Here is a 288,358-nt window from a genome sequence, read left to right as displayed (position 1 = left end):
GGGAGAGAAAGAGAGAAGAAAAGGAGAAACAGCTTCAGCTAGACTATCCAGAGACTGTCTTAGCAAAATGAGCTTCTGTTACTAGTGCTGTTCAAGAATGCAGAAGATGGATATCATGGGAATAAAGAAAACAGTGCCTGAATGGTGCATCAGTTTGACTTGATGGACCCCTAGGGCTTTCTTGTTCTTGTATGAGAATGTGCTTCTGTGTTCATTCATCAAAGGGGGTGCTATAGCATTTCATCATAACAGAAACGTGGTATTTTAAAATTGAGCTCTCATGGAATCTGTTATAAATGGTCTCTTCATAAGACGCATATGGTTTTCTGTTTCTGTTTCCAAGGTGATTGTCTTATGTAACTCACCTTGAATTTCATTTACCCTACTTAACCACAATCACATAATATATGGGATTTTACATGCCAGAAAACACTGGCCTAATGAGGTCTTAAGAATCAAAACAATGAAAGCTTCAAGCCAACACACATTTCTTGTTTCAATTTTTCCCATTTGAATGATTTTAAAATTAGTATTTTTTCCTTCTTCTATCTCTTCTTTTTTCTCTTTCTCTCCCACACTGTTGTTATTTTCTGAAAACTATTTTAGACAAAGACTTGTGCTAGGGAATTGAAGTGGCTAAAAAAGCAAATTATATAAACCATGTATTCAAGTATATTTTAATCTAAGCATAGAGGGTTCAGGCAAACACATGGAGAACTCTGTATATAGCTTAAAGATATTAAAAATCTTACTAGAGAATAAACAAGCTAGTATGAGAACACTGAGAAGGGGTCAGGAACATGCACTGGTCATAGTATAGGACTGAGAAAAACCAAAACTAAGATAGTTCAGAAAAAAATTATAGAAATTCAGTAATTGCTGGTGGACGAGAAGTAGGACCATCCATGGTGATTTTAGGTAGGGGTGATGAAATCCACTTTGGCTGCTGTAAAAGTTGTGAGGAGTAGCAGAAAGAGTAAAATAAAAGCTGACCTAGGGAATCCTAAACACTCAAAGTCTGAATTTCACTGGGCAACAGGAAATATTCTAAGAATTTGAATAGCTATTCGGATAAGCTTTAGAGAAAGCTTCCATTTTGAAAATATTTGAAATTTTCTTTGTGTCTTTAAAATTTGGAAAATTGCATGTTTATGTATGGATGTGGAATAATTCCAGAAATGTCTGTATTCTGTTCATTATTTTGGTACTGGTTTCTAGTATATTGCATTGTGTAATATTCAATATGCAATTCTGATCTCTCCCCTTGTTTTCCATTTTCCACTGTTTCATTTAAGACTTAAATGTACCTTGTAGATCTGTCTCAATTATTCTGCCTTCTGATCCCCTAGTCTAATTGCCACTGTCATAGCATCCTCCACTTTAGCCCATCAGCCAAGCAGTAGTTAGAAATTCTATTCTAAAATGCTATTTTGATCTACTAACAATCATTTAATGATTGCCCCTTGCTTGCTTGCTTACAGGTTTAAATCAAGGTCTTTTTAACAAGAATTCAAGTACCTTTATTATCTGACTCATCTCTTTCTTTTCAGCCTCATTTCCTATGTCTCAGAATTTTTTTTCCCTATGTAATGGTCATGAAGAAGTTATTCTTTCGATGGCATGCATTTATGTCTTTGAATTTGCCATTGTCTCTACCAAGAGTGTTTTTATCCTCTGCCATTATATATTTTATCCTTCCTTGTTAGTGCACTGTATCCAGGAGGGATTTTTTTTCTGACTTCTGTAGGCACAATTACTTAACCTTCCTCTATAATTTTTTCACATAAATCTCTGATCATTTTGGTTTTTCATATGCAACTATCTGAGGACCTATGTATCTATTTCACTAGATTATAAATTCTTTGAGTCAATGCTTTCCTTATTATAGGATAGTAGCAGATATAGAGAAAACAAATTTTTGTTGATTGAATGAATGAATAAATTATCCATTCTAGAGGATAGTATTGGGTACATAATAAAATAAATATCTGTTGAGTGGATGAATGACATGTTAGGATTTTTGTACCACCCTAAGTAAAAATCTTATGTTGGTTATTAGTATATATGCTTATTTATATTTTCATCTTGAATCCTCATTTAATTATGGATCATTTGTGAAATTTGTCATAGTTGAACTGGTCATGGAAATAGGATAACTTTTCTGCTTCCATAAATTTAGACAATTACACTGCTTTATCCTATAATTGTATATTCAGTATGCTTCAGCACAATGCAAATAGCAATTATTAATATAGACATGGATATAAAAAAATGGAGGTCATAGAACCTGAAAAGAATTAATTCTAGAGAGTATAAAAATTGATTCTTTTCTGCCAGATCAAAACCATGACAGTAGGTCAGAAAAGGGCAGCAAAGTACAGCCCAGGTCAGAAATCTAGACTTGACAAAATGGTCTGCGGTGATGAGAAGTATGCCTGGAAAAAGAGTGGAAGGTGCATGTAACATTTCAGTTCAGTTCAGTCGCTGTCATGTCCGACTCTTTGCGACCCCATGAATCGCAGCACGCCAGGCCTCCCTATCCATCACGAACTCCCGGAGTTCACTCAGACTCACGTCCATTGAGTCAGTGATGCCATCCAGCCATCTCATCCTCTGTCGTCCCCTTCTCCTCCTGCCCCCAATCCCTCCCAGCATCAGAGTCTTTTCCAATGAGTCAACTCTTCGCATGAGGTGGCCAAAGTACTGGAGTTTCAGCTTTAGCATCATTCCTTCCAAAGAAATCCCAGGGCTGATCTCCTTTAGAATGGACTGGTTGGATCTCCTTGCAGCCCAAGGGACTCTCAAGAGTCTTCTCCAACACCACAGTTCAAAAGCATCAATTCTTCGGTGCTCAGCTCTCTTCACAGTCCAACTCTCACATCCATACATGACCACAGGAAAAACCATAGCCTTGACTAGACAGACCTTTGTTGGCAAAGTAATGTCTCTGCTTTTGAATATGCTATCTAGGTTGGTCGTAACTTTCCTTCCAAGGAGTAAGCCTCTTTTAATTTCATGGGTGCAGTCACCATCTGCAGTGATTTTGGAGCCCAAAAAGATAAAGGAAGCCACTGTTTCAACTGTTTCCCCATCTATTTCCCATGAAGTGATGGGACCGGATGCCATGATCTTCGTTTTCTGCCTGTTGAGCTTTAAGCCAACTTTTTCACTCTCCACTTTCACTTTCATCAAGAGGCTTTTGAGTTCCTCTTCACTTTCTGCCATAAGGGTGGTGTCATCTGCATATCTGAGGTTATTGATATTTCTCCCAGCAATCTTGATTCCAGCTTGTGTTTCTTCCAGTCCAGCATTTCTCATGATGTACTCTGCATATAAGTTAAATAAACAGGGTGACAATATAGAGCCTTGACGTACTCCTTTTCCTATTTGGAACCAGTCTGTTGTTCCATGTCCAGTTCTAACTGTTGCTTCCTGACCTGCATACAAATTTCTCAAGAGGCAGATCAGGTGGTCTGGTATTCCCATCTCTTTCAGAATTTTCCACAGTTGATTGTGATCCACACAGTCAAAGACTTTGGCATAGTCAATAAAGCAGAAATAGATGTTTTTCTGGAACTCTCTTGCTTTTTCCAAGATCCAGCAGATGTTGGCAATTTGGTCTCTGGTTCCTCTGCCTTTTATAAAACCAGCTTGAACATCAGGAAGTTCACGGTTCACATATTGCTGAAGCCTGGCTTGGAGAATTTTGAGCATTACTTTCCTAGGGTGTGAGATGAGTGCAATTGTGCGGTAGTTTGAGCATTCTTTGGCATTGCCTTTCTTTGGGATTGGAATGAAAACTGACCTTTTCCAGTCCTGTGGCCACTGCTGAGGTTTCCAAATGTGCTGGCATATTGAGTGCAGCATTTTCACAGCATCATCTTTCAGGATTTGGAATAGCTCAATTGGAATTCCATCACCTCCACTAGCTTTGTTCGTAGCGATGCTTTCTAAGGCCCACTTGACTTCACATTCCAGGATGTCTGGCTCTAGGTCAGTGATCACACCATCGCGATTATCTGGGTCGTGAAGATCTTTTTTGTACAGTTCTTCTGTGTATTCTTGCCATCTCTTCTTAATATCTTCTGCTTCTGTTAGGTCCATACCATTTCTGTCCTTTATCGAGCCCATCTTTGCATGAAATGTTCCCTTGGTGTCTCTAATTTTCTTCAAGAGATCTCTAGTCTTCCCATTCTGTTGTTTTCCTCTATTTCTTTGCATTTATCGCTGAAGAAGGCTTTCTTATCTCTTCTTGCTATTCTTTGGAACTCTGCATTCAGATGCTTATATCTTTCCTTTTCTCCTTTGCTTTTCACTTCTCTTCTTTTCACAGCTATTTGTAAGGCCTCCTCAGACAGCCATTTTGCTTTTTTGCATTTCTTTTTCTTGGGGATGGTCTTGATCCCTGTCTTCTGTACAATGTCATGAACCTCATTCCATAGTTCATCAGGCACTCTATCTATCAGATCTAATCCCTTAAATCTATTTCTCACTTCCACTGTATAATCATAAGGGATTTGACTTAGGTCATACCTGAATGGTCTAGTGGTTTTCCCTACTTTCTTCAATTTAAGTCTGAATTTGGCAATAAGGTGTTCATGACCTGAGCCACAGTCAGCTCCTGGTCTTGTTTTTTCTGCCTGTATAGAGCTTCTGCATCTTTGGCTGCAAAGAATATAATCAATCTGATTTCGGTGTTGACCATCTGGTGATGTCAGGGGCAGAAGCTGGGAGGACCCCATGCCCGAATGGTGGCGGCCAAGAGAGTTACCCCACGTCTGGGGTCAGGGGCAGCAGCCGAGAGTGCCAGGCTGTGACGGCGCAGGAATGGCTGAGAGGAGCTACCCTGCATCCGAAGTCGGGGGGGGTGGCCGAGAGGAGCTACCCCATGTCCGAGGTTGGGGAGGTGGCCGGGAGGAGCTACCCCATGCCCCCACGCCCAAGGCCAGGGGCGGCGGCCAGGAGGACCAACCCCACGTCCAAGGAGCCGTGGCTGCATGGGCACAGGAGGGCCTAGAGGAGCTATCCCACGTTGAAGGTCAGTAAGAGCGGCAGTGAGGAGATACCCCTCGTCCAAGGTAAGGAGCAGGGGCTGCACTTTGCTGGAGCAGCCGTGAAGAGATACCCCATGCCCAAGGTAAGAGAAACCCAAGTAAGACGGTAGGTGTTGCAAGAGGGCATCAGAGGGCAGAAACACTGAAACCATACTCACAGAAAACTAGTCAATCTAATCACACTAGGACCACAGCCTTGTCTAACTCAATGAAACTAAGCCATACCCATGGGGCAACCCAAGATGGGTGGGTCATGGTGGAGAGATATGACAGAATGTGGTCCACTGGAGAAGGGAATGGCAAACCACTTCAGTATTCTTGCCTTGAGAACCCCATGAACAGTATGTAACATTTAGTAATGCAGAAATAGAGGAGGCCCAAGAAACCAATCTGCTGTGTTTATACCACGGACAGTAGCTTATATAAAAGGTAAAATAAAAATCAAGTAACAAAAATACTGCTTGTACCATCGTTCAGTTCTGTTCAGTTCAGTCGCTGTCGTGTTTGACTCTTTGTGACCCCATGAATTGCAGCACACCAGGCCTCCCTGTCCATCACCAACTCCCAGAGTTCACTCAGACTCACGTCCATCGAGTCAGTGATGCCATCCAGCCATCTCATCCTCTGTTGTCCCCTTCTCCTCCTGCCCCCAGTCCCTCCCAGCATCAGAGTCTTTTCCAATGAGTCAACTCTTCGCATGAGGTGGCCAAAGTACTGGAGTTTCAGCTTTAGCATCATTCCTTCCAAAGAAATCCCAGGGCTGATCTTCAGAATGGACTGGTTGGATTTCCTTGCAGTTCAAGGGACTCTCAAGAGTCTTCTCCTTACCACATTCTAATTTTGAAAAATTCTGTGTGGTATAGCTCACTAGAAAGAATTAATACCCAAAGAGGGAACTACTGGGAAAGAAAAGAGCCAAGACTTTTCTCAGATAGCCCAACTAAGATGAAGGTAAGGAAGTCAGATGGACAGAGGTAGAGACAGTAAGGTGTCAACATAGAAGGCAAGGGCCAAGAACAAGGGCCCAGTTAGGAGAAGCAAAAAAAGTGACAGGAGGGATACAGATGGAGATTCTCCATGCAAAATAGTTTTTGTAAAGGGATGGTGGGGATGGAGTCTGAAATCTTGGATAGCATTCTTCCTGGTTAAATATGCTTTGTTATGCTCAGAATCGGTGTAAGATCTTGTCTGGTTGGAAATCAAATCTTTTGACATCTCTTCAATGCCCATAGTTGTACAGCATGGCAGTAACGTTGAGTATAATTTATTAATAACTTAGCCATCTAAGTCCCAATGCTTTCTTCCTGTTTGGTGCACCTACAATATTTTACATAGATTTTTCTTGTATAATTTTAAACAGTATATTACATTTTATGAAACATCTCCTGTTTCTTGTCCTGTCATCCCTTACCAAGTTTGAGCTGCTCAAGAATGGGACAGTACAGTATAATAGGCTTCCCTTGTAGCTCAGCTGGTAAATAATCTGCCTGCAATGTGGAAGACCTGGGTTCAATCCCTGGGTTGGGAAGATCCCCTGGAGAAGGGAAGGGCTCCCCACTCCAGTATTCTGGCCTGGAGAGTTCCATGGACTGTATAGTCCATGAGATCATGACGAGTCAACATGACTAAGAGACTTTCACTATAAAAGCAATTTTTGCTAAATGCATACTCACCTAATATAGATGCTTTTTTAAAAAATTTTTTTGGCACTGTCATAGAGTAGAAAGTTTTGCAGTTTACTTGGCATTCTCCTTCTACTGGTTAACTAAGGTGATCATTACAGCCAAAATTGGTGTAATTCTTTTCCTGTTCCAATGGTAGAAGGATTCTCTGAATTGGAGCCTTTTCTTAGAGGAAGTAGGTGTTGAGAGGCTTCATCTACTGCATAAGTCTGTCAGAAAACTGCCACTGTAGAGACTTTCAAAATTTTTGCCATCATATTTACAGTTACACAAGGGTGCAGTCAGAAGGCCACTCTGAAAAATACACTTTGTGGGTACTTTCCTACCCATCTTTCCTTCCCTTCCCCGTTTCTTTCCCATTTTCTCTTTCTTTAATTTTTTGAAGCCCTATAGGCAAAAGCGAAATTTTTTCTTACCAAATAAAACTGTCATCATTTCCCTTTTATTCATAAACATTTTTCCCTTGGACTACAGGCAATGTAAATATTTGCTTTCTTAATTATTTGAGTCACATTTTGTGCTTTCTAATTATTCACAATTTTCTATATCTTAAATTTAATCAATGTATATTATACCCAGCAAAGCAGCATGTCTAACTCTGATTGGGAAATTGAAAATCAGTGTTGCTCAATTAGAAGAATTAATTATTGAAGACTGCTTTATTCACTCCATTGTTCATTCTAACTGACCTAATAGCAAGCTCATATACCTATATCATGATTGAAAGGCTTATATGAACAATATTATCTTAACCATTCAATACAAAAAGTTTACCACCAAAGTCATTGTCTAATTTCGTATCTTTATTTTTAACACATATCATAGTATAGTATGGATTCACCAGTTTCTCTAAGGAAATTTTCTTTTGTTTCTAGCTGTTATAACACAGACTTCTGAAATTACTAAAAAGTAATCATTTTAGTGGAAAAAAAAACCACAAAATCTGTTTCTAATACTTGTACTTTAATCAAGTCTGTAGTTCTTTTAAATAATTATCTGGACAATGACCATGTAATTAAAATTTTCAAATGACAAAACCAAAATCTGCATGGTTTTAAAAAAAAGAGTTTTCAAATTCAATAACAATACATCTATAATGTGTGCTTAAGCGTGGAATGTTCAAGCACAATCCCTACAATTTAGTTGGCAAATTGAGGATATATATGTGTGTGTGTGTCTTCTGGAAATAGTATAATTTCTACTTCCAGTATATAAACATTGGAAAAAAATGTTTCCAACTAGAACTAAAATATTTTATATTTGATTCCAAAATTTTCTATAGAGAATCATATAGTAAAATCATATTTCTACTAATTTCAGAAATATATATTGACATAGAAAAATAACTTAAAATGAAAATAAAAATTTGACCCAAGGAAAGAAAAATAATTCTCTTTAAGTTTTTTTCACTACATCTTTTTTAATACTTTGAATTTTTTTTCTGTTATTAGGGGAAAGAATGGGTAAATATTACAAATGTCGTGTTGATGTTAGAAACAGATATCCAATCACTACAATGTGTATTATTTTTAGAGCTTTGATTTGACAAGGCTTCTTTGTAGTTTTTTAAAAAAGCAAAATATTATTTATTGTATGCATGTGGACCACAACACCTCCATTTAGAAACAACACAAACAAGTGATCCTCGAAGAGTGCATTTCTGTGTGTACTAGCTCTCTATGGCAAAAGTTCAAACACAGCAGGACTCTGCCATCTGTTTGCAAGCTGCCCTGGACAGGTTGATTCACAGAAATTCCATTTTCTTTTGGGAAAGAGCATTTTTTTCTAAGATCTGAAGAGAAATTTCAGTGGTGCTCAGAAGGAGAAATAGGAGAAATAGTAAAACTAAAAATCCTTTATGTGGTAATAATAATCATTTTACTTTAAAAACAAAATATAATCACCAATAGTGTTATTGATTGAAGAACTCAGAAGAAGCAAAAAAAAAAAAAAAAGAATGATTTGGGATCATTTGAAACCACAGTATTCATGTGATAAAATGTATTACAAAATATGTAGAGGATTCAGTCAATCATTGACAGCTTTTTGGAGAGATGTATGCGCACGCACACACACAGACACACACACATTTCCTTTACACAGTGGAAATATTGCCCTTGTATTTAGTACCCAGTTTTATCCCATTGTTTTTGAAGACCAGGATGTGATTCATTCTAAAAATAGCCCTCTTTGGTATAAAGTGTCTGAATATAAATAGATTGTTGTTATATTCAGGAAATTCTAAAGACCTTGTGTTTGTGTGTGCCTGTGTATGTGTATGTGTGTTAACACTCAGCAGCCTCATAACACTGTTAAAAACTAACCAGGTACTGAAGTATTATACACAGAAGAATCATTTAAACACTTGAGATGTTAAGGACACGAATGAAATATGTTGGTTTTTAGATATGGTTTTCTGATTTATGGATCAGTCTTTTGTATTAACAAATAAACAATTTATTTCATTTTAATACCTTTTAATAATAATAACCTGGTCATATTTTACATAAACTTTCAAAGTAACACATTTTCCCCCCTTTTAGTGTATTTTGTATGTTTTGATATATCAGCAGTCTCCAACCATTTTGGCACCAGGGATCAGTTTTGTGGAAGACAATTTTTCCATGGATTGGGGTAGGGGGCATGGTTTGAGAATGATTCAACTGCATTACATTTATTGTGCACTTTATTTCTGTTATTATTACATTAGCTCCACCTCAGATCATCAGGCTTAAGATCCTGGAGGTTAGGGACCCAAAATTTAGGTGAATCAATAGCCCACTAGAGAATGTTTCCACGTTTAATGTTTCTTAAATATTTAATGTTCCTACATTTAATGTTTCTAATGACATTGTTTATTATATGATTTTGTAATGATTCTTTACTTTCAACAACTTTTTATAAAAGAAAAAGACTTCATGGCAAAAGCAAGGCAAAGAAAATGAGAAATTACTTGACTGTGAGTACTTCTTGTTGTGCTATTTTATTTGTTTATTTTGTTTTAAATGAGATTGTATTTAATTTTGCATTACACCAAGAGTTTTTTTGAGCTTTGTTTCTGATTTCAACAATACTTTTTACCACCTGTCTCAATTATGTTAAATAAAATATCCATTTGGTAGTTGTTTAAAAGCTTTTCATCTCACCCAGGAATAATAATTTACCTGAAAAAAAGTTCTACTCAGCAAAACAAATAACAACTTTAATGTTATTAAGAACAATGTGTTAACAATGAAGCATATCTTATTTTCAGTAATTCAGTTCAGTTCAGTCGCTCAGTCGTGTATGACTCCTTGCGACCCCCATGAATTGCAGCATGCCAGGCCTCCCTGTCCATCACCAACTCCCGGAGTTCACTCAAACTCATGTCCATCGAGTCAGTGATGCCATCCAGCCATCTCATCCTTTGTCATCCCCTTTTCCTCCTGCCCCAATCCCTCCCAGCATCTTTTCCAATGAGTCAACTCTTCGCATGAGGTGGCCAAAGTACTGGAGTTTCAGCTTTAGTATCATTCCTTCCAAAGAACACCCATGAAGAAAGTGCTCAGCTTTCTTCATGGATTACTCCTTGGAAGAAAAGTTATGACCAACCTAGATAGCATATTCAAAAGCAGAGACATTACTTTGCCAAAAAGTCAAGGCTATGGTTTTTCCTGTGGTCATGTATGGATGTGAGTGTTGGAATGTGAAGAAGGCTGAGCACTGAAGAATTGATGCTTTTGAACTGTGGTGTTGGAGAAGACTCTTGAGAGTCCCTTGGACTGCAAGGAGATCCAACCAGTCCATTCTAAAGGAGATCAGTCCTGGGTGTTCTTTGGAAGGAATTTTCTGAGACTAAATTTTTTGAATGATTTTTATAATCACACTGTTTCATACCTCTTCAATCATTTTTCTTCCTCCTCTTTACAGGTGTTTTCTTTCAGTAATTCCCTACTAGTGTAATTCAGTTTTCAAACACAGAAAGCAATCATTAAGAGCTGACCAAACTGTCATATATTAAAAGAGCTGAAAGTTTTCCTTGTCATTCTATCTTTGCAAATAGTGATGAATATTCATTAAGTTAGGGAAAGACTTGCCAGCTGCAAATCTTTGCAAGGTACCCCAGTTCTCCAAGCCAAAGAGAAAACAAAAATGATAAAAAGTTTATTTATGTGCATCATAAAGTATGAAGAAAATAATCTAATAAAATATTCTCAGGGAAGAAGAATGTTCTATCTCATATATTAGAGGAATATGTACATTTTGTATAAAACTGTGATTTTCAGGTATTTTTCCCCAATATCATCTTAGAATGGCAAAATGGGAAGGATATTTTATAATTATATTAACACTTAATTTTACCTCCCTTCTGTTATACTATAGGGATCTAGATAAAGCCTAAGCTTTTGTGTTTTTCCTAACAAATTGTGAGACTCTTCAAAGTAGCCAGCACCTTATATTATATTCAGCCAATATGAATGAGGATGGTACACTTCTGCCTTATAGAAATCTGTGTTAAATCCTTGAATATTAAAATATTTGAGTTAATTTTGTATCTTCTTCTGTTGAAATGACCACATTTAAACTGAAAAGAATTATTCTAATAAGTTTGAAAAATGTTGCATGTATTTATTTTGAATCAAAATGTATTTTCAGGTTTTATACTTCTTTAGCTAAGAATGTTCCTACATTTTAATATATCAGCCTAAAATGCAAAATTTAAAAATTTTAGCTTCACTTTTCTCTATACTTCAGTGAGTTTATTATTTTTTAAATCTATGTTAATTTGAATTAAATCTGTTCACTTTATATCATAATGAGGAGTAAAACTATTATTTTGTTCTCAAAATTTTTATTTTTTAACAAAAGTTATTAAAAAGCTTTCCTCTTAGAAAACAAAAAACAATAGTTTCCCACAACCAACAGTAGCTTACTGATTGCTTGGAGCCATTTGGTTATACCACATCATTCCATGGTCCAATTTTTGACAATTTGCATTAAGGCACTCACATAGAACTGGCAGTGTCTGTTTTCCTAAATAATTACTGTTCAATTGGTTATTCTTGCTAAACTGAAAGTGAAAGTTGCTCAGTCGTGTCAGACTCTTTGCGACCTGATGCACTATACAGTCCATAGACTCCTTTAGGCCAGAATACTGGAGTAGGTAGCCTTTCCCTTCTCCAGGGGATCTTCCCAACCCAGGGATTGAAACCAGGTCTCCTGCACTGTGGGCAGATTCTTTACCAGCTGAGCCACAAGGGAAGCCCAAGAATACTGGAGTGGGTAGCCTATCCCTTTTTCAGTGGTTCTTCCTGCACTAAATAAAAATCATTGTGATGTAATTTATATAAAACATTGTGCATGTTTAAGTTATACACTGGTGGATATATTGTATACTAAAATGTGATTTTCATCAAAGTAATAGCTGACACTTCTTTCATGCCTCACAATCATCTTTTTTTTTTTTTTCTTTTTTGTAGTGGGAACAATTAAGATCTTGTCTCTTAGTAAGTTTGAATTTATAGTACAGTGTTTTTCTTTATCATTATTATGCTTTATATTAGATCTCCAGGACTTATCTACTGGTATGAGTTTGTACCTTAAATAATATCTCCCCAATTCTCCTAAATCCTACCACTGCCAGGATAACCACCATTCTATTCTTGTCTCTCTTTTCATGACTTTTGACTTTGATAAATTGATCAGTCTTAAGGACAGATGTTCAAGTTGGTTTTAGAAAAGGCAGAGGAACCAGAGATCAAATTGTCAACATCCGCTGGATCATCGAAAAAGCAAGAGAGTTCCAGAAATACATCTATTTCTGATTTATTGACTATGCCAAAACCTTTGACTGTGTGGATCACAATCAACTATGGAAAATTCTGAAAGAGATGGGAATACTAAACGACCTGACCTGCCTCTTGAGAAACCTATATGCAGGTCAGGAAGCAACAGTTAGAACTGGACATGGAACAACAGACTGGTTCCAAATAGGAAAAGGAGTACGTCAAGGCTGTATATTGTCACCCTGCTTATTTAACTTATATGCGGAGTACATCACAAGAAATGTTGGACTAGAAGAAGCAGAAGATGGAATCAAGATTGCTAGGAGAAATAGCAATAACCTCAGATATGCAGATGACACCACCCTTATGGCAGAAAGTGAAGAGGAACTAAAAGGCCTCTTGATGAAAGTGAAAGAGGAGAGTAAAAAAGTTGGCTTAAAGCTCAACAGGCAGAAAACTAAGATCATGGCAACTGGTCCCATCATTTCATGGGAAATAGATGGGGAAACAGTGGAAACAGTGTCAGACTTTATTTTTGGGGGGCTCCAAAATCACTGTCGATGGTGACTGCAGCCATGAAATTAAAAGATGCTTACTCCTTGGAAGGAAAGTTATGACCAACCTAGATAGCATATTCAAAAGCAGAGACATTACTTTGCCAACAAAGGTCCATCTAGTCAGGGCTATGGTTTTTCCAGAGGTCATGTATGGATGTGAGAGTTGGACTGTGAAGAAAGCTGAGTGCCGAAGAATTGATGCTTTTGAACTGTGGTGTTGGAGAAGAGTCTTGAGAGTCCCTTGGACTGCAAGGAGATCTAACCAGTCCATTCTAAAGGAGATCAGTCCTGGGTGTTCTTTGGAAGGAATGATGCTAAAGCTGAAACTCCAGTACTTTGGCCACCTCATGCGAAGAGTTGACTCATTGGAAAAGACTCTGATGCTGGGAGGGATTGGGGGCAGGAGGAGAAGGGGATGACAGAGGATGAGATGGCTGGATGGCATCACTGACTCGATGGACGTGAGTTTGAGTGAACTCTGGGAGCTGGTGATGGACAGGGAGGCCTGGCATGCTGCAATTCATGGGGTTGCAAAGAGTCGGACACAACTGAGTGACTGAACTAAACTGAAGGAGAATTCTCTGACTGCCTATCATTTTGTGCACACTTGAAGTGTCAATATTCTACCTTCATGAAAATGAAAAACAAATCCATTTCTGGGAATTGTGGAGATTTTCTGTTTCTAAAAGTATGCTCTGTGTTCTAAGATTCTATGATTCATTGGCTGTAAAATCACAGTCCAATTAGGTTGAAAGGGCTCTTAACCTATACTTAGAAACATTTTTACTTTTATAGATTATTTGGAAGATAACTGCTGACAATTTTTTTTTTTCCCTCTATAATGTACTTGTGGCCTTCCTGGTTGGCTCAGTGGTAAAGAATCCACCTTCAATACAATAGATGCATGTTCATTCTCTGGGTCTGGAAGATCCCCTAGACAAGGGAATGGCAACCCACTCCAGTATTCTTGCCTGGAAAATTCCATGGACAGAGGAGCCTTGCAGGGTACAATCTATGGGTTCACAAAGAGTTGGACATGACTTAAACAACAGCAATGTACTTGTATATATGTGTAAATTTTTAGAGAATCATTTTAAATGTAGTATTGCTTGCTAAGTTGCTTCAGTCGTGTCCGACTCTGTGCAACCCCATAGACGGCAGCCCACCAGGCTCCCCCGTCCCTGGGATGCTCCAGGCAAGAACACTGGAGTGGGTTGCCATTTCCTTCTCCAATGCATGAAAGTGAAAAGGGAAAGTGAAGTCGCTCAGTCGTGTCCGACCCTCAGCGACCCCTTGGACTGCAGCCTTCCAGGCTCCTCTGTCCATGGGATTTTCCAGGCAAGAGTGCTGGAGTGGGGTGCCGTTGCCTTCTCCAGAATGTAGTATAGAATATGTAAAATAGATTTCAAATTTAACTAAATTTCCAAATCTGAATCACTCTTCTTGGAACAATCTCCCTGCTGCCTCTTACCTGCTTGTTTGGCTTCCTTAGAGCTCACTCTAAGTGTGACTTTCACAGGGAGTCTTTGTTGATCCTCCTTTCCCCTTTCCAAGGCTAGGAGAGATACCACCTGTATTTCCTTTTTAATAGTACATGATACAATCTTTATTGTTTGGCTGGTACTTATAATCCACCCTTCCCACAAACACATTGTAATGATGGTATTTCTATCCATCTTACCCATGCTGTATCTCCAGCACCTAGCCAGCTGCCTGACATGAAGCAGTCAGGAAGCATTTGTTGAGTCAATAAGTAAATACATGAACTTTTTAATTTTACTGTTGAAACAACTCAGTTATATTGATTTTTAGTTTCATGCTCACGTAAGTTACCTGATTAGCATATCTTTACAAGTTGCCTCCAGTAACTGGTGAAACAAAAAGTAGGTAGACAATTATGGCCACAGCAGCAAATTAGAATAACAACAGGTAACTGAACAAGTCTTCCATATCATTATCACCAGTCATTATTATGGGCGTTCCTCCATTCATTGGTTTAAGCAAAGCTTACTGAGCATCTATCTCTAAGCAGAAGGGAGACAGCTGTCTGAAGACAGAAAATCTCCCTGACCTTATGGAATCCACATTTCAGTGGAAGCAAACACACTTTTAAGATATAAGCAAGTCAATGAAAAGATAAAAATGATTGAATAAACCAAACAGGCTAACAGGATGGCGAATAACTAGATAGGGAAAAGGAATGGGAAGATGCTTTGAGAGACTGCTTTGAGGAAGTGATATTTGTGCTGATTCACGAGGAGTTAGTCAATAAACTTGTTATATCAAAAAATTCTACTTTTTTCTAAGATCTTTAATAAAATAGCTGATGGCAGGAGACACACCTGAAAGACATTTTAATCATTCATTCGTTTAGTCCACAAACTATGGTTTTTCAATATAGAACCTTGAGAGTAATTATAAATTTAAAACTATTAATTAGTTTGTAAATTAAATTAGGTAAAAAAAAGTTCATTTTTTTTTCGGGATCTTATCAAAGAATTTGAGAGATCTTTTTTTTCTTTCTCTTTTTTAGTATTTCCTCAACGGCCATGTTATCATCCATAGGAGAGGGCAATGGCAACCCGCTCCAGTACTCTTGCCTGGAAAATCCCACGGACGGAGGAGCCTGGTGGGCTGAAGTTCATGGGATCGCGAAGAGTTTCACTTTCATGCACTGAAGAAGGAAATGGCAACCCACTCCAGTATTCTTGCCTGCAGAATCCCAGGGATGGGATTCTGGTGGGCTGCCGTCTATGGGGTCGCACAGAGTCGGACACAGCTGACGTGACTTAGCAGCAGCAGCAATGGCCATGTTATCATCCATAGGAAAATGTTTTTCCTTAAATACAGACAATTGAAAATAATGATGTTATCATTTATGGTACTTGCTATGTGTATTGGTCATATGGAAAGGATAGAAGATGGAAAAGATAATCTGGTCAGTTTAGTTACTGCCAAACATGGGAAAACCTTAATATGGAGTTAATGGAATTAATAACATCAAAGGAACTTCTCACAATTTCTAACTCAGAGACGAACTGAATGGTAAAATGTCTAATATTTGCTTGGACTCTAAGTTTTATTTATGAATAAAAATCTAAATGTTAGCTAGCATGTTTCAATTCTGTCATTTATGTTTAGCAAGAACAGTTTTTATAAGAATCATGTCACTTTTAATGTTTTTAGTTATATCTACATAAATTGTGATTCAGAATTTTTATATCATTATTGCAACATAAGGAAGAAGCACCAATTGGTAAAGAAATACAGTGTTAAACATGAAACTGCATCTCTGTACTCTCAGAATGTGAGAAAAAAAAGCTGGAATGGTTTATATGGCTATTTATAGCTAGTATTAATTTCACTGATATTTGTATTTTCAAGAGTTACAATTCAGACTGTATCAGAGAACAAAAGGGCATCTTCCTCTCTTTGTCTTCCGTTTGTCTGCATATTTAGGTACATTCAGCGTTTGAATGTTTAAAATTAGACATTCTCACAGTCTTTCTTGGCATTTCAGTGCTCGATATGAAAATATCAATGGTAGTCAACGGTGTTCTTAATTTAACCACTCTTTGATTTGATAGTTGCAATCTTTTCCCCTATATATTTAAAAATCATAAAATATGAATATAAATAAGCTGTCTCTGTGTTATGTTCTGTTTTGTTGGTAGAGGTTGGGTTGCAAACAAAAATGCCCACTCCTTATCCTGTTTAATTTACTGTTTCTTTAAATGGTCAACATTTTCTTTACCTCAGACCTCTGCAGGCTTCTAGAACCATGACAAGGGTACTAAGTCTCCTTTATTAAGTTGTACAAAGTCAGCACAATGTGTGTACTGGTAGCACAGGCTCCAGAGGCAGAGGACCTCCATTCAAATCCTGGATCTGTTGACTGTATCCCTGGAAATTTCTGAAAACTACTTATCTGCTCCATACCTTTCTTCATTCATCAATAAAATGAGGACCATACTGTAGCATTCACTTCATTAAGCCGCTGTGAGTACGGACTGTACTAGTGTACGTAAAGTGCTTGGCAATAGCCTGGTGTAGAGAAGCACTAACCTAAATGCTTGCTGCAGTTATTGTTCTCACTTCCCTCCCTCTGCAGGAAGGGACCTATGTAGAGAGTGCTCTCCCATTTCTGTCGGTGGGCCTCTGGGTAATTAAAGGACACATGAGGGAATGAAATTGTATTAACAGAGAAATTGTCAAGATTATGTTGTAGAGCACTTAGAAGAGTATTTGATATGGAGAACATGTAAATAAATGTATTTGCCTATTTTTCCTTAGTGTATATGTTATAGATTGTTTTTTATTGGAGGATAACTGATATGGGCACTGTGCTGTGCTCTGTTTAGTTGCTCAGTCGTGTTCCATTCTTTGTGACCCCATGGACTGTAGCCCGCCAGGCTCCTTTGTCCATGGGGATTCTCCAGGCAAGGATACTGGAGTGGGTTGCCATGCCCTCCTTCAGAGACCTTTGCAACCCAGGAATCAAACCCAGGTCTCGTGCATTGCAGACAGATTCTTTACCATATAAGCCATGAGGGGAGCCCAAGAATACTGGAGTGGGCAGCCTATCCCTTCTCCAGGGGATCTTCCCTACCCAGGATTCAAACTGGGGTCTCCTGCATTGCAGGAGGATTCTTTACTGGCTGAACTACCAGGGAAGCCCTAACTGACATATAGCATTATATTAATTTCAGGTGTGCAAAGTATGATTCAATATTTTCATGTATTAAAAAATGATTATCACAGTAAGTCTAGTTAATATCTCATCATAGTTACAAATATTTTCTAACTATGTATAGATCATTTTTGATTCACTTACTTTTTAACTAAAATAGTGTAGAGTTGAATGGTGAACAAGCAGCTGAGAGATTTGATTTTTTTGTTTATTTCAGAAAGGTCTTTCAGCATTGATTGACCTAGGAATTAAAATATATATATATATATATATTGAATGTTTCTGGCCAGTCATCTCTGAGATGGATGCCTGTGCTATTTCCTAGTTATGTGATCTTTGACAAAAGCTCTGTGAATCTGTTTCCCATCTGCAAAATGGAGACATAATAACTGAAAAATGTATTGTGAAGATTAAAAGAGTAGATTTAAAAAGCAGCATCATGTCAGGCACTTAGAGTAACACTAAATAAGTGATATTAGCTGTTTTCTAATTTTTTCCCTAATGTCTAAATGATATTTCACTGTCCAGTTGACCTCCATTTTTCTTCTTTTACATGGCCATTCTTCTTCCCTATCAAGTCAAATGAGGTAATATGCCCATGAAAACACTGGTGACACAAAATGTACTATACACATGTTATAATTTTAAAATTAGCATTAATAACTTCTCTACTATGCCTATTATCATGTTTGACCTTAGACCATCTGTTTTCCTTTAAATGTTCTTTCACTATTCTGTCCCTTGCATGACTTCAGTGATCATCCTTCCAGGCCCTTGGGCATAAAATTTCAGTCTTCCCCTTCTCCTCCTTCTCTCTCTTTTCATAATAAAAATCTTACAAAATATTTCTTTGCATTTGTCTGTGAAAAATTTTTATTCGTTCCCTTTTATCTACTCTAGTAGGATAATCCTTGGTGAAAGTTTTAGTCACGTCATGCAATTTTCTTTCCAATCAATGCTCTTTTATTCTTGATAAAAACCCTCCACCAAACCCGCTGACTCTTATTCTTGGACTTACAAGTTCATTGCTGAGTACCTCAGGGTCCTATACTTCCTCCTTATCTATACGACTTTTCCCTTTCTTTTTGCTTCCACACATATACACACACTTACACACCTTTTTCCTTCAGTTTTTTTTTTTTTTCAGAGAATTGAGTAATTTTAAGTTCACTGAAATTATTGATCATTTTCTATTATCATCAGCGGTGTATTTGTATTTGTATTGAATAATTTGTATTGAATAATATTATTAATATTTCTTTGAAAATTGAGAAATTTAAAAATCAACAATTTTTATTTGTTCAAATCTAGTAAAATTCTAACTCAAGACACAATCATTTTACCATTAAATATCTCTCAGAAACTGTTGTCTAGAATAAATGTACATGAATATATTTATAATGATGTAATAACCACAGTATTTAAGCAAAACTAAAGAACATGATTTTAATACACATGAAAAGCCACATACACAAAAGCAAACATGTTTTCTGGCTCATATGTGTTTGTTGAACTCACTGGACAAACAGTGGCTGGGAAAGTACAATTCAATCTGTGATCCCTTTAAAATTGGGAGTGATTCCAATTTGATGAAATAAGAAAGGGGAGTAGGAGATATGAAAAGTTTGAAAAATGTTTTTCCAGTGGCATTTTACTTCATTGCTAACCTTAATTTTTGCTACAACAGATTCATAAACTTATGACATTGTGAGTTGGATTGAGTTCAGCTGTTTAGAGGAAAGTAATTATGACTATTGTCCTCAAGCCAAGATAACAACACACCAATTGTGACTCGCCAAGAAGGCTGGAATTCACAAACTGCCTTATATTTATTTATTTCTTAATGTTGGCTATTTATCAGAAAGTGACTTCAGTAAAGATGAGCTGTAATTCATTTATTAAGTAAACTCTCAAAACTCTGAGAAAGATGGCACATATTCTATATTCAAAAACTACTTCCTCAAAATATGTAGATGTTATTGCATGTAATTTGACTAACACTTTTTAATCACTTAAAAAGTGATTAAAATCACTTTTTTGATATTTTAAAAAATCACTTGAAAAATAGATCATGACATGAGTGAATTTATTTTTTATAATTTCTGTTTCTGAAACACATTCTTGATCTATATAGAATACTTAATTTACAATAGTAAATATAATTATGATACAGAATACAAATCATAATTTCAGGCATCCTTAAGAGCAAAATTCAAAGTAAAGTTTATATGAATAAACCAAAGACAAATCTTGACTGAGATGACTTTGATAATTGTAGATGTTAAAATACCTTCCCAAAAGTTGTTTGTAGCAATTGCTAAAACATCTAAATGACAGGGGACGTTTTCTGTTTCAGTTACCTCTTTATCTCTATTCCAAATAGTAAACAAAATAGCAGCATTTTTGAAAGCTAATTATATTTGTAAATGTTCTATTTAATTTTAGAATTCTACAAACAAAAAAAAATTGGCTCTCAAAAGTACTCCTAATTATTGCCTTGGAAATGTTTTATTTCTGATTTTGTTCTCTCTCTCTCTCTCTCTCTCTCATTCTCCTTTTTGGGTTCTTAAACTTTTGGATAATTATAGGTTCCTTGGAGAATCTGATGATTATTATCAACTCTTTTTCCATTAAAAATACTGCAAATTATTTTATGTCCTAAAACCAATCCTTGGGGCTCACATTAAGTACCCTGGTTTTTCTGTCTCACTCTTCTTTCTCATCTTTATACCTAAATGCATATTAGCAGACAAAATAAGGTCTAAGAATTCGCCTCTAACATCCTACTTGCCATAGGGCAAAGAGACTTGATGATCATATTCATTAGAATTGCCTTGAAAACTGTACTTTTTCTTAAGAGCTTCTGTGTACAGTTTGGGACTGTATTTTACATGTATATTCACACTGTCAGGGAAAATTTATTTGGAGGCAAAGAATAAGAAAATAAAATTCCTTTTCCTTTTATATATTTCTAATATGAGTTTATTGAATTTGTCAAAGTTGTTCTTTCTTTAAGACAGATAATCTGGTGGTAAAATCTCATAAGTATTAATAACCCGCTCACCTCCTACATATGCTTTAAAACCATCACGCCCCACTTATTTATTTTTGATGTTGTTTAGTTGCTAGGTTGTGTCTGACTCTTGCAACTCCACAGACTATAGCCCACCAGTTTCTTATGTCCATGGGATTTTACAGGCAAGAATACTGGAGTGGATTGCCATTTCCTTCTCCATAGGATATTCCTGACCCAGGAATCAAACCCTCATCTCCTGCATTCGCAGATGGATTCCTATTTGTTACTTATTTATTAGCTATTTTAACTACAGAATTTCCTAACTTTTTTCTCTTTCATCACACATAGCATACAGCACACATACATACACAAAACATTTTCTTTTATCTGGAATTCTTACTAATAATAGGAATTTTTAAAAATTTAACTTTTCATTTTATTGGGGTATAGCCAATTAACAATATTGAGATAGTCTCAGATGAACAGTGAACGGCTCAGTCATATGTATACATGTATCCGTCTCCCCCAACCAAACTCCCTTCCCATCCAGGCTGCTATATAAGATTGAGCAGAGTTCCCTGTGCTATACAGTAGGTCCGTGTTGGCTATCCATTTTAAATATAGCAGGGTGCTTTCCAGGTGGTGCTAGTGGCAGAGAACCCACCTCCCAATGCAGGAGATGTAAGAGACTTGGGTTCGATTACTGGGTGGGAAGATCCCCTGGAGGAGGGCATGGCAACTCACTGCAGTATTCTTGCCTGGAGAATCCCATGGACAGAGGAGCCTGGCAGGCTACAGTCTATAGGGTCACACAGAGTAAGACACGACTGATGGAACTTAGCACACAAGGTGTACTATTGTTTTTCAGTCACTCAGACATGTCCGACTCTTTGAGACCCCATGGACTGTAGCACACCAGGCTTCCCAGTCTTTCACCAACTCCTGGAGCTTGCTCAAAGTCATGTACATCAAGTCAGTGATGCCATCCAACTATCTCATCCTCTGTTGTCCCCTTCTCCTCTTGCCTTCAATCTTTCCCAGTATTAAGAGCATTTTCTAATGAGTCAGCTCTTTGCATCAGGTGGCCAAAGTATTGGAGCTTCAGCTTCAGCATTCAGGGTTAATTTCCTTTAGGATTGACTGGTTTGATCTCCTTGCAGTCCAAGGGACTCTCAAGAGTCTTCTCCAGCACCACAGTTCAAAAGGATCAGTTTTTCAGTGTTCAGCCGTCTTTATGGTCCAACTCTCACATCCATACATGACTACTGGAAAAAACATAGCTTTGACTATGCAGACCTTTGATGGCAAAGAAATGTCTCTGCTTTTTAATATGCTCTCTAGGTTAGTCATAGCTTTTCTTCCAAGGAGTGAGTGTTTTTTAATTTCATGGCTGCAGTAACCATCCTAAGTGATTTTGGAACCCAAGAAAATGAACTCTGTCATTGTTTCCCCATCTATTTGCCATGAAGTGATGGGACCAGATGCCATGATCTTAGTTTCTTGACTGCTGAGTTTTAAGCCAGTTTTTTTCCCTCTCATCTTTCACCTTCATCAGGAGGCTTTTAGTTCTTCATTTTCTGCCATAAGCGTGGTGTCATCTCCATATCTGAGATTATTGATATTTCTCCTGACAATCTTGATTTCAGCTTGTGTTTCATCCAGCCTGGCATTTCACATCATGTCCTCTCTATATATGTGAAATAATCAAGGTATAGATATAGAGCCTTCACATATATTGATGACATATATTTAATGATACATTTATTTGGTAATAAAATGCTTTACAAATCTTTTGGCCAATAGACCTAATAATATTAATTTGTTGTTCAGTCACTAAGTCAGGTCCAGCTCTTTGTGAACCCTTGGACTGCAGCATTCTAGGCTTCTCTACCCTTCCCCATTTCTCAGAGTTTGCTCAAACTCATGTTCATTAAGTCAATGATGCCATCCAATTGTCTCATTTTCTGTTGTCTGCTTCTCCTCCTGCCTTCTATCTTTCCCATCATCAAGGTCTTTTCCAATGAGTCAGCTCTTTGCATCAAGTGGCCAAATTATTGGAGCGTCAGCTTCACCATCAGTCCTTCCAATGAATATTAATGGTTGATATCCTTTAAGACTGACTGATAATATATAATATTAAATGAAGACTATAAATGCTGTGAAGGACAGGTACCCTGTCTTTTTTAACCATTGATTGTATCTCTTGCACATTATCTTGTACAGTATAGAAACTGAATAAATATTTTTTTGGATAAATGAGAGAAGTATAAAGAACACAATTACAAATCAGGCAGGATATTTCAACTGCCACTGGATATAAGTTGGTTACTATAGTGACTTCCCTGATGGTCTAGTGGTTAAGACTCTGCTCTTCCACTGTAGGGCATATGGGTTCTATCTTTGGCTGGGGAACTAAGATCCCACATGCTGCATAGTGTGATCAGTTAAAAAAAATTGTTACTGTTTTTCTTTTTTTTTAATCTTTTTTTTTAAACTTTACAATATTATATTGGTTCTGCCACACACCAAAATGAATCCGCCACAGGCACACATGTGCTCCCCATCCCGAGCACTCCTCCCCCCACCCCGACACCATCCCCCCGGGTCATCCCAGGACACCAGCCCCAAGCATCCAGCATCGTGCATCGAACCTGGACTGGCGACCCGTTTCACACATGATATTATACATGTTTCAATGCCATTCTCCCAAATCATCCCACCCTCTCCCTCTCCCTCAGAGTCCAAAAGACTGTTCTCTTGGGTGTCTCTTTTGCTGTCTTGTATACAGGGTTATCGGAGAAGGCAATGGCACCCCACTCCAGTACTTTTGCCTGGAAAATCCCATGGATGGAGGAGCCTGGTGGGCTGCAGTCCATGGGGTCGCTAGAGTTGGACATGACTGAGCGACTTCACTTTCACTTTTCACTTTCATGCCTTGGAGAAGGAAATGGCAACCCACTCCAGTGTTCTTGCCCGGAGAATCCCAGGGATGGGGAAGCCTGGTGGGCTGGCATCTCTGGGATCGCACAGAGTCGGACACGACTGAAGTGACTTAGCAGCAGCAGCAGCATACAGGGTTATTGTATACAGGGTAACAATAACCCTAAATTCTAAATTCCATATATATGCATTAGTGTACTGTATTGGTGTTTTTCTTTCTGGCTTACTTCACTCTGTATAATAGGCTCCAGTTTCATCCACCTCATTAGAACTGATTCAAATGTATTCTTTTTAATGGCTGAGTAATACTCCATTGTGTATATGTACCACTGCTTTCTTATCCATTCATCTGCTGATGGACATCTAGGTTGCTTCCACGTCCTGGCTATTGTAAACAGTGCTGCGATGAGCATTGGGGTACACATGTCTTTTTCAATTCTGGTTTCCTCAGTGTGTATGCCCAGCAGTGGGATTGCTGGGTCATAAGGCAGTTCTATTTCCAGTTTTTTAAGGAATCTCCACACTGTACTCCATAGTGGCTGTACTAGTTTGCATTCCCACCAACAGTGTAAGAGGGTTCCCTTTTCTCCACACCCTCTCCAGCATTTATTGCTTGTAGACTTTTGGATTGCAGCCATTCTGACTGGCGTGAAACGGTACCTCATAGTGGTTTTGATTTGCATTTCTCTGATAATGAGTGATGTTGAGCATCATGTGTTTTCATGTGTTGAGCATCATGTGTTTTCATGTGTTTGTTAGCCATCTGTGTGTCTTCTTTGGAGAAATGTCTATTTAGTTCTTTGGCCCATTTTTTGATTGGGTCATTTATTTTTCTGGAGTTGAGCTGTAGGAGTTGCTTGTATATTTTTGAGATTAGTTGTTTGTCAGTTGCTTCATATGCTATTATTTTCTCCCATTCTGAAGGCTGTCTTTTCACCTTGCTTATAGTTTCCTTTGTTGTGCAGAAGCTTTTAAGTTTAATTAGGTCCCATTTGTTTATTTTTGCTTTTATTTCCAGTATTCTGGGAGGTGGGTCATAGAGGATCCTGCTGTGATGTATGTTGGAGAGTGTTTTGCCTATGTTCTCCTCTAGGAGTTTTATAGTTTCTGGTCTTACATTTAGATCTTTAATCCATTTTGAGCTTATTTTTGTGTATGGTGTTATAAAGTGTTCTAGTTTCATTCTTTTACAAGTGGTTGACCAGTTTTCCCAGCACCACTTGTTAAAGAGATTGTCTTTAATCCATTGTATATTCTTGCCTCCTTTGTCAAAGATAATGTGTCCATATGTGCATGGATTTATCTCTGGGCTTTCTATTTTGTTCCATTGATCTTAGTAAACATCAGTATTCCTAAATATAACTTGTTACCCTTGCAAGGAAGTAGAACAGATCTTTAAAATACCCACAATATCTTCCATAAAATTCTATCACTGAGGCCATAGATTTTAATTTCTGAGAGGCCAATAGATTCTTTCTTGAAAGGCATTTATTATTTATAACACAGTTGTAGCTTATTTATAATACTCAAATCAAATTTTAAAATTACAAAAAATAGACTTGAATTTGTAGACTTAGCAAGAGAAATCAATTAATAACCTATCATGTAGGCTGACACAGGAAGATTAAGAAGCAGATCTAGGGTAAGAGATGGAATTCATATTGATGAGTCTATGTATGCCTGAAATGTGACATGCTGTTTATATTAGTCATCATAATTTCTAAAAATACAAAATATTTAAATATCTCATTAATTTAAATAATTAAAATTATATTAGAGTATATCAAAATTTTGAACTAGTTAAATCATTATTATACTAACCATCATTATATTAAGTTCAAAGGACAAAATGAAATAATTTTAAAAGAATATGAATGAAATTGTAGCTTGTAAATATTCATATATGCATGCATAAATTCTAATTACTGTATGGTTTTTATATTAGGAATGGTGACATAGATGAATACAGCAGTGTATTGGAGAAAACAGATTTCAAAACCAATTTCTAGTGTAGCATGTAACCGCTGATATAATCACTGTGTAAGCATGAGTCCGTTGGGAGAGGAAAACAGAACAACTACTTGCCTGAGGGAGTAAGGAAAGGCCACGGATGAGATTCATTTGAACTGGTGCTGACTGATGAGCAGGAGTTTGCCAAGAGGAGGAGATGGAGTGGGGTATTCCAGGCACAACATTCTCAAAGCATGTTGTGTGTTCAGGGAACAAGGAGGTCAGTGTGCTTGGCACAAAACCATAGAGAAAGGAGGAAAAGGTTGATATAGAAATAGGTTTTAACATTCTGTGCAAAAGATTTTGAGCTTTATACTGCAGGTAATGTTAGGGCAGAAGTTTTAGGCAGTAAAAATGAAATGACCCAATTTGATGTGGTTAAAAAAGATTGTAAGTGGGGAGTAACGTGTAGATAACTACCTAAACAGAAGTGAGATCAGCCAAAGGAGGCCAGACAGGAGGAAGAGATAATACTTCAAGTGAAAGACTTTAAGGAACTGAACTAAGGTATTCAAAGAAATTCAGAACAATATTCGAGACATTAGTGAGAACAAATTAATAAGCAATGGAGATTGATTGAATATAGATAGCCAAAAAGGGGACTGTATTAGAAATATTCTGAAACTTTGAACTTAAGCAAAAACAGAAGATAACAATGCTCATTAAATATAAAATACTGGGGGAAGATGAATAACAGGAAAGGTAAGTTGTTCTACTTTCAGGTCATTTCAGTTCAGTTCAGTTCAGTTCAGTTCAGTTGCTCAGTCATGTCCGACTGTTTGCGACCCCATGAATCGCAGCACACCAGGCCTCCCTGTCCATCACCAACTCCCAGAGTCTACCCAAACCTGTGTCCATCGAATTGGTGATGTCATCCAACCATCTCATCCTCTGTTGTCCCCTTCTCCTCCTGCCCCCAATCCTTCCCAGCATCAGAGTCTTTCCAAGTGAGTCAACTCTTCATATGAGGTGGCCAAAGTTTTGGAGTTTCAGCTTCAACATTAGTCCTTCCAATAAACACCCAGGACTGATCTCCTTATGGACTGGTTGGCTCTCCTTGCAGTCCAAGGGACTCTCGAGAGTCTTCTCCAACACCACAGTTCAAAAGCTTCAATTCTTTGGCACTCAGCTTTCTTCACATTCCAACTCTCACATCCATACATGACCTCTGGAAAAACCATAGCCTTGACTAGACGGACCTTTGATGGCAAAGTAATGTCTCTGCTTTTGAATATGCTATCTAGGTTGGTCATAACTTTCCTTCCAAGGAGTAAGCGTCTTTTAATTTCATGGCTGCAATCACCATCTGCAGTGATTTTGGAGCCCAAGAAAATAAAGTCTGCCACTGTTTCCACTGTTCCCCCATCTATTTACCATGAAGTGATGGGACCAGTTGCCATCTTAGTTTTCTGAATGTTGAGCTTTAAGCCAACTTTTTCACTCTCCTTCTTCACTTTCATCAAGAGGCTCTTTAGTTCCTCTTCACTTTCTGCCATAAGGGTGGTGTCATCTGCATATCTGAGATTATTGATATTTCTCCCAGCAATCTTGATTCTGGCTTGTGCTTCTTCCAGCCCAGCATTTCTCATGATGTACTCTGCATATAAGTTAAATAAGCAGGGTGACAATATACAGCCTTGACATACTCCTTTTCCTATTTGGAACCAGTCTGTTGTTCCATGTCCAGTTCTAACTGTTCCTTCCTGATCTGCATACAGGTTTCTCAAGAGACAGGTCAGGTGGTCTGGTATTCCCATCTCTTTCAGAATTTTCCACAGTTTATTGTGATCCACACAGTCAAAGGCTTTGGCATAGTCAATAAAGCAGAAATAGATGTTTTTCTGGAACTCTCTTGCTTTTCCCATGATCCAGCGGATGTTGGTGATTTGATCTCTGGTTCCTCTGCCTTTTCTAAAACCAGCTTGAACATCAGGAAGTTCACCGTTCACGTATTGCTGAAGCCTGGCTTGGAGAATTTTGAGCATTACTTTACTAGCGTGTGAGATGAGTGCAATTGTGCTGTAGTTTGAGCATTCTTTGGCATTGCCTTTCTTTGGGATTGGAATGAAAACTGACCTTTTCCAGTCCTTTGGCCACTGCTAAGTTTTCCAAATTTGCTGGCATTTTGAGTGCAGCACTTTCACAGCATCATCTTTCAGGATTTGAAGTACCTCCACTGGAATTCCATCACCTCCACTACCTTTGTTCATAGTGATGCTCTCTAAGGCCCACTTGACTTCACATTCCAGGATGTCTGGCTCTAGGTGAGTGATCACACCATCGTGATTATCTGGCTGCACTTTGCCAGAGTTCTACTTTAGACATATTGGTATGAAATCATTGTGGGATACTGGCTTGCTATTTGCACTAGCGGTTTCCCTCCCTCCCTCCCTCTTTTTTTTTTTCCTTCCTCTCTTCCTCTTTCTTTCTTTATCTCTTTTCCTTCCTTCCTCCCCACCTCCATTCCTTCATCCCTTCCTTTTGTGTTTCTCTCTTTCTCTTTCACATCCTCCCTCTCCCCTTTTCTGTTTCTTCAGTATAAATAGAATAGTTGAAGCCATGATGCTAACCGGGGTCACTTAGGGAGAAAGACTATGATTAAAGAAGGTAATTAAGGGTAACCTGTAAAAGCTTGCACTTATGACCTGTTTAGAAGAGGGACAGTCAGTAAAGGTGACAGGGAAAAACTGATCAAAAAAGTAGGTAAGGAAACAAAAACATCAAAAACACCATAAAACTTAGAGTTTAAAAAATTCAACTTTTCAAACTTAACATTTTAGAGAGACTGAGAAGTAAGAGGATATTCATGTCATTGGTAAGAACAGTAAATGTGAAAGATTTTAATTAATCTATTCATTTAATCATTTAATAAGCATTCCCAAAGGTATTCTGTGTGCTTGCTTGGCACACTGTTATCAGCAATATGTGTCACATTGTATGTCAAAGTGAAAGTCACTCAGTCGTGTCCAACTCTTTGAGACCCCATGGACTGTAGCCGACCAGGCCCCTCTGTCCATGGGATTCTCCAGGCAAGAATACTGAAGTCGGTTGCCATCGCAGTGAAATAAGGAGACTTCTGCAGTAACAATAATTTTGTTAGCCAAATAGTCCATTATGGGTAGGCCATCATAGTTACATTCAGGTTTTACACTGCAATCCTCTTACTAAGAATGACATTTCTATTAAAGATGCATTTCATTATAGAGCTTTTAATATCATTATAGAGCTAATGTCTGATACATAACCTCTTTTTGATGAATCAAAAGCATGAACTAAATAGGATTTAGTTCTATCAAAATGGGAATTTCTATCCAAAGGCTTACCAAATTGCTGATTACTTGAAATGACGATTCTATAAAAAAATTCTCCCAGTCATCCTCATCACTCACCCATTATCAATAGCCACACATCAGTATCTACAGTTCCTATAGAAAACAGGATTTGCATAAGTAAATTTTTTAATTTGTCAATTAGAAACACAAATGTTCTTTTCATATTTTAACTATTGATCTCTAAAAACAAATGATACATCCAGTTGTAGACAGTATGAAAGTCTGGCACCAGATAAAACCCTTCACTTTCAAATTTATGACCACATAACTTTTAGACAAATGACTTAATTTAGCCAGGATGTCACAGTCTGGTCCCATCACTTCATGGGAAATTGATGGGGAAACAGTGGAAACAGTGTCAGACTTTATTTTGGGGGGCTCCAAAATCACTGCAGATGGTGACTGCAGCCATGAAATTAAAAGATGCTTACTCCTTGGAAGGAAAATTATGACCAACCTAGATAGCATATTCAAAAGCAGAGACATTACTTTGCCAACAAAGGTCTGTCTAGTCAAGGCTACGGTTATTCTAGTGGTCATGTATGGATGTGAGAGTTGGACTGTGAAGAAAGCTGAGCACCAAAGAATTGATGCTTTTGAACTGTGGTGTTGGAGAAGACTCTTGAGAGTCCCTTGGACTGCAAGGAGATCCAACCAGTCCATTCTGAAGGAGATCAGCCCTGGGATTTCTTTGGAAGGAATGATGCTAAAGCTGAAACTCCAGTACTTTTGCCACCTCATGCAAAGAGCTGACTCATTGGAAAAGACTCTGGTGCTGGGAAGGATTGGGGGCAGGAGGACAAGGGGACGACAGAGGATGAGATGGCTGGATGGTATCGTTGACTTGATGGACGTGAGTCTGAGTGAACTCCAGGAGTTGGTGATGGGCAGGGAGGCCTGGCGTGCTGCGATTCATGGGATCGCAAAGAGTCAGACAGGACTGAGCGACGGAACTGAACTGAACTGAAACTATAGCTTAGTTTATAATTAAATAATAATTATAATTATTAAATTATAATGCCTATCTCACAGAGTTTTGAATTAAGAGGAAATGAACTAATATGAAATAAATAGCTAAGAAAGAGTTTGACAACTTTAATTTTGATATAGTAATTATTATAGTAATTATTTGAGCTTCCCTGGTGGCTCAGAAGGTAAAGAACCTGCCTGCAATGCAGGAGACCCATGTTTGATCCCTGGGTCAGGAATATCCCCTGGAGAAGGGAATGGCAACCCACTCCAGTATTCTTGCCTGGGAAATCCCATGGACAGAGGAGCCTTGTGGGCTACAGTTCATGTGGTTGCAAAGAGTTGGACCCCATTGAAGACTAATACACACAGCACACATAGTAATTATTAGGGCATCCCATGGCTCAGTGGTACAGAATCTGCTTGCAGGAGATGCAAGTTTGATTCTTGGGTCAGGAAGATCCTTTGGAGGAGGACATGGTAACCCACTGGAATATTCTTGACAGGAAAATTTCATGGACAAAAGAGCCAGGCAGTCTCCAATCCATGGGGTCACAAAGAGGCAGACACAACTGAAACGACTGAGCATGCACCCATAGTAACTATTAATAATAATTAATAAAGTATTTTATAAATAAATAAAAATAATAAAATAAATAAAAATAAAATATATAAATAATATTAATATTATGTATATATAATAATAAAATAAAAATATATAAATAATATTAATTTTATTTTTAATTTTATTTCTTCATTATTTGTTAATTTTAATTAATAATATTAATATGATATATATAATATAATAATATTAATATATAATATTAATAATATAAGATAAAGTGTCCAGCAAAATACATAATACACTATTAGCTATTCACCAAGCTTAATCCTAAAACTATATTCATTGAAGTAGACTCCAGTTCTTTAGCACCCCACAAGACATATAAAAATCTTAACCAATTTGATCCATACACAGTCCAAAAGTTGCTATTCTTGCCTTCTTGCTGAAGAAAAAACCCAAAAAGGTACAATCCAAGTTAATCAAATTGTTCTACGGTAGAAAATGACAGAACTAGAATGAGCATTGTGACCTTTGTAACTAGAATCCTGTGCAGCTGAACACTACATAACCCAGCCTGCTTCTCCTTTAAAACTCCTCCTCACCACTCCCTCCATCTTTTCATATAATTTGTTTTCTTATATTGTGCATTTCCCATAAATTGTTACCAGGTGTCCAGAAAAAACCATTGATTTTCTGAAACTCCTTTAATGTGCTTACTCCCCAAGATCAGTTACTTGGAAAACCTCAGTTTCCAGTTTCCCATAGGGGTCCTGTACTCTCAAATCCTCTAGCAGTTTCAGTGATTTTTATTAGATTTATTAAGATTTTTTTAATCTCACAATCAAAGTCTTTTCAGCAACACTGAATTTTTCCTCCCTTTCTGAAACAGACACACTAAGTACTCTTTATTTCAAGGAAAGCAATCACTCTAAAAAGTGGATCCCATTGACAAGAAAATGGTAAAATATGAAATGATGACTTGTTGTTGTTCAGTCTCTCAGTGATGTATGACTCTTTGTGACCCCATGGACTGCAGCACGCAGACTTCTCTGCTCTTCACTATATCATGGAGTTTGCTGAAACTCTTGTGCATTGAATCAGTGATGCCATCCAATCATTTCATCCTCTGTCATCCCCTTCTCCTCCTACCTTCAATCCTTCCCAGAATCAGGGTCTTTTCTAATGAGTTGACTCTTTGCATCAGGTGGCCAAAGTATTGGAGCTTCAGCTTTAGCCTCAGTCCTTCCAATAAATATTCAAGACTGATATCCTTTAGGATCGACTGGTTTGCTCTCCTTGCAGTCCAAGGGACTGCCAAGAGTCAAATGATGACTAACCCCAGCCATTAGTGATGCAAATTTCACAGCTACATTATCTTCTTACTTTTGACAAGAAAGAGAATGATATCAAATTAATCAAGTGATGGGCTATTATTATTTACTACTTAATAAGTTCATCCTCTCTCAAACACTTGAAACTATTAGAGGTGATAATAATTCTACTAATGCTTTTCCCAGATGCTTGTTCTCTGAGCTAGAATAATCTTGGGATGTCTTAGAGATCTTGAATGTTAAAGTAAACTTTCATTTATTTTGACAAAAAGGAAACAAAGAAGTAATTTTTCTTTATAGTTTAGCATCTGTATTTTTATAATTTTCCTTGTTGCTTCTTTTGTCAGTAAAAAATCATGTTTAACAGTGAAATGACTCTGGTCTTATCCTTTAAGAAATCTAATTTTCTACTTGGGATTCTCAAATTCTAAATTCTTGCATTCAAATTTGTTAGGACTTATTTGAATTTACTAAACTTTTTTTCTTGCTAATTTTCCCACATATTTATTGATGTGTCTTCACTCTGAGGTCTGAAAACTATCCACCATCCTGGGAGTATTGTTTGAGTGTACACATTTCCTTTAACATACATTAAGGCTAGTCCCTCATATTTTTTCTCACTCTATCTCCCTCTATACTCAGTCAAATATTACCTTTTCTTTAATGTGTAAGTTAAATTTGAATGAAATGGTTGTATAGACAAAGAGCTTGTGTACATTGGGTCCAGGAGAATGGAATGATGTTAGAATTCTGGGCTGGACATCAATTTCTAGAACATAGTGTATAGAGAATACCACATATATTGATTTGCACTCACACCATCTTTTTTTCCTTTCATTCTTCGTGCATCTGTTTTTTCCTTTTGCTATGAAGAGTTGCTAAATATATAGCCTAATCCATCAACATACATATAACTCAGTAGCTAATATTACTTAAAAATCTATAGTCACAAGGAGAAGAGGCTGTAAAACAAGAGTTTATCAGCACACAACTTTTAAAAATACCTTTGCCTGAGATGGACATGCTCAAGAGGAAATTAGACTCCAGAGACAGTTAATCTAATTTGGAGAAAGACTAACTCTGAATTATAAATAGAAAGTCAACCTTCAGAATTTAAATGAATTATAGATGTAAAGATCCCTTCACTATTCATTAGTTTATATTAAGTTTCATAATTGGTTTTAAAATTTTCCTGTCTTGGATAGGTTTCTGAAAAGTGCTCTGGGTAGGAATAAGGAATAGAATGAGTTCTGTATCCTTACAATGGATCATTCATCACTCAGAAACGACACTGAGTTTTGAAGAATATACATTAGAGAATACATCTTAACTTGCAGATTTCTTTCCTTGATCCAGGTAAAAATGCATTTTATCTTTGATAATGGCATTGATATTTTCCATTGATTTATATTGATACTGTTATGAGAGGAAACCTACTGTTTAAGATATAAATTTTCATACTGTGGATTTGCTGTGCCCTGATAGCAAGAAACATCCTGGAATGTGAAGTCAAGTGGATCTTAGAAAGCATCACTACAAACAAAGGTAGTGGAGGCAACGGAATTCCAGTTGAGCTATTTCAAATCCTAAAGGATGATGCAGTGAAAGGGCTGCACTCAATATGCCAGCAATTTGGAAAACTCAGCAGTGGCCACAGGGCTGGTAAAGGTCAGCTTTCATTCCAATCCCAAAGAAAGGCAATGCCAAAGAATGCTCAAACTACCGCACAATTGCACTCATCTTACACATTAGCAAAGTAGTGCTCAAAATTCTCCAAGCCAGGCTTCAGCAATATGTGAACCGTGAAATTCCTGATGTTCAAGCTGGTTTTAGAAAAGGCAGAGGAACCAGAGACCAAATTGCCAACATCCGCTGGATCATCAAAAAAGCAAGAGAGTTCCAGAAAAGCATCTATTTCTGCTTTATTGACTATGCCAAAGCCTTTGACTGTGTGGATCACAATAAACTGTGGAAAATTCTGAAAGATGGATGGGCATACCAGACCACCTGACCTGCCTCTTGAGAAACCTGTATGCAGGTCAGGAAGCAACAGTTAGAACTGGACATGGAATAACAGACTGGTTCCAAATAGGAAAAGGAGTATGTCAAGGCTGTATATTGTCACTCTGCTTATTTAACTTACATGCAGAGTACATCATGAGAAACGCTGGGCTAGAGGAAGCACAAGCAAGAATCAAGATTGCCAGGAGAAATATCAATAACCTGCAGATGACACCACCCTTATGGCAGAAAGTGAAGAAGAACTAAAGAGTACCTTGATGAAAGAGAAAGAGGAGAGTGAAAAAGTTGGCTTAAGGCTCAACATTCAGAAAACTAAGCTCATGACATCTGATCCCATCCCTTCATGGCAAATAGATGGGGGAACAGTGGAAACAGTGGCAGACTTTATTTTGGGGGGCTCCAAAATCACTGCTGATGGTGATTGCAGCCATGAAATTAAAAGATGCTTACTCCTTGGAAGGAAAGTTATGACCAATTTAGACAGCATATTAAAAAGCAGATACATTGCTTTGTCAACAAAGGTCCATCTAGTCAAAGCTATGGTTTTTCCAGTAGTCATGTATGGATGTGAGAGTTGGACTATAAAGAAAGCTGAGCGCCGAAGAATTGATGCTCTTGAACTGTGGTGTTGGAGAAGACTCTTGAGAGTCCCCTGGACTGCAAGGAGATCCAACCAGCCCTTCCTAAAGGAGATCAGTCCTGGATGTTCACTGGAAGAACTGATTTTGAGGCTAAAAGTCCGATACTTTGGCCACCTCATGCAAAGAGCTGACTTATTTGAAAAGACCCTGATGCTGGGAAAGATTGAGGGCAGAGGAGAAGGGGATGACTGAGGATGAGATGGTTGGATGGCATCACTGACTCAATGGACATGGGTTTGGGTGGACTTGGGGAGTTGGTGATGGACAGGGAGGCCTGGCAGGCTGTGGTTCATGGGGTTTCAAAGAGTTGGACACGACTGTGCGACTGAACTGAACTGATAGCAAGAAAATTCATTTACGCATTTCTTTAATGTATGTGATTTTCAAGTTTTTCTGAACTGTTCCTTGCCAAAATCCTTATAATATTTTTAAGCAATTGATTTGCTTTGATTTAAGAGCTACCCATTCTTTCTTCCCAGTAATGCTGCTACATTCATTTAAAAAGTTCAGTCCTTGGACCAATTGAGTCAGCATCACCTGGGAACTTGTTTGAAACGTGGATTCTCTGGTCCCCCCAGACTGACTGAATCAAAAGGTCTGGAGATGGGGCTCTCTGGGATTCTGATACCAGCTCAATTTTTGTCAACTACTGCTCTTCTAAACTATGGCATTTCACTATTTTGTGTATTTTTTTACCTCTTTTACAGTATGGTAAAGTGTTGTGTCTTTTTTCAGAATAATATTTTTAAATATTTGAAATAAAATATATTGAGTACAAAAAATAGGCATATTAAGATTTAGTTATCCAAATATTAAAGACAAATTTGTGATACCAGAATACACGTTTCTTTATTAATAAATTTAAGAAGATCCAAGGGCAATCTAGTAACTATATAGTTTCAAAATATTGATGATCAAAATATTATTTCCAGATATCTGCAACAATCACAATGTGATATGACTGGATCTGTGATTTATATTGGTGACAAAGTCACAGATATCACTAATGCTATTTTGGTGTATGCCTACATTCCTAATTGAAGGAGATATCAAATGTCATCCAGCAGTTAACGAAAATAAACATAGTTCTGTGCATCTGAATTCATGTATACCCTGAATTCTATCCATATACATTACCTCAGGGGAATAGAAACCTTGCATGATGTGTGATTTTTAGCCCATCTAAAATACACTTACTTTTTAACCTGATAAATATAATACATTGTAAAACAACATAGGAGACAGGATGTGAATCAAATGTGGTCCGAAAGCCATAGAATAGATTGTTCTCCCTCGGGGTGCCTTGTGACCTAACGCCTGGGCCAGTTAGAGCTGCGCTGATTTGAGAGTTTACTGGAAATTACAGCAGTAACTACATATTTTCCTGCTTAACCGTACAAGACCTTCATATTCATTATAGTTTACAGTTACTTTTCACATGCTTTGCTCATCTTTACCTGTCACTTTATGTCTTAACTAACACCTCTCGATTCTTTAGAACCTTTTAGAAACAGTGAGGTTTTTGTCTTGTCTCTACTAGCTCATTTGAGGAAATGGATACTCAAAGATCACATAAACAGGTAAAGGTTACGGAGCACAGTTCAGGGTCGTGACTTCCACTTGTTCCACATTTCAGGTCTGTGTTCTGACCTTACTGGGCATGGCTATAGAGAGTCAGCAGCCAATGAGACCTGCTCTGGCCACCATTTGAGATCAGTTGAATGAAAAGAACAACAAAGGATCCTTTCTATTTCAGCCTCTGATGACTGAGTGCTCAAAGAGGAAATAATCAGAGCATGAAAGGACGCATCTACTTTCATCATGAGATAGAAAAGACAATAGACCGCCAGGAAAAAAAAAAAAATTCCTAATTTGTAGGTGGAACATTTTACAAAAGAATTTTTGCCAATTCCTTGTTTTGGAAGCCAAGAACTGGATATGACTGAGTGACAAACACACTCAACATATTTTAAAACCATGTCTTTGCCTTTCAGCTCTCTTATTTGAGATTCTTCTCCCAAACCCTGATTGTCAAGTGATGGTAAAAAGTCTTCTGAGGGGCTTTCTTCTAAAATATTTTTTTCTGTATTGTCTCTTTTTATTATGAACAGTTTGATACTGTTTTTATATCAAATACTGATGCTGATTTCTGGTCTAATTTTATATTTTGGAAACAGTATGACATTGACATAGGTTTACAAAGGCTCAATTTTATTGATCAACTGAGGATCACATTTGCCTTACTGATTCAAATATATTTCTTTTTTGTCTGTGTGTGTGTGTGTTTTAATTTAAATTTATTTATTTTAATTGTGGCAGAATCAAATATATTTCTTAATAGACAAGGGAAAAGAAACTGTTATTTGTTGAGTTCCTACTATGTACCAAACTCTTATAATATAGAGGAAGGAGTCTAATGTAGCAAATAAAGTAACACATGGAGGAGGAAATGGCAACCCACTCCAGTGTTTTTGCCTGGAGAATGCAATGGACAGAAGATTCTGGCGGGTTATAGTCCATGGGGTAACAAAGAGCCAGACACGACTGGCTGACTAACACAATAACGCTATCTGATTGGGCAGGAAGAGTAGAGGAAAAGGAAGTCTCTGCAGTTGTTACGCTGTTCAGGGAGCCAGAGGTAGTAAGAAGGCATGAAACAAAGAGCCTACCATGCAGAAATGGCCTGTGAGCATCTTAGTGGGGTGTAAGTGTCTGCACAGGATTGGCAGTAGCAGCAATTCAATAAAGTATTTCGGCCATGCAGTGTACTAAGTCTTCTCCGTCAGCTTTAGTCAGGGGTATAGAAATGTCTGCAGACAGCTGCAGAAGGAAAGTTTAAGAAAGACACAGGGCAGGGCAAATCTGTCACACATGGAACAGAACTGAGTGGATTTCTACAGCAGAAAGAGAGTGAAATCAGTCTTTTTTGTTCTTTCTATTTATCATGCATAATATCTACATTTGGAGGTTGAACAAAAGCAGAGGGAGGAAAACTTTCAGTTTCTCTTCAGGAAGGAATTGGAAGATCCTTAGAAGAAAAAAGGCTTCTGCTTAAGAACACTTGTTTCCAGAGAAAGAACAATGAACCACCCCTCTCCCCAAACTCTGATGTTTAAGTCAATGTTTGGAAGACAGTAAATATTTTTTTTATTATATTAATGCCAGGAAATAAAGAATTTTCAATGATCTTTAGAATAACCATGAATCTGGGTTTAAAAATTTATCAGTGGAAGAAACCTGACTTCTGTTGGAACCCTACTGCAATTCCATTTAGCAAGTCAAAGATTGTTACCTTCAGAGGTGGCCCATGCTTCACAGAACCTGGAAGGTATAATATTTGATCAATAGAATTATTAGAATAACATGATTAAAACTAGCTGTTTTCATGGTTATTGCTGAGAATTATTCTTATGACTGGTTGAAAATAATGGGAAAATGTAGGGTTTAAGGTGCATAATAAAAGCATGAACAACATCTATGTGTAAAAAACAAAAGGAAAAAAAAAACAAGAAAAGTTCAACCGTTTAATAGGTACTTTTAAAATGGGGTCAGGGAAGGTTTAGAGTAGAAGTGAATAAGGGAACATATAATTCATTATCCAAACTAAGAAGTGTTTATTCTAGGAAAATTACCAAGACTTTTCCCTAGTATCTGTGGAGCCTGAGGCAAGGGTACAAATTAAAGCCCATATATTTGACATAACCCAAGTTTATAAAGGAAGCCACACACTCTTAGGTAACTTTTGGTATCTTTACACATAAATACTCAAAACACCCAAGAAGATACATTTCAAATTTCAATTTCTCAGGATTCTTAGGACGCTTGGAGTTTTGTTCAGGAACATGCTGGTACAGCATGAAGTGGGCCCCAGCCCCCAGAAGATCCTTTTTGGGCCATCCCAGTTCCTTCACATGTGGGTTTAGGCGTTCATTTCAGCCTGCCCATTTGACTGCTGTTCAACTTCTCAGTGTAAATACCCTTCCTGTGGCCACACCTTGAGACTAGGGATGGGCCCAGAAGAGGCCAGGTCCATCATCTGAAAGGAGAATCTAGCCAAGTGACTTGTGCAGTCCCTGGGTGTGAGCAGAAGCCACGGGGGCAGGAAGCTCTGCTGTCCCAGTGTTCTCAGGATGATTAGAATGGGAGGTTTAAGCTTTAGGTGGACATGTTTCCCTGTCTCAGATAACTCCTCAACTCATGAAATGTAAAGTCAGAGTCTCTAAACTGCCAGGAGAAGAACATAGCTCCTTTCTCATGGATCTGAGGCCAGTACTGCAAATGCTAAGCTGGAGTTGGTGCCAGGAATAAACAACAAACCTAGACTCGAGTAAACAAATGTATATAGTTACCTTGAATTTATTGGAGTGTAAACTGCAGCCTCAGAAACTGTCCTGGGTATGCAGACCTGGAGAGGTTTTGTTTTGTTTTGTTTTATAGCAAGACCTCTTTGTATATCCTTAGAGATGAACATTCCTACACAGATTTTTTTATGACTAAGTAACAGTGAAAATAAGACTGATACAGCTGGGTAAGCTTCCCGGACACAGAAGCCAAAGGAGAAAAATGACTGGTTGCATTTATTACATGAATACAAAGAAATAAAAGTGTAAAGCAACCAAAATTAACCTTAAAGGAAAGAGAATTTTGAGGCTTGTGAGGAAACTGGTTGTCTCATGAAGAAGATCAAGAAGATAGCTATCAGTAACTGACTGGAAATAGACTTAAACAAAGACAATTTTTGCAAAACTCATTTCAGAAAAGGGGACACTATCTGATTTGTAGGAGGAATGCAATGTTAGTCTTGTTGTTATGTTTTGTCTGCCTTATTATGAGGTAATGTGTTATAGACAGAGAACTTGTAATGAAATAATGGGGTGTTATGCACTGAATGTTTGTGTCCCTCGCAAATTCATATGTTGAAACACTAACCCCCAGTGGGGCTACATTTGGAGATGGAGCCTCTAAGGAGGTGAAAAATAGAAAAAAAATGAAAGTGTTAGTCCTCAGTGGTATCCTACTCTTTGGAATCCCATGGACTGTAGCCCACCAGGTTCTTCTTTCCAAGGAGTTCTCCAGGCAAGAATGCTGGAGTGGGTAGTCATCCCTTCCCTAGGGAAACTTTCCAACCCAGGGATCAAACACAGATCTCCTGCATTGCAGGCAGATTCTTTACTGAATTAAGTTTAAATGAGATCATAAAGGTGGGGCCCTGAAGATTAGGATTAGTGTTCCTATAAGAAGAAACAGCAGGGTAGCTCAGTCTCTCCATATATCCAAAGAAGAGGTCATGTGAGCACACAGCCAGATGGCAGCTGCCTACAATTTAAGAGAAGAGGCCTCAGGATGAAAGTTTAATCTTGGCACTTTGCTGGAATCTTGAAACTGGGCTTTCCATCCTCCAAAATTGGGAGAAATAAATTTATGTTGAATAAACCACCCAACCTATGGCATTTTCGTTATGAAAAGTGACATGGGATAAACTAAGACATGGGATAAACAATAAGAGACTGGGGATTAAGTATATAAATGTGTTTTCAGAAAATTTCAGAAACTAATAGATGGAATATAATATATAGACTGAGATAAGATAAATAAAAAAAAGGTCAGAGGAAAGTTAAAAGTGTAACAGAAATTGAAATGGCAAAACTATGTAAGAAACACCTTAAAACAAAATTGTATGATGAAAGTATTTAGCTCTCAGAAGGCCAGAGAAATGCCTGCTAGCTGGGGTCTGAGAGAAGAAAACATAGGTAGAATTTAGAAACAATATAATATCCATTCAACATTGCTGAAAATGTAAGCTAAGGATATATGTGGAAGGTTAAGTACTCCTAGGTCATCCACAGGTGTAGTTCGGTGTCCATGATTCTATGAAATCACTGAAATTATATGCTAATAACTGTGACTTGAAGTTACAATTATTAGGTGTAACTTTAACTGGCATCCCACCTTTGCACCATACAAAAATTAACGAGGAGGATGGCTTTTTTTCTACAGACTTTTACACTTAACAGGTGATAGTTTCAATGTGTTTGCTGTTTTAAGGCCAAGAGAGCAACCATTACCAACTATGCCTATTTCTTTTACTGGTGGCACATTTCCAAAGAAGAGAAAATGAGAAAGGACAGGAATTAATGGTTCTCTGGGTGATAATGTCATTCAACACCCCATTCTTTTTTTCATTTATATATATGTTCAGTTCAGTCACTTGGTCATGTCCGACTCTTTGTGACCTCATGGACTGAAGCACTCCAGACTTCTTGGTCCATCACCAACTCCTGGAGCTTACTCAAACTCATGTCCACTGAGTCGGTGATGCCATCCAAACATCTCATCCTCTGTCAGCCCCTTCTCCTCCCACCTTCAATCTTCCCCATCATCAGGGTCATTTATAATGAGTTGGTCCTTCGCATCAGGTGGCCAAAGTATTGGAGTTTCAGCTTCAGCATCAGTCCTTCCAACGAATATTCAGGACTGATTTTGTTTAGGATAGACTGGTTGGATTTCCCTGCAGTCCAAGGGACTCTCAAGAGTATTCTCCACCATCACCATTCAAAATCATCAATTTTTCAGTGCTCAGTTTTCTTTATAATCCAGCTCTCACATCCATACATGACTACTGAAAAAAGCATAGCTTTGACTAGACGGACCTTTGTTGGTAAAGTAGTGTCTCTGCTTTTTAATATGCTGTCTAGGTTGGTCATAGCTTTTCTTCCAAGGAGCAAGTGTCTTTTAATTTCATGGCTGCAGTCAGCACCTGCAGTGATTTTGGAGCCCCCCCAAAATAAACTGTCACTGTTTCCATTGTTTCCCCACCTATTTTCCATGAAGTGATGGGACCAGATGCCATGATCTTAGTTTTCTGAATGTTGAGTGTTAAGCCAACTTTTTCACTCTCCTGTTTCACTTTCATGAAGAGGCTCTTTAGTTCCTCTTTGCTTTCTGCCATAAGGGTGGTGACGTTTGCATATCTGAGGTCATTGATATTTCTCCCAGCAATCTTGACTCCAGCTTGTGCTTCATCCAGCCCGGTGTTTCTCATGATGTACTCTGCATATAAGTTTAATAAGCAGGGTGACAATATACAGCCTTGATGTACTCCTTTCCTGATTTGAAACCAGTCTGTTGTTCCATGTCCTGGTCTAACAGTTGCTTCCTGACCTGCATACAGATTTCTCAAGAGGCAGGTCAGGTGGTCTGGTATTCCCATCTCTTTAAGAGTTTTCCACAGTTGTGATCCACACAGTCAAAATCTTTGGCATAGTCAATAAAGCAGAAGTAGATGTTTTTCTGGAACTCTCTTGCTTTTTCGATGATCCAACAGATGTTGGCAATTTGATCTCTGGTTCTTCTGCCTTTTCTAAATCCAGCTTGAACATCTGGAAGTTCATGGCTCATGTACTGTTGAAGACTAGCTTGGAGAATTTTGAGCATTACTTTGCTAGCATGTGAGATGAGTGCAATAGTGTGGTAGTTTGAAACTTGTTTGGCATTGCCTTTCTTTGGGATTGGAATGAAAACTGACCTTTTTCAGTCCTGTGGCTACTGTTGAGTCTTCCAGATTTGCTGGCATATTGAGGGCAGCACTTTCACAGCATCATCTTTAAGATTTGAAATAGCTCAACTGGAATTCCATCACCTCCAAATATATTTAATTGGAATACCCCATCCCACCCCTCTAGGTAGTCACAGAGTACCAGAATGAGCTCCCTGTGCTATACCAAAGCTTCCCACTAGCTATCTACTTTGCACGTGATAGTGCATATGTTTCACTGCTACTCTGTCAATTTGTCCCACCCTCTCCCTCCCCTGCTATGTCCACAAGATATTTTCTGTCTGCATCTCCATTTCTGCCCTGCAAATAGGTTCATCAGTGCCATTTTTTTCTAGATTCCATATTTATGTGTTAATATATTTATTTTTCTCTTTCTGATTTACTTCACTCTATATACCAGGCTCTAGGATCACCTGCCCTAATAGAACTGATTTGAATTTGTTCCTTTTAAAGATTGAGTAATGCTCCATTGTATATATGTACCACAACTTCTTTATCCATTCATCTGTCAATGGACATCTAGATATCTTCCATGACAAGGCTATTGTACATAATGCTGCAATGAGCATTGCACTCCCCATTCTGATTACTATTTCTGCTTTAAAGAGTGCTCTGCATACACATTTCTCCTTCTCCTAGTCTCTGTCCTTATCATCATGTACTGTTACCACTGTTTTAATTATTGGGTTATATATCTGTTGGGGCTTATCTCCTAACCCCTGCTATTTAGAAATTTCATGACTATTTACTTTTACTCTAAAGTCATCTTTCTGTATCTGAGGTTTCTGTATCTGCAGAATGGAAACCAAACTTGAATGGAAAAAGACTTCTAGAAAGTCCTGAAAAGCAAAACTTGAATTTGCCACCTGCTGCTGCTGCTGCTAAGTCACTTCAGTAGTGTCCGACTCTGTGCGACCCCATAGACGGCAGCCTACCAGGCTCCCCCGTCCCTGGGATTCTCCAGGCAAGAACACTGGAGTGGGTTGCCATTTCCTTCTCCAATGAATGAAAGTGAAAAGTGAAAGTGAAGTCGCTCAGTCGTGTCCAACTTGACTCTTTGCGATCCCATGGACTGCAGCCTACCAGGCTCCTCCGTCCATGGGATTTGCCAGGCAAGAGTACTGGACCTGGCAACTATTTACATAGCATTTACATTGTATTTACTATTTATGTAGTATTTACATTGTATTTGATATTAATGTAATCTAGACATGATTTAACATATATATATAGTGTGTGTAGGTCATATATAAATATTATGTTGTTTTATATAAGGGACTTGAGTGTCTGTAGGTTTTGATATCAGCAGGGAGGAGGAGTGCCCTGGAACTGATCCTCCAATAATACTAAGGGTTGACTGTATATGAAATTTAGAATCAGGACATCTTGTTTCAAAGTAAGTATCTACTATTTTTATTTGGATCATAAATACTTTATAATTTATTTAGGGGCCAAATGACATCTTTAAGATGTTTCTCTTATTCAAGAATGTGGTGTCTTTCCATGAACTGTTACTCTCTGTTGTGACCATTAGTAATATTCAAAATGTATTTCACTTATTTCTTGTTTTATTTGTCCTTACATATTTTGTTTCTGTTGATGCCATAACAAATGGCATTTGCTCCTTTTTTTCCCCACTGAATCTTCTATCTGGCTGTTATATGTATTTACAAAAAATATTGATTGTGCACATTTACTTTGTATGTGTCTACATTTCTGAATTCTCTTACTGCTTAGATTAGCATTCCAGGTATGTCCATATCTATCATTAGAAACTTTTGATAGTATTCTGCACCCTTCTATATTTTTTAACCTCTAATTTATTTAGTTTTATCTTGTTTTGCATTGTCAAGTTGCACTGGCTGGTTCATCTAGCTGGATAGTAAATAATGGTGGCGACATGTAAACATTTACATCCTGATCCCGACTCTGGGGACAAAGCTTCCAATATTTTTCTATTGACATGATAATCATCTGGAGGCTGAGGCATCTTTTGTCATGTAAATGAAGTGTCTGTATATAAATTCCTTATTTATTTAAGATTTTGAAATTAAGTATGTAATTGAATGTTGCCAAATGCTTCTGCACTATCTTGAAGATAATTATTAGTTTTTTTCTCCTTAATGCTATTAATATGGTGTATTAAGGTAATAGATTTCTAAATATTGTTTCATTCTTGTGAATGTGTGTGTGCTCTGTTGTCTTTGACTCTGTCTCATGGAGCTTGCCAGGTTCCTCTGTCAATGGAATTTTCTAGGAAAGAATACTGGAATGGGTTGCATTCCCCGACTCCAGATTCATCCTTGTAGACAAAGATATTCTTCCATGTAGAAAAATAATTTTTAACAAATATTTCTGGGACAAAATGCTGAAAAGTGAAAGTGTTAGTCACTTAGTCACATCTGACTCTGCAACCCATGGATTGCAGTCCACTGGGTTCCTCTGTCCATGGAATTCTCCAGACAAGAAGACTGGACTGGGTAGCCATTCCCTTCTCCAGGGGATCTTCCCAACTGAGGGACTGAACCTGGGTCTCCTGTATTGAAGGCAGATTCTTTACTATCTGAGCTGGGGAAGCCTGGCATAAATGGATAGCTACGTGCAAAAGAATGGATTTGGCCTCTTATCTCACACTGTGCTAAGTTTTGTCAAGAGAACACAATGGACATGGCAAACACCCTTTTCTAACAATACAAGAAATGACTCTACACATGGGCATCATTAAATGGTCAATACTGAAAACAGATTGATTATATTCTTTGAAACTGAAGACAGAGAAGCTCTATACAGTCAGCCAAAACAACACCTGGAGCTGACTGTGCCTCAGATCATCAGTCCTATTTGAAGTTCAGGCTTAAATTGAAGACAGTAGATAAAAGCCACTAGGACTAAATCAAATCCCTTATGATTATACAGTGCTGTGCTTAGCTGTTCAATCATGTCTGACACTTTGCAACTCCATGGACTGTAGCCTGCCAGGCTCCTCTGTCCACGGGAATTCTCCAGGCAAGAATACTGGGGTGGGTTACCATGCTCTCCTCCAGGGGATCTTTCCAACCCAGGGATGGAACCCAGGTCTCCCTCATTGCAGGTGGATTCCTTACCATGTGAGCCACTTGGGAAGCACAAGAATACTGGAATGGGTAGCCTGTCCCTTCTCTAGTGGAGCTACCCTACCCAAGAATTGAACCAGGTCTCATGCATTGCAGGCAGATTCTTTATCAGCTGAGCTTCCAGGGAAGCCCATGATTATACAGTGGACATGATGAATAGCTTCAAGGGATTAGATCTGGTAGAAATTGCCCAAAGAACTATGAAAAGTGGTTGGTAATATTATACTAAACATTAAAGCTAAAGACAAAGGAGAAAAGGAAAGATACACCCATCTGAATGCAGAGTTCCAAAGAATAGCAAGGAGAGATAAACTGTTCCTCAGTCATCAATGTAAAGAAATAGAGGAAAACAATAGAATGGGAAAGACTAGAGATTACTTCAAGAAAATTAGAGATACCAAGGGAACATTTCATGCAAAGATGGGCACAATAAAGGACAGAAATGGTATGGACCTAACAGAAGCAGAAAATATTAAGAAGAGGTGGCAGGAATACACAGAAGAATTATACAAAAAAAGTTTTTCATGACCCAGATAACCATAATGGTGTGATCACTGACCTAGAGCCAGACATCCTGGAGTCTGAAGTCAAGTGGGCCTTAGGAAGCATCACTACAAACAAAGCTAGTGGAGATGATGGAATTCCAGCCGAACTATTTCAAATTCTAAAACATGATGCTGTTAAAGTGCTGCCCTCAATATGACAGCAAATTTGGAAAACTCAACTGTGGCCACAGGACTGGAAAAGGTCAGTTTTCATCCCAATCCCAAGGAAGGGCAATTGTAAGCAATGTTCCAGCTATTATACAACTGTGCTCATTTCATATGCTAGTAAAGTTATGCTCAAAATCCTTCATGCTAGGCTTCAGCAGTATATGAACCAAGAACTTCCATATGTACAAGCTAGGTTCAGAAAAAGCAGAGGAACCAGAAATCAAATTGCCAACATCCACTGGACCATAGAAAAAGAAAGGGAATTCCAGAAAAACACCTACTTCCACTTCATAGACTACACAAAATTCTTTGACTCTGTGGATCACAACAAACTGTGGCAAATTGCTAAAGAAATGGAAACACTAGACTACTTTACTTGTCTCCTGAGAAACTTTAATGCAGGTCAAGAAATAATGGTTCAAACCTTACATGGAACAACTGACTGGGTTCAAAATTGGGAAAGAAGTATGACAAGCCTATATATTGTCACCCTACTTATTTAACTTATAGGCAGAGTTGCTGCTGCTGCTGCTAAGTCACTTCAGTAGTGTCCGACTCTGTGCAACCCCATAGACTGCAGCCCACCAGGCTCCCCTGTCCCTGGGACTCTCCAGGCAAGAACACTGGAGTGGGTTGCCATTTCCTTCTCCAATGCATGAAAGTGAAAAGTGAAAGTGAATTCGCTCAGTCGTGTTTGACTCTTCGCGACCCCATGGACCACGGCCTACCAGGTTCCTCCATCCATGGGATTTTCCAGGCAAGAGTACTGGAGTGGGGTGTCATTGCTTTCTCTGATAAGCAGAGTACATCATGCGAAATGCCAGACTGGATGAACCACAGGCTGGAATCAAAATTGCCAGGAGAAATATCAACAACCACAAATATGCAGATGATACCACTCTGATGTCAGAAAGTGAAGAGGAACTAAAGAGCCTCTTGATGAGGGTGAAAGAAGAGAATGAAAAAACTGGCTTGAAACTCAACATTTAGAAAACTAAGATCATGGCATCCAGTACCATCACTTCATGGCACATGGAGAAAAGTGAAGCAGTGGCAGATTTTTTTTCTTGGGCTCCAAAATCACTGTCGATGTTGACTGCGGCCATGAAATTAAAAGATGCTTGCTCCTTGGAAGGAAATCTTTGATAAACTTAAACATTGTATTAAAAATTAGAGACATCACTTTGCCAACAAAGGTACATCTAGTCAAAGCTATGGTTTTTCCATTAGTTGTGTATGTGGGAGTTGGACCATAAAGAAGGCTGAATACCAAAGAATTAATGCTTTTGAATTGCGATGTTGAAGACTCTTGAGAGTCCACTGGACTGCAAGGAGATCAAACCAGTAAATCCTAAAGGAAATCAATCTTGAATATTCACTGAAGGACTGATATCTGAAGCCCCAATACTTTGGCCATCTGATGGAAAGAGCAGACTCCTTGGAAAAGACCCTGATGCTGGGAAAGATTGAGGTCAGGAGGGGAAGAGGCTGATAGAGGATGAGACGGTTAGATACCATCATGGATTCAGTGAACATGAATTTGAGCAAAATCTGGGAGATAGCAGAGGACAGAGGAGCCTGGCATGGTGCAGTCCATGGGGTCACATAGAGTCAAACATGACTTAGCGACTGAACAACAACTCACATGGTATACAAAAATTAACTCAAAAGGACCAAAGACCTAAACATAAGAGCAAAAACTATAAATCCCTTTGAAGAAACGAAGTAGATCTTTATGATCTTCAATTTGGCAAAGGAATTTTAGATAAGAAAATAAAAGCCCAAGAACCAAAAGAAGCAATAGATAAACTGAGATTATAGATTATAGACTTCTGTGTTTTGAAGAGCACCACTAAAAAAGTGAAAATATGACCCACAGAATGAGAGAAAAGGTTTGCAATTGTATATCTGATAGGGACCTGTATCTGGAATACATGAAGAACTCTTTTAATTCAATAATAAAAAGAAAAAATTCCAATTTAAAATGGACAAGGTGTTTGAATGCTTCTCCCCTCAAAATATACAAATGGGCAAGAAAAATATGAAACGGTGTTCAACATCATTAGCCATCAAATAAATGCAAATTAAAACCACAGGATACCATTTCACACTCTCTAGGAGAAATATCAATAACCTCAGATATGCAGATGACACCACCCTTATGGCAGAAAGTGAAGAGGAACTTTTTTAAAAAGCCTTTTGATGACAGTGAAAGTGGAGAGTGAAAAAGTTTACTTAAAGCTCAACATTCAGAAAAGGAAGATCATGGCATCTGGTCCCATTACTTCAAGGGAAATAGACGGGGAAACAGTGGAAACAGTGTCAGACTTTACTTTGGGGGGCTCCAAAACCACTGCAGATGTTGACTGCAGCCATGAAATTAAAAGACGCTTACTCCTTGGAAGGAAAGTTATGACCAACCTAGATAGCATATTCAAAAGCAGAGACATCACTTTGCCAACAAAGGTCCGTCTAGTCAAGGCTATGGTTTTTCCTGCGGTCATGTGTGGATGTGAGAGTTGGACTGTGAAGAAGGCTGAGCGCCAAAGAATTGATGCTTTTGAACTGTGGTGTTGGAGAAGACTCTTGAGAGTCCCTTGGACTGCAAAGAGATCCAACCAGTCCATTCTGAAGGAGATCAGCCCTGGGATTTCTTTGGAAGGAATGATGCTGAAGCTGAAACTCCAGTACTTTGGCCACCTCATGCGAAGAGTTGAGTCATTGGAAAAGACTCTGATGCTGGGAGGGATTGGGGCAAGAGGAGAAGGGGACGACAGAGGATGAGATGGCTGGATGGCATCACCGACTCGATGGATGTGAGTTTGAGTGAACTCCGGGAGTTGGTGATGCACAGGGAGGCCTGGCGTGCTGCGATTCATGGGGTTGCAAAGAGTTGGACATGACTGAGTGACTGAACTGAACTGAACTGAGGATGAATAAAGTAGAAAAGACTGCTGCTGCTAAGTCGCTTCAGTCGTGTTCGACTCTGTGCGACCCCATAGAGGGCAGCCAACCAGGCTTCCCCGTCCCTGGGATTCTCCAGGCAAGAACACTGAAGTTGGTTGCCATTTCCTTCTCCAATGCATGAAAGTGAATAGTGAAAGTGAAGTCGCTCAGTCATGTCCGAGTCTTCGCGACTCCATGGACTGCAGCCCACCAGGCTCCTGCGCCCATGGGATTTTCCAGGCAAGAGTACTGGAATGGGGTGCCATTGCCTTCTCTGAGAAAAGACAGATAATAACAAGTATTGGGAAGTACGTGGAGAAAGAGGAACCCTCAAATATTGCCAATGGGAATATGAAATTATCCAGTTGATTTGAAGAGCAATCTGATAGACCTCAGACTGCTTAACATATGACCCAACATTTTTACTTCTGGAAATATAACCAAGTAAAATTTACATAAGTATTTATAATAGCATTATTCATAATAGCCAAAAAATCAGAAAAACACAAATGTCCATCCACAGACAGATGAATAAACAAAATTTGGTAAATCCATGCAATTTAATAATTCAGGCAAAGAAAGGAATGTAATGATGAGACAATTGAAAACATGATGAACCTTGAAAAAATTACAGATGAAAGCAGTCAGTCACAAAACACCATATTCCATATAATTCCATTCATGGGAAAGTCCAGAATAGGGAAGTCTACTGAGAAAGAAGGTAGGTTCGTGCTCTTAGGGCTCAGGTGACAGCAGGGACGGGATGATAGAGGTGACGGTGAAGGTCAGGTGGTGCACTCCTGAGGTCATGAAAATGCACTAAAACTGACCGAGGCGACAACACTAATATAATACACGAAGAACAGCTTGGAATGAGTGAACTGTATACTTAAATCGTTCTATTTTAGAGAAAGAACTGTAGATAAATAGTTCTTTAGAGAAAGGAGACAAATCTCTGCATTTTCTTATCCCTGGGCATCTTTTTTTCCCTTTCTTTCAGTCTGAGAAAGAATTTGCATACATTGTAGTTTATTTAGAATTTTCTCGCTTACAAAACAAATTGCTTTATAGAATGATTTATAGGATTATGGAAGATTTCAAAGAGGGTGATTGAGATAGTCTCATCAATTGTGTTTCACTGGTTGCTATAAAGAATTAAAAATCATTATAATTTAAGTTATTCAGCACTGCAATAAGCATGAGTGAAAATCAACTTTAGCTCATACCTTTAATATTTTCATACAGTCAAAATATGGAGATATACATTAAGTAGGCATAACATGAGTTAATTGAAAAGAATATCTTGGGTATGTTTTAGAAATAAAAGAAATGATAGTTTTTATTAGCATATTAAAACCAAGTGAAAATTAAAATAAGTTCACATTGTAAAAAAGTTATCAAGCAATAAATACAGCACGGCAGCTACCACTACGTCTATGTACAATGAATTACATTAGAACAAACACTAAATGTCAGAATGTATATTCTATGAATAAACACACTAAATAAATTTAGAATTTAAAAAAATGACACACTAGAATTTTTAAAAAATTAAAATGACTTTTGCAAGTACTTGCAGAAAAGTAGCAGATTTACATTTTAAAAGTTAGAAATTCCCCAGTAAGCCTTTAGATACCAAAGCAGTTTGTTTTTAAAAATTATATGTTTTACTTTTTCTTCATGAGTAAAATACAAAGGAGATCTTAATTATTAGTACTTCAGCTTTAGAGAAGTCTAATATTTAAAAATATTACTTCCAAAAATATATGGGTACAAAACTAACACTCATTAATCATGGACTGTCTACGCCTAAAGGTGGTACAATAGATAAATCCTGGCCAAAAAGGAAATCTGATCTAAACTGAATATGATAAAAGCACAGTAAAAATACTTGAAAGTTACAATGTATTTTTAATATGATGCTTGTGGATAATTTGACATTTTCTATTGTCATTTATGGTTAAGACTTGATAGTTTGTCTGGTAGAATGCTGAAACATATAAACAGTGCCAGCAAAGGACTTGAATCTGTGTCTTTGAATAATAGCTAAAAGTAAGTTTATTTAAAGGAATTATAGAATTTAGCATTAGAAAGACTGGAACAGCCTGCATATCTTTTAATGACAACTTATTTTGAAATCCATAAATCTGAGACTAACAATACAGCTTTTACCTGTGTATAGGTAAATCATAAATCTATTGATCAGTCCTTTTAATAAGTGAATTCTTATTAATTTAGATGATTTTCCTGGACAATTTCAGAGGGCTTCTGAACTTACCATTTATTTACAGCTTAAGAAAAAACCTGTGATGACTAAGTCATTAGTCTACTCTATTTTAAGCAGATTGACACACCACACACAAAAAAGAAAAATAATGAATTCTCCTGCCAAAATTGACTTATGAATTTCAAAAATTTCAGTGGAAAATGACATTAGGGAAAATGAATCCCATTTAAATATCACTTTAATTCATTAGGGAAGATTTCTTCCATCTTAATTTCATTATTCCATAAATGTTCCAATACTGTATTGTATCATCATATATACTATCTCTATTAAAATATTAAAACATTGTATGTGATATATATTTGTCTAGTCTTAAAAAATAGCCTGGAGTATTTCCAAAACTATATATCATCTTATAGTAAGTCAGGAAAGTAATATTTTTAATGGGATAAAAACCAAAAGAGTAACAAACAGGCATTTGTTACAGAAGTCATTTAAATTTTCTGGATTAGAATGAAAATTCATCGTCAAAATAAAAGGAAAAATATGTCAAACATACCTATTATTAAGATTTGAATCACCAAAGCAAAAATATTCAATAAAACAATGGCCTTGAGGGATATTTAAATAAATATTTTATATCTTATCATAGATATTTCTCAAACCTAGTTCTCAAACTTCTGATGCTGACATCTGGTTGTCTTTAAAATAAACAAATATAGAATTCCAGATTCTATTTTATTATAAAATTAGCCCAGAGACAGTATCAGATATTAGCATGCACACTTTGTTACATTAAGCATTTGTTTTTAAAAATTATGTAGATTGTATATATTTGAGGCTATAAAATAGAATGAAAGAGTATTTACAAGCTCATTTTTCACAATTTTTTACAAACTTTTGAGGAAATAATAAACCCTTCATTGATTTCCTTCATGTAAAATAATTGCTAATTTGTCCATATAGTAGAAATGGAAGGGGCAAGGTTTCTATTTACAGGTACATGGACATGAATTCCTTCCCATTTGTGTACTAATATAGGAAAGTAGTTGACAACATGTTTTGCAGTATCAACCAAGATGTCTCCCTAATAATACCAAAGCAGGATTGCATGTCATATATATTATTCATCAAGTCTCAAAAATGCATATGACAAAGGGTATAACTGTGATGAATCAGCAAATAAGTAGCCAACAGCAATTCTGCTCAATATTTTTCCTGGGGAGAAGACAGTAAGCAAAGAGGAATAATTAATTATCAGGTTCACTTTAAAAAATAAAAACAAAAGAGCTAGAACATTTTCTGGGTAAAAAATCAACTGCAGCAATGAACTTGGGGAAAAGATTTTAAAAACGAATGAAAGGTCATTTTCCCTCCAAATCTGAAGGCCAAAGAGGCCTTCACTAGGCCTCTTTAGGCAACAGGAGTGGAATTGTGCCCACCGTGTCTATGAACTTTTATAACTATTTGTGGATTTAAGCAGTAGTGTCCTGGAGGTGGCTCAAACCAACCTACAGGAATAGAATGTGCTCATCTTTACCCAGTTCCACATGCAGTGATGTTGATAGCTGGAAATGAGTCATGGTGGGAGTATTTACAACCTAAAACTGGCAAAAATCATAGATCAAGACAATTTTCCCCCATGGAGCTAGTGCGAAACATTTATCAACACACGACTGAATTCATGAGCGTTTTCTTTATCACCTTCAACTAATTCATCTAATACTGAAGTCTTGTGGTTGTAAAGTCATGGATCCAAATCCTTGAGTTAGGAGTGGCAAAAAATAGTTCAGCAATACACCCTCTATTATCAATCGTATAACTTCTCCGGTTTTATGACCACGTTTTCAGTATCGTGGATGCTTTTTCCATTTAAGTGTTCACTTAGACAGTCATGACTGTAACCTGTACCATCGCTGATTGTTGAAACTGTGTAAGATGCACTACGGAGAGTATCTGAGTGGGAAAAGTTGTTTCCAAATTGGATTTTATATTGATTCCAGTTTCTTCTCAGAATTGCTTGAACCTATAAAACAGAAAGAAACAGAAAGGGCAAGAGCAGTTAATTAAATCAAATGAAGATAATATGTCTAATAGTACAACAAAATTAATTATATACAAAAGCTTTTCTTTAAAAAATCACTGATATTAATGGGTAAATAATATTTCTTTCTTTTCTTAATTAAAATATGAAATTGAGTAAACCATCTTTATATTAGGAAATGATTGTAATTACTTTGTTCTTTAGTACAGACTACAGAAAAATTCATATTTTACTTTCTATGCTTTCTCTTTGAAGCTCAAATGCACATGAATGTCTAGCTGTTAAGTAATTAATCCGCATTCTCACAAGCTGGCATGAGCAACATTTAGTTCTGTATCACCATTTTATTAAAAGAATGAGATAATTGGTGATGAAGAAAGAGATAAAAGAAAAAGAAGTTAGGGATACAGGAAATATAATAAATCATCATCAACAACACCAGTAGCACTCACTTTATTAAGTGATTACCGTATGACAGATATGTAGCTTAATAGCTACATTCTATTAGCTTAATAGCTACATTCTGGGGGAAAAAAATAAAAGAAGAACAGAGTTTTTAATCCTCATGTAGCTTTTCACCCAGAGGGAAGAACATGTTGAATGGAAAATTACAAATGGGATGAGCATTTAAAAAAAAAATAGGAATTTGCATGTGAAAAAAAAATATTAGGAATGTCATCACTCCACTTTTTTTGTATTTAGATCCCTCTCTTCTAAATTTGAAGTTTAATTACTCTTCCTTCTGTTTGGTGCTAGGGACCAGAGCTAGGTAGGCCATATACAGTTACTTTGGGCATGTGTGCTAAGTCGCTTCAGTTGTGTCTGACTCTTTTGTGACTGTAAGGACCATAGCCCCCCAGGCTCCTCTGTCCATGGAATTCTCCAGGCAAAAATACTGAAGTGGGTTGCCATGCCCTCCTCCAGGGGATCTTCCCAGACACAGGGATGGAACTTGCATCTCTTATGTCTCCTGCATTGGCAGGCATGTTTGCCACCTGGGAAGCCCATATAATGACTTTGGTGTTAATTTAACATAAGACACAGATGATTTTCTTTATATTGAGTCAGTAAGTATAAACAAGAATATTCAAACACACCTCCAACTCCAACATCTGTACATTTCCATGTCTGATGAGGGCCCTCCCAATGACCAGAGTCCCTAGTGTATGCTAACAGTGCACATTTTTTTTATTGAGTGGACTTGAGATGAAAGCAACCTGAGGACTTGTCAAGCCACATTATTTAACTAGTGACAAATGCAAATAAGAATATTTTGGCTGAGAAATAAAAATAAAATGTGAGAATAAAAAAGTAAATAGAGATGTTAAGACAAAGACAAGCTGTTTGACCTAATGTGGAAAGCAAGAAGGAAATTAAGCCTGAGCAAATGATTTTTTTTCTTTTTTTAAATATAAATTTATTTTTTTAATTGGAGGCTAATTACTTTACAATATCGTATTGGTTTTGCCAAATGATTTTAAGAAGTATATGACATAGCTGGAACCACACAAAATGAATTTGACAGCATGTCTTTGTGTTATGAGAATGGGAAAAACTAGAGGCAAAGAGACAAAAAAAGAAGGGTTACAGTATTTCTTAAGATGAGAAATGAATCATACACAAGCAGGTATTATATCTAGAGATGAAGAAAGGGGGACAGATATTGGACATGTTGTGGGGAGCTAAAGGATTTGGTAACAATTTGGCTCAAAAATTTTATATTATTATAATTTTCTAATGCCAAAATTTTCGGACATGGCAAAATATCAAGGCCTGTGTCTCTATTGCTTACGTGGATAAAGTGCAATTAGAGAGTTATGCATTAGTTTAAATATTCCCTGAGCACTCTTTCTAAATATAAGGGTCAATTTGAGATTTGATTCCAATATGAGTAATGTACCCCTTTATACATATATTTTTATAAATGAGTGATTTGACAGACCTAATAAGGAATCTTTAATGTACTATCTACTGAGGTTGAAGCATGGTGCTAAAAAGTTTATATTCCTAGTTTACATTAATCCCTCTGAGATTTGTGTAAGGAGCTTGCTTTCATATCCTTTGAATAGAAATACACACTGGGACTCGTTGCGGTTCAGAGTATTTCCCATGATGTTACAGTCAGGAGCAAAGTGGCATCTTTGGGTTTAAACACATTATTGTGTCAGTGCCTTTATTCTACACTGCCTTCTATCACTAAATATTTTACTAATGATTATGATTTGTACTTAAAAAAAATGTCCTTTATAAAAATAAAATTTGCTCCTGCAGATGCAAAGGTATATCTTTCTTAGTTCATACATGTTTTATGTCATACTGTAGTTTTCTTACCTATATTTAATTGTAAAATCCTATATAGGCAGAAATTGGATTGTCTAATTCAGTTTATATAATAATAAATTTATAGTTATACAATAAATACTATTTGAATTTTATTATCAAAACAATGTATCTATTCTTCCTAATTGCATTCTCTGTCTCTACTTCTCACTTCAGAAAAAGTCACCCTTGTCCTCTACACAGCAGAAGAATCATGAAGAGACCACTTAAATACGTTTGATACTTCTATATGCCATTATAAATAAATATATATGTATAATAAAATCTATATTTAAAATTAAGAAATAAAATATGAAATTTTACGTGCTAAGTAAAATATCACATAAACAAGAGAAAAATATTTTATAGTTTTTCATGACATGTACATGATTTCTGACATTGATTAGTTGCATAGAAATGATTCCTAGAAAGTTATGTTAACTGGTTCCATGTATTGCCAGTCTGAAGCTTTTTGATAAGTTTCACAGTTACAAGTGTGTAAGTCTTATCATTTGCTGTCTGAATTTCTAAACTTTGTTGAATTTTGCCAAGCTCCTCCAACAGGTTAACACTGTCAAGTAGATTAAAAACATATAAAGAGCTAAAGCAATATAGCCCAAACCACTGAGCTATATAGTTCTATTCACATGCATAAGAAATGTGGTACCAATTTCTAAAAAGCCTGAAACTTTCAAATTAGGAAAGCCTTGGATAAAAATCCTGAAATATCTCAGATCACATTGCCATGCTATGAATTAGAGAACTCGATTATGTTTCCTAATCTGCTGTCACTCTTCTGTGCATAACTGGGTTTAAATTTTTAGAAATCTTTTTTATTCGACATAAAAATGTTTCCAAAGACCACAGTGTGGACAAGGCCAACAGAGAAAGATGGAAAATTAAAATGAGGCAATTTTATTTCCCATTAGAGTGTATGTTCAATGAAGATAAGGATAGTCTAACACTGCCTAGGACCAAGTCCAGAATAAGTAGGATTAGTTCAAAAGGTAAGTTGAAAGACTAGATGAATAGAAGTCATTGACAGAATATTTTAAAGTGAGTCTGAATTTGCCCTAACCTCAACTCTAATTTGCCCTGAACTTTTGGGAAGAAGAATTGCATATATTCAAAGAGCCTCTACGCTTCTTTTTTTCTGACAGAGATGGAATTTGAAATACTTATTCCTAGGGGATTTATAATTCTTTCTCTTTTTTAAAGGGAAAAAATGGATTACAAACACAAAATGATAAAAGGAATAAAATCAGTCACCATACCTCTCCATTAAAGAAGCAGAAAATTGTAGATACCAAGAGACCCTGTAAAAGAAAAATAGAATTATCTGATTCCAAATAGAAAAGGTACATTTTTTGGTAATCAATTTGCTGTATAGGTAGTCAAAAATGAAGTCAAAGCTACATGTAAATTTACATCCAAACATCACAAGGTGCCTTCCTGATGCAAGAACACCATACCTGATAGTGCATGAGGATGTTTATGATGTAATCATATATCTCTTCTGCAATCTTTCCTTCAGGTCGCCATGGAATCAGCACAAATTCAATGCCAAGTAACGGCACCAGGATAAGTGTGGCTCTCACAGCTTTCATGTAGAGATTGGATTCTGCTTGGTGAGTAACTTTTAACTTGGTGATAAGAACACGTACAATATTTAATAGGAAAAAAAGATTCACCTAAAAGAAAATAAAATGGCATATGGAAATTATTTCATATTAAGAATCTTTACTGAAGAATCACCGATTTTATAAATCTTAGAATATTTTCAGTACACAAGAATATGTTCTGTTGAAAAGAATGGAATGGGGAGGGAAGAGGGAAGAGGGTTCAGGATGGGGAACACATGTATACCTGTGGCGGATTCATTTTGATATTTGGCAAATCTAATACAGTTATGTAAAGTTTAAAAATAAAATAAAATAAAAAAAAAGAAAAGAATACTTGCTTAAATATTAATTTTTATTTCTGCTGTTGAATTTTTCTTTTATTTTTTTCTCCAACTTTACTGACACATAATTGACACTATTTAAGTTTAGGTTGCATAGCATAATGATTTAATCTCACATATATTGTGAAATGATAACCACAATACATTAAGCTAATGTCAACCATCTCATACAGATACCAAAAAATTATATATGCATGTATATATATACATTTCCTTATGCTGAGAACTTTTACAATTTATTCTCAGCAATTTACATATATATCATACAGTGGTGATAACAATAATCATCATGCTGTACGTTACATTCCTTGTTCTCCTTTATCTTACACCTGGAAGTTTGTGCCTTTTGACCATCTTCATCCAATTCCTCCATCCCTAACCCCTAAGGGCAACTGCAAATATGATCTCTTTTTTTCTATGAGCTTGTCTATTTGTTTAGATTCCACATATAAGTGAGATCATACAGTATCTGTCTTTCTCTGTCTAACTTATTTCGCTTGGTGTGATGTCCTCAAGTTTCATTCATGGTGTCTCCAGTGTCAGGATTTCCTCATTTTTTGTGGCTAAATACTAATGTGTGTGTTTGTATGTGTGTGTGTGTCCTTCTTAGGTTGTTTCCATGTCTTAGCTATTGTGGATAATGCTGCGATGAGCATGGGGTGCAAATATTAATATATTTTTGTTACCTTTAGATATTGGAATTGTGATTTATTAATTTAAAAAGTACATCAATTTTAATGGACTTATATCTTAAAAAACAAAATTATAGTGGTGTTATTGTGGACCACATTCAATTGAGTAACATCTGATTGTTTTGCTTAGTTTATTTTCTTATGCAATATTTTAAAATCCTGCTATGATTAAGAAAACCAAAACTTTGAATATTTTAATCCCAAAGAAAGGAAACAATTGTTTGTAACAAAGGCTAATTATTTTAAGTCTCTACTCTGTATTAGTGTCCAAATGAGGTACTTTCCAAATATGTGTGTGTGCGCTAAGTTGCTTTAGTCTTGTCTAACTCTTTGTGACCCCATGGACTGTAGCCTGCCAGGCTCCTTGGTTCATGGAATTTTCCAGGGAAGAATAATGGAATGGTTGCCATGTCTTCCTCCAGAAGATCTTCCTGACCCAGGGATCAAACTGTGTCTCATGTCTCCTCCATTCGTAGGTGGGTTCTTTACCCCTAGGGCTACCTGGGAAGCCCATCCAAATATGTATTATATCACAATAGCCATTTTCATATTTTTAGTTTTTCCTTCCTGTGTTATTTGTGTGTAACAAAAATCACCCCAACTCCCCATCGTAGTACTATAATCTTCTTCATCCTTACGAAGAGGCTGAATCACATACTTAAACTAGTTGACATTCAACCTAGATCATCCTAGGGTTAAAAAAATTTTGGCACCCAGCAGAACCTTTTGTTAATTACTTTCTGTGATTTTTAAAGTCCTATAAATTAACAACTTTCCCAAAGAGAAAATGGCCCTTTTGAAAGGGAGACATAAAACTTCAAAAATATAGTGCTCAGGAAATGAGCAGAGTTCTACAGAAATATATTTCTCTCTCTCTCACTCTTTGGCTGAATTATACTTTCTTTCTTATCTTCACCCATGCCAGTATCTGTTATTTTGTCTATTTCCTCTATGCCCATTCCTTATGCCTTCCATAGAACTACAAATGTTAGCCCCAGAAAAGCCGCTTAGGGGTCTTTTTCTAAAATGCTGTTCTCTTTCCTTTTTTCCCACCCTGACTTAGCATCTGTGCTTTGTTTAATAATCTAAAATTTTCAAACTGCATACTAATAAGCAATTTATATCTTATATACTTCTATTAATTGGAAAAATAATGATATCTCACCTAATATAGAAAGCAATGGACAAATAACATACATTTGCTGATTTGAGGCATGTATTATGAAAATAACTGGGCATAAAAATATTCCACTACTATTCTTTTAGAGAATTCAATGGAGCATATGTTTCAAAAATAAACAGCTAACTATAGTCCTGATGGAAACACATCTATGAAAAGAAACATGGTTACAGACATAGGAATGTCTCTGTTAAAGACAAAAGCCACATAAGCCACTTCAACAGGTGTAAAAATGAAATGTGATGAACCAACACATCAGCTGCTATTCCACCTATCCTACTGTATTCCCTCCCAGGGCATTCATTATTATTTTAAAAGTTTTGACTAAGTGGAAATGACTACCAACCCATAGAAGAAGAGGTATAATACCATTTTATCTGTTTATAAATTTAGAATATTTTATAATCCTAATATACAAAAATCACAATTATAAAAATCAGTATAAATGTTGCAGTTTAGATGCCCATTATAAGAAAACTTCTAAATTCAAAGTGCTTCTCCAAAATGCAAGTCTGATTTAAAATGTAAAACTAGAAATGAGAATGTCCTCCTGATTTTCTGTAAATACTTCCACTTATTTTAAATACAAACAGAGAAAAAATTGTGAAGTTCAGATGAATTACATCTGAATCTCATCTATCTTATAGAAAAACTAAGGAAGTAAAAAAGAAGAAATATATTAACTCCAACACCCATAAAGTTCACGTAGGTGGTAGGTAGCACAGGACATTTTTCACACCATGATACCACCTAGGGTCACAGCAGGAAGCCTGAGCTCAGTGGCGACAGGATTCCTGAAAGTACTCCCCTACTAGATTAGCCAGCAATCACTTACTATGCACTGAAGTGAGCTAAACGTTTCTCACTAAACACAAATTAAATGCATCCTCTCTTAATTTCCCCTTAGCAAGATCTCAAAAGTGCTGTAGCCACTCAATTACCACCTTGCTCAAGGGGAAATGTGGCAGAGGAAGTCTGAGTGGAAAGAAACTGATTGTGGTTGAAATATTTTATTTATAAAAATTGTGCAAAAAACATGTGACCATATAAACAATCGCTAGAGCACCTCCCAAGACTTTGGAATTGCCCTGTGGGAAGACCTAGAGCTTAAACAAAGGCAGAACACTTTATCCTGGCAGAAATAAAAGGGCTCCTAATCTTTTGTCAGGCCAGAAAAAAAACAGAAAAAGGGTTATGTACATAGTGTGGATTTTCACTTCCTTTCTTACTGAGCAGCTAGATGAGCTATTATCCTAATTGCACCACGTTCTCCTTCCTCCCAGCGTTGATGTGGACAAGCTCTTTCAAGAACTCTGCTAATTGCTGTTACATTTCTCACTTGTTAAGTGCATTTATTATTTCCTTAACCTTCTGATTTAGAGTTTTGATTGCCACCCACACTCACTAGATCCCTCCTCTGCCCTTCTCTGTTGTGCTCGGCACCCTGGAGGCTCTGAGGCAGTTCTGAGGACCACTTCATCACCAGACTTTCTTGCCCTCAGCCTTTTTTGCTGCATTTGGCCAATGGGAGGAACCAGGAGATCAGAGCATGGGCAGAGAGAGAAGTTTGAGTGTTTCTTTCTCCTTTTTCCCTGTTAAGGCTGTGGTTTTGGCAGTAGCTGCATTCCTCTACCAAAGGCCACACTTCCTACTGGGCCAGCCCTCCTCACACTCACCCAACCCAAGGAACACTGTTCTGTCCTCTCCTCTTCTCTTCAAGTCTAGCCATGATAATAGCATCCCACTGTTGGCCCCTGTTACCTCACCATCCTTGTGAATTAGTTCCTTTACTCTTTTTGCCATCACTTCAAATAAGTCCTCCAGTTATTTAAAAAAAAACCCTCAAATAAACCAACACCTTCATTAAACCCTCTTCAATCAAACACTGTGAGTATGCTATGTCCACTGAAATCCTAAAGGATACCATAGGCTAGATGTTTCAGGAAATAAAGTTGCGCTATGAACAATGATGGAAAAAGGAGCATTTTAATTACATACCAATAAAGCAGCACAAATTGGGCCATGGATAATGTAGAGGAGTTGCGTATCAGAACTGATCCAGCAGCTAGGGGAAAAAGCAGGGAAATTAGGTTGAATATTTTCATTCTACTTACTTCCAATTGAAATAAAAAAGAGAGATTATCTTACTTGTCATTGTAATATAATCTTCTGGCAACAGCATGAATACAAGCAGGAATCAGTGGAAATCCTGTAAATGTCAAACAGAAAATAAATAGGCAACTTTCTCTATAGATGGAATTCCTAAAATATATCATGAAACTTGGAACTCAAAGAGAGTCTAGGAGCAAAAATAATTGGCAATTATATGCTTATCAAGTAAGTATTATCTGTCTAGTTGAACATTTTATATTTCATATATATTTATATGAATATATATATTTATATATATATAAACATATATATTTATAACAGTAAATGAAAGTATTAGGTATCAATATTTTCAAGTATTTGTGTGTATAGTTTATTCTAATATGAGTCATTTTGAATCAGTAGACTCCAGAGCCTAAGTTCATAAATGTGCTGCCTATTCTCAGAAGCTTAGAAGAAATTCAGAATCCACACATTTTCTGTAAGATGGAATTGGCCAATATTTTGTAGATAATCAGATATAGGAAGAAGTTGACACTGACTACGTGAAGAAGAAAAGAGAGAGATGGTTTATATATCAGAAATTTTGCATGCTCTTAGCATTCTAAAACAGGTATTTCAAAGATAAAATGAAGATATCTTTTATGAAGGTAACCTGGATGTACTAATAGCCTATACACATGGGCTTCCAGGTGCTTCAGGGTAAAGAATCCACCTGCCAACGCAGGAGACACAAGAGATGAGGATTTGGTCCTGGGTTGGCAGATCCCCTGGAGGAGGAAATGACAACTCACTTCGGTATTCTTGCTTGGGAAATCCCACAAACAGCCTGGGGGCTACAGTCCATGGGGGTGCAAAGAGTTGCATACAACTGAAGATACACACATACACACATGCAGGTAACTGAGCAAAAATTGCACTCACTTGGGAAACATATATCTGATACTTTTATTATCAAAAATATCAATCAATAGAAATAAAATTTATTTCAGTGAAAAAATAAAGATGGTGTCTTTATCAGTTCAGTTCAGTTCAGTCGCTCAGTCATGTCTGACTCTTTGCTACCCCATGAATTGCAGCATGCCATGCTTCCCTATCCATCATCAAATCTCGGAGTTCACTCAGACTCACATCCATCGAGTCAGTGATGCCATCCAGCCATCTCATCCTTGTCGTTCCCTTCTCCTCCTGCCTCCAATCCCTCCCAGCATCAGGGTCTTTTCCAATGAGTCAACTCTTTGCATGAGGTGGCCAAAGTATTGGAGTTTCAGCCTCAGCATCAGTCCTTCCAATGAATACACAGGACTGATCTCCTTATGATGGAATGGTTGGATATCTTGCAGTCCAAGGGACTCTCAAGAGTCTTCTCCACCACCACAGTTCAAAAGCATCAATTCTTCAGTGCTCAGCTTTCTTTACAGTCCAACTCTCACATCCATACATGACCACAGGAAAAACCATAGCCTGGACTAGATAGACCTTTGTTGGCAAAGTAATGTCTCTGCTTTTCAATATGTTATCTAGGTTGGTAATAACTCCTTCCAAGGAGTAAGCGTTTTTTAATTTCATGGCTGCAGTCACCATCTGCAGTGATTTTGGAGCCCAAAAAAGTAAAGTCTGCCACTGTTTCCACTGTTTCCCCATCTATTTCCCATGAAGTGATGGGACCAGATGCCATGATCTTCATTTTCTGAATGTTGAGCTTTAAGCCAACTTTTTCACTCTCCACTTTCACTTTCATCAAGAGGCTTTTTAGTTCCTCTTCACTTTCTGCCATAAGGGTGGTGTCATCTGCATATCTGAGGTTATTGATATTTCTCCCGGCAATCTTGATTCTAGCTTGTGCTTCTTCCAGCCCAGCGTTTCTCATGATGTACTCTGCATATAAGTTAAATAAGCAGGGTGACAGTATATAGCCTTGACGTACTCCTTTTCCTATTTGGAACCAGTCTGTTGTTCCATGTCCTGTTTTAACTGTTGTTTCCTGACCTGCATACAGGTTTCTCAAGAGACAGGTCAGGTGGTCTGGTATTCCCATCTCTTTCAGAATTTTCCACAGTTTATTGTGATCCACACAGTCCAAGGCTTTATCATAATCAATAAAGCAGAAATAGATGTTGTTCTGGAACTCTTGCTTTTTTGATGATCCAGCAGATGTTGGCAATTTGATCTCTGGTTCCTCTGCCTTTTCTAAAACCAGTTTGAACATCTGGAAGTTCACAGTTCACGTATTGCTGAAACCTGGCTTGGAGAATTTTGAGCATTTCTTTCCTAGTGTGTGAGATGAGTGTAACTGTGCAGTAGTTTGAGCATTCTTTGGTATTGCCTTTCTTTGGGATTGGAATGAAAACTGACCTTTTCCAGTCCTGTGGCCACTGCTGAGTTTCCAAATTTGCTGGCATATTGAGTGCAGCACTTTCAAAGCATCATCTTTTAGGATTTGAAATAGCTCAACTGGAATTCCATCACCTCCACTACCTTTGTTTGTAGTGATGCTCTCTAAGACCCACTTGACTTCACATTCCAGGATGTCTGGCTCTAGGTGAGTGATCACACCATTGTAATTATCTGGGTTGTAAAGATCTTTTTTGTACAGTTCTGTGTATTCTTGCCACTTCTTCTTAATATCTTCTGCTTCTGTTAGGTCCATACCATTTCTGTCCTTTATCGAGCCCATCTTTGCATGAAATGTTCCCTTGTATCTTTAGTTTTCTTGAAGAGATCTCTAGTCTTTCCCATTCTGTTGTTTTCCTCTATTTCTTTGCATTGATCACTGAGGAAGGCTTTCTTATCTCTCCTTGCTATTCTTTGGAACTCTGCATTCAAATGAGAATATCTTTTCTTTTCTCCTTTGCTTTTCACTTTTTTTCTTTCATAGCTATTTGTGAGGCCTCCTCAGACAGCCATTTTGCTTTTTTTGCTTTTCTTTTCCATGGGGATGGTCTTGATCCCTGTCTCCTGTACAATGTCATGAACCTCCGTCCATAGTTCATCAGGCACTCTGTCTGTCAGATCTAGTCCCTTAAATCTATTTCTCACTTCCCCTGTATAATCATAAGGGATTTGATATTTATGGTACCTCTATATCTCTATTTATATTATCTGATTGGGTAAATAGATAGATGGATAGATATATAAATATAATTTCAGTTTTGTTTCTGGAAACTAGTTCTATTGCATTCTTTTTAACATTTTATGTTTCTCTTTATTCCAGTTATTTAAAAAATATGCTAAAAATGTATTATTTTTTGCTTTGTGAATAATAACATAAGATGATTGTGTGGAAAAATATTTTTTTGGCTGTCAATTCAATTACTGAATGCTCTACTCTTAAAATGGTAATTGTTTTTAAAGAAGCCTTTTTATAATGGAAGTTCAAAGCTAGTTAAGACCAATGCCCTCATTTTGTACATGAGGAAAAAGGAAATACAGAATAGTGCAAAGACTAGATCCTTTCATTTATAATTTTATTGTTTTAGTCACTACATAGTCAGCCAAAACATACACTGGAATATTAAATAGAAAAAAAATACCTGTATCATTAATTGTCCTGTAGTTACTGAAAACAGTGAGTCAGTGGTACTTTAAATATTTTAATTTACAGCAATAAGCAAAGGTTAATCAGTTGATATTGTTTTAAAAATGATTCATCATAAGTATATTTTTATTTCAAAGGAACTCTGCATCCTTCAAAAGCTTTTTTAAAAGATGGATCAGTAGATATGCATAATGGCACATACCCCAGCCAAGAAAATAATACCACATCAAGTGCTGCTTCTCTGCAAATACAGCCACTACGACAAGCGTGTGTAGGTAAATGCCTTCACAAAGCATCCAAAAGTAGTTACAGCCCATCAGGTAGAGATGAATGAACTGGGACACTTTACAACTAACCTATGAGGGAAAAAAGAAAGTAATATATACATTATACACACACATACACACCCGTATACATATATGTATATGTATATGTCTGTGTTTTTCAGCTGTCACACACCTTGGGAGGTCTTAGGTCCCTGACCAGGGATGGAATCTGGGCCCCAGCAGTGGAAACACAGGCCTAACCACGGGATCACCAAGGGAGTCCCAGAAAGCAATCAATATTTAGTTGTTTATAAATGAACATGTAAGGCAATATTCTAGTTTAGTTTAGTTGTACAGAAACACAGAATTTTCTCTCCTCTACACCAGATTTTTTCCACTAATGATTCAGGTTTGTAAAGGCCAGTCTTCATTGCTATCTAATGGTGCCTCCTTAAAGTATTTAGCCACTGACTCCAGAGATTTATGATACATCTCCCAGGAAATATGCAAATTCCAAATTTACTACATGTAGTGGATGTGTATTTTCTTAATATTGTTCTAGCTATTGTGCAATTACAAGTAAAAAAGTTTACCCATGAATGACTTTATGTCTGTTTTAACTATGTCATCATGAACTCCTTGATTGTTACATTCTATTGGAAAACTTGTAATAATTATATTAATAATTTTAAAAGCATTCATGAAAAGTGCCAAATACTTGAGGAAGCCCTGCGTGCTACCAGTGTGTATGCTTATTAAATAATATCTAATTAACCCATTCTTTTTTTTATTTAAATACAGGATTTGAGGATTTCATGTAGGTAAAAGAAGGAAAAGTTATGCTTTTCCTTCCTCTTTTCCTGAGGTCTTCACTTTCTTTTTTTTTTTTTTACTCTTCAAGAGACAGGAAGAGATGTTTAAATATTGCATAAAGAAAACATAAAGGAGTAAAAGATATTATTTACTCTGTCAACAAGAGGAATACATTTAAAGCTCTCCCAGAAATACACAGCCAGTTACTACCATCAACTCCGATTTTCAGACTGGATCGCAAATACTTAGTGGGTATTATCATTGTTTTTAGAATAAGAAGCTTTTTGCACTGAAAGGAAAACTGGAAATTAGATGCACTAGAAAATAAATAGTAGATTATCATAGAGTACTAGTAATAATATTAGGGCATTGAGCTGGCTTAAAAATATTTTTGTGTGTATTATTTTATGTAATCCCCAAAGTAATTCTGCGAGGCATGCTTTATATCACTAGTCACATATTTTATAGACAAAAAACTGAGTATTGAAGAAGTTAAATTATTTGCTAATATTCATACATCAATCAAAAACTACAAAAACATCAATCAAAGCTACACTTTGAACACAATTTTGTTTTCTCGATCAAATGTTATACCTTCTGACCAAGGATAATTAAAAAACTATTCTTTTATTAAATACATCTGCAATATGTAAATGTTCTCTCAAAAATATAGCTGAGTTATTTAACTACATACCTAGAAATAATAAGCCTCATATATAAAATTTTATTTGTATAGTTTTTAGATACACGTATCTAACTGGGACAATTCCCAGGTGGCTCAGTGGTAAAGAATCTGCCTGCCAGTGCAGGAGACACGGGTTTGATCCCTGGGTCAGGAAGATCCCCTGGTGAAAGAAAGGACAACCCACTCCAGTATTCTTGCCTGGGATATCACATGGACAGAGGAGCTTGGCTAGCTACAGTCCATGGAGTCTCAAAGAGTTAGTCAGGAGTGAACCCACAGAACATACAATTGGGCTTCCAATTCCTGATTTCATTAAAAAATTAATCTACAAACTATTATGATAAAAAAGCATGCTGCAGAAAAACATTTTTATGACAGAATTGGAGTTATAAACAGATAATAAATTTTACAAGAATATATTAAAAGTAACTACATTACATTTTGCAACTTATGTGTTAAACAGAACATCCGTGTATATAAGCATAATATTTAGTCTCTTTCTCTGAAGCTTTATGACAAAACTCTGAATCTCCTTGCTCTAGAGAAATGCACTCTAAAATGGCAGGATATTCGCCAATTTTTTTGTTTTGCTAATTATACTCCAGTGTTTTCTCACCCAGTGACTTAAGAGTGGAACATATATAAGATTAAGCAATCCGGATGCACATGTGCAAATAATGCAGGGAATTTTAGAATTTGCAAGTCACCCTAAAAGCACACATAAAACACATATGAGAAGATTGGTTATTGGCTCATCATGTGAAAATTCCTTCCCTTCCTTCATTTCAATAACTAGATAACTTAATCTTTAAAAAACTAGTTTATGTATGCATATATACATATGCCTACAAATCTACATCCAAAACTGTAGTATAGATGCTACAAATATTATAAAAGCAGGGAATTAAAAAACTCAAATTTATGATTGCTATTTATGCAGATATTTTAATTTAAATATAGCTTAAATGCCCATAGAGTTTGCAGAAAATGTATACCTTTATATAAGCAAACGTCAGGTTATGTTTTTAAAATATAGTTTTTATGTTATGATATTTTCTGTGCTTATTTTGTATGTCTTTTGATACTTATCATAAAACCTGTGCTTCCAAAGCGATTGTAGGGAACAGTTTATAAGGCTTACTGAGGCTATTAGGATTGGGTAGAGTATTTTAAAACTTCTATGTTGGTAAAATTTAACATTATACACATATAAGTCATTTCTCCCCTGGTTTTATTAACTCTTTTAAATCAGCCTGATATCAAGCATATAATTTACATTTTCCATTTTCATGTCCTGTCTTTTTCTAACTACACAGAGTTAGTTGCTTTGGTTGATTTTTTTAAATTTGATTGAGTAAATATTATGTCCCACCAGCAGCAAGATTCTAACCATAAAATGAGGTGAAAACATGCAACATATCGATAACTGAAACAAAGTATTTTTCCTTTTGCTGTTCAATATTTATACCTTGGGAAATATTGAGATACATTTACTTTTCTCGATTGGAATATAGCTACATATACATACTCTTTATGTGTCAGACATAAAATATGCATATATTAGTACTTAAACGTATACATATACATGTATGAACCCCTGCTCCCTACCGCTCCTATTTCTTCCCCATTAACCCCTGGAACTTAGACCTTATTTTACTTACAGGATTTGTGGCCACTAAGGCCTGGTTGTTGGCCACTGCAGTGAGATGAATGATGGTTATGACAGAATTACAAACGAAAGAGAAGAACAAATTTTTGTGCAAGGTAATCCTTTGGCAACTTAGGCTCCTAAAAGGCAAGAGAAAGCAAAGTGTGTTGACGTCATAAAATGTTTCTACATTTTGTGTTAACAATCACTCAAATGAGATACATTCACAATTCATAGCAGCTGCTCCAAATTTGGAAGAAGTATTTTTTTCTCCTCAAGATTTACTCATCTTAATTACTCATCTTAAAATCTTAATTAGGGAAAACCTCTAATTGCTTAAAACATAGAGACACATGAGTTGGTTCAGTACAGGTAGACATATATAAGGACAGGAAATTTGTACAAGGTCTCTACATAAATTTCTTCCCTTAATCGCTCATCATGATTAATATTCTAATTCATTCTGAAGATGTAGAAACTCATATTTAGTGTAGGTAACTGATCAAAAATCATGCAGCTAATTAATTTGAAACTTTGAATTTGTCATCAAATTCTCACATAGATAAGGCTCTTTTCATTATGCCACATAGGGCAGTTCTATTTATATAGTCTTTTTATGGTTATTTATGGTTCTGTTTGTATACCTCCTGTATGGTAGCAGTGATTATGTAGACCAATCATGAGAAAAATAACATTGTATTTAGAAGAGACGAGTTTTTGCCATACATTGACATGAATCAGTCACAGGTATACATGTGTTTCCCTATTCTGAACCCCAAACCAGCACAATATTATAAAGTAATTAGCTTCAATTAAAACAAATAACTTTAAAATAAAAAAAGAAATGAGTAGATAAAAATATAGATTTAGCAACCAATGAGATTTGGTCAGCTTTACTGAATTTTTTTTTAATTGGCCTAGCCGTAGGTAAGACATAAAAATATTACCTCCTTTTTTTTTTTTAAAGAGTTTTTTATTTTATTTTATTTTATTTTTAAACTTGACAAAATTGTATTAGTTTTGCCAAATATCAAAATGAATCCGCCACAGGTATACATGTGTTCCCCATCCTGAACCCTCCTCCCTCCTCCCTCCCCATACCCTCCCTCTGGGTCGTCCCAGTGCACCAGCCCCAAGCATCCAGTATCATGCATCGAACCTGGACTGGCAACTCATTTCATACATGATATTTTACATGTTTCAATGCCATTCTCCCAAATCTTCCCACCCTCTCCGTCTCCCACAGAGTCCATAAGAGTGTTCTATACATCAGTATCTCTTTTGTTGTCTCGTACACAGGGTTATTGTTACCATCTTTCTAAGTTCCATATATATGCGTTAGTATACTGTATTGGTGTTTTTTTTTTTCTGGCTTACTTCACTCTGTATAATAGGCTCCAGTTTCATCCACCTCATTAGAACTGATTCAAATGGATTCTTTTTAATGGCTGAGTAATACTCCATTGTGTATATGTACCACTGCTTTCTTATCCATTCATCTGCTGATGGACATCTAGGTTGCTTCCATGTCCTGGCTATTATAAACAGTGCTGCGATGAACACTGGGGTACACGTGTCTCTTTCCCTTCTGGTTTCCTCAGTGTGTATGCCCAGCAGTGGGATTGCTGGATCATAAGGCAGTTCTTTTTCCAGTTTTTTAAGGAATCTCCACACTGTTCTCCATAGTGGCTGTACTAGTTTGCATTCCCACCAACAGTGTAAGAGGGTTCCCTTTTCTCCACACCCTCTCCAGCATTTATTACTTGTAGACTTTTGGATTGCAGCCATTCTGACTGGTGTGAAATGGTACCTCATAGTGGTTTTGATTTGCATTTCTCTGATAATGAGTGATGTTGAGCATACTGCAAGTTCTCATGTGCAAAACAAAATTTAAAAACTGGCTAGATGGAGTTCATATAGAAATAGATTTCAGGAGCAGATGTCATTAATGACAAGTACTGCTGCTCTTTAGCTTGAATTCACATCTGCTCTACAAGCTTGTATATGGCTGCCTTACCTATGATCAAATACCATCTAAGTACTACCTCTTTTATGAAGGATTATTATGGGTAAAGTTTTAAAATAATAGACTAGATTCCACTAGAAACTGAATACTTAATATCAAAACAGAACATATATGTAGAAAGACATGAGAAATCATTTCATTAGAAAGACTTAAAGCTTATTTTCATTTTTATACAATTATGCAATTAAGATGATCAACCTAGATAATCCACCCTATATAACTCAAGCCAATGACTTCTACTTTGGAAACTTTAAGAAGGTTTTAACTATCACTTTATATTAAATAGACTGTGTTCCCAGGATATTATAGTTAGGCTGAGATGCCAAGGTTCTTTTCTATATTTTAAAATGCAAAGTTTAAGCTATATTGTCTCTGAAATCTCTTGCAGCTATAAGTTTATGATCCTACGTATCTTTCTAGTAATTTAAAGGATTTGAAAGTAAATCCAATCCAAATCAAGATTTATGGAATTTCAATGCATGCCTTTCACAGAAGTGGGTGCTCTCAGGGAAACTTCTCTGAAAGGCTTCATAAACAAGATGGCCCACAGATCAACCACTGTGTGTGAGACAGTCACAGACCAACAACCGTGGAGTCCGTCTGGAGTCCATCAAACAGAAACAGCTGAGCGCTGCTGGTGTTTGCATATTAGAGAGCCCTTAATTTGACTTGACTTTGCAATGCATGATAGTAGTGGGAAGCAGACAGGGATCAAGGAACAGTGTAAAAATGATACTCTAAAGAGAAGAACACCCTTTGAAAGCTAAAGGAGTGGCATGAGTCCTGCTATTTCAGTGACGACATCACTGAGGCAAAGACGGCTCTATTCTTGAGAAAAATGCCACAGGAGTGACGAGTGTTTTGTGTTCAGTGAGAGTGAAGAGAATTGATGAATATGAGGAGAAGTCTAACAAAAATATTCTTTTCAAATCATTTATGCACATTATGTGTAGTTTACTTCTCTTAATTTAGAACTCTTCTATGTTGAAAATTATGAACACAAAGAATTTGTCCACATGGTCTTATTTTTAAATGCCTGTCTTCAGTTTATCCTGTGTCTATGGAATACCAACTATTATTTAGGGAAAGACTGCTTACCCATGCAAATATAAAATGCCCATGCCCTTTTTTAGTAACAGAATTTAGATAACTCAGCTACCATCATGGGAAAAAAATGTTTTCCTTAACTGGGTTGTTTTGCCCTTTTCTGCTGAACACACTTATATCCAGGCCATTGGTTAAGACATATATATATATATACACACATATAAACAAAATTTCATAGTTTTCAAATTATGACCAAAAGAGTAGGAGGGTTTGCTTAGACAGCATCAGAAATATTTTTTTTAGGAAATAAATTGGAATGAATGAAAACAAACATTAAAAAAGGTTTTCAAAAATAGCTATTCATGATAGAAGTAGGAGCTGAAAGATATGAGCTGAGGAACATAAAGCAAACAGCATTTATAACTGTTGATGTTTATAGCATTCACATGTGAAAAGTGAAAGTAAGTAAAATAAAATGCCAACTGTAGTTAGTTGGAAAACAAATTTAATTTTTCATGTGTTCATTTAAATTTCCTTCTTTTCTCTATGATAGTTTGTATTTCTGTTTCTCTGAGAATTCCCACTTTGCTAATGACTCTACTATCTCAATCTAGCTTGAAAGTTAAAGATTTAAAAATGAGCTGCTGGTATCTATTCTCATTTAAAATTGTGATTATTGTGAATACAGACCAAAAAAAAAAAAACATGTTTCTTATTCTTTTACTATGTGATAAAAGAATATACCGCATTTCCCTCTAGACCCATAGGGGGCTTCCCCAATGGCTCAGCAGTAAAGAATTCATCTGTACTGCAGGAGACTCAGGAGACATGGCTTCAGTCCCTGGGTTGGGAAGATCTCCTGGAGGAGCGCATGGCAACCCACTCCAGTATTCTTGCCTGGAGAATCCCATGGACAGAGGAGCCTAGTGGGCTACAGTCCATAGCGTCTCAAAGTGTCAGACACAACTGAGTGACTAAGCACAATACCATAGTATGGGAAAAATTTTGAAATGATAGAATGAAACTCTGTTGTAAATGAATTATTGAAATCAAAGCCAAATACTTGAGAGGACACATGAAATCATTTCAATAGACACGTAAAGCTTATTTTGAATGTTTTACAAAATTATGTTAATAATATGGTCAACATAGATAACCTGCCATATATAACTCAAACCATATACTTCTGTTTTAGAAATCCTGATATTCTATTTACTCTCTATATTGTTGTAACATAGTGAACCATTGCCAAATCATTTTCAGTTTGTTTTGTATAAAATATGCCCTACTATCCACAACATTAGCCTATAGCTTTGGTTTCTTCTATTTCTTCCTTCAGGTTCTGTGCAACTTAAATGTAGACAAATGCTATCTGACATGATTTATATCAATGTCTAGTGGTAAAAATGGTTCACATTTTTCTAGTGATACATACTGTTTTCTTTTAAAATCATTCATTTATACATATACATACATTAGGCCAAATAAAATCAACTTGAAAATAAAAACCAAAATACGTACTTGGCAAATACAGTGGTTTGTTTAAATGAAATACTAAAATAGTTGGGTATTTTTTCAAGTGCTAACCTGCAACCAATAAACCTATTCCAAATTTTTAAATGTGATTATTTAACTCTCTTTATCTCTCTCTCTCTCTATATATATATAAACTGTTTTATAGGCTTAGAGATTGTTTTATGAAAATCTCTGTCTGCTTTCTTTAAATGTTATCCTAGTATAACCACAGAATAGAAAATGTGGTTTGTGGGTCTGGATTGTTTCCATTTCATATTCTCTACATATAATTATTTCAGAACACTACTTCAATATGTATTTTTGACAGAGTTATATGCACTAAGTTCTATGCACAATATGCACTAAGCAGAGTTAGAGATGCAGTTGGCGTAAGTGTGTCAACAAACCCATTATACACCATGTGTAATGTAACCATGCCTTTCAGTTCTCTCTTGGATCAACTAGAAGGCAATGGCACCCCACTCCAGTACTCTTGCCTGGAAAATCCCATGGACGGAGTAGCCTGGTAGGCTCCAGTCTATGGGGTCGCTAAAAGTCGGGCACGACTGAGCGACTTCACTTTCACTTTTCACTTTCATGCATTGGAGAAGGAAATGGCAACCCACTCCACTATTCTTGCCTGGAGAATCCCAGGGACAGAGGAGCCTAGTGGGCTGCCGTCTATGGGGTCACACAGAGTCGGACACGACTGAAGCGACTTAGCAGCAGCAGCAGCAGAAGCAGGTAACATCAAGTCAGAGTGGCTTTTGAAGCCTGACCTGAGATTAAATCTGGACTGTACCACCTACTGAAAGTGCGACTTTGGACAAGTCATTTAAAATCCATAATCTTCTGTTTCTGTTTCTTTTCCTTTTCTATAACATAGGATAACAATAGCACTACATAGGATTGATTGGAAGGTTAAATGAGTTAAATCATGTCGTGCTTAGTATAATATCTAACCTATAGTGAATATTCCAAGTTAGGTTAACTATTATTTTTAACATAGTTTTCATATGGCTAATTTTAATTAAATTCTCTAATAGTTTTCTTTCACAAATAATAAAATAGCATCCTTTTGTTTGAGAAACATAAAACTACCCATGTTTTAATTAGTGCAATAAAATGGTGTATTGTCACCTTTTTATTAAAAACACAAGAATTTAGCATCAGAAAGACAATTTCCATGTGATAAAGGGCAATGGGTCAAGCAACCTAAATTTTCTTCCTTAGGAATTTTATCCTTAGCATTGTCTGCAAATTACCACTTTCCTTACGATGCCGACCCCAGGTTTCATGCTGCTCTATAGTCAAAGTTAGTGTTGTCACAGTATGAACAAAATACTTGCCTTTGTTTCCCATTTGGTTTTCGTGTGTGTTTTCTTTTTGATTTTTTTAAATCTCAGTTTTATTGATTTATTTTACTTTACAATATTGTATTGGTTTTGCCATACATTTACTTGAATCCGCCATGAGTGTACATGTGTTCCCCATCCTGAACCCCCCTCCCACCTCCCTCCCCATCCCATCCCTCTGGGTCCTCCCAGTGCACCAGCCTAGAGCACCCTGTATCATGCATCTAACCTGGACTGGCGATTCGTTTCACATGTGATAATTTACATGTTTCAATGCCATTCTCCCATATCATCCCACCCTCGTCCTCTCCCACAGAGTCCAAAAGACTGTTCAATACATCTGTGTCTCTTTTTCTGTCTTGCATAAAGGGTTATCATTGCCATCTTTCTAAATTCCATATATATGCATTAGTATACTGTATTGGTGTTTTTCTTTCTGTCTTACTTCACTCTGTATAATGGGCTCCAGTTTCATCCACCTCATTAGAACTGATTCAAATGTATTCTTTTTAACGGCCGAGTAATATTCCACTGTGTATATGTACCACAGCTTTCTTGGTTTTGACATGAGATAGAAATTTCCAAACTACTTTACTCAGTGCTAATCCTGAGCAAAACTATTCATGAAAGGAGAAAATACAAGCAATGAAAGAATTGCCCACTCTATGGTATACTGCTTCTTTATGCTAATTTATCTAATTTAATTTCCCAAATGCTCAGCTTTTCCCACAAGAAAACACAAACCATGTATCCAAAAGGAAAGCCTGTGACAATCATAATAGTGCCAAAAACAACAGGAAGAAAGTAATAAATATATGGAAAGAATAAGCAGTATGGCTACTTTTTGTCTACTGTATACAGAACCTTGAGATGATGGAATTACTTGGTTATATATGACACAAAATAAACATAACCTCTAGCATTAACTCTCTTTGGAGGTTGCTGGTGATCCATTTGGCCAGATTTAGAAAGAGTCCAAGAGTGTTTCAATCAAGGTGCCCAATGAACTCCTGCTAGAGAGGTCTCCATCAGGGGCCCTCCTCCCATGCCTTTCAAGATTGTTAATTTAATGTTACATGTAAGTACAGGCTGCATAAGTAATAGACATGCTCATTTTATGTAGCCAAATAGTTTGTTCTGAACTGCCCCAGTGTAAGTGGACTTCCTGGTCTCCTAGTGGGCAGAGAATTAGAGAAGAAATAGTCTGGCCTTCTAAATGCCTGTGATTCTTGCACAATCTCCTGCCCCTCAAAACAAAAAAAACAAGCAAAACTGAAAAAGACCCACAAAACTGCAAAAATAAAAATCAAACCAAAAACAACCCTTTTAGAGATAAAACTCATAATAACAGCAGACATCATAATATAGGAGCCTTTACAATATTCCAGTCACAGAGATGAGTACTTTACATCATTATCAAATTTAACAATCCCTTGAAAATATCATTATCCCTTAATAAAATTAAGGTAAGTTGCTCCAGGTCACAATCCTATTGAGTCTCTTAATATTGATTTAGTTATTTACAACTATTTTTGATGCATAAAATATATTTTTTGTGCACAGTTTCTAGATAACCAGGGAAGCAGTTGTGAACAATATAGAGCAAGATCCTGATCTCCTGTTACTCATGGGACAGCGGAGGGTAAATGGGTATACATACATTCAGTTCAGTTCAGTCGCTCAGTCGTGTCTGACTCTTTGCGAACCCATGAACAGCAGCATGCCAGGTCTCCCTGTCCATCACCAACTCCCCGAGTCTACCCAAACCCATGTCCATCGAGTCTGTGATGCCATCCAACCATCACATTCTCTATCGTCCCCTTCTCCTCCTACCTTCAATCTTTCCCAGCATCAGGGGCTTTTCAAATGAGTCGGCTCTTTGCATCAGGTGGTCCAAGTAATGGAGTTTCAGCTTCAACATCAGTCCTTCCAATGAACACCCAGGGCCAATCTTTAGGATGGACTGGTTGGATCTCCTTGCAGTCGAAAGGACTCTCAAGAGTCTTCTCCAACACCACAGTTCAAAAGCATCAATTCTTCTGTGCTCAGCTTTCTTTATAGTCCAACTCTCACAGCCATACATGACCACTGGAAAAACCACAGCCTTGACTAGATGGACCTTCTGCTTTTTAATATGCTGTCTAGGTTGGTCATAACTTTCCTTCCAAGGAGTAAGCGTTTTTATAATTTCATGGCTGCAATCACCATTTGCATTACATAATGCAATTCTAGGTAGCGTTATATGCTTTTTAGAAGTTAAAATAGGATTATGAGATTGATAAAGACTGTACCTTTTTATACAGTTCATGAGGTTCTAACAGCAAGGATACTGGGGTGGTTTGCCATTTCCTCCTCCAGTATAATGTCTCTGCTTTTCAACACACTCTCTAGGTTTGTCATAGCTTTCCTGTCAAGAAGCAATCGTCTTGTGATTTCATGGCTGCAGTCACCTTGTGCAGTGATTTTGGAGTCCAAGAAGAGGAAATCTGTCACTACTTCCACTTTTCCTCTTCTGTTTGCTATGCAGTAATGGGGGCGGATGCCATGATTTTATTTTTTTTAATACTTAGTCTTAAGCCGGCTCTTTCAGTTTTCTTCTTCACCCTCATCAAGAGGCTCTTTAGTTCCTCTTTGCTTTCTTTCATTAAAGTGGTATCATATCTGAAATTGTTGATGTTTCTCCTGCCTATCTTGATTCCAGCTTGTAACTCATCTAACCTGGCTTGTCTCATGATGTGATGAGTATATAGGTTAACCAAACAGGTGACAGCAGACAGTCCTGTTGTATTCCTTTCTCCATCTTGAACCTATCACTTGTTCCATACAGGGCTCTGACTGTTGCTTCCTGACTTGCATACAGGTTTCTCAGGAGACTGGTAAGATGGTCTGGTATTTCCATCTCTCTGAGTTTTCCACAGTTTGTCATGATCCACACAGTCAAAAGGGTTAGTGTAGTTGATGAAACAGAGATCTTGTTTTTCTGAAATTCCCTTTCTTTCTCTATAATCCAGCGAATGTTGACAATTTGATTTCTAGTTCCTTTTCTAAACCGAGCTTGGACATCTGGAAGTTCCTGGTTTGCATAAGTTAAAGACCTTCATAGCATGGGAGATGAGTGCGATTGTCTGATGGTTAGCACATTCTTTGGTACTATGCTTCTTAGGAACTGAAATGAGGATTGACCTTTTCCAGTCATGTGGCCACTGCTGGGTCTTCCAGATTTGTTGACATAATGAATGCAAAACCTTGATGGGATCATCCTTTAAGGATTTGAATTGTTCTGCTGGAATTTCATTGTATCCACTAGCCTTATTAACAGCAGTGCTTCTTCCCAGTGGTCATGTATGGTTGTGAGAGCTGGACTGTAAGGAAGGCAGAATGCCAAAGAATTGATGCCTTTGAACTGTGGTGCTGGGAAAAACTGAATGTCCCTTGGACAGCTTGGAGATCAAACCAATCAATCTCAAGGGAGATCAACTCTGAATATTCACTGGAAAGACTGATGCTGAAGCTGAATCTCCAGTATTTTTGTCATCTGATGCAAACAGACAACTCATTGAAAAAGTCCCTGATCCTGGGAAAGATTGAGGGCAGAAGGAGAAGAGGGCATCAGAGGATGAGATGGCTGGATGGTATCACCAATGCAATGAACATGAACTTGGGCAAACTCCAGGAGATGGTGAGGGACAGGGAGGACTGGCATGCTTCAGTCCCGGGGGTCACAAAGAGTCTGACATGACGGGGCAACTGAACAATAAAGACTAGGCCAGAGTGAGGGATATACTAAAGATAGAACTGAAACTGGAGAAGATAGGCGAGAAAAACATTCCAAACAGAGAAGGCATCTGAGTCAAACTTTTTTGTTTGTTTTACAAAGTTAAAGCTTAAGGTTTTTGAGCAGTAAAAAGGACAGAAAATGTGAATAAAGCACAAAGAAAAACTCCACACTGTTTTAATTTTTATATTAAAATTAGGAAAATTAAATTCAAACAGCATAAGTTACTAAATGACTTTTTGATTCTGCAGCTCATACTTTTATGTTACGTCTTAATGTTCCATCAGCAAATGCTAACTGGATAAGTAATATCCAATCATTCTTGGGTTTTGTTTTTCCTAACTACTAAGAAGATGCTATAGATGGAAGGGCTTATTTTGCTTTCTCTTGGTATCTAGTCATATCAGTGAATATGGTCAAGGAAAGTCTACAAGAGTAGAAGGTTTGTTGTTGTTTAGTCACTAAGTCATATCCAACTCTTTGTGGACTGTTGTTAAATGGACTGTAGCCTGCCAAGCTCCTCTGTCCATGAGATTTTCCACAGACAGAATACTGCAGTGGGTTGCCATTACCTTCTTCAAGGGATCTTCCTGACCCAGGACTGAAGCTGCATCTCCACTGGAAGGAGGATTCATTACCACTGAGCCAAATGAGATTGCAAATCATATTATGATTTGGGGAAGAAAGATGTTACTTATGTGCCTTCTATTTCAAATTATGAAGTTTTAATCCATTCAAATAACGGTCTAGTTTTTGTACAAGCAGCGGATCATTTGCATTCTTAGAACAATTTATCATTTTGTTCCCATGAAAATTTACTTATTCTTAAATAGTAATTATGTTTGAATATACTTTATAAATACACTTATAAATTGTTTCATATTTATAAAAAATATAAACATAAATGTTATCCTTAATATATAGTTGTAGTTTAAATAATAAATTTACTCTTTAAAAAAGTCCAAATTCTTTAATTCAGTTATTTACTTTCTATTTCCATACTTGGACTCCTCTATAAATTAGTACTAGCAATTACGTTATAGAGGAACTGGTTTTTGTTAGAGTAAATCCATTACTTCTTGTAACAGTTTGTCCTTATTTAAATCTGATACTCTAATGTGGAAATGCAATGCCTTTATTATATAATTACACTGGACATATTTAAAAACCTTTCCAGCCAAGACGAACATTACTAAATAGGAATATTTCACCTCTCATTACATTCATTTTGAGAGGGAAGTATTTTTCAGCACATTGATTAAATTAATTAATTTGGAAATGGACTCACTGAGCATGCCCTAATAAAACATCATACGAAAAACCATTTAATTTAACAACATCCAGTGTTAAGCTGAAAGAAGCCTAGGATACATACAATAGAATAGAATGCATCTCAGAACTGTAGGCACAACAAACTAACAATGAATACACTCTTATCACAAGAGTGGAGAAAACAAGGATGGTCCTGGGCAAGCACTCAGAGGGATGTTACTCAAGGACTAATACATGTCTGTTTCTGGACTCAGCCACTGGCAAACTTCATTTTTTTAAATTTTAAATTAATTAATTTATTTTAATTGGAGGCTGATTACTTTACAATATTGTGGTGGTTTTTGCCATACATTGACACGAATCAGCCACGGGTGTACATGTGTTCCCCATCCTGAACCCCTCCCCATCCCATCCCTCAGGGTCATCCCAGTGCACCAGCCCTGAGTGCCCTGTCTCACATGGAACCTGGACTGGTGATCTATTTCACATATGATAATATACATGATTCAATGCTATTCTCTCAAATCATCCCATCCTCGCTTTCTCCCACAGAGTCCAAAAGTCTGTTCTTTACATCTGTGTCTCTTTTGCTGTCTTGCATATAGGGTCATCATTATCATCTTTCTAAATTCCATATATATGCGTTAATATACTGTATTGGTGTTTTTCTTTCTGACTTACTTTACTCTGTATAATAGACTTCTAAACAGTGCAGATTTTCCAGATTTTATACAACCTATTTAAGCCATAGTTCTGATTTGTAAAAACAGGTACATCAGTTTACGGTTTGTAGAAGACTCTTTTCTCTGTTTCAATGTAGGGTTTCTTTAAATAGTTAGCTTTGTTCAAAACCAATTTAAAGATTCAATCATAAATAGTTTTCAGGTGAAAAATTACAGCTTAAAGAGGAAAACCATACTTGTTCAAATTTCAAGAGATATATGAAAAAACTGGAAATGAAATAAAGATTCACAATATTGACTGAATATTTTCATATATGATAAAAAAAAAAAGGTGAGCATTTGTGACACTTACCCTGAAAGCAGAAATGTAAGCATTAAAGGATCGTTTTATTAAGCTGAGAAAGCTTTGGTCTATCAACTGGATAGTTTTTTTTTTTTTTTTTTGCTGAATTTTATTCAAGACATTATCTCAATTACCTAGAAATGATATCATTGTCTATATAGGTGAAAATATGCAACTTGGCTTTAAAATTATTTAGAAGCACTCCCTGAAATGTCAGCAAAATTAAGATGATTAAAAAAAAAAGCTACCTTTTTCCACATGCAAGTTTCATGTGCTCTTTTATTTCCTTTGTCTAAGTTAAACATAACAGCAAGATTTGCTATGCTCTCAGATATTAAACAGTAATTAAAATTTAATTTATTGTTAATTCCAGTAAAGCTTATTTATTTTTTTATCTAAAGGGTTCTGCTTTGTTTTTCCAAGGATGATTATGAGTAAGAGCCTCTCAGGGCTTGGCAAATCCTAAAGTTCTGTCTCTCTCTCTCTTCCCCTCCCTTTCTGTTTCCTTTCTTTTTATCTCCCTCTCTCTTTGCTTTAATTGACTCTAATATAAAACTGAAGTATATCTGGTAAATAGTGTTTCATGTTCTCTGTTTCTAATTTAAAGCATGGCCAAGTAGTAGACTTTTCTTTTTTCTCTCTAAATAAAAAATAACAAACAGCACCCTAAATCAACTTTTTTGTCCAGTCTTGGTTTTTATTAGGATGGACCAGTGACCTTCAATTAACAAATGAAAAATAAAAAGCTGCCTCTACCCTCTACTAAGCAAGAATGACTGCAGTTTGAGGAGCTGGGTTCAGAAGCAGAAGTGAGCTATTGATAGATTTTTGTACACACAATGATTTCATGTGAAACATCAGCTCCCCAAGGAATTGTTTCCAGGTTAGTTGGAAAAAAGCAAAGATTTCTATTGCTCCTGACTGTATGAACACGCTTTATTAACCATTCAGTTAAGCATTTTCTGAGATGTCCTTGGTCTTCTTTGGATCTAGCTGCACGGTATCCTCTATTATTTTACACAGATACTTCTACTGGTTAGAATTGTAGAGTCTTAGTCTAATGCCTTTCTTTGTTGATGGAGACAACAGAGGCCAGATAAATTCAAGGGACTTGTCTAAGGTCACAGATAAGTCATGGGAAAGTGCATCCTACAAAAATGTTTCCAAATCCATTCATGTCTTCATTCCTTAAAAATGTGTTAAGTGCCTACTATGCACAAAATTACATACTAAGCCCTGGAATATGTAAAGAAACAAGCAGTGATGACTCCTGCTCTCATGGCGCTAACTTTGTCATGTCCTTTCCATTATTTCTTATTTTAGCACACAGCTGTTTTGTGTTGATGGTGGCTTTTCCTATTTTAATAGATAGTTCTGGGGAGTAGGTAATAAGAATGCATTAAAATCAAAGACTACAAATTCAAGTACTGAGTCAGCTATGTGGTATATTGTGGACATAAAGTTTTATTATTTTCAACTAATTTATTTATACTTAATCACAATTTTTACTGATATAATTATACAAAGAATTGTTCATTCATTGTGTATTGATTTTGAGGTAGGAGATAGATGGGCTCCAGGCTGGACATTTGCAATCAACCAGCCTCACGACTGCCTCATCAAGATCAATTTTCCTATGGGAATGTTATAACAATTTCTTTTAAAAATGTGGCACACATAAAACTAGAAATTGCGTTCTTTAATTATATTTTTAAAGAGCTCACTGTTAAAACATGCCCATCAGGGCTAAATGTTTATATAAACTCTTTCAATGGACAAATAAGAGAGAGCAAAAGTGATAACTGTGCCAGTAATAGTGTTTTCTAAATGAGACTCTTTACTTAACAATGCATGCATATCATCTCAGTTACAATATAGATACTAATAGAATCTGCATTTTAAAGATGTGAAATTGATGATTAGAGAAATTATAGAAGTTATTGGATGCTAGGCACCAAGAAGCTGATCAAGGTAGAATCTGAGACCAGATATGCCTGTTTAGAGAACATACTCTTAACAACTCACCTGTAATGAAGAATGTCTAAAACAGAAAAGGGCATTTAGAATGCTATACCTAGGTCAAACTTGATGCCTGTTTCTCATGTTTTATCTAAAGCCTGAGTTTGTCTAATAAAAAAGAAAAATGAATCTGAAGCTTTGCTTCTTTCTGGTCAAATACTCCATTTTTAAGAGATAAAGACAAAATTACTAAGCCAAACAGAAGTACACAGATGGAGAGGAACCCTTGGTAACTTAATTAACTATGTATAATATAAGTAAAACTAGGCATTGAATTAGATAATCTCTTCATTTCTTATCTTACAGTTTCTGTTTGTTCAAGTTCTGCCATTTATCCAGCACTTGTTTCATTGAGTTTATCACCTTAGGAAACTTCTGATTCTATGAGTCAAATGAGTCTTTCCTTCAGTGTCTTCCCACAGCTCTTTGTTGCTCCACAAGAATTTTTTATTGTTTTTGTTTTTTATTTTGTATTACTGACTCTATACATGGACATCACCAGATGGTCAATATCGAAATCAGATTGATTGTGTTCTTTGCAGCCAAAGATGGAGAAGCTCTATACAGTCACCAAAAACAAGACTGGGAGCTGACTGTGGCTCAAATCATGAACTCCTTATTGCCAAATTCAGACTTAAATTGAAGAAACTAGGGAAAACCACAAGACCATCCAGGTGTAACCTAAATCAAATCTCTTATAATTATACAGTGCAAGTGACAAATAGATTCAAGGGATTAGATCTGATAGACCGAGGGCCTGAAGAAGTATGGACGGAGGTTCATGACATTGTACAGGAGGTTGTGATCAAGACCATCCACAAGAAAAAGCAATACAAAAAGGCAAAATGGTTGTCTGAGGAGGCCTTACAAACAGCTAAGAAAAGAAGAGAAGTGAAAGGCAAAGGAGAAAAAGAAAGATACACCCATTGGAATGCTGAGTTCCAAAGAATAGCAAGGAGAGATAAGAAAGCCTTCCTCAGTGATCAATGCAAAGGAATAGAGGAAAACAATAGAATAGGAAAGAGTAAAGATTTCAAGAAAATTAGAGATACCAAGGGAATATTTCATGCAAAGATGGGCATAATAAAGGACAGAAATGGTATGGACCTAACAGAAGCAGAAGATATTAGGAAGAGGTGGCAAGAATACAGGGAAGAACTATACAAAGAAGATCTTCATGACACAGATAACCGTGATGGTGTGATCACTCACCTAGAGCCAGACATCCTGGAGTCTGAAGTCAAGGGGGCCTTAGGAAGCATCACTACAAACAAAGCTCATGGAGATGATAGAATTCCAGTTGAGCTATTTCAAATCCTAAAAGATGATGCTGTGAAATTGCTGCACTCAATATGCCAGTAAATTTGGAAAACTCAGCAGTGGCCATAGGACTGGAATAGGTCAGTTTTCATTCCAATCTCAAAGAAAGGCAATGCCAAAGAATGTTCAAACTATCACACACATGCTAGCAAAGTAATGCTCAAAATTCTCCAAGCCAGCCTTCAACTACGTGAACCGTGAAATCCAGATGTTCAAGCTGGATGTAGAAAAGACAGAGGAACCAGAGATCAAATTGCCAGCATCCACTGGATCATCAAAAAAGCAAGAGAATTTGAGAAAAACATCTACTTCTGCTTTATTGACTATGGCAAAGACTTTGACTGTGTGGATCACAACAAACTATGGAAAATTCTGAAAGAGATGGGAATATCAGGCCACTTTACCTGCCTCCTGAGAAATCTGTATGAAGGTTGAGAAGCAATAGTTAGAACTGGGCCTGGAACAACAGACCAGTTCCAAATCAGGAAAGAGTATGTCAAGGCTGTATATTGTCATCCTGCTTATTCAACTTATATGCAGAGTACATCATGCAAAATGCCAGACTGGATGAAGCACAAGCTGGAATCAAGACTGCCAAGAGAAATATCAAGAACCTCAGATACACAGATGACACCACTCTTATGGCAGAAAGCAAAGAAGAATTATAGAACCTCTTGATAAAAGTGAAAGAGGAGAGTGAAAAAGTTGGCTTAAAACTCAATGTTCAGAAAACTAAGATCATGGCATCTAGTACCATCACTTTATGGCAATAGATGGGGAAACAATGGAAACAGTGACAGACTTTATTTTTTCGGGCTCCAAAATCATTGCAGATGGTGACTGCAGCCATGAAATTAAAAGACGCTTGCTCTTTGGACAGCATATTAAAAAGAAGAGACAGTACTATGTCAACAAAGGTCCATCAAATCAAACTATGGTTTTTCCAGTAGTCATTTATGGATGTGAGAACTGGACTATAAAGAAAGCTGAGCACTGGAGTATTGATGCTTTTGAACTGTGCTGTTGGAGAAGAATCTTGAGAGTCCCTTGGACTTTAAAAGATCAAATCAGTCAATCCTAAAGAAAATCAGTCCTGAATATTCATTGGAAATAGTGATGCTAAAGCTGAAACTCCAATATTTGGCCACCTGCTGCAAAGAACAGACTCATTGGAAAAGATTCCGATGCTGGGAAAGATTGAAGGCAGGAGGACAAGGGGTCGACAGAGGATGAGATGGTTGGATGGTATCACCAACTCTATGGATGTGAGTTTGAGTCAGCTCCGGGAGTTGGTGATGGACAGGGTGGCTGGGCATGCTGCAATCCATGGGGTCACAAAATGTCAGACATGACTAAGCAACGGAACTGAACTGAACTATTATATAAATATAATATTAGATGACTAAGTAAGTATAATCTACATGCGTACATGATTGATACAGTCTAAGGGCAAAAATTGTTCCTTTTACCATTTATTGGAATATCACTACATGCCCAGTACTTTCTGAATCTTCTCTGTCAATATTTCAAATAATGATATGACTCATTATAAGGAAACAGGCTAACTGAAAAGCATAAATCAGAATAAGTCCATACTATTAGTAAATGTGAGATGGCAAGATTTGCATCTATCCCATTTTTTAAATTACTGTATTTCACTATCCATTAAAATTGTGGCTTAAATCAAGTATATTGAACTAACTCATCATTAAAGAATCTTTTTTTACCATTGGTAGCTTGATAGAGGTTGCATTGAATCTATAGATTGCTTTGGGTAGTATACTCATTTTCACTATATTGATTCTTCCGATCCATGAACATGATATATTTCTCCATCTATTTGTGTCATCTTTGATTTCTTTCATCAGTGTTTTATGGTTTTCTATATAGGTCTTTTATTTCTTTAGGTAGATTTATTCCTAAGTATTTTATTATTTTCATTGCAATGGTGAATGGAATTATTTCCTTAACTTCTCTTTCTGTTTTCTCATTGTTAGTGTATAGGAATGCAAGGGATTTCTGTGTGTTAATTTTATATCCTGCAACTTTACTGTATTCATTGATTAGCTCTAGTTATTTTCTGATGGAGTCTTTAGGGTTTTCTATGTAGAGGATCGTGTCATCTGCCAACAGTGAGAGTTTTACTTCTTCTTTTCCAATCTAGATTCCTTTTATTTCTTTTTCTGCTCCAATTTCTGTGGCCAAAACTTCCAAAACTATGTTGAATAGCAGTGGTGAGAGAGAACACCCTTGTGTTGTTCTTGACTTTAGGGGAAATGCTTTCAAATTTTTACCATTGAGGATAATGTTTGTTGTGGGTTAATCATATATGGCTTTTATTATGTTGAGATATGTTCCTTCTATGCCTGCTTTCTGGAGGGTTTTTATTATAAATGGGTGTTGAATTTTGTCAAAGGCTTTCTCTGAATCTATTGAGATAATCTTGTGGTTTTTATCTTTTAATTTGTTAATGTGGTGTATCACATTGATTGATTTGCAAATATTGAAGAATCCTTGCATCCCTGGGATAAAGCCCACTTGGTCATGACATATGATCTTTTTAATATGTTGTTGGATTCTGTTTGCTAGAATTTTGTTAAGGATTTTTGCATCTATGTTCATCAGTGATATTGGCCTGTAGTTTTCTTTTTTTGTGGTATCTTTGTCTGGTTTTGGTATTAGGGTGATGGTGGCCTCATAGAATGAGTTTGGAAGTTTACCTTCCAATTAGAACAAATAATATCACAATTTGTATGGAATTACAAAAAAATGTCAAAGAGCCAAAGCAATCTTGAGAAACAATGGAACTGGAGGAATCAACCTGCCTGACTTCAGGCTCTACTACAAAGCAACAGTCATCAAGACAGTATGATACTGGCACAAAGACAGGAACATAGATCAATGGAACAAAATAGAAAGCCCAGAGATATATCCACACATCTATGGACACCTTACCTTTGACAAAGGAGGCAAGAATATAGAATGGAGAAAAGACAATCTCTTTAACAAGTGGTGCTGGGAAAACTGGTCAACCACGTGTAAAAGAATGAAACTACAACACTTTCTAACACCATACACAAAAATAAACTAAAATGGATTAAAGATCTAAATGTAAGACCAGAAACTATTAAACTACTTGAGGAAAACATAGGCAAAACACTCTCTGACATAAATCATAGAAGGATTCTCTATGACCCACCTTCCAGAGTAATGGAAATAGAAGAAAAAATAATCAAATGGGACCTAATTAAACTTAAAAGCTTTTGCACAAGGAAGGAAACTATAATCAAGGTGAAAAGACAGCCTTCAGAATGGGAGAAAATAATAGCAAATAAAGCAACTGACAAAGAATTAATCTCAAAAATATACAAGCAACACCTGCAGCTCAATTCCAGAAAAATAAGCAATCCAGTCAAAAAATGGGCCAAAGAACTAAACAGACATTTCTTCAAAGAAGACAGCCAGATGCCTAACAAACATATGAAAAGATGCTCAACATCACTCATTATCAGAGAAAGGCAAATCAAAACCACAATGAGGTACCATCTCACCCCAGTCAGAATGGCTGCTATCAAAAAGTCTATAAACAATAAATGCTGGAGAGGGTGCGGAGAAAAGGGAACCCTCTTACACTATTGGTGGGAATGCAGACTAGTACAGTCACTATGGAGAACAGTGTGGAGATTCCTTAAAAAACTGGAAATAGAACTGCCATATGACCTAGCAATCCCACTACTGGGCATACACACTGAAGAAACCAAAATTGAAAGAGACACGTGTACCCCAGTGTTCATCGAAGCACTGTTTACAATAGCCAGGACATGGAAGCAGCCTAGATGTCCATCCAGATGAATGGATAAGAAAGCTGTGGTACATATATACAATGGAATATTACTCAGCTATTAGAAAGAATGCATTTGAATCAGTTCTAATGAGGTGGATGAAACTGGAGCCTATATACAGGGTGAAGTAAGTCAGAAATAAAAACACCAATACAGTATATTAACACATATATATGGAATTTAGAAAGTTGGTAATGATGAGCCTATATGCGAGACAGCACAAGAGACACAGATGTAAAGAACAGACTGTTGGACTGTGGGAGAAGGTGACGGTGGGATTATTTGAGAGAATAGCATTGAATCATGTATATTATCATATATGAAATAGATCTCCAGTCCAGGTTCGATGCATGAGACAGGGTGCTCAGGGCTGGTGCTCTGGGATGACCTGAGGGATGGGATGGGGAGGGAGGTTGGAGGGGGGTTCAGGATGTGGAACACAGTACACCCATGGCTGATTTATGTGAATGTATGGCAAAAGTCACCACAATATTGTAAAACAATTAGCCTCCAATTAAAACAAAAATAAATTAAATAAAATAAAAGCTGAAAAAAAATTGAATCTTTTTTAGTTCACTTCGGAAAATGAATAGTTAACTGTAGTTTCACAATAAACTCTAAAAATAAGCAATGTAATTAGTTGAAAATATTAATTTTTCTTTCATGTAGAGGCCAAGAACCAAACTCCATACATTGGCAAGATATTTATTTGCTAATGAGGTTTTGCCTATGTAGCATGCCACAATCTTTCTTTTAAAGCTTGGAGATTTGTAGCAATTAACACACACACACATATATATATACATTACATATAGTATTCTTGATTTTTTTATAAAAGAAAACCTGATTATTTTCTGAAAAAAATAAAGTTTATTAATATGTTGAACATGAATACAATATTTGAGACAACATTAATTTTTAATTTCTCTTTTAAAATGAGAAATGGGTCTACAGTGATTAAGAATTGACAGTTTATTTTGAGCAGGAACTTTTTGATAATTTGTTACAAATTATCTAGAGATTGTATCATAATTTCTGTTTTTGGAAACTTGTGCCTTCTTAACAACCTTCAATATAAATTACTTTGTGGAATTTTAATGGCAATAAAATTCAACTGGCAATTGAATACAAATGGCAATTAAATTTTAATGGAAATTTAAATTAAATTAATTGTAAATTTAATTCTTTAGGAAATTTTTTCCATATTTGAGGGTAAAAATTCTCTTCAATTTATTTTGATACATTTTTATACAATTTTGTAAGAAAGTCACATTTTAAAATGTACACAAATGTTGAATTAATTTTCTTCAGAGTGGAATTTTTTTAGTTTCTAATGATGCCTAATCTAATCACACTAGGACCACAGCCTTGTCTAACTCAATGAAACTAAGCCATGCCTGTGGGGCCACCCAAGATGGGTGGGTCATGAAGGAGAGGTCTGACAGAATGTGGTCCACTGGAGAAGGGAATGGTAAACCAATTCAGTATTCTTGCCTTGAGAACCCCATGAACAGTATGAAAAGGCAAAATGATAGGATACAGAAAGAGGAACTCCCCAGGTCGGTAGATGCCCAATATGCTACTGGAGAGGAGTGGAGAAATAACTCCAGAAAGAATGAAGGGATGGAGCCAAAGCAAAAACAATACCCAGTTATGGATGTGACTGGTGATAGAAGCAAGATCCGATGCTGTAAAGAGCAATATTGCATAGGAACCTGGAATGTCAGGTCCATGAATCAAGGCAAATTGGAAGTGGTCAAACAGGAGATGGCAAGAGTGAATGTCTACATTCTAGGAATCAGCGAACTAAAATGGACTGGAATGGGTGAATTTAACTCATATAACATTATATCTACTCCTGTGGGCAGGAATCCCTCAGAAGAAATGGAGTAGCCATCATGGTCAACAAAAGAGTCCGAAATGCAGTACTTGGATGCAATCTCAAAAACAACAGAATGATCTCTGTTCGTTTCCAAGGCAAACCATTCAATATCACAGTAATCCAAGTCTATGCCCCAACCAGTAATGCTGAAGAAGCTGAAGTTGAACGGTTCTATGAAGACCTACAAGACCTTTTAGAACTAACACCCAAAAAAGATGTCCTTTTCATTTTAGGGGACTGAAATGCAAAAGTAGGAAGTCAAATTTGGAATACGGAATGAAGCAGGGCAAAGACTAATAGAGTTTTGCCAAGAAAATGCACTGGTCATAGCAAACACCCTCTTCCAACAACACAAGAGAAGACTCTAACACATGGACATCACTAGATGGTCAACACCGAAATCAGATTATATTCTTTGCAGCCAAAGATGGAGAAGCTCTATACAGTCAACAAAAACAAGACCAGGAGCTGACTGTGGCTCAGATCATGAACTCCTTATTGCAAATTCAGACTTAAATTGAAGAAAGTAGGGAAAACCACTAGACCATTCAGGTATGACCTAAATCAAATCTCTTATGATTATACAGTGGAAGTGAAAAATAGATTTCAGGGACTAGATCTGATAGACAGAGTGCCTGATGAACTATGGATGGAGGTTCATGACATTGTACAGGACACAGGGATCAAGACCATCCCCATGGAAAAGAAATGCAAAAAAGCAAAACGGCTGTCTGAGGAGGCCTTACAAATAGCTGTGAAAAGAAGAGAAGCGAAAAGCAGAGGAGAAAAGGAAAGATATAAGCATCTGAATGCAGAGTTCCAAAGAATAGCAAGGAGAGATAGGAAAGCCTTCGTCAGTGATCAATGCAAAGAAATACAGGAAAACAATAGAACAGAAAAGACTAGAGAGCTCTTCAAGAAAATTAGAGATACCAAGGGAACATTTCATGCAAAGATGAGCTAGATAAAGGACAGAAATGGTATGGACCTAACAGAAGCAGAAGATATTAAGAAGAGGTGGCAAGAATACACAGAAGAACTGTGCAAAAAAGATATTCATGACCAAGATAATCACGATGGTGTGATCAATGACCTACAGCCAGACACCCTGGAATGTGAAGTAAGTGGGCCTTAGAAAGCATCACTATGAACAAAGCTAGTGGAGGTGATGGAATTCCAGCTGAGCTATTTCAAATCCTGAAAGATGATGCTGTGAAAGTGCTGCACTCAATATGCCAGCAAATTTGGAAAACTCAGCAGTAGCCACAGGACTGGAAAAGGTCAGTTTTCATTCCAATCCCCAAGAAAGGCAATGCCAAAGAATGCTCAAACTACTGCACAGTTACACTCATCTCACACACTAGGAAAGTAATGCTCAAAATTCTCCAAGCCAGGTTTCAGCAATACGTGAACCGTGAACTTCCAGATGTTCAAGCTGGTTTTAGAAAAGGCAGAGGAACCAGAGATCAAATTGCTAACGTCCGCTGGATCATCGAAAAAGCAAGAGCTCCAGAAAAACATCAATTTCTGCTTTATTTACTATGCCAAAGTCTTTGACTATGTGGATCACAATAAACTGTGGAAAATTCTGAAAGAGATGGGAATACCAGACCACCTCACCTGCCTCTTGAGAAACCTATATGCAGGTCAGGAAGCAACAGTTAGAACTGGACATGGAACAACAGACTGGTTCCAAATAGGAAAAGGAATACGTCAAGGCTGTATATTGTCACCCTGCTTATTTAACTTATATGCAGAGTACATCATGAGAAATGCTGGGCTAGAAGAAGCACAAGCTGGAATCAAGATTGCCAGGAGAAATATCAATAACCTTAGATATGCAGATGACACCACCCTTATGGCAGAAAGTGAAGAGGAACTAAAAAGTCTCTTAATGAAAGTGCAAGTAGAGAGTGAAAAAGTCGGCTTAAAGCTCAACATTCAGAAAATGAAGATCATGGCATCTGGTCCCATCACTTCATGGGAAATAGATGGGGAAACAGTGGAAACAGTGTCGGACTTTATTTTTCTGGGCTCCAAAATCACTGCAGATGGTGACTGCACCCATGAAATTAAAAGACGCTTACTCCTTGGAAGGAAAGTTATGACCAACCTAGATAGCATATTCAAAAGCAGAGATGTTCCTTTGCCAACAAAGGTCCATCTAGTCAAGGCCATGGTTTTCCCAGTGGTCAAGTATGGATGTAAGAGTTGGACTGTGAAGAAAGCTGAGTGCTGAAGAATTGATGCTTTTGAACTGTGGTGTTGGAGAAGACTCTTGAGAGGCCCTTGGACTGCAAGGAGATCCAACCAGTCCATTCTGAAGGAGATCAGCCCTGGGATTTCTTTGGAAGGAATGATGCTAAAGCTGAAACTCCAGTACTCTGGCCACCTCATGTGAAGAGTTGACTCATTGGAAAAGACTCTGATGCTGGGAGGGATTGGGGGCAGGAGGAGAAGGGCAGGACAGAGGATGAGATGGCTGGATGGCATCACTGACTCGATGGACGTGAGTCTGAGTGAACTCTGGGAGTCGGTGATGGACAGGGAGGCCTGGTGTGCTGCGATTCTGGGGTCGCAAAGAATCGGACATGACTGAGCAACTGAACTGAACTGAACTGAATTATGCCTAGATAATGTCTTAAATCAAAAGTGCAATTAAAATTCCCCAAAGTAATTCATATCGAAGGTTCTTAAGAAGGCACAAGTTTCCAAAAACAGAAATTATGGTATAATCTCTAGACCCTCTGATTTTGAACCTATGAAAGATAATCATTTAGTTCATATGTTATTTGCTGTACTTTGAATTGTGATGCACTGTGTGCTAAAAGCTGGTGTTCCAGTTAAAAAGGAACCTAACATCCAATTATCTAATAATTTTTGGATTTGAATTATTTTGATGTGCTATTACTGTAGTCGGTTCTGGATCATGTTCCAAGATAATTGTTTAAGAAGATGAAGGAGGAGGAGAAGGAGTTGGAGGAGTAGCGGGTAGGAAGAAGGAGAGCAGGGGAAAGAAGAGAGTAAGAGAGAGACAATGAGAGTGACAGTAGTGATGATACAATAAAGCACACTTACTGTTCACACTACATTCTGTAATCACTGCTGGTGATCATATTTATGAAGACCATGTTAATGTATAAGATAATGTATGCATGTTTTAGAATTTACTTTCCTATCAACTTAAAAATCACAGCTAATGGACAGAATTAAGAAATTAGAAGAGGAGGGTAAAATGGGAATTTAGGATTAATAGATAACACTATTATACATAACAGAACAATAAGGTCCTACTGTAGAGCATAGGGAACTGTGTTCAGTATTTTGTAATAACCTCTAGTGGGAAAAAAATCTGAAAAGAATATATGTGTGTATATTGATGTTGTTCAGTCGCTCAGTTGTATTCAACTCTTTGAGACCCCATCCCATGGACTGCAGCATGTCAGGTATCCCTGTCCTTAATGGTGAGAGATGGTGTGTGTATATATAAGTATGCATCTCCTGGAGATGGTGAGAGATGGTGTGTGTGTGTGTGTGTGTATGTGTATATATATATATATATACATATATGTATATATTTGGGCTTCCCTGGTAGCTCAGCTGGTAAAGAATCTGCCGGCAATGCAGGAAATCCCAGTTTGATTCCTGAGTCAGGAAGATTCCCTGGAGAAGAGATAGACTGCCCACTCCAGTATTCTTGGGCTTCCCTGGTGCTCAGATGGTAAAGAATCTGCCTGCAATGTGGGAGACCTGAATTCAAACCCTGGGTCAAATCTGAGTGACTAAGCACAGCACAGAACATGTATATATATTGTATATATACATGCATACATCTATACAGGCTACCTAAGGCGGGTGTTAGTGGTAAAGAAACTGTGTGCCAATGCAGGAGACAGTCATAAGAGACATAGTTTGGATCCCTGGATTGGGAAGATCCCCTGGAGGAGGGCATTGCAACCCACTCTAGCATTCTTGCCTGGAGAATCCCATGGACAGGGGAGCCTGGCGGGCTACAGTTCAGAGTGTCACAAAGAGTCAGACATGACTGAAGTGACTTAACACACATTGCCACATTTATATATATATATATACACACACACACACACACTGACACATGTATGTACATATAACTGAATCACTTTGCTGTATACCTGAAACACTGTAAATCTATTAAAAAATAAATTGGAACTGACTCTCCCTCCAGCTCCCAAAAGAATAAACTGCAAGTAAAATTCAAAGCATAATTTAACTATTTTAAAGATTATCCCCCCAACACCAGGAAAATTAACCTAACCACAAATATTGAAATTATTATTTTTAATAGTATATATTAAAAGTCATTGTTATTTTTTGCACAAAATACAGTTCTTACAATATACTATGTATGCTGATAGTATTGACCAAGAAGTTGAAAATTTAATTGGGCAGACCTCTAATATTTCACAATTTCCAAAGCAAATACAGATAGGTTTGCATATTGGTTTTGGTTCCTTTCTTACTGCATGTCAAGTTAAGCTTCAGATAGTTCATCAATCTCCTTTCACTATATTTTACAAAGTCAAGACAAAGTCAAAATATTTCAAATTATTTTAAATATAAATTTATTTTAAATATTATAAATCATCTATATTTCATGTATTTTATCAGCACATGACATAAACATGGATATGACACTGCATTCACCAAAGATAATCAGTAAATTAAAAGAAGATTTTCATGTACTTACTTGAAATAAAAGAATATGCCAAGTGAGATAAGCAGTGATGCAATAGATAATACATGTCCAATTATAGTCAGGTAAAACAAATTCAGTGCAGTCTGTAATTTGTATGAATAAAAAATTAATTAATGCTAATATCAATGCTATACTTCTACATGTATATAAGCCCCAAATCAATAAAATAACATCTGTTTTTAAAAACATGTTATCTGATAACCTAAGCCTTTAGCAAGCAAGCCAGTAAGTATATGAATACACCTTGAATGAAGAATATCTATACAAATTTATCAGGTGATATCAAAATTTATAAATTGCTCTTTTTATTTAAGACATTAGAAGTCATATTATACATATGAAGAAATAAATTTATTGATCTAGGTTTATAAAATGTGAAACCAGCATTTTAAATTTTGGAAGACATTGACAATTTTCACTCCATCAGTTTGTGTACCTTAAATTGATGATTTTTTTGTTTAATTTAAATGCCAGATAAGGCTTTAATGCCAGATAAGGCTTTTCAATTTAATTTAAATTAATGTTTGTTTAATTTAAATGGCAGGTAAGGCTTCTTTCCCAACTAGGTTTCTTTTTTCCATTTGACAAACTTGATACTCCAAAACAAATCTCAATATAATACAGTACATGATTTATAATGAGAGCTGGCAGTTATCAAATGCTTACCATAGGCTTGTTAGTTTTCTAAATATTTTCCTTGTATTTAGTCAATTCCTATGAAAACCTTGAGGATGGGCTCATTATCCTCATTTTAGACGGGAAGGGACTGAGGCAGATGTTCTAGTTTGCCCAGGGTCACAGTGGATAAAGAGCAGAAACAGGAAGTGAGAAACCAGAACTCAGTTTTAATCACTGTGATAAACTGCCTCCACACACACACGTGTGCAGATATGTGCAGGCACTCTGTATCGAAACTGTATTGTTGTGACGAACTGTGCTAATCTTCACTTTAATGTATGATGGACGTTAAAAGTGAGAATGCCAGTGAGGGTGACCTAACAGCCAGTCAGGATGAAAGTCTTTGGCTGGGATGGATAGGTCTGTTTAAAACCCCTGGGCTTGTCTTGTTCTCTTGAGCACAATTCCTGAGTGTAACTATAGGAGTTCCACCACAGATGAACATTTCTTTTTTCTTACACTTTTAAACTATGTTTACTTTGGAAAATTCTGAAGTACAGTACTGAGACATTGACTTGTAAATAGACAATTACTTAGCTGGATTGCTTCTTCAGTGTAATGACTAAATCTATAATAATTATTTCTATGAAGATATTTTTCTTGACTTTTTTTTTTAATGAAAAGGCTTTACAGTGGAATGAATGAACACTAGCTAAATTTTCTCCGATATTGTATCAGTAACTAACTTTTACAGTAGATAGTGTAAATTCAGTTTGAATTTATAATTATTACGTACCTTCACCTTCTCATGTGTGTTAACATTACATTGGGTATAATTTGTCCATGTTCTGTTGCTTGCTGGATGTCTAAACCAGTTTCCATCTTGGTCACAGATTTTTGTAACTTTTTCTTTAAAATTGAAAAGGAAATACTAATTTAGTTAACTGAGGGTTTATTAAATAGATGTCAAAGAGATTTGTATATAAATTTCTGCTTTTACCTGAAGGATCAAAATCTTGAAAGTAATCGGGGCAGTGCTGCATTGATTCCGTTCCTGCAGCAACATCATTCCAGCACAGCCATCCATCCCAGGTTCTGTTACAATAAATGCCTGAAGGAGAAAGTAAAAATCAGGGCTTACTAACCTCCCTCTAGTTATACAGAAACACCTGAAGTCCTCATGGTTGACTCACACTAAAAGGGAATACAGACTGTCTACTGAAAATGGAGACATCATATAAAATCTTTATATCAATTACTTGGATTATTCACAAAGTAATTATTTGAATAACTAATTGTTAAATTTAGAAATATCTAAACAAATATACGTTTAGCTTTAATTCTCATTCTCAAAGGTAGCTATTTATCCAATAAATTACATGGTCTTTGCTGGTTTCTCTTAACCATGAAGTATTGGTTAATTCATGTCCCTATTTTTGAAATTCAAAAATTTGGGAAATTGGAAACGTGTTTTATTTTAGAAACTGTGTTCTTAGGGCAAGTTTTAGTATTTTTTGAGGTGCACAAATGAACATTCCAATATTTCCTATTTTACCACATTAACCCTGACACACACTTATTTAGAGTCCTTCACCAAATTCTAACTCTTATTTTCCTTCCTTTTCTTTTCAAATGAAATAAAAGTGTTTAATCTCACCTTCTTTTCTTACCTACATTAAGAGCAAGAACCTCTTACATGAAAAAAAGTTAAAAGGCATAGAGAAATAAAATGACTAAAACTTTCTAAAGTTATGTAACAGTCTGTAATCAAAGACAGTAATTTTTTGCCATAAGCACACATAGATAGAAACTTGAATGTTGCATGAGCTGTTTATTATTATTAACAGATTTGCATAGCAATCTCAGAATCAACCTAGGCCTCACAGAAGTAGAAAACATTCTATCGGCCTAAAAATCTAAATATTTCTAATTAAAAATAAAACTCATAGAGTCTGTTTTCCCTCCTGTGATTTTCAAACTCTTTATTTAAATAGCTTGCATCCACATTATTACCAAACAAAATGCATTTTGAGGCCTGTCAGAGAAAATTTTCCTGATCCCATTTTAGAAAGCACTTTGGACAAGTCCTTACAGAGCTCCAAAAGATTCCACAACACTGACTACATGATAGATGGGAAGGTCTAGAATTTTCCCAGCTGTGTTATATGGCATTGAGTGAGACATGAAAAGGTTTTCCGTTAAAAAAGTTTTTGTGGTCAAACAGATTTGGAAAACACAAAGTTAAACACATTTCTTTTTTTTTTTTTTTTTTTTTTAATTTTATTTTATTTTTAGACTTTACATAACTGTATTAGTTTTGCCAAATATCAAAATGAATCCGCCACAGGTATACATGTGTTCCCCATCCTGAACCCTCCTCCCTCCTCCATCCTCCCTCCTCCCTCCCCATTCCATCCCTCTGGGTCGTCCCAGTGCACCAGCCCCAAGCATCCAGTATCGTGCATCGAACCTGGACTGGCAACTCATTTCATACATGATATTTTACATGTTTCAATGCCATTCTCCCAAATCTTCCCACCCTCTCCCTCTCCCACAGAGTCCATAAGACCGTTCTATACATCAGTGACTCTTTTGCTGTCTCGTACACAGGGTTATTGTTACCATCTTTCTAAATTCCATATATATGCGTTAGTATACTGTATTGGTGTTTTTCTTTCTGGCTTACTTCGCTCTGTATAATAGGCTCCAGTTTGATCCACCTCATTAGAACTGATTCAAATGTATTCTTTTTAATGGCTGAATAATACTCCATTGTGTATATGTACCACTGCTTTCTTACCCATTCATCTGCTGATGGACATCTAGGTTGCTTCCATGTCCTGGCTATTATAAACAGTGCTGCGATGAACATTGGGGTACTCGTGTCTCTTTCCCTTCTGGTTTCCTCAGTGTGTATGCCCAGCAGTGGGATTGCTGGATCATAAGGCAGGTCTATTTCCAGTTTTTTAAGGAATCTCCACACTGTTCTTCATAGTGGCTGTACTAGTTTGCATTCCCACCAACAGTGTAAGAGGGTTCCCTTTTCTCCACACCCTCTCCAGCATTTATTACTTGTAGACTTTTGGATCGCAGCCATTCTGACTGGTGTGAAATGGTACCTCATAGTGGTTTTGATTTGCATTTCTCTGATAATGAGTGATGTTGAGCATCTTTTCATGTGTTTGTTAGCCATCTGTATGTCTTCTTTGGAGAAATGTCTATTTAGTTCTTTGGCCCATTTTTTGATTGGGTCATTTATTTTTCTGGAGTTGAGCTGTAGGAGTTGCTTGTATATTCTCGAGATTAGTTGTTTGTCAGTTGCTTCATTTGCTATTATCTTCTCCCATTCTGAAGGCTGTCTTTTCACCTTGCTAATAGTTTCCTTTGATGTGCAGAAGCTTTTAAGGTTAATTAGGTCCCATTTGTTTATTTTTGCTTTTATTTCCAATATTCTGGGAGGTGGGTCATAGAGGATCCTGCTGTGATGTATGTCAGAGAGTGTTTTGCCTATGTTCTCCTCTAGGAGTTTTATAGTTTCTGGTCTTACGTTGAGATCTTTAATCCATTTTGAGTTTATTTTTGTGTATGGTGTTAGAAAGTGTTCTAGTTTCATTCTTTTACAAGTGGTTGACCAGAGTTCCCAGCACCACTTGTTAAAGAGATTGTCTTTAATCCATTGTATATTCTTGCCTCCTTTGTCAAAGATAAGGTGTCCATATGTGCGTGGATTTATCTCTGGGCTTTCTATTTTGTTCCATTGATCTATATTTCTGTCTTTGTGCCAGTACCATACTGTCTTGATGACTGTGGCTTTGTAGTAGAGCCTGAAGTCAGGTAGGTTGATTCCTCCAGTTCCATTCTTCTTTCTCAAGATCGCTTTTGCTATTCGAGGTTTTTTGTTTTTCCATACAAATTGTGAAATTATTTGTTCTAGCTCTGTGAAGAATGCTGTTGGTAGCTTGATAGGGATTGCATTGAATCTATAGATTGCTTTGGGTAGTATACTCATTTTCACTATATTGATTCGTCCAATCCATGAACATGGTATATTTCTCCATCTGTTAGTGTCCTCTTTGATTTCTTTCACCAGTGTTTTATAGTTTTCTAGATATAGGTCTTTAGATTCTTTAGGTAGATATATTCCTAAGTATTTTATTCTTTCCGTTGCAATGGTGAATGGAATTGTTTCCTTAATTTCTCTTTCTGTTTTCTCATTATTAGTGTATAGGAATGCAAGGGATTTCTGGGTGTTGATTTTATATCCTGCAACTTTACTATAGTCATTGATTAGTTCTAGTAATTTTCTGGTGGAGTCTTTAGGGTTTTCTATGTAGAGGATCATGTCATCTGCAAACAGTGAGAGCTTTACTTCTTCTTTTCCAATTTGGATTCCTTTTATTTCTTTTTCTGTTCTGATTTCTGTGGCCAAAACTTCCAAAACTATGTTGAATAGTAACACATTTCTTTACTACAGGATTTTTTTACAGTATTTAAAATTATAGAGAATGTTATGAATCTCCAAGAGAAAGATTTATTATGTAGTGATCCTGAACTTTATCACAAAATTATTTGATTATAAAACCCTCATAAATATATTCCTATTATTAAGAAATTAGATTTGAAGCTGGCTTGCACACATATCTAGATCATTTGGAAGGCATTAATTCAATAATTTAAAGCTAATAACACTTAGACTTTAATGGAATAAAGCAAGAGGCCAGATCGGTTAGCACAGAATTTGTATACAGATTTTAACTATTTGATAATGCAGTTCCTACTGAACTAGTATCAGATAGTTTGTCATTGTCTGACATATTTTAGAGATACTGGATATATATTGTAATAAAAATATTTGGACAGATATATCAAATTGCTTCAATATATATTGGTTAGATTAAGATTCCAAGAGTTGATCAATACAGAAAAATTGCTTATTTTCTCTTTATCACAAGCAAGTTAATTTTGACACTTACAAATATTAACAGTAACCTACTTTTAACATATCATGTATATAACAAGCATGTTTTATATTATAAATATTTTCTCCCCAAATTAAATTATTTGTTTCTACTGATTTAAAAATATCTAAAGTCTACGTTTTTCTTTGTTTCATTATGAGTTTTGCATTTTATATTTTAAAGATAATCCTGTCTTTAAGGTTGCCAGATAAAAAACATATTGTTTTCGTGCTTTGGGTTTTGTTTTTGGTTTTGCTAAATTTGGCAACTCTACTTGTTGCCTGAATTAAGAATTATGCCATATATGTGACACTTAGTAGGCCTTCAATAAATCTTTCAAAAATACCTTAAAAATATCTAATGGAAACAGAAATTCATGGATTTCATTAGCTTTGCTACCAAATGTACTATACATAGTATGTGTTATGCGAAAAATTGTCATTTTATTAAGCTCCTATCAAGAAGTTTGTGAAAAAAAGAAATATAGATCACATAAACTGAAGATCGACTATCATTGATTTAATTCAAGACTTATTTTTTATTTTAAATATCTTTATACTATATAAAAATACTAAAAATATCCCTGTCACATATATTTTTATTAGAATTTTTAAAAAGAGGTAAGATAAATTGGGGCTTCCCTGGTGGCTCAGATGGTAAAGGGTCTGCCTGCAATGCAGGAGACCCGGATTTGATCCCTGGGTCAGGAAGATCCCCTGGAGATGGAAATGGCAACCCACTCCAATACTCTTGCCTGGAGAATTCCATGGATGGAGGAGTCTGGTAGGCTACAGTCCATGCGGTTGCAAAGAGTCGGACACGACTGAGCAACTTCACTCACTCACTCAAGATAAATTACATAATAAGATATTCTTCACAAATAATTAAAACTGCACATATACTAGAAATACTAGCAACTAACCCATTTTTCGGAGAAGGCAATGGCACCCCACTCCAGTACTCTTGCCTGGAAAATCCCATGGACGGAGGAGCCTGGTAGGCTGCAGTCCATGGGGTCACAAAGAGTCAGACATGCCTGAGCGACTTCACTTTCACTTTTCACTTTCATGCATTGGAGAAGGAAATGGCAACCCACTCCAGTGTTCTTGCCTGGAGAATCCCAGGGATGGGGGAGCCTGGTGGGCTGCCGTCTATGGGGTCGTACAGAGTCGGACACGACTGAAGCGACTTAACAGTAGCAGCAGCAACCCATTTTTAAGAAGGAAACTAAGAGACCTGCAATGATGTAATAGGGTAGTTTTCTTATAATCTATATCAAATGCATTTAAAATTAGTCATGTTTACCTTCTGTTTGTTGCACAGGGTCTTGCATAATTTTTTGGTAACATTCATATTGAGCCGTCATGATTTTATTTCTAGTAACACCCAGCTGAATTAAGTCATCGGGGTTCTCTTCTTCGGATTCTGCTATAACAAGAATCTAAGGAATTAAAGAAAATAAAATTTCAGAATTGTGAGAATGTTAGAGACAGTCTGTCACAGTGAAAAATATAAGTACAGCGATGTGCTGCATGGTCAACAGGCTCTGGGGGGCACCTCCTGACTTTCAGTGTTTGCCAGTTTCCATGTTGTAAATATCCCCACCTCCTCCAATATCCAACCACCACCAAGAGCTGCCAGTGACATTACTGGGCAGTACAGTCCACAGTTCCCCCTCAGAGCCTGTGGGGGCCAGCTCCAGGCCAGCTTTCTGGAATGCAGACAGCTCTATTCAAACTCCACCTCTACTTTTTAACCTGGCAATGTAGAAAAGATATTTAACCTCCACCCCACCACACAATCCCACCAAAACCTCTGCTTTCTTATTGTAAAATGTGTTAAAATAGTATCACGATAACAAAGGGGAAGTATCTGGCACATGGTAAATACTCAAACTTGTTGCCATTTTTATATTTACATTTTGAAAAAATAATGAGAAGTTCATTTATGCTGTTGGTTCATAGAGTTTTAATTGTATGCACATCAATAAATGTTTTAGATAAGGTCTATATGTATATTCTTCCACTTTAGTAGCATTATTTTAAGCTTCACTTACACTTTAATTTCTACATGACTTTTTTCCTTGTTTCATAGCATGAAGCCTATATACATCTCTCTTCAACTTTATTTCTTCTTCGCTTTTGCATTATTCCTATTTTCCATAAACAGTTATCTTTCTATTCCTGTGTTGATTCCTTATTCTTAATTTTCTTACTGCTGTTCTCTAGCAGTAAGTTGAATTTAATTTAAATGTAAAATAAATAGTAATAGTCCCTCAGTGTGTGACCCCACTCTAGTTTCCCATCACCTCACCACCATTCAACATTAACATTTTCATTCTTAGATTGGTTTTAATTTCTTAACAAAGATTTATGCAGTTGTTGTGCTGCACATATTAAAAATGGAAATTTACAACATCAAGGAAAAATATTTTTCTCCTGCTCTCAGTTTTTATAATTGCATAAAACCAATATCATTTTTATTCTTACTTTAAAAGCCAGATATGCATGTTGTCTGAATGAATTCAAGAGAAACGGTCACAATTCCTTAAATTACAATAATCAGGTTGGTAATCTCTTACAGAATTACCTGCAGGGAACCAGCTTTGGCCTGTGCAGCTCATTGGCAGGCTCAGTTGAGGGTGGGAGCCAGAGAAACAGGAGTCCTGTTTCTTGAATTCTAGTCTATTTACCTAAGATAACATCTGAGAAGCCTAGAATTTGGACTGCTCCTAGACTTGAGAATGTTTTTAAATACAAATGCTAACAGGAATGTAGTCATGCTTTTTTCCCATTTAAGTTTTCTATATTTTTCTTGAGTCTCTTTGCTTCACTCTTCCTGGGGTTTACTTGGAAACACCACAGGAAAATTATTTGCTGGCACAGAGTTAGATGAGATTATATCTCTCAGTTTCTCATACATATGATAAGAGTATTTGTTGTTGTTGTAGTAAGAGTACAGTCACTGCTTTAATAAGGGAGGAAAAAATGGGAACAAAATACTTCTGTAAACAAAAATCACATTAACTGTATAAAGCATACAGCCCCTCTAGTACAGCAATTGCTTTTTGGTCATCCTCAGTCTACCCTCCACTTCCAGCCCCACCTCCCCTGCATATATATGCAGAGGCTTGCAGGAGTGCACATACTCACATGCACATCTGCCCCAACTTAGCATCAATGCCTGTCAGAAAATGGACATTTAATACTGATTTGAATGAAAGGATGAGGAAATTAATTTAAAACACAGTGATTGGTTCCAAAATGCTTTTCAGTCCATACAAGTCAATCAGTTGGCAGAATGGGAAGAAAATCAACAGGCTGGAATTGCTTTTTTAACATAGCTAACTCAGAATCAGCAGGTCTGATTGAAAATATTTCATCTATTATGTATGACTGTGCTATACAGCCATTCCATTTTTTTTTCAAACTCTGGTAATCACTTTCCTCTGGTCTGCACCGCTGTATCTCTCATACTTCCTCACTTTGATACCACTCCTCCCAACGCAACATAATACTAGGGTGCCTGTTACAGGACTAAAAGCCTAAAAAGGTACACTGGAAGAAAATGAATTATTGCTGTGTTGATTAGATATAAAACAGTACTTTATTTACACATCAAATAACTATATGTATGTAATTTTGTGTTATTAACCTTTATCAATGATGGGTATATTAGAAGTTAAAACAAATAATCGTAGGTAGGGGGATACATTTGAGAAATTTATGCTTACCATGAAAAAAGGCAAGAGGAACAGAAAAGACAGGAAAAACTTTTTCTCCATCATTAAAGCCAAAATGAAATATGCTATATATATAAATCAAACTGCAATAGAAAATAAAAAAATATAATTCAGCAATATATATGAAATAAATATACATGGCTCTTAATAGGAATTTCTTTTAAACCTCATGATAAAAAAAACAACAAAAAATAAAAACTACACGATAATTTTGCTTTAAGGATTTGATTAACAGTTTTATGAATTACAAATATTATAAGCATCATAGTTTAAAGTACTAAAGGGCTAAATTAAATACATTTTAATTTAATTTAGTTAGCTTTTCAAGCAGGAAAGCCTCTTACAGATGTAATTTTAAATAATTAGAAATCATCTTTTTTTTTGTTTGTTTCTGTCAAACATCAACATGATTCAGCCATAGGTGAACCACCCCATTCCACCCTTCTAGGTTGTTACAGAGCCCAGGTTTGAGTTCCCTGTGTCCTACAGCAAATTCTCACTGGTAATCTACTTTACATATCCTTAAATTTACCAAAATTTGGATTAAAAAATTAGAATAAAATGATAAAAAGTATCAGAGTAAAGTCTCATAAGACAAAAGCACAACTTTTGATAGCATATTTTACTATAAAGCTTATTTATTTCCAATAAGTATTAATCTTATTTTTAATTTTATGACTCTTTAACAATTTAAGGGAAAAACTGAATTTGGGCCCATTCCTTGAAAGCTAGCATCCATAAGTCATAAAAAATGGACGTTTACTTGAATAGAAATTACTCTTCACTCCAGGATTCACTTTTTATAATAAAAATAGTTCCCTAACCCATCTATATTATTACAATAAGTTTAAAGGATATGGACAATAGCAAATAAAAGTATTTCTGTCAAGTGTTTGTAATGTTAGATACAGATCCCTGCTAACTTCTTAATTCTAAGAGGCAAACACTGCAGGAATAAAGTCTATGGCACTCACTCTCCAAAAGTTCATCACCAATCTACTCTGGTAAGATTTTTATGAAATATAAATGACCATGGTTTATCATAAAATATATTTATTTAGCTGAATTAAAAACATTTTTCAAAGGAGATAAAAATCTAATCAATACATATTTGCCAGTGAACTATGAACTTAGATTAAATTTCGTTAGGAAATGTGATTTCTATTACAGGGCAAATGTTAGAATAAGAATTATAAAAAATCTTTTCTTCATTTTACTTATCATTTGTATTATTGCATGCAATGAGAGCGCACCATTAACAAGCACACAGAATCTATGCCGCTGCTTGACCTCATCAATGACTTACCTAAAAGAAACTTCTCTTTATATTGTAGCAATCTTCCAAATTATGTTTTCTTTTCAGTCAGCTACACTGGGCTTTTACTATTAGCTGATCTTAAAAAAATACAATGAAAAAACAAAGTATTACATTAATTTTAGATTTAAAAAATCATGTTGTAATAGAAAGAAAACAATGAATCAAAGTTTTTGCAATTTAATGATTAATGAGTTGATATTTTAGTTTTTATTACATTGTACCATGAGAAAAATCTAATTTTCTGATACTTACAATCACAATTGTCTCCAGACTCAAATCACATTTTCTCTTGGATCATATTCAAAATTGTCTTGAAGAATGTCTTAAATCTGGAGGTCATGACCTGAAATATTGATATAATAATTGTATTTCAATGAACAAAATAATTTCCATGATAAATTAAAATTTTCAAAGAAAATGCCACTAGTAAGATAATATTTTTATTAAGCTACTCTGATTTTTAAAACTCTTTTGCTTACAATATTTGAGTTTTGTCACAAATATTTGTTGTTTTCTATTATATGGAGAAGTTTATGTCTATTTTCATTTAGCCAGGATGGTTGAAACACTGAGCAATTGACTATTTTACTTAAGTAAATATCAAAAAACTAGAATACAATAAAAGAATTTTCAAATTAAACTGTTTTTTAAACTTCCTTTGAATAATTTGAGCTTTCCTGGTGGCTCAGATGATGAAGAATCCATCTGTAATGTGGGAGACCTGGTTTGATCCCCGGGTTGGGAAGATCCCCTGGAGAAGGGAACGGCTACCCATTTTATCTAATATTTATTGGAATGTGTTAGTCTTGGTTATTTAAATCTAATTCCCTAGCTGATGTGGTTCCTCACAAACAGAAACCACATTGATCTTTCTTTTCTTTGTGTCTGGAATAAATGAAAAAAATGAAGAAATAAAGTACTTTAGGAGCTTAAGCTTACAATCCAGAACACTAGTTGTAACTATTAGTGAATTATCATTTCTTTTATTAGAAGACTATAAGTAGTGTTTGAATCTATACTGACACTGAAAATTGAGGGGAAACTTCAGCATGTTTACTTTTTTACAAAATTAAAGTCCTTTATTCCATCTTTGAGTTCAGTGGTTGGTTGGGTATTTGGATTGAATAAACAGTAGTTTATCGTACTGTCTTTGGAAGTCATAAAGCTTAAGTCAAATTTAAAATATTAGTAGACCACATTTTTTCTGTATTAAATATGTATAAAATACAAAGTTACAAAGGAAAATGTAAAGGAATATTATTTTATTTGGAAATCAGATTTTTATGAAACAATGCTTTGATGATTTACACAATGCAGGATTAAATTATCCTCAATGTGTACATGGGCTCAAAAATTGAAGGAAAAGTTGTCTCAAAAAACATGTTTGAAGTTTTCCTATATCCAACATATTTGAAAAACATTTCATGCAACACTAGCAGCTATTTTTGTTGCTAAGCTAATGAGTTTCAAAATCAGAGTTCCAAATAATATCTTAGTGAAATATCTCTTAGTGTTCAAAGGATCATCCTGGCACCAATAATTAAGATGAGTTTATTCAACTCACAAAATATTGATCAGTGCAAGTAATTACACTTTTATAGCTTTCTTACTTCACCCTATTCCCTAGTGATTTGGAATGTGGGCTACTAGGAACAAGATTATATTCTGCACTGTATATATTTGTAGCATTCCTAATCAAGGGATCAGGTTTATGATCCCTGGTTTTATCAAACTTTGAAGCAGCAAGTTTGGGTGGCAGTTTCTAAACAACATGGTGGATACTTACTTGTACTTTTTAGATCTGGTAATGTCTATTTCTTTGGAAGGAATGATGCTAAAGCTGAAACTCCAGTACTTTGGCCACCTCATGCCAAGAGTTGACTCATTGGAAAAGACTCTGATGCTGGGAGAGATTGGGGGCAGAAGGAGAAGGGGATGACAGAAGATGAGATGGCTGGATGGCATCACAGACTCAATGGATGTGAGTCTGAGTGAACTCTGGGAGTTGGTGATGGACAGGGAGGCCTGGCGTGCTGCGATTCATGGGGTCGCAAAGAGACAGACACGACTGAGTGGCTGAACTGAACTGAATGTCTATTTCATGCAGTGATCCAATTTGCTTGAATCATCTACCCTACAAAGGATTTATCAAATTTCCTTCCTGGCAGACATATGGCATGAAAATGCTAGTGATGGAAGAATCACCCCTTTTACCAAGATTCTTACATCTTACATCAATTCTTATATCAATAATGTAAGAATCATGACTGGGCATACAAATAATGCCACTGCAGATACATCTGAAGGTCAGTTTAGGTTAAGCCTCATATTTATGAGTATAATGGCACAATTATTGTCAGAAGTATGCTTAACTGTATGCCTCAGCTTACAATTAATCATACTTAACCAACTCACTGGTTCTTTGTAGACAGCTTCTCATATGTTCATTTAGCAAGCGTTTCTCTCCTCTATGTTTAGCTTATTTCAGATTTATCTTTCCTGAAGTTCACATTATATTAACTGATCAAAGATGTTAAGTAAATCATGGTAAATTTCTCATATCTAGTTAAATTATTTATTGACAATTGAGTTTCATGTTGCTTGCTGAAATATAGTAGGTCCCATTCAATTTTGAAGAGATATCAGTCGTGTCCAACTCTTTGCGACCCCATGGACAGTAGCCTACCAGGCTCTGCTGTCCATGGGATTCTCCAGGCAAAAATACTGGAGTGGGCTGCCATTTCCTTCTCCAGGTTATCTTCCCAACCCAGGGATTGAACCCGGGTCTCCTGCATTGCAGACAGACGCTTTACTGTCTGAGCCACCAGGGAAGCCCAGTAGATAATTAAAGGAGGTCAAATTAAATGACTAATTCTGCCAGTGGATTTTTCCTAGTGAGCTCAGGTTTGTTTAACAGGAAAAGCACTGCTTCAAAACTGAGAAAGCTCAAATTTAAACTCATAAGTGAATCTCTAATCACAGTGGTACTAGTAGTAGTTACTGGCATTTTCTCTTTTTAACTGCTGGCCTAGTCTCACAGATCCCATAAATACTATGATCACATCTCAAAATTAAAATAGAAGATTTGGTTTTACTATTAGAAATAAAATAACTTTCTTTACTGTATACATGAAATAAAAAATAGTTTATAAATAATCTACAAGCTTCTTGCTCAAAGAATCACCAAAATAAAATTTAAATGACATATTTAATCACAGAAAGAACTTTGACTTAAGACCTCAAATAACTTTTGAAATATAGCTTCCTAATCACTCATTGCTTTGTGTAGCATCTTCTGGGTTCATTTCTTAAAATTGCAGTAGATCAGCAACATAAGGCAGTTCTCCATTTTTTTAACAGTTTTGCATTTCCAAATCCACAAAATTTAACCAATCTTCTTGGCTTGATCAGTGTAAAAAAAAAATCTTTTATTCTACCTAAACATAATAAATCAGTGTGACTTAATCATTTACCAGAACACAAAAACATAAATCCAGTGCCTTTCAAAATTGCTTCTTATTTTCCCAAATTTTTATTATACATGTACACACTTCTCATAAATTTTTCTTAGTAAAAATTCTTATTTTTAGTTGACTCATCTAACCCTAATATTAAAAGTGTATGTTCACTCCAAAATTAAGACAAAAGACCAACTTTAATCTTCTACTCCTCCATTTCCAAAATATCTTGGATTGCCACAGGCCCTAAGCCATGTTCTTTCCTCCATTTATTTATCTAGTTACTATAAAACTGGCTAACAGAAGCATTTCCCACAAATATCTAATTTGCCATTAAGTATCCTGAATCTTTGTGTGAGCAAAGTGAGGCTGTTTCCTATCCAAGTACATGCTTTCCTTTATAGCATATTAAACAAGCTCCATTTTTCCTGATTCAAAACAAGGAAAAAGCACTCTTCACTCCCAATATTCTACATGTCTATGGCAAATGTCAACTTCTTTCTCTCATTTACGCTATGTGGAACAGATTGTGCCACTAGAAAAATGTTTAAGTACAAGGTCCTGGTTACTGTTTATTATCTTCTCACTGCTTATTTTTTGGCAAAACCTAAGTCTTTGTGCTAGAATGATTCCTGCTAATTACCATCTTTACTTCCACTAGAGTCTTTGAGAAAGAAATGCCCTTATTTCCCCACCCCCATCCTGACCTGGACTGTTCCTAACACTTTCAATACGTGAAGCAGGAAGAAAATTAAAATATAAAGAGACTTCTCTTTCTTGAAGATCTGTTACTGGAATGTAAGAAACTCAAATTATTAAGCCTTTGAATGAACAAGTAACAAATCACTGTTGTAACATACACCAGGGTTCCACAGAGTGTGGGTTAATGGATCACTTGTATCAGAATCATCCCCAGAACTTGCTGAACACATTAGAATGTCTAGGCCCCAGAACAGAAACTCTGAATCAGAACCTTCAGAAGAACTTGGGAGTACTTTTTGTAAGCACCCGAGGAAATTCTTGGCCTGCTAAATTTTGGGAAGCACAATACAAACACATCATCCTCATTTGGCCGTGCTGAAACCTGGACACACTTATATTCCTCTGTCTCTAGGTGCTGGCCAGACTATTTTAAAAGTGCTATTAAGTATAAATCAAGCAAAATATTCTGCAGTGTTCCCAGGCACAATTACTACTTCAGAACTTCCAGAGCAAGTTATTCAAATATATATGTTAAAACATTTCATGTAATATAATTATTACTCTATACTGTTCATGCTTCTGGATTGTGAGTACATGAAGAATAGGACATGCACCATATTTGTTAGGTAGTTAGGATAGGAAAAAGGAGTCCAAAATAACAATGGCTAAAAGACAAAGAAGGGAAAAGCCCATGAAAATAGAATAAAGGAAGGTCTGAGGACCAGAGTAAGGACCTCAGGTGAAGCAAACAGCCTTCTGGTTAGCTTAATTTATGTAGGGCAGGCTCAGGGGGAGGAGACAAAAACATACAAAGAGAAGAGCCAAAATTGAGCTGGGGGCTTCTCTTCTCTTCCCGTCTTTTGGGCTGGCCCACCCTCATGCCTCAAGGATGTATTTTCCTTTGCTTTCTAAATAAAACTGAGCTCTAACAGTGGTCCATCCATCACTTCAAATTTTTGCTGCAGTGACACAGAACCAAGGAAATTACTCCCCAGACATGTTCATCCCTGTGACTTCAAACCCTCGCAAAGCGGGGTATAAAGTGGGTACACAGTATGTTTTGAGCAGGTTATTTACAAAATGAATTCAATCGAGTTGAAGAAATCTGGTGTTGTAGGATGTTCTCAGCTGTCTCAAACATATTATAATTTTCTGACACCTTTAAAAAGTCATTGCCCGGATGGTACTCCAAGAGATTCAGGTTCAGTGCCTCTTGATTGTGGCCAAGGGATAAGCTTTTTATCAAGTTTCCTAGGTGATGCAGGAATACGCAACTAGAGTTGAGAACCAGCGGTACAGACAGAATCCTGTGGTAGGCAGAATAACAAGCCTCCAAAGATTCCCATACATAATCCCCAGAATCTGTGATTTTAAGGTCATGGACCTTAAAATAGGAAGATTATCCTAGATTTTCATGAATTATCCTGGTAGGCCTAAACTAAGCCCTTCAAATAGAAGGGGAACATTGACGAGTCCATCAGAGCAGTGCAGCAGAAGGAAGGAAGCAGAAGATAATAGCAACAAAAAGGAGTTGATCCACTGTTGCTGGCTATGCCATGCAGGAGCTCATGTGCAAGGACCAGAAACCAGACTCTACAATGACAAAGGTACCAGCAAGCAAATGTGCACCTCAACTGTACATCCTCAAGGAACTGAATTTTGCCAACAACCTGAATGAGTCCAGAAGCGTATCCTCTCCAGGACCTTCAGAAGAGAACACTGCTCTGCCAACACTTGACTTTGGCCATGTGAGACTTGAAATAGAGAAACTAGACAACCCCATAGGGCCTCTGACCCATAGAACTGTGAGATTATAAACGTGTTGTTTCAAACTACTAAATTTGTGGCAATTTGTCAGAGCTGTGAGAAAAAACTAACTAGAAATCCTTACCCTTATAAAATATTAATTTTCCCATTAAAACCAAGTGGTAATTTTCTGCTTGCCAACTGGCCAGTCCTTCCTCCTAACTTTAGAATGCAGATCCTTTTCAATTTATAATGGGGCTATAGTTGACTCATTGGAAAAGACTCTGATGCTGGGAGGGATTGGGGGCAGGAGGAGAAAGGGACGACAGAGGATGAGATGGCTGGATGGCATCACTGACTCACTGGATGTGAGTCTGAGTGAACTCCCGGAGTTTGTGATGGACAGGGAGGCCTGGCATGCTGCGATTCATGGGGTTGCAAAGAGTCGGACACAAATGGGCAACTGAACTGACTGAACTGATGTCCTGATAAATCATAAATTGAAAATATTATAAGTGGAAAATGCATTTAATACATCTAACATACCAAACACCATAGCTTACTTTAAACTTACTCAGAACACTTACATTAGCCTGCAGTTGGGCAAAATCACATAACACAATTACTATTTTATAATCAAGTGTTGAATATCTCATGTAATGTATTGAGTGTATGTGTTAGTCACTCAGTCGTGACTGATTCTTTGCAACCCCCTGGACTGTAGCCTGCCAGACTCCTCTGTCCATGGTATTCACCAAGCAGGAATACTGCAGTGGGTTACCATTTCCTTCTCCAGGGGATCTTCCCAACCCAGGGATTGAACCCAGGTCTTCTTCATTGCAAGTGGATGCTTTACATCTGAGCTACTAGGGAAGCCCAATGTATTGAATACTATACTGAAAGTGAAAAACAGAAAGTTGTATGAGTACAGAATGGTTGTATCAGCTGTTTATCCTCATTATCTTGCGTATGACTGGGAACTTTGGCTCCTTGCCTTGTCCAGAATCACAAGAGAATATAATACGACATATTGCCAGCCTGGGGAAAAGTCACAATTCAAAAGAAAGTAGGGTTTCTACTGAACGTGTATTGCTTTCACATTATCATAAAGTCAAACCATGTTAAGTTGGAGACTGTCTGTATATTCATAAATACTGCAAGGCAATCACATTAGCTAAGAGAATTTCTTTCTAGCTGCTCTTAAATTGCTGTATGATTTTGAGAAAATCAACTCAACTTTTTTCTGCATGGTTTATCCAACTAGAGCAGAGAGTGGATGGCATCACCGACTCGATGGACATGAGTTTGAGCAAGCTCCAGAAGTGGTAATGGACAGAGAAGCCTGGCGTGCTGCAGTCCATGAGGTCGCAAAGAGTTGGACACAACTGAGCGACTGAACTGAACTTACCCAACTAGAGAATAAATACTCAACTTAATCTTTAGCTTCTTTTTTTCTCTTGCATCTTGGTTAGAAGATGTATGCTGGAGTCAGAGAGCCATAACTACAAACTTAAACTCACTAAAGTCTATTTCTTGTCCTCAAAGTGGGTGTACAAGTAGTGGTGTGATCAACGCTTCCTAGAATTTTTTATCATAACTTATCAGGGTGTTAAATTGCATGATAATGTAAAGAATTTGTTTTATAATAAATACCCCAAAAGCATTAGCTCTTGCTATTATCATTATTACTGAAAAAAGTGAAAATGTTAGTTGCTCAGTTGTGTCTTACTCTTTGCAACCCAATGAACAGTAGCCTGCCAGCCTCCTCTGGCCAAGGGATTCTCCAGGCAATAATATTGGAGTGGGTAGGCATGCCTTTCTCCAGATCTTACCGACCCATGTTATAACAATTTGTCACTACAACACTAATCTCAACTGAATGAACCAGGAAAAGTCCAGCATAAATATTTTAGTGACTTGGCCAAGGCTGACCCTGTATCTGGGCCCCTTTGCCCTGGATGATCGTGACTCAGAGGATTGAGTCTTTTATTTGGATAATTAAGGATTAATAAGTGCAGAATACATTTCTACTTTGCTTTTTCAGTTATTTTACTTAACCATGCATTCATTGCATTGCATTTTATTTTAATTCATAAAACCCATTTTCACACAATTTCTTCTTTTAATTCTTTTCCTTAGAAATGTTGTGACTTTTTTTAAACATACATTATTTAGAAACATTGTGATTTTTTTAAAACTTACATTAGTAAATAGCTTGACAATTCAGACTTGCCATTCTGCTAAAGTACCAAAATAAAAAGAATATGTATTGTCTCACTCTTAAGCACTTTAAAATGCAACTTAGATGATGAAATGCCTCTAGAAATTCAGTTTGTCATCCTGCCCTATTTATTGAGTGATTACTTTCACCTAGTTGTATCGGGAGACAGAAGTGAACATAAGATTTGTGCTGTCAATGCAAATATTCATCAAGTGAGAGAGTGGTAATTTTATGGTGATTTTAGAGACTTAGTTCAGTGCTTATACAAACAGTCCATAAGAAAAATTCATGAGGTTCTAAAAAGGAATGCTTTCACAACATTTAAGACAGGAAGCCAAGGCTGGGCCTTAGGCAGATGTACACTGTCAGTCAATGAGTCAGAGCAAGTTAAACACCTTCCAGGTGTCTCATTTGTAAAACAAAGGAGTACGATATGATAAACATTGAATAAAGGTTCAAAGTTTATGTCTTAAAAGATAGTTAATATAAGAACAGTTTTGTTGAAAGTAACCCAAGTCCAAAATATTCTTGAATCAAAGTCATTCCTGACACTGTTTTTCCTGGCTCAGGAAGACTTTCCCCAGGACTCCTACTACCAATTACCCAAAAAGAGTGAGTTTGAATCTAAGGCCATGGAAAGTGGACCACTTGGCTACATGCTTTTTCTTTTGTTATATGAGAATTCAGGGAAAACGTATCTAGGCCAAAAATAAATACAAAAGTCACATCTTGCTTTCACCTCTTTATATACTGCCTCTTTTTGAGGGCCACTATTACTTTTGAAAGGCCATTTACAAAAAAAGTCTAGTTCTCTCTTCTGCGCTGCACAAAATTGAAATTAGAAAAGCAAACATACTTCATGAGCCCTCTTGCCAGACTTCTCAGAATGGAACCTGATCAGTTCATCCAGGCCAAGCTAAACTTATTACCGTCATCATTGGAATAGCCTTAATGCTTCTAATACTGGAAACCAACAATCTGAAATCTGGCTACATTGAGTTTTTATCTCTTTTTTCACTTAACAGAAAATGACCTAGGGAAAAATTTAAAAATCAGAGGGTGCCAGAAATTACAGCACATGTTAAGGAATGATTCAACAATATACTCAACAAGTTAATTAATGAAAGAGTAAGAAAGATTATTACATTTAATTCATCAAAATCTTATGCATTATTTAGCATAAAAAGGACATCTAATATTTAAAAAGGCAATAAAAACTCTCATAAAAACCTCCAGAAAGTAGTTTTGAAGAGACGGACATGACTGTTTTAACACTTACTTTAATAATAACTATTAAACTCCAAATGCTAAGAAAACATATATTGTAAATATTGTCCCATTGACTAATGATACAGTTTTCCTTTTTCCAGAGAGTGACTGAAATAAGGTAACACCCAACTGATATTTATAATTAGCATGATCGAGGAACATTGTATGATATCAGTTACAAGCAGAGGCAGTAGTTATGCTGGCCACAAATATGAGTTAAAACTTTGTGATTTTAAAACCCAACTCAGCCTCACACTTGCAAGTTAAACAACTTCAATAAGAATTGTTTTCTCATTTGCAAAATAGTTTTAAACCAGAAAACTATTGTGAAAATAAAATAAGATAATATATGTAAACATTTTACAATTCAGTAAGTGTTAGCTGTTTTTATTATTATTACATTAAAATTTTTGAAATATAAATAAGTTTAAGTTATTTTGTTTAAGCTATTATAGGTTTAAGTTATTTGCCACAATTTTAATAGCATTATAGGTGAAAATTAATCTTATATTTCAAGATGATTGTCATAAGCATCTTGACTCTTTATATTATGCAGAAATGTTTCTATTCTGTCATTTAAGTCAATTATGAAAATATCAAATTGAGTGATGACAAGTCTATTCCCAAATATGTCCTAGTTAATAAATAACTGCATATTTCCTAATACTGCTCTAGCAAATTGTACACACTATAATCAGTCACAATGAAAAGAATATAACAAGTTAATCCAATTAAAAACAAGATACAAAACCTCTCAAATTTGACTTTAGTTTTATGTTAACTGTAACAGCCTTTACTAACAATGTATTGGAACCAAAAAGAAAAACATTGACTCTATGCTTACTTGCTTATCTAATGAACATTCCAGGTTGAATAGCTGAATAACCGTTAATGAAAGATAATATTGTGATTAAATTTTGGACTTCATTTTACACTCTGAAGTACTTACTCACAGGAATTATTTTCCCATTGTGGGTATAATTAGCCATTTCCGATGATTTTGGTCACCTTCTTTTTATTTGCAAGAGGCAAGTGGCCAAATATCAGCCCAATTAGTAAAAGGTGGGAGGGAACCTAAAAAAATGCTTTGTACTTGATGGGACACTTGCTCCAGGAGATTTAATATGGAAAGAATTGCTTGTCCAAGAGCATAGAAATGAAACACATCTTTCCAGCTCTTTGGATTACAAGCTTTATACCTACTTCTCCACGAAGTCAGGAGTCAAGTTCTATGCAAAAACATGTTTTCTTCCTCAGACAATAAAATAAAAAAATACGTAATTCTGCTGAAATTTTAATTTAAACTAATATAGTAGTCCATCATGAATGTTATGGTATTTTTGTTTTTTGACGTTTTCCATTTCTCTCAAATCAAACATGCATACAGCATCTACTAGCATGTAGGAAGCATAGAAACTCGACTGATACGGTCAGTCCAGCACATTTCCTTCTTTTTCCCTGATAAAATGACCCTCTATTTCCGCTGGAAAATCTATTCATTCTGGTTGAAGTGAGGCTGCCCTGCTGAGGTGGAAAGTGATTGAAAAGAGGTCAGATTAACACAATCCTCTGATTTAGGTTGATGTAAGTATGGAAATGTGGTCTAAGCTATACCATCAAAATTCTCCCGGGGACATTTATTTTAGTGTTATCTGCGAAGATTTTCTGTTGAAGTTGCAAAGCAAATAGTACATTGTTATTGGGCTGTCCTCACACATCCTTCTTGGCGAAGGAAATTCCTCCAGTATTCTTGCCAGGGAAATCCCATGGGCAGAGGAGCCTGGCAAGCTACAGTCTGTGGGGTCGCAAAGAGTCGGACATGACTGAGCATGCATGCATGCACTCATACATCCTTTCTATCACATGGAGAAAACCTGTTTTAAAAGTGAAGCCAAGAAGAGATAATCGGCTGAGAGCTGGAGATCGGTAGAGAATCCCATGACATTTTCATTTTCTTATAGGAGTGAAAAACTGATAATTTATATACAAAAATGCAAATTTTTTATTCCATTTGTGGCATGTTTTAATTGTGTTATTATAAACTATAACAAAAAAGAAACAGCATACAGGAGAATTAGCAAGAAAAAAAGAAAAATTACTGAACTATAGTTCATTCCTGGAAATAAACCCTGGTTAAAATTCTTATATCACACATATTTCCCTTTTATGAAGTTATTAATAGGTTTAAAAAATGTGAAAGGAAAAAAGGAAAGAAGGAAGGAAAGGGAGGAAATAAGAAAGGGGGAGCAAATAAGGAAGGAAAGAGAAAAATCAATGTGTGTGTGTCCAAGGTAAATATATGCTTTATTTAAATTAACTCTATTTTTTCATTACTTTTTAAAATATCAAACAGAATGTTGATAATACTGAAATTTGTACCATTACAAGTTTCTTTTTCTCACAACCATTAAATATAATTCCATCTTAATATTTTTAGTATACTTATTCATTCATTCAAACATTTATTTAAATATAAAATTTCATTGTTTGAGATATATATTTCAAAACCTATGCCAAGTACTAGAGATCCAGAAATGCTTTAATTTTTTATCTTGAAGTAGTAAAAAATTTTATAGGGGAAAAAGATATACAAATGTCGTTAATAAAGTGTGCGTGCATGCTCAGTGACTCAGTCCTGTCCAACTCCATGGACTACAGCCTGCCAGGTTCCTCTGTTCATGGAATCTTCCAGGCAAGAATACTGGAATGAGTTGCCTTTTCCTACTCCAGGGGATCTTCCCCACCTAGGGATTGAACCCATGTCTCCTATATCTCCTTCATTAACAGATGGATTCTTTACCACTGCACCACCTAGGAAGCCCAATCAAGTGTATAGATAGTCAATAAATATTTTTTAGTGTCTGATCAGAGAATGGTGCATTTTACATGGGAGAAGTGAGTGTGTGTGCATGTACATGCATGTGCTGAGGGAGAAACATATTGTGTCTACTTAATATGACACTTAAGTAGAGTTTCAATAAATCTGTAATTTGATGGACTTCCCTGGTGGCCCAGGGGTTAAGACTCTTCCCTTTCACTGGAGGGCGCATGGATTCCATCCCTGCTTAAAGAACTAAGATCCTGCATGCTGTGTGGCATGGCCAAACATTTATTTTTCTTTTAATTTAGTAATTTGAAAGTGTCAGGTACTAAACAGATGCAAGTATACAAGAGGTAAGACCTTCTTGAAAGACAGGGATGCAAATTAAAGGTGGTATCTTCTGTCATGTTGAAGAGTTTTGATTTAATGCTGTAAGCTAGAGATTTTCATCTCTGTGCTCACTTTAATTGCTGGTGATGGCAGGGAGCACTCCTGCCCTGAGCAGTGACTGGGTTGAGTCTTGACTCAGTAAGCTTCCCTGAGGCATCGGTGATGTCTGCCATGGGCATCATACTGAGAAGTCATGAAATGTTTTCTAAAAATGTGCTAACCCAGCTGCAAAAAAATAATAATGATAATCATAGAGGAATTAAGTAGTAGAACACTATGTCAAGATTTTCCTTTTACAAAGTAGGAGGATTGATTCAAAGATGGTGCCAAGGGCAGTTGTACAGAAAGAGACAAATTAGAATACTGCAATGACTTCTAAGGAAATGAAGCAAGAAAATAATCATGGAGGCTGGAACTAGTATTGATAATGATAGGCATGGATAGGAATATTTAAAAGTCAGAGATAGTCAATAGATTTAATCTATGAAGACATGAGAATTCAGCTGAGTGTAATTAATGAAGTCCCTAATTGAAGTCCTTAAAGGAAGTCCCTCAATTCTAATATGAGTCTCTGGCTTCCAATAGGAATATAGAGAATACAACAGAGGAAAATACGTGGTAGGAAAACTTATGAGTATAGATGAGATATTTTGACGAAGAAAGTGCCTGAGTATTTGTCTACATAATTCTGAAAATTAGTAAGGAAGGGCCTTGAAATAAAATGTTCACACTCATCATCATATAATGGAACAATTGCTGCTGCTGCTGCTGCTAAGTCGCTTCAGTTGTGTCCGACTCTGTGTGATCCCATAGACGGCAGCCCACCAGGTGCCTCTGTATCTGGGATTCTCCAGGCAAGAATATTGGGGTGGGTTGCCATTTCTTTCTCCAATGCATGCATGCATGCTAAGTCGCTTCAGTCATGTCCGACTCTGTGCGGCCCTATGGACAGCAGCCCACCAGGCTCCTCCATCCACAGGATTCTCTAGGCAAGAATACTGGAGTGGGTTGCTATTTCCTTCTCCCAATAGAACAGCAAAAGGTGCCATTTTGTCCAGAAAACCTGTCCATAATGGGAAGAGAATAGACAGTGTACTCCAAGAGATATATATGGAATTGAATTAGAGCACATTTCAAACACTAGTGGAATTTTACACAGTCCTTCCTTCAAAAGGAAAAGTGTGTGTTAATAGACAGTATAGGTAGAGGATTCTATGGACTAGGAACTAGAAACACAAAAGCATAGGTTCTAAAAGAGCAAGGCTTGTGTGAGTAGGGTAGAGGTGCTGGCCTGCAGGAACTTGAGGTTCATTAAGGAATTGATGGGGGGAAACCTGGATATGTGACCTGAGGCATTTCCTAGGCACCCTGTCCCATGATGCTCTCTACTACTGCTGTAATGTTGCACATACCAAACAACTTATTTTTAATTATTTGGTCCTGTGACTAAATCTGGGTTATAATTTAAAAATAGATTTTCCAGTGCAAGAGAAGTTGCACAGGAAGAAGCTCCTTGCTGAATTAAGCCAAGCTTAAGTGAGAACGGCTGCTTAAGAACAACACGTTCCCTGTGAAAAATGATGGCAAGTCCCTTTCAGCGAGTCTAACCTTTACAGAGTGCTATTATCAACTCAATTGTATGTTTTTTCCTGTTTCACAAACATGTTCCCAAAAGACTTTTAAAATAGCTTTCTTTCCTGCTAAATTGTTGTGCCAAGCACTTTTTCTGAATCTTAGCCTTAACTGGACCAGGATGTGTTAAAGAAAGAAAAAAAAAAAAATGCCCTGTCACGCTTGACATGGTGTAATAGGTCTTAACAACATCAGTAAAGCACTTTTCTAACCTGACTATCCCTCCTCTCACTGAATCTTAAAACAGTGCATCTTCATGAAAATGCAAAATACCCTGAAGAAACAACAGAAGAAACGATTTATCAAAACAAATCATCATTTGAAATCAAGTGAAAAATCTGTCCACTGAAGTAGGAATTTCTTCCAAATAAGAGAAAAAAAATCACTATGGAAAATAAATGTTTGTTTTGTAAAGTTAAAATAATCTAAAGAAAATAAATTAATCATATGGAATGGTTCTTTAGGTACCCATGTTGATCTTTCTTTTTTTTTCTTTTTGAGGAAAAGAAAAGCATCACAATATCCTGAAATCTGTCTTGGTCACTTCAAAACGAATTCCATGCATTGCTGGGGCCCGTCTGTCAAATTGCAACTCAGGTTGCTCTGCTATGTGAGTCTGTCTTTCCAGAGAAAAGTGTTTCCCCAGCAAAAGTCTTTGTAAACAGTAATAAAAATAGCAATCTCAGAAAAGGAAAAAAAATAACAATAAGGAGGAGGGGAAGAGAACTAGGAGGAAGAGGAGAAGGAATAAGAGGAAAGTAAATAAAAGATAAACATAGCTTGAAGGGCCACTTTGTTGGAGGTTATGTCTAGAAAACTCACATGCAGCTTTCTGGGACAGGAGTCTGCATCTATTGGAAGATTATGTTGCTTTTGGCAGCAGATAACAACTTTTTAAAACTAACAGTGGGGGACTTGGGGGAAAAAAGACAGGAAAATGGTAGAAAGCAAATGAAGGGCAGAAAGCACAGGTTTTTGCATCAATGAGCTGATTTGAGATACCAGCTGTAGTATTTACAAACTGGAAATGCAGGCAGAAACTAAATCTGCAGCCTTTACCTGGGTTTCTGTAGTTCTCAGATGAGCATACATTTCTATCTTAAGTATACTTGTGATGATTAAATGTAATAACCCACATAATCACCTATTGCTATCTGGGAAGCGATAAGTACTATGAAAGTACTGGTCTCTCTTCTCCCCTGCAGCAGAAGAGAATGCCAAAGTTTGCTTTAATTGATCCCAATGATAAGACTTGCAATTTGGGGTAAAATTATACGTGAATATTTAACAATGCCAACTCTCTCCGCTTTCTGTAAAGGAGGAGATTATTAGCCATCAAAGTCATGGGATTTAACACAGTCAAAAGGAAGTGACAATGAATACTATATCCAAAATCACTTATGTCTTATGAAAACTACTACTTTGCTCTCTACATAACACTGCTAACTCTTGCTCTGTTAGGAGGTGCCATTTCACGTGTACACACACACATACTGTTGTTTTTGTTTAGTCGCTAAGTCATGTCCGACTCTTTTGTGACCCCATGGACTGTAGCCCACCAGTCCCCTCTCTTCCTGAGATTTCCCAGGCTAGAAGACTGGAGTGGGCTGCCAATTCCTCCTCCAGGGGATCTTCCCGACCCAGGGATTAAACTTGAGTCTTCTGAATTGCAGGTATAATCTTCACCACTGAGCCCCCAGGGAAGCACCCTATTTTAGGGGGCTTTAGGGGGCTTCTGGGGTCTTCCCTGACAGCTCAGCAGTAAAGAATCCACCTGCTAATGCAGGAGCCACAGGAGATGCTGGTTTGATCCCTGAGTCAGGAAGATCCCATGGAGGAGGGCATAGCATAGCAACCCGCTCCAATATTCTTGCCTGGAGAATCCCATGGACAGAAGAGACTGGTGGGCTGTGGTCCATAGGGTTGCAAAGAGTTGGCCATGACTGAAGCGACAGCATGCATGCATGCATATATGAAAATATGTGTATGACATATATACATAAGGGTTTTTTCCTGAGAAAATAATAAACACCGGCACTCAAGTCTCCTCTTTAGATTCCCAGGACAATATTATTAAGGAGGTAAAATCTTTTTTACTTTGTCACAAATACATACCCTATGAAGATTTCTGCATCTGCACTATCAACTGTTGTTTTTTATTTTCTTAATTCCTTGATTTAAAAAAAAGAAAAACTGAAGGTGGCAGATATATTATCTGGATATATCAGGGAGTTATTAGATGGAGACAGAATGGTGCAAAGATATAATATGTAAATGGTTGAAGGAGAAAAAAAATGCAGCAGTTCTTCATTAAGCTTATTTTGTGGTCAAAAACAAATAAAATTTAATACAGACATATAAACACAAAATAAATTAATAATTTATTATTTATTAATTGAATCATACTATTTTTGTTTTATAATATAATGTTCCCTTTTAATATAAAATAGTATGAATATGGGGCTGTATGTAGCTGGACCTCATCATTTCCTTCTTATTGTCAAAACTTAATTCTGGACCACCTCAGGACCATCCCCAGCCAAAATAGAAAAAGAAAAGAAAAGAAAAATGTTGATATGTTTATTTGTGGCAAAGAAACAATAAAAGCAATAATTTATCATCTAAAATAATTTTAAGCTAAAAATAACTGGTTGTTCTGTAAAATTGCATATATTTGGATTTAACTCAACATCTGATTTATTGACTATGCCAAAGCCTTTGACTGTGTGGATCACAATAAACTGTGGAAAATTCTGAAAGAGAAAGGAATACCAGACCACCTGACCTGCCTCTTGAGAAATCTGTATGCAGGTCAGGAAGCAACAGTTAGAACTGGACATGGAACAACAGACTGGTTCCAAATAGGAAAAGGAATACGTCAAGGCTGTATATTGTCACCCTGCTTATTTAACTTCTATGCAGAGTACATCATGAGAAACGCTGGGCTGGAAGAAGCACAAGCTGGAATCAAGATTGCCGGGAGAAATATCAATAACCTCAGATATGCAGATGACACCACCCTTATGGCAGAAAGTGAAGAGGAACTAAAAAGCCTCTTGATGAAAGTGAAAAAGGAGAGTAAAAAAGCTGGCTTAAAGCTCAACAGTCAGAAAACGAAGATCATGGCATCCAGTCCCATCACTTCATGGGAAATAGATGGGGAAACAGTGGAAACAGTGTCAGACTTTATTTTTCTGGGCTCCAAAATCACTGCAGATGGTGACTGCAGCCATGAAATTAAAAGACACTTACTCCTTGGAAGAAAAGTTATGACCAACCTAGATAGCATATTCAAAAACAGAGACATTACTTTGTCAACAAAGTTCCGTCTAGTCAAGGCTATGGTTTTTCCTGTGGTCATGTATGGATGTGAGAGTTGGACTGTGAAGAAAGCTGAGCGCTGAAGAATTGATGCTTTTGAAGTGTGGTGTTGGAGAAGACTCTTGAGAGGCACTTGGACTGCAAGGAGATCCAACCAGTCTATTCTGAGGGAGATCAGCCCTGGGTGTTCTTTGGAAGGAATGATGCTAAAGCTGAAACTCCAGTACTCTGGCCATCTCATGTGAAGAGCTGACTCATTGGAAAAGACTCTGATTCTGGGAGGGATTGGGAGCAGGAGGAGAAGGGGACGACAGAGGATGAGATGGCTGGATGGCATCACTGACTTGATGGACGTGAGTCTGAGTGAACTCCGGGAGTTGGTGATGGACAGTAAGGCTTGGCATGCTGCAATTCATGGGGTCGCAAAGAGTCAGACACAACTGAACGACTGAACTTAACTGATTTTATGAAAATTACATGTAATTGTTTGATTTAGCTCAGTATTTCATGAAAATTATATGTACTTAAAAATTGGAAATAAATTCATTTACTAATAAAGATGTTTAGAATACTCCATTCACAATTCAAACTGAATTTTTCTGTTAAATATTTTTATTGTGAAGAAAACCTTATAGGGATTCCACTTCTGTATAATGGTGGGTAATATTGATAAGAACAAGGAGGAGGAAAAAAAAGAGAAAGTATTGGGGAGCCTAACGTTATTTGTTAGTCTGCTTGTTTGTGTGTATCTATGGTCTCTTAAAGTAATCATTGCTTAAGGGAGCTGGAGGAATAAACATTCCTGACTTCAAATTATACTACAAAGCTATAGTCATCAAGACAGTACAGTACTGGCACAAAACAGAAATACAGACGAGTGGAGCGAGATAGAAAGCCCAGAGATAAATCCAAGCACCTAAGGACACCTTATGTTTGACATAAGAGGCAAGAATATACAGTGGAGAAAAGACAGCCTCTTCAATAAGTGGTGCTGGGAAAACTGGACAGCTACACATAAAAGAATGAAATTAGAGCACTTTCATCATACACAGAATAAACTCAAAATGGATTAAAGACATAAATGTAAGGCCAGAAACCATAAAGCTCTTAGAGGAAATGTAGGCAGTACATTCTTTGACATAATTCACAGCAAGTTCTCTATGACCCACCCCCTAGTGCAATGGAAATAAAAACAAAAATAAACAAATGGGACCTAATTAAACTTAAAAGCTTTTGCAAAGCAAAAGAAACAATAAACAAAATGAAAAGAAAACCCTCAGAATGGGAGAAAATAATTCCAAATGAAGCAACTGACAAAAGATTAGTCTCTAAAATATATAAGCAGCTCATACAGCTCAATATGAGAAAAACAAAAAGCTTAGTCAAAAAAAAAAGGTCAGAAGGCCTAAACAGGCATTTCTTCAAAGAAGACATATAAATACATGAAAAATGCTCAACATCACCATTAGAGAAATGCAAAAAAATAAAACAAACCTCCAAGGAGGTATTGCCTCACACCAGTCAGAGGGCCATCATCAAAAAAATTTCCAAACAATAAATGCTGGAGAGGATGTGGAGAAAAGGAAATTCTCCTGCAGTGTTGGTGGGAATGTAAATGGATACAGCCATTATGGAGAACGCTATGGAGATTCCTTAAAACACAAAGCTAAGAATAAATCTACCACGTGCTGTAGTCCCTCAGTGTGTCTGACTCTTTGCAATCCCATGGACCATAGGCTGCCAGGCTCATCTGTCTATGGTGATTCTCCAGGCAAGAAGACTGGAGTGAGCTGCTATGCCCTCCTCCAAGGGATCTTCCCAACCCAGGTATCAAACCTAGGTCTCCCACATTGCAGGAGGATTTTTTACCACCTGAGCCACCAGGGAAGCCCAAATCTACCATATGACCCTGCAATCCCACTACTGGGCATATGCCCTGAGAAAACCCCAATTCTAAAAGACCCATGTACCCATTGCTCATTGCAGCACTATATACAATAGCCAGGACATGGAAGCAACCTAGATGTCCATGGACAGATGAATAGATAAAGAAGCTGTGGTACATATATAAAATGGAATATTACTCTACCATAAAAAGGAACACATTTGAGTGAATTGTAGTGAGGTGGATGAACCTAGAGCCTATTATACATAGTGAAGTAAGTCAGAGAAAAACAAATATGGTATATCAACACATACATATGAAGTCAAGAAAAACTATTCTGATGAACCTATTTACAGGGAAGGAATGGAAATGCAGATGTAGAGAATGAACTTGCAGAGACTGCAGGGGAAGGATAGGGTGGGACGAATGGAGAAAGTAGCATTGACATATATAAACTACCATGTGGAAGTTGCTATTTAACACAGGGAGCCCAGCCTGGTGCTCTGTGATGAACTAGTAGGGTGGGGGGAGGGGAAGAAAGAGGAGATCGATCTGTAATTATGACTGATTCATGACCGAACAGGAACAATGGCTGATTCCTGTTGTTTTATGGCAGAAACCAACACAACATTGTAAAGCAATTTTCCTCCAGTTAAAAAATAATGTTTTTCAAAAAAGTGATCGTTGCTTATCCTGTGTTTGGTACTTAAAATAAGCAACTAATAACTTTTGAAAAAAGATGTGGTTTGGTCCATGTGTGTGTGTATGTGTGTTCTTACATAAGAGAGAGAGAAAGAAGGAGAGGAAGAGGGAGAGAGATAGAGAGTGAGCAAGCCCAAACTGGAAGATAGAAGGACAGGATTTCCATTTTATTTCCTACACAAGGAAGGGGTGCTGGAATTCACATCATTAAATACACACATTAACTAACCAACTGGAAAATCTTTTAGTCAGAGGATATAAGAAAAGCAGAATTCTGGGGGGAAAAAAAAAAGAACTGTTTTGTGCAATAATGCTAATGATGTTTTATGAAGGATCTAATTACTGTATTTTCAGGGCTTGACTTTGGCTCTCTCATCCTGAAGAAACCCTCTCTGAACTCCTTGTATCCCTCATGTTCCCACCCTGGAGAGGCCACACCCTCTTAGGCCACACTATCACATTAGACTTAATTCAGTCTGTCTTCTTACTTTCTCCCACCAAATGTGAGTGCTATTTGAGGTATTTGAGGGCCCTGCTTTACTAACCCTTGGGTCCCCAGGACGCTGCCTGGTGTGTAATAATCTTTACCATTTTTCAAATGAATAAACAAATGAGATAAATATGCATCACAAATATGTCTAATTATAATGATTAACATCTTTTTAATGATCTATAAAGTCTAATCATAGCAAAATTCAAGTGTATATAGGAAGAGTATAAGACTAGTTAAAAGTTTGTCTCATTCATTTGCCAAATAAAGAAAAGTACTTCAACTAATCAAAAAATGTTTTCTCTCATACTGTTAAGGAAACTTTTAAAAAATTGGTGGGTGATAATATGTCAATCAGAACGGGCAATTGGTGAACATTTTCAAATGAACTATTTCTTTTATTTCTAAAATAGTGGGCATATTCAAAAGGCTAGTAGTATATTTTTGCCTATTAATCCTAGAAATGTCTGCTGACTTTTATACGCTGAGACAAAAATCTAAATTTAAAAATAAAAGAATGAGAAATCATTGGGCATAAACTAAAGGCTGAGATACATACAGTGAGATATAAATATATGCTCAGTTCAGTTCAGTCGCTCAGTCGTGTCCAGCTCTTTGCAACCCCATGGATTGCAGCACACCAGGCCTCCCTGTCCATAACCAACTCTTCGAGTTTATTCAAACTCATGTTCATTGAGTCGATGATGCCATGCAACCATCTCATCCTCTGTTGTCCCCTTCTCCTCCCACCTTCAATCTTTCCCAGCATCACGGTCTTTTCAAATCAGTCAGTTCTTTGCATCAGGTGGCCAAATTGGAGTTTCAGCTTTAGCATCAGTCCTTCCTATGAACATCCAGGACTGATCTCCTTTATGATGGACTGGTTGGATCGCTTTGCAGTCCAAAGGACTCTCAAGAGTCTTCTCCAACACCACAGTTCAAAAGCATCAATTCTTTGGCCCTCAGCTTTATGTATAGTCCAACTCGTACATCCATACATGACTACTGGAAAAACCAAAGCCTTGACTAGACAGAGCTTTGTTGGCAAAGTAATGTCTCTGCTTTTTAATATGCTGTCTTAGGTTGGTCATAACTTTCCTTCCAAGGAGTAAGAGTCTTTAATTTCTTGGCTGCAGTCACCATCTGCAATGATTTTGGAGCCCAAAAAAATAAATTCAGCCAAGTTTCCGCTGTATCCCCATCTATTTGCCATGAAGTGATGGGACCGGATGCCATGATCTTAGTTTTCTGAATGTTGAGCTTTAAGCCGACTTTTTCACTCTCCTCTTTCACTTTCATCAAGAGGCTCTTTAGTTCTTCACTTTCTGCCATAAGGGTGGTGTTATCTGCATATCTGAGGTTATTGATATTTCTCCCAGCAATCTTGATTCCAGCTTGTGCTGGCTCCAGCCCAGCATTTCTCATGATGTACTCTGCATATAAGTTAAATAAGCAGGGTGACAATATACAGCCTTGATGGACTCCTTTTCCTATTTGGAACCAGTCTGTTGTTCCATGTCCAGTTCTAACTGTTGCTTCCTGACCTGCATACAGATTTCTCAAGAGGCAGGTCAGGTGGTCTGGTATTCCCATCTCTTTCAGAATTTTCCACAGTTTATTGTGATCCACACAATAAAGGTTTTGGCATAGTCAAAAAAGAAGAAACAAATATTTTTCTGGAACTCTCTTGCTTTTTCAATGATCCAGAGGATGTTGGCAATTTGATCTCTGGTTCCTCTGCCTTTTCTAAATCCAGCTTGAACATTTGGAAATTCATAGTTCATGTATTGCTGAAGCCTGGCCTGGAGAATTTTGAGCATTCCTTTACTAGCGTGTGAGATAAGTGCAATTGTGCAGGAGTTTGAGCATATATGCTACTTCATGTTAAAGTTTTCTTTAGCATTAAGCATATGTTTAGGTAAAACATTGCATTTAAAGCATTTCAATAGCTTTGAATCGAGTGCTGAATAAATGCAGGGTTTTAATTTTGGTCAACTTGGGGATCACAGAGGAAAAGGAGCCTACAGATGTGACCTAAAGCTTCTTGTGCACAGTGCAATGCGATTACAAGGATTTTCACCTCTACATGTTGTCTTGGTTTCTGTCACTAAACAAGCTCTATATATTTTGAACAAAATCATTCATCTTAGGTAGTCTCAATTTTTTTTTTTTTAATCTGTATAGTAAGAGTATTAGACTAGATTTTTAAGGTACTTTTTGTTTAATTCTGATTTTCTGAGGGGCAAGGCTATGGTTTTTATATCTCAGTAATGCTGTATTACTGCAAATCTATTAAATATGGAAAGCTAAACTAAAGGAAACATTTCCTCACTAGTTTTTTGTAAACATACAACAAAATATTACAGTTTGCAAAATAATGCTATATTGAGATTTGATACTATCTTGATACATATATATATATACTTAGAAAACTTATTTTTAGATTTTGATTTTTAGCTGTAAAAATCTACAGTGAGCAGATTTTTAAAAACTCACTAAAAAACTTCAGTGAATTTTTTTTCTCTTCCCAATGCCTTAATAAATAAGGCAACACGTTTAAGAAGCATGACAGTATACATTAAAGTTTATTTAAAACAAGAAATAGACAATCTAGGAATAAAACTCAAAGATGTCCATGTGATATCCATAAAATTACATTACATACTATATATCTTTCTTTTTAAAAGGTAGGATAATATGGAAGCCTAAACACCTACTAAATGCAGTAAATCAATGAATTCACTATAATCTTGCACTGGAGTCTCTGTTCTCTACAAACAAAAAATTTTAAACCTCCCTTCTGCAGGTTTTTTTTTTTTTTCTTTTGTGATAATCCAGAACAGATTTTCAATTTTATTGTAATTTGTATACAAATCCTCCCATCTCAGAAAAGCTACCAAGAATACTGTAGTAAAATAATAATAATAATCTAATCACTGTAGAGTTGAGTGAAATGATTATACTACTCCAGTGACAGCTAAACAAGAGTGTGACCAAGAAAAAAATAAGATTTACAAATGCAGGGTTTTTTTAATTTTTACTCTATTCTCTCTTCCTTCATGCTCTGCGTAGTTCATAATTAAACAACACTTTATGGAAATATAAAACTTGTTTTTTCCTAAAAATTAAGTAGCAATTACTTTTTCAAGAAAGCACAAATAAATTAATTCAGAACACATAAAATGTTTACCATTCCTCTTGTTTAGAGGTCTAAAGTCTTTTCCTTTCTTCCCTTTTTGTCTTCTCCCAGTTTTCTCCCAGGACTGTAGCAAAACAGTGAGCTCTTTGTAAAGGGAAGTTTTACATATGAATGCTTTTAATTGACTCTGTTTATCAAATAATGATGGATAATAGCCTTGATCTCTGGGAAAATGTTTACAACACTGAAGTCTTTTTTTTTTCCCCCTTCTCCATTGGATCAGCTTTTCAAACTTATTTGTTTTGATTTAGGAAAAAACCTTAGTAGTGTCAGGATTTACCTCAGGAACAATAAAGGAGATATTGTGATCTAAGCATCTGTCAGAGAGAGAATGATAGAGAGAGAGAATACTTCAAACAGGGGAAGGAACAAGTGCAAAACATTCTTTTAAAGACGGAGAGAAAAGCAGGAATATCAAATAGGCACAGTCTTAACCTCTCAGAATTTTGACTTTTAAATAGATTTTGAAATTTAAAGAAGTTTGGCCCTGGAGTACAAAATGAAGCAGGGCAAAGGCACATATTGTTTTCCTAAGAGAACACACTGATCATAGCAAACACCCTCTTCTAACAGCAAAGAGAAGACTCTACACACCAGACATCACCAGATGGTAAATGCCAAAATCAGATTGATTATATTCTTTGCAGCCAAAGATGGAAAAGCTCTATAAAGTCAGCAAACACAAGACAGGAGCTGCCTGTAGCTCAGATCATTAACTCTTTATTGCCAAATTCAGACTTAAATTGAAGAAAGTAGGGAAAAACACTAGACCATTCAGGTATGCTGCTGCTAAGTCACTTCAGTCATGTCCAACTCTGTGCGACCCCATGGACTGCAGCCTACCAGGCTCCTCTGTCCATGGGATTTTCTAGGCAAGAGTACTGGAGTGGGGTGCCATTGCCTTCTCCGAGACCATTCAGGTATGACCTAAATCAAATCCATTATGACTATACAGTGGAAGTGACAAATAGATTCTAGGGATTAGATATGATAGACAGAGTACCTGAAGAACTATGGACGGAGGTTCATGACACTGTACAAGAGGCAGAGATCAAGATCATCACCAAGAAAAAAGAAATGCAAAAAGGCAAAATGGTTGCCTGAGGAGGACTTGAATAGCTGTGGAAAGAAGAGAAGCAAAGGAGAAAAGGAAAGATATTCTCATTTGAATGCAGAGTTCCAAATAATAGCAAATAAAGATAAGAAAGCCTTCCTCAGTGATCAATGCAAAGAAATAGACGAAAACAGTAGAATGGGAAAGACTAAGATCTCAAGAAAATTAGAGATACCAAGGGAACAATTCATGCAAAGATGGGCACAATAAAGGACAGAAATGGTTTAGACCTAACAGAAGCAGGAGATATTAAGAAGAGGTGGCAAGAATACACAGAAGAACTATACAAAAAAGATCTTCATGACCCAGACAATCACGATAGTGTGATCACTGACCTAGAGCCAGACATCCTGGAATGCAAAATCAAGTGGGCCTTAGGAAGCATTACTACAAACAAAGCTAGTGGAGGTGATGGAATCCCAATTGAACTATTTCAAGTCCTAAAAGATGATGCTGTGAAAGTGTTGCACTCAATATGCCAGCAAATTTGGAAAACTCAGCAGTGGCCACAGGACTGGAAAAGGTCAGTTTTCATTCCAATCCCCAAGAAAGGCAATTCCAAAGAATGCTCAAACTACTGCACAATTGCACTCATCTCACATGCTAGCAAAGTAATGCTCAAAATGTTCCAAGCCAGACTTCAACACTATGTGAACCATGAACTTCCAGATATTCAAGCTGGGGATTTAGAAAGGCAGAGAAATAGAGATCAAATTGCCAACATCCATTGGATTATCCAAAAAGCCAGAGAGAATTCCAGAAAAAACTCTACTTCTGCTTTACTGACTGTGCCAAACCCTTTGACTATGTGGATCACAACAAACTGGAAAATTCTGAAAAAGATGGGAACACCAGTTCACCTGATCTGCCTCTTGAGAAATCTGTATGCAGGTCAGGAAGCAACAGTTAGAATTGGACATCGAACAACAGACTGGTTCCAAATCAGGAAGGAGTACATCAAGGCTGTATATTGTCACCCTGCTTATTTAACTTCTATGCAGAGTACATCATGAGAAATGCTGGGCTGGAGGAAACACAAGCTGGAATCAAGATTGCTGGGAGAAATTTCAATAACCTCAGATATGCAGATGACACTACCTTTATGGCAGAAAGTCAAGAGGAACTGAAAAGCCTCTTGATGAAAGTGAAAGTGGAGATTGAAAAAGTTGGTTTAAAGCTCAACATTCAGAAAACGAAGATCATGGCAACTGGTCCCATCACTTCATGGCAAATAGATGGGGAAACAATGGACACAGTGACAGACTTATTTTGGGGGCTCCAAAATCACTGCAGATGGTGACTGCAGCCATGAAATTAAAAGATGCTTACTCCTTGGAAGAAAAGTTATGACCAACTTAGACAGCATATTAAAAAGCAGAGACATTACTTTGTTAACAAAGGTCTGTCTAGTTAAGGCTATGGTTTTTCCAGTAGTCATGTATGGATGTGAGAGTTGGACTATACAGAAAGCTGAGCACAAAAGAATTCATGCTTTTGAACTGTGGTGTTGGAGAAGACTCTTGAGTGTCCCTTGGACTGCAGGGAGATCCAACCAGTCCATCGTAAAGGAGATCAGTCCTGGGTATTCATTGGAAGGACTGATGTCGAAGCTGAAACTCCAATACTTTGGCCACCTGATGCAAACAGCTGACTTATTTGAAAAGACCCTGATGTTGGAAAAGATTGAAGGTGGGAGGAGAATGGGACAACAGAGGGTGAGATGGTTGCATGGCATCACTGACTCAATGGACATGAGTTTGAGTAAACTCCAGGAGTTGGTTGGTGATAGACAGAGAGGCCTGGTGTGCTGCAGCCCATGGGATCACAAAGAATCAGACACGACTGAGAGATTGAACTGAACTGAACTAAAACATTCATTCTGTTTTCCTTGACATTGTATGCTATTATATGTGATTACTGTCAGCTTTGGTATTTTACCTTTTATGGTAATTGCTATTTAGCTGATGGCTGCTCTAGCATAGCTTTTATATCATACTTTTTATCAGTTAATTAAATATTATCTCCCCCTCCAATATGAGGAAACCAAGAGAATGTTATAGGACTATAATATTATTTAAGACATTGTTATTCACATACCAAGAGAACACTTTGGAGCAGACAATGTGTTCAGCACATAATGAAAATTATTCTTCCTACAGGAAGAAAAACTCTCCTAAGTATTAATAATTGTTGTTGTTGTTCAGTCTCTAAGTTGTGCCCAACTCTTTGCCATCCCAAGGACTATATAGTACACCATGCTCAGGTGGCCAAAATATTGGAGCTTCAGCTTCAACATCAGTCCTTCCAATGAATATTCAGAGTTGATTTCTTTAGAACTGACTGCTTTAATCTCTTTTTATTCAAGGGACTCTCAAGAGTCTTCTCCAGCACCATGACATGAAAGTATCAATTCTTCAGTGCTCAGCCTTCATTATGGTCTATTATATTAAAGTCTGTCACTGTTTCAAAATTTTCCCCATCTATTTGCCATGAAATGATGGGACCAGATGCCATGATCTTCGTTTTTGAATGTTGAATTTTAAGCCAGTTTTCACTCTCCTCTTTCACCCTCATCAAGAGGCTCTAAAGTTCCTCTTCACTTTCTGCCATTACAGTGGTATCATCTACATATTTGAAGATGATTATTGATTTTTCTCCTGGCAGTCTTGATTCCAGCTTGTGATTCACCCAGTCTGACATTTCACATGATGTACTCTGCATATAAGTTAAATAAGCAGGGTGACAATATACAACTGTACTCCTTTTCAAATTTATAACCAGTCCATTGTTACATGTCCCATTCTAACTGGTGCTTCATGACCTGCATACAGGTTTTTCAGGAGGCAGGTAAGTGGTCTGGTGTTCCTATGTCTTTAACAATTTTCCACAGGTTTTTGTGATCCATACAGTCAAAGGCTTTAGCAAAGTCAATGAAGCAGAAGTAGATATTTTTCTGGAATTCCCTTGCTTTCTCTAATATCCAGTGAGTGTTGGCATCTTGATCTCTGGTTCTTCTGCCTTTTCTAAGTCCAGCTTGTACATCTGGATGTTCTTGGTTCAAGTAGTGTTGAAGCCAGGTATGAAGGATTTTGAGAATAACTTTGCTAGCATGTGAAATGAGTACAATTGTACAAAAGTTTAGACATTCTTTGGCATTGCCCTTCTATAGGAATGGAATGAAAACTGGCCTTTCCAGTCCTGTGGCCATAGCTGAGTTTTCCAAATTTGCTGACATACTGAGGGCAGACTTTAACAACATCATATTTTAAAATTTGAAATAGCTCAACTGGAATTCCATCAGCTCCACTAGCTATGTTCCTAAGGCCCACTTGCTTTCACACTACAGGATGTCTGGCTCTAGATGAGTAACCACACTATTGTGATTATCCATGTCATTAAGACTTTTTAATGTATTTCTTCTCTGTAGTCTTGCCACCTTATCTTAGTCCCTTGTGCTTCTGCTAGGTCCTTACTATTTCTGTCCTTTATCATGCCCATCCTTTCATGAAATATTCCCTTGATATCTCTAACTTTTTTGAAGAGATTTCTAGTCTTTCCCATTCTATTGTTTTCCTCTGTTTCTTTGTTCACCTAAGAAAGTTTTTTTATCTCTCCTTGCTATTCTTTGCAACTCTGCATTCAGTTGGGTATAACTTTCCCTTTCTCCCTTGTCTTTTGTTTCTCTTCTTTTCTCAGCTATTTGTAAGGCCTCCTCAGACAACCACTTTACCTTCTTGTATTTCTTTTTCTTGACCTTAAAATAATCTTTATCAAAGGTAAAACTTTTATGTTGACAGCACCTGAGTTGACACAAAACTTATGATTTATGTCTCAGTAGATATATTAATAAAATGAGCTTCCCAGGTAGCACAATGGTAAAGAATCTGCCTGCCAATGCAGGAGATGCAAGAGATATGAGTTCTGTCCTTGACTCAGAAAGATACCCTGGAGTAGGAAATGGCAACCCACTCCAGTATTCTTGCCGGTAAAATTCCATAGACAGAGGAGCCTCGAGGGCTACATTCCATATGATCACAAAGAATAGGATACAGTGAGCAACTAGGCATGAACATACAAGATACAAAATACCAGAGAAGGCAAGCCAGGTTTGTTTTCTCAAATTTACGTCTTGGGGAAAGTGAAAAAGACTCTTATTATAGAGTTAGTCACAGATTGATGATGTATTTCTTTGAGCTCTGATGTAAACTGACACTATGCATCTATGTAACTTAGGCAAATCATTTTTTCCCTTTAACTTTGATTTCTTACATAAAATGTGAATAATTATATCCTATTTAGGACTGATGTGTTAGTATGTAGCAAGATAACATTTACTGACATATTAGTGTGTACTCAAAAAATGTGACTTATTATTATGATATATTTTAATATTGAATATCATTAATGTTCACACAGTAAGAGAAATGGGAAGTACCATATCTAAACAGGGACATCAGCATAGCAAATACTTTATTTATGCAAAATTTCATTTATGGGAAGAAAGTTCTCTTTTCTACCATGTTTTATTAGGGTCACAAGTCTGGAAAGTTGTATAAGTGTAGTTGCCTGAGGTTAATTAGTATATTGTTATACTAGGAGGTATTTGAATTCCTCAATGTCAGTCAATAATATTTCATTCCTAAATATAAAGTGAAAGTCACTCAGTTGTGTCCTACTCTTTGTGGCCCTACGGACTGTTAGTCCATGGAATTCTCCAGACAAGAATACTGGAGTGGGTAGCCTTTTCCTTCTCCAGGAGATCTTTCCAACCCAGGGATCTAACCCAGGTCAAAACCAGGTCTCCCTCATTGCAGGCAGATTCTTTACCAGCTGAGCCACAAGCGAAACCCACGCATACTGGAGTCAGCGGCCTATACCTTTTCCAGTGGATCTTCCCAGCCCAGGAATCAAACCGGGGTCTCTTGCATTGCAGGCAACTCAGCTATCAGGAAAGCCCTCCTAAATATAAAAGTAACTTAAAAATTAAAGTTATAACTAGATGACCACATTTTAAACTCACTGCTCACATATTAATATAGGCAGCAGCATGTCATAATGAATTAATTTAAAATCTACTTTTCACTAAAAGAGATCATAATTATCAGCAGCTAGATCAATAGGATACTAAAAACATAATTTTTCTTCCGTAATAAAATTAATTTTATCATAATTGAATAAATAATGTCTAAACTCAAAGTGCACATGTGAATCTTGGTTTACAATGGCATTTAAATGGCAACCTATGCACAAGGGCCTTTGTGACTCAGATGGTAAAGAATCTGCCTCAATGCAGGAGATCCGGGTTCAATTACTAATTGTAGGTGTTTTCATTTTTAAAACAAAACAATGTGAGAAATATGTATATTCTTTTTGTACTTCCCCTATTCATCCAGAAATTTCATTTCCCAGAAAACGAGAAATACATTTTGTATATTGATTGATTGATTTGGTTAGGAGTAGACACTGGTGCTGTCTCAATGGTTAAGGGTTAATCTCACAAGTCCAGCCCCATGGGGAAGGAAGAAGTGGCAAGAACCCTGGTGAAGAGGTTTTTATGCATTCTATTGGTCAAAGTGTGAGAGTTCCAAATGATCGGATATAAGACATGAGGCAATTCCACACTAGAAAAATCTAGATAAATGTTTTCTAAATATTGAGACTTGACTAAAAGTTATGCTTATCTGCTTTCCTTTAAACTTTGACATGAGAGCAGGTTTGATGAAGCCCTAGAAAACAGTGAACATAAACAAGGGAAATTCTCAAGATGTCTTTTGGCAAGCAGATCTAACTTCAGGCTATGATGAGCTAACAAAATAAAATAAATTTTTTTTAAAGGCATAGCATTAAAAATACTGACTCACAAGAGAAAGAGAAATCCTTCTGAAGAATCTGAGGAGGAGTATAGATTTGAAAAGTAAACTTATTAATATAAAAACATTTTTATAAGCCTCCGTGGTATCTAATAGTGTCTATGACCAGAAACTAGCAGTGTTTCTGACATTAACTTGACATTTAGCCATGAAAGATTCTAATTATGAATAGTTTATAAAATGTTTGGCTGAAAGTTATTATTTAAGGACTGAATACCAATAATGGGAAGTTACTGGTGTATAGAAAATATTGACTGTAAAAATTAATAAATAGAATCTCAATTAAAATAGAGCCAGGAGGCCAGAAAGGAGAGCTCTCATGCCCTAAAATGATAGTAAAGCTCAAGAGGAAGAAGAAAGACTTCATCTTCTTTCTTGGCTCAGCCAACAAGAAACTATCACAACTTAGCCAATGAAAAGCCATGAACCCTTCATTGACTGTAGTCCTCCCAACTTCCTTTTCTCCCCTATAAAAGTGATCTCCTCTCCATTTTGGGGGGAAACTTGCATAAAACCAAGCACCAACTGCAAGGTTTTTTCAGGTTAATTAGTTATTGCCAAAATTGGATTCTAAATTTCTCTCTTATGACCAAACCTGTCTATGTTTTATTCAACAACAGCAACCCTGACCTGATTTTGTGGTTAAAAACTGGATGATACAATCTTTAAGGCCTTGAAGAAGAGTCTGATGAACTCACCTGCTCTAGGGCATCTCAATGATCAGATTCCCTTTTTTTCTTTTTGTATACGAAAAGAAAGCAAATGTCCTTGGGGTGGTCACTCAAAAACACAGGGACCACCATTTACCCATCGGATACTATAGCCAGCAACTAGACCCAGTGACGTTGGGATACACCTCTTGCCTTTAAGCCATTACTACCAAGGCCATTTTGGTTAAGGCTACTGAGAACATTATTGTGGGATTTCTCCCTAACAATTTTTGTATCTCATGCTATATTGGCTCTCCTGAATTCCCATCATACTTAACATTTCTCCACTAGTCAGCTCATCTCTTATGAAATCTTTTTTAAAACTACTCCTCACATAATTCTCTCATGCTGTGGTAATCTTAACCTTGCTACTCTTCTCCCCTCTGTCACTGACAAAATCCCTCACAACTGCCTAATACTGATGGATCACCTCCTGACTTTTCATGATGACCTGCAGGAAATTCCCTTGAGTAACACTGAAGTCTCATGGTTCACTGGTGGTTCTTGTTTAAATGGTGACAATGGCAAATATTTTACAGAGTATGCTACTGGAACACATTTTGGTACTGTTGAGGCAGCATCTTCACCTATGTCTACTTGAGCCTAACAGATTGAATCATATGCTTTTACATGGGCTTGTACTTCAGCCAAGGGCAAATTTGTCAATATTTATACTGAGAGTAGATATGCTTTCAGAGTAGCTCATGATTTTGGAATGTTGTGGAAGCAATGTGACTTCTTTACTTCCAGAAAAAATAAAACAAAAAATGTTCCTTATGTTCAGAAATTACTGAATGCAATATTTTTACTTGCCACTTTAGCTATTACTAAGATTCCGGGGAATTCTAAACTTGACTGTCCGGAAGTTAGAGGAAATCACCCTGCTGACATTTTTACAGGGGCTGCTTTCCTTAAAGGAACCAATAACAGCCAAACTGCTGTCATGGTCAAAAGTGATATTTTCCCAAATGATAAGTTATAAACTGGCTAGAAAAGCCCAACAATTGGCTTCAGGGAAGGAAAAAACAGAATGAAAATTCAACAATTGTTGTTTGATAAAAAGAGAAGGCTCTGGCTTGGATCAAATTACAATCCAGTCTTTCTGTAGACTCTCAAATGTTCACTCCTCACCATTGAACATGCATTAAAACACCAGTTTACTGACAAAATAATAACGTTCATGAATCAATGAGTGGGGAAACGTTATCAAGGCTACAAAAAGTGCTCACCTCATGTGTCCCACTGTCCAAAATACAACCCAGGGTAGCCTGTCCGTATTGCTTCTGAACATTTTAAACTTCCTAATTTTGGGCTTCCCTGGTGGCTCAGAGGTTAAAGCATCTGCCTGCAATGTGGGAGATCTGGGTTTGATCCCTGGGTGAGGAAGATCCCCTGGAGAAGGAAATGGCAAGCCACTCCAGTAATCTTGCCTGGAGAATCCCATGGACGGAGGAGCCTGGTGGGCTACAGTCCACAGGATCACAAAGAGTCGGACACCACTGAGTGACTTCACTTGACTAATGGGTCATTTGAGGTCTGGTAAGTGGATTTCATACCACTTACTCTGTCTTATGGATATAAATAAGTTTTAGTCAGTGTCTGTATGTTTTTACACTGGACTGAACCCTGTAGCAAAGTCATTTTGAAAACAAAATTATCCCTACCCGGGGATTCCTTTCAAATTTCATAATGATCCAGGAACCCATTTTACTGATTAGTTACTTTAACACGTCTGTGCTATTTGACCACTTTTGCAACATTTCCACTGCATTTACCATCCTTAATCCTCTGGTTTAGTTGAATGCACTAATGTCTCTATTACGACTCAATAGCAAATTATGTGAGGTCCTCCAAATACCTTGGCCAAAAGCATTGCAATTGGCTTTTCTATATATTAGATCCACTCTTTTGGAATTCATAAACTTTCACCCTTTGTGATAGCCACAGGACTCCCATGCACTTGACTCCTGTCTCTTCTGACCCACAACTGATAAAAGGAAAGATACTCCAATATTACAAAAGTCTAATAGCTTCTATTTTTTTCAAAAAATCGTGTTTTGGTAGAGTAATCTTTTCACAGTACACTCTCAGGAAATGAAGATCCTAAGTATAATACTTTGCAAACTGGAAATTTCACCAACTGGAAAAGATACCTACAGAAGGCTCTCTTCAATCTCATTGGAAAGACCCCTATCAGGTTCTGCTAACCAACTGAGGTACTGCCAAACTATAAGGAAAGGACTCTTGGATTCATAGGATACACCAAGTCCTGACTAACAGGCATATCATCTGGTTAATTGGAAGAAAAGGTTTCCCAGAATTGAAGGAAACAACATCTGATGAGACAACTTTCCTCAGATATCCAGACCAGGCCTTTTGGAAGTTCACCTGCCAAACCTTTGATTAGATGACTATGATCTTGAAAACAAATGGGCTTTAAATAAAAAGTACCTGAGAGCTCTCCCTTCTACCACTCCTTTTTACTTAAATATGATCTCAAAAGATCCATGCATTTTCCCTTTGACAAGGAATACTACACTTAGGAAAGATTCTTCCTGGCATTGAGGGACAAAAAGCCACTGAAACTGGAAAAACCTGACTCTTAACCAGCCATGCTTTTAGAGAAAGACCTTGCTCAAAAAAAGGGAAGTGTAGAAATTAATAAACAGAAGCCTCAGTTAAAATAGAGTCAGAAGGACAGAAATAGGAGCTCTAACACTCTGCAACTATAACAAAACCTAACATGAAGAAGAAAGACTTCCTCTTTTTTCTTGGCAAAAGTTCAGCCAATAAGAGACGGTCATAACTCAGCCAGTGAAAAACCATGGACTCTGTTTACTTTAGCCCTCCCAACTTCCTTTCCCCCACTATAAAAAAATGCCACTTCTCCAGTTTTTGTGGGTGACTTGCATGTGACTTGCCATGATTTGTGTTTGTTTGGTCGCTGAGTCCTGTCTGACTCTTTTCAACCCCATGGACTGTAGCCCGTCAGGCTCTTCTGTCCATGGGATTACCCAGGCAAGAATGCTGCCATTTCCTTCTCCATTGCCATGACTGAAGACCCTGGATTGCAATTCTATGCTGATCTTGAATAAATCCATTCCATGCTGTAGAAGTAACTGGCAGGCTATTTATTTTAGGTCAACGGGATGATTATTTTTTTACTTAGGGAATGAACTCAGTTATTACCTAGGATTGTTGTAAAATTTCTACTAACTCCAACCAATTTCAACTCCATTTTCTTTGAAATAATTTCTTAGAAATTCTCAGTGTTGTGGAGTAAATTGTATCCCCTCCCAATTAATTTTGTTGAAGCTAAAACCCCTAATGTTGGAGATAGGGACTTAAAGGAGGTTATTAAGGTTAAATGAGGTAATAAGTGTGGGTCCTTAATCTGATGTCTTTATGCAGAGAAAAAGAAGCTTCAGGGATGCTCATATACAGAGACAAGACTGTGGTAGACACAATGAGAATGTGATCATATGCAAGCCAACAAGAGAGCCTCAAGAGAAACCAAACATGCCAACACCTAGATATTGAACTTCCAGCATCCAGAACCAATGAGAAAATTAACTTTTGTTATTGAAGCCTCACAATCTGTGATTTTTTTTTTTATGGTAGCCTTAGCAGAATAATACAGTTGGATTGAGTTAGTTCTCAGAGCTTGACTCTAAATAAAAACTCAAAAGAAAATTCTCTAAGAATTTTATAAAGGTATTTTAAATATTATCTCATTTTAACCATTATCTTGTTAATAAATAGACCATTTCTTTTATTTAAAATTAAAACAAATATATTTTAATTTTCTGATGAGCTATTATTTAAAAAAAATAGTTATTGTATGTCAGGTTAAATTAAAATGAATCAAAAAAAGCTTCCTTAGATTATTTTAACTAGAAGTAGAAATCTACCTCTAAAGGATCTATGCTATCTGCCTGATAGCATTATGAAGATGAATAGCATAATATTAAGCCATTAAACACAGAAGTTAAAAAAGTCCTATAATTAATAACTGTTAGTTCAGGAACCACACACCACTCTTTCTGGAAGCAGAGACTGGCTCATATGTCAACTTAACCTGTTTGTCTTACTAATCATCAAATCTTCAGTTGCCACTGCCACCAAACTATACGCTCCAGATAGAAATTACTCTAAAATCTACAAAATGAAGTAAGTGCTAACATTTCTAAAACAGCCTTCATTGTAAGAGAATTAAAAATCGTTTTCATGTAGTGCTCAAAATTAATCTGTTGATATTTCATATGTTTAAAGACTGCATCTTGGCCAGATGAATTTAAAGAGAAGTTTCTGTCTTTTGCATCAAGAATCAGTCTGATTAAAAGACTCATTTAATGAACTAATTCTGGAATAGATGGAATTTCTTTCATGAGCTTATGACATAATCATCATGCATATCTTGGGAAACTCTTCTTTAATGAATCACTGTTTTTTCAAAGTGTAAAAATGACACTATATTGAAGCTGTTTGAAGGTAGAGCTCAATAGGCTAATGGTCATAATTATGTTTCTTCTTTTGAATGTTTTTAAAAGGAAAGAATTGGACCAATAGGGAGAGGCAGCTGTCCTTACGGTGAAGATCACTGTAGATGATTATTCTTTGCTAAGTTTCACCTATTTGTCTACAGCCACAAACAAAGCTCAGGACAGGCTAAACAGTTTTTTTTTAAATTTGTTAAAAAGATATATTGTATGTATCCTAAAAATATCGTATAACATCCCTTCTATGCAGAATCTAAAATGAAATGAGACAAATGAACTTATTTATAAAACAGACTTACAGAGAACAAACTTATGGTTGCCAACCAGGGAAGAATAGGAGTAAGAGATAGTTAGGGAGTTTGGGATGATACATACACACTGCTATATTTAAAATGGATAACCAACAAGATCCTGTCCATAGAGCAGAAAACTCTGCTCAACTTTATGTGGCAGCCTGGAGAGGAAGAAAGTTTGGGGGAAAAGGGATACATGTATATGTATGGCTGAGTCCCTTTGCTGTTCACCTGACTATCACAACACTGTTAATCAGCTTTACTCTAATATAAGATAAAATATTTTAAAAAGGGGATACATTGAAAGAAAAGTGAAAGTGAAGTTGCTCAGTTGTGTCGGACTCTTTGCGGGCCCATGGAGTTGTAGCCTACCAGGCTCCTCCGTCCATGGAATTTTCCAGGCAATAGTATACCAGTGGGTTGCAATTTCCTTCCCCAGGGAATCTTCTTGAGCCAGGGATCGAACCCCGGTCTCCCGAATTGTAGACCGATGCTTTACCATCTGAGCCTCCAGGGGAGAAAGCAGATATGAATTCTTGTCAAATAGTGGCTGGAGGAAGCCAAATCATTATGGGCCTCATTCAACTTAATTTGAAATCTAAACTTGGCAGGAGATAACATGAATTTACTTTTCAGGAGTACATATGTTTGAGTGGTATCTTGAGTGAAAAGAAAGAATTTTGAAATGTACACAGAAGTGATATAAGAGAGTAGAGGTGTGGGGAAAGGCTAGTGTTCAGAAAAGAAGATGAAAGAAAGATAATTTCTAGTATCCAGTCTTGGATTATTTATACATAAATACAAGTAGCAATACATGTCTTAAAGTTTATTCTAAGTAGGCCTAACATATCAGAGGGAATCCCAGGTAGCTCAAATGGTAAAGAATCTGCCTGCAATGCAGGAGACCTGGGTTCAATCCCTGAGTCAGGAAGATCCCCTGGAGAAGAAAATGGAAACCCTCTCCAGTACTCTTGCCTGGAGAATCCCATCCATGGACAGAGGAACCTGGTGGGATACAGTCCCTAGGGTAGCAAAGAGTTGGACATGACTGAGCGACTTCAACATATCAGAATATTGATTCAATATTCTGGGTTTTGAGAAAGGATTAAGTTAAGGGATCAAACCCAGAACTCCCACATTGCAGGTGGATTCTTTACCATGTGAACCACCAGGGAAGCCAAAGAATACTAGAGTGGGTAGCCTATCGCTTCTCCAGGGGTTGTCATCCCTTCCTGACCCAGAAATCGAACTGAGGTCTTGTGTATTGTAGGCAGATTCTTTACCAGCTGAGCTACCAGAGAAATCCCAACTTATCAGAATATTGATGCAATATTCTGGGTTTTGAGAGAGGATTACGTTAATGATTTCAAAGTTAATTGAGAATTTCCTCTGAACACTCTAAAGGGAGGGTATCTGTAAATGCTGACTAACAAGAATTTACATGTTACCTTTCTTAGATAGAACTAGCTGAGCCATGAATAGATTAATCCTTAGGTATACATTAGATCAGTAGCAGTACCACCCATGTGGAAGTAGCTCTATTCATTTTTTTCCCATTTGAAAATAACTTCATTAGGAACTATCACATACCTCTGTATTATCAGGTAATGCATGTAAAAGCCCAAGGTACCTTAAATCAGCTAGGTAATCCTGTAGTTCACTTACAATTTTCATAATTTCGAATACTTTGAAACCTACTCTTGGCTCTATACTGTTTATCTTAATTATATCTAAGTGAACTTTTCCATCATTATTCTTGTGGCTGAAATCTTGTTAGGTTACAAAAACTTCTGGATACTAAGTTACATTATCAATAACTCCCCAAATTTCTAATTTTGTCTCCACCTTAGAACTTGAAGCAATTTCTTGCTGTGTGCCCACCATCATGATAGATCCTATAGGGAGGATAATAAAATGAATAATCCTCACCATTACTTACATTAAATTTTGATTCTTTGTTTATATTAAGATCATTAAACTATACTTCAGGAAAAAATGAATGATATTAAATCAGATCAGATTAGTCGCTCAGTTGTGTCCAACTCTTTGCAACCCCATGAATCGCAGCACGCCAGGCCTCCCTATCCATCACCAACTCCAAGAGTTCACTCAGACTCACGTCCATCGAGTCAGTGATGCCATCCAGCCATCTCATCCTCTGTCGTCCCCTTCTCTTCCTGCCCCCAATCCCTCCCAGCATCAGAGTCTTTTCCAATGAGTCAGCTCTTCGCATGAGGTGGCCAAAGTACTGGAGTTTCAGCTTTAGCATCATTCCTTCCAAAGAAGGCCCAGGGCTGATCTCCTTTAGAATGGACTGGTTGGATCTCCTTGCAGTCCAAGGGACTCTCAAGAGTCTTCTCCAACACCACAGTTCAAAAGCATCAATTCTTCAGTGCTCAGCCTTCTTCACAGTCCAACTCTCACATCCATACATGACCACAGGAAAAACCATAGCCTTGAGTAGACAAACCTTTGTTGGAAAAGTAATGTCTCTGCTTTTGAACATGCTATCTAGGTTGGTCATAACTTTCCTTCCAAGGAATAAGCGTCTTTTAATTTCATGGCTGCAATCACCATCTGCAGTGATTTTGGAGCCCAGAAAAATAAAGTCTGACACTGTTTCCACTGTTTCCCTATCTATTTCCCATGAAGTGATGAGACCAGATGCCATGATCTTCGTTTTCTGATGTCGAGCTTTAAGCCAACTTTTCACTCTCCACTTTCACCTTCATCAAGAGGCTTTTTAGTTCTTCTTCACTTTCTGCCATAAGGGTGGTGTCATCTGCATATCTGAGGTTATTGATATTTCTAATGCTATGTAATTTCTACCTTGCAATTGCTCAGTTACAGAAGACTTGAGATCTTTCTGACCCCAGAAAGATCTCTTTTTCAGAATTGGAGAAACAATATAAAACATGACTTTTGGAAGTATAAGCATTGTGAATTTATTATTGTTTAAATATCATATTTTTAATAATATAAAAAAGTCAATGTAGTACAAAAATTTACTGTATAGAGGACATTTAATACTGAAGAAGTGATATGTTTTGATTACATTCAAACAATAGGTCAGATATAGAGACTAGAAAAATATCTCCTAGCTCCAGTTCCTTTGGGTTTCCCTATGTTGCCTCATACCTAGGGATTTAGCCTAGGTATGCAAAATCCTGTGAAATGAGTTAATGACATCCTCAAGATAAAGTATGAACACCCAATTATACACACAAGTGATCAAATGATCTTTATTATTGAGATTTCAGTTGCAAATTATTATTTTTAGACTAATGTATTTGCATGTCATTTCAAGCAAATTTAAAAATCAATGACTCAAAAGAATTATATTTAGTGAACAAGGTGAGCATTATCTTTGTTTTTATCTACTTCATCAGTGTTTGAATGATACTCTTGCTAAAACATCCACCTTCAACTTGTGTAATAAATTATGTATTTTCTCAATCTTTTTTCAAGGTAAATACTTATTGCTTACTCAATTTCTTAAGGCCTTGGGGCTAAATAAGGGCCAACTTACTATACAAAAAGAGAAAAGTAAAATAAAATGACAATTGAGAGATCTCCTTTCAACAGGAGGCTTCCCTAGTGACTCAGATGGTGGCCTATAGACAAAGTGGATACGAAGACTCTAAGCACATGTGTGTCCCCTACCATCAACATATCAGGATTTGAAGAGCAATTTCAGAAACATTTGATAGAACCAATTTTTTTTTAAATAGAAATATCAATTATACTATTTATTTGATCAGGTTTGCACTGAAACTACATGAGAGATTTTGTAGCAATAGCTACACTGAAAATTTAATATACATCAGCATGTTAGGTGATCCCAGTTAATGGACAATGGATAGGTCATGGACAATGGACAATGGTCCATTGGTCAATGGACAATGGATAGGCCAAAGTGGAGTAGTTTTTGGAAGTCTGGATTTAAAAGTATGTGACAACATGTTTTAGGGCATCATGAAAGAAGATTTTTCAAACCTGTGAACAATAGCAATGATCTTGGAGTAAATAGCAAAAAAAATGCTTTGTTAATTTCCAAGTTAAACATAAAAGAAGTTGTCCAGAAGAATATGAGGAAAAATTAAATTTATACCAAGAATTAAGTGTTGCTTATAGATAAAAGGGACATGGGCAGAGGTAGTTTGAGGGCATTTGATAGAATAGTCAGCACAAATGTTTTAAAGAAAAATGCATACTAACTCTGTGACAACAGATTACTATTTTTTTTCTTTTAATCAGCCTTTTTATTTGCCTGCTTCTCAGTTTTTCATTTAAAAATAATCAGTTGTATCAAAAAACTATAAGGATCCATCTAGTCCTACAAAGAATAGCAAGGCGAGATAAGAAAGCCTTCCTCAGTGATCAATGCAAAGAAATAGAGGAAAGCAATAGAATAGCAAAGACTAGAGATCTCTTCAAGAAAATTAGAGATATTAAGGGAACATTTCATGCAAAGATTGGCTCAATAAAGGACAGAAATGGTATGGACCTAACAGAAGCAGAAGATATTAAGAGGTGGCAAGAATACACAGAAGAACTGTACAAAAAAGATCTTCATGACCCAGACAATCATGATGGTGTGATCACTCACCTAGAGTCAGACATCCTGGAATGAAAAGTTAAATGGGCCTTAGGAAGCATCACTAAGAACAAACTAGTGAAGGTGATGGAATCCCAGTTGAGCTATTTTAATCCTAAAAGATGATGCTGTGAAAATGCCACATTCAATATGCCAGCAAATTTGGAAAACTCAGCAGTGGCCACAGGACTGGAAAAGGTTAGTTTTCATTCCAATCCCAAAGAAGGGCAATGCCAAAGAATACTCAAACTACTGCAAAATTGCACTCATCTCACAGGCAAGCAAAGTAATGCTCAAAATTCTCCAAGCCAGGCTTCAACAATAGGTGAACCATGAATTTCCAGATTTTCAAGCTAGATTTAGAAAAGGCAGAGGAAACCACAGATCAAATTGCCAACATCCATTGGATCATAGAAAAAGCAAGAGAATTCTAGAAAACCATCTACTTCTGCTTTATTAGTTATGCCAAAGTCTTCAACTGTGTAGATCACAACAAACTGTGGAAAATTCTGAAGGAGATGGGAATACCAGACCACCTGACCTGCCTCTTGAGAAACCTATATGCAGGTCAGGAAGCAACAGTTAGAACTGGACATGGAACAACAGACTGGTTCCAAATCAGGAAAGGAGTATTTCAAGGCTTTATATTGTCACCCTGCTTATTTAACTTATATACAGAGTACATCTTGGAAATGCCGGCCTGGATGAAGCACAAGCTGGAATCAAGATTGCTGGGAGAAATATCAATAACCTCAGACTGGTTCCAAATAGGAAAAGGAGTATGTCAAGGCTGTATATCGTCACCGTGCTTATTTAACTTATATGCAGAGTACATCATGAGAAATGCTGGGCTGGAGGAAGCACAAGCTGGAATCAAGATTGCCAAGAGAAATATCAATAACCTCAGATATGCAGATGACACTACCCTTATGGCAGAAAGTGAAGAAGAACTAAAGGGCCTCTTGAGGAAAGTAAAAGGGGAGAGTGAAAAATGTTGGTTTAAAACTCAACATTCAGAAAACTAAGATCATGGCAACTGGTCCCATAACTTCATGGCAAATAGATGGGGAAACAATGGAAACAGTGGCTGACTTTATTTTTCTGGGCTCCAAAATCACTGCAGATGGTGATTGCAGCCATGAAATTAAAAGACGCTTACTCCTTGGAAGGAAAGTTATGACTAACCTAGACAGCATGTTAAAAAGCAGACACATTAGTTCAACAAAGTTTAACTTATCAACAAAGTTCCATCTAGTCAAGGCTATGGTTTTTCCAGTGGTCATGTATGGACGTGAGAGTTGGACTATAAATAAAGCTGATTGCCGAAGAATTGATGCTTTTGAACTGTGATGTTGGAAAAGACTCTTGAGAGTCCCTTGGACTGCAAGGTGAGCCAACCAGTCCATCCTAAAGGAGATCAGTTCTGAGTATTCATTGAAAGGACTGATGCTGAAGCTGAAACTTCAAAACTTTGGCCATCCGATATGAAGAACTGACTCATTAGAAAAGAGTCTGAAGCTGGGAAAGATTGAAGGCAGGAGGAGAAAGGCACAACATTGGATGAGATGGTTGGATGGCATCACCGACCTGATGGATATGAGTTTGAGAAAGCTCTGGGAGTTGGTGACGGACGTGGAGGCCTGGAATGCTGCCATTGGTGGGGTCACAAAGAGTCGGACACAACTGAGCAATTGAACTAAACTGGAGTCCTACAAAGCTATAAATCATTAGAAAACTGAATATAGGACTGCTTAAAGCTCTGTGCTCAGAAATGGCCCAAAAGATTTCCAAGCATCAGATCTATAACAGAGAGAATAGAAATTACAATTTATATTATATTTAGTTGGGACTTGTAAGAGAAAACAATAACTCTTCCCTGCTCACTATTGAAAATTTTTGAAGATGCAGTTAAACTTCAAAACAGTAATAGAGAATGATAGAATTAATAATAGAGTGTTAGAGAGTTGTTCTGGCTACAAGTACATACCTTTTCAAACTAGGCACTAGAAAATTTGAACCAAAAATTTAGTCTTATTCTTTTTAATTTAATATGTCTTTATAAACAAACACACTTGTTTGTCTTTATATTTATTGCATGTTTTTTCCCTCAGAATATATTTGAATTTCAGCTAATGTGTTTCAAGCTACATGTATGTATGTATATATGTTTGTGTATATTCATGTACAATTCCACCAAATATTCTATGAAATACCAGGTAGAATATGAGAATTTATAAAAGCATACAGTGTCATTTTCCCCCAGTAAAGGAAACACAGAAACTATCTTAATAGGATATGTTGAGGAATATATTTATGATTTCTCTGAAAGATAAATTCTAAGGTGTGCTATGGTTCAGAAAACTTGCTCTTTTGATAGTAAACTACATTCTAAAGTATTTTGTGGTTTTATATGTATGCATGCATTAGTGTTTCTAGTGATATGGCAGTCTTTGTGTCACAGGATCCTTTATTTAACATCCAAAGGCTTTGGAAAAAATTGATAGAAAATAGGGAATAATAAACTTTTCCAGAAATATGTAACTAAGATAGGCACACTGTATAAAATGGAATCCCAAATGATTTAAAGTTAATTTGTTACTAATTATATAGTAGTAAATGTGAAAAACAAATTTATATGTGAGATAATAAAGAATAATAAATTCAGCATGGCCATGATTTGTACTTATAGATAGGCAGGTCTCTTGCTTAAAGTCTAATTAAAAGTGCAGCCAAATTTGATTTAAAAGATGTGGATATGCCCAGTGAGGTCATTTTTACCTTTGGCAGTTGATAGTTACTGTTTACTGGAATTTCTCTTACCTCAGGTGCTATTCGGTGTCATACAGAAAAACATTTGACAGAGAAGTGTTGAACTTTCACCTGGAGGGTTTGTTTTCTCTAAAACAGCCTAAAACAGTAAAAGTACATCTAAAGGCTTTCTTGAGTTATTGTTGCCAGGTCTACTTCCCAGACTCATTAAATCACAGCACTCATTTTCCCTAAATCCAGGATCTGTTTCTCACTGGCAGACATATTTAGATTCAACAGATTAAAGGCTACCAGTTATCTGTGTTGCATTTCCCTTTGTCTTATATCTAGTCTCCGAGAGAGCAAAGAACTTTTAGTCACAGCAGGAACTTCCTGTAAAATACAGTAAATGACTGTGTTTTCCTCCTAGGCCACACCCTTTATTCTTTCTAGGTGCTGGGCATTTCTCCATTACTTTAGGTCACTTAAACAGAAGTCAATAAATGAAAATGTGTTTTCATTTATTTTCAATAACTAGTAGAAAATATAAATAATATAACATTAAGTATATTAGCAAGACTTTAAGCAAACACGCCACACAGTGGAAAGGCTTGTCCCATTGCTGCTGCTGAGTCATTTCAATCACGTCTGACCCTTTGCAACCCTATGATCTGCCGCCTTGTCAGGCTCCTCTGTCCATGGAATTTTCTAGGCAAGAGTACAAGAGTGGGTTGTACTATGCCCTCCTCCAGTGGATCTTCCTGATCCAGGGATTGAACCCAGGTCTCCTGCATTACAGGCAGATTTGTTACTGCTGAACCACCAGGGAAACCCAAGACTTGCCCCTCTGGCCATTTTTAAGTATATTGTGACTGACAGGTTAATATAGACAGAAAATTAGATAATCTGGGAACGTTATAAAAATGGGCAATTTAGGAAAAACTGGCTTGAAGTTAAAAACTAGCAAAAGTATAATCCTGACAGGTATAAATGAACTGTGGCATAGGCTGATTGGAAATTTCACTTTGATGTGTTCATGCTTGGGTCTGCATAATTTGGGAAGAGGGAAAATTTTATCAAAACCAATCTATTCCATAAAAAGATTAACTTGCTTTGAAAAGAAGATTAAGGAGGACTTGGGAGATAGGATAGAAGACAAAATGAAACAATAATAAAGTATCTAAAGAAAAGAAACAGGGCTTTCTATTAGGGGAGAAGGGTGCTTTTTTTTTTTTTTAATTTGGGGTTTTCCTACAGAGGGGAAATCCACACCCTAATGACTATTAGAATTAATCTGGAGTCTAATGAACTCTGCTGAGTTCTGAGGAGTTTGATTCTTAATTGTAAGTATAGATCTATCCCACTAAATGAGCTTTTTTGATATGAAAAAAACCTCTTTCAAGATAGGTACTCTTTGTTCAACTGATTGTTTTTTTAATGGATTATTGCATCTTGGAAAAAGACTAGGGTTTTTCCACATCTAATGACAAGCTCTTTCGTTTTTGGAAATGCATAATATTCTTCATTATCAATAAATAAATGTAAGCTATTTATTTATCCTAAACTACAAATATAAATTATTATATGTAGAAGTAAAGGCTCCAGTTGCAAAGGATCTTTCTTAATCTCCTTATAATTTATTATCCTTAATGACAAAAGAGAAACCCTTATGGTATCTTCTAACCCACTATTTGCAAAGCCTTATATTTATTTTCTTACTAACAGCATCAAGAGCTCTTTTCCATGTGATACATGTAATATCTCATCACCTTATCCCAGATCCAACACATCCTCCTGTAATTATGTCAAGTTAAGAACATGAGGTTAGTTGTTTTGGTTACAACTCCATGCTACAATGAAAGGTATGATATTATAATTCATCATATTTTCATAATAAAATGTTATATGCATATTTATTAGTAAACTTATTTTAAGTGTACTTTTCATGGAAAAGGGAATGCAAAGATGAACTAAACATGTCAATCTAGTGCAAGTGTTCTTCTAACTTTTCTGTTGATGCTATTTCTAAAGTAATTTTAAAACTTCATCCATTTAAGTTACTAGATCATTTGCAAAGTGTAATATTTGGCACATTTTAAATGTTGATATTTTAAACTATAACTGCTATATTATTTTCAATGAAATATAAATGCAAGAACAATTTAATACCTACACAATCACTTGTAGAGAAATGAGTGTTCTCTTGACAGCTGGAAATTTCTTAATCTCCTTGACATCATATTCCACTCCACTATCCACCTTTTGCTTACAGAATTGTATTCTATTGAAATATATTTTTTTAGTTTTCCAATTCTTTTAAGCGACTACATTACAGGAGAACCAGGAAAAGTCATAAGAGAGAAACAGTACGTGTAAAGACGGAGTGGAGCAAGGAAGATGGAGGGAGGAAGAAGCAGGTCACTGAGTGAGCAAGTGAGACTTAAACGCTATCATCTCGCAGCATCTTCCTTTTCCTGTGAAGCATTCGCATGGTTGCTATGCAAACTTTTCCTAGGAAAATTTTCAATGAAGTCTTCCCTGACCGAACTATTTTATGCAACAAAACATATACCTAGGTTGAAATTTCATTAAAAAACTTACCCGTTTGAATGAGTGTTTTAAAAATCCTTCTCAATTGCTTGACCATTACAATTTTATTAGAATAATAATAATGATGGTGATGCTGATGATAGTAGCTCACACAAGACTTACTCAATTCCAAGCCATGATCTAAGCACTAAATGTTTCCACCTCTACTTCTATCGTGCTTTCCCGGTGGCTCCAATGGTAAAGATTCCGCCTGCAGTGCAAGAGATGCGATTTCAATCCCTGGGTCAGGAAGATCCCCTGGAGAAGGGAATGGCTATTCACGCCAGTATTCTTGCCTGGAGAATTCCATAGACAGAGGAGCCAGGAAGGCTACAGTCCACGGGGTTGCAGAGTCAGACATGACTGAGTGACTAAGACTTTCACTTTTGCAGAAACTTCTATCAGTTCTTATAGATAGTAACCACCAAGTCTGGAAACATCAATGATACATAATAGATGATGACCAATTTATAATACATAAAAATGTAATATTTACCTTTTCAATCTTTATGATCACATTATTAAAAAAATATATATAATAGGTACTGTTTATCCCAGGTTTACCTATGTGGAAACTGAGGCACAAGTAGATTTATTAATTTAACCAAGTGATTAAAAAAACTATTTGATTCAGGGTTTGAACCAAAGAGTTTGCCTCTAGACTTTATACTCTAGATCAGAACATAATAAATTCATTACAAAATTTGATACATAATTTTAAACACAAAGTAAATTTTGTTAGAAATATATCAGATGAGATGAAGAAAGTAGAGAGGCCATGTGTACTTTCAAAAAAGGTTTGGCAAACATCAGTGTATCTGTTGTTTCTATACTCATTTTTATGGCCTCGGAGATTGTTATGTCCTGCAGAAATACTTTGTATAATATTAATAGTGAGACTCAGAAGGGTGAAATAGTATGTGTGTGTGTAAAGAAGTAAAAGGAAAACTATGAAAGAAAAAGTGGAAAGGGTGACTGGCTGGCAACTTAGACCTTAGGAATTTTGGATCTGGAAATTGATCTCTATACAACAAGCATTTTCTGCCTACTCCTTAGGTATATTCATAAGCCAGTTTGGATCATTGATCTAAAGTATAAGACATATGAAACAAAAAAATGCAATCTTACCAAAAATAAAAATGCATTGCATTTGAAAACTATTAGGCTGAGCACTGTAGTCAGAAAAATGAATAAAACAAATTATAATTTAATGTAAAGCAAATGTGAACAGGAATAAACAGGTAAATGTATGAAAGCTTATAGTATCTACACTACATAAAGGGCTTCCCAGCTGGCACTAGTGGTAAAGAACCCACCTGCCAATTCAGGAGACTTCAGAGCTGTGGGTTCAATTCTTGGGTCAGTAAATTTCCCTGGAGGAGGATATGGCAACCCACTCCATTATTCTTGCCTGGAGAATCCCATGGACAGAGGAGCCTGGAGGGCTGCAGTCCATGGGGTCATAAAGTGTCAAACACGATTGAAGCGACGAAGCATGCATGCCCACTACATGTAACAGGTGCTGTGCTGCGCTTAGTCGCTCAGTGGTTTCAGACTCTGTGACTCTTTCGGTTGACATGCCCTCCTCCAGGGGATATTCCTGATCCAAGGATGGAACTTGCTTCTTCTCCTGTGTCTCCCGCATTGCAGGCGGATTCTTTGTCCACTGAGCCATCAAATAAGTCTGCATATAATTTGGTTCCCATTAAACTTCAATGACAACTTACTTTTACCTATTAAATGTTAAATAATTGTCATTATAAATAGATTATCATAATTCATTACATAATTACCATTAACATTGATACCAGAATTTCTCTTACTGAAGGAACTATTTTTTGTATGTAAAATACATCAAAAATAACATATGATAGAACCGATACATAAAAACAAACATTTGCAATTGCTTAAATATAAAAAGAAAAATCTCCTCTCCATGAATCAATGTTAGAAAGTGTATTATTTTCACTCCTATAAAGGAAGCAGGGAAATGAGTGATAAAGAGGAAGAGAGAGGATCCAGAAAGATGGAGAGGCTGGAAATAGATAAGATATTGGGAAAACCAAGTGATCTTTATAAATGACGATGTCTACCACTTGATCTTAAATTGTTTACATTGCTAATATGTGAATCTCTCCTGAATATTTCGTATGAAAATATTCAATGCAGTCTACTACATGCAAAACAATTTCTGTGTCTGGAATTTTTTATAGAGATCAAAAAAAGAAATACTTTGGGGATCAATACAAAAGAGGACAGCTTTATGCACTAAAATAGAGTATGATTAAAAGTAAGCTAAGAAGGAGATTTCAGAGAAGTGTATTTTCAAAGAATACCACCATTTATAGGACGCATTATAATATGGAAATATCTTACAGTTTAGAATACTTGTAGATTTTTTGGCAATGAAAATGAGACCCCCAAGTCACTGGATCAAGAACAATACTGAATTATTGAAGAGGTGTATTACACTTAGGTTCATGCTTTATTTTGCATATGAGATATGTAAGCTAACATAAATGACAAGTATATATAGCAAATGTTCCTCGTCAGTTGTGCTAAACTCATTTTGTTGAATCCATAATTTTTATTTGAACGATTTTTATTGGAAACACAGCTAATTATACAGAAAGATAAGAATTGGTATTTTTTTGGATATTCCAACTATTAAAAAATTGCATCTTTTAACTCTTTAAAAAATTACACTTAAAATATATGCTATATGTTTTTATACCTATTCTTTGTAAGAGGTCATCAATTACATCTTCTACAACAATGATGTCCCCTAGTTTACCTGTTTTTAACTCTGAGCAATAAGACAGTGTGCTATTCATTTTTCAAGGAATGGTAAGACAATTATGCATGAAGTTGATCTACATGAGTAATTTAATCACTAAATATATAATTTGGGGGGAACATTCTAATACAATTTGTAATACACTTAGCTGAGTTTACAGGCACTATAAGGTGTAATACACAGAGGTTTAAAATAGCTCTTTACAAATGCTTATTTAATGTAGCTCAGGGACAAGAAAGACAGACATAACAAATTAAAGGACAAAAGTAGAATGTAAAATGTACCCTTTGGAGATGATGATTAAGCCAAGAGCCAAAGTGAAAGAAGAGTTAGAATTAAGGAGAATCTTAGAGTTTATTTTTCTTTTTCTCAGATTTAATCTCCTATTTTACAGATAGGGAGACAAAACTCCAATCTATTTATGTGACATGCAAAGTCAAAAGCTTAGCTAGGAGAGATATGCTCCACAATGGACCAGCCCTCAGTGGCCAGCCTCTTGAATTACACACCAGTGGCTCCTTTGCTCCTGGTGTAAGATGTAGTAACCAAATCACTGACAACTTGGGGACTTACCCGCTATGGTCTTGGATTAGAGAAAACCAATGTGCTTATAAATTTTCTCTTTAAAAAAACACCAGATCATAAATACAAAGTTAAATCCAGGGTCCTGAAAGTGTCTTATTTGAGTTTAAAGTCCTATAATTTGTTTCATTAGTGGAATACCAATACCCTTTTTTTTTTTTTTTTGTAAATTTACCTTAATTTAGTTCTCACTGTTCTAATCAACCTGACTCTCTCTTGATTCTCTGACCTATTCATAATATTTGCTAAGAAAACTTTCACATTATTCTGTGTAAAAGTACACTCTGATCGTTAAGAACCAGGCATTACTCCTGCCTGAAGAGCCATTGAAGAAGGTATATAATTATTTCATGGACATAAAATTATTTCTATTAAAGAGACATTTTTATTAATGTATATAAAACTAAAATGTATAGAGATGCTTAATTTTCCCCCAAATGATGTATAAATGTAATGCAATCAAGGTAATGAATAATTTTAAAGGTCAGTTAAACAAAAACCAATGATAAGACAAATAGACCCTAGAATCCAAACCAGTTTGTTAATATCACTTAGCAAATAGAACAATTTAATTATGTTTTAAATCAGTAATAGAATGGATACATTATTTGATAAAAAGCATTGCTACAACTGTCCATCAGTTTTGGGAAAAAATTTGTATGTGAGATTCAGTTTCAACTGGTTTAAGATTTAAATATGAAAATGGATCTATTACATTATTATAAATTTAAAAGTTAATATTTTTACTACCATGCAGTCAAAGAGAATTTTCAGTAAGAATATACAATTTTAGTGATTAATAGAAATGGATCCTTCTGTTGCCAAAATTCAGCCTAGCCAGAGACATTCTCCTTGTTTTTTTTCTCTTTCTTACCTCTTACCTATTTGTCAAGTTTCAGAGTCTACAGAATGATTATGTAAATAAAGAAATGAAACAATATTTGGAGTTAGAAGAACTGAGCTATTACAAATCACATTATTGATTACAAAGAACTTCAAATGATATTTTATTTCCAGCTCCTGTCTTTAATTCAGAGTGATTACAGTTAGAGGACCCAGAATTTCAGAGCTGAAATGGACCTGGATGTCTCACAGTATAACCTGTTCATATTATAGATTTAGAAGTTCGGAGTTCAGGAATGTTTGGTGATTTGCCTCATATCCCACAGCAGAGGCAGATGAGCTAAGACTAGGAGTTTTCTTTCTTAAGTCTTATTTCTGGGCTTCTTGTATTAGGCTAAAGTTAAACTGCATGTGAGTCAAAATAATACGATAGCAAACTGGTTCTCAGTTATATTTTTTAATCTTTCTAGAGATCATTTTTTCAAACTCTTTCTTGCTAGAATTTAAATACATATCCACCTTAAACTCTCCATGCTAGAAATAAAAGTTTAAAAATTACTATCAGGGCTTTTTGTGTCTCACAAAAAAATCTCACCAATACACTGCAAGTCAGAGATCAATTTAATGAAGAGAATGCAGTTCAAATTCAGACCTTTCATTTTCAAGTCATTTCCAAATTATCTCCTTCAAACTAGCCAATATATGTTAGAATTTATAAGTTGGAAAGACAGAAAAGAAAGGGTAATCCTCTTAACTTCCATATGAGGATGACTGGTACTCACAGATAGTGGAAGTTAAAGTCAGTTTTTGCCCAGTAAGTGAATCTTCTTTCATTTTATGCTCTTTCTTATATGTCTTCAATAAGCAAAATTGGGGCTTTAAAAAATTGATCTGGCACCACTTCACATAAAAAAGTTCAGGAAGAAAAAAGTCAACTGTCAGTTATAAGTAGGCATTTCAAGCATTCACACCATGCTCTAAGGAACTGTGAGTCATACGAGATTCAATGTGCAAAGGAAGCTGACACATAAAAGGATAGAACAACAATGATGAGTTCCCAAAGACACACTGTAGGACAAAGAATAGTTATAGAGGGGCTATTTTTGGTCCAACAAAATGACTTGGGAATTTAAAGTTAGAGTAAGGAATTAATTCACTCAGCTTTGAATTTAAGATAAAGTAATTCACTAAACTTTATTTTTCATTAATGCTATTATAGTTTATTGAGATGATGCATTACTGAATTGTTAAATACTTCGCAGTCTAAAAATAAGTGAGGACAGGAAAGCTACTTTAATTTTGTCAGGAAGGAGGATGTGAGGTATAATAATAATCACATAATTAATATTTTATCTGGTATGGAACTACAGTGCTAAATATAAATAAGAAGAGATATCTGTCTTCAACAGTAATCTTTTTGGAAGCACCAGTGCTCCTGAAACTTGAAATTAATGCCTATGATTGAAGTTGAAACTGCTTTGCCCAGGAGTTCTAAAAATAGTAGCTAAGGCAACTTAAATCTTTAATTCAGCTAACCACCATTTTCCTGTTCCCTTATTTATAAATGATATCCTTTTACATTCCAATTATGGGAAAGGTTTATAGCCATTTGTAAGAATATAACAGTGACAATGTGAATCAGAAAACAAAGAACTTTACAGAAGAAAGGAATTTAGTTCAAAAGAGCAACCTAGCCCTATTACTTTATACATGAAACATAATTTGTTATATATATATATGCTGCTGCTGATGCTAAGTTGCTTCAGTCGTGTCCAACTCTCAGAGACAGCAGCCCACCAGGCGCCCCCATCCCTGGCGTTCTCCAGGCAAGAACACTGGAGTGGGTTGCCATTTCCTTCTCCAATGCGTGAAAAGTGAAAGTGAAATTGCTCAGTCCTCTTCGACTCCTAGCGACCCCATGGACTGCAGCCCACCAGGCTCCTCCATCCATGGGATTTTCCAGGCAAGAGTACTGGAGTGGGGTGCCATTGCCTTCTCCTGTTTTTATATATATATATATATGTATTTATAGTTAAAACAAGATTAACCATAGACGTTATATATTTGTGTGTGTTTGTGTTTTTGTGTGATGTTTGTGGCTAATACTACCAAATTAAGGATATTAATAAATCTTATAAGAGCCATTTGTATTAATTTAACATTCCTAGTTCTCTGGCCAAGGGAACATAAACATGTGGGATAAGTTCATACCCAAAGGTCCCAAGGAAATGACTTTGTAAGTTTGACAGATGCCCACAAGTCCATCTTTATCAGTCGTTTGTTAGATTGCCTTTCAAAGTTTTCCTTTATTCAGAAATTATTTGAAGTTATATTGTGTATCATTCTGTGAAATCTTTCTTATGATTGTTAACATATTCATATTGTCCTCAATATCACTGTAAATCTAACATGTTACTTTCATTAAGGCATGAGTGTCCTTTTGTAATATATTCATATGCAGTACCTGAAGGTGGGGCCATCCATAGTTTTGACTGGTGGTAGCACAAGTGGTTGGTGTATCATCGTAGGACCCTAGATGACAAGAGAACATTCTTGTGAATTCGGTAATAATATTAGTGGATAGTGGGATTTTACATAACTTAAAGTTATATACTAGTGTGCTTACTGAAAATCACAAACATCTATTTTAATGGGAAGCTGGAAGGTATTGTTTCAGGTAATTTAGGTTGCCACAGTTTTAACCTGAAAGTAATCAAGAACTTTGTTCTTGCACCTCATTTGTTAAGAATGAGGATTTTAGGGCACACGCACATGGAGAATGGTGCCTGTTGTTCAAGATCTAAGCACTAGGAAGAAGTGGATGTCCTCAAATGTTCAGGAGAAAAGTTGTTCCTGGAGGAAAGGGTGGCGTGGTCAATGATTCTGAAAATGGAATGACATGACTGGTTCAAAGCATATAAAAAAAGCCAACATGATCAAACTGAAATGAATCAGGGGGAAAGAGTGACACAGACCTTGTCAGAGGAAGCTAGAGACTAGACCATGTCAGTAATGAGATTTAGTACTCCTTAAACATAGGGTATTACTAACAAGTGAGACTCATCCACTGCTAAACTAAGAGTTAACATATATAAATGTAGTTTACATGTCTCTTTTCAGAGTCAATGTTTAAGGCAAGATATACCTTGATTTGCATTTACACAGTACTATTTGAACTTCTTTAAATACTTTAAAGTACTATTTGGGCTTCCCTTGTAGCTCAGTTGGTAAAGAATCTGCCTGCAGTGCAGGAGACCCAGGTTTGATCCCTGGGTCGGAAAGATCCCCTGGAGAAGGAAATGGCAACTCACTGCAGTATCCTTGCCTGGAAAATCTCATGGACAGAAGAGCCTGGTGGGCTGCAGTCCATGGGGTCTGCAAAGAGTCAGGCATGACCAGGCAACTAACACTTACTTACTTACTTGTTTGAACTTATAGTACTTTAAGATGTCAAATTTGCATTTGCAAATTTTTATCTCCATTAATTTATATTGAGAGGAGTTTTTTTTTTTTTAATAAACTTGTTCTTATGAATCATCAATTTGCTGCTACTTCCAACAATAATTTCTGAATTATTGTAAAGGATTTTCATGAAGTCCCTAGGGATCCTTGCATGAAAACCCAAAAGTATAAGAAGCTTATGTTAAAAGCAATCTCTGTAATAAAATCTGTTATATAAACTAATACAATTATGTAAAGTTTAAAAAATAAAATAAAATTTAAAAAATAAAAAATAAAAAAAATTTGAATTTGTTTATAAATTTTTATACCCTCACATACTTTAATAATTTATAATATATTATAAATGGTCTAGCATATATTGTCATTAGGATAGTGACCATATTAAAGAGATGTGTAGTTTTACATAAACAGACACTCTGCATATAGTTAAAACCTGGATTTTCTACTAGCTATTTTGGAAAAAATAACAAAGTCTTTTCAGTCTCAGACTTTACTGGCATTCATATGGAATTCACAAGGTTCAAAGTTGAAGTTTATTTTGCGTACTTTCCCAACTTGCTAGAAAATACCACTAGAAATAGACGTGACCATTGGGTTTTGTTTTGTTTTGTTTCTGCGTGGTTCTAGACATTTCATTTTTAACCCCAACTGAAAATGCTGTGAAAGTATATTTCCATCCTTTTGGTGATAAGCTTTAGTAGAAAACAAAAATGTCAACAATTACTTCGGACTACCAGTGAATATATTGCTGAGATCATTTTGGTTAGTAAACATATTGCATATATTAATAAAATATAATGTATATGTCAACATGTTATTCCACTTTCCTCTGAAAATATCAGCATCTGCAGTATTAAAAAATACAAAGAAAATATTGTAAAGCCTTAATTAAAATGATAAAGATCCTAGAGAAAATTCAAAAAAAAGTTAATCTTGTGCAAGCAGCACCACTGACTGAAGTGTTTAGACAATGAAATAAAAATCAACTAAACCTTAGAAACACAGTAAATAAATGAATTACATAAGAATGTTGGATAAACGTTCTTGAGGTACTGTTGCCATGGTGAAGCACAACAATGAAGTTAAAAGAACAAATACACAAACCTAAGTGTATTTATTAAGAGGAAATCAGAAACTTGAAGAAATACATTAGTTCAATTCAGCCAATGGGTACAAAGGCAATCAAGTGGTTTCCAAAATGAGGAATTATACGAAGACACAAACGCAGTGCCTTCTAGGATAACTTTATGTTTAAGTAATTTTACAACAGTAGAAAGAGAGATATGACCTCTTTCCGAGACTTGTAAGCACCATGAATGATTTAAAACAGTTAAAAGACTATTTAAAAAAACCACATAATACATGTCATGATATATTTGTTATAATTCATAGAATGCATAACATCAACAGTGAATCATACAGTATTTTTAAAAAATTATTTATTTCTGATTGGAGGATAATTGTTTTACAATATTGTTCTGCTTTCTGCCATACATCAACATGAATCACCAGTAGGTATACAAATGTCCCTTCCTTTTTTAATCTCCCTCCCACCTCCTACCCCATCCCACCTCTCTAGGCTGTCACAGAGCACAGGATTTTGAGTGGGTATGAACTGCCAATATAGGTCAATTGATTCTAACAAATGTACAACTTTCATGGGGGATATGAGTAATAGAGGAAGGGGTAGGAAGAGGGTTAGGTGGAAAATCTTTTACCTTCTACTCAGCTTTTATAGGAATCTAAAACAGCTCTGAAAAATAGTCTTTTTTTAAAAAGCACACATACATCTGAATGGAATTATTCCTTTACCTCCTATTTTTAAAGAAGATATGTATTTGATGGGATTTTTTAATTAAAGGAAATGGAAATTTGGAAGTATGATTCTAGGTATTATTAATCTATGTTCTTAGTCATGATGAGAAATGCCGCTCATCCACACCCAGCTTTAAAGCAATAAAACAATCTTTTCTTTCCCTAGACCCCCAAACCAAAAAGTCCTTTCCTCAAAAACATATAAGCAAAAAGTGGTTTTACCATAATTCTACATCCAGTCACTGCTACCCAATTAGAAACAAATGTTTCAGAGGAAAATTTTAATTTGTTTTACATGCAAATTTGCTGTGATTCATAATTAGGGCAATGCAAATTAAAACCACAATGAGATACTATGTTATGCCCACTATGCTGGCAAAAATTTAAAAAGTTTGACATTAACACAATTGGAAAGGATGTGACGCAATGGGAGCCTCACACATGGTTGGGAGAATAAATTGGTTTAAGAATTGCTAGGATCCTTAAATCCCACTCATAAATGTATTCCCTAAAGAAAGTCAGACATGTGTACCAAGGAAATATGTTAAAAAATGTTCATTGCCTCACTGTTTGTAATAGCAAAATTGTAGAAGCAATCCAAATGTTCTCAGCAGAAAAAAAAGATAAATGCATTGTGCATTCATACCAAGGAACGCTGTACCAGTGAAAAGAACCACAATTACACACATTAATACAGATGCATCTTCAGAACATAATGCTGAATGAGAAGCAAGTTTCCAAAGACTATATTCAGAAGGATTCCACTCTCATAAAAGTAAAACTAAAAACACAGAACTAAATAATACATTGCTTAGAAATACAGATGATTATGGTCAAGCCATAAAGTAAAGCAAGGGAATGACTAGTACAAGTTTAGGCTAATGGCTTACTTCTGGGCACATACATGTGACTTAATTAGTGACAAATATGATGGACAAGATGGGTTCTGGGTATACAGGAATTCATTTAAACAGTGCATTTTAATAATCTTTTTTTAAATTTTTTTTTATTTTTTAACTTTACAATATTGTATTGGTTTTGCCATATATCAAAATCAATCTGCCACAGGTATACACGTGTTCCCCATCCTGAACCCTCCTCCGTCCTCCCTCCCCATACCATACCTCTGGGTCATCCCAGTGCACCAGCCCCAAGCATCCAGTGTCATGCATTGAACCTGGACTGGCGTATGCATGAAAAATTTAAAATATAAAAAGGTTTTATAGGACAATGTGCAGAGTGTGATTCATTACTGTGGAATCAAGACCTTGTTATAGATCTGTGGATCAAAATATATAAAAATGCAATGTATTTCAGATAGGTCTTGGAGGTAGTGTGGGAGATGGAGATGATTCACACAGCACTGATCAATTTTAAAGTTTACTTCCTTTTGTCAGAATATTGTTGAGATCAGACCCCTTTTAAGATGTAATAGCTAAGTCATAATATATGCACAATTTAAACACTTTGTAAATTTTACAAATGTGATTTAGGTGTGTGAATTCTCTTTGACTTTAGGTTAGTTTCTTAGCTATATGGGAGAATTTTGAAAGACCAATGATGAACAACCTGTGAATCTGTGTGTATATTTGTATTTGTGTGTGTGTATACTACCCCTTGAGGCCAGTGAAAACAGAAAGGATGAGTAAAGTTGTACTTTGGATTATTACTAAGTTTCTAAGACTTTTAAGTTATAATGATTCAGACATGGAAAATGTGCACCTCAAATCACAAAACTAATAATTCTCTAAGCAAGAATGAGAAGGGAAAGCAATATGTATCTTGTTATATATGTGTAGTGCAGTGTGAATTTATACTTATTCTTTCATTGGTTAGAGAATCACTTGATTTAAACACATGCTTTGTTCACCCTAATTTTATTATAAATTTGCACTCAATCATATTATCATTTCTTATTTTCACAAAATCCAAAGTAAAGAGAAAGCAGTTTTCAGAGCATGCAGGACTCATTTCAGCATCACCTTCCTCTGTATGTTGAGCCACCTCAGATTGATTTGGTAGATTTGGAATGAGCTGAGAGATGTGCAGTTAACAAAACCAGGTCTGCTGTTTTAAACATGGTATGATTGCTGCTGCTGCTGCTAAGTTGCGTCAGTCGTGTCCGACTCTGTGCGACCCCAGAGACAGCAGCCCACCAGGCTCCCCCATCCCTGGGATTCTCCGGGCAAGGGAGCCCAGTTTCTGGGCTGCCTTTTGAGAAACTATCCTAGACAGACTAAGATGTCCCAGTGGGTCAGACTCTATGAACCCTTCACTTTTAAAAAGTAAAATCTTGAACAATTAGGCCCAACTTTTAGAACATGAGTACCACTGGGAAGTGGTATTTGCTTCTCACAACTTCTTCATGAATACCTGTCACCTCTTATCAGAGGAGTAAGAGCTTAACACTCAACCATTCTTCAAACAAAAAGGCAGTTAAATTTTCCTATCCAACATGTTATACCAAACAACTAGAAGGATTTACATACTAAATTTAGGCAGTTAAATTTTCCTATCCAACATGTTATACCAAACAACTAGAAGGATTTGCATACTAAATTTTGTCCATGTATCCAGAATATCTCCCCTCTTAATTGACGCAGTTCAGTGCTGAATTTTTATTTCCTAAACTTTCTGGCAAATAATATGTCTTATCAAATCAATTTATCTTCTTTTAGAGCCTCTCCTTTTATCTTCTCTCTCTTTTCCTCTCTTTATTCTGTTTACTCCCCTTCTCTTTTTCTGCTTTCTTTTACTGACAAATCACACCCCCAACTCTGGCTTTATATCACTTTTTTGACTCAGTAAGCAATGATACCTAAGTTAATTACATTTTTACAGATACATATATATATATATATATATATATAGATAGATAGATAGATGTAGATATAGATATTTGGTCTCTAGATGAGAATTTTTCTGAATCTTTTCTGTTCTCCTGAGTAGCTCCTAACTCTAATCTTGTTTTTTTTCATTTATGGTTTCATCAACTTCTGGTTGAATCTCAAAAGCTTTCACCTTGCCGTTTGCTCAGATGCTGTGACCAGATCTGACCTGGTTTTACTTCAGGGAAGAAAAGTTTAGGGTTTGTGTACTTTTTAAATTATATGTTTAAATATATACAATTAAAAAATATGATCCATATGAACAAGGAGAGCACATCCACTCCTTTAGAAACAAGTGAGGTGAGGACCTAGTAAGAGGAATTAAAATAGAAATAATTAAGGAATTGCTAATACCATTTGCTTGTGGGAAACATCATGGATTACCAAACTGATTTACAGTCATATTCCATGCTGTAGGTTAGCAAGCTATGCCTCTAGAAAAGAGACACTTAATAGAGTCAAGGAGATCCAGCATATGTAAGAGCTGAAGAACTGCTAAAACTGAAAATGAATTTTTGGCCTGTACCCTTAAATCCAGTATGCAATAAAAAGTCAATAATAATAATGGAGAAATTATTTTAAGTTGACAGCAATTTTTTTAGACTTAATTTAGTATTAGACAACTATTCAGGCTTCAAAACAGCTTTTTCATTCTACAAGCAGCACTTTATTAGAAAAGGGTCTCAGGAATACATGGTACCTCTGCTGAATCTAAATGAGAGTAAACAAATATTTTGGCATTGCCTTTTGCTGAACAGGACTACTGGGAGTACCCATTTTTCATTGTAGGGCATGATTCTAGCTTGAGAATGTGTGGTGTCTCTGCTCACTGTGAGAAATCACTTATTTTTGAACTCCAATTTTATGTGCCAAGTACCTGAACTGAAAATTCTATTATTATGTAAAGTTTAACTGCCCTTTCTACCATTTCATCAAGCCCTTCTTGATTAGTAAATTGTCACATTTTGGTCTTTTAAAAATTATTTTTGGTTTCAGCTTTTATTATTATTGTTGTTTATTTTAAGCTACTTTGGAAAAAGAAAATGTATTGTAGAATATTGGATTATTACATTATATATGGGGCTTCCCTCGTGGCTCAGATGGTAAAGAATCTGCCTGTCATGCAGGAGACCACATTATATAAACATATCATATATATGTAAACATATATACACATATATATATATAAACATATCAGAATATAGAATATAGAATAATTCTAAAACAAAATACAATTTTTGTTAGGCCATTATTATTATTTATGCTTTATAATAGTAACTTTATTATAAGTTGGTGTTTGTATGCTCAGTTGTGACTGCCTCTTTGCAACCCCATGGACTGTAGCCCACCAGTTTCCTCTGTCCATAGGACCTCCCAGGCAAGAAAACAGGAGAGAGTTGCCATTTTCTTCTCCAGAGGATCCTCCTGACTGAGGATGGAACCCAAGTCTCCTGTGCCTCCTGCATTGGCAAGCGGATTCTTTACCTCTGTACCACCTGGGAAATCCCTTTGATAACACCACATTAAAGCCAGAAGGATGCTTGCTCCTAGGAAGAAAAGCTATGACAAACCTAGATAGCATTTTAAAAAGCAGAGAAATTACTTTGCTGATGAAGATCCATATAGTCAAAGCTATGGTTTTTTCAGTAGTCATGTATGGATATGAGAGCTGGACAATAAAAAAGGCAGAGCACTGAAGAACTGATGCCTTCCAACCATGGTGGTGGAGTAGAGTCTTGAGAGTCCCTTGGACAACAAGATCAAACAAGTCAACCCTAAAGGAAATCAACCCTGAATATTCATTGGAGGAGGCTTTCCTGGTGGCTTAGATGGTAAAGAATCTGCTTGCAATGCAGAATACCTGGGTTCAGTCTCTGGGTTGGGAAGAGTCACTAGTGAAGGGAATGGCCACTCAATCCAGTATTTTTGCCTGGAGAATCCCATGGACAGAGGAGCCTAGCGGGCTATATATAGTCCGTGGGGTCACAAAGAGCTGGACACAACAGAGCTACTAACACAACATTCATTGGAAGGATTGATGTTGAAGCTCCAATATTTTGGCTACCTAATGCGAAGGGCTGACTCATTGGAAAAGACCTTAATGCTGAGAAAGATTGAAGGCAGGAGAAGGGAACAACAGAGGATGAGATGGCTGGATGACATCATGGACTTATTAGCTGTTAGTTTAAGCAAACTCCAGGAAATAGTAAAGGGCAGGGAAGCCTGGAATGCTGCAGTTCCTGGGGTCACAAAGAGTCAGACATAACTGAGTGACTGAACAACAACAAAAGTTAGAAAGTTCAAAAAGACTTAAAGAACCCATTTCATAGCTTACTTTTATGTTTTGAGCAATACTCCTTTGAGTACATAGAGTAGTATGTGGTTTAAAATCCAGTCATACAAGATATATTGAAGAACAGTAAAATTACAGCCTTGACAAGTGTAAATAGTATTAGTCGTTCAGTCATATCTGACTCTTAGTGACCCCATGGACTGTAACCCACCAGGCTCCTCTATTCATAGAATTTCTCAGGCTAGAATACTGGAGTAGGTTGCCATTTCCTTCTCCAGAGGATCTTCCTGCCCCAGGAATCAAACTCAGGCTTCCTGCATCATAGGCAGATTCTTTACCACCTGAACCACCAGGGAAGTCACAGCCTTGACACATTCATATAAAATGTGTATATATACACATACATATTTTTTTCTGAATACTATGGACATAAACCTTTGGAGAATCTAAATAGAAAAGAATTGTTAAAATTTATGACTTAGGAAGATATATTTTGTGAAAATTTATCATGAGCTTTCAAACAAATCATGGTTCTATTTAGTGACAATTATATATTTTAATTTATAAAATAGTCCTTTGGCTTTAAGTTTAGAAAACTTGCAGAACTATACAATGATGAAAGGGCATTGACACTTGGCACTCTTTTTAGAATTATCTTTAAATATTTATAAATCAATACTTAAAAGCTTGAGAAATTACAGATATAGAAATATGTAACTCATCAATTATTATAGAGATGTATAATTTTTTGACAATCAAACAGGATTTGTATTCTACCCTATATGCTTTTTTATAAGATTAATTTACTTTCTTTCAATTTCACCATTAAGTGTTCTTTTTCTCCTTCTATAGACATTTTAGTGCTATTGTCGAAAAAGGCAACAAGTAATGGAGGAAGACTTTTGTTGGGAGACAACAGTGGGCAAGTCTGCCAGTTTCAACAAGAAATTCTGCCAATTTCAGCCATTGTTTGGCCATTTAGGGAAATGCTTCAACATTCTGTGTTAAAACACTGAGCAGCCTTCTCATTTACCCCAGTTTGAAAGGTCACGCCTTGGAATTCAGTGAAACCTGAATAGTAAATACATTACCGAAAGCATCTTTATTAATTTATCTTTCTTTATAATGACAGTAAAGGGGTAAATATTAGGTTGACCTAAGAATAATAAGACAGTTTCTGAATATTTTCTCTTTGGCAATACGTAGTGACTAACGTCTTCAGAATTTCAGCTCTGATATCTGTTGTGTACTGCATACAAAATCACAGAGTCACTATCCAGTTTTCTGTGGAGACTGGTAGAAAGAAACATTCATTCATTTAATCATTTATTCAACAGTTTTTAAGCACCTACTAATGTAGACACTTATCTAGGTGGTAGGTATCAGTGGGGGAAAAAAAATAGAAGTGCAGGACTTGTAGAGCTTAGGGGTTAGTGTCATGGACAGAACATAAATAATAACAGAAAATATGTAAATTATAACAGATGGTTTGTTGCCAGGTGATTGACTTTATGGTAAAAAAGCAAGGGCATGCTAAAACAGGTAAAGATGGACAATAGGCTTGTAGTGGTGTGCAGTGTTGTAGTGTCAGTCACTCACTCCTGTCCAACTCTTTGGGAACCCATGGATTGTAGCCCACAGGCTCCAATGTCCATGGGATTCTTCAGGCAGAAATACTGGAGTGAGTTGCCATGCCCTCCTCCAGGGGATCTTTCAGACCGAGGGATTGAATCCCAGTCTCCTGGATTGTAGGCAGATTCTTTACCATCTGAGCCACTGGGGAAGGGGTGTAGGTACAGGTGTAGGTTTGTTTTAAATAGTGATTAGCTTAAGCCCCAAAGAACAGCTTTTATCTGAGCAAAGACTACAGGGAGGAGACAGACTTAGGCATATGGATATCTGAGGGAAAAGTATTCTATGCTCCATAAAAGAAACTCAGATAAAATTTAATCTTATCTTAAATAATGTGTTGACCTTCCCTTAAACTTACACCAGTTGATATCAGGAGTACTAGCAAGAAATCAACTTGTTCGGAGGTAAAGGACTCAATCAAAGAAAGAAGAGCTACTAAAATACAGACTCTAGGAACTATAGGCCCACAAGTAAGAGCAATTAGTGTTTTGTTTTGTTTTCATATACAGGTGCTATAATGATGCATATGTGATAAAGAGTAGAGAAAAGGAGACATAATAAACATTAATAGAAAGTTACTCAATTAATTCATTTAAATAAGTATTCCCTCAATTTTTATTATAATTTTATATCAATAAAATAATATGATACACAATGATCTTTGTTTTATTTATGGGCCACACTATGTGGCTTGCAGGATCTTAGTTCCCCAACCAGTGATTGAATCTGTGCCCCCTACATTGGAAGTACAGTGTCTTAACCCCTGGACTGCCAGGGAAGTCCCTGATCTTTGTTTTTTTACCACAAATGTTAATTCCAGAGAGTTATTCAAATTGGAATTGATATACTGTGATAGCTCTCCAGATAGAAAAGCTTACATATTGCATTTACAGACTATTTCCCTCACATGATAATAAAATTATGCAACTATGTGTGGAAGAAAAAAGGACCAGTGTGTGGGAAAAATGATTTAATGGTTTTGAGTAATTAGGAGCAGGGTGTTGTCTCAGTGTAAAACTCTAACTTTTTTTTTAAGAGCACATGCTATTTCAAGACCTACATCATAGTTACACTTAATGAAATCCTCTGAGGACACACTGAGCTGGAATCTCCTGCTTCTAAGTTTGGATCCCATAAACTAAATTTATTTATCTTATTCTGGCTTCTAGCATCAGAAACTACATGCAACATTGAAAGGTTTGAACATGCAGTCTTTTATGGTCTGTATGGTACTATAACTGAGAAAATGGAGATTTTGTAGCCTTAAATACATAATCTTTTATGGTACCAGACTTGCAACAGTTGAGAATTTTGTGAACTGTGAGCTTTCAGGGTTAATCTGAAAATTTACACAATTAGTGAATTTTTAAAGGATGTTTGACTTTCACAAAAACTCTAATATAAGCTCTTTGATTTTGGTATATTTATTTTGAAAGAAGTAGGATGGAATCTGCTTCATTAAATATGAAAAAATATTAATTTTATTATCAAAAAACTTAGTAAGAATTCTAATCATTTTTGAACTGACAACATGGAACACAGTACGGGAAATCCTTTTGGAAACTGTATAATTAAGGAAGTTAGTTCATGTGAAGAATTCAATTAATTAAAATATTAAACAATATTTAGGAAAATTATTTTATGGATTTCACCCCTGCCAGTTTGCTCTAGACCTTAAATCTTGTTTATACCTCATTTGAAGAACTTCCTATTCAAATTAATGAGCCCAAACATTCTTCACAGCTTTATTCTTAATAATATCACTTTCTTTAACCACATTCTTTTTAGCCTAAAAAAATGAACAATTTCTGTTACACAACCATAATAGTTTGGGTGGATTTAGATGCGAGGAAACCTTTTTGTTAAGTTTAAAATGCCAAAGTTACATCAGAGCAGTAAGAAAATATTTCAGAATATCAAAACACATACAATTGTGAGCCGAGTAGAATCCATTAGATTATCCCTTATTTCAGGGTTTTTTCTTCTAATCTATAATCCAAGGTTTCTTAAATATTATAAATATATGCAGAGTCAGAATTATAGAAGTCTGACTCATAGATATATGTCAGAAAATATCTGACTCATCAGCTTTTATCATTTTAGAAAACAGCCTAGTTAAAGCATCGGTCCTGATCTTGGGACAAGATGAAAAATGGAGTGACAGCCAGCAGTATAGATTAAGAGTTAACAGGCTCTTCAGTCAGTGCTGTCTTACACTGTGCTGAGGTGGAGCTGATGTTTTCCAGACCCTGGGTCTTGTCTTGCTCACCTTTAACCTCTAACATAGGGCCTGGCATATCATGGAAGCTTGCAAAACTGAAGATCATGCTGTTTAAGCATGCTATTATAGCACCCTTAATAGCAATAATGGCACAGTCACTGAGTTAAACCACAGCTATCCTCTGACCAGATCAAATTCTGGTATGAACAGAAATTTCCCCAAATAAAATACATTGCAGTGAGAACATATTTTAACTTGATAAGAGGAAGAGCAATTTGGGAAGGTCCTATGGGTATGTTCTTTTTTCTTAAAATGTGGAAACTTTATATCATGTCATATCTCTTTAATGTCCCCCATTCAGTCATACCTGACTGTTTGCTACCCCATGGACTGCAGCCTACCAGGCTCCTCTGTCCATGGGATTTTCCAGGCAAGAGTACTGGAGTGGGTTGCTATTTCCTTCTCCAATTTATAATAAAAAATATTTTCATATTATAATAATATGTATTATATTTACTTTAAATATATCCTCAACATACTTTTAAACCACACCAGACTGCCCCTATTATCCCTCTAGACAAAGTCCTGAATAACTAGAGAATATGTGCCATTCTAATGGCTGGATGGCATTAAGATGTCAGTTGTTGTCAATTTAACTAGCAAATTCACTATAGTTCCAGTTATAAATATAAATATAAAAATATATTCTAAATATAAAAATCTAAATCGTTATGGAGAAAAAAGAGCAAATATAGATGAATCCCCCTGAGTAGTCATTATGGTTATTTTATGTGTTAATTTGGCTAGGCTATGGTGCCCAGTTGTTTGATCAAACAAGTAATCACAGCTAATCTAGATGTTGCTGTGAAGCTATTTTGTAGATATGATTAACATCTACCATCAGTCAAATTTAAGTAACGCAGATGACCTTTGATAATGTATGTGACAAAGCCTTCCAATCATTTGAAAGCTTAAAGAGTAAATATTGAGGTTTCCTAAAGAAGAAAAAAATTTTCTTCAAGGTTTTTTTCCATGCTTGTCTTGACCATCTGCGGCCAGAAAGTAGCTGCTGAGTCTTTGGTTTAGAGAAGGGTGAGGATTAGGCAGGTGCAGGTGTAGGCATAGAAACAGTGAAAGGAAAAGGGAGAGAAGACGGAAAATTACCAATTGCAGATTCTACTGCTGTGTAGTTTTTCCCAGAGCAGTTTTTCATGCAGCATTGTGCTCTAGTTGATGAAAATAATCTTATAGGCCATTTGTTTCTCATTTCTTAAGTTTGTAGGTACTTATAAATGTATCTGAGGTATATGAAAAATATATACATATAATTTACTTCATTCTAGAAGAAAAGTTGTCACTTGAATTAATTAGCAAGTTTCATAAATGAGATCCAAAACTCATACTAGATCCATCAAAAAGGGAGGTCCCTTGAAACTCACGCAGCTATATGCAAAATGTGAGCCTCTATGACATTTATCTGATGAATATAGATTAGTTGGTTTTGTACAGGAGAAAGAGTTTGTAGTTTTCAATATATTCTCAATGTGGGTCATATATCATATAATATTCAAAAACAGAATAAATTATTTTAAACTAAAACATATTGTACAGGTATTCTTTCATCATATTTCTGAAATATAATACATAAGATAATGTAAATGGGTACCATTAGACAGTAATAAAAGGCCCTTCAATAAAGACATTTTTTTTAAATAAAATCACCACCAGAAACTTGGAGTTCTACAAATGACGTTTAATTTGATCATTCTAAATGTTCTTTAAATTTTGAGTTTCTATAGCTTCTATAAGTAGTCAAAACTAAAAATTTCTTGACAGACATCTAAATTTATATCTAACGTACCATATTTCACAAAGACCACATGAGTAGCATGATTAAATTTATTTGTATTATCTTAAGTTAGAGGAAACTGAGTTTGGATCTGGTGATCATTATTGTTATTCAACTTTGTGCAACATTTGTAATAAGAGATCTAATACACACAAGTGCAACAAAATAGTTAGGATTCAGGATCCCAGTAGACATACGTAAAAACCAGAGCTTTGTCAATGATGACCATTTGATTTTGGGAAAACCGTTTACTTCATTGGACTTCATATGTACAAGAAAGAAAAAAACAATAATTTCTATATAATATACATTTAAAATTATTAACACGAAGATACCTTTTAAGTGCTCAAACTTTGTAGAAATGGTGGTTAGCAATGTCAGTTTTATTAGGTTCTGGCATATATTATATGATTACAAAAGTGTGATTAGTTGAAAAACATTACAAATCACTCTTGTTCACTCTCCCTGACCTATGAAGGGGCTGTATTCTAATTCTCTGTATGTTGATTGAAATAAGCTTTTGCAGAGACACAAGTTATGTCCTCAGTTATTTCCTCTTGTTCATGGAAAATTTATGATGAGCACTAAAATGTGTTGAATACCTACTAAGTGCCAAGGGCTGTGCTAAACATTTTCAATGAATTGTTTATTGGATTTCTAACAAAACCTTATAAAGCAGTGTGAGTATCATTTCCATTTGACACAAAAGGGAATTAAGTAGTGGTGAAGTTTGTGTTCATACGTGAGTAACCTAAAGCCAAAGTCCATTACGCTTCACATCTGTAATATGGCTCATATTTTAACTGATATTATAGCTTTTTATTTTTTTGCAACTGATAAAGGTGGTAAATAAAAAATTTAAAAAAACTTAAAAATTAAAGTCATGGAGTAACCTGGAAAGCTAAGGTTCTTTACTCCATCACTGTTTTGAAAGAATTTCAATGCACTCTACACTTAATGTGGGTTGACACTGGCCTGCTGTAGGGTCAGGGGTACTGAGTGTGGCAGTGCTTGCATGGGAATTTTTGAAGAAGGTTTTCATTATCTTCATTACCTCCACCATAGTTTGGCCTCAGGACAAACAACAGGGAGGGAACACAGTTGTTGCCCATCAACAAAAAATAAGATTTATGGAGCATGGCCCCGCCCATCAGAACAAGACCCAGTTTCTCCCTCAGTCAGTCTCTGCCATCAGGAAGCTTCCATAAGTCTCTTATCCTTCTCCATTAGAGGGCAGACAAAATGAAACCACAATCACAGAAAAGTAACCAAACTTATCACATGGATCCTAACCTTGTCTAACTCAATGAAACGATGAGCCATGCCGTGTAGGGCCATCCAAGATGGACAGGTCATGATGGAGAGTTCTGACAAAACATGGTCCAGTAGAGAAGGGAATGCAAACCACTTCAGTATTCTTGCCTTGAGAACCCCATGAACAGTCTGAAAATGCAAAAAGACAGGACAGTGAAAGATGAGCTCCCTAGGCCGGTAGGTATCCAATATGCTATGGGAGATCAGTGGAGAAATAACTCCAGGAAGAGACAAAGCCACAGCCAAAACAACACTCCAGCTGTGGATGTGACTGGTGATAGAAGCAAGATCCGATGCTGTAAAGAGCAATATTGCATAGGAACCTGGAACTTTAGGTCCATGAATCAAGGCAAATTGGAAGTGGTCAAACAGGAGACAGAAGAGTGAACACTGACATTTTAGGAATCAGTGTACTAAAATGGACTGGAATGGGTGAATTTAACTCAGATGACCATTAGATCTACTACGGTGGGCAGAAATCCCTTAGAAGAAATGGAGTAGCCATAATAGTTAACAAAAGAGTCTGAAATGCAGTACTTGGATGCAATCTCAAAAATAACAGAATTATCTCTGTTCATTTCAAAGGCAAACCATTCAATATCACGGTAATCCAAGTCTATGCCCCTACCAGAAATGCTGAAGAAGCTGAGTTGAATGGTTCTATGAAGACCTAAAAGACCTTTTAGAACTAACACCCCAAAAAGATGTCCTTTTCATTATAGGGGACTGGAATGCAAAAGTAGGAAGTCAAGAAATACCTGGATAACAGGCAAATTTGGCCATGGAGTACAGAATGAAGCAGGGCAAAGGCTAATAGAGTTTGCCAAGAGAACGTACTGGTTATAGTAAATACCCTCTTCCAACAACACAAGAGAAGATTCTACATATGGAATGACCAGATGGTCAACTCCGAAATCAGATTGATTATATTCTTTGCAGCCAAAGATGGAGAAGCTCTATACAGTCAGCAAAACCAAGACTGGAAGCTGACTATGGCTCAGATCATGAACTCCTTATTGCCAAATTCAGACTGAAATTGAAGAAAGTGAAGAAAACCACTAGACCATTCATGTATGACCTAAATCAAATTCCTTATGATTATACAGTGGAAGTAAGAAATAGATTTAAGGGACTAGATCTGATAGAGTACCTGATGAACTATGGACAGAGGTTTGCGACATTGTACAGGACACAGGAATAAAGACCATCCCCATGGAAAAGAAAGGCAAAAAGCAAAATGGCTGTCTGAGGAGGTCTTACAAATAGCGGTGAAAAGAAGAGACGCAAAAAGCAAAGGAGAAAAAGACAGATATACCCATTGAATGAAGAGTTCCAGAGAATAGCAAGGAGAGATAAGAAAGCCTTCCTCAGCAATCAATGCAAAGAAATAGAGGAAAACAAATGAAAAGGAAAGACTAGAGATCTCCTCAAGAAAATTAGAGATAGCAAGGGAACATTACATGCAAAGATGGGCTCAATAAAGGACAGAAATGGTATCGCCCTAACAGAAGCAGAAAATATTAAGAAGAGGTGGCAAGAATACACAGAAGAACTGTGAAAAAAAGATCTTCACAATCAGATATTCACTATGGTGTGATCACTCACCTAGAGGCAGGAATCCTGGAATGTGAAGTCAAGTGGGCCTTAGGAAGCATCTCTATGAACAAAGCTAGTGGAGGTGATGGAATTCCAGTTGAGGTATTTCAAATCCTAAAAGATGCTGCTGTGAAAGTGCTGCACTCAGTACATCAGCAAATTTGGAAAACTCAGCAGTGGCCACAGGACTGGAAAAGGTCAGTTTTCACTCCAATACCAAAGAAAGGCAATGCCAAAGAATGCTCAAACTACCGCACAATTGCACTCATCTCACACGCTAGTAAAGTAATGCTCAAAATTCTCCAAGCCAGGCTTCAGCAATATGTGAACCGTGAGCTTCCAGATGTTCAATTTGGTTTTAGAAAAGGCAGAGGAACCAGAAATCAAATTGCCAACATTCACTGAATCATCAAAAAAGCAAGAGAGTTCCAGAAAAACATCTATTTCTGCTTTATTGATTATGCCAAAGCCTTTGACTGTGTGGATCACAATACTGTGGAAAATTCTGAAAGAGATGGGAATACCAGACCACCTGACCTGCCTCTTGAGAAACCTATATGCAGGTAAACAAGCAACAGTTAGAACTTGACATGGAAAAATAGACTGATTCCACATTGGGAAAGGAGTCCATCAAGGCTGTATATTGTCACCCTGCTTATTTAGCTTATAAGTAGAGTACATCATGAGAATGAATCAGAAGCTGGAATTAAGATTGCCAGGAGAATTATCAATAACCTCAGATGTGCAGATGACATCAAACTTATGTCAGAAAGTGAAAAGGAACTGAAGAGCTTCTTGATGAAAGTGAAAGAGGAGAGTGTAAAAGATGGATTAAAATCAAAATTAAAAAAGCTAAGATAGTGGCATCTGGTCCTATCACTTCATGGCAAATAGATGGGGAAACAATGGAAACAGTGAGAGACTTTCTTTCCTTGAGCTCCAAAATCAATGCAGATGGTGACTGCAGCCTTAATTTGAAAGATGTTTGCTATTTGGAAGAAAAGCTATGACCAACCTAGACAGTATATTAAGAAGCAGAGACAGTCCTTTGCCAACAAATGTCCATCTAGTCAAAGCTATGGTTTTTCCGGTAGTCATGTATGAATGTGAGATTTGGACTATAAAGAAAGCTGAGCACCAAAGAATTGAAGCTTTTTAATGGTGTTGGAGAAGACTCTTGAGAGTCCCTTAGCCCATAAGGAGATCAAACCAGTCCATCCTAAAGGAACTCAGCCCTGAATATTCATTGAAAGGACTGATGCTGAATCTGAAACTCCAATACTTTGGCCACCTGATGCAAAGAACTGACTCAATGGAAAAGACCCTGAAGCTGGGAAAGATTGAAGGTGGGAAGTGAAGGGGATGACAGAGGATGAGATAGTTGGATGGCATCACAGACTCAATGGACATGAGTTTGAGTAAGCTCCAGGAGTTGGTGATGGACAGGAAAGCCTGGTATGCTGCAGTCCATGGGGTTGGAAAGAGTCGGACAACCCTGAGCGACTGAGCTAACTAACTACACTTAAGCTAAGATTCTAGGAACAGCATCCCTTCGCACTAGGGATGATATGGTACCAGCCACCAGTTGGAGAGGGAAGCAGAGTTGTTCAGAACATGAGTCAAGGCCTTGTTTTGCCACTTGATAACTATATGACCTTGGGCACATTACTTAGGAGCTCTGTGCTTTAGTTTATGAGTTTCGTACATGCAAACAAGGATAATATTTGCTAGGGCTTTGAGGGAAGATGAAAGGAGTTTATACATTAGTAATTAATAATGTCTATGGCACATAGCACACCCTCAAAGAAATTAGCTAAGTCAGTAGCAGCAAGCCACCCTTTAAAACGGAGTTCTCTTGTACGAGTGCAGTGTGCACAGGTTCACCTTCTCCTGACCTTGGGAGGGAATGCTGTAGCAGGGAAGGCAGATCCCCCTGTTAGAGGCTGCAGCAGAGGAGGCAGACTCTCCTGTAGGAATATTAAGATAGATTCATCCAATAATGAAGGCTTCCTCTGATGGCGCAGCAGTAAAGAATCTGCCTGCTGATGCTGAAGACTCCATTTGGATCCCTGGGTTGCGAAGATTCCCTGGAGGAGGGCATGGCTACCCACTCCAGTATTCTAGACTGGGAAATCCTTGGACAAAGGAGCCTGGTGGGCAACAGTCCATGAGTTCCAAGAGTTGGACACTACTTAGCAACTAAACAACAACAAAATCCATCAATGCATACTTCATTCAATAACACATCCTCATCTTACAATGTCAAGGATCAGAAAGCAAAGCAACCTGACAATAAATATATGTATTTACTCAAGTAAACCTGACAATTCCAAGATATTTTAGTTAACTGAGACTTTAATAAAATTGTGTTTAACACATTTAAAATGTAGCAATGTCTTTACTAAATATGATATGATTGTGGTCTAAAACATACTCCATTCCAGGGAATTGCTTCAAACAACAACTATATCTAAATTTCTAAAGCACAACTACAAAATTTATATTTTTGCCTTAGCTAATAAAGTTTACTGTCAAGTCATAAAACAAGGTTTGAAACCAAAAAAATTTCATTGAAATGATTTTTAAAAGAAATATGTAAATTGATTAATAAAATATTTAAGTCTGTTACCCTAATGTTAGGTTCGCATTATCTAATAAAAACAAATCTCCTATTTTGCCTCATATTTGAAATGAACACAATTGAGGAAAAAAAGATCAACAATTTTGTATTGCTGGCATTCTTTTCCCAGAGTTTTAATCCTCCTTATTTTTTGCTATCACATTATTTATTTTTCTCTAGTACTTAGTGAAGTTCCAATTTTCTCTTCAAATTATCCTTGGAAGGGAAGCAAAATTGAGGTTCATGCACAGATATCTGCATAATAATTGGTGTCAGGTTAACTAATGGTTATGGGTTCAAACTAATACTCATCTGTAAAATGTATCAAATCAGTGCATGGATATAAGACAAATTTACTTAGTTTCCTTGATAAAAGCAAGTCTGTGTGCTCATGAATATGCCAATGACCCCCCACTGACTAGGCTGGAAGGAGAGGGACAGACACCTTGTAAACCTTCTAGCTGCTATTTCACTATACCACTTGTTCTCGTGACTATGGTTTATGAGAAGCACAATCGGGCCTGAGTTAACCTAAGTCGGAATAGAGAAATAATGACAGACTTATACAAAAGTTTATGCCATATTAACATTTTTTATTTAAAAAATATGTTCCATGTTAAGAGGGATAAGATTTCTCTGAAAATTGGGCTCCATCCAACAACTGCAATAAGGTATAAAACCTTAATACCACAGGGTTGGGTTTGGTTAATTGTTTATTTAGATCTATATTGGGTTGAGTTTTTGTCCTAGTAATTGGTTGTAAGGGAAAAAGCATATGATACATTTAATTAAACCATGAAGGAAGAAAAAGATTAAAACTTAATTTATATTTAAAAAAATACACCCCTTTGACCATTTTTGCAAGCAATTATATATTGTGTTAGTTTTGCATGATACTGTCTTTTTTAAGTAAAGAAATTTAAGGGAAAAAAAGGAAGAAATATGTTCTGGTAAAGTATTTGCAACTTATCTGATAATAATACCAGTAACCTAATAATCATAGAACCTAACTCTGTCACAGACAATGATTCCATTTTATTTTTTAATATTAAAAAGACTTTTATTGGGTCTTAAAAATCCATTTATTCATTTTTTGTAAATAACATTAAAGTTAAAAACTAATTTGATTTTAAGTTAACTCAAATATGAAAAATACAGATTACTTAATTTAATCTAATTTAATGAACAATATTGTAATTCAAATTACATATGAAAAGATAATAATCTGGATTTATTGAGGACGGAAAGTTTAAGTTGTTTAAGCTGGAATGACAATAGTATGTATAAAAGAATATCTTATTATTTAAGTGGGTTTTGTTGATTTAATTATCATATATCTAATCATATGTTCTTTTTCCTTAAATCACACTAGATCAATATTTACAAATTTGTAAATTTGTAAAATTGTAAAATTCCAAATTTTACAATTAAATGTATTCTATATTATGCAATTTTATAGTAGTTAAGTCTATATAGCTTCAAAATTATAAACCAACTTATAAATAGATAAACTAAAATTAAGGTATGAAAACTATCCAGTTACTTTGAGTTGCATAACTATGGATTGATGAAAGAATTTGGGAGGCATGGTTGTCCATGTGAATAAATGGGAAAGTGTGTGAGATATCGCATTAGTATGCAGATCCTGTGTCTCTGGTAAACTTTTATTTTCTATTTAACTGCATCAGAGCATTTTCTGGTATTAAATGAGAGAATTTCTTAAATTTAATAGTGCAACAGCAACATGGCAGTAGTAATCTGGTAGAAAAAGAAAGATTTCCTAAGAAATTATAGACGTTTACATAGTGCATCCCTAGACTTCAAAACCAAACACAGGCAAATCTTTTAAACAAGTATATACTGACTTTCCATCTTAAGTTCATTCTCTGAAAGTCTGATTAAGTCAAGAACTAACAGATGCTACAAGTCTGACTCTTTTGAGTGTCCGTCTTTAACACCACTGCAATGATATATCTCATGTTTATGGGTTAAAAGCTTCTCTGAATCGTAAACAAAGATAAGGAATGAAACCAATGACTTCAAATAATGTTCTTTAAATATATTTGTTTTCTGAAATGTTGACCATTATCATGGTATCTCTAAAAACAGAATTCTGTTTTTCAAGTTGTGTTCAGTGTCATACATAAACAAGTTTTGTATAGTAAATGCATATTTTGATCTTTAAAGTATTTTGTTAATTGTTGTATAGCAATCACTAAGGCAAGTCTTAAAAATTAAGTAACTCTCAAATTTTAACTATGGAGGTAAAGGTTGGAAAAAAATATTGCTATAATTGTTACAGATATGATCTAAATTAGAAATATGTAATAATACTATTAACTGAATTTTGATTAGATTTTACATGTTTATCAAATAATTTTTCCACGCTAACATAGAGCTTATAAGGTAAACTTCTTGTTCTGATATTATTTGAATTTTTTACTGAAGTAAATATCTGTTATGCATAAAAGAATGATAAAATATGTACAAGTGAATGTGAAGGTTCTCATATGTGTTGACTCAATTTAAAGTTCACTAAATCCTAGGCATCACCAATGAGAAAAGTACATACACCTTGGCCATTCATTTAACATAGTCTTAAAGTTACAGACCCAAGTCTGATTTCTTTGTAATATTTTGTGATTCATTTTTTTCCAAAATGAATGAAAGATCTTATGTATTCTAAAAGTTTACATATTTTATCTAACAAAATTATATTTTGGCATGTGTCAAGATATACTGGGGAAGAGGAGACTTGTAGCAATAACCAAAAGCATATTCTTAAAGACACCCAAATATTGCAGGTAAAACATATTTTAGTTCACATTACCCATGTCATTTCTCAACTCTATATTTTATCTTACATATTTAGACCTGGCATTAGATTCTGTGCGTTCATTTTATGATCTTCTAGGGTAATATCATCCAGAAAAATAAATTAATTCTTTACGGCTGAAAGCATGTGCCAGTGCTCTGATATTTCCTTACAATGAAAGAAAGCAAACTGTAGAATATAATAACATGAATTTTTATTTAAGATTTTCAATGATTTTCTCAAATAATAAGCCTTTGCCAAAAGATCCACGATATTCATTCCTGAATATTCCACACTATTATTTGAAAATAAAAATTATAAATCATTATAATTGTTACCAAAAATAAGCTATTCAAGAAAATTATGGGGTTTTGGTTAGCAATTAGAGATTATAGAATTTGAGGAAGTTTCTTATTATAAAATGTGATATTAATTTTATGTAACACCTCCTTCTAAGAAAATAAACTAAAAGAACTGCTATTTTTAGGTTTTGTTACTATCCCATGACATTGGGTTAGGCATTTAATGTGTTCTTTCCATTTCCTCCCCTAATTATCTAATGGCTATTTACAAAGTTACATTCAAAAACAATATCCATTTCCACAAATGTGTCAGAGAACTTAGTACAATTAATGAATGACAGGAGATAGGAAACCAGTCGTAATATTTTTTAAAGAATCACAAAAACAAGACTTAATTGAAGTTTCCATTATTTGGAGAAATATGGAAGAATTGAGTAGAAACTTATAAAGAAATTACTCAGAATGAGTTGGTCCACTGTTAATGCGCCTGATATGGATGATTAAGTACAGAATTTCTCCATGGAAAGACATTTTGCAGATTATAATTTCACTTGGGTATGAAAATATACTAAAATTATGTCAATCAATGTAATTTGAACCCAAATCTGACATCTAATTTTCCTCAGCAATAAATTTGTCATGTCTCTATACATCTTATAAGGTAGACACTCGTTTCTTAAACTGTCCAATTGTCTGTACTATTGAAAGAAGCATTAACAGATGTTTCATCTCAACATTTCATAAGTTCTATCCTGGAAATTATTTTTTTTAAAACACACTTTAATTTCTCTTTAACAATCTGATATACCCAATTGGGAAATCTTTGCTATTTTCTTTGTTATCTCAATATCACACCCTTCCAAAAAAGCTTGCAGAAGGTTATCAGACAAATGGAAGCAACACATTCTATTACTTCTTAGCTATAAAAAGCTTTGAAATTAGAAATACCAACATTTTCTCAACTTTTTCAATTTTCTCAATTTTTTTTTCCTTTGTTGCCCACCCCATGATCCAACACAGCAGAAACAGTTCAGGGTTAATAAAAGAGATTTAAACACATCTGGCAACAGCGAACAATGAAAATTCCATTAGTTCAGTAGTTCAAGATGTATGTGTAAATAGAGGTAGAAGGCAAATAGAAGACAAATATAATAAATCCAAAGTTATTACTTTTCCTTAGATTCTCCATTATGCTTAACAGCAGAGTGAGTGAGGCTTCAAGATCCCCATAAGTATTCTCTCACCCCCTTTTTAAAACAGTGATTATATGGAAAGTTTAAAGACTCTTGGTGGGGGAAAAATGTTTTCCAGCTGTCAAAATTTAACCTTAGCTAATAGTAGAGCTAATTTTAAAAGGCATTGTTCCCTGATTAAGATATTTGTTCAGAAGTATGCCTTTAAATCCATTTAGATGTTTTATTACTTCCCAAATTTATTTTCTAGAATAGCACTGTACATAATATTATCTAGTAGTAACAGGTATTGTGTACATCTTGGGGAGATATACTGTCATTTTTCTAACACATGAAATAAATGAAAATTGTTTAAACATAATTTCAATGTCACTAGCTGAGTTCTATAGTAAAAACATTGTCAAACGACTTGAGAATACTAGTCTGAATAAATATATTTATTTTGAATAATGCACTTACCCAGAACAGCTCCTAAGGAAATTCTTGGTGAACTATTCTTAGGATGGAATTTGATTTTCTGAGATTCCGCAGAGGAAATGTACCCCCAGGCAAGGTGGGGAAGGGTGAAAGCCTTGCAATATGATCCTGGAGGCAGGGTGAGGTCCAGCAAGCAGAGCTTGGTGATCCTAAGGCAGGAGGTGACACTCTGCTGGAGAGGCTGTTGTTCTGAGTGGACTGGAGACTTGTCACATTGTATGTGCTCAGCAGCAGAAGGGAAACTTCAGAGCTTCCTGTTACATCACTCTGACCCCGCCTGCAGTTAGTGTTAGGTTACTTTCTTTCTCAAATGGCATACCCCAGGAAAGCAGTACTCCTTTTTTATTCTGAGACAGGAGCAAGAAGCAGCCTGAACAGACACACATCATATGCTGTATGAACACATTGTTAGCAGCAAAAGCTGGCTGGATTTCACCTTGACTGAGTTCTGTTAGAACTTGTCAAACAGAGCTGCCTATGGTTTGAAGGAAATCTGAATATAGTATTCTGCTCAAAGAATTAAAGGAGTTAGGGAGTGTGTGTGTGTGTGTGTGTTCAATTATACTTTACAAAGCATCAAGGGAATGTTTTAATGTAACATGTCTTTCTTCATAGAGGAACACAGAAAAGTAATAACTATTTTTCCATCATAATTAGTTCTGTGATCTAATTCTTGTTAATTTGGACCTCGATAATCAGAGCTATTCCCTCATCAGTTTTCCACAATTAAATGATGAAACTCTTTCCTGCAGGTTTTTTTTTAACATTTTTAAAATTTTGTTCATGACATAGGAATATGTCCCAACCAGAACCATTGTGTGTGTATGTGTTGTGTGTGTATAGATATACATATATAATTATTTTTCAGTATATGTGAATATATATTTTAGAGAAAGTAACCTTGAGAACACTTATACATGTAAATGTTTGCACATATTTTAAAATATTTGACTTATCACCTATGAAGTAAAAAAGTAATTAATACCTTGTACCTCAAAATAACCTTAACAAAAATGCAGATAGTTTATAAATATAAATTTTGAAACAAGGTAAATTATGTAACATAGTTTTACATTTTACAAAAAGGTTTGCCTCAAAACGTAATTTTATTCTAAAATGTGTTTAATAAATCATTGGAAGTTATCAGGGAAGAAAGCTTTAAATGTGAAATGTACTTTTTTAAACAATATAGTATGTGTGAAATACAACAATAGTTATAATTTCTGAAACCTAAACAGCACTAAAAGTCACTTGCTTTGTATGGATATCAATTTTCTCATCTGTAAACTAGAAGAGATGTATCAAATAATATCTAAAATTCCTATATTTTTAACATTTTCAATCAACAAATTAGGTAACATTTAGAAATAGAGATGATATCATGATGATTTCTCAATTCTGAATAAATTTGAGATCAGAGGCACTGAAACATTGGTATGTTACTGCAATTCCAGAACAAAATGAGATGCTCAAATTCCTTGTAGAATTAACAAAAGACCAGGCAATATAAATTAAAGAAGATTCATGTTTTTTAAACAGTATGTTCCTGCTGACATTTTTATTACTTGGATCCACAGAAGAAACTTATTACATAATTGCTGATTTTATGATCAATAGGATCAAGGTCAGTAAAAATAAACACATATAAATATGATATGTACTAATCTCTATCAAATTATAGTTATAAAGCTTATAAGAAACTAACTTATGCCTATTTAGTTATTGGGAGATAGAAAATAACCAGAGGTTCAAAGGTTGTAGAATATCATTATTTGCAGTTAGGGCTTGGTTTTGCTTTGCTTTGGGAGGCGGCATTTTGAGTAATTTATTTCAGGCCATGATAAAAAATAGTCCAAGTTGCCGACTATGACTGACTCCACAAACAGTGATTCTTTAATCAGAATACTGACGTGGATTTTGTCAGGAGAAAGTTTTCCTGAATTCTGCTGTGGACTGAATACATTGTTCAGGGAACCACTAAGAAGACAGGAAAAGCACTAAGATTGGACCAAGAAACAAGAAATTCCAGTCCTGGTTCTGATATTTTCTAGTGCAGCCTTTGACAAAATTTGTCTTGCTGTTCCCATCTTAAAATTCATAGCAAAATAAAATACTAGACTTTATTATGTGCCTCAATGATCACTGTGCATGTCATCTCAACACTCGCTCTTGGTTTATCATCTAACTCCTAGAAAGAAATCAATATATAGTTTTTGAATTTAACTTATGAAGAACTAAAACTTTTGCCAATAAGTTTGCAGATGGTAATTATTTTCCCTCAAGATTCACTGTTCATTTGCCCACTAGTAAACTCTAGTGAATGAAAAAAAATCTATGCTGTAAATTTATGTCCTAAAATACTGAAACTATTACTTTTTCTCTTCTAGTTTATATCAAGTTCTATATGAAATAGGAAGGCTAATAGAGATTATAGCATTTATATTATTGGTCAGGCATGCTTATACTCCATGAATTCCCTTGGATAATTTTTATTAGTTATCATTTAAAAGCCTCACTTAGAAATAACAGATAAACTGCACGCTTCTAATCAAATTCTTCAGAGTTGCTGTTTTATAAATTCCAGTTGAATGGCATGAGGACTTTCAGAGAGCCACTCTGGGTATGAAGGGATAGGCGAAAATATGGATCTTCACACTGAAACATGACGTAAATATTTGGAAAAATTCACTAGAACAAAATGAAGATATTTAAATAATCAATGAGGTAATTCTTGGCCAGTGAGACATGAATCAATATATTAATTTAGCCCTATGCATTGTATTTATTTATAAAATATTTTTCCAGAACATATGTTTAATGACACTTGCAATCATTTAATTATTAGTGATCAAACCTATATTTTGAGCTAGATACTGTACTAGTTGTGTTGGGGAATTAAGAAAAAATAGGATGTATGCTGTTATCTAGTTGTTTATAGCATAGATTGTGTAGCACATGAAGAATCAAGTGCTGTATTCTCTTCAATTAGCAGCTAATGCTACCAACACAGTCTAGATGAAACCATGCAGAGCACTATCAATAAAGTTTTCTATAGAACTCAGGAATGACATCCAATGAAGAATGACATATATAATAGTAATTAATCATGCTTGTCCATTTCAGAATTCTACAAGAGAGATTGTGCTCACATTTTTGGTTCCATGGAAGGCTCACAAGAGCAATAGTCCTTGAGTAAGGAGTACTAATTACCACTTGAAATGCACTTTGACTGACACTCAGGAGGAGGCTATCTAAAAATCTCTGGATTACTGTTTATTTTATTTTACTAACTTAGTCATGTTAGACCAAAAATGTGGTTTGGTTTGAACTGACCACTTATTTTGAAATGGTGTGGCTACTGCCTTGGAGCATAGTTCTGCCCAACGAAACAAAACAAAACATTGTTAAACAAGATGTGTTATGGACAGACTGTCCCTGGTAAGAGTGTAAGAAAGAACTTTAAAAATTATTTCTATGAAGTTTTTCAGGTATTATGTTGTAAATTAATAATTCCTTTGTGTTCTCAATTGTCTGAAAGTCATTGCTTACAGTTAGATAATTTATGCATCAACAATTATGTATACTATGTTTTGTTTAAAATGAACCAATAATTTGAGGAGAAACACACAATTTTTATAAACTTAAAATAAAAACAATCCTAATAGGGAAGTAAGTTGACATGACCTTCTATTATTTTACCTAAGTTGCTTAACCATTTTTCAACTTATTTTATTGCTGAATGAACTGCGGGTAGTTAAAGGACCCAGGACTGATGGCAGGGCCATTGAGAGTGAATATGCTATTTTCCATTATTAAAACCAAAGCGCTGATTTCATTCTAACTGTACACATAAGTTATCAATAAATCAATGTTGCTTTTAAAATATTTACTATAAATACAAATTTCAAAGGAGCAGAAAACTTTAAATTTGAAGTGAGTACCGTGACATCAGGTCCATACATATATGTATAATTAAAACTATTTTGCATCACCAACTCGATGGACGTGAGTCTGAGTGAACTCAGGGAGTTGGTGATGGACAGGGAGGCCTGGCGTGCTGCAATTCATGGGGTCGCAAAGAGTTGGACACGACTGAGCGACTGAACTGAACTGAACTGAACTGAACTAGCTTATACATTGGAGAAGGAAATGGCAACCCACTCCAGTGTTCTTGCCTGGAGAATCCCAGGGACGGGGGAGCCTGGTGGGCTGCCGTCTATGGGGTTGCACAGAGTCAGACACGACTGAAGCGACTTAGCAGCAGCAGCAGTTTATTACATACTATTTCTCTTAGTATTTTATAATGTGTTTTCCCAACAAAGGCAAACATATCAATTATAATTAGCTAAAAACTTGCCTATTCTTTTCATTGATTATTATGAAGTTCTGATGGATTTGGATCTTGCAAGGAATTCAGGATTTTGAGTGTTTGAGCCTCTCCTCCTCTAAAAGGGCTGCCTGTTGATAGAAGAGCTAACAATAGCAAATGAGCTATGTCATGGACTAATTAAAAATTAATTTAAAAATACAACAAATTCATAAATGCTCACAAAATGAACTTCCTAAGGGTGAAATTCCCTGATCAGGGTGATCACATGCCCCAGTTTTCTAGGGCAGTTCCAGTTTATATTTTATGCTTGAAAGTGTCCTGGTTTGGATGAAAAATTATGTACAGTCACCCTAGCAATACTTATCCATATTGCACTGACACATGGTACAAAATACTAAGAGTGAGTAATTTGGGAAACTCAAATGGCTTTTCCCAGAAGAGTTTAAAATAGTTTTTATTTCTAGGATAGCATTAGTTGGCATTGAGAAAGATGCCCTTTTCATTACTGGATATTTATTGTGAATTTATTCTGAAATGCTCTTTATTTGCTATCAATCTTCATTGTGAAAATAATAAATGATTTATTTAACTTTGTGTTTATTCATGTTGACCTAAGCAGCATTTGATTAACAGATCACATCTTTATAGTTTGGTTAAAAATTTAATCAAGTTCTAAGAATGCCAAATACAATGAAGGTTTTCCCAGCACAAAGTATTTTATTCAGCTATTATCATATTTATATAACGTCTAAAATTATTAGCAAGTTATATTTTCTTTTCAATAATTTATTCATGTTTAATATCACTGTATTATATACAGTGAAAACTCTTAAATATAAAGGAATGTAGAACTATATGCTGTGCTGTGCTTAGTCACTTAGTCGTGTCCAGCTCTTGCCACCCTATGGACTGTAGCCCTCCATCCATAGAATTTTCCAGGCAAGAATACTGGAGTGAGTTGCCATGCCCTCCTCCAGGGGATCGTCACAACCCAGGGATGGAACCCAGGTCTCCTGCATTGCAGGCAGATTCTTTACCGTCTGAGTAAACAGGGAAGCCCAGAACTATATATAATGCATATATTAAAGAAGAATGTATTAAAGAAGAATATAGTGTATTTGCCTAAGAATTCTTAGCACCTTCGAGAATGTATTGTTTTTTAAGTGTTGAGGAGTTGGGAATCTACAGTCTTATCCTGCCATCTAGTGTTAAGCATCCTCAAATTGCCAAAGTTGCTCTCAGTGAAATAAAAAAAAAATGAAATTATTATTGGCTTTTTTCTTGAAATCAAAATCTCAATAACAAGGGAATATTCCTAAGAAAACATTCTGATGCACATGATGGCTAGAGTTATAATGGGCAGGTACTTACTGTGTACTATACAATTAAGGTATCATTTTATATACAGTGAAAAGAATATGTCCTTCATACACTATTTAGATGCAAAGGCAAAAAAATCATTGAACGTTGAAACAATATAAATGAAATATTTCAAATTAAAATGACCCACTACCTTTTGTCTTCCAATGAATGTACATACCACACACACGTGACATACATATATTTAAACATTTGAAATGATCTAAAGCTAGACAACTCTGAACCTATGGCTAGGTTAAAGTGGATTAACTCCTATCTGATCAGGAATACAAATCACATTTTCAAAATCTCAAAACAGAGTAAAAAGTGTCACATCTGATAAACAAGGACCTCACTATATTCAAGCATAAAAAATCTTTGTTTTACCACTATGTGTTAGGAAAAAAACATCAGCGATTAATTGTTTATAAACCAGCTCTGGCTTAATTCAGCTGACATTTGAGACACAGTGTTTGGGAGCATGTTAATTACCCCTGAGCTATATCCCTCTAAACAGTTATGTCATCAAAAAGCAAAGTTTCTGAAGTACAGCCATCCATTTGGATGCTAATTGATTTTCATATTAACTGATCATCTGCTATGTGCCCAGCATTTGGCTAGATACTGAGAGTACAAAGCTTGATAATAGGGACATGGTCTCTGCTCTCAAGGATTTACTTTGTATCTTCAGGTAGACATTTATTAATAGAAAAACACTTATTTTTATTCATATTGCTCAGCTACTCAGATTGGTAAAAGGCAATATGTTCAATGACTGAAACAGACCCAGGGCTGAGTAGATAGGAAGGGAGGGATAGAGGGTGGACATATTATTTTTGTAGAAGAGCGTTTTCTGAAGGTAATAATTACTCTGGAACCTAAAATTCAAGAAATAGAAGGTATTCCACAAATTAGAAAGGAGTCTGTTCTCCACAGGGCCCAGGAACAGATCTTGAGGGAGGGATTTGAGCTCCCATAACTTACTGAAAAGCATTAAAGAGGGGAATGAAGCAGGATTGGAAGAAGAATGAGGTGAGCAAGCATGCGGTCTCAGGTAAAATCTGGATTTGGCCTAATGCATAGGACAAGGGCTTTGGAGTGTAAATTGCATGTTAAGATTTGTCCTCTCTTGATGCACAGGAGTTTGTCTTTCATAGTTTCTTTTCAGTCCTTGTATGAGCCACTCTCGGAGAAGGCAATGGCACCCCACTCCAGTACTCTTGCCTGGAAAATCCCATGGACAGAGGAGCCTGGCAGGCTGCAGTCCATGGGGTCACTAAGAGTCGGGCACGACTGAGCGACTTCGCTTTCACTTTTCACTTTCATGCATTGGAGAAGGAAATGGCAACCCACTCCAGTGTTCTTGCCTGGAGAATCCCAGGGAAGGGGGAGCCTGGTGGGCTGCCGTCTAGGGGGTTGCACAGAGTTGGACACGACTGAAGCGACTTAGCAGCAGCAGGACCATGAGCCACTCTGGGGAGCATAATATCTAGGGGAAGTAACTACTGTCAGCTGGGGACAGTGATGCAGGTGGGAGCTATTAGCAGCCAGTTCTCCCAGCAACAGGGAGATGAATGTACCAGCTCATTATGGGTTGGGGGAAGGGCACCAAAGCAGAGTTTACTAGGAATACTAGCACAAGCAAGCAAAACCTGTTCAGGTGCAGGACCTTAATAGTTCCTAGAGTCCAGAGACCTGTGAACAAGAAGAGAATTCCACCCAAGTATATCAGGACATTGTAAGTAGGATCACATAGATTGTGATAAGGAATTTGTATTTTAATCTTTTTGCAATGGGTCATGCACTCAAATCAAGATTTATGCTTTATTCTGTGCGTCTGGGTGAGGCTGGGGTGGTGGGATGGCGTTAGTAAGCAAGTACGAAAATCTTTCCCTGGGAAATGTTTCTATGCCTTTTCTGCAAAGTTGATGTTCACACTGTTAACCATGGTTCTTTATATATGGTGTCCTTGACTTGCGTTCTCATGGTTATTTGTCACTATTCAGAAAATTAAAAATACTATGGTTGGAGGACCCTCTTTTGGGGAGTTAATTGTAAAGAAGCATAAAAACAAATTCAACTTTGCATGGTTACTAATTAGTGTATCTGTAAGTACTTAGTAGCGCTTCTGGAAACTTCCTTCTGTTTCAGGATAAATTGAGGAAGTGTAATATTGTTGATGACTGGCATTTTCCCAGAAATATGCTATGTGCTTTAGATATTTTCTTTAACTCTGAATAAGATTTTATTTTTAATTTCAGATGAGAGAATAGAATCTTAGCAAGTTGTCACAACTGGAAATTGGGAGAACTGGAACTTGGAAATTAAGGTGTTTAGTTTTGGAATCAGTCCTCCTTCGTCACAACATTATGAGCAAAATATTTAATCTGGTAAACTACTTCAGGTATTTCTGGAATAAAATTATATGGACTATAAGTCAAATGGTACTGGTTACTAGAGTTTCAGTTAGGTGTGGCAAAGTAAGAAATATTAAATAATGAGTATTAGCAATATAGAAAAACAGCACAGCATTCAGAAAGGAAAGTTGATTATTTTTCCATTCAGACGAATTCATAATCTGGTTTCCATTCAGAGCATACATTTCCCATATTATTCACATGTGAATAATATAGTATAAGTTTCTGAATATTTGGAAGGATGACACAAGGAATAATGATCGTCATTTTTTAAACAACATTTCTTAGCAACATAAGATATATTTGAGTATTTTAGGATGAGTTTTACAAAAGTTCATTAGAAAAATTAAAAGAACATTCACTAGTTTGTAGCCCTTTTATCCATGTTCCATATTAAAAATATTATTAGCACCTCTTAGGCAGTTATCTCAAAAACAATTAAACTTAAAAAAAATTTTAAATATACAATTTTCTGCTACTAATATTGTTAACAGTAAAATTACTTATAGTAATATCATTTTGTAAAGTTGTTGCTTTGGCAAAAAAAAATTTACCTAAAATTTCCTACTCTAACTTTTAATTGTCTAAGTTATTTGAATAATTGTTGCAGCTTAAAGTACTTTGGCCACCTCATGCAAAGAGTTGACTCATTGGAAAAGACTCTGATGCTGGGAGGGATTGGGGGCAGGAGGAGAAGAGGACGACAGAGGATGAGATGGCTGGATGGCATCACTGACTCGATGGACATGAGTTTGAGTGAACTCCGGGAGTTGGTGATGGACAGGGAGGCCTGGCGTGCTGCAATTCGTGGGGTTGCAAAGAGTCGGACACGACTGAGTGACTGAACTGAACTGAAACTATATTCTAAAACTCTTGGAAATAAAACCATCCTACAAGTTGTGATATCAAACCTTACAATGTAGCAAGCACTATATGATGCATGTGTGCTCCCATTTACCCTTGTAATCGTTTCACAGACAAAGAAGGGTCAGGCTCAGTTCAGTTCAGTTCAGTCTCTCAGTCATGTCCGACTCTTTGCAACCCCATGAACCCCAGCATGCCAGGCCTCCCTGTCCATCACCAACTCCCAGAGTTCACTCAGACTCACATCCATCGAGTCAGTGATGCCATCCAGCCATCTCATCCTCTGTCCTCCCCTTCTCCTCCTGCCCCCAATCCCTCCCAGTATCAGAGTCTTTTCCAATGAGTCAACTCTTCGCATGAGGTGGCCAAAGTACTGGAGTTTCAGCTTTAGCATCATTCCTTCTAAAGAACACCCAGGGCTGATCTCCTTTAGAATGTACTGGTTGGATCTCCTTGCAGTCCAAGGGCCTCTCAAGAGTCTTCTCCAACACCACAGTTCAAAAGCATTAATTCTTCGGCACTCAGCTTTCTTCACAGTCCAACTCTCACATCCATACATGACCACTGGAAAAACCATAGCCTTGACTTTTGTTGGCAAAGTGAGGTCAGGCTGCTGCTGCTGCAGCTGCTGCTAAGTCGCTTCAGTCGTGTCCGACTCTGTGCGACCCCATAGACGCCAGCCCACCAGGCTCCCCCGTCCCTGGGATTCTCCAGGCAAGAACACTGGAGTGGGTTGCCATTTCCTTCTCCAATGCATGAAAGTGAAAAGTGAAAGTGAAGTCGCTCAGTCGTGTCCGACTCTTAGCGACCGGATGGACTACAGCCTACCAGGCTCCTCCATCCATGGGATTTTCCAGGCAAGAGTACTGGAGTGGGGTGCCATTGCCTTCTCCGGAGGTCAGGCTAATTGAGTGCAAATCCAAATTGATTCGAATCCAAATCCTATACTCATTATTATTGCATATGATTGGTATTTCATGTTTTTCTTGCATAATATTTACATTTTTTTATTTATGTCTGATAGTTAATCGGCAGCCAGTATAGATAAGAGATGGGCTTCCCAGGTGGCGCTAGTTGTAAAGAAGTGAAGTGAAGTGAAGTCGCTCAGTCGTGTCCGACTCTCTGCGACTCTGTGGACTGTATCCCACCAGACTCCTCCGTCCATGGGATTCTCCAGGCAAGAATACTGGAGTGGGTTGCCTATGCCCTTCTCCAGGGGATCTTCCCGACCCAGGGATCGAACCCAGGTCTCCCACATTGCAGGCAGATGCTTTAACCTCTGAGCCACCAGTCGTAAAGAGCCCACCTGCTAATGTAGAAGATATAAGAGACATGGGTTCAACCCCTGGGTCAAGAAGATCCTTTGGAGGAGGGCATAGGCAACCCACTCCAGTATTCTTGCCTGGAGGATCCCATGGACAGAGAAGCCTGGCAGCTACAGTACATGGGGTTGCACAGAGTTGGACACAACTGAAGCGACTTTGCACATAGAATACAGATAAGAGAAGCTGTGGGATTTAATGGATTGTAAAGATTTCTCTTCCTGATTAAGTGATTATGTATGTGTATCGCTTGTGGAGGAGAAAAAGCAAAATGTTAAATAAAAATTGTCCTATATGTATCGCTTGTGGAGGAGAAAAAGAGAATATGCAAAATGTTAAATAAAAATTGTCCTAACTTATACTTCGCTTTATAACTCTACAAACTTTCTCATTGAACAGTGGCAGATAGTTTAAGTAACAACTGGTAACGGTTTATTACTTCATCTCTGGAGTAGAAACTTCTTGGCAAGATGGGTCATTTAGGTAGCTCACAGCTGTTCACATTTTGAAACTCTCTGGAAATCTCCCTAGAGTGATTTATAAATTTTGTAGAACATTCTGTTGAGAATGGGGACTAACTAATACAATTATGTAAAGTTTAAAAATAAAATAAAATTAAAAAAAATAAATATGAAAAAAAAATATCAATAGGCAAAAAGTAATGGAACTAGACCACTCTTTTCACCTAACAAAAATGTAAATTCCAGATAGATTTTGATCTAAATGTGAAGTGTAAAACAATAAAGCTATTTGAGGAGAAAAAAAAATTCACTTTTGAAAGTCAAAATTCTTGCTTTCTGATTCCAATAATTGACTAAGAAGGAAGTAGCAGTTTCCTCTGGTTTCTAACTTGAGAGCACCTGCAGGTTAAGACAGAGGTCAGCAAGTTGAAATTATACTCTTTATGAAAATACAGATTAAATATGGGTTAAAATCCCAAAGACACCCAGGTTCATAACTGACTTAGCTGATGTTACTTCATTGTAAGAAGAGCAAATGAAAAGTTATGTTGACAAGAATGAGTTAACTTTGGTCCAATGAGATTTGCTTAAAGCTTATTAGAATAAACTGTAGATTGAAATAAAATATTTGGTACTAGAAATAATTTACTCTTCATTAAATTTTGCTAGCTCTTTTAAGAATGATTATTAAAAGAGACAAGTGTTTCCAAAATTGTTTCAAAATGTTTTATGAGCTTAAAATGCCTCAAACACTATCAATCAGAAGGAGGTACATTTTTTTTCTCTAGATTGTATACAATCTTAAAAGGGAAAAAACTGATGGTTCAGAAATTTTTTTAGCATAAGTGAAAGTCAAATATTAAGGCGTTTAGAATCTTCCAAAGTAGGGCCCCTACTTTGTTGGGGCAACACTTTACTTTGTAAAATAGTACTTTTGGAAGCTTCTCATAAAACAAAAATAAAAACCTTTTGTTGTTTAGGGACTAATCAGGCATTGAATGGGCTTCCCAGGTGGCTCAGTGGTAAAGAACAGGAGACACGGGCTTGATCCCTGGGCCTGGAAGATCCCTTGGAGGAGGAAATAGCAGCCTGTTCCCAGATTCTTGGGACTTTCCTGTGGTTCAGACAGTAAAGAATCTGCCTGCAATGCGGGAGACCCAGGTTTGATCCCTGGCTTGGGAAAATCCCCTGGAGAAGGGAATGGCTACCCACTTCAGTATTCTTACCTGGTAAATTCCATGGACAGAGGAACTTGGCAGGGTACAGCCCTTGGGGTCGCAAAGAGTTGGACATGACTTAGCACTGAGAAGGCACTGAAAAAGAAATCGGCTACAGGTGGAGTCAGTTTGAATAAGGCAAGCTTTGCAGAAGTATAGCAGATGACTGGATGTAAATGATCTCTTTACCTTACAAGGGATGTGGTTACTACTAAGAGAAGAGCCTAGACGATCTTGACTTTTGTTTTTTAAGCACAGAATATCTTTACATTTGTTTAGCTTTTAAATAGAGAGCATTTTCATAAAATACTAAAGTGCCAAACTAGAAGAATCCTTATAGGCAGTCAAATCCAAAACACTGTTTCTAAAGATGAGTCAATGTGTGGTAAACAAATCAGATGACAAATTCATCCACGAGGCAGCGTCAGTCTTAATACAAGAAACAGTATTTCCTAGTTCACAATTCAGAAAATTTCCCCACAGCCCCCAATGGAAAGTGAAAACCTTGAACAACTTTACGTTCATTTTAATTAACTTCTATTTTTCAGCAAAGCACTCTAGGCATGTAACTGAAAGATCAGTTAGCACTAAATGTATGTGATAAAGTAAACAGTGATTCCTCATCCCTCAGACTTCCACATCCAACTTTATTCTGGCTTCCTTCCATTCTTGTCATTGAGATGCACAATACCTTTTTTATTCCTACTTATCTATATGTGACCTATTCCTTCACATTTTCCCCTGTCCTTTAGAATTTTCTTTTCATCTCTGAAAGTGAAAGTGTTAGTCACTCAGTCATGTCTGAGTCTTTGTGACCCCATGGACAGCAGCACACCAGGCTTCCCTGTCCATCACCAACTCCCAGAGCTTACTCAAACACATTTCCTTTAAGTTGGTGATGCCATCCACCCACCTCATCCTCTGTCGTCCCCTTCTCCTCATGCCTTCAATCTTTCCCAGAATCAGGGTCTTTTCAAATGAGTCAGTTCTTCACATCAGGTGGCCAAAGTATTGGCGCTTCAGCATCAGCATCAGTCCTTCCAACGAATATCCAGGACTGATTTCCTTTAGGATCGACTGGTTGGATCTCCTTGCAATCTAAGGGACTCTCAAGAGTCTTCTCCAACACCACAGTTCAAAAGCATCAATTCTTCAGTGCTCAGCTTTCCTTATAGTCCAACTCTCACATGCATACATGACTACTAGAAAAACCATAGCTTTGACTAGATGGACCTTTGTTGGCAAAGTGATGTCTCTGCTTTTTGAAATGCTGCCTAGGTTGGTCATAGCTTTTCTTCCAAGGAGCAAGCACCTTTAATTTCATGGCTGCAGTCACCATCTGCAGTGATTTTGGAGCCCAAGAAAATAAAGTCTATCACTATTTCCATTGTCTCTCCATCTATCTGCCATGAAGTGATGGGACCAGATGTCATGATCTTAGTTTTTTGAATGTTGAATTTTAAGCCAACTTTTTCACTCTCCTCTTTCACTTTCATCAAGAGGCTCTCTAGTTCCTCTTCCTCTTATGGCTTTCTACCATAAATGTGATGTCATCTGCATATCTAGGGTTATTGATATTTCTCCCAGTAATCTTGATTACAGCTTGTGCTTCATCCAGCCTGGCATTTTGCATAATGTACTCTGCATGTCAGTTAAATAAGCAGGGTGGCAATATACAGCCCTGATATACTCCTTTCCCAATTTGGAACCAGTCCATTGTTTCATGTCTAGTTCTAACTGTTGCTTCTTTAAGTGCATACAGATGCCTCAGGAGGCAGGTAATGTAGTCTGATATTCCCATCTCTTGAGAATTTTTCATAGTTTGTTATGATCAACACAGTCAAAGGTTTTGGCATAGTCAATAAAGCAGAAATAGAGGTTTTTCTGTAACTCTTGCTTTTTCTATGATCCAACAGATGTTGGCAATTTGATCTGGAGAAGGGAATGGCAAATCATGTTAGTATTTTTGCCTTGAGAACCCCATGAGCAGTATAAAAAGAAGTTGTCAAACTGCCTTCCAAAGTAGCTGTACTGTTTTGTATTCCTAGCAGCAAAGAATGAGTTGCTCTTGCTTTACCACATCTTTTCCAGATTTTGGTGGTATCATGCATCTTATTTTAACCATCCTAATGGGTGTGTATAGTAACTCATTGTTGTCTTAATTTACATTTCCATGATGACATATGACATGGAACATCTTTTCATAAACTTGTTTGCCATCTCCATAGGTTTTTTTAGATGTCCATTAAGGTCTTTGATCTATTTTTAATAGGTTTGTTTTTTTATTCTTGAGATTTAAGAGTTTTTTGCATATTTTCAATAGCAGTCCTTTATCCAACGTGTTTCTGCATTTTCTCCTAGGCTGTAGCTTGTCTTGATATTGTCTTTAGTAGAGCAGAATCTTTAATTTTAATGAAGTCTAGCTTATCAATTATTTCTTTCATTGGTCATGCCTGAGGCCAGAATTTTAATTCAATTTTTTGAGGTAAGAGAGTTCAAACTTTTCTAGAAAACTTTACTCTGAGCTTAAAGGGACTTAAATTCTGGAAGTCATCTTGAAATCTTTGAGGCCAAAAAATAAAAGCAAAAAAAAATGTTGGGCAGCAGAATTAGAAGTGAAGAGAGACTGAGTTTTGATAACATGAGGTCCTGAATCCATCAATACTGAAGTCAAATACCTTTGACTTTTTCAGTTTTGACAAAAAATATCCATGTTTTGTTTCTGACTGTGTGAGTCAGAATTTTTCTCATTTTTAAGAAAAGTGATGAGGATACCATATTCATTGTCCTAACTTATTGTTACATTATACAATTAAATGTCTGTACATTTCTCTTTCTTTGGTAAGATGAATCACTGTGTATTTTTAAAGTGGTATAAATACTACTTTTTAATTTAAAACTGGTGTTCTAGTCAAGACTTCAGCTATGTGATTAGAGTAGTTCAGAGGTTGGGCCTGAGGGGCTAAGAATCAAGGTTTCCTAAGCATAGGAGACTGCAAGGAAGTCAACTAAGACATGTTTTTGCTCAAGTTCTTGAGAAAGAAGGTGAAAAAATCAGAAAGTCCCTTAAATAGTTGGTTACTTTAATGTCATTTTCTTTCCTCTGGTATGAAAACTGGACAGGCTAGTCAGGATTGGAAGTCATTTATATAATGTGTTGTCATATTACATTTGAATATATTATATTTATATAATTAGATGACTGGTAGAAATACATATGGAATAGAGTAAATGTAGAATATATAGATGGAGGCAAGTAGAGTGCAGCTTGTGGAATGATTTGTTTCTTTGTCTCAGAACTCTTTACCTTTGCAATAACTGAAGATCATTAATTTTTATTTTTTTAAGTCTAACGTAAGTGTAACAGTCACACTTTATTATTTAGGATAGTATATTTTATTTCTTATACAGTAAAAAATAAAAACATTTTATCAATTTTCAATATAACCTGTTAATTTTGAACAGAATAAACAAAGTCGGTAAATAAGCATCAGATGCTATATAATGTAATTCTATATAAAATTCACAGTTAGATGCATTCAATTATGCAAAATATGGGAAGACAAAACCACCAGAGACAATCTTATTTAAAAACACAGTAAACATATTCACATGCATTAAGCATTGCAAACCATCTCTCAGTGTATGTCTTTTGACTAAGTAATGAAGTTATGAATAGTTGTTGGGGAAAATAATCAAGTCACCAATATGCTATTCATATGTCCTTGGTGGCAACTTGCCACTTGACCTAAGAAGACTTTACCATTTACTTAAAGGTGTTGCTATCATGTATAAAAGACAACAGACATATTTCACAAGATTTTTTGATTTCAAAAAGTTTCAAATTCCATAGAAGGCTCAATTTAAGGCAGTTATTTATGTGCTTATGTACTGAATATTTGAAAACAAGATATAAAAATTTTCTTAAGTGAAAAAATTGACATTATTTTGTAATGATACAATTTTTATGACATAGGATGTATATTAGGATTTTTCATATTATGCCTCAAAAGACAGTGATTTTATAGTTCACATCAGCTTGTCTCTGATTTCATATGAATGATCTGGAAGGGATCACATTTTAAAAATATGAAATCAGCGAGAATAAACTAAGTAATGAGATATACTTTCAGTGATCTATGAGTACCATTTTAACTAAACTGAGATGGTTATGAAAGAGTAGTATAGGTAAGTACAAATACATACATATATCAAAATTAAATTGAGAGGATAGGGTGAAGTTAAGTATCAATTAATGAATCACTGAAGGATTCTGAGTAGTGGAGAAACACACGAGTTAATTCTTAAGAATTAAATCAGTAATGATGTGAAGAATGAAGTAGAGGTAAAAAGACTGGGAGTTAGATGGACTTTATGACGAAACAATCAACAGTGTTTAGAGACTGATTATAAGCTGTATATGAGAGAAAAGAAGAAATCAAAATTGGGTTCAAACTTTCAAGACTGAGGAACAGGCAGAATTTATTTACTATTACTAGAGAGAAGTCATTAAGCTAAACTAAATGGACAAAGTGGTTAGTTGTTTCTAGACGACAAGTTCAAATTTAAATGTGAAATTTGAAGTGAACAAGGCTCTTGAGATCTCAAAACTGTACATGACTTAGCAGAGAAGGAAAGGTATGGATCTAGATAAACTGGATTAACTCCAGATAAATGTTAAAAGCTTGAGAGTGAATAATACGTATTTTTCTAGGAGACTTTTCCTTCCTGATAATTTTGTCTTCCTTTTTTACAGAAATAGTCTGACATTTTTTAAAGCATGAATTACTGGTTGCATTGTGTGCAAAGCCTAATTATAAATGAATAGGTTTCGGGAGGTTTACATATTCTTGCCATTTTGGGGAAGAGAAAATTTGGTCAAACAATAAAATTAGAAAGTACATAATTTCCTTCAGATTGCCATTAAAAACTTCTCTTTTCCACCAGGACTTTTCTTATCATGATCTGTATTTAACACACAACTATTCAACCCTCTTTACTGGTAAGATGGGCCAGAAGCACACAAAAGTTACATCAATCAAAATCAGGCAGGCACATGACACAGAGTTGACTCTCTCTGTTCAGATATGATTTGGCTTAGGATTGTTTGAAGTGCTGGTTAGTGTAAAAGGAGCAAAGTATGTCTAGGGAGTGAATCATCTGGTAGAACTCTGTTGTTACTAGCTCTTTCCAATGTAATATTGAGTGATCTTAATCAGAAAAAGATGCTTGCCACCATTTTAAATGTTAAACCCCAAACCACTTGATCTTTAATAGTTATATTTGTTAATCTGAACATAGACTATGAAGAATATAATTGTATATGTGATAAAATCAAATAAGTGATGACATATTCTCAAACAGATAACCACCAGATGGTAAAACAGAATGACTCGATGGGGCCAGCAGTATGATAAATTGTAGTTAAATGGCAGATAGTTAGAAAGGAATCAAGAGAATAATAAATTCATGGTAGACAGTTAATAAGTTATAGCCACAGAATAAGCAATTTGATTAGATTAGAAAAGGAACTCTGATGCAAACGTATTAATAGCAGGTAATATATGCATAGAAGATTCATGAGATTTTCATTAAAAAGATTTCAGGAGAGAAACAATAAGAATCATAATGAAAATGTTTGTCCAAAATGTTTATTAGAAATAATGCTGTAATGTAACAAATTTATATTCTAATTTCACTCGCTGCATCTTTCTTTTTCTTTTGGTTTTAATTAATCCTTCTTTTGATATTCTTTGGATGAAACCTAGAAAAGGAAGATAAATAAATTTATACATGATAAACTAACATAACAAAACATAATCTAAAATTTCTTCAAATTATCTTTTAATGTTTTAAATCAAAAAAGTGTAATTGGTTTAACAGTCATTTGTCTATTTCTTTGTGTAAACATCCTCTTTCTAAGGATGTCAGTTTGCATAAATGGGTAAACATTATTGATTTTTATTATTCATCTTCAGTTAGAAATTAATGCTTATTTTATTCAAGTGGACATGTGGCTGTAACATGACTGAGTGGAGTTATAGATGATTTTTATTTACATATTAACACTCTATAAATGGGCTTCCCAGGTGATGTTAGTAGTAAAGAGTCTACCTGCCAATGCAGGAGACTTAAGAAACTTGATTTGATCCCTGGGTCGTGAAGATCGCCTGGAGGAGGGCATAGCAACCCACTCCAGGATTCTTGTCTGGAAAATCCCATGGACAGAGGAGACTGGTGGCTATGGTCCATGGGGTCATGAAGAGTTGGACATGACTAAAGTGATTTAGCATGCACACATTCTATAAATATGGATCATTTTTATTTTCAGAAGAAAATACATTAAATTTCTATGCATTAGAAAGCTTAAAGATATTTTGGTATAATCCTTTAAAATGAAAGCTTAGTATATAAACATTAAAAAAATAAAATGTTTTGTTTAAATTTTTCTGGGGGAGGAAGATACATTGAAAGGAACTGCAGTTAATGTATCTGGCAATATTATTAAAATGTAGTTGAGAAGACACAGTTGAAAATACTGTTTCTTATCATAAATAGAACTAATTTCATACTTTCCCAGATTAAAATTCATTCATGATTTCAATACAATTATTATCTTAAACAGTAGTGAATTAATGGGAGAATGCCCTCTATACCTTTTTTACAAGCCCTAACGCATGCTTTTCTAGAGGTAAAATTGTTCTCATTCCCTCCACATCCACTGTATTTAAATGGGAGGCAATTCCCAATGACTGAATTGTAGTAGAATCTGGTCACATTGGCTTGACACAATCCCCTATCTGCTGGGGTCAGACACCAGGAGGGGCCATTAAATTCTAAAAAGATAAAGAAAACATAGTAAGTCATATATAATAGTTAGTCTGAAACTTTCATATTTATTGTTTGTAGATTAGTCTTATTAGGCATGTTTATGTGAAACAGTAATCTGAATGAATAACATAAAATTCATATATTTCAATTCCAGGAAAATGCTTAGCCAATCTCCAAGCGTTCACTAAACTGAGACCTTTCTCCAGTAAATATGAAAGTCGGTACATCTGTTAAAGAAAAGTGCCAGGATTACTCTTCATCTGACGAAACTAGTTTTACATAATATTGCTAAGTCACTTCAGTCGTGTCCGACTCTGTGTGACCCCATAGACGGCAGCCCACCAGGCTCCCCCATCCCTGGGATTCTCCAGGCAAGAACACTGTAAACAACCACTATTCAACAATTTAAGAAAATTTATTAACCATATCCATTTTAAAAAATTATCATTGCTTATATATCATTTGTTCATGAGTATTCAACTTCATAAATAAAGTCTTGATGAGCAAAAACTTTACTCACTGTATGAAACAAACAGAAGATAAGGAAGAGGTCATTCCCTGACCAAAGTTCTGAATGACGTAACATATGACAATTTAAAGCACAGGGATTCAGGTATAGCAAATTCTAACCTTAAGCTTCGGAAAGTGAACACAGATGATTTGGCTTAGTAATAAGTTTTTTTTCTGTGTGTGTGAATTAAACCAGCAGTTCTAGATGAGTTAGATATTTTTGCAAAGGAAGGAATATTGCTAAAGGCAGGTAAGATCACACATTTACAGGTTTAAACCAGACAGATGGGCTAGTCTGTCAATGGGACCAACCACTTTCAAAAATAGAAGAAAAAAAAATACAACTAGGGCAATGAAAGGATCGCTCATTTCCTTAAGACAAAGCATAAAAATGGTTTCAGCCTGATGATAGTTTTCAGCTCCTTCTGGAATTCCTGTCAGTGAGGGGAAGATGGTAGTCTTTTTAGTTGTAGAGCTAAACTGCTTGATATTATTAGTAAACCAAAACTGAAGATAATTTGGTGGAAGGCCAGGAATCAATATAGTAAGACATGGTACAGCAAATGCAGATGAAGAGGATATGCTGAATGTACAATATTGGCAGAAAATAGAACTTTGAAGAATTCAGTAGCAATGAAGGCAGAGTTTGTACAAAAAGCAAGAACTGGTTTGAAGGCAAGTGAACCCCAGGTAAACAGACTAAAAAATAAATTAAATAATCTGAGAAAAAAAGTGAAAAAAATCTTAAATTGATAAACAAAATTTTATAACCTCCTACCTTCTAGATATGTAAATAAAGATTAGAGTATCTAGATATAATGTCTCATGTAAAAGAGAAATTCTTGAAAATAGAAGTATTGAAAATATTATGGGAAGAATTTATGATAAACACTTTAGAAAAGTGACATTTTGTGTCAAATTCCAAGAACTGAAATCACATTAAAATTGTATTACTTAATCTTTAAGTAGGTGTATAGACACTGATTTAAAAGAAACTCCTGGGATTTTGTAAAAAAACTTGACTAAAAATCATATAGTCTAATTTGTTTTGCCTCACCCCATTTAGGGATTTTAGAGCATTATTACTGCCATCTTAAAACAAAATTAAAATGTACTTGGTGAGAATGTGTGCTTAATTTTCTGAAAATGTTGTCTTTTTTCTCCAAAAATGGTTAATATAAGAGGAATTTTGTAACAACCTAGGAGAGATATGCTGTAATTGAGCCCAATATTGTGTGAAAGCTTTTCCAGTGGGTAAGTTGTGGATTCTCATCAGTCCATAGCCAAAAATATAACATAGGTATCAATTGCCATAGCTTCTAATTCCATGACCTTCTAAAATTATCACCCATGCTCAGAAACAAATGAAATACCCCACAAGCAATTAGCCTGATTTGAGAAACAGAGAAAACAGAAGAAATTGCTATTCTTTTAAATATTATTCTCAAAAAGCAGCCACAGACGCCTCATAGTAGATATGTAAGTATCATGGTATGATTTATACATCTATTTCACTTTAGCATTTTTTGCACAAAATATATTAGCCCACAATAAGTTCAAAATAATAATATATACATATATTATAGATATCCTTGTAGTATACATCTTCACAAATGTTACTTATTATGTCTTAATAGCAGTGCTCTAAAGCTTCTTATTCCAGGACAGACAGAAATTTCTGATTACAGGGAACAAATCATCTCTTTTTGCCAAACACACAACCTAAATTAAAACTGGCCCCATAACAAAATCAGTGTTATTTCAAAGTGAGGACAAATTGGCATAGTATATCTGGGGCTATAGTTCCTAGATTAAGGGTAACAAGGAATGTGCCTCTGCTATCATAGACCAGGAGCTTGGAACATCACTTGAAAGCTAGAACCAAAACAGTCTCTCCACTGGGATCCGAAACCATGGAGCATCTATGGCCATACCACCCAGAACACTCCTGGTCTCATCTGAAACCATGGAGCATATACCACACTTTTGGTGGAGAGACGTACTTCTCTGTTTTCCTTTAGTCACCCAGTCTTCCAACAGTTTGCCACTGAACAAACTACTCAGAAACAAAGGGAAAGAGCAAGAATAATGCAGGGGATAAGTTTGAAAGCAAGCAGACAGTTGACAGTACAGGTTCATCAAAGAGTTTCACTACCTGCTGAACTGCCCCAAGCATCAGATTACCTCTGCCTGAAACTCTTTGTGACTTCTGAATCAGAGGATGTGTGGAATGCTGCTGCTCACAGTCTGGGATCTGGTGTGCAGACTTAACTGTCTCTCTTACCACATAGCAGCTCCCACTCAGAAAGTATTTCTCCATGACTGATCTGATGACTATTTCATTTGTTTGTCCTATTTTAATCACTACCTAAACAGATCATCAGACTCAACTCACATTTGACCCAAGTTAATATAGAGAGATAATAACATTTTGATAGGGAGTTATAGCTTGAAATTAATCACTAAAAAGGCTGTATTGGGTAAGCCAAAGATTTCTTTTTCTTTTTCATTTGGGTTTTTGTATAACATCTTATGAAAAGCCTCAAATGAACTTTTTGGCCAACTCAATATTTCAAATTTTAAAAAATTATGTTTTTAATAATGCAATAAATCACCATCAGTTGGGAAGATTTTAAAGGACATTACTCCTCAGAAACATGAATTATACCCACTACATAAATTATTTGTCCTAAAGTCATTTAGTCATTTCTCCTAAAGTTATTAACTGCTTGAAGCAGTTAAGACTATCATTGAATTAAGCTAGTATAAAAAACAATTAAAATAATGAAGCAGATGGTTTCTCAAGGACATTATAGCTCCAGATTTATTGAGTCCTTGAGTATCATCTCATTCAATCTCTAAAGGTGAAGAAATATAAATTTTTTGCTCCCTTTCAGGAGATAAACTGGACTATTTTTAATTAACATACTTATTCTAGATAAACACAAGGCACTCACCTATTCAAAATCCAGACTTTGATATCTACAATGAAATAAAATATAAAGGTTTTGAAGTAGTTGCACAATGTGATATTTTAGTCTATTTTAGATTTTAGTCTAGATTATAATTTGTGGAAATTTAAGATGAATAAAAGACACTAACCTGACTTCTGTTCATTTTCAAAGGGAATTGAATAACCAAATGCACTGTCTTGACTTCACCATTAATAACAAGTTGGATAGCTTCCATTTAGAGGGTCTATGATAGATTTCAGAATTCAGAATCGATTCATATTCTGCCAGGAATAGCAGTTGATATAGTATGACTGCTAAACTACAAGATGATGCTCCAAAAGCCAGTTTTATATGTAAACTGGCTTATGTAATAGCTTTAAAATTTATACAGTAAACCTTTAATTTTGTACTTACATTGAATCTTTATGTGATGTCTCTGATTCTGTATTAATTTCAGTTCAGTTCAGTTGTTCAATCATGTCCCACTCTTTGTGACCCCATGAACCGCAGCACGCCAGGCCTCCCTGTCCATCACCAACTCCGGAGTCCACCCAAACCCATGTCCACTGAGTCAGTGATGCCATCCAACCATCTCATCCTCTGTCGTCCCCTTCTCTTCCTGCCCTCAGTCTTTCCCAGCATCAGGGTTTTTTTCCCAATCAGTCAGCTCTTGGTAAAGTATTGGAGTTTCAGCTTCAACATTAATCCTTCCAATGTACACCCAGAACTGATCTCCTTTAGGATGGACTGGTTGGATCTCCTTGCAGTCCAAGGGACTCTCAAGAGTCTTCTCCAACACTAATTCAAAAGCATCAATTCTTCGGCGCTCAGCTTTCTTTATAGTCCAACTCTCACATCCATACATGATTACTGGAAAAACCATACCCTCAACTAGATGGAACTTTGTTGACAAAGTAATGTCTCTGCATTTTAATATGCTGTCTAGGTTGGTCATAACTTTCCTTTCAAGGAGTAAGTGTCTTTTAATTTCATGGCTGCAATCACCATCTGCAGTGATTTTGGAGCCCCAAAATAAAGTCTGACACAGTTTCCACTGTTTCCCCATCTATTTGTGATGGGACCAGATGCCATGATCTTAGTTTTATAAATGTTGAACTTTAAGCCAACTTTTTCATGCTTCTCTTTCACTTTCATCAAGAGGCTTTTTAGTTCCTCTTCACTTTCTGCCATAAGGGTGCTGTCATCTGCATATCTGAGGTTATTGATATTTCTCCCAGCAATCTTGATTCCAGCTTGTGCTTTCTCCAGCCCAGCATTTCTCATGATGTACTCTGCATATAAGGTAAATAATCAGGGTGACAATAAACAGCCTTGATGGACTCCTTTTCCTATTTGGAACCAGTCTGTTGTTCCATGTCCAGTTCTAACTGTTGCCTCCTGACCTGCATACAGGTTTCTCAAGAGGCAAATCAGGTGATCTGGTATTCCCATCTCTTTCAGAATTTTCCACAGTTTATTGTGATCCACACAGTCCAAGGCTTTGGCATAGTCAATAAAGCAGAAATAGATGTTTTTCTGGAACTCTCTTGCTTTTTTGATGATCCAACAGATGTTGGCAATTTGATCTCTGGTTCCTTTACCTTTCTGAAAAGCAGCTTGAACATCTGGAAGTTCACAGTTCACATATTGCTGAAGCCTGGCTTGGAGAATTTTGAGCATTACTTTACTAGCATGTGAAATGAGTATGCTGTATGGTAATTTGAGCATTCTTTGGCATTACCTTTCTTTGGGTTTGGAATGAAAACTGACCTTTTCCAGTCCTGTGGCCACCGCTGAATTTTCCAAATTTGCTGGCATATTGAGTGCAGCACTTTCACAGCATCATTCAGGATTTGAAATAGCTCAACTGGAATTCCATCACCTCTACTAGCTTTGGTTCTTAGTGATGCTTTCTAAGGCCCACTTGACTTCACATTCCAGGATGTCTGGCTCTAGGTCAGTGATCACACCATCATGATTATCTGGGTCGTGAAGATCTTTTTTGTACAGTTCTTCTGTGTATTCTTGCCATGTCTTCTTAATATCTTCTGCTTCTGTTAGGTCCATACCATTTCTGTCCTTTATTGAGCCCATCTTTGCATGAAATGTTCCCTTGGTATCTTTAATTTTCTTGAAGAGATCTCTGGTCTTTCCTATTCATTTGTTTTCTTCTATTTCTTTGCATTGATCGCTGAGGAAGGCTTTCTTATCTCTCCTTGCTATTCTTTGGAACTCTGCATTCAGATGGGTATATCTTTCCTTTTATCCTTTGCTTTTTATCTTCCCTTCTTTTCACAGCTATTTCAAGTCCTCCTCAGACAGCCATTTTGCTTTTTTGCATTACTTTTTCATGGGGATGGTCTTGATCCCTGTCTCCTGTACAATGTCATGCACCTCTGTTCATAGTTCATCAGGTACTCTATCAGATCTAGTCCTTTAAATCTATTTCTCACTTCCCCTGTATAATCATAAGGGATTTGATTTAGGTCATACCTGAATGTTCTAGTGGTTTTCCCCACTTTCTTCAATTTAAGTCTGAATTTGGCAATAAGGAGTTCATGATCTGAGCCACAGTCAGCTCCTGGTCTTGTTTTTGCTGACTGTATAGAGCTTCTCCATCTTTGGCTGCACAGAATATAATCAATCTGATTTCAGTGTTCACCATCTGGTGATGTCCATGTGTACTATTTTACATGCCTATACTGAGGCTTCTATTTTACCAACCAACTTAGGTTTTAGGAACCACCTCATCACTTGTTGAAAAAATTGCTTTTTGTCTTCTGAGATTGTTTCAGGAAACTGAATACCAAATCCTTCCTTTGATCAGCAAATTCAGACCAAATTAAGAAGGTCCTTGCATACTAACATATTTGATTTTATGATGTAGACCTTAATAAATGACAACATATAAAAAGATAAAAGAGGCAATTATTATCTATCTTTATACATAAAACAAATTCAACCAGGTATGTGTCAGCTGAATCCAGGAGGAGCCATGAAAAGAGCAGAGTATAAGAGAACCCTAACTACTGCAGTTAGAGCAGCAATGGCTGAAATTAAGCACCAGAGTGAATGTGGGTTGGGAGACAGATAGAGAGAAGGCAAATTCTATTATTTCTAGATTAGTTGACTTAGAAGATGGAATGTTTTCTAATGTATTTTGAAATGTAATTATATTATAAAATATAGTCAATAGCTTCCAAATTTGTAATTTTGTAATCATGGCTTTATTTCAATGTGGCTTTACTTTAGAAAATGGCTTCCCAGGTGGCATAGTGTTAAAAGAATCTGCCTGCTAATGCAGGAGACTCAGCAGACACAGATTCAATCCCTGGGTCGGGACGATCCCCTGGAGGAAGAAATGGAAACCCACTCCAGTATTCTTGCCTGGAAAATTCCATGGGCAGAGGAGCCGGCCAGGCTACAGGCCATGGAGTCACAAAGACTCTGACATGGCTGAGCAACTGAACATCGTACTTCAGAAGATTTCTCTGAACGAAGATGGAATTGTGAGCTATGCCTGTGGATTAGCTAGCATCTAGGCAAACAAGTCCAAGATGTTAGAAGATAAAACCCAAGTTTTGAGAAGACAGAAAATTTTAATTTTGACATTCTTCAATGGAAGTACAACATCAAGACTTCGTCCTCCCTTAACACTTGCTTAGGTCTCTGTCTGAGCATATAGTAGACACTGAAAACATCTATATATGCCCCTATCTCCCAGGCATGCCAATAAAGGACAAAACCACCTTCTGTTTACAGTTATTAGACTCCCAGTCTGCATGACAAATCCTCATATAGGACACACTCAGTATGTTGAACTGAACCAAAATTTAAAAGTATAACAAATCTGTACCTCAAGTCATAAGATTAAGTTGGAAACACAGGTTTGATATTCCTTTGATTAGAAATAAAACCCAAAGACATAAAACATATATTGGTGTTTTATAATTATGTTTGAATTTTACAAATGGTTTATGTTATTTCAGGTAATCATAGTATTAAGTATATTAAATGAAGAAACTTCAAATCAAGGTTACATACTTGTATTAAAAGATTATTATAAAATGTAATACAAATGTAATAAAATGTATACAAATGGTACCCCTGATTATTTTATTTTTTTCCTGCTATAAACCTCTGTTGATACTGGATAATCATGGATACCATTAACATAAAAAACTTAAATATTAATACCTTTGAGTTATTTGTGCTAAATACTGAGTTTAATCATCATAATCTTCACAAAAACTTTATGAGATATTTCTCTTCACATATAACAAATGAGGAACTTGAGGCTGAGAGTGCTATAATTTTTTTCAAGGCCAGAGGTAGAGTCTGCACATAGCAGAATTGGAATTTAAACCCACAGTTTTCTGCCCATAAAGCCAGAAAGTGCTTAATGGTTATGGTATGTCATAGAAAAACTCTAAAAACTAACTAGAAAATAAAAATAATTAAGCAAAGATATTTTAATTATTTTCAGTTAAAATGAAAGTAGTCACAAGTTCCCCTTTATATTTGAGTCTCAAAGTCTGTCTTCTTTGAAGCTCAGGTTCAGAGTATCTTAGATGCTTCTTACCCTCAGTTATATGAGTGGAATTGGAATTTAATAAGTCTGAACAGGAGAAAGATACCTAACAAAGCAGGTTTCTTGAACAAGAAGGCTAAAAAGTTTTGGAAGTAACAGTCCGAGTCAAACAGCATACAGAGAGCTCAAATATTTGAAGGGCAAGAATTATTGGGTTCTGATGTTCAACCTGGGCAGATTCTAGAAATAGACCAAAGTTTCAGGATTTTATGCCCTCTCTGATCATATCTGCACTAATCAGTCAGATTTATTTAGTAGAATTAATAAGTGATAAACTAGAAAGCTCATTCTTCTGAGTCCCTGCTGCTGCTGCTAAGTTGCTTCAGTTGTGTCCAACTCTGGGCGACCCCATAGACGGCAGCCCACCAGGCTCCGCCATCTCTGGGATTCTCCAGGCAGGAACACTGGAGTGGGTTGCCATTTCCTTCTCCAATGCATGAAAGTGAAAAGTGAAAGTGAGGTCGTTCAGTCCTGTCTGACTCTTAGTGACACCATGGACTGCAGCCCACCAGGCTCCTCCATCCATGGGATTTTCCAGGCAAGAGTACTGGAGTGGGTTGCCATTGCCTTCTCCATAGGAAAGATAAATTTGAGATTCCCCTACACTACACATGTTATATCAATGCTTTTCAAGCTCATTCCTGTAAAGATTGTCCAGCATTCAAATAGAAAAAGGGCAGTAAAAGAATTACACACAACATAGAATGGCACAAGCTTTTCTAACCTGTTCCTATCTCATTCCTAACCTGTCCTATAGCAGTCCATACCAAAATCATGTTATAGAGACTTTTCCCTATTAGCAAAAAACATGTGCCATTAAATAAATCAATTAGTATTATTAATTTATGTTTTATTGTTTATTATCATTATCAATTTATTTGTAGTTTGTATTGTATTTATATGTAGATGAACTTCCAGATGTTCAAGCTGGATTTAGAAAAGGCAGAGGAACCAGAGATCAAAGTGCCAACATCCACTGGATCATCAAAAAAGCAAGAGAGTTCCAGAAAAACATCTACCCTTGCTTTATTGACTACACCAAAGCCTTTGAATGTGTGGATCACAACAAAGTGTGGAAAATTCTGAAAGAGATGGGAATATCAGACCACCTGACCTGCCTCCTGAGACATCTGTATGCAGGTCAAGAGGCAACAGTTAGAGCTGGACATGGAACAATAGAATGGTTCCAAATCAGGAAAGAAGTACATCAAGGCTGTATACTGTCATCCTGTTTATTTAACTTATATGCAGAGTACATCATGAGAAATGCTAGGCTGGATGAAGCACAAGCTGGAATGAAGACTGCCAGGAGAAATATTGATAACCTCAGATACAGAGATGACATCATCCTTATGGCAGAAAGTGAAGAAGAACTAAAGAGCTTATTGATGAAAGTGAAAGAGGGAAGTTAAAAAGTTGGCTTAAAGCTCAACATTCAGAGAACTAAGATCAAGGCATCTGGTCCCATCACTTCATGGCAGATAGATGGGGAAATAATGGAAACAGTGACAGACTTTACCTTTTTTGGGCTCCAAAATCACTGCAGATGGTGACTGCAGCCATGTAATTAAAAGACACTTGCTCCTTGGAAGAAAAGCAATGGTCAACCCTGACAGTATATTAAAAAGCAGAGACATTACTTTGACAACAAAGGTCTGTCTAGTCAAAGCTATGGTTTTTCCAGTAGTCATGTATGGATGTGAGAGTTGGACTATAAAGAAAGCTGAGTGCTGAAAAATTGATGCTTTTGAACTGTGGTGTTGGAGAAGACTCTTGAGAGTCCCTTGGACTGCAAGGAGATCCAACCACTCAATCCTAAAGGAAATCAGCCCTGAATATCCTTTGGAAGGACTGATGCTGAAGCTGAAACTCCAATACTTTGGCCACTTGATGCCAAGAAATGACTCACTTGAAAAGACCCTGATGCTGGGAAAGACTGAAGGCAGGGGAAGAATGGGACAACAGAGGGTGAGACAGTTGAATGACATCACCAACATGATGAACATGAGTGTGAGTAAGCTCCGGGAGTTGGTGATGGACAAGGAGGCCTAGTGAGCTGCAGTCCAGGGGGTCACAAAGAGTCAGACACAACTGAGCAACTGAACTGAACTGAAGCTTGATTGAGAGTTGTATAATGGTCACATGCCTAAGAAGTTTATTCCTACCGTTTTACTTGTTCATATAAAATTAATACTCACAAAATGGAGGTCTGTGAATTTTCTCTTTTAAAGGCATCTGTAACACTTCTCTGGAGGAATCTTAAACAAAATCTTATGATTAAAAAAAAAAAATTTATCCTTGTTAAAACCAGAGATGGGCCAGGAAGAAAAGGATTGGCAAAAAGTAGTCAGTGGTCACCTAGGGTGACGTGCTTGGATGGCCGCCATCTTGGCAGAGATGCAGTGCTACATTTTTATTTCTCACCTCGCTCCTGCCAGGAAGCAGGAGGTCTGATGGATACTTACCACAAGTTTTTATCTATTTTTGTAAAGCCAGCTCAATGGCACCAGATTCATCATGTAGACATGTTTAGATTATGAGGGAAGTTCTACTCAGGTCTACTCTAAAAGTTCAGAACCAATATGAATACTTGAAAACATTAGTTTTTCTTTGCTATTTAGACATTTACCAAAGAGATATATGGAGAGGAATATATTAACTCTCTCTGTATAAATATTAAATGTTATTCAAATGTTATTAACAGTACAGAATGGAAGGCATCTGTACACATGCCATATAAATATTAAAGAAATATCAAAAGCACAATTATTAGCATATGCATAAAATGGTATATAATCCTAGAATGAGCATGGAGCATGAATGCCAACGATGTTCAAAAACACATCAGGAAGTGTGATCAGCATTCTTCTAACCATCATTTGTTCTTTCTGTTGTAACTGTGGATTACAAAATTAATAAATAAAAATATATAAGTCATTTCTCCAGTGCCTAACAGTGGGATAAACACTGGAGGAGGGGAGTCTACAAAATACAAAATCCATTGTTCCTTCCTTTAAAAAAACTTGCCATCTAGTCAGTAAGTCCGAGCTGACACAAAAATCAATTTAATTATTAAATGAATCAAAATAAAAACCCAAGGGGGAGAGAGAGGAAGAAGTCTTTCTTATGGAAGGGGAAAAAACTGAAGGTGGGAGGAGAAGGGGACGACAGAGGGAGGATGAGATGGTTGGGTGTCATCACCGACTCAATGGGCGTGAGTTTGAGCAAGCTCCGGCTGTTGGTGATGGACAGGGAAGCCTGGTGTGCTGCGGTTCATGGGGTCACAAAGAGTCAGACACCACTGAGCGACTGAACTGAACTGAACTGAATAGTGTAATGTCTGGTTTGCCTGAGCTAGCACTGGTTCATACTTATTTTTTGGTATATCATATTCCGACATATATATGATTTTTGAAAAATTGTAATACACTTTAAAATAAAAGTATGTTATCTGTCAAAATCACAATCCTAATTTTCTATCTATAAATATATATTGTAAATAAATAAATGATTTTTAGCATCCTACTTTCATTAGCATCCCAGTTTGGATGACATATGATTGTTGAGGTAATCTGAACATCAAGGAACGATAGACTGAACAAAACAGGTAAGATTGAAAATGGAAAAGATGAGAATGGACATTTCATCAGAGAAAGTAATAAAATTTAATGACTGGAGAGAAGTGATCAAAAGTGATTACCAAATGCTCAATCTTTAATAAATGGGAAAACGGCGGCAGAACTCTGAAAATCTATAAAGTTGGAAATATTATAAAATGTAAAGAAAAATTACTCAAAATTCTTTTGTCCCAAAGCCCCACAATACTTCATACCAGTATTCTTTAGTTTGTTTCTAGGAAACACATTTGAACTGTTTAAGTTTCCATATAAGTATTAATTTAGTTCTACTGTGAATTCTCTTTTAAAACCCGTGGCGGATTCATGTTGATGCATGGCAAAACCAACACAATATTGTAAAGTAATTAGCCTCCAATTAAAATAAATAAATTAAAAACATAAATTAAAAAAATAAAAGTTGATTATCATTTATATATGGTATATGTGCTGAAGCACTTTATCTGAATAATTAGAGATTTTATAAGTGGCTGAAGTATCACCTTTTCTTGCAAATGGGAACTTACAAAGAGTTGTTTTAGAGGTGAGAAACTAAGGCCTGGGAACTAAGGCTTGTATTGCTCTGAATCATATGGGTTAAAAATGATGAATCATATTTCTGTAGCACTGAAGAGGTATCAGCCACTGTCCTAAGCAAGCTATGTATATTGAATGATTTCACCTCACAGTAAAGCCTATGAGGTAAGCACTATATTACTACCATCCTCATTTGGAGTAGGAAAAAGTAAGGTTCAGAGAGGTTAAGAATTATTTTAAGGTTGCACAGGTGGTAAGTGGAAGAAATGGGATTTGAGCCCAAGTCTTCAGACGCAGAGTCATTTCTCTTATCCACTCTATTATAGTGCCAATCACACCAAGAGAGTCAAGAAGCAGTTGTGACCGTCTTTCACCCTGAAGATCATACACAGAACTGCATCATTTAGAGATATTGTGTTAGAATTATTTCTCTCCTGCATGTATGGAGGATGCATTTCTTATAACTACAAGGAGATCCTCATAATTCAGAACAATAAATAAAACTCAAATAATTTTCTCTCACTTGTGCACAGGGGCATGCCTACAAAACATTTATAAAATCCTCTTTAAGGAAGAGCATGTTTCAAACTTTAAGGTCACCCGTGTAGCCTATTGGGCTTTCCTGGTGGCTCAGACAGTAAAGAATCTGCTTGCAATGTAGGAGCCTATTAATATTGAAATACAAAAATGAAAGGAGAAAATTAAACCTCAGTTGTGCTTAATATGGAGAAAGAAATGGCAACCCACTCCAGTACTCTTGCCTGGAGAGGTGCCTGGCGGGCTACAGTCCATGGGGTCGCAAAGAGTCGGACACAACTGAGCAACTAACACTTGTGCTTAATAAGCATTCAAATATCTTGAGTCAAGAAGGTTCACTGGAAAAAACATATTCTCATGCTAATTTTCAACATTGTGGTTGAGAATAGCAATTTTAAAAATTACCAAATCATTTTCTAGTAACATTCAACAATATTTCTAAAGTGTTTTTCTATCATCATCAGAAAGAGAAACATTAAAATTAAATTTGCAAATATTTCACTTAATAACACAATCTCACTGTATTTTTGGAATATTCAAATACCCAAGGATTGTTTTCAATGACAAAAATTTTAAATGAATGCTATTCTATTTGTACTGTGGTGCATGTTCTATCGCTGTATGCTGAATCAAAATCTTAAAGGATTTACATCTTTTCAAAAGAATCTAACACTACAGAGAACCTTTTACATTTGCTAAAACCTTGAGCAAGGTTTTACTGTAAACATTGAACTGTAGTTTCTTAAATTATTGTAACATGTATTAATATAATTGCAAGCAGTGATGGATATAATACTTTTTGATTTGGAATATCAAGAGTGTCTTTATAGACCTCCACAAAGTCTTTTGAAGGGTTGAGGGAGGGATAATCTATGTTTTGGAAGGGTGGGGGCACAATTGTCTTCCTACAGTCTGCTGCTGGAGGAGGGATCATCTAGGTCTTAGATGATGGAAAGGAACAGCTGCATCTCCACCTGCCTCATCTTAGATGGAGCAGATATGGGATCAAGTAGGTTTTAGGATGATTAGAGGCAGAGCTTCATTGTCATCCTTTACATGTTTAAGCCACGGGAGAGAAGTTATTGCAACATTGTTTCATGTTTTAAATTAGGAATGCTGCAAAACAAAAGAATAAGAGAATGCTCCCAGGAAAAGAGGGTTAGGGGTCAAAATAGCTAGAGGAATTTAGATTTTGAAGCAAATACAAACCCCCCAAAAATAAAATAGTTCTTTAAACAAAAAGAGAGACCATGTGCCCTAATTTTAAATGCAGTTACTATGAAAGAACTATCCCTCAAATGTCTATTATTTGAAATTAAATGTCTATTATTTGAAATTAAAAAAATCTCTTAACATTGTTTCCCTTTAAATTTATGGTGTGAAAAAAAAAATAAATTTATGGTGTGAATGTTACTGCTTCCTTAGTTAATGATATGCTTTTAAAACTATTAATTTGTTTAATATACTTTTTAATGTGCATCTACATAAAAACTTAGGGAGGACATTTAGTAGACAGTATTTAAAACATTATTTTCTCACATTTTTCTGTATTTTCCCCTTTCTGTTTTTCTAGTATGCCTGCTAAAAATCAAGTATTATACTCCAAGGCAAAGCCATCTCCTAACCTACTCTATTCACTTTAATGGTAAATAACTAATGATCTCTATTTGAATTAGTAAAGCAACCCAAACAAAAATAATTGAAACATATTAAAACTAATTTCACATGTAGATATATTTATCACACGTATCTTTACATTCAATAATATATTTGTTGTTAACTTTCACATCTTTCACAGCAATAAGAGTTAGCGTGTTTTTCAACATGGGATATTTAATTGGATAAAATAAAATGTCACTGAAAGACACAGGGCTGGAAGGACACAAAGAAACAATGTGTAATAATGATAATCCTAAGTATCTTTGTACTTCTAAGTAATTTCACAGATAAAAAATTAGAAGTACAAAGATACTTAGGATTATCATTATTACAAAGTAGTATTTAAAAATGAGACTCTTTTCATTTGGTATTGAACTCACTGCTCTAATTATAAAATCTAAGGACCTGAAAGCATTTTGAATATACCATAGGGTTTAATTCCCTCTGAAATTTTGCATACCCTTTATGACATCTCAAGAGCTTCCCTCGTGGCTCAGAGGTTAAAGTGTCTGCCTGCAATGCAGGAGACCTGGGTTTGATCCCTGGGTCGGGAAGATCCCCTGGAGAAGGAAATGGCAACCCACTCCAGTATTCTTGCCTGGAGAATCCCATGGATGGAGGAGCCTGGTGGGCTACAGTCCACAGGGTCGCAAAGAGTCGGACACGACTGAGCGACTTCACTTTCCTTTCCTTTCCTATGACATCTCAGGTGCTACTGGAACACTGCGTCAGTGCCTACAATTTGGGGACTTTAGTCCCTGAAGCACTCATCCATTTTTGAAGACCTCACATTAAAAAGAAACACTTTTATAGAAAGAGATCTGTGCTTTAGATTTCATTCAATAAACCTGATTCTTTGGCTGGGTTGAGGGAGATAAAGAACCACGGCCCGGTGTGTGAATAGGGAAGACTGAAATAGAGAGGGCTGAGTGAGGCACGTACAGAATTTAGTTCTCCTTTCACAGGACAGTGTTTCAAGCACCAAGAGCATACGTAACGTTCTCTCTTAGGTCTCACATCTTACTCTTTCCAGTCCTTCTAAGTCACAGTGTGGGGACTTCTAATGTATTGCCTTCAGGGCTGAAACAAGCCCATAGACACAATCAGGTCAATGTAGGTCTATATTCCTCATTCTAGACAAATCAGTCAGTATTACAGTCTCTTAAATCCATCTGAGCAGAAGTTTTGCTTGCTTATTTGTTTTTTGTAAAGAAAGATGTTCAAAGACATTCGGAACCCCATCTGTTTCTGACACATGACTGGGGTGGAGACAGTATGTCTCTTTTCACCTTAAAGTTGCAATTTTAATGTCACAGAACTCTTTGAACAATGCAAACTTTACATTTAGCAATTTTATATGGACTGCTTCTAAGCAAAATCTTCAATTTCTGAAAGAGCACATGTGACTTTTTAAATTTAGTAAGGACCTTACATTCGTCCCATTAACTTCCAACTTTTCAGGTGGTTTCTGTCTAGATATTTGTTGTGTCTGGTTATGTTTCCCAGAATTTTCACAGTTCTGCATTTTTGCGGGCATATTTCCTGTATGTTTCTTTAAATTCTACAAATATGTTGACAGGATAGAGTCCAGAAAAAGAGTTCTGCATACCTCCAAAAGAAAAGTCCCTCGGAGTGACTTAACCTTAGGGATGGTTAGTCACCAAATTCCTAATCTCTCCTGTGACTGACACCAGAGACCTAGGCCAACGCTAGGCTCAATTTAAGACCATTCTAGGCTGCCATCGCAAACATTTACAATTAGGCACTGAAGCTGATAACCCCTAGCTATTATGTTACAAGATAAATTTAGCATAGAGTTAAGTATCATGTAAAAGTTTTCAGGTGATATGTAATCAAAAACCTACTTCAAAGCATACTTTAAAATAGATTAGGAAAATTATCATTTTTCTGGGACTAAAGATCTTAAGCAGTTTTCAATCTCAGTATTTCATCTACTATTATTTCTGAAATAATAGTACTGATACAAATACTGAAATATTCAGTATAAATACTGAAATAAATACTGAAATACTCAGTATTTCATCAGATCTATTATTAAAGAACAAGAGGTATAATTTTCTAAAAAACATAGTTCTCATACACATTCTTCTATTGTTACCATGATAATATTTTTCTGGCAGTAATTAAAACAGAGTCTTACCAAAGAAGCTGGGTTCCTTGCTAGGCTGGGGAGTCAAGGAGGCATTATTCATAGCTTTATCCTGGATTTTATGATCATCTACCTGGAAATCATTCACTGGAAAACATATATAGCCAATTAAAATAGAAGATATTGTCACAAGCTCATAACTGTACACATAAAACAAAGCACAGAAGTTGTGTTTAGAAAAGTAAATGTCTAGAAATTTTATTTACATTGTTTTGTTAAATTGTGCCGCATGCTCATTCGCTCAGTCACATCTGACTTTTGAGACCCTATGAACTGTAGTCTGCCAGGCTCCTCTGCCCATGGGATTTTTCCAGGCAAAGATACTGGAGTGGGTTGCCATTTCCTTTTTCAGGGGATCTTCCTGACCCAGGGATTAAACCTGAGTCTCCTGCATCTCCTGCATTGGCAACTGGATTCTTACCCAGAGCCACCTGGGAAGTGGTGAACAGTGGTGAATCTTTAAACCTATCTATACATATATCTTATAATATTTCCATGAGTATCTTTGATGGTCTTTGTCAAAACAAACGGGGGTAACAGTTAATGTTTAAGCCACTCCTTTATTTAATTTTACAGCTAGATAAAACTGATCTTCAGTGGTAGTTTCCAAAGAACCATTTTCCCTCAAATTGTTATAAACCTAAGGGATTTTAGCAGTCCTACTCTTGTGCCTAAATTTTACTACAGTATTCTCAGAAAGGAAAATTAAATAATCTAACCTACAAATTTTTTTTCAATGAAAATAATTTCCACTATAAATTTCTTAGGGCTTCCCAGGTGGCGCTACTGGTAAAGAACCCACCTGCCAATGCAGTAGACGTAAGAGACACGGGTTTGACCCCTGGTTGGGAAGATCCTCTGGAGGAGGGCATGGCAACCCACTCCCCACAGACAGAGGAGCCTGGGGTTTTCATGAACCCAGTTCATAGGGTCACAAAGAATTGGACACGACAAAGAATTTAGCACACATAAATTTGTTAATTCTCTATTTCTTAAAAAAAATTAAGATAGTGACTAATTTATATCAGATTTAGAGTGAATACAAGGGATCTTCACTTGCATGGCTGCAGCAAAATCTGGGTAAACCTGAACACCCTTTAAGATGTCTTATTTTAAAAAGAATGCCTATAAAATGAAGTAAAAGGAGATGAGAAATAAACATACATGTGTCTTCACAGGTGTTCTTGCATTCTTCTAGTGATTCAAAGTTGTTGAGATTCCCGAGGCACCCACCATATGCGAAACGTTCACACTGCTTTGATTGATTGTTATAAAAATACCTAATGATATAACCGCGACAGATTCCAGTATCTTCTTCCAAAAAGCAGAAATCTGGCTTTTCTAGAAATTATTAAAACATAAGAAAGTAGTATTCTTTTTTGAGTAATTTAATTATGTTAATTAAAAATATAAACAACTGGTTAAGTTGAAGTTATTTAAGGAGTACATATGAAAAGATAAAGATGAAAGGTAAAATATAACATTATCCGTAACTGTATTTTATCCACTTTGACATTTAGAACCTTGTATGTACAACTATCATACATTAAGTCTATTGGAATTTCAAGTTCTAAATTTCTCATAGTTAGCACATTAACTATCAACTTTTTCATATATTGAGAGAATAAAAGATATTGGGGTTTGATTACCCTTGGTTTGGAAGTGTAAAGTATTATGGCAAAAATTTGATTTATTTATCTTTGTTAACCTTATGTGCATCTACATTTAGGAAAGATCCACAAATTTCATAATTTTCAGATGTGTAATCTAATTTTAAAGTATACTGGGCTGCTTCATTATGAATGGCTTCAATTTTTATAAACAGAGAAGTTTTGAGGCGGGGTGGAGGCTTTCACGGCTATACTTAGACACTCCTAAATTCTTATGCTGAAATTAATATATGTATTAGGTATGACATCCTCCACCACTGTGTCTCTTATTTTTCTTCCAGGCATTGGAATGACTCCAATAGTGCAGAGGCAGAAAGGAAATACACGTTCAGGGATTGGAGAGGTTTTGAGAAAGCCTAATGCCCAATCTTTGATAGTGCTCCAATCCAGGCTAAACACACCTGTCGGAAAAGTTGTGCCACTGTGGTTTACATTACAAGCCTTGTTTACATGCATACTCAGAAAGAAGAGCTTCAAATTATTTTCAAAATTATTATGATTGCAAGATATATTGTGCTTGAAGTTTTAGGGAAAAGCTCCAGCTTCCCCATTTTATGCCCTCTCTGCTGCTGCCCATAGAGGCAAAAATGAACTTCACAATCTTTTCATATCTTAAAGCATGTTGTATCCATCTCAAGGAAACAAAATTCATGAGTGTTTATTTTAAAAAGAACATGTATTTAATAATGTTAATGATTTCTGCAACAGTAGAAAAATCAATCTGCATGAAAAAATTATTTTATTAAGTAAAACATACTATTTTAATATAAAGTATCTATTTCTATGACTTCTCAAAGTACCAATTTGAAAATTATTTTGTTCACTGTTTACTGCTTCTTGTTTCTTAAGGTGACTGTTACTATTATTTCCATGGTAACAATTTGTGGTTAAGTATGATATATGAAATAAGGAAAAATCCTACTTCCTTAAATTTTTTTAATATACTATAAGAGAAAGAAAAATACATTTGATCACTAAGTTGATTTGTTTAGGTCTTAGTATGTAGTTATAAAACTTTAAATCTTATTAACAAACAATACAAGAATTCTATGCTTAACAAAAGGGAGTAGGTAAAAAAATATTGACTATAAAGATGAGAAAATGGTAATAAATTATCCAGTAATGTAATTTAGGAATTATACAACTGGAAGTTGCTATCATTTATATGAGACCCCATTGTAGGACAGAAATTTATTTTAGGAATTGATATTGCATACTTGTAAAATTATTCTGCTTAGGCCTACAGCTTAAAATATTTATGATTAAAAATTAAGAAATTCATTCCAGGATTCCTCAGATAAATAAAGTTTTAATATTTGTATTGAATCTGTATATACAGTTGTTGCTCTAAATTGATGCTCAGTTAAAACCTAGAATTCAAGCTTTAAACTATATACCAACTTCCATAAGCCACATGATTCTCACTCCTAACTTTTGTTCCAAGCTGCAAACTTGATAACTGTCTGAAGCAAACAAGGGGGGTTGTAGAGAATCTCCATTGCCTCTGTAACTGTTCTGATGGTGACGTTAAGAGGCATATAACAAAGTTAACTTCTAATCAGTATGTTTAAAGGTCTTCATTATTGATTAATTTCAGCATCTCACCATTTTTAAACATGAATAGAATTGATAGCTTTATTCTCTTTCATATGTAGTATCAAAATAGAATGAATTCTGAATCATTAAATATAAATTAAGTAGCATAATTTTCTAGTAACTTTTCCCTGCATATAATTTTTTCCTAAATCTACATTTTTGAAAAAAAATCCTAACATTTAAATATTAAAGATATCATCTCTTACTTGATTGACAAAAAAGCCTAGTTATAAATATGATATTACAGATAGGAAGAATTTCATTTAATTGAGGTAGTGAACACTTTTGCAAAAATTAATTCAATATTTATAGAAAGTTATTTTACAACTTGTAAATAAATACATTTATTTATGTTGGTTGTACAAACTTTGTTGCTGAATTTATTTTATAACTTTTGATTGTAATCCTGGACCATAAACTGTCTTAAGCTTATCAATGAGTTGTATAATCTTTAGCTCTTTCTCACATAATTAAGTCAAAGTCAGTAAAACTAAAATTCGCTTTGAATTGTGTAGCTCTTTCATGTCTTAGGGCTTCCCTGGTGGCTCACTTTCTTTCATTGTCGTGTCATGAATTAAATAATTTCATCTTTTTGTTCAATGTTTTCTCATTCCTGTGTAAATGCTGTGAATGGTAATTGAGCAAAGTCATTTTCTAGACCTTTATTAAAAAGAAGCATGTCTTTCTTGTTACAACATATTCACCAAAATGTAATTATTTTTAGTTAAAAACTGTAGGTAAAATTATTTAAATCCCCAAATTAAAAATATGTAAACACTAAATAATGTTGACAGAAGCAATTATTTATTGTTAAATATCTCCACATATTTTTGCATGTAGATTTTGACAACTCAAAGGCATATCCACTCAGGAGAATACTGAATAAAACTTGCTAGAGCCACACAGCGCTGAGGTTATCAAAGGATTAGACATCTGAGAACTAAAGAAGGAACAGCAACATCTAAATCACTATTTGGGAGATGTTAGAATAGCAGGTGCCTGGCTCTGGATTGTTACTGATCTCATACCAGACGTCACACCGCATGAGAATGAGTAAACACAGAGCTGAAGTCTTCCCTTATGAACTATCATGCATATTCTTTCTCCTTTTTTTATTATATCCACTGAACAAAAACTCCATTGCAAAAATCACGTGGATTTATGATGAATCTCTTATCAGAGAAAGCTGAGAATTGAATTTCCAAGTACCTTATGTAAATGATACTAATGAGCACACAAATGAACATTCACCTTTTTGCAGTGTTGTTTTCGTCTTTCTCGTGTACTTTGGATAATCTGCAAGAAAACAATATATGTGTATCAATTACCACAATTTATTATATAATGTTATGACTTTCCATTTATCAACTAGGATGACGTATTTATTACTATTAAAATTATTCTTATACAGAATGTCAATGAATAAATTTCCTTTTATTTTCTCTAGATATTAAATTAGTTAAATTATTACAGTATAACCATGAAGTCACCTATATTTTAATATAATAATGTCTCAAAAACTATTTTAAAACATTCTAACCCATTTACAAAAATAATAATTCATGGTGAACTAAGTTTGCTATTCAAAATATCTATGGTTAAAATATATCTTTATTAAAATAATGTGAAATATGAAAGTAATTCAAACAGCCTACTTGGCCTGTAGAAACAGTTCATTTCTACAGAGGAATGGGAGTAGAGGTGAAAGGAACCAGAATTACCTCCTTTCCTGATTCCTTCTCCTGCCAATTATCTTAATCCAATTACAAGTTTCATTATTATTTCCAAATACAGAGGAGTAATGAAGCAAAAGATACCTGTGATGTCATTTTTGGTTTAATCTCATAGAATAATTGGAATTACTCCACTGCTATTTGTCTTTGAGTTCAGTTCAGTCGCTCGGTCGTGTCCGACTCTTTGCGACCCCATGAATCGCAGCACTCCAGGCCTCCCTTGTCCATCACCAACTCCCGGAGTTCACTCACACTCACTTCCATCGAGTCGGGGATGCCATCCAGCCATCTCATTCTCTGTCGTCCCCTTTTCCTCCTGCCCCCAATCCCTCCCAGCATCAGAGTCTTTTCCAATGAGTCAACTCGTCGCATGAGGTGGCCAAAGTACTGGAGTTTCAGCTTTAGCATCATTCCTTCCAAAGAACACCTGGGGCTGATCTCCTTTAGAATGGACTGGTTGGATCTCCTTGCAGTCCAAGGGACTCTCAAGAGTCTTTTCCAACACCACAGTTCAGAAGCATCAATTCTTCTGCACTCAGCCTTCTTCACAGTCCAACTCTCACATCCATACATGACCATTGGAAAAACCGTAGCCTTGACTAGACGGACCTTTGGCAAAGTAATGTCTCTGCTTTTCAATATGCTATTTGTCTTTAACCGACTGTATTTCAAGTATGGAATCTAAATTCTAATTTAAATAATAGCTAATGAAATTCAAATGGATATATACAATTTTAATTTGTTCATATAAACATTAGGAAACTGGTTTTTTTTTTTTTTTTTTTTTTGTATAATCATTTGTTTTATACAGAAAAACTTTGGATAAGGCAGTTTATCACTATTTGGATGGCCAGATGGACGGAGGAGCCTGGTGGGCTGCAGACCAGAGGTCGGACACGACTGAGCAACTTCACTTTCACTTTTCACTTTCATGCACTGGAGAAGGAAATGGCAACCCACTCCAGTGTTCTTGCCTGGAGAATCCCAGGGACGGGCGAGTCTGGTGGGCTGCAGTCTATGGGGTCGCACAGAGTCGGGCACGACTGACGTGACTTAGCACCAGCAGAGACGTAAAAGGTCGGGGGGAAAAAGAGGTCAGAGACAGAGAATATGAGTATGAGTTGGTTCAATACCCCTTTCAGCCAGTGATCAGTCAGGTTATTCTCTGGAGAGTAAAATGTCTATGAGTGATAAGATGATGTGGCTCATTTCTTTTCTGAGCTTTACTATGTTTTATTCAATACTCTTTTTTAAAAAGGTGTGTGTGTGTGTGTGTGTGTGAAATTCTAATTGTATTTTAAATGTTAAAATCTGATTTTTTTTATTGTAAATAACCAACCTCTGGTTAATGTTTTTAGATAGTGGATTGTCACAGTAAGCTTACATTAAAATATAATGTGCATTGAAACATGTAAAATACCATGTATGAAACGAGTTGCCAGTCCAGGTTCGATGCACGATACTGGATGCTTGGGGCTGGTGCACTGGGACGACCCAGAGGGATGGAATGGGGAGGGAGGAGGGAGGAGGGTTCAGGATGGGGAACACATGTATACCTGTGGTGGATTCATTTTGACATTTGGCAAAACTAATACAGTTATGTAAAGTTTAAAAATAAAATAAAATTAAAAAAAAATAATGTGCAACAATTGTGTCATATTTTTAATTTATGAAAGGAGGGAAAGAATATAGAGTGTTACAAGAGTCATAGAGATGCTTGATCTCAATGTTCATGCAATATTAAAAGAGAACATGTTACTCGCTGGTTTCATCCTAAGTCAGAGTAATTCATCTGGTATATGTGTAACTAATTAAAATAATATGTTTTAGCACATTCATATTATAGGTATATTTAAATTATCCTCAAGAATTCTGAGAACAGCCATGAACATACTATTTATTTTTATGCCACTTATAGCCTGAAAACGTAGATAAGGTTTACAGCTAATTATCAAAGATATTTTTCCTAGATGTATACAGAACATAACATTTATTAATGATGGTGTAAGAAGTAATAGCAGTATGTTTTACTAATTATTTTAGTAATTCCTTGAATTCCAATATATATGAATTTACATTTTAACTTTTCATTAGGAATATTAAAATTAATTCACAATTATCTGATTCTTTACCAGCCGAGCCACAAGGGAAGCCCATGAATACTGGAGTGGGTAGACTATCACTTCTCCAGTGGATCTTCCAGACCCAGGAATCAAACTGGGGTCTCTTGCATTACAGCCAGATTCTTTACCAACTGAGCTATCAAGGGAAGCCTGCTATAATTATTGTATACATTTTAACAACTATAAAAAATATATTTTTTGCCCTATTCTGTCTTCATCTTTTTATTTTCTGTTGGGAATGGGAAAGGTAAAATCTGAACACTAACTTATAATGTTTCTTATTTGTTGAAGTCAGCCTAGAAATTTTCTAACTAGACAGGAAAAGACGCTATGGGCAGAATATTCTTGTTACTAGGTAGGTCTTCACTATTCCAAAGAATAAAACATAAAATAACAAAGTTAAAAATTAAGAGAATGGAAAATGTATTTACATACTCTTTAATTCCCTGTGGAGAAAATTCCCATGTAAATCCCCATGAAAAACCACAAGTCACAGTTAGCCTAGCCAATAAAATAGTAATTAATATAAACAGCATACCTGTGCTTAGTCGCTAAGTCGTTTCTGACTCTTTGCGACCCCATGGATTCTAGCCCACCAGGCTCCTCTGTCCATGGGGATTCTCCAAGCAAGAATATTAGAGAGGGTTGCCATGCCTTCCTCCAGTGGATCTTCCCAACCCAGGGACTGAACCCAGATCTCCTGCATTGCAGGCGGATTCTTTACCGTCTGAGCTACCAGGGAAACCCCCCTGGTATAAGTATAAACAGCATACTTACTAGAGCCTTTAAAGATGTTTTAGGAATTTATAGTCTATGATTTGATTGTAAACAGTCAACCCTGCTGCAGAGGTGGACAGGCTAAAAAGTTAAATGGGAATTTGATCTCTTTCATCTATTTCTTTTAATTTCCACACTTTATACACATTTTTTAAAAAACTAATGATCAAATTCAATGTTGTTTTAGTTGTTGTTGTTTAGTCACTAAGTCTTATCTGACTATTTTGTATTGTAGCCCACCAGGCTCCTCTGTCCATGGGATTTCCCAGATAAGAATCCTGGAGTGGGATGCCATTTCCTTCTCTAGGGGATCTTTCTGACCCAGGGATCGAACCCACGTCTCCTGTATTGGCAAGTGGATTCTTACCACTGAGTCACTAGGGGAGCCCTGTTTTGTTCAGGCTATGGGAAAAAAGCAACTAAACCAAAAGACAAACATTTTGAAAGCCATGTGTCTAGAAACCATTTGCAAACTATGTTTCAACTTTTTCTACCTTATTAACTTTGTTACTATGTCTCTATTATTACACTGGTAAATACACCACACAAAACTATACATATTTGGAAACAACTGATAAACCACCTTTATCTGCAAAAGGACAGCTGAGGATACATATCAAACTGAACACATTTATAATTCCTATTCTCTGAAATATTTGGCTTGAATTTATTCTCAGGCATGGCAATTTACAAGTCATAATTTTCAATGGTCTCCCAAATAAAACAAAATTTCAGCTTCATAGATATAAATCATATATCATATATAAATATAAGATATAAATCATATTTCTCCTTTAACTTCTATCAATTTTTTCTTTGAAAGTTTTCAGGTTCTACAGTTGAAGCATACACATAGACAGTGAGTGTTATGACTTTTTGATTAATTGACCCTCATTCCTATAAAATATCTTCCCTTTCTCCTGCCAATATTCCTAGTCGTATAGTTTACTTCTACTAATCATTCTTATGATCTGTGCTTGCAAGGTGTATCTTTTTTCATCTTTTAACTTTTAACCTCTGTGTCCACATTTTTATGGGGAGGGAGGTGGGAGGGGGGTTCAGGATTGGGAACACGTGTACACCCGTGGTGGATTCATGTTGATGTATGGCAAAACCAATACAATATTGTAAAGTAAATAGCCTCTAATTAAATGAAATAAATTTAATTAAAAAAATAAAATGTCTTTCCTGTAGACAACATGTAGTTAGTTCACGATTAATTTTTTTTTTACATTGTCTACTATAAGCCTTTTCTTGGAGTGATAATACCATTGAATTTAATGTAGTTATCATTATGCTTGCATAAAAATGCTTAGGTCTTTGTTTTCTACTTTACATCTGTATTCAGTTCCTGTATTTCTGGGTATTTTTTAGAATTGGTTGAATATTTTAATAACAATTTTACCTTCACTATTGGTCAGTTTTCTATATCTCTTTGTTTTATTTTTAGTGACTATTCTGGGACTTTTAATATGCATCTTTAATTCACGGCAATTTGACTTCAAATAATTGATGCCACTTTCACCTGTAGTATCAGAACCATACAACAATAATCTCATATGTTCACCCTCCTGTTTTTGTTCTAAATCCTCTAAAATTACTCACAGTGCAAGTCTGCTGGCAATGAATTTTCTCAAATATTGATAATCTGAAAAAATTATTTATCTCCATCATAAGGGTATTTTTAGAAGATCTAAATTACCAATTGGCAGTTTATTTTTTTCCTTTAGCTCTTTAAAGATGTTTCATTTTATTCTCTTGTGAACTTTTTCTTCATGAGAAATTGGTGTTCTCTTGGTCTTTGTTCCGGCATTGTACAATTTTTATTTTTTTATGATTTACTTTTTAGCCACAATTTTCAGCAATGTGATTCATTGACATGGCTTTCTTTTTCTTTGTATTCATTCTTTTATTGATTTTGTCAAGGCTCTTGGTTCTGAAAGTTAGTTTTCATCAAATGAAATGTGGATATCATAAAAATGTGGATAATTCTTTGCCAATTTCTTGTTTGCATATCTTCTGTCCTAACTGCCAGAACTCCAATTACACACTTTGACGGGCTCCTTGACTTTGCTTCATGGGTTACTGGGCAATATTGTTTGTTGCTTGCTGGTTTCACACTCGGTGTGCTTCATCTTGAAGTTACTATTGTTCTGTCATCAAGTTTACTGATCTTTTCTTCTGTAATATCTAACGTGCTTTAAGTATATCTGGTGAAATTCTTATCTCATAAGAAATTCAACTGTAGAACCTCAACTGCAGAAATTCAACCATAGAACCTGACAATTTTCAGAGAAACAATTGATAGAAGTTAAAAAAGAAATATGATTTATGTCTTATATTTCAAGTCTTTGAAGATGAAATTTTGTTTTATTTAGGAAACCATTGAAACCTAGACAGCGTATTAAAAAGCAGAGACATTACTTTGCCAGCAAATCTCCATATAGTCAAAGCTATGGTTTTTCCAGTAGTCATGTATGGCTGTGAGAGTTGGATTATAAAGAAAGCTGAGCACCAAAGAACTGATGCTTTTGAACTGTGGTGTTGGAGAAGACTCCTGAGGGTCCCTTGGACTGCAAAGATATCTAGCCAGTCCATCCTAAAGGAGATCAGTCCTGGGTGCTCATTGGAAGGACTGATGCTGAAGCTGAAACTCCAAAACTTTGGCCACCTGCTGCGAAGAACTGACTCATTTGAAAAGACCCTGATGCTTTGAAAGATTGAAGTCGGGAGGAGAAGGGATGACAGAATGAGATGGTTGGATGGCATCACCGACTCAATGGGCATGAGTTTGAGTAAACTCTGGAAGTTGGTGATGGACAGGGAAGCCTGGCATGCTGCGGTCCATGGGGTTTCAAGGAGTTGGACATGACTGAGTGACAACTGGACTGAGAACTATGACTTGGATTTCTTATTTATATATTTTACTTTTCAGACATCCTGGAGTGTGAAGTCAAGTGGGCCTTAGGAAGCATTAATACAAACAATGTTAGTAGAGGTGATGGAATTCAAGCTGAGCTATTTAAAATCCTAAAAGATAATGCTGTCAAAGCGATGCACTCAATATGTCATCAGATTTGGAAAACTCAGCAGTGGCCACAGGACTGGAAATGGTCAATTTTCATTCCAAAACCAAAAAAGTGCATTTACTTTACTTTTATATATTCTACTTTTCTCCTTGTTATGTTCCTGTTTTCTTTAAATCCTTTACCATATTTATAAGAGCTATTTTAAATTTCTTGTTGAGTAATGTCATCTTTGTCTGTTAGAACTGAGTATTTTTTTCCTAATTATGGATCAAATTTGCTTCATCTTTGAATGCTTAGTATTCTGGGAAGGGGGGAATATAGATATTTTTGAATATTATGCTGTTGGCTGCTGGATTTTATTTTCTTCCATCAAAGAATATTTTACTGTCAGTCACAGCAAACACCCTCCTCCAACAACACAAGAGGCTACTCTGCACATAGACACACCAAAAGGTCAATACTGAAAGTAGATTGTTTATATTCTTTGCAGCCGAAGATGGAGAAGCTCTATACAATCAGTAACAACAAGACCTGGAGCTGACTGTGGCTCAGATCATCAGCTCCTTATTGCAAAATTCAGGTTCAAATGGAAGGAAGTAGGGAAAACCACTAGGCCATTCAGGTATGACCTAAATCAAATCCCTTATGATTATACAGTGGAAGTGATGAATAGATTCAAGGGATTATATCTGATAGACAGAGTGCCTGAAGAACTATAGATGGAGGTTCATAACATTGTACAGGAAGTGGTGATCAAAAGCATCCCCAAGAAAACAGAAATGCAAGAAGGCAAAATGGTTTTCTGAGGAGGCCTTAAAAATAGCTGAGAAAAGGAGAGAAGAGAAAGGCAAAGGAGAAAAGGAAAGATATACCCATCTAAATACAGAGTTCCAGAGTATAGCAAGGAGAGATAAGAAAGCCTTCTTACGTGAACAATGCAAAGAAATTGAAGGAAACAACAGAACGGGAAAGACAAGAGATCTCTTCAAGAAAATTAGACAGCAAGGGAATATTTCAAGTAAAGATGAGCACTATAAAGGACAGAAATGGTATGGACATACCAGAGCAGAAGAAATTAAGAAGAGGTGGAAAGAATACACAGAAGAGCTATACAAAAAAGGTCTTAATAACCTGGATAGCCACAATAACCTGGTCGTTCATCTGCCAGACGTCCTGGAGTGTGAAGTCAAGTGGGCCTTAGGAGGAAGCATTACTACAAACACTGTTAGTAGAAGTGATGGAATTTGAGCTGAGCTATTTCAAATCCCAAAAGATGATGCTGCTAAAGTGATGCACTCTATATCTCAGCAAATTTGGAAAACTCAGCAGTGGCCACAGGACTGGATAAGGTCAGTTTTCAGTTCAATACCAAAGAAGAGCAATACCAAACAATATTGAAACTACTGCCCGATTGCACTCACATCATATGCTAGCAAGGTTATGCTCAAAAACCTTCAAGCCAGGCTTCCATACTACTGAACCAAGAACTTCCAGATGTAAAGCTGAATTTAGAAAAGGCAGAGGAACCAGAGGTCAAATTGCCAACATTAGTTGGAAATTTAGTTGGAAATTAGTAGAAAAAAGCAAGGAAATTCCAGAAAAACATCTACTTCTGCTTCACTGACTGTGCTAAACCCTTTGTGTGGATCACAACTAACTGTGGAAAATTCTTAAAAAGGTGAGAATTCCAGACCACCTTAACTGCCTCCTGAGAAACCTGTATGCAGATTAAGAAGCAACAGTTAGAACCAGGCACGAACAACGGGCTGGTTGCAAATTGGGAAAGAAGTACATCAAGGCTGTATATTGTCATCCTGCTTATTTAACTTAGATGCAGAGGGCATCATGTGGAATGCTGGGCTGGATGAAGCACAAGGTGGGATCAAGATTGCTAGGAGAAATATCAATAACCTCAGATATGCAGATGACACCACACTCATGGTAGAAAGCGAAGGGGAACTAAAAGAGCCTCGTGATGAAGGTGAAAGAGGAGTGAAAAAACCTGACTCAACATTCAAAAAACTAAGATCGTGGCAAATAGATGGGGAAACAATGGAAACAGTGGCAGATTTTGTTTTCTTGGGCTCCAAAATCACTGCAGAAGATGACTGTTGCCATGAAATTAAAAGACGCTTGCTGCTTGGAAGAAAAGCTATGACAAACCCAGACAGAATATTAAAAAGCAGAGACATTACTTTGCCAACAAAAGTTCATATTGTCAAAAAACCATATGGTTTTTTAATTAGTCATATACAGATGTGAGAATTTGACCATAAAGAAGGCTGAGTGCTGAAGACTTGATACTTTTTATTTGTGATGTTGCAGCAACAGCAGCAGACTCTTGATAGTCTCTTGGACTGCAAGGTTATCAAATCAGTCCATCCTAAAGGAAATCAGCCCTGAATATTCATTGGAAGGACTGATGCTGAAGCTGAAACTCCAATACTTTGGCCACCCAATGTGAAGAGTTGACTCACTGGAAAACAAGCTGATGCTGGGAAAAATTGAGTCAGGAGGAGAAGGGGACCACAGAGGGTGAGATGGTTGGATGGCATCACTGACTTGATGGGAAAGAGTTTGAGCAAGTTCCAGGAGCCAGTGAAACACAGGGAAGCCTGGCATGCTTCCGTCTATAGGGTCGCAAAGGGTAGGACACAAATGAGCAACAGAACACAACAATTAAAGACGTGCTTTTTGGGCAAGTAGTTAATTATGAATTTTTAAGGCTTGGTTTAAGCTTCACTATGGCAAGTGTAAAGTAGCTTTTACTTTAGGTCTAATTTCATTTCAGTACTAATAAATGCCAAATTTCTCTTAATTGTGGGAGCTCTGGGAGGTGTTCCACTTACAAATCCCTTTAATTACGTTCTCAGTTCATGTAATTTCATCAAGTACGTGCAGCTTTATTATTCAGCAACAAACTCAATGGGACCCTTATCGAGAATTTTTAGCTTTTTCACTTTGTATGTCCATTCTGTTTCACATACTGTCCCTCAGAACCTAGCCACATCAGTTTACCAGTCTCCAATCTCCACATCCTTCACCAGGGAGACTAGTGTGCTATGCTTGTACTTCCCTCTTTTAACTATGGTTCAGAAGTTCAGTTCATTTCAGTCGCTCAGTTGTGTCCAACTCTTTGCGACCCTGTGAATCACAGCATGCAGGGCTCTCTGTCCATCAGCAACTCCTGGAGTTCACCCAACCCATGTCCACTGAGTCGGTGATGCCATCCAACCATCTTACCTCTGTCGTCCCCTTCTCTGCCTGCCCTCAATCTTTCCCAGCATCAGGGTCTTCTCAAATGAGTCAGCTCTTCGCATCAGGTGGCCAAAGTATTGTAGTTTCAGCTTCAATATCAGTCCTTCCAATGAATATTCAGGACTGATTTCATTTAGGATGGACTGGTTGGATCTCCTTGCAGTTCAAGGGACTCTCAAGAGTCTTCTCCAACACCACACTTCAAAAGCATCAATTCCTTGGCTCTCAGCTTTCTTCACAGTCCAACTCTCACATCCATACATGACCACAGGAAAAACGATAGCCTTGACTAGACGGAACTTTGTTGGCAAAGTAACATCTCTGCTTTTTAATAGGCTATCTATGCTATGCTAAGTCACTTCAGTCGTGTCTGACTCTGTGTGACCCCATAGATGGCAGCCTACCAGGCTCCCCTGTCCCTGGGATTCTCCAGGCAAGAACACTGGAGTGGGTTGCCATTTCCTTCTCCAATGCATGAAAGTGAAAAGTGAAAGTGAAGTCGCTTAGTCGTGTCCGACTCTTAGTGACCCCATGGACTGCAGCCTACCAGGCTCCTCCGTCCATGGGATTTTCCAGGCAAGAGTACTGGAGTGGGGTGCCATTGCCTTCTCCGAATAGGCTATCTAGGTTGGTCATAACTTTCCTTCCAAGGAGTAAGCATCTTTTAATTTCATGGCTGCAGTCACCATCTGCAGTGATTTTGGAGCCCCCCAAAATAAAGTCTGAAACTGTTTCCACTGTTTCTCCATCTATTTCCCATGAAGTGATGGGACTGGATGCCATTACCCTAGTTTTCTGAATGTTGAGCTTTAAGCCAACTTTTTCACTCTCCTCTTTCACTTTCATCAAGAGGCTCTTCAGTTCTTCACTTTCTGCCATAAGGGTGGTGTCATCTGCATATCTGAGGTTATTAATATTTCTCCCAGCATTCTTGATTCCAGCCTGTGCTTCCTCCATCCCAGCGTTTCTCATGATGTACTCTGCATAGAAGTTAAATAAGCGGGGTGACAATATACAGCCTTGACGTACTCCTTTCCCTATTTGGAACCAGTCTGTTGTTCCATATCCAGTTCTAGCTGTTGCTTCCTGACCTGCATACAGGTTTCTCAAGAGGCAGGTCAGGTGGTCTGGTATTCCCATCTCTTGAAGAATTTTCCACAGTTTATTTGGATCCATGCAATCAAAGGCTTTGGCATAATCAATAAAGCAGAAATAGATGTTTTTCTAGAACTCTCTTGCTTTTTCTATGATCCATTGTATGTTGGCAATTTGATCTCTGGTTCCTCTGCCTTTTCTAAATCCACCTTGAACATCTGGAAGTTCATAGTTCATGTATTGCTGAAGCCTGTCTTGGAGAATTTTGAGCATTACTTTACTAGCGTGTGAGATGAGTGCAATTGTGTGGTGGTTTGAACATTCTTTGGCACTGCCTTTCTTTGGGATTGAAATGAAAAGTGACCTTTTCCAGTCCTGTGGGCCCTGCTGAGTTTTCCAAATTTTCTGGCATATTGAGTGAAGCACTTTCACAGCATCATCTTTTAGGATTTGAAGTAGTTCAGCTGGAATTCCATCACCTCCACTAGCTTTGTTTGTAGTGATGCTTTCTAAGGCCCACTTAACTTCACATTCCAGGATGTCTGACTCTAGGTGAGCGATCACACCATTGTGATTTTCTGGGTCATGAAGATCTTTTTTATACAGTTCTTCTGTGTATTCTTGTGTCCTCTTCTTAATATCTTCTGCTTCTATTAGGTCCATACCATTTCTGTCCTTTATTGAGCCCATCTTTGCATGTAATGTTCCCTTGGTATCTCTAATTTTCTTGAAGAGATCTCTAGTCTTTCCCATTCTATTGTTTTCCTCTATTTGTTTGCACTGATTTCTGAGGAAGGCTTTCTTATCTCTCCTTGCTATTCTTTGGAGCTCTGCATTCAAATGGGTATATCTTTCCTTTTTTCCTTTGCTTTCACTTCCTTTCTTTTCACAGCTATTTGTAAGGCCTCCTCAGACAGCCATTTTGCTTTTTTGCAGAAGTACCTTCATGGAGAAAACTGGGGAGACTGGAAGCCTCACCTCACTTGTTTCCCTTCTCTCAGAGATCACAATCATGTACTGTATTTTGATCACTATCTGTAAAAAAATTACATCATACATTTTTTTCCAGTTTTTAGTTATTTACATTAGGAGAGAAATTCATTTCCAGTTACTCCATCATAGCTGAAGATGGAATATTCTCCTTAGGTAATTTTTTTTAAAGTTTAGTAATTCTTTTTCTATATGTCAGCTATATTCTTAACTGTAGCTTATTATATAAAATACTCAGATATTCAAGCAATAATTTCAATGACATTTGAAGAAATAATAAGGAGATGGGGGCATAGGACATATAGTTATATTACTATGGTAGTAATTAACTATTATATAGTAATATAACTATAATAGTAATATAGCTATTATAGTATATAATAGTAATATACCTATCATAGTATATAATAGTAATATAACTATCATAGTATATAATAGTAATATAGCTATTATAGTATATAATAGTAATATAGCTATTATAGTTATATTACTATGGTATTTGAGAAAATATTACAGCAGGACACTCACTGAAGAACTAAATGATTATATTTGATTAATTTCTGAAAAAAAAAGGGTAACATCACAATGGTGAAATAAGAGATTTTTAAATTATAAAAGCTAAATAGATATGTATTTCTGGAAAAAGGCCTGTTGATGAAAATAAGTAGGCTGCTACATGAGAAAGTGAGGTTTACAAAGAATGAGGCAACCTGGCCTCTAGCCAAGGTACTGAACTTGAGTGATACTCAATACAAAAGGATACTTGGCAGGTATGGAAGAGGGAATGGTATAGAATTCTGTGATGGATGGAAAATGACCAGGCAATCATAAACCCAAATGTACAGTGTACAGAGAAACACCTAACTGCCTAATCTGTGTTAGCAACATTTTCCAGCACATCTATGCAGAAGAAGAGGAAAATAAGCGCTCTGAAATAAAGAAATACATTCACATCATTTGTTTTCTGTCCACTCAGGAGCATACAATAATCACAGGGGAGAAAAGCTCTTTCTTTTCATGACACTGAGATTCTTCCCACAAGCCAAAAGCATCACGATGCCAAGGCTGCTTTGTAAAAGCGGTTTGGGAAAGCATTATCAGTGTGAAAATGCTAAGCCACCTGCTTTGCAAAAAACAAGACACCAGTGTTAAGCAAAGAAACCATCTATAGACTTACACTGTAAGTCAACTCTAAGAACATGCAAGGCAGAAATCTGGTCTAGAAACTGTGGAAATTAAGGCTAACTTGGGATTTTCTATCTCTCAAGTAGCTCTCAATTCAGAAGAATAAAGTTGAGATAAAATTGGACAAGTAATTGTTCAGAATTTAGTCTAAAGAGAGAAAACCACATAAAACATTGTAATTTGTAGAATTTAAAAAGTTTTAATATAATTAAAAGAATAAAAGCATTAAATTAAGTTTAATAACAGAATGCGATGTGCTTTTAAAACTTATAACTTAGTAAAATATGAAAAGAAAAGTCAGGTTCAGGAAGGCCTTAATAAGCCATTGGAGATAACATTTTCTACATTATTCCAAGGTTCCAAAGAGAAGGATTTAACTCTTAGAGAGATATATATATATATATATATTTCTATAATTTTCTAATTAGTAACTACTGAGAACCTCAAAATGGATTAATTCATTATCTTGACATGGAAACAACTATGACATCATCGTGTTGAAAAAGGAAAGTTAAATCACTGTGAATAATGATTTATTTCTTGTGAACTCATAGCTCCCTAAAGAGGTGGAATTACACTTAATTTGTTGCAGATATAAAATCTGTTCTGCACACTTAAGGGTTTTCTTCCCTCTTCATCATGGAGTGGTGTATAGGACAATAAGCTTAATGTATTTTATAATAACTGATACAAAAATGAAAAACAGTCATTGTTAAAGCTGAAAAAGTAAAACAAATGATTCCTTCTAATATTAAAATAGTTTAACGTTTTTTTCTAAAATTATCAAATCTATGACTAGATCTAATAACCTGAAAGGTTTCTGGATGATAGTGTCTCCAAAAACCTACCTCTTGTACATTTTTGTTTGCACTCTTCCAGAGTTTCAAATCGATTCTGATTTCCTTTACATCCTCCATATATAAATTCTTCACATTGTTGAGTATGAATATTGAAAAAAAATCTCTTTATCATTGCTTTGCATGGGCCATCATCTACTCTCATTGCACAAAATGAATGCACAGGTTTCAGTGGAGGCAACTCAGCATCTACAAGGTAAAAATAAAAGAACAACATACAATCCTTCATCAACACTGTAATAGTGTTACTTCCTTTTCACTTCCTTTTTAATACATTTTAATTTTAAGGAAAAGTACAATAATAAAACAGGCTGATATAAGAAACTATGAAAGTTATCCAAAAGGTAGATAAATATATAAACTCACCAAATGAGACAGATCTTACCAACTTTATTAAACTTTGTTGATTATTAACCAACTATTAGGGGGAAATGTTGACATTTGTAATAGATTCTTATTATTGCTTAAACTTGTACCAGTTGACCAATATGTAACTGAGTCATAGAGATGTCTCCCTAATCAATAGTTGCATCATTTTTTACATATAAAACAAGTCTTTAAAAGCAACAATATTAGAGCTGATACATGACTCCACGTCTTATGAAAAAAAATTAACAGGATATCTATGTTCATATATACCCACTCCAGTGTTCTTGCCTGGAGAATCCCAGGGACAGGGGAGACTGGTGGGCTGCCGTCTATGGGGTTGCACAGAGTCGGACACGACTGAAGAGACTTAGCAGCAGCAGCAGCAGCATGTTCATATATGTGTGTATATATCTTACTACATTAAATGATTTCCTAATTATGAAAATTTATGTAACTTATTATAAATTCCACATAATTTATTTTCTTAAACATACAAGGGCTTCCCTGGTAGCTCAGTTGGTAAAGAATCCACCTGCAATGCGGGAGACCCTGGTTCGATTCCTGGGTTGGGAAGATCCCCTGGAAAAAGGAAATGCTACCCACTCCAGTATTCTGGCCTAGAGAATTCCATGGACTGTATGAGTTGGACACAACTGAGCAACTTTTACTTTTACACTATACGCACAAGAACTTCTTTCTATAGAAATCAATATATGATAGCATTTTAGAGTATTATATATAAACAAAAAATGACTTATGAAAAAAAATATAGTTTTCCTTTATCACTGAAGTTACAATTGTCAATTCAAATGTAAAAATAAGTGAAAGCATTTTCTGAGTAATACATTTTTGCATAATTGTGAATGCTATTTATATTCCTATGTTTACTTAAAGACTGATAATTTTATATTTGACATTCCAAGTTGTTAGAAAGATGTGAGAAGTTAGAAGGCTTTGCATCAAAGACACTATGTGGTACATCTGACTGAGAGATGGCTCACCATGTGTCACTGAATTATCATTTTAAGTTTATCTACTCTAGATAGGGCTGACCAAATTTTGACTTATCAGTTTTGTAAGTATCTGATCTTATAATCAGATCTCAAAAGTCATGTGAATAATTTTGAGAAGTGAGCTAGAATACAAACATTCTGACATTTTGAATTGTATAGGTATATTCCATGATTTCAGAAATTCCTAGGGCTTCCTCGGTAGCTCAGTTGATAAAGAATCCGCTTGCAAGGCAAGAGGTCCTGGTTTGATTCCTGGGTCAGGAAGATCCCCTGGAGAAGTGATAGGCTACCCACTCCAGTATTCTTGGGCTTCCCTGGTGTCTCAGATGATAAAGAATCCACCCGCAATGCAGGAAACTTGGGTTCGATCCCTGGGTTGGGAAGATCCCCTGGAGGTGGGCATGGCAACCCACTCCAGTATTCTTTCCTGGAGAATCGCCATGGACAGAGAAGCGTGACAGGTTATACCCATGGGGTAACAAAGAGTCGGACACAACTGAGTGACTAAGCACAGCACAACACAGCATAGCACTTCTGATATAAGATGATGGTCCTGATTCCCAAGTTACAGTTATTGTGGAACTTTACAGAAACCAAATCTTTGCAGCAGTGCTTCAGACAAGCACCTTTAAAGAGGACGCCTGTAGAATGTGGAAAGCATCGCCTGAGTTGCCATATACTGTATATGTAGGGGAACTATTTCTTATAATAATTTTTATCAGATTTTTCTCATTGATAATTGCCAATATTTTTTACTTTTCATATATGTGATATTCTTTATCATCATGCCAAATTTTTAGTTTACATTTTATGTTTTAAGGATAGAAATACCAGCCTATTTTCAACGTGCTATTTAGTAATCGCGCCATCAGGTGGCGGCAGTGCACCACACACACGAAAGGTAACTGCTCTGCAGTAGTAGCAGAGTCTGGGTAGGAAAGACCGCAAAGTGTTCACGGAGATTACTGTGCGCCGGACACTTTGCAATTATGTTATTTAATAATCACAAGGCATTTTTATCTCCACTGTGCAAATTATAAAATAATACTGCACAAATTAACTTCTCAGTTCACACTGTAGGTAATGGCTTTAGATCTGACCCCCAGATAATTTTATATCAGATATCTCACACCTTAATAACTGAGTGATACAGTCACAAATCTGTGTGACTGAGATTCCTTAACTGATATTTAAATCAAGAACGTAGATTGAGTTTTACAGTTTCTACTCAATAAATTTTTCTAAATTTTACTTTATAAAAATTAGAATAGTTTTTTTTTTCTTGTTTTTCTTTTTTCTAAAAAATTTTTATTTTGTATTGGGATGTGACCAATTAACAATGTTCTGGTAGTTTCAGGTGGACAGCAAAGGGACTCAACCTATACATATACATGTATCCATTCTCTCCCAAACTCCCCTCCCTCCCAGGCTGCCACATAACTTTGTAAAAGGTTTCAATGATGAAAGCAGGTAATGCTTTTATAATAATTTCTTAAAGAAAGCACTAAGAATTAATTTGATTAACATTTTACTAATTATTATCTAATTATTCATTTTTACCATTCAAATTTTATGGTATTTCGTACACAAATCCTGCATTAGAATATTCTTTATTCTTTTGTGCAGTGAGCCTGTGACCTCCCACTTGAGCAACATCGTTCCTGATTGGGGAGTGATCACGTGGCTCCTTTAAACACAAAGCCATGCCACTACTAAAACTGGATGAAAGTCTGTCTCGTTTTCACTTTTTACTTTAGATAAACCTTTTCAAAAGTTAACAACTGTGTGCTGATCGTATATGTCAGGCACCATGCTGTCATGGCAGATGTGACAGAAGATTAAGTGTCAGTGACCTCCACCCCATGCCCCAACTTCATGGCTCATGCAGACACTCAGACTTACTTATATAAATATTAAAGAACTTCAAGATGCTGTGGCCATGTTTAATATGATACTTAAGCTGCTCTGAGGGGGTCAGCGGTAACTTTCCTTCCTGAAGCTTGAAGAAAGCATTGACTATGACAAGGATCTACCTAAGGCCATACAACTGGAAAACACATACAGGGCAATGTAACAGGAATTTAATCTGATGTATTGAAATAAACAGAATTATGGTTCATATTTAATCATGTTCATAATTGATTTCTTGCATTTTATTTTTCAGAGTCTGAGGATTATAATTTCACTCTTCCTCCCCCTGGTCCTGGGGTACTGAGGGGAGGGCTCAGGGTAATATTTAGGGATGTGTCAAGTCCTTCGTTGTTAGAGTCCTCCTCCTCCTGGGATTTGTCTGGAAACCTAGAGCTTTAGATAACGTACTGCCTGGGAGTCTACATGCTACTTGACTCTCTCACTAAAAGACTGGTTTCTCTGGAAAGATAGAACACAGGCATGTATTCTGCCTTCTCTGTGCTAGGAAATGTGCCAGCCGCTCTTATGCAATTTACATAACAGCCATCTGAATGCAGTTATTTACATCACTTATTTATAGATTAGGATACTGGGAGTCAGAGAGTTTATATAAACTCATCTAATTTTGCAAAGCTGCCATGTGACACACTACAAATGCATACTTAGGCCCATCTGATTCTAAGTGTTATGAAATATACTTGCTTTTCTCTAAATGTTCCCTGATAATTTTGTCTCTCCTAGTCCGAAGGGATTTTTTTTTTTAAAGAAAGTTTTCACCACAATTTTTTTGTCATTTTTTTTTTTATCAAGAAGTTTCTCTATTTCATCCTCCCTGCTGGTTGACTTATTTTTAAAATGGCTACTATTGACTTATGACAGAAGCCATAAAATCTCGTAATGTTTTTCAATAAAATACTAGTACGTTATTTCACTGAACTTCTATAAAATGATGGCATGACCATGGCATAATGTAGATGATATCTCCAAAATTAAATGGAGACAGACATTGTGTTTAATCACTCAGTTGTGTCTGACTCTTTGGGACTCCATGGACTCTAGCCCAGCAGGCTCCTCTGTCCATGGGGATTCTCCAGGAAAGAATACTGGAGTGGGTTGCCATGCCCTCTTTCAGGGGATCTTCCCAACCCAGGGAACGAACCCAGGTCTCCCACATTGTGGACAGATTCTTTTCCAGCTGAGCCACCAGGGAAGCCCAAGAATACTGGAGTGGGTAGCCTATCCTTTCTCCAGGGGAACTTCCTGGTCCAGAAATCGAACCAGGGTCTCTGGAATTGCGGGTGAATTCTTTACCAGCTGAGCTACCAGGGAAGCCCAGAGACAGACAAAGGTTCCTGCTAACAGAGGATTAATTGAAAACAAAACAAAAACAAGACTGCATAAGTCTGTGCAGCCAGTCAGCTAAGTGGTCTTCACATCTGGCTTTACAACCAAGGTTTTTCCTTATCCAGCTGGATTTGGTCTGTATTTACCCAGAGATTTTAAACTTGGGTTTAAACATTGACGGGTTAATTCTGTTTTATTCACTGACTGTGGCAGTAGCAACAACTTCAGGAACCTCCTGATTAACTGGCATTCACTGTCTCAGCCTAATTGAGAGAACTTCTTGACTAGGTGAATACTGGGAACACATGGACTCTTTCTCCTCCCACTTCCTAAAATGGGATTGCCTGCTTTTCTCCTATTGGGATTTACTTTACTCTCCGTATTCCTTCTCTACCTACCTCCATAATATTAAAATTTTAGCCATCCCTTTTTCGAGAAATGAGCAGAATGAAGGATTAGATCTCATCTCATAGTGATGGCATTCCTACTTTAATAAGACACATAATGGTTTTTAACTTTATCAAATAACATTCCATCTTTAGGAAATTTTCCCAACAATATATTTTTTTTTAGTGGCATATAACAATAAGCCTTTGCTTTTCACACATGGATAGGATGTGACTGACCCTTTTGATCCCATCTGGGTTTGCTTCTCATCTACCAGTCAGCTGTAGGCTGGGCTTGCTTGGGAGGGTGGAGTTCAAGCTGTGGGTCCAGCTGGGGCAGACCTTCAAATCTGCTCCCAGTGTCTGATTCTTGGGTGCAGGCTGAAATGGTGTAGCATGTACATCTGGACTTCCCCGGGCCAAGCTCTCAGACAGCCAAGTATACATGAGGCCCCCTCTTTTTTGTATCAACAGCAGCACCCTATGTATGAATGCCTCTGTCATTTCACTTACTACACTGTACTGAAATAACCTGTCTTCCTTGTGAAATCATGACATTTTGGAGAACTCAGTCTCAGTCATCAGGTCTTCCCTAGCATCTACCAGAGTTTCAGGCACATGAGATGTGTTTATTTAATCTGTATCAAAGGGAAGCACACTGAACAAAATCACACTAAACAGCTGTAAGTGATATGAAATAAAAAGGTATTTGTGGAAATTGTTTGTACATCACAAACACACATATGAATAGAAGCTTTCATTTTGTTCAGTCTCTCATTATTAACAATGAGTTGAAGTTTCTATCAATAATTTACTAATTTGCCACAAAATATTACTTTTAAGAAAGAAATAAATCTATAATAATGATCACTACACAGTCTCCTCCTTGTTCAATTGCTTTATTGTTAGAACAGCTGACCCTTGAACAACACGGGTTTGATCTGCGTGGGCCCACTTTCACAGATTTTTTTTTCAACAGTCAATACTGCAATAGCGCATGATATGTGGTTGGCTGAATCTGCATGCAGAATGCCAGACGTAAAGGAATTGTGGATACAGAGGGCTGAATATGAGTTACACGTGAATGCTCTACTTCACTGATGGTGCACCAGCTCCTGCATCGCTCAAGAGTCAACTGTATCTTATTTTTAAGCACAGAACTTTATGGGAGTAGAACTATCTTCTATTATCCCCATCTCCTGGTATCCAGCTTGGCTGTATTCTCACACTGGACTCATCTGAGAAGTTCTTGTTTGAGGAATATAAAGATGGGAAGGAGAGAAAAACTGAAACCTTCAATGCCTGCTGTTTCCTTTTCCTTCTCACACTTGCCCCAGTCAAAGGTGACATCAAGGTTCATAGAGAGCTGTATCTATATCATTTTATTTTACTTGCAATTTTCCAGAGATACTTCAGGTTTTAATATACAATCTGAGAAATGAGAAATCTTCTTCCCTAAAGTGACTTTTTTTGTACTAAGGTTTTGGAAAAATATCATTTCAATAAAACTTCTTTTTCTTCAAAATGAAGAAAAATATATTAATTTTTGGATTAAAAGGATGAATGCATCTAACATTTTACCTGTAATGTTTGTATATTCTTCACCTTCCTCAGGAACAGCATTGAGAGGGGCAGAGGCACAGCTAAGCAGCAGACATACAGAAACCCCCAAAATCTGTTCTTTCTTCATTATGTTAATGAAGATTTCAGGGATGTCTGAAATATAAAACATAGATATACCTAATGAATAGAGAGTTGATGTGGATTTATACACATCAACCTAAGAATCTTAAGCATAGCTTCGACATTTATGACATTCTATGACACTTAATGTGTATTCTCATACATCTCTGTTCACAAATTCCTTAAGTCATATTTAAAACATGTATATTAGCATTCAGTATTGTAGACACACATGCTTTCAGTGCATATAGCTAATAATATTCAAATACACAGGTCATAGTTCAGTCTTGAAAATACACACTTAAATAGCAATAATTGAGACATGGGTAATGCTAATCAACATGACTAAGTATGCATTAAGATCCATTTTCATATGCAATTCTATTTGCCACATCTTTTTCATAACTATTCTTTTCTGAGTCAGAACTAATTTTATTTGAAATTTTCTATCATTTCTTGAATACAACTTTCAATTTCTGATTCCTCTTTCCCTTTACTACCATGTTCAAAAAAGAAATACATTTCCAAATGTTTCATCTTGCTGCTGCTGCTAAGTCACTTCACTCATGTCTGCCTCTGTGCGACCCCATAGATAGCAGCCTACCAGGCTCCCCCGTCCATGGGATTTTCCAGACAAGAGTACTGGAGTGGGGTGCCGTTGCCTTCTCCGAATGTTCATCTTGGTTTCCTTTAAAATATATTTCTGGTTTTATACAATTTCCTAACCAGATTTCCTATGAGATTGCAAACAGAACCGTTGAAAAGAGAAAGGTCTTAACACTATAGCCAGTTGTTTGCCCCAATTTTTCTCCATCAATTTAGGGAGTTATCTCATGCAAAAAAGTTTCACAGAAAAGTGACTTTAGGTTATAAATCAACACATTTACAGCCTATAGGAAACAGATTTCAGGAGAAGAGTGAGACTTCCTGTTTCAAAATTATTTAAAGATCCATAGCAAAAAATAATGGAAAAGCACACTTAAAGGCTATTTTTCCTTTGTATTCAAAAGTGGAAGGAAATGTGTAATGTTCATGCAGCATGGGCAGAGAAAAGAAGAGAATGCATGCACATTCTCAGTCACTGCTGCCATCGGAATCAGGAAGGAAAGAGCAATGTTATCAGTACATGTTCACAAATGCAGGAACCGATACTCCATCAAAAACAATTTAGTATTTCGTTTATGTCTATAGTGGATCACAGCTACAGTATACATCATTAAAGTGTAGTCTTAAATAATAAGTAAAGTGATAAATGACAATTTCCATTAAACTCCATTAAAATCACCAGTGAAATGGATAATCTATTTTCTCACGACACTGCAAATATTAACACATTTTAAAATTATATTTGGTAGCAGTGCTATATACCTTCTAAATCATATCATAAAGTACTTGAATCCACACACACACACACATATATATATATATATATGTATTTAAATGTATGCACAAATATACATATGCACCATTGGCCTTTGACCAATATGGATTTGAACTATGTGGGTTCACTTATATGTGGATCTTTTTCAATAGTAAATGCTATAGTACTACCTGATCTATGGTTGCTTGAATTTTTGGACTTGGAACTGCTGATATACAGGAAACATGAACATGAAGGAATTTGCATAAGGAGTGCCTAGTCAAAACAGTATGACTACTTTTCTTCCTGGACGAGGTTCACAAAGCTTGAGCACAGAAATGATAGGGAAGTGTCCCACTGAACCAATATGCTTGAGGTCAAAAGCTACAGGAGATTAGCACATATTTGGTGGATTCTATAAAAGGGTCAGGAAATATGAATATGTCAAAACACTGCAAATATTAATGTAAATATCTGAGTTTAAGGGTGGAGTGGATAGGTGTAGGTCCCAGGAGAAGTGGGTTATTGCTTCTAGAAAAAAAGGGAGTTGAACAGAAAAAACTATGAGTATGCTATTTAACAAGCCATAGCTAATTAATGACTGATACAGATCTTAAATTCAAGTGAGCAAACTGCTAGTTCAGTGCTCGCTCTTCTCCATAATATTGCTTCTGAAAAGTGACCAAAAGCATTAAATAATACAATTTCTAAGAGCAATGTAGAAGATTGATTTGGGTGCACCACTGAAAAGAAATAGTACAAGTTTATAACATTCATAAAATTGCAGTTTGTGGTGATCAGAGAGAACTGATTTAATTATATGTTATTGTAATTTACTTATTTGTTAAATTTCAAGATGCATTACATTGCAAAGTGACAAGATAAGTAACAAACCCAAACTGAAGCTGTGTACTGATTGACTCACTTGTTATACTTCCTTGTACCTTTCTGCACTCTACTGTCTTAATAGCTGGCCCCGTTAAAAATATGTATTACCCAATCTAGTATCATACACAAAATTGACTCAAGAGAATTCAACCATCTAACTGTGAAAGGTAAAACATTAAATCCTACGAGAAAAAACACAGGAGAATATATTTATGGTGAAGATGGCAAGCATTTTTGAATCAGGATACAGACAGCACCAGTTAAATACAATAAAACAGTGATAACTGTATTTCATTAAAATCAAGAAATTCTGTTCATCAAAGGAAATATCATTAAGATATTGAAAAGGCAAGTTGTGAGGAGGTATTTGAAATTCATATATCTTAAGATTATATATTGAAAATGTATAAAGAACTACAAATAAATATGCAATTAAAAATGGATTAAAGATTTGTTAAGGAAATTAAAATGGAGGAAGTCTTATTCATGCTTCAGAAGCAGGACAGCAATATCAGGCCTCTGACCTGCTTCTGACCTGCCTGGATACTGCCTGCATTCTGAGCCTGCTGGCAAGCACAGCAAGTCAGGCAGCACTTTAGATAAGAAATGGAGTGGGTCTTAGAATCTTTTAATGCCCCAGGGCCTGGCCAAGTCCTCCCTGCCCCCTCTACCTGCAGGGCTAAGTCTTATGACTTATAAGGTGAGAGAAACAGCACTGTAAAAGTTAAAGTTAAACCAGAGCTGCATTTTTGCGTCAAACTGATGATGGTATCTGGTTGTGCCCTGGGGTACAAGCAATTGCAACCCCCCAAACAGCAATTTGAAGTCTTGCCAATGGGGTGGATGCACTGCCTGGGACCTTTTCCCAACTGGGACTCCAGATTAGTATGAACAAAGGACTTCCCAGCACTGTTCAAGTCTGGATATTGGATGGCAGAATTTGAGGATGTATGTGCTGTTACTTTTCTCTATTGTCTCTACATTTCCTCTTTTAATAATTGTGTACTGAAATTAAGTTGGGCTTCCCAGGTGGCATTAGTAGTAAAGAACCTGCTGCCAATGAAGGAGATATAAGAGATACAAATCTCATCCTTGGGTCAGGAAGATCTCCTGAAGAATGGCATGGCAACCCACTCCACTATTCTTGCCAGGAGAATCCCATTGACAGAGGAGCCTGGTGGGCTATGGTCCATAGGGTTACAAAGAGTCAGACGTGACTGAAGCAACTTAGCATGCACACACACTGAAATTAAGTCAAATAATCTATTAAATATCAAAATTATTGTGTGTGATAAGTGGTTTCTTTTGTTAATGAGCCCTTAAACCTAAAATAAAAGTAAAACATCAGCAAAACAAGACTGTATAGGAACTTTTCAATAGATTATATATATATAGCCAATAAGCATAGTAGAAGATGCTCAACATTATTACTCATCAAAAAATACAAATTAGCACTATTGTGGGGGACACTACAACTAAGATGAATAAAAACTGATAATACAAAATGTTGGTTAGAATGTGAACATTCAGTTGGTGGTTGGATTATGCTATGGTCTGACTGTTTCCCCAAATCTTGATATAGAATTCTAACTCTCATAGGTTTTGGTATTAGGAAGCATTTCAGAGGTAATTAGGTCATGATGGAAGGGATTAGTGTTTTTATAAAGAAATCCCACAGAGATCCCTTGTACCTTCCATCATGTAAAGTCACAACAAGAAGGCATCAGCTGTGAACCAGGAATAGGATCTTCACTCTTAATAAATCCCATTTAATTTGTAGTGTGACATCAGAAGGTGTTTAAGCAAGAGTATATTGCATATATGTGTTGAGTCAGTGACTAATTGTATATAATAATATGTTAAACACTAAGGGATATTCAAAAAACTAGAAAAAGCCTTGACCCTTAAGGAATTTATGTTCAACCAATTGAATTTTATACACAAGTAATGTTAAGTGCCAAGATAAATTGTGAGAATATCTTTGCATATACTAGGCACATAGTAGTGGACAATAAATGTAATTATTTACCTTGAATAAAAACAGTATTTATATACTGGGGCAATAAACTAGAAATTCTAAGTTCAGCACTGCCAGCAATCTAAGTAACCTTTGGAAATAAATTTATGTTTATGAACATGCTTCATAAAATGCAGGACTTGAAATAGATTGTCCCTAACTTCCATTTCAGTTCTAAAATTTATGCATTTGAAGTAACACATTTTACTTACTTTGCAGAATAACATAGTTATATTGCATAACTTACATTTTATAGTCTCTTTAATGACAATTTGTAGCATCTATTTTATCATTTTAGTCAAGGTATGTTCTTAGAATACCAGTTCAGCAAGAATGTTATTAGTTGTTACATTAAAAAGAGTTTTCATAGGCTAATATATATTTATATCTAAGTTTAACTTTTTATATAGGTTTCTCAACTATAGGACTTTTAACAAACACTTAATACGGTAATATGCAATGGTGTCCTCTATGGCAGATACAGAACTGCATTTCTAAATTTACGTGTCAAGTATCTATTTTCCCAAAAAATATTTTTAGAAAATATCTTGAGAGATAATGTTACAGAAAAGAAAAATTCAGATTTTCTAAACCAGAAAATTTTAAAAAACATTATATGATTTTTCTAACAAAATCCACAAAAATGGAGAGATGTTGAGAGGACAAAATTATAATTGGAATTAATATCTAGAATGTTGCAAATCAGATTGAAATTATGAACAGAGGGTTATCAGTGGAATTAAAGATAAAGGGGCAGATATCTTGAATTACTATTGATAAAACTGAGTCATTGAATATACAGAATGTGGACAGAGGATTCAATTACATCCTGAGTGATCTGTTGTGCTAGTCATACGACTTAGTAAATTAATGTAAGTATTGATCAGTGTGCATATCAGGGACAAATTTGGTCAGGACAGATTACATTTGAGATTGTTTTCTAAGTGGAACAATATTAAGGGCAGTTAAAGACACAAAGCAGAAGCTGGGAAATGTTTTGCAGTATTCCCACCATCATCATGAGGTTAGATCATTTCAACAAGGGAAAAGGAGTCTAATAAGTCATTCCCAGCTCCTCTTTCAACTTTATCTCCTGTCAGTTTTTTTTTTTTTTTTTTTTTTTGGTAATCATTTGACTTTATGGAAACTGCCTACTAATCCTTTGGTTCAACTGAAGCTGTTGATTCTTGAGCAAACCATACTGATTCTAGATTTAGTACTTTAAATTTGTTATTTCTTGTCATGGGAATATTCTTCTACAAGATTCCAGAATGAAAGACTCTGTCCTTTTAGTCAGGACAATTGTCAGATATCTCTCTCCAAAAGATCTTCTTTGAGTACCATATTTTAAAAGTAACAACTACCAGTTCCTCTGTTACTGTCCAAATAACTTGAGTTTTTTTTTTTTTTTTCTTTTAAGATTCTTTTTCTCTTCATTATTGAGTTGTAGGAGTTCTTTATATATTATGGACATAAGTTCTTTGCCAGCTCTGTAATATGAGCAGAGCTGTGTCCTCTCCACATTCATATGTTGATATCTTAACCCACAGTGCCTCAGAATGTGACTGTATTTGGAGATATAAGGCCTTTGAAGAGATAATTAAGGATAAATGAGGTCCTTGGAGTGGGTCCTAATTCAATATGACTGGTGTCTTTACAAAAAAAGATGAGAACACAGACACACCGAGAAAGACTGACTACAAATAAACCAAGGAGAGAGGCCTTAGAAGAAATCAATGCAAGTGACACCTTGATCTCAAACTCTATTGCCTCCAGAACAGTGAGAAAATGCATTTCTGTTGTTTAAGCCACCCACTTTGTCATAGTTTTCTCATGGCAGCTCTAGTAGCCCAGCACAGACTATAAAGCTTCAAATACCAGTTATGACTTACCAATTATGTAAATTTGACAATATGTTTATCATTACCTTCTCTCTATTTACTAATTTATAGACTGGATATTTTACTAAAACCTATTTCATAGGGTGTGAGGATTAAATGGAAGAGTCATTAGAATTATAACTAATTCCAGATGTTAGCTATCATAATCATTCTAAGTAATCCTTGACATCATTTTGGGTATACTGTAAAAATGGAAGGACAATATTCATGGAACTTATTCTTTACTGAAAATATCATCTCAGGCTCTTTGAAAGTCTAAAAAATTGAAAATACAGCATTGATTTGTAAAGAACTTAGGCCCAAACTGAGAGAGATTTTTGTTCTAATTTGATTAGGAATGGTAGTTGTCATGATGAAGAGTTCTGACAAAATGTGAAGCTGTTGATTCTTGAGCTTCTTCTCAATTCTTCTGGAGAAGGGAATAGCAAACCACTTCACCTTCTTGCCTTGAGAATCCCATGAACAGTATGAAAAGGAAAAAGATAGGACACTGAGAGATGAACTCCCCAGGTCGGTAGGTGCCCAATATGCTACTGGAGATCAGTGGAGAAATAACTCCAGAAAGAATGAAGAGACGCAGCCAAAGCAAAAATAACACCCAGTTGTGGATGTGACCATTGATGGAAGTAAAGTCCGATCCTGTAAAGAGCAATATTGCATAGGAACCTGGAATGTTCGGTTCATGAATCAAGGCAAATTGAAAGTGGTCAAACAGGAGACTGCAAGAGTGAACATCGACATTTTAGGAATCAGAGAACTAAAATGGAGTGGAACAGGTGAATTTAACTCAGGTGACCATTATATCTACTACTGTGGGCAACAATCCCTTAGAAGAATGGAGTAGACCTCATAGTCAATAAGAGAGTCCAAAATCAGTACTTGGATGCAATCTCAAAAGCAACAGAATGATGTCTGTTCTTTTCCAAGGCAAGCCATTCAATACCATAGGTATCCAAGTCTATGCCCCAACCAGGAATGCTGAAGAAGCTGAAGTTGAACGGTTCTATGAAGACCTACAGACCTTCTAGACTAACACCCAAAAAAGATGTCCTTTTCATTATAGTGGACTGAATTGCAAAATTAGAAAGTAAAGAAATACCTGGAGTAACAGGTAAATTTGGCAATGGAGTATAGAATGAAGCAGGGCAAAGGCTAATAGAGATTTCCCAAGAGAACACACTGGTCATAGCAAACACCATTTCCAACAATGCGAGAAGACTCTACACATGGACATCACAAGATTGTCCATACCAAGATCAGATTGATGATATTCTTTGCAGCCAAAGATGGAGAAGCTCTATACAGTCAGCAAAAACAAGACTGAGAGCTGACTGTGGCTCAGATCATGAACTCCTTATTGCCAAATTCAGACTTAAATTGAAAAAAGTAGGGAAAATCACTAAACCATTTTCAGGTATGACCTAAATCAAATTCCTTACGATTATACAGTACAAGTGACAAATAGATTCAAGTGATTAGATTTGATAGACAGAGTGTCTGAAGAACTATGGATGGAGGTTTGTGACATTGTACAGGAGGCAGTGATCAACAGAATCCCCAAGAAAAAGAAGTGCAAAAAGGCAAAATGGTTGTCTGAGGAGTCCTTACAAATTGCTGTGAAAAGAAGAGAGGTAAAAGGCAAAGGAGAAAAGGAAAGATATACCCATCTGAATGCAGAGTTCCAAAGAATAGCAAGGAGAGATAAGAAAGCCTTCCTCAGTGATCAATGCAAAGAAATAGAGGAAAACAATAGAATGGGAAAGACTAGAGATCTCTTCAAGAAAATTAGAGATACCAAGGGGACATTTCATGCAAAGATGGGCACAATAAAGGACAGAAACTGTGTGGACCTAACAGAAGCAGAAGATATTAACAAGAGGTAGCAAGAATACACAGAAGAACTGTACAAAAAACATCTCCACAACCCAGATAATCACGATGGTGTGATCATTCACCTAGAGTCAGACATCCTGGAATGTGAAGTCAAGTGGGACTTAGGAAGCATCACTACGAACAAAGCTGGTGGAGGTGATGGAATTCCAGTTGAGCTATTTCAAATCCTAAAGACGATGCTGTTAAAGTGCTGCATTCAATATGCCAGCAACATTGGAAAACTCAGTCTTGGCCACAGGACTGGAAAACGTTGGTCTTCATTCCAATCCCAAAGAAAGGCAATGCCAAAGAATGCTCAAACTACCACACAATTGCACTCATCTCACATGCTAGTAAAGTAATGCTCAAAATTCTCCAAGCCAGGCTTCAGCAATACATGAACCATGAACTTCCAGTTGTTCAAGCTGGTTTTAGAAAAGGCAGAGGAACCAGAGATCAAATTGTCAACATCCGCTGGATCATGGAAAAAGCAAGAGAGTTCCAGAAAAACATCTATTTCTGCTTTATTGACTATGCCGAAGCCTTTGACTGTCTGGATCACAATAAACTGTGGAAAATTCTGAAAGAGATGGGAATACCAGACCACCTAACCTGCCTCCTGATAAATCTGTATGCATGTCAGGAAGTAACAGTTAGAACTGGACATGGATCAACAGACTTGTTCCAAATAGGAAAAGGAGTACGTCAAGGCTGTATATTGTCACCCTGTTTATTTAAATTATATGCAGAGTACTTCAGGAGAAATGCTGGGCTGGAAGAAGCACAAGCTGGAATCAAGATAGCTGGGAGAAGTATCAATAACCTCTAATATGCAGATGACACCAACCAAAGGGCAGAAAGTAAAGAAGAACTAAGGAGCCTCTTAATGAAACTGAAAGAGGAGAGTGAAAATGTTGGCTTAAAACTCAACATTCAGAAAACTAACATCATGGCATCTGGTCTCATCACTTCATGGCAAATAGATGGGGAAACAATGGAAACAATGACAGACTATTTTCATGGCCTCCAAAACTCCAAAATCACTGCAGAGGGTGACTGCAGCCATGAAATTATAAGACGCTTGCTCCTTGGAAGAAAAGATGATAAACCTAGACAGCATATTAAAAAGCAGAGTCGTTACTTTGCCAACAAAGGTCCATCTAGACAAGGCTACGGTTTTTCAGGTAGTCACGTATGGATGCGAGAGTTGGACTATAAAGAAAGCTGAGCGTGGAAGAATTGATGCTTTTGAACTGTGGTGTTGGAGGAGACTCTTGAGTGTGCCTTGGACTGCAAGGAGTTCCAATCAATCCAACCTAAAGGATATCAGTCTCGAATATTCATTGGAAGGACTGATGCTGAAGCTGTAACCCCAATACTTTGGCCACCTGATGTGAAGAGCTGATTCATTTGAAAAGACCTTGATGCTGGAAAAGATTAAGGGTTGGAGTAGAATGGGAAAACAGAGGATGCAATGGTGGAGGCCGTCACTAACTTGATGGACATTAGTTGAGTAAACTTTGGGAGCTGGTGATGGACAGGGAGGCCTGGCGTGCTGCAGTTGATGGGGTCGCAAAGAGTCAGACACGAATGAGCGACTGAACTGACTGATAATAGTTCAAAGGTTAGACATACAAATCTTAATCTAAAGTGAGTGTTCCTGTAAGAATTAAAGTCTTTTGGAGCTAGAAATATGTTGGCAATTTAGCTTTGGTGACTGGCCGAGCACATCTCAAAGGAAATGGTAAAGAGATGAGAACTTGAGGCAGGAGTCAAAGTGCAAAAAGCTCAAAAAAGAATGGAAAAACATAGTAAGCTGGAAGGGCTGCGTTAAATTTTCACTACATCATTTTGGGAAAATAATATAACAACATGGAGGCCATTATTATTTTATTCTAACATTAGTTTGGAGTACAGTCTTGTTATTTTCTCATCTTATAAATTTATCTGGAAAAAATCACGTGTTTACATATATATTATCATCACGCTTCTTATATAATTTAAACTTTTAAGTTTAGATTTTCTTTATCACATATCATTGAACTTCTTTTTAAAAATTTTACTCTTAAAATTAAGCAAATGAGTACTTGGCCATGTCTGAAAGAAATTTCATTTTGGCTGCTTATTTATTTGCAATATACTAATGAACTAATACAGTATACTAGTGAACTTCCAGATGTTCAAGCTGGTTTTAGAAAAGGCAGAGGAACCAGAGATCAAATTGCCAACATCTGCTGGATCATAGAAAAAGCAAGAGAGTTCCAGAAAAACGTCTCTTTCTGCTTTATTGAGTATGCCAAAGCCTTTGACTGTGTGGATCACAATAAACTGTGGAAAATTCTGAAAGAGATGGGAATACCAGACCACCTGACCTGCCTTTTGAGAAACCTATATGCAGGTCAGGAAGCAACAGTTAGAACTGGACATGGAACAACAGACTGGTTGCAAATAGGGAAAGGAGTATGTCAAGGCTGTATATTGTCACCCTGCTTATTTAACTTATATGCAGAGTACATCATGAGAAACGCTGGTCTGGAAGAAGCACAGGCTGGAATCAAGATTGCTGGGAGAAATATCAATAACCTCAGATATGCAGATGATACCACCCTTATGGCAGAAAGTGAAGAGGAACTAAAAAGCCTCTTGGTGAAAGTGAAAGAGGAGAGTGAAAAAGTTGGCTTAAACCTCAACATTCACAAAACGAAGGTCATGGCAACCGGTCCCATCACTTCATGGGAAATAGATGGGGAAACAGTGGAAACAGTGGCAGACTTTATTTTCTGGAGCTCCAAAATCACTGCAGATGGTGACTGCAGCCATGAAATTAAAAGACTTACTCCTCAAAAGGAAAGTTATGACTAACCTAGATAGCATATTCAAAAGCAGAGATGTTACTTTGCCAACAAAGGTCCGTCTAGTCAAGGCTATGGTTTTTCCAGTGGTCATGTATGGATGTGAAAGATGTACTGTTAAGAAAGCGGAGTGCTGAAGAATTGATGCTTTTGAACTGTGGTGTTGGAGAAGACTCTTGAGAGTCCCTTGGACTGCAAGGAGATCCAATCAGTCCATCCTGAAGGAGATCAGCCCTGGGATTTCTTTGGAAGGAATGATGCTAAAGCTGAAACTCCAGTACTTTGGCCACCTCATGGGAAGAGTTGACTCATTGGAAAAGACCCTGATGCTGGGAGGGATTGAGGGCAGGGGGAAGAAGGGACGACAGAGAGTAAGATGGCTGGATGGCATGACCGACTCAATGGATGTGAGTTTGAGTGAACTCCGGGAGATGATGATGGACAGGGAGGCCTGGCGTGTTGCAATTCATGGGGTCGCAAAGAGTCGGACACTACTGAGTGACTGAACTGAACTGATACTAAGGAAAAGACAGGGAGACAAAACATGACAACCAGGAAAATATGAAAAACTATAACTTGAAAAATAATTCCAATTTTCTACTCAGCAGTGGCTAATGTCAGTATCTTCTTGGTGTTTAGTGCTTCTGTCCACTCAGTTTGGTTGATCCCTGGGAGGCTGCCCACAAAAACCTATAGCCTGTTTTTATCTCTAACCTTTGTGTTGTCTCGAGTGTTTCTAATTTTGGGTGGATTTGCAGAACCCTAGTACCAAGGATAATGAATGAAGAAAGGAAACATAGGCATAAATCTATAGTAAGCGGAGGAAGAAAAAAGTTCTGTTGAGATTCTAACAGTTTTCTATTTCTTTTCTTATGTTTTGAATTTACTTTTTATAAGTAGTATTTTCAACTGAAAATTCCAAACTATTCATAACAATTAGAGTCTATAAATGGATTTTTGTTAAATACATTTCTCACTAGACTTCCAACCCTTGTTCCTGATAGTTACTGAACTTGCATAATCTCAGTGAGAGGTTTGAGAGCCAGATATTTCTCAGGAAAAAAGTATTTTCTAAATAAATACACTGTGAAAATGCAAATGTTTGGGCAGTTTCCCAAGAGAGATCTAAGGCTGTGTAACTGCACATTTGCCAGATACCAAATTTTAACAAGTCAGTACGGAGTCTTCTTTATCTCTTTATTGACTACCCACCCCTCAAATTCCACATGCCTGAGGCACTGAGTCATCACTATAAGGGATATTTTGGCATCAGGATTATTTTTTTTTATGACCCACAATTAAAATTAAGATCAAATTTCCTGAGGCTCTGGCAGTATGGTATATTCACTACATTCAAGAGTGATAATAGAAGTACAAAGCTCAGTTCAGTTCAGTTCAGCCGCTCAGTTGTGTCCGACTCTTTGCGACCCCATGAATCGCAGCACGCCAGGCCTCCCTGTTCATCACTAACTCCCAGAGTTCACTCCGACTCATGTCCATCGAGTCAGTGATACCATAGAGCTATCTTATCCTCTGTTGTCCCCTTCTTATCCTGCCCCCAATCTCTCCCAGCCTCAGAGTACAAAGCTACATTATTACAAAGTATTTGCATTTTGTAATGATTTAGTTAGGTCATACTTGAATGGTCTAGTGGTTTTCCCTACTTTCTTCAATTTGATCTGAATTTGGCAATAAGGAGTTCATGATCTGAGCCACAGTCAGCTCCCGGTTATGTTTTTGCTGACTATATAGAGCTTCTCCATCTTTGGCTGCAAAGAATATCATCAATCTGATTTTGGTGTTGACCATCTGATGATGTCCATGTGTAGAGTCTTCTCTTGTGTTGTTGCAAGAGGATGTTTGCTATGACCAGTGCGTTCTCTTGGCAAAACTCTATTAGCCTTTGCCCTGCTTAATTCCGTACTCCAAGGCCAAATTTGCCTGTTACCCCAGGTGTTTCTTGACTTCCTACTTTTGCATTCCAGTCCCCTATAATGAAAAGGACACCTTTCTTGGGTGTTAGTTCTAAAAGGTCTTGTAGGTCTTCATAGAACCGTTCAACTTCAGCTTCTTCAGCATTCCTTGTTGGGGCCTAGACTTGAATTACTGTGATATTGAATGGTTTGCCTTGGAAATGAACAGAGATCATTCTATCATTTTTGAGATTGCATCCAAGTATTGCATTTTGGACTCTTTTGTTGACCATGACGGCTACTCTGTTTCTTCTAAGGGATTCCTGCCTGCAGTAGTAGATATAATGGTCATCTGAGTTAAATTCACCCTTTCAAGTCCATTTTAGTTCGCTGATTCTAGAATGTCGATGTTCACTCTTACCATCTCCTGTTTGACCACTTCCAATTTGCCTTGATTCATGGACCTCACATTCCAGGTTCCTATGCAATATTCCTCTTTACAGCATCGGACCTTGCTTCTATCACCATTCACATCCACAACTGGGTATTGTTTTTGGTTTGGCTCCATTCCTCCATTCTTTTTGGAGGTATTTTTCCACTGGTTTCCACTAGCATATCGGGCACCTACTGACCTGGGGAGCTCTTCTTTCAGTATCCTATCATTTTGCTTTTTCATACTGCTCATGGGGTTCTCAAGGCAAGAATACTGAAGTGGTTTGCCATTCCCTTCTTCAGTGGACCACATTCTGTCAGATATCTCCACCATGAGCCACCCATCTTGGGTGGCCCCACACGCCATAGCTTAGTTTCATTGAGTTAGACAAGGTTGTGGTCCATGTGATTAGATTGACTACTTGTCTGTGATTTGGTTTCAGAGTGTCTGCCCTCTGATGCCCTCTCACAACACCTACCGTCTTACTTGGGTTTCTCTTACCTTGGACGTGGGATATCTCTTCACAGCTGCTCCAGCAAAGCGCAGCCACTGCTCCTTACCTTGGATGAGGGGTATCTCCTCACGGCCACACCTCCTGACCCTTATGATTATGCAGTGGAAGTTAGAAATAGATTTAAGGGACTAGATCTGATAGAGTGCCTGATGAACTATGGACGGAGGTTCGTGACAGTGTACAGGAGACAGGGATAAAGACCATCCCCATGGAAAAGAAATGCAAACAAGCAAAATGACTATCTGGGGAGGCCTTACAAATCGCTGTGAAAAGAAGAGAAGCAAAAGGCAAAGGAGAAAAGTAAAGATATAAGCATCTGAATGCAGTGTTCCAAAGAATAGCAAGGAGAGATAAGAAAGCCTTCCTCAGCCATCAATGCAAAGAAATAGAGGAAAACAACAGAATGGGGAAGACTAGTGATCTCTTCAAGAAAATTAGAGATACCAAGGGAACATTTCAGGCAAAGATGGGCTCAATAAAGGACAGAAATGGTATGGACCTAACAGAAGCAGAAGATATTAAGAAGAGGTGGCAAGAATACACAGAACTGTACAAAAAAGATCTTCACGACCCAGATAATCACAATGGTGTGATCACTGAGCTAGAGCCAGACATCCTGGAATGTGAAGTCAAGTGGGCCAAACCAAAGATAGTGGAAGTGATGGAATTCCAGTTGAGCTATTTCAAATCCTGAAAGATGATGCTGTGAAAGTGCTGCACTCAATATGTCAGCAAATTTGGAAAACTCAGCAGTGGCCACAGGACTGGAAAAGGTCAGTTTTCATTCCAATCACAAAAAAAGGCAATGCCAAGAATGCTCAAACTACCTCACAATTGCACTCATCTCACATGCTAGTAAAGTAATGCTCAAAATTCTCCAAGTCAGGCTTCAGCAATAAGTGAAATGTGAACTTCCAGATGTTCAAGCTGGTTTTAGAAAAGGCAGAGGAACAAGAGATCAATTTGCCAATATCTGCTGGATCATGGGAAAAGCAAGAGAGTTCCAGAAAAACATCTATTTCTACTTTGAGTATGCCAAAGCCTTTAACTGTGTGGATCAAAATAAACTGTGGAAAATTTTGAGAGATGGGCATACCTGTGAGAAACCTATATGGAGGTCAGGAAGCAAGAATTAGAACTGGACCTGGAACAACAGACTGGTTCCAAATAAGAAAAGGAGTCTGTCAAGACTGTATATTATCACCGTGCTTATTTAACTTATATGCAGAGTACATCATGAGAAATGCTGGGCTGGAAGAAGCACAAACTGGAATCAAGATTGCTGGGAGAAATATCAATAACCTCAGATATACAGATGACACCACCCTTATGGCAGAAAGTGAAGAGGAACTAAAAAGCCTCTTGATGAAAGTGAAAGAGGAGAGTGAAAACGTTGGCTTAAAACTCAACATTCAGAAAACGAAGATCATGGCATCTGGTCCCATCACTTCATGGGAAATAGATGAGGAAACAGTGGCCACTATTTTTTGGACTCCAAAATCACTGCAGATGGTGATTGCAGCCATGAAATTAAAAGACGCTTACTCCTTGGAAGGAAAGTTATGACCAACCTAGATAACATATTGAAAAGCAGAGACATTACTTTGCCAACAAAGGTCCATCTAGTCAAGGCTATGGTTTTTCCTGTGGTCATGTATGAATGTGAGAGTAGGACTGTTAAGAAAGCTGAGCACCGAAGAATTGATGCTTTTGAACTGTGGTGTTGGAGAAGACTCTTGAGAGGCCCTTGGACTGCAAGGAGATCCAACCAGTCCATTCTAAAGGAGCTCAGTCCTTGGTGTTCTTTGGAAGGACTGATGCTGAAGCTGAAACTCCAATACTTTAGCCACCTCATGCAAAGAATTGACTCATTGGAAAAGACTCTGATCCTGGGAGCAATTCGGGGGCAGGAGAAGGGGACGACAGAGGGTGAGATGGCTGGATGGCATCACTGACTCGATGGACATGAGTTTGAGTGAACTACAGGAGTTGGTGATGGACAGGGAGGCCTGGTGTGCTGCAATTTATGAGGTTGCAAAGAGTCGGACAGGACTGAGAGACTGAACTGAACTGAACTGAATGATTTATTATTTTTTCAAGTGGTTTCTTATTTACTAGGTTACTATACCTTGACAATAATGCTGTGCAGCCAATGGGACAGGTATATTGAATTTTCGTTAGAAATACCATGATTTGTTTTGCAACCTCATATACCTAGATGGCAAGTAAGTGACAGAGGCAGGGCAGGGTCCCAAAGCACCCTTTAAATAAGCAAGATTTGTGGAACAAAGACTGAATAAAGTGTAGGAAACTAAAAATGTATTAATTACTTAGTCTGTGTTTATTTCTTTTTAAAATACACCTTTATTATGATTTGAAGAATGAGTAGACAATATCACCAATGGGAATTACAGGGTAAAAATTGATTTCTCAAAAAACCCTGATTTATTTTGTTTGCTAATCCCACAAGTACAATTAATTGATGAATGCAAGTTTTTACTGTGATCATTGTTGTAATTTTTGATTCAGTATGTTGCCTAAATGTTTTCTATTACTAGCTTTAATGCTACACTTCATTCATGCTTATACTTATTATTATGTAAATATTTCCACATCACTCTATCCATATATATGGGTAGAGGCTTTTGGCCCAAGCTTTAGCAAACCATACAGAAGGGAATATGTGATAAACCTTAGAAAAAACTAGGAGCCTGCCTCTCATACCTGGGAAAAGAACACAGGTTCACCCATCGGTCAAAGCCTGAATGAGTAGATTAGAACAAGCCTACTCAAAGGATCATCTAAAGGAGGTACTTGAAAATCTGTTAAGTATCGTATTTTCTCTTTTTCCCCAAACTTTAGAAGAAAGAGAAACCACATATACATTCATTTTAAAAATCTTGGCTAAAGATCAGAGTTGAAAAGAGCAAATTCCTGTTTTATTTAAGTCTCATTTCAAACATGTAATTATAGTCAGCTCTTGAGTTATTTGGGATTAATTTTCACATTGTAGATTATGTCTTTGTTTAGAATTTCTTTCTAGATGCCCACTTTTAAGCTACTTTTTTCCCCAGGGGGTGGATAAATTACTGTTTGTCACTTTAAATCATAACACAAAAAGCAGTTTCCAATGAGCCTTAATTATTATTTCTTTCTCATTTATATTTCACACTCTCTCTAGAAGAATGTTGTTAATTTATACTCATTTGATAGAGAAAACAAATGGTGGTTCAAAATGATAAAATAACTTTTTTAAGAAAACAGCTTGTAAGTGGTTATGTAGATGTATTAAGTCTAAAGCAAATTCCTTAGTTATCACTTTATACTGTCAGATTAAAAAAAAAAGGTTTGGTAAAAGAAAATTTAAATATTAGTAAAGGTTATATTGTACACCCCTCTGTGGATTACTGTACATTGTTGTAATAAAAACAGTAAATAAAGATTTCAAAAAGACACTGCAGATTTGATTAAGGCAGTTACTATCTTACAGTGGACTCATGCTCCAAACCATGTCGGTGGATTGTAAGTTTTTGGGAACTCTGAACATGCAGTATTATATTATTATTATTGTAATATTATTACATCAAGTTTATGTTCATATGACAGCTGGTTAAAAAAAAAGAATAAAAGAGCCTCAGTGTTTAAGGTAAGTAACCATCAATGACCTAGTCCAGGTTTTAGGTCTGGCAAAAATGCTATGTGATAGTTGCTTAGTTGTGTCCAATGCTTTGCAACCCCGTGGACTGGAGCCCACCAGGTTCCTCTGTCCATGTAATTCTCCAGAGCAGGGGATCTTTCCAACCTAAGGATCAAACCCGAGTTTCCTGCACTGTAGGCAGATTCTTTACCACCTGAGCCACCAAGAAAGCCCTGAAGAATGCTGAATTAGACCTAATTCAAGGTAGTTTTTCTTTGCTATCACTTCAAACCAACCAAAAAGGCTTGGATAGATCTTTGTTAGGTAAGGATACAAGTGATTTTGTGGATAATGCTCACAGCAGCTATCTTAGTCTACTGGGCTACCATAAGACAATATCATGAACTACTCAGTTGGCCAAAATATTCATTCATATTTTTCCATAACATTTTATGGTAAAACACAAATGAGCTTTTTAACCAACCCAATAGACCACTTCAACAAGAGAAACAAATTTCTCACACTTCTGGAGGCTGGTAAGTCCAAGACCAAGGCATCGGTAGGATCAGGTTCTTGGGAGAGCTCTCTTCTTGGCTTAAAGAAACTGCCTTCTATGGTCTTACATGGTTTTCCTCTGTGTGTGTATGTCAAGAGAGAAACAGCTCTCTCTTTCTTCTTATATAGTCATCAGTTCTATCAGATTAGGACACCACTTTTATGACCTCAATTTAACATTAATTATCTCATAAAATGGAGAAGGAAATGGCAACCCATCCAGAATTCTTGCCTTGGAAATCCCATGGACAGAGGAGCCTGGTGAGCTACAGTCCATGGGGCCACACGAGTCAGACATGACTTAGTGACTAAACAACCATCGCCACCATCTCCTAAGAGTCCTATTTTCAAATGTAATAATATTGCGTGTTATGTTCAACATGTGAATTTGACATGGGAGGAACACGATTCAGTTCATAGCAGGAGTCCTCCTAGTTTCTTAAGTATCTCTAAATTTGGTGAGTAAATCTGTTTCAGAAGAAGGGTAACTTCCCTTTTGGCATTAGACTGTGGGAAGAGATACAGCAGCCCTGGAGTTTGGTTTCTAATGTATAAGCCAGTTCTTTACTTTCTGCACAATTACGGGCCACCATGTTCTATTTCTTGTTTAAAATGAAGACTGACACAGTACTGGCTATGACCTGCCACATTCCTACATAAGAAAGATGCTTAGTACCCAATTCTCCCAAATTATGTGTTTTTGTTGGATGTTTGTTGTTATTTACAAAGAGGGGATATGTGTTTTGGGAAAACTGTTCTCTATAATCTCTTTTAGGAAGAAAGTATCAAAGATCAGAAGAAGGAAAGACTTGGCAGGTAAAACAGACTCTCACTGCTTTGCCTAATCCCCTCTCTGCTTCATTCCTCAACTGTAATAGCAAATCATATGTTCCTTGTAACTTGAAATTAGAGAATAATGTTCCCTCAGCCCGTCATTTTGGGGGCTAAGTATGAAATTACTGAGAGTTTTAAAATTGAATTTTTTCGTAATTTTGCATAATACAGTTTGTTAAATTATCCTAGGGGCCTGAAAACTAAGATGTAGCATTTCTGCAAGATTTCAGGATAATGAGAAGTTACAATTACTACTATAGAAAAAGATGTAGAGACATTCCTGACTTCAGCAGAAAGGAAATTCTGTGGTAAATCCCTATCACAGGATTTCCTTACCTCTCCACTGCTGGAATGATGCTCTGACTCAATCTCATAAATCTATAGGTATGTTGATTTTGTATCAAATCTCTGCTCAAATGATATCTTCACATAATCCTGCCTTGAACACTTGAGACAGCCCCATGACATATTCTATTCCCTTTCATTTTTTTTTTTTTTTTAATGACGGCATTTTCCACTACAGAGATCAAAATGCCAACATCCGCTGGATCATGGAAAAAGCAAGAGAGTTCCAGAAAAACATCTATTTCTGCTTTATTGACTATGCCAAAGCCTTTGACTGTGTGGATCAAAACAAACTGTGTAAAATTCTTCAAGAGATGGAAATACCAGACCACCTGACCTGCCTCTTGAGAAACCTATATGCAGGTCAGGAAGCAACAGTTAGAACTGGACATGGAACAACAGACTGGTTCCAAATAGGAAAAGGAGTACATCAAGGCTGTATATTGTCACCCTGCTTATTTAACTTATATGCAGAGTACATCATGAGAAATGCTGGGCTGGAAGAAGCAAAAGCTGGAATCAAGATTGCTGGGAGAAATATCAATAACCTCAGATAAGCAGATGACACCCACCCTTATGGCAGAAAGTGAAGAGGAACTAAAAAGCTTCTTAATGAAAGTGAAAGAGGAGAGTGAAAAAGTTGGCTTAAAGCTCATCATTCAGAAAACGAAGATCATGGCATCTGGTCCCATCACTTCATGGGAAATAGATGGGGAAACAGTGGAAACAGTGGCAGACTTTATTTTTGGGGGCTCCAAAATCACTGCAGATGGTGATTGCAGCCATGAATTAAAAGACTTACTCCTTGGAAGGAAAGTGATGACTAACCTAGATAGCATATTAAAAAGCAGAGACGTTACTTTGCCAACAAAGGTCCGTCTAGTCAAGGCTATGGTTTTTCCTGTGGTCATGTATGGATGTGAGAGTAGGACTGTTAAGAAAGCTGAATGCCGAAGAATTGATGCTTTTGAACTGTAGTGTTGGAGAAGACTCTTGAGAGTCCCTTGGACTGCAAGGAGATCCAACCAGTCCATTCTAAAGGAGCTCAGTCCTGGGTGTTCTTTGAAAGGACTGATGCTGAAGCTGAAACTCCAGTACTTTGGCCACCTGATGCAAAGAGTTGACTCATTGGAAAAGACTCTGATGCTGGGAGGGATTGGGGGCAGGAGGAGAAGGGGACGACAGAGGATGAGATGGCTGGATGGCATCACAGACTCGATGGACGTGAGTTTGAGTGAACTACAGGAGTTGGTGATGGACAGGGAGGCCTGGCGTGTTGGGATTCATGGGGTCATTAAGAGTTGGACATGACTGAGTGACTGAACTGAACTGAGCTGAACTGAACACATTATATATTTATTTGCTTATTATCTGTTTTCTCTGTCCTTAAATGTAGCATTATATCCATTCTTTCTGGTACCTAATAGGAGCTCAATAAATGTTTATGGAACATATCAATGAATTAAGGATTCTGCAAAAATTAAAGTAAAAACTCACTGGAGAAATTTAAAACAAACACATAAACTAAAATTAATTGAAACTGTATGAATGGAAGGGAACATAATGAATTTCAATTATAACTTAAACCTCTGTTCAAGATGACACTAAGTATTCAGCTAATTATTTCTTCTTTTCTCTACCCTTAATTCTAAAAAAAAAAACCTGTGCATATTCTCTACTCATATTGTCTGCTCTCCAAATTCCTAGTCAATGGATAATAAAGAAGTCACATTAGTATCTGATCACTGCTGACTTGTTGTGGGGTAGATACCTGTACAGAGCAGATGATTTGCTGGTCTATAGAGAGAGGTGTGGTGTAGATTTCCAGAAAAGGTCAAATAGCAAGAGCTCATTAGAAGGGTTGAAGTGGTGATCTTAGTTGTTTACAGACCAGTCTCTGCCCTTGCTTAGGACTCTATATTCTCCTAAGTATTCCATAGTCATCAAGGAATTCCAATTGTGCCCTTGAGGTCTTATTATATGTGCTGTTTACTTTGTCTAAATGAATCTTTATTTATGACACATAATTAAAATGTGATATATTTTATCACCATAATTGACAAAATGGTCAATGTCTTTTATATTAATATTAAAAAATGTTAATAACTGAAAGTAAATGTATTCACAGAATATTTATATGTGTATTGTGTAATAATTTAGTTATAATTTTATGATACCAATTTCATTTTTCCATCCAAAAATATCTACCACATATTCTTATAACTTCAAGACTACAATAAGCTTATAAGTTCCAGGTACCTTAGAAGTTTTATTTTTTTCCATCTATTCAATGAGAAAAATATATAAAAATTTTAACAGTAAAACCACCCAGAAATGGTCTATTTAATTTGTGTTTGATACAATCTAGAAAAAAATACAAAATTTGGTTTTCATCTAAGTGATAAATCTGTATAAGTCTAAAGTAGGTACTTTATGGTGGTTAGTAGAGGCTGGGGGATGGGGAAATTGAGGAGATGTTATTTACCGGTGCAAACTTTTAGCCAGTAGATAAATAAGTCATGGAGATCTAATGTACAGCTTAGTGGTCATAAACATCAAAGTTGCTAAGAGAATAAATCTTAGCTGTTCCTACCACAAAAAAGAAATGATAATCATGTGACACGATAAAGGTGTTAGTCAATGCTATGGTGATATTCATATTGCAATATATAAATACATCAAATCAACACATCATGCACTTTAAATTTACACAGTGTTATATGTAAAGTATATCTCAATAAAAATTTAAAAGTAAGCATTCTACTTGGTGTTACTAAAATAGTATGAATCTTAGGCAAAATTTTACTATGACTATGTATTACTAATTATAATATATTTAAATAAATGTTTTCATCCAGAGCAGAAGCATTTTAAATATTTGTGAGACATTCATTGGAGCCACGAAATAAGATGCTCAACATGTAGACATGGAGCTCATGGTAGACATCTCCATGGAGACATAAATGTGAGAAACAATACAGAAATAATTACTTCTGGAGTGCATGCAATTGATGTGATTCATAAGTACTTATGTAGCATTTGATATGAAGCAGGTGTTTTTCTAAGAGCTTTTACAAACATATTGTCACAAGTTGACAATGTCTGGAACACAGAGGGTTCAAGTACAAGAATTAAAGAAAAAAAACATGCATGGGGTTTAGTGACATGGTATTGTCTTTACCTTTGCAACACGGCAAAATAAAAGCTGGTGACCTGAGGAAGAAATTGGAACATAGGCTGTGAAAACAGCAATTAAAGATATCATTTTATAAATCTATGCTGAAAAGTGAGAGAGGGTGTTTGAAACTTTTGTGGAAACTTTTGTGGAAAACATAGTTTAATACATTTCTGCCACTAGAGATGCACAGACAAAAGCTAAAAAGAAAATTGTAAACAGACAATGAGATCCTGGACACAAGCGAAGAAGGTCTAACCCTGGCCTGAAGAAAAGATGAACTTCTATTAAAATGAGATTTTCTTGGTGGGGAGAAAATCAGGATACATTCTCAGGTGTGTGTGTGTGTACATATGTTTTGTGATAGAGTTGTTGAAGAGCAGACAGAAAGCTGAAGATTTTCTTGCTGTGATTCAATTTTCTATGTGAAGAAGAGGTTGAGATTTTCTGTTCAAAATAAGAAAAATGGTAGACTTTTTAAAAACGTGAGGGTTTGACATTTTCTCTAGGTAAAATAAAATGGCATATTGAAAATCTTAAAGGACTATGAGCTGCTAGAATCCCAAACTATGAATTCATAGTAATTGGTGTCTTCAAAATTCAGTGCCGCTTCCTTCTAGATTCAGAAATTAAGCTTTTGAAGGATTCAGAGTTGGATTTTATCAACTGGACAGAGGAAAAGGACAAAAACCAAACAACAAAGTAACAAAGTACAAAAAAGGTAGAACTTTGAGGAGTGTTGTCAAGAGGAAGTATATAAGTGGCTTGTTATTTAATCATCAACTAATAATTTTTCCTAAATGTGATACTTTCTTTGTTAAAAAAAATGTAAATGATACTTTAAGGTAGTGCTATCACACCTGGGAATTTAAAAATAAGAAAATGACTAAATGCACAATCAAGTTTTTTTTTTTAGAATAGGAAATAATATATTTTTAAACAATGCAGATATGCAACATTATTACAATTATCAGAGACAGCAGTACATCCACCTATCAGATGTAATACTACACAAAGTTAAGTTGGTAATGATAATGACTAGAAGACAAAGTAGGGATTAATAATGGTTAATGTCAATTTTAAAAGCTGTACACAAAAATATATGTATACATTTGAGATCAACTAACCAAAAAGTGGTGTTTATACAGAAAAAAATATGCTTCAATAAGGGAATTAAGTCAGTGAGATTATGGATATATTTTTGTCTTTTTTTTTTTCAACTTTGTAAGATGTTTCAGTCATCTAATTTACTTAGCAACAACTGTTCTCTGCCACTTTTCCTTGATAGCAGGTAAGATGTGTATGTTCATAAGTCCAGTTCCCAGGGAAGGATAGCCTATGCCCACCTAAGAACTAAATTTATAAATAACTCTTCATTAACCCATTCAGGCTTCCCAGGTGGCACTAATGTTAAAAAATCCACCTGCCAGTACAGGAGATGCAAGAGGTAGATTCAATATGTTGGAGAAGACTCTTGAGAGTCCCTTGACCTGCAAGCAGATCCAACCAGTTCATTCTGAAGGAGATCAGCCCTGGGATTTCTTTGGAAGGAATGATGCTAAAGCTGAAACTCCAGTACTTTGGCCACCTCATGCGAAGAGCTGACTCATTGGAAAAGACTTCGATGCTGGGAGGGATTGGGGGCAGGAGGAGAAGAGGATGACAGAGGATGAGATGGCTGGATGGCATCACTGACTCGATGGACGTGAGTCTGAGTGAACTCTGGGAGTTTGTGATGGACAGGGAGGCCTGGCGTGCTGCGATTCATGGGGTCACAAAGAGTCAGACACGACTCAGCGACTGAACTGAACTGAACTGAACTGAACTGAACTGAATGGGTAGGGACGATTTCCTGGAGAAGGAAATGCAACCAATTCTAGTATTCATGTACAGAAGAGCCTGCTAAGTCGCTTCAGTCGTGTCCGACTCTGTGTGACCCCATAGACAGCAGCCTACCAGGCTTCCCCGTCCCTGGGATTCTCCAGGCAAGAACAGTGGAGTGGGTTGCCATTTCCTTCTCCTGGTGGGCTACAATCCATGGAGTCACAAAGAGTCGGACATGACTAAGCAACTGAGCATACACACACACACAACCCACATTAATCATGGTAATTCGATTTCCCTTATAGTCATTGGTTTAGATATTTTTATATGAGAAATCTCTGACCAATGAGATGAGAAAGGAAGCATGCTATCTTCCATTGCTGGGGAACTTTTGAAAAAGACCTTTGTTCTAAAAGGAGCCATATGGGACAGGTGCTGGCGCCTATCCCTTGTTTTGTCTGTATATGATGCCTATGACTGGAGCAACCACCTTGTAATGTTGAGGTGAATGATCCCAAGATAAAGATGACCTGTTGTTAATGATGGAAAAAAAATGTTGGAAAGCACTTAGGTCTATTTTGAATGAACAAATCTTGAAGCATTCTCTGTCCTTTGTATAATGTGAACTAATAAATGGCCTCATTTTTAAGCTACTCATGCTATGGATTTTTCCTTCTGGCAGCCAAATGTAACCTGACAATTATTTTGCTGTTCCTGCTTTCACAAACTGGCTATTCACCAATTTTTATTTTTTCAGTGTTTTTGATTGGAGGATGCTTGGAAGATGGGAAAATAACATCAATATTTCATTACTATAATGCTCAGGTCAAAATCCCTTTTGCTGCTGCTAAGTCACTTCAGTAGTGTCCAACTCTGTGCGACCCCATAGATGAGAGCCCACCAGGCTTCCCTGTCCTTGGAATTCTCCAGGCAAGAACACTGGAATGGGTTGCCATTCCCTTCTCCAATGCAGGAAAGTGAAAAATGAAAATGAAGTCACTCAGTCGTGTCCGACCCTCAGGGACCCCATGGACTGCAGCCTACCAGGTTCCTCCGCCCATGGGATTTTCCAGGCAAGAGCACTGGAGTGGGGTGCCATTAGCATTAAAATTTTTTTGTCATTAAAATAATGCTTGATGTTTCATACTTAAGAGTGAGATTTTCAGATTATATCTTAAAAACATACCCAAACTCATGATAAAATATGGGAAACAATGAAGCAAAACATTCTGAATATGCTAAGTAAATTAATATTGGAAACAAAATAAAATACAACCAAAACAACAAAAAACCAAGCCTCCCTAAATAGTTGCAGACTATTGACTCTAATCGTGTTTACTAAAAGATTGACCAATCCTTTAGGAAACATCGGTTGGATTTGACTCGTAATTCAAATCAAGTCATAATTCAAAGGAAGTTGTAATTCTGGAGAGTTGCTCAATGTGAGATTCCTTAATGTTAGCTAATAGGCCAAATCATAACATTTATCTTTACTAAAAGATTGACCAATCCTTTAGGAAACATTGGTTGGATTTGACTCGTAATTCAAATCAAATCATAATTCAAAGGAAGTCACAATTCTGGAGAGTTGCTCAATGTGAGATTCCTTAATGTTAGCTAATAGGCCAAATCATAACGTTTATCTTTATTTCAGAGTGTAACAATTTCACTGATAAAACAAGTCTGTTTCTATCTTTTGGATAATGAAGTTGTTGTTAGGTATGATTTTATAAATCAGGGAAATTTCCTCTAGGAATGATATGTTAAAAAGCTGTTTATTATGGAGGCCTAATTTCTTGTTAATTATAATACTATGAGAACTAAAACTTAAAAAAAACAAACAAACAAACAAACAAAAAAAAAAACAGAGAAAAGAAATAGCAATGCCAGGAGAAAAATGTGAATATCTTCATGCTAATGACCAAATAACATACAACATATGTAAACTAAATTTATTTTAAAAAATTTTAAAAAGCTGAAATGAAAGGCAAGAATTATAGAATTATAATTACAGAATTAAATATGGCTAGAGATAAGATAAAATATAAGGATAAGTATCTGAAATATGCTGGTTTTTTGTTTCCCTTTTAATGAGGAATCAGAATCCCAGAAACTAATTTCCACCCCCAAGTATTTCATTTGCATATTGGCAGAGCTTCAACTCAAATACAGGAATTCTGACCAGCCCCCCAAAAGGGCAAATGCAAGCCTAAGAAAGACCCAAGTCAAGTATTAGTCCCTTAATCATGTCTGACTTTTTGCAACACTCTGGACTGTAGCCTGCTGGGATCCTCTGACCATGGAATTCTCCAGGCAAGAAAACTGGAGTGGGTTGCCATTTCTTCTTCAGAGGATCTTCCCAACCCAGGGATTAAACCTGGGTCTCCTGTATTGCAAGCAGATTCTTTACCATCTGAGCCGCCAGGGAAGCCCAAGTAAGACCCACTATTTTCACAAATATTTTCCTTTTCTCCCCCTGAAGTGAATTTCAGATTATTTACATTCTCTAGAAATTAGCAATTCATCAAATTATAGTAGGGCATTTTTAGTCTCTGTTCTGGACCAAAGTCCTATAAGTAAAGTCAGTCAAGAAACTCACCAATTATTATTATTTTTTTAATTTTGTGTTTATATTTTTAAGAGGGAAAATGATCTCCCTCTAAATGGCAAGATGGAATATTAATTCTTATTACTAGTTTAGAGAAAAGAGTGAGAGATCTGGATATGGATAAGGAAAATTGAGAAGAAATAAGAGAGAGCTAGCAAGTACAGAGATAAAGTTAAGAATGTGCCTTTTAAGTTTCTTCAGTTGTGTTAGACTCTTTGCAACCCTATGGATTGTAGCCCCCCAGGCTCCACTGTCCATGGGATTCTCCAGGCAAGAACACTGGAGTGGGTTCCAATGCCCTCCTCTAGGGGATCTTCCCAATTCAGGGATTGAAACAGCGTCTCTTGCATTGGCAGGTGGGTTCTTTACCACTAGTACTACCTGGGAAGCCCTAAAGTTAAGAATAGGGGAAATGTATACATGTAAAAATATTTATGAAATTTGTAAGTCAATTCAAAAAAGAGTAGTGAATATTTTACTATAAAATATAAAGAATAAAGGAAAGTGAAATAAAAATACATAATAAAAGAAATAATGTCAAAGATTTTCCAAATATAGTTGTCCGTATCTACTAAAAACTCTTTAGGAACGAAGGTGGGAAGTTACTCTGTCTAGATAAACTGTTAAATTTGCAAGATCAGGCTTCCCTGATGGTTCAGTGGTAGAGAATTCTGCTAAAGCATGAGACATGGGTTCTATCACTGGTCTGGGAAGATCCCACATGCCACAGAGCAATTGAGCCCCTGTGCCACAACTACTGAGAAATAGTTCTAGATTATGTGCTCTAGAGCCCGAGAAGCACAACTACTGAGCCCCTGTGCTGCAGCTACTGAAGCCTGTGAACCTAGAGCCTGTGCTCTGCAACAGAGAAGCCAATGCAAGGAGAAGACCATGCACCACACCAAAGAATGGCCCCTGCTCCCTGCAACTTGAGAAAAGCCTTCCCAGCAATGAAAACCCAACAGCCAAAATATATAAAATTATAAAAAATATTATAAGACATTTTGTCAAGAGAAGGAGGCATTCATTTCTTTGAATGAATTCATCTTTTCTCATCACAGGAACTCTTAATTTAATCAAGTTTGAAAGTGAAAGTCGCTCAGCTGTGCCTGACTCTTTGCAACCCCATGGACTGTATATTCTGGCCTGAATTCTCCAGGCCAGAATACTGAAGTGGGTAGCCTTTCCCTTCCCCAAGGGATCTTCCCAACCCAGCGATTAAACCCAGGTCTCCCGCATTGCAGATGGATTCTTTACCAGCTGAGCCACCAGGGAAGCCCAAGAATACTGAAATGGGTAGCCTATCTCTTCTCCAGCGGATCTTCCTGACCCAGGAATTGAACCGGGGTCTCCTGCATTGCAGGTGATTATTTACCAACTGAGTTATCAGGGAATCCCCCTAATCCAGTTTACTTAACAGCAAAGATCTTCATAGTATGCTGTTTTCATTTCTTTTCTTTAAGTGGGAATATAAATAAATAGATGGATAAACAAAACATGGTATTATATGTCTAAACCAAACTGGAGATTTCTGAGAATTCAATTCTGCTCAACTACTAATGCCAGTAACTCCAAATGAAATGAAAAAATACAAAGAAATACAATGAATTTTGGTGTGAGTGAAGAAAGAACATTTGTGAATATATTTACTATGTCTTTCTATATTATCATTACTGTCCATAATAAGAAAGAACTTTATACCGTAAGACCTTTGGCTACTTCTATTTTTTCTCCCATTTGTTTCTGCTTTTCTAGGCATTCATTATTTAGTAGGGTAAGAAAATGGTATTTCACCAAAACCAGATAAAGATGCCACAAAAAAAGAAAATTACAGGCCAATATCACTGATGAACATAGATGCAAAAATCCTCAACAAAATTCTAGCAAACAGAATCCAACAATATATTAAAAACATCATACATCATGACCAAGAGGGCTTTATCACAGGGATGCAAGGATTCTTCAATATTTACAAATCAATGTGATACACCACATTAACAAATTAAAAGATAAAAGCCATATGATTATCTCAATAGATGCAGAGAAAGCCTTTGACAAAATTCAACATCCATTTATGATAAAAACCCTCCAGAAAACAGCCATAGAAGGAATATACCTCAACATAATAAAAGCCATGTATGATAAACCCACAGCAAACATTGTCCTCAATGGTGAAAAATTGAAAGCATTTCCCCTAAATGCTTTCAGGAACAGGACAAGGGTACTCACTCTCACCACTACTGTTGAACATAGTTTTGGAAGTATTAGCCACAGCAATCAGAGAAGAAAAAGAAATAAAAGGAATCCAGATTGGAAAATAAGAAGTAAAATTTTCACTGTTTGCAGATGACATGATCCTCTACATGGAAAACCCTAAAGAGAACACCAGAAAATTACTACAGCTAATCAATGAATACAGTCAAGTTACAGGATATAAAATTAATACAAAGAAATCCCTTGCATTCCTATACACTGAGAAAAAAGAAAGAGAAATTAAGGAAACAATTCCATTCACCACTGTGACAAAAGGAATAAAAATAATTAGGAATAAATCTACCTAAAGAAACAAAAGACCTATATATAGAAAACTATAAAACACTGGTGAAAGAAATCAAAGGTGACATAAATAGATGGAGAAATATACCATGTTAATGGATTGGAGAATCAATATAGTGAAAATGAGTATACTACCCAAAGCAATCTACATATTCAATGCAATCCCTATAAAGCTCCCAACAGTATTTTTCACAGAATTAGAACAAATAATTTCACAATTTGTATGGAAATACAAAAAACAAACAAACAAAAAAAAACCCGCAAATAGCCAAAGCAATCTTGAGAAAGAAGACTGGAACTGGAGGAATCAACCTGCCTGACTTCATGCTATACTACAAAGCCACAGTCATCAAGACAGTATGGTACTGGCACAAAGACAGAAATATAGATCAATGGAAATAAGAGAATGGAAATAAATAGAAATTAAAAGCCCAGAGATAAATCCATGAACCTATGGACACCTTATCTGTGACAAAAGAGGCAAGAATATACAATGGAGAAAAGAATCTCTTAAACAAGTCGTGCCAGGAAAACTGATCAACCACCTGTGAAAGAATGAAACTAGAACACTTTCTAACACCATACACAAAAATAAACTCAAAACAGATTAAAGATCTAAATGTAAGACCAGAAACTACAAAACTTCTAGAGGAAAACAAAGACAAAACACTCTCTGACATAAATCACAGCAGGATCCTCTATGACCCACCTTCCAGAGTAAAGGAAATAAAAGCAAAAATAAACAAATGGAACCTAATTAAATTTAAAAGCTTTTGCACAACGAAAGAAACTATAAGCAAGGTGAAAAGACAGCCTTCAGAATGGGAGAAAATAATAGCAAATGAAGCAACTGACAGAGAATTAATCTCAAAAATATACATGCAACTCATGCAGATCAATACCAAAAAAATAAATGACCCAATAAAAAAATGGGCCAAAGAATTAAACAGACATTTCTCCAAAGAAGATATATAGAAGGCTAACAAACACATGAAAAGATGCTCAACATCACTCATTATGAGAGAAATACAAATTAAAACCACAATGAGGTACCATCTCACGTGGTCAGAATGGCTGCTATCAAAAAGTCTACAAACAATAAATGCTGGAGAGGGTGTGGAGAAAAGGGAACCCTCTTACACTGTTGGTGAGAACGCAAACTTGTATAGCCACTATGGAGAACAATGTAGAGATTCCTTTAAAAACTGGAAGCAGAAATGCCATAGGACCCAGCAATCCCACTGCTGGGCATACACACGGAGGAAACCAGAATTGAAAGAGACACATGTACCCCAATGTTCATCGCAGCAGTTTAATAGCCAGGACATGGAAGCAACCTGGATATCCATCAGCAGATGAATGGATAAGAAAGCAGTGGTACATATACACAATGGAATATTACTCAGCTATTTAAAAAACACATTTGAATCCTTTCTAATGAGGTGGATGAAACTGGAGCCTATTATACAGAGTGAAGTAAGTCAGAAAGAAAATTACCAATACAGTATATTAATGCATATATATGGAATTTAGAAAGATGGGTAACGATGACCCTATATGCGAGACAGCAAAAGAGATATGGATATAAAGAAAAGACTTGTGGACTCTGTGGGATAAGGCGAGGGTGAGATGATTTGAGAGAATAACATTGAAACGTGTATATTACCATATGTGAAATAGATCACCAGTTCAAGTTCGATGCATGAAACAGGGCACTCAAAGCCATTGCACTGGGACAACCCTGAGGGATGGAATGGGAAGGGAGGGGGGTTCAGGATGGGGGACACATGTACACCCATGACACATTCATGTCAATATATGGCAATGGTGTAAAGTAATTAGCCTCCAACTAAAATAAATAATTAAAAATAAAAAGAAAATGGTATTTCAGGACCACTGTTTCTCTTATATGTCCATCAATCAATCTCTTGATTACATAATTAATCATAATTAATCTATTAATTAATTCTGAGTGTATTCTTCGGAAGGACTGATGCTGAAGCTGAAACCCCGATACTTTGGCCACCTGATGTGAAGAACGGACTCATAGGAAAAGACCTTGATGCTGGGAAAGATTGAAGGCAGAGGGAGAAGGGGACAACAGAGGATGAGATGGTTGGATGGCATCACCGACTCGATGGACATGAGTTTGAGCAAGCTCTGGGAGTTGCGGATGGACAGGGAAGCCTGGCGTATTGCAGTTCACGTAGTCCTAAAGAGTCAGACACTACTGAGTGATGGAACTGTAACATCTTAAGCAGGAGGTATATGTATTTTGGAAAGGCACAGAAAGACAGTTGAGACCTTCCTAACAGGGTTTTAATTAAGACCTTGATTCATAGCTCATATAATTCAAGTTGATATTACCTTTTTTAAATTTTAAAAAAGAATAGATAAAGTCAAGTCTGCTTCCGCATTTCCTTTTAAAGTCTGTTGCAATCCTAGATTTTCTCTGCTCAGACAAATATATTGGAAACTCCTCAACTATCTGCTTTTGATAGTATCAGTTGTATTATAAGAAAAAGAGAGTAACATGTTAGTCTATGTATGGGAATTTCCTACAAAATATTCTCATACTATCACTTCCTTGAGGGAAAGAGAAGCAAAATTTACACTCAGTATGCCGAGGCTAGATATTAATAACATTTTGGTTTCAGATAAATGATCAAGTAACTTTGTGTCTGACTATGAAAGTGTTATGATTCCAAATATTAGCTAAAGTTTTATACTTAAGTACAATAAATATGTTGAACCTATAATGATCAATTTTCTCCCTCTTCAGTGAGTGCAATTGTGAGTGAAATAAATCTTAATGTGAAAAATCTGAGAATTTCTGATTGTGCTCTAGTGAAAAATACCTGAGCTTAGTTCAAAACTGCTACTGCATCTGTTGGTGACTACACCCATGTGTTAAGATGACATCCTAAGTTCAACTTTCTGAATCATCATTGTAAAGGAATGGGGGGCTCCAGGCAGCTGAGTCACAGTCTTCCAGGAACAATTAACATGTTGATCTTCAGCATTTCCATTCAGACTAAAATGTCAGACCTATGAAAGAATGAACTATGGACTCAAGAGAATGAAAGGAAACTGTTGCCACTTCATTTTTTATTTATAGCATCCTATAAAGAGTTCTATTTTCTCTTGGTTCCTCACATTGAATCTTCATTATTTTATATTTTTATAAAAAGCAGCTAGTTTCTCTAAATTGCCATTCCATTTTCCCCTATCTAAATTCTACCAACACATAACCAGGAATCTGATAGTATGCTCTTGTTAAAAGGCTAGTTGATTTCACTGATTGCAATTTTCTTACAATGAAGACCAGAGTTTTAATTTTGTACTACATTACTTTCGATCGTAATAATTAGGTTGATTTATAAATGACTAAAATTTATCACACTGTACACATTTTTTTTTTATCCTGCAAAAGATCTAATATATAAAAAGTATATAGTTAGGACTTTGATGGTGGTGTAGTGAATAAGGATCCTGCTGCCAGTGCTAGGGACACAGGTTCAATCCCTGGTCGGTAGAGATCCTATATGCTGCAGAGCAACTAAGCTTGAGTATCACAGCTACTGAGCCTTTGCTCTAGAGCTCACATGCCCTACAGCTAGCAAGTCAAAACTACTAAACCGGTGTGCTGCAACTACTTAAAGCCTGTGCTCCACTCAAAGAAAAGCCACTGCAATGAGAAGCCCATGCACCACAGCTAGAGAATAGCCCCCACCCTCCTCAACTAGACAAAGTCTGCATGCAGCAATGAAGACCCAGTGCAGCCACAAACAAACAAACACAGCAGTGTACATGGTCAAAAAAACATTAAAAGAAGTATACAGTTAATGCTCAGCTTGGAAGATGTTAAAAATTGATTCTGCTTATTCAAGTGTAATTTTGAATTGTAATTGATGCTTTTGAACTGTGGTGTTGGAGAAGACTCTTGAGAGTCCCTTGAGACTGCAAGGAGATCCAACCAGTCCTTCCTAAAGGAAATCAATCCTGAATATTCATTGGAAGACCTGATGCTTAAGTTGAAGCTCCAATACTTTGGCCAACTGATGCGAAGAACTGATTCATTTGAAAAGACCCTGATCCTAGGAAAGACTGAATGCAGGAGGAGAAGAGGATTACTGAGGGTGAGATGGGTGGATGGCATCACTGGACTTGATGGACATGAGTTTGAGCAAGTTCCAGGAGTTGGTGCTGGACAGGGATGCCTGGTATGCTGAAGTCCATGGGGCAGCAAAGAGTTGGACATGACTGAGAGACGGATTCAATGATAATGATAGAAGTGAGGCTCTAAATTTAATCTCCTCCTAGGCTCTTCATAAAAGATTTTTCTCAAAAGTTTCTTACCCATAGGATAACTTAGGCATCTCTTCTCCACCCTTATTCATCCCTATGTCAAGTTTATCTGCCTTTGAAATCAGGATATATTATTACTTGACACTCTTTTTGATCCTAATGCTATTACTGGTTTCCTTGAATATTATCATGTTCAGATACAATTTTCATGGTTATGTGTAAGATCCTGAGGGATCTGAGGAAAACTATTGATTCCTTTCTAAGGAACAAATACACACATGGCTCAGATATTTTTCTCACACATTTTTGAGGACCATTCATGAATGCTCATTCACTCATATCTTTTCAGATGAAGCTTCCATTCAGAAGGATAGATGTCACTTGTATCTCTTCGTCCTCTGAATAAGGAGACAGTAATATGGAATGCAGGGAAGAGGGGATGGGAGAGCAAGGATGACATAGTAGTGGCAGGCAAACACTGGTATCTAAGGAAACTTTTACTTTCTTTAGGGCTGTAATTAATAAATTTAAATAGATTTGAAGGAATTTCAGCCAGAGTTTACCATGAATAGAAAAAAGAACCCTCTCTTGCCATGTGAATTGAGGCTAATTTAAATTCTCTCTAGTTAAGCACTTTTCTTCCACTGGCATATTCTTCAGCAATTCCTTAAGAGAAAAACATATAAAATCTGAAACTTGAAAAAAAATTATTGCCACTGAAAGGAGAGCTTGAGTGTTTCTAAGGTAAATTGCTTATTGCTTATCTCTTCAATTTTTTTTTTCTTTGAAAGTTGAGGATCCTTTTCTTTTTTTTTTTTTTAATTTTATTTTATTTTTAAACTTTACATAACTCTATTAGTTTTGCCAAATATCAAAATGAATCCACCACAGGTATACATGTGCTCCCCATCCTGAACCCTCCTCCCTCCTCCCTCCCCATTCCATCCTGCTGGGTGGTCCCAGTGCACCAGCCCCAAGCATCCAGTATCGTGCATCGAACCTGGACTGGCAACTCATTTCATACATGATATTTTACATGTTTCAATGCCATTCTCCCAAATCTTCCCACCCTCTCCCTCTCTCTCAGAGTCCATAAGACTGTTCTATACATCAGTGTCTCTTTTGCTGTCTCGTACACAGGGTTATTGTTACCATCTTTCTAAATTCCATATATATGCGTTAGTATACTGTATTGGTGTTTTTCTTTCTGGCTTACTTCTATCTCTTCAATTTTTATAAACCTGCATTAGTGCCTGGATGTACATGCCATAATGATTGCTTTATTGTGTACCTGTTTCCTTTCCTCATAGACAGAATAACTATGTTAAAAGAGACCCAAAACCAATAAGATGCACAGAAACTTGAATAATGTACACATGGTTAATAATTATAAAAACAAATTCTAGTGCTAAATATACTTTGTTTGTAATGTTTGACATTTGGGATTATCTTTTTATCTCAATTTGTATATATAATTAAGCAAGTAATACTTGAAACTAAGTTTCCTTTCATAAAAAGAAAAAAGTTTTAATTTGTGCTGTCAATGAACTTTCCAAACTTTCAATACATACAAATATCCAGGAATCAGGGGAGGAAAGATAATTGTGAGAAATTGTGATAGGAAACTATCAGTAAAGCCACTCTTAAATTCATTACAAAACTCTTGAAGCTCTAGGTAAATAACACTCAGCACTCAATTTTGGAAATACTTGTTGAACAAGTGACAATTTGATTGGTTTTAAGCTAGTAGGATTAATTTATCATCTAAAATAAGAGAGTAAAATATTAGCCACCCAAATAGCTACTGTTATCAGAAAATCATAATGAAACAAACTGCTTATCTGAGATCAAATAATTAATTTTTAGAAATAGTGAATTTATTCATTATATAAATATGTAAATATATTTACTCATTTAGCATAATTACTGAGATATAGCAAGCAAAAAATATTTACCTTATCTAGGACAATCAATGAATTACAGTTTATATGCTCTTAAGATATGTCTATTTATGTTCATTTTTAGTTTTTTAGAGTATTATTAAATTTAAAAATAAAATGCTCTTCCACACTGCACAGCAAAAGAGATCATGAACAAAGTGGAAAGATAACCCACATAATGGGAGAAAATATTTACAAATGATATGACCATGAAGGGATTAATCTTCAAAATATACAAATGGCTCATTCAGCTCAATATAAAAAAGAGCTCATATATATGTATGTATGTGTATATATATATATATGTGTGTATATATATATATATATGTGTGTGTATATATATATATATATATATATATATATGAGCTCATGCAGCTCAATATAAAAAAATACAGCCCAATCAGAAAATATAAATAGGCATTTATCCAAGGAAGGTGGACAAAAAGCACAGGAAAAAAATGCTCAACATTATTAGAGAAATACAAATCAAAGCTACAGTGAGGTATGACTTCATGTCAGTCAGAATGGCCATCAGAAAAATCTACAAACAATAAATGCTGGAGAGGGTGGGGAACCCTCCTATAGTGCTGATGGGAATGTAAACTGGTATAGCCACTATGGAGAACAGTATAGAGGTTCCTTGGAAAACTAAAAATAGAGCTACCATATGATCCAGCAATCCCACTCCTAGGCATATATCTGGAAGAAACTACAATTTGAAAAGATACATCTGCTCCAATGTTCACTGCGGTACTATTTACAATAGCCAGGATATGGAAGCAATCTAAATGTCCCTCGACAGATGAATGGATAAAGAAGATGTGGTACACATATATAATGCAATATTAGTCATATCAAATCATGAAATGCTACCGTTTGCAGCAACATGGATGGGCCTAGAGATTACCATGCTAAGTGAAGTAAGTCACTGAAAGAAAAATATCATATGATATCATTTATATGTGGAATCTAAAAAACTGGTACAACTAATTTACAAAACAGAAACAGACTTATAGACTTAGAAAACAAATTTTTGGTTACCAAAAGGGAAAGTTCAGGGGGAGAGATAAAATTAGGAGGTTGGGATTAACATATACACACTACTATGTATCTTCCCAGGTGGCTTAAATTGTAAAGAATCTACCTGCCAATGCAGGAGCCACAGAAGATGCAGATTTGATCCGTAGCTTGGGAGCATCCCCTGGAGGAGGAAGTGGCAACCCACTACAGTATCCCTGCCTGGGAAATCCCGTGGACAGAGAAGCCTTGTGGGCTATAGTCCATGGGGTTGCAAAGAATCAGATATGACTGAGCACGGACACTCACTTAGTATATATATATATAAAATAGAAAACAGATAATCAACAAGAACCTATTCTACAACACAAGTAACTCTACTCAATACTCTGTAATAACCTATATAGGATAAGAATCTGGAAAAGAATAGATATATGTATAATTGGTTCACTTTTTTGTATACCTTAAACATAACGTTATAAATCAACTATATGCCAATATAAAGTAAAAATTTAAAGAAAAATAGTTCTTCCACTTTCAGCTATAATGGATTAACATTGGATTTATTCTCCCATCTGCTGCTGCTGCTGCTGCATTGCTTCAGTCGTGTCTGACTCTGTGCGACCCCATAGAGGGCAGCCCACCAGGCTCCCCCATCCCTGGGATTCTCCAGGCAAGAACACTGGAGTGGGTTGCCATTTCCTTCTCCAATGCATGAAAGTGAAAAGGGAAAGTGAAGTCGCTCAGTCGTGTCCAACTCTTAGCAACCCCTGGACTGCAGACTACCAGTCTCCTCTGTCCATGGGATTTTCCAGGCAAAGAGTACTGGAGTGGGGTGCCATTACCTTCTCCATTCTCCCACCTGAAACATCTTAAAAAAAAAACAGTCAAAATGTATTAAATAATATTTGAGCTAATTAAATACTGGTAAGTGAAGAGCAGTAATCCCATAAGGATGGGAAACAAGATTTCAGCCCTACATTCTGATCTGCTCCGGCACACTGACTGAAGGGAATTTCTACATTCAAAGACAGGAAGAGGAGGCTCTGGAATTGCCCAGTGGTCTCCCTGAGTTTAGTAGAAAGCATATTTTCTGGAGGGGCCACAATGGCTAGAGTATTCATGGCAGAGTAACAGAGTAGAGAGCTATACAGAAAGAGAGACCCAGAAATCTTCAGATGGCCTCAACTCTTCAGCTTTATATCTATTACTGAACACATGAGAGAATATCTCTTAAATCTGGGTAAAGAATGACCTTAATGGGTTAAAGGGGAATAACACTTAAAACACATGTAAAGCTGCAAATATTTCTTGTCCCTAAATTTCAAAAACCTCCATTCATGGTGCACTGAGTAGTCAGAAAGGTTTTGTTTTTGTTTTTTTTTTTTTCCTCAGCACTGGGAGAAAATTAACCATAAAGTAAACATTTCTCTGACTCTGCTTAACAAAGCTTGACAGTGAGATAACAAAAAGCCAGACTGTTTGCAAATAGTTAAACAGTAACTCAAAACAAAACTAAATATTATTTACTGGTAGACAGCATATGCAGCACTTAAGAAGATAATATTCATAATATTAGCCATTCAAATAAAAATTACAAGACATACAAACAACAGTAAAATATAATTAGAAGGCTCAAAATGACACAGAAAATAGAATTAACAGACAAGAATATTTAAACTAAAATGTTAGTTACACTCATATGTTCAAGAAACTAAAGAAAATATGGAGTGTGTTAAATAGAGAAAGAAGATAGAGACTCAAACTGAATTTCCACAGATGAAAACAATATTTGAGATGAAAAATACACTGGAAGGGACTATAAACACATTGGACATAGAAGAAAAGACAAGGAAATCTGAAGACATAATGATAGAAACTATGTATATTGAAAAACAGGGAAAAAAACCCCAAAATATTATTTTTCTTGTACTCATTTTTCAATTTTAAGTATTTTTAAGTGTACAACTTCGTGGCACTAATTACATCTATATGTATGCAGTCATCACCCCAAGCAGAAACTCTGTATCCATTAAGTAATAACTCACCATTCATTCCTTCCTCCAGACTCTGTTAACCTCAATTCTACTTTCTTTTTCTATGAATTTGCCTACTATAGATAAATTCCTTGTAAGCAGAATTATACATCATTTGTTCTTTTTTTATGTCTGGCTTATTTCACTTAGTATAATGATTTCAAATTCATTGCCATAGCATGAATCAGAAATTCATTCATTTTACAGTCATGTATATTTAAAATCAGTTGCACATAAAAGAGTCAGTAGAGTGTTAGTTGCTTAGTTGTATCTGACTCTGAGACGTCATGGACTATAGACTGCCAATCTCTTCTGTCCATGGAATTCTCCAGGCAAGAACACTAGAGCGGGTTGCCATTTCCTTCTTCAGGGGATCTTCCTGACCCAGAGGTTGAACACAGGTCTCCTGCATTGCAGGTGGATTCTTTACCATCTGAGCCACCATATGATATTTTAATATAAATATTTTGCTTTATTTCCTGGGATACTCTGAAGGTTATGTGTAAAAGAACTTTAAAAATATTACCAGTATTTTACAACAAACACCACTATTCTGGAGACTCACCCAATTTCTGCTATTTATTCCATTTCATGACCCAGATAATCATAATGGTGTGATCACTTACCTAGATCCAGACATCCTGGAATGTGAAGTCAAGTGGGCCTTAGGAAACATCACTATGAACAAAGCTAGTGGATGTGATGGAATTCCAGTTGAGCTATTTCAAATCCTGAAAGACGATGTTGTGAAAGTGCTACACTCAATATGCCAGCAAATTTGGAAAACTCATCAGTGGCCACAGGACTGGAAAAGGTCAATTTTCATTCCAATCCCAAAGAAAGGCAATGCTAAAGAATGCTCAAACTACCACACAATTGCACTCATCTGATATGCTAGTAAAGTAATGCTCAAAATTCTCCAAGCCAGGCTTCAGCAATACGTGAACCGTGAGCTTCCAGATGTTCAAGCTGGTTTTAGAAAAGGCAGAGGAACCAGAGATCAAATTGCCAACATCCACTGGATCATGGAAAAAGCAAGAGAGTTCCAGAAAAACATCTATTTCTGCTTTATTGACAATGTCAAAGCCTTTGACTGTGTGGATCACAATAAACTGTGGAAAATTCTGAAAGAGATGGGCATACCGGACCACTTGACCTGCCTCTTGAGAAATCTGTATGCAGGTCAGGAAGCAACAGTTAAAACCGGACGTGGAACAACAGACTGGTTCCAAATAGGAAAAGGAGTAAGTCAAGGCTGTATATTGTCACCCTGCTTATTTAACTTATATGCAGAGTACATCATGAGAAACGCTGGACTGGAAGAAGCACAAGCTGGAATCAAGATTGCTGGGAGAAATATCAATAACCTCAGATATGCTGATGACACCACCCTTATGGCAGAAAGTGAAGAACTACAGAGCCTCTTGATAATGTGAAAGAGTAGAGTGAAAAACTTGGCTTAAAGCTCAACATAAAGAAAACTAAGATCATGGCATCTGGTCCCATCACTTCATGGCAAATAGACGGGGAAACAGTGGAAACAGTGTCAGACTTTATTTTGGGGGGCTCCAAAATCACTGCAGATGGTGATTGCAGCCATGAAATTAAAAGACACTTACTCCTTGGAAGGAAAGTTATGACCAACCTAGATTAAGCAGAGGCATTACTTTGCCAACAAAGGTCTGTCTAGTCAAGGCTATGGTTTTTCCAGTGGTCATATATGGATGTGAGAGTTGGACTATAAAGAAAGCTGAAGGCCAAAGAATTGATGCTTTTGAAGTGTGGTGTTGGAGAAGACTCCTGAGACTCCCTTGGACTGCAAGGAGATCCAACCAGTCCATCCTAAAGGAGATCAGTCCTGGGTGTTCATTGGAAGGACTGATGTTAAAGCTGAAACTCCAATACTTTGGCCACCTGATGCGAAGAGCTAACTCATTGGAAAAGACCCTGATGCTGGGAAAGATTGAGGGCAGGAGGCAAGGGGACGACAGAGGATGAGATGGTTTGATGGCATCACCAACTCGATGGACATGGGTTTGGGTGGACTCTGGGAGTTGGTGATGGACAGGGAGGCCTGGTGTGCTGCAGTTCATGGGGTCACAAAGAGTTGGACATGACTGAGCAACTGAACTGAACTGAACTGATTCCATTTATAAGCCTTGCAAAGTAAAGAATGAAGTGTTACTTAAAAATAGGTTTTTATAGTATTCAAGGATGGGTAGATGTTGGTGAGAAACGTGAGTAGGAGAGAGAAAATGAGGTCAGCAGCAGTGTGGTGGCAGCGCTGAGGCTGTGGTACAGAAGGGGATCAATGGTAGTCTATGCTTAGCAATAAAAACACCATCATGCTATATTATCATGATATATCATATCATATCATATCATGCTATACTAATGAGTACTTCCACATTCCTGATGTTGAAATAACCCAATAAATAACATGAAATATTTATTCAGTCCAGAGAGAACTGTCTCCCCAGGACTAGTGGTCTACCAGATAGAAAAACTTGGAATAGAAATATTGCAGCATTGGGACTTCTACTATGGAACATGGACCTCTTTTGTTTTTAAAATAATTTAAAAATTTTGTTGTTCCAACTAAGGAAAGAACATAGAATCCCAAAGGAAGGCCAGGAGAGATGAATATAGCAGATTTGACATGCATCCAATGTTTTTCTTATTGGTTTTGAAAAGAAGAAAAGTAGAAATGACTAGAGTGCCCTCAGCCTATTGGTAGCTGAATCCTAGGTTCTGGTTCTACAAAGCATCTGCTACTTGGAGAAGTGAAGACAGGGAGAAAAGAGTAATAGGAGGACTGGGCTCACAGAGATGATACATCACTCTAAGAAAGCACTCATTGAGGGTCACAGAAGCCCAGGAGAGGTAGTCTAGCAGAAAGAGCACTCTCTGGAATAGCTTGAATTCTTTCTTCATTTTGGTGAGACTTAATATGCAGAAATAGAACTTCAATAGTCATCTCAAGCCTAGAATTCAGGTTTCTCTAAATGCACATGGTAACAATCAGAAATCATTATAGTACTGGAATATTTCTATAAAAATATAACACATTTAAAAGTTTACTTTTTTAAAGACACCTCTGCAACTTTAATTAGCAGAGTTAAATGTTTTAGATGGTAAACAAAAAAAGGGTGGCTGAAGACAGCCTTTATTGAGAAAAGATGATTTGGTCTGCAGTACAGTTCTTAGACCTGGTCTACTAGCAAAGATAAGCTGATACAATTAACTAATTTTTAATCAGTATTATCATTGAATTTATTCAATTTATACCAACAAACAAGATTTTTTTGAAAACTCTATTCTAAGTACTTTCCTTTCCTTTTCATATTATCTCTCCTACTCCCCCACCCCACCTTTTATGGGCAACAATGCTTATTTTCATTTTTTTCTTCTATTAAGTAGAGATGTCAGTTGAAATCTGTATTAAGAGTTTGTGACATTCAATTTAATAAACCAACCATTCCTAAAGAATCTATAGTACATCTGCTGTTTGGTTAAATTGCTAGGTGTTCTGGGAATTAATAAAGCCTTTTCATCTTGGCTTTTTTCCCTCTAGTAGTTTGTCATCTGTCCAATTATGTTTTGAATTTGAATAGTGTAGATAACTAAGATCAGGTAATTAATTCTTAGGAAGAAGCAAATTAGTTTTATGAAAACTATAGTTTGATACAAAACAATTTTCCATTTCAAAGATTATTATTTTTAAATTTAGCAATACTGTTTATATTAGAAGATTCTGGCAAAGTACTTGTACGATCAATAAGAAAATAAAGCCTAGAATTATGAACAAGCAAGCATCAGCTGATGGCATAAAGCATTTGAACAAGACACATTTCTCAAAGGTGTTTTGATCTAGTTATTAGAGATAAAACAAAAGCTTAAAGATATAAAACTGTACATTAAAAACAAAAAACAAAACTTGCACAAGTGAGCGTATCTAATAGAAAAAGGAACCAAGTTATTAATAGTAGACATATCATTAAAGCTCTCTGTTAAGACTTTATGGTTACCTGAATAAGACAAATTTGGCTTCCCCAATATAACCATTCAAACTGTTAAAAGTATATATTTTAAAGTTTTACTCTTAGATCTATAAAGTTAATTATATTCTTAGATCTACAGAGTTAAGTATCTGTATTCATATTAAGAGTATTCCATCTCTGTTGATGCCTAAGGACACTTTGTATCATTTTATTAACCCATATACCCCTAATTAAAATTTCACACACCAATACATTTTCAGAGATTATTTGCCCTTCAGTTTAAAGATTAGATAAAATATAGATTATATGTCTTAAAATTATCATGCACTGGAATTCTCTCTCTCTCTATATATATATAGAATTATATATATATATGAATTCTAAAACTGTTTTTATGAAAGATTTTGCTAGGTAAAAAACTCTGCAATATCTCAAAATGGACACAACTTTTAAACTCTGATACAAATATTATGCTTTTACACATAAACTATGACTCTTTGGGCTGTGTGTTTCCTGCTTGGGTTCTTCCCTGTATATTTACATTATCACAAACATACAAAGTCATTTTGTGACTAATTTCCAGAGCACTGAGTCACAGTGTGGCTGTTGCTTATCTTTTCTTTTCTTTTCCTGAACAGTACTGCTCTTGGCTTTCATTTTTCATTAATACTCATACAAATAAGTACTTTACATAAATAATTTTCTTGTTTCATTATAGTTCTGTGGTTGTGTATTTCTATATTATGTGCTTTCCTTTACTACCAGAAGCTAAGTTTAATATCATTTTATAAGCAACCAGAATACGACAGTACATCATATTAGGTATGTAATCTATTGCTTTAATTCACATAATTGTACTTTATATAGTGCAATCCTGTTTATTCTTATTTTACTGTCTTAGAATATGAGTTTTTGTCTTTGGAGACTTGTAAAATATTTCCTTAATATTTTGAGATTAGTTAATGCTAGAATGAAACAGACAACAAGAATTCTATTTATACCTTATTTTAAACATCAGCAATTGATGGCAATGAAAGAATTTTCTTTAAACATAAGACTGTCAGTGTCTTACTGTGTTTATTTACATGCTACTAAATAATATTTAAAGGTTAAAAAAAATCTTCAGAAAATTCCAATAAAAACACAATTAGCAAAGAACTGCCAACCCAGGCTTAAAATTATAAACAATGGTACATCTCACCAACTTAAAAAAAGAATAATACATTTGCTTAAAATTCAATGCAAAATGCTGAGAATTTGGTTTTGCATTACAATCAACTTATTTACAGAGAAGGGTCAATTTTCACTGTAGGGTTATAAACAGTGGTCCTCTCCTACAACTCTTTGCCTCTCAGCACCCTGTTTTTCCTCCAGGAAAAAGAAATAAAGGTTATTTATTGCCAGGTACTCACGAGTAATATCTCTGAAGAAAGTTCTTAGAAAGATTTTTTCAAAGCAGAATTGAGTTCATTTTGTTTTCCCTTCCAGGCATCGAAGAGAGAATTTATCTTGTCTACTTTTAAGCAGATGGAGAAACTGGGGCGTGGAGAATAATGAAAGAAATGCAATCTGATCCTGCTTGCAGTGAAAGGGCGAGGTAAGAATTTGCCTTTTATCCAGCCCAAAGTCGCTCCCGTCTATTGGAGCAAAGCGCCTCAGAGAACACCCGCAGCTGGAAACAGCCAGGCTTCCTGTTTAGGTCACTGCAACTCTTTTTAAGCTAATTTCACCAAACTATTCAAAAGCCTTTTCTATTATGGAGGAAACAAAGCAATCAGCTGACACTAAGATTTCAAAATTACTATTTCTTATATTTCCAGGATTCTTTTTGTGATTAGTTTTAAAAATCCAGTTTTCCCCCCTTGTGCTATATATTTCTAAAATTTTACGTATTTGTCATTACATTGTTACTTAATAAAGCGAGTCTTTTTAGCACTTTATTTCTCTTCTAGTTATTTCATCTACATTCTCATTATATTTATGAAAAAATCTGAGGGCTGCTGAAATTCCCTTTGATTAGAGAGCCGATGTTATGTATTGTCAGTTGTAGACTGATGGGCTTCCCAGGTGGTAAAGGAGGAAACAGAACAGGCTCCATCTTGAAAGCAGGACTCCATCTTGGGCCAGACTGTGGACTTTGAGCTAGATGCCCAGTATCTATGGAAACGACATACCAACTGGAAAACCAGGCCCCCTGGATGGAAGAGCCCCAGGGCGCGTACCTAGACTCTCTGTTTCCTAAAATACTACCCTAATTATCTGTGTAACTGAATAGAATCATAAAGTCTATTATGCTTATTGGGGTATGACCACAGGCCTATTGATAATTTCCCACTGTTAACTACCTAGGCTTAAGGCATATGAATCACGGGTTAACTTTGATTGTATCTTTCTTTTCCTTTGTTCAGACTAATTTCAGGGAATTTGGGGAGGTGGGTTTGGGCACGTACACTTAAGATATATAAGGTTTTCAGAAAAACTGGTCAGAGTCCTTGGCTAAGAGGAGACTCTGCCTTGGGCCCGCCGGTGTAATAAACTGCACTCCACTATCTGCATTGTTCTTCTGAGTGAGTTTGTTTCCCAGAATGCGTGGCTACAACATTTGGTGCATTGGTTGGGAAACTCCTCACTTGGAGGAGACAAGTCCCATTTGGGACTACTCTGAGGCCTTGCAGCTCGAATCTTCTAGAAGGGGGAAGGCGCCTCACCCTTCTGGAAGGATTCTACTTCTCAATGCCCGGACTTTTCACGTTAGCAGGTAGTGGACGGCAGCAGGGGAACTGAGCTGAGGAGGAACCCACCCAGCAGGGTGGAAGAGGGGTCCTGACCACCCCTTGGGAGGGATTAGAAGGGGGCACAGACCACAGGAGCCTGGAATAGGCAGGTGGCCAATGACTGCTTGGTACACAGGTTGACGAGAGTGTTAGGACTTAGGAAGGAAATTTGTGAAGGTCATTTAGGAGGTAGTGTCCATACCATCTTGGGGAAAATTATGACCAAGCAATTGCCAGGGGATTTTTAGGAGAAGAAACTTGGTTTCTGTGTGCTCATATTCTGCCCTCCCCAAGGAGGTGTCCCATCTGCTATGAAATTCTTGACCCTCTCGGAATTGTCAGGCTAGAAGAAGGGGGATACATAAGTGAGTACAAACTGGCTTTTCCAGAGATGGCCTGGGACATGAGATATTTAACCCATCTGTATTTTCATCAGCACCTGATCAAGCCCACCAAGGCAGAACGAACTTTAAAAGTTAAGGGAGAAACAGTCTTGGATCACGTGGTGTTCTGGTTCGGCTGTGCTGACCAGCAGGTGAAGACACACTGGTCCCCCTTCTCCCTCTGGGATCTGGCAGGTAACTCTTCTCACCCCAATTAGGAAGGAGGCAGAACGGCAATTTAAGTGTCATTGAGTGGAAATATCAGACGTACATAGGGTACTGAAATCTTCGTAGACAGAATGAAAAGGAAAAGTAGAAGAAGGTCCAAGAAGGTAAGCAAGATGGGGGGAAGTGAATCTAAGGTAACTATATTGGAGTGCATGATTAAAAATTTAAAGAAGGGATTTGGAGGAGACTATGGGGTGAAGATGAA

General features: G+C 36.4%; 2 protein-coding genes across 6 annotated transcripts; both read right to left on the bottom strand.

Annotated features, from left to right (window-relative positions):
• Positions 1-50,104: 50,104 nt before the first annotated feature.
• CALCRL (calcitonin receptor like receptor) lies at positions 50,105-182,020 on the bottom strand. 4 transcript variants are annotated; one of them, XM_044932631.2, is made up of 17 exons: positions 181,773-182,020; positions 157,778-157,845; positions 151,215-151,302; positions 105,088-105,178; positions 104,824-104,912; positions 103,509-103,600; positions 101,081-101,216; positions 95,818-95,928; positions 95,614-95,726; positions 94,191-94,282; positions 68,399-68,525; positions 65,176-65,329; positions 61,475-61,535; positions 61,325-61,391; positions 56,964-57,182; positions 56,766-56,807; positions 50,105-53,154 (listed from the first exon to the last, which is right to left on the bottom strand). In XM_044932631.2, the coding sequence occupies exons 6-17, from the start codon at positions 103,560-103,562 to the stop codon at positions 52,939-52,941; spliced, it is 1,392 nt and encodes a 463-aa protein (XP_044788566.1). In that variant the 5' UTR covers positions 103,563-103,600; positions 104,824-104,912; positions 105,088-105,178; positions 151,215-151,302; positions 157,778-157,845; positions 181,773-182,020; the 3' UTR covers positions 50,105-52,938. The 4 variants fall into 4 exon arrangements, with proteins under 4 accessions (XP_044788566.1, XP_025129443.1, XP_044788568.1 ...); XM_025273658.3 differs by lacking the exon at positions 151,215-151,302; XM_044932633.2 differs by lacking the exons at positions 151,215-151,302; positions 157,778-157,845.
• A 17,375-nt stretch (positions 182,021-199,395) lies between these two features.
• On the bottom strand, positions 199,396-286,373 carry TFPI (tissue factor pathway inhibitor). Of its 2 annotated transcripts, XM_006067889.3 has the most exons (8): positions 286,181-286,368; positions 242,081-242,215; positions 235,468-235,665; positions 221,681-221,725; positions 218,328-218,504; positions 217,155-217,250; positions 200,417-200,596; positions 199,396-199,524 (listed from the first exon to the last, which is right to left on the bottom strand). In XM_006067889.3, exons 2-8 carry the CDS (start codon positions 242,187-242,189, stop codon positions 199,415-199,417), a joined length of 915 nt encoding a protein of 304 aa, XP_006067951.2. In that variant the 5' UTR covers positions 242,190-242,215; positions 286,181-286,368; the 3' UTR covers positions 199,396-199,414. The 2 variants fall into 2 exon arrangements, with proteins under 2 accessions (XP_006067951.2, XP_006067952.2); XM_006067890.3 differs by lacking the exon at positions 200,417-200,596 and having other exon boundaries at positions 286,181-286,373.
• Positions 286,374-288,358: the final 1,985 nt, after the last annotated feature.

The sequence above is a fragment of the Bubalus bubalis genome, chromosome 2 (assembly GCF_019923935.1).
Source record: "Bubalus bubalis isolate 160015118507 breed Murrah chromosome 2, NDDB_SH_1, whole genome shotgun sequence".
NCBI classification, from domain to species: domain Eukaryota; kingdom Metazoa; phylum Chordata; class Mammalia; order Artiodactyla; family Bovidae; genus Bubalus; species Bubalus bubalis.
This window is presented reverse-complemented; position numbering and strand designations above follow the sequence as displayed.

Bases quoted from the DNA above. Each gene is read 5' to 3' on its own strand.
- CALCRL (XM_044932631.2), bottom strand. From the start codon at position 103,562: ATGATGGAGAAAAAGTTTTTCCTGTCTTTTCTGTTCCTCTTGCCTTTT. The intron at 95,929-101,080 runs GTAAACATGACT...TTTCTCCTTCAG, and splicing joins CCCTGTGCAACAAACAGAAG to GCATTTATTGTAACAGAACC. The intron at 95,727-95,817 runs GTAAAAGCAGAA...TCAATTTTAAAG, and splicing joins TCAAGATTTTGATCCTTCAG to AAAAAGTTACAAAAATCTGT.
- TFPI (XM_006067889.3), bottom strand. From the start codon at position 242,189: ATGAAGAAAGAACAGATTTTGGGGGTTTCTGTATGTCTGCTGCTTAGC. The intron at 221,726-235,467 runs GTAGGTTTTTGG...GTTTTCTTGCAG, and splicing joins CAAACAAAAATGTACAAGAG to ATTATCCAAAGTACACGAGA. The intron at 200,597-217,154 runs GTAAGACTCTGT...TTATCTTTTTAG, and splicing joins CAAGGAACCCAGCTTCTTTG to AATTTAATGGCCCCTCCTGG.